At 51.9% G+C, this 243,793-nt stretch overlaps 8 protein-coding genes, 1 long non-coding RNA gene and 1 other non-coding gene across 139 annotated transcripts; 8 read left to right on the top strand and 2 right to left on the bottom strand.

Annotated features, from left to right (window-relative positions):
- The first annotated feature begins 1,758 nt into the window (after nt 1-1,758).
- On the top strand, nt 1,759-23,641 carry PRX (periaxin). Of its 3 annotated transcripts, XM_077982812.1 has the most exons (8): nt 3,121-3,179; nt 7,663-7,826; nt 8,376-8,419; nt 8,503-8,601; nt 8,727-8,852; nt 13,504-13,660; nt 18,721-18,917; nt 19,565-23,641. In XM_077982812.1, the coding sequence occupies exons 5-8, from the start codon at nt 8,826-8,828 to the stop codon at nt 23,441-23,443; spliced, it is 4,260 nt and encodes a 1,419-aa protein (XP_077838938.1). In that variant the 5' UTR covers nt 3,121-3,179; nt 7,663-7,826; nt 8,376-8,419; nt 8,503-8,601; nt 8,727-8,825; the 3' UTR covers nt 23,444-23,641. The 3 variants fall into 3 exon arrangements, with proteins under 3 accessions (XP_077838937.1, XP_014979466.2, XP_077838938.1); XM_077982811.1 differs by lacking the exons at nt 3,121-3,179; nt 7,663-7,826 and adding an exon at nt 1,759-1,816; XM_015123980.3 differs by lacking the exon at nt 7,663-7,826 and having other exon boundaries at nt 2,893-3,179.
- Nucleotides 23,642-27,227: 3,586 nt separating this feature from the next.
- On the top strand, nt 27,228-41,189 carry HIPK4 (homeodomain interacting protein kinase 4). Its single transcript, XM_015123973.3, has 4 exons — nt 27,228-27,971; nt 36,262-36,618; nt 38,931-39,776; nt 40,404-41,189. The coding sequence occupies exons 1-4, from the start codon at nt 27,507-27,509 to the stop codon at nt 40,584-40,586; spliced, it is 1,851 nt and encodes a 616-aa protein (XP_014979459.3). The 5' UTR covers nt 27,228-27,506; the 3' UTR covers nt 40,587-41,189.
- Nucleotides 41,190-41,688: 499 nt separating this feature from the next.
- PLD3 (phospholipase D family member 3) lies at nt 41,689-72,648 on the bottom strand. Of its 51 annotated transcripts, none has more exons than XM_077976119.1 (15): nt 72,444-72,542; nt 61,965-62,179; nt 57,148-57,230; nt 53,975-54,007; nt 53,048-53,179; nt 52,874-52,948; nt 52,644-52,786; nt 51,672-51,855; nt 49,265-49,385; nt 49,056-49,183; nt 47,430-47,630; nt 45,201-45,340; nt 43,382-43,547; nt 42,286-42,385; nt 41,691-42,185 (listed from the first exon to the last, which is right to left on the bottom strand). In XM_077976119.1, the coding sequence occupies exons 5-15, from the start codon at nt 53,072-53,074 to the stop codon at nt 41,998-42,000; spliced, it is 1,473 nt and encodes a 490-aa protein (XP_077832245.1). In that variant the 5' UTR covers nt 53,075-53,179; nt 53,975-54,007; nt 57,148-57,230; nt 61,965-62,179; nt 72,444-72,542; the 3' UTR covers nt 41,691-41,997.
- Nucleotides 72,413-123,275, top strand: C19H19orf47 (chromosome 19 C19orf47 homolog). Of its 25 annotated transcripts, none has more exons than XM_077982878.1 (11): nt 72,812-72,885; nt 73,886-73,996; nt 79,415-79,466; nt 85,395-85,482; nt 85,576-85,690; nt 88,313-88,391; nt 94,564-94,701; nt 96,637-96,786; nt 98,420-98,490; nt 100,113-100,461; nt 101,133-101,422. In XM_077982878.1, exons 3-11 carry the CDS (start codon nt 79,448-79,450, stop codon nt 101,219-101,221), a joined length of 1,098 nt encoding a protein of 365 aa, XP_077839004.1. In that variant the 5' UTR covers nt 72,812-72,885; nt 73,886-73,996; nt 79,415-79,447; the 3' UTR covers nt 101,222-101,422. The 25 variants fall into 25 exon arrangements, with proteins under 25 accessions (XP_077838991.1, XP_077838990.1, XP_028696025.2 ...); XM_077982872.1 differs by adding an exon at nt 73,702-73,790 and having other exon boundaries at nt 96,634-96,786; nt 100,113-101,422; XM_077982877.1 differs by having other exon boundaries at nt 73,702-73,996.
- LOC144337505 (uncharacterized) lies at nt 101,340-105,704 on the top strand. The gene is made up of 2 exons (XR_013410694.1): nt 101,340-102,728; nt 104,852-105,704. It is a non-coding gene; the product is annotated as an uncharacterized LOC144337505 (long non-coding RNA).
- On the top strand, nt 123,136-123,238 carry LOC114674235 (U6 spliceosomal RNA). The gene has a single exon (XR_003725252.2). It is a non-coding gene; the product is annotated as a U6 spliceosomal RNA (small nuclear RNA).
- A 14,778-nt stretch (nt 123,276-138,053) lies between the features above and the next one.
- AKT2 (AKT serine/threonine kinase 2) lies at nt 138,054-188,906 on the top strand. Of its 50 annotated transcripts, none has more exons than XM_077976092.1 (19): nt 138,397-141,179; nt 143,135-143,298; nt 143,524-143,647; nt 144,131-144,276; nt 149,688-149,810; nt 154,242-154,343; nt 157,810-157,939; nt 164,068-164,196; nt 165,856-165,967; nt 178,729-178,879; nt 179,351-179,482; nt 181,319-181,384; nt 182,376-182,444; nt 183,251-183,373; nt 184,816-184,944; nt 185,099-185,313; nt 185,876-185,963; nt 186,080-186,182; nt 187,281-188,906. In XM_077976092.1, exons 7-19 carry the CDS (start codon nt 157,894-157,896, stop codon nt 187,358-187,360), a joined length of 1,443 nt encoding a protein of 480 aa, XP_077832218.1. In that variant the 5' UTR covers nt 138,397-141,179; nt 143,135-143,298; nt 143,524-143,647; nt 144,131-144,276; nt 149,688-149,810; nt 154,242-154,343; nt 157,810-157,893; the 3' UTR covers nt 187,361-188,906.
- A 5,045-nt stretch (nt 188,907-193,951) lies between these two features.
- On the top strand, nt 193,952-198,648 carry CCNP (cyclin P). 2 transcript variants are annotated; one of them, XM_077982880.1, is made up of 7 exons: nt 193,964-194,263; nt 194,345-194,524; nt 196,094-196,183; nt 196,262-196,417; nt 197,348-197,506; nt 197,590-197,741; nt 198,368-198,648. In XM_077982880.1, exons 1-7 carry the CDS (start codon nt 194,054-194,056, stop codon nt 198,543-198,545), a joined length of 1,125 nt encoding a protein of 374 aa, XP_077839006.1. In that variant the 5' UTR covers nt 193,964-194,053; the 3' UTR covers nt 198,546-198,648. The 2 variants fall into 2 exon arrangements, with proteins under 2 accessions (XP_077839007.1, XP_077839006.1); XM_077982881.1 differs by lacking the exon at nt 196,094-196,183 and having other exon boundaries at nt 193,952-194,263.
- A 4,050-nt stretch (nt 198,649-202,698) lies between these two features.
- TTC9B (tetratricopeptide repeat domain 9B) lies at nt 202,699-205,009 on the top strand. The gene is made up of 3 exons (XM_015123971.3): nt 202,699-203,128; nt 203,714-203,896; nt 204,796-205,009. Exons 1-3 carry the CDS (start codon nt 202,702-202,704, stop codon nt 204,903-204,905), a joined length of 720 nt encoding a protein of 239 aa, XP_014979457.2. The 5' UTR covers nt 202,699-202,701; the 3' UTR covers nt 204,906-205,009.
- A 475-nt stretch (nt 205,010-205,484) lies between these two features.
- MAP3K10 (mitogen-activated protein kinase kinase kinase 10) lies at nt 205,485-229,358 on the bottom strand. 4 transcript variants are annotated; one of them, XM_077982816.1, is made up of 11 exons: nt 229,253-229,358; nt 228,080-228,836; nt 222,267-222,447; nt 216,419-216,567; nt 215,754-215,929; nt 214,904-215,150; nt 211,931-212,047; nt 208,095-208,266; nt 207,883-207,995; nt 206,857-207,555; nt 205,485-206,094 (listed from the first exon to the last, which is right to left on the bottom strand). In XM_077982816.1, the coding sequence occupies exons 2-11, from the start codon at nt 228,759-228,761 to the stop codon at nt 205,772-205,774; spliced, it is 2,859 nt and encodes a 952-aa protein (XP_077838942.1). In that variant the 5' UTR covers nt 228,762-228,836; nt 229,253-229,358; the 3' UTR covers nt 205,485-205,771. The 4 variants fall into 4 exon arrangements, with proteins under 4 accessions (XP_077838942.1, XP_077838941.1, XP_077838939.1 ...); XM_077982815.1 differs by having other exon boundaries at nt 229,262-229,358; XM_077982813.1 differs by having other exon boundaries at nt 229,273-229,358.
- Between the last annotated feature and the right edge of the window lie 14,435 nt (nt 229,359-243,793).

Here is a 243,793-nt window from a genome sequence, read left to right as displayed (position 1 = left end):
AAACAAAGAACTCACAGCAAACTAGGGAAAGGAGCTTCCTTAACCTGAGAAACCGTATCTACAAAACACGGACCGCTAACGTCCTGCTTAATGTCAAAAGGTTAAATGCTCTCTCCTAAGACGGAGAACAAGCAAAGATGTCTGCTCTCTGAGACAAGGGAAGAGAGGGGATGGTATGTACCAGCCTCCCTTTTCTGTTTGACCCTGAGCAGAGAGAGGGGGCTTCCCCACCCTAGCCTGGCTGATAGCTCAGCCTCTTTCTGCCCTCACGTACCTAAAAGCTCAGTGCTATTAATACTATGTCTCTCCAATAGCTCCTCAGGGCCCTCCTCATGGCCCTGCTGACCCCTGGACCTCCTCTTACCTTTCCCTCACACTCTCACCTTAACCATTTCCCCAAAGGGCCTTTGTACAGGCTGTTTCTGCTACCTGAAACACACTGTCATTCCTTCACCACCCATGGCTTTGGGTTAACTCCTATATATCCTCCAGGTGCAAGCTCAAATGCCACTTCCTCCAGGAAGCCCTCTCTGATTTCTCTTCCTAGGCTGGGGCAGGCACCTTTTCTGGACTTCCCCATCAATGCTTTGACCTCTCTGCCTATGGTTGCCCCATCACAACCCTCCTCTTTCTGGGTTTGTTCCCTGCTGGACTGTGAATGGTGTGGACGCAGGCCTGAGCTGTCCCCGTCACACTGTGTCCCCAACACCATCCAGCCTGGGACTGGACACAAGACCAGGTGCTCACTGAATGTTTGCTGACAGTGAATGAAGGCCTGCTCTGTTTCTCACCTCGTCGTTTGCCCACATTTGTCTTTCTGCCTGGAACCCCCTTCCTTCCTTATTTCCTTAGCTCCCTCCTCCTCAATCTTCCAGTTTGACTTCATTTTATTATTATTTAATATGATTATTATTTTGAGACAGAGGCTCACTCTGTCACCCAGGCTGGAGTGCAATGGCACAATCTCGGCTCACTGCAACCTCTGCCTTCCGGGTTTAAGCAATTCTCCTGCCTCAGCCTCTCGAGTAGCTGGGATTACAGGTGCCCGCCACCACGCCCCACTCATTCAGTTTGACTGCAGATATCACCTGCTGCAGGCTCCTTTCCTGAGTCTGCCCCTTCCCCGCTGGGGTGGAGTTAGATCTGTTGATGTCCCCTGTGCCCAGCAAAAGACCTACCACTAAACAGGGCTTGTGAGTGTCTGTTGAATGAATACAGGAACGAAAGAACGTTTGCGTGAATCAATGAAGGAGAGAGAATGCAACGAGGTAAGGGTCTCCTCAGGCCCATCGGGAGCCCCGACCATACCATCCCTTCTACCCCTCCCAGGAGGAGGGCTCTGGCTGGCTTCTGGCCACACCCCAACCTTTGGTTGCTGCCAGGCCTGGAAGGCATTTCCCCGAGCTCAGCACATTCCTGCCTTCCTCGGTGGCTGAGAGTGGGCAGGGGGCATTTCAGAGAGAAGGGAGGGAGGCCCCCAGCATTCCGGGATCCTGCCATCCTGGCCTGGTCCCCCATGCCCTCCGAAGTAGGCCCCAACCCCTTGGTGTGAGATGGGGGACAGGTCTGCAGAGGGGCCACCCAGGCTGGTGTGAGGGACGAGGGTGCCGATGGAGGCCAGGGCTCGGTGTCTGTGCCTGGCTGGACAATGGGGCAGAAGCTGCTGACACGCACTTTGGGGGTAATCCCCCAGCCTCAGCCCAGCCCAGGCTTGGGGCCGGGGTTCAGAGAGCGACGAGCTTCCGAGGCAGCAGCCGGGTGGGTTCAAGTGGTATGTGGGGGTACCTGTGCTCCCTGTGCCGCCCCCCGGGGTCTGGTGAGTCAGGGCAGGCTGGGGGCTGGGCCAGGGTCCAGGGGATGGGGGTGAGGCCTGGTAGCCTTGGCTTGGGAGTCAGGCAGGTCTGGGTTCAAATCTGAGCCCCTGCCAATGACCTGCTATGGTGATCTTGGGAGAGTCACTTACCTTCTCTGAGCCTTCTTGTCTGCAAAGTGGAAGGGGCAGAAGAGTGTAGCAGGGTTTTTCTGGTCCAGGAGAACAGGGGTTGGACCTCAGCTCCACCACTTCCTGGCCACATAGCTATAAATTGGGCATAGCTGGATGCGGTGGCTCACGCCTGTAATCTCAGAACTTTGGGAGGCTGAAGTGTGAAGATCGCTTGAGCCCAGGAGTTCAAGACCAGCCTGGCAACATGGTGAAACTTGGTCTCTACAAAAAATACAAAAATTAGCTGGGCATTGTGGTGCATGCCTGTAGTCCCAGCTACTTGAGGGGGCTGAGTCGGGAGGATTGCTTGAGCCCAGGAGGTTGAGGCTGCAGTGAGCCATGATCACACCACTGCACCCCAACCTGGGCGACAGGGCAAGACCTTGTCTCCAAAAAAAAAAGGGTGTGGAGCATAAGGACCCCATTTTACACCCTTGATTCAAAAGCAGGGCTTGAGCATTGAGCATGGCACTTAGTATATAATAGGTGTCCCCCTAAACAGTAACTCCATTAGACAGAGAACTGGGGGTCCCCTGTACCCAGTTTCACTCAAAAAGGGTCAAAACCCCCCAGCAAGACCAGCCAGCCACTTAATTTGTGTGAAAAATAATACCAAATACTTATTAGTAACCCTCATTCTGTGCCAGGCATTGTTTTACATTTTCAGTCTCTTTTGACTCATTTAATCTTCACCACAACCCCATAAGGTAGGTACTCTTACTATCCACAGAGAGAAGCTGTGACTGGCGGCAGGTCACCCAGCCAGGAAGTGGTCGAGCTGTGATTTGAACCCAAGTTGACAGGGAGAGGGAGTGGAAGGAGTTTACGGTAGAGGCCATTGGCCAGACCGGGGTCCTGGAGCCAGGAAACGGTGGGGCTGGGGTGGGGTCCTGATTCTCCAAGTCGAGGAAGTCAACGTGCAAATCCTTGAAGCTGAGCTCATGGCAGAGGTCTCGGCCCAGGCAAGAGAGAGGCGGCTGGTGGCTGTCTCTTGGCCCCCACCGCTTGCGGATAGATGTTGCTGGAGGAGGGGGATGTTTGTTTCTCCACCACCCACCCTCTGGTGACGTCACACCTCCGCAGCCAATGGCTGGGATCTCTCTCTCCTCCCCCTCCCCATTCCTTTTCCCCCCCAGCCTAGGGCTGGGGCTGACAGACGGGACCAGGAGCTCTTGAGGTGTCTGGAGGCTCAGCGGTAAGAGATCAGCCGGCCAGTCCCTTCCCTGGCCAGGCTGAGACACTGTGGGAATGAGGTTCAGGGTCCCGGGAGGTGCTGGGAGGGGGCCTGGGGGCTCAGGAAGCCATGTGTTGTAGGTGTGTGAAAGGTACAGACTTTGGAGCCAGTGGTTCAAATCCCCTCTCCTCTCCTTTCTGGCTGTGCAGCCTTGGGCAAGATACTTCATCCTTTGTGCCTCTGCTTCCCCATCTCTAAAATGGGCTTATGTCCCCAGGCCACCTCACAAGGCTGGCACCAGAATAAATGAGTTGCTGCTTTTAAAGAGCTAGGGCAGCCGGGAATGGTGGCTCATGCCTATAATCTCAACACTTTGGGAGGCCGAGGCGGGAGGACTGCTTAAGCCCAGGAGTTCGAGACCAGCCTGAGCCACATAGAGAGGCCCCATCTCTACAAAAAAAAAATTTTCTTTTTTTTTAAATTAGCTGGGTATGGTGTTGCATGCCTGTGGTCCCAGCTACTCTGGAGGCTGAGATGGGAGAATGAGTTGGGCCCAGGAGGTTGAGGCTGCAGTGAGCCGTGATCACACCTCTGCACTCCAGTCTCAGTGACAGAGTAAGACCCTGTCTCCAAAAAACAAACAAACAAACAAACAAACACCAGCGCTGGGGCAGAATGTCTGGGGTGGTTCCCTGGAGTAGGGTGCTGGGGAGGCAGCATGGATCCTGTTGGTGGGAGGCTGGTGCCTGAGCTGGGTTTTGTCTCTCAGCCAAAGCTCCCCTTTGGTAGCAGAGAAAGTGGGGGCCACTGAGGAGCAAAGGTTGGATGTGCAACACTGTGAGATGCACAGCCCCCTCCCTCCATACTCTCCCTATTGCTGTCAGAGACGAGTGTATATTAATTGAACACTTACTATATACAAGGGATATTCTAAGCACCTGCTGTTCTCTCACAAATCTTCAAAGCCATTCTTATTGGCTCCATTTTACAGATGGAGAAACTGAGGCCCCAGAGATGAAGGATCTTGCCCAAGTCCTCACACCTGGGAAGTGCTGGAGCAGGGACTAACTGAGGCAGCCAGAGGTCACCGCCTTAACTCCCCCTGACTCCCTAGGTGACCTCGGATAATGTTTAGAGGTCTGGATGAGTCAGCTCAACCCCCGACCCCCATTACTATGGGAGATCACGCTGGTGGCTGGGGAAAGCTGAGGCTCTGAGCAGGCAGGGTTCCCAAGTGAAGTTGGTGGCAGTCACCAGGGAAAGAGGGCCAGAAGGGCAATGCCCTCAGCCGATCCCTCAGCAGCCTCCAAATGACAACCCCTCGCTCCCAGCTGCTCTGAAGGGCATGAGTCGCATCTGAAATGGATATCTCAGTTGTACCCACTCCAGGGAGATGTTACAAAGATTTAAGGAGCCAAGACAGGAAGGATCTTACTTAGCACATCGTAGGTGCTCAAGAAATGGGGACCCTGGGGATTCTGAAAACTCTGGCATATGCCAGGGTCACGCCACAGTAACCGCCCAAGAAATAGGCTGCTGGCACCTGGAGTGTCTGCCTGGTCCCGGTAGATCTGCTCCTAACACAAGGCAGGGACCGCCCCGCCAGGAGCCTCCCCACCCCTCCTTTCCCTCCCTCGTGGGATAGGCAGAGCTGGGAACACAGAGTCCTCTCTGTGGGTTTCCTTCCGAAGCTGCCCCCACCTTACCCCAGGAGCTGGGTACGTGGCTCAGGAAGGGCACAGTTGGGCTAAATATAACTTGGGCTGGGTGCCTGTCCCAGAGAGGGAGGAAGAAGGAGGGTACTCTCTCTTGTCCCTGCCCCGCCTGAACTTCCTGTGCCAGGCTGTGGGCATGACCCTCACAGCCACGGGCCTGGGACAGACAGCTTGTGACCCAGGAGACCCCCTCCACTACCACCACCAAGGTCCAGGCTTCTCATGCCCCCAGCTCAGGACTCTGTGCTGTGTCTCAGTCCTGGGTAAGGGAACTGAGTTCGCTTTCGCACCTGGGCTCAAGAGTCTACTCTGTCACCGTGATCACTGGTCTCTTAACTCTTATTGGCTCATCGGTTAAATGGGGTCCCACGAGGTCAAGTATGTAAAGCACCTGCCTGGCCCAGGCCCGGCACCCGGCCTGGGTGTGCTTCTAGCACCGCTGACCCCCTCCTGCCCAACCCAGCTCCTGCCCCAGTGTGCAGGGCCAACAATGCAAACTAAGGTGAAGCACGGGTGAAGGGCAGGCACGGGTCCTAGTTCTGCCCCTTTCTGGCTGAGTGACCCCTCTGTGAGTCTCAGTTTCCACCCCTGTAACAGCCACAACATCTAGGGTGATTTTGAGGCCTATGGGTGCTAGCACATGGTCCAATTCAGAGGAAATGCCCTAGACATGGCAGACAAGGTCTCGGTGCGGGACCAGCTAATATTAATACTAACCACTCAATACCCATCAGTTGTTATTATGATTGGCCAGCTAAAGCGCTGGAGCTTTTTTTATTTTTATCTTTATTATTTTTTTTTGAGATGGAGTCTCGCTATGTCGCCAGGCTGAAGTGCAGTGGCACGATCTCAGCTCACCACAACCTCCGCCTCCTGGGCTCAAGCGACTCTCCTGCCTCAGCCTCCCGGGTAGCTGGGATTACAGGCGCCCACCACCACGCCTGGCTAATTTTTGTATTTTTAGTAGAAACGGGGTTTCACCATGTTGGCCAGGCTGGTCTCGAACCCCTGACCTCGTGATCCACCCACCTCAGCCTCCCAAAGTGTTGGGATTACAGGCTTGAGCCACGTGCCCGGCCTGCACTAGAGTTTTTAGACAAGTTCAAGTCCTGGCTCAGCCTGGAAGGGGCAGGGGGCTCACAGGAAGGCCACAGAGACCAGGACCCCAGGAGATGCAGAAAGAAGCCCTCTTACACTGTGGGGGGCGTGGGTGCCGTGGGAGTGTTAAGGGGTCCGCATGTCCTCTGTCCTGCCTAGTGATGGGCTATGAAGGGCCATTGTGTGGCCAGGGTGGGTGGGCAGGGGCGGAATGCAAGTGAACAGCAGACGGGCCATTGTGTGAGGGAATGTGCCGCGTGAGGCCTGACCTTTCCCTGTGCAATAGGGGTTGGCGGGTTGGCATGCCAGGTGGGGGCTGTGGGGACAAGCCCAGAGTCGGGGGTTGGGGGAGACAGTATTCATCTCCATTTTCCCAGATGGGACTGGCGGATGGCTGTATGTGAATTTCAGCTATGAGGCCTTGAGCAAGTTCTTTTGGCCTCTCAGGAAATGAGGTTTTCTGAGGTGAGATAGAAGGTGAAGGTCTAGCACGGGGACCGGCAAATACTAACCACTCAGTACCCATCAGTTATTATTACCCAGATAAAGGGCTGGAGCCTTCAGACAAGTTCAAGTCCTGGCTCGACCATTTGTGATCTGGGCTACTGATATCCCTTCCCCCAGCCTCAGTTGTCTCCTCTGTAATGGGCTCAGTAGTAGCTGATTGCACAAGGCTGTGCTGAGGGCCACGTGCAGTGGTGCCTGTGGGGCGCTCGACACAAGGTCAAGGCCATAGGAAGTTCTTAGTAATAATAATGGCCTGACAGGTGCAGTGGCTCATGCCTGTAATCCCAGCTCTCTGGGAGGCCGAGGCGGGTGGATAACCTGAGGTCAGGAGTTCGAGACCAGCCTAGCCAACATGGTGAAACCCCATCTCTATTAAAAATACAAAAAAGTAGCCAGGCGTGGTGGTGGGCGCCTGTAATCCCAGTTACTCGAGAGGCTGAGGCAGGAGAATCACTTGAACCCAGGAAGCAGCGGTTGCAGTGAGCTGAATTCGTACCACTTCACTCCAGCTTGGGCAATAGAGTGAGACTCTGTCTCAAAATAATAATAATAGTAATAATAATAGTAATAATAATAGCAGCAAGTATTTATAAAGCACCTGCCAGGTGCCTGGCACTTTATACTTATTAACTCATTTCATCCTCGGAACAGCCCTGCAAGGTAAGAGCTCTTATTCTCCCCATTTTATGGATGAGGTAACTGAAGCACAGAGAGGTGCTATGATTTGCCCACTGGGAGTACATGGGAGTGGCTATAATTATTTTATAGTGTCGGGAGGCTGAGGCAGGAGGATACATGAGCCCAGGAGTTGGAGATCAGTTTGGGCAACCTAGGGAGACCCCATCTCTATAAATTAATTTTTTTTTTTTTTTTTTTTTGAGACGGAGTCTCGCTCTGTCACCCAGGCTGGAGTGCAGTGGCGCTATCTCGGCTCACTGCAAGCTCCGCCTCCCGGGTTCACGCCATTCTCCGGCCTCAGCCTCCCGAGTAGCTGGGACTACAGGCGCCCGCCACTGCGCCTGGCTAATTTTTTCTATTTTTAGTAGAGACGGGGTTTCACCATGGTCTCGATCTCCTGACCTTGTGATCCGCCCGCCTCGGCCTTCCACAGTGCTGGGATTACAGGCGTGAGCCACCGCGCCCGGCCTATAAATTAATTTTAAAAATTAACCTGGTGTTGCCAGGTGCGGTGGCTCATGCCTGTAATTCCAGCACTTTGGAAGGCCAAGATGGGCAGATCACTTGCAGTCAGGAGTTCAAGACCAGCCTGGCCAACATGGTGAAACTCCGATTCTACTAAAAATACAAAAATTAGCCAGGCATGGTGGTGTGTGCCTGTAGTCCCAAGGTGCGTGCCTGTAGCCCCAACTACTTGGGAGGCTGAGTCAGGAGAATGGCTTGAACCCAGGAGTTGGTGGTTGCAGTGAGCCAAGAGCACACCATTGCACTGCAGCCTGAAACTCTCTCACAAACAAACACACACGTAGCCAGGTGTTGTGGCCTGCACCTGTGGTCCCAGCTACTCAGGAGACCGAGGTGGGAGGATCGCCTGAGCCCAGAGATCGAGGCAGCGGTGTGCTGTGATTGCACCACTGCACTCCAGCCTGGGCAATAGAGCTAGACCCTGTCTCAAAAACCAATTATTTTTTAGTGAGTTTGGCCCCCTCAGTTGGCCAAGATCTTTGGCACAGGGGACCTGCTGCCAGAGAAGCCTCAGAGTCAGTTTTGGCTTTACTGTGTGTTGTCCAGCTGAGTCATCCTGGGTAAAGGTCTTCTGAGGATCAGTTTCCCACCTGCACCATGGGGATAGGGTATCAGCAGAACACAGCAGGGTAAGGCACTCAGGAAGCCATCAGTGGGTGTTAGCCAATAACACTGCTCTCATTCTTCTTCTTAGAGCCCCGGACCCAGGAGGCCCAAGGAGCTGGAGGTGACCCTCAGGTGAGTGCTGGCTGGTGCCACATGCCCCTCCCCACCCCTCCCTCGCCTGCCTAGAGCTTCATGTCCTGGTCTTTCCCTGGCAGGCAGCAAGAACCCCGCGGAAGGGCGTGAGCCCTGCAGACAGCTGTGCGGCACCTCGGGCTGGGCTCCTGTTAGGAGGAAGTGCCTGCGCCCAGGCAGCGGTGAGAGGACAGCTGGGGTGGGGCCCTTCTCCCCTTCCAATACCCACCCTGCTCTCTGCCTGTAAGCATGGCCTCCACCTCTCATCCCCTCCTGGCCTCAAGCCTCCACTGCTGTCCTCCCGCAGGCTCAGAGGCAGCTGCTCCATGCAGAACTGAAGCTGGTTCTGCAGCAGAAAGGGGAGAGGACACAGGAGCCTGGGGTGCAGGTGCCTCCCAGCAACGCCATGGAGGCCAGGAGCCGGAGTGCAGAGGTGAGTGCCCACATGTCCTGCAAGGCGCACTTGAGGACAATGGGGAGGCACAGACTAGGGCAGCAAGGAGGTACTTTCTGGCCTCTCTGTGCCTCATTCTCTCCATCTGTGAAATGGAAATAGTAACAGGGTCCATTTTATGGTTCACTGTGAGGGGAAGAAAATTAACATATGTAATGTCCTTACTGCAGTGTCTGGCACAAACTAAGACTCAAAGCAGTGAATTCATTGGTGCATAAAGGAGCTAAGTTAATAAGGAGCTAAAGAAAATCCAGCAGAAACCCTTCATCAGAAGAGGCAGTAAATGCAGGTGCAGTTACTCAGACCTGGAATTCCAGCACTTTGGGAGGCCGAGACAGGAGGATCACTAGAGCCTGGGAGTTTTGAGACGAGCCTGGGCAACATAGGGAGACCCTGTCTCTACCGGAAAAAAAAATTAGCCAGGTTTAGTGGTGCATTCCTGTAGTCCCAGCTACTCAGGAGGCTGAGGTAGGAGAATCACCTGAACTCAGGAGGCTGAGGTTGCAGTGAGATATGATTGAACCACTGCCTGCCAGCCTGGGTGAAAGAGCAAGATCCTGTTGCATTAAGTCTCCTGTGTGGAAAGAACAAATAAGAAAAATAAAGTAAACAAAAAAAAAGAAAAAAAAGACCCTGTCTAAACACACACACACACACACACACACAAAAACAAAAACAAAAACAAAAACAAAACAAGGGCATATAATGTAGGGATTAAGGACATGGGCTTGGACCCATGGCTTAAATCCCAACCCTACCACTTCAGCTGTGTGGCCCTGGGCAGATGATCTCACCTCTTTGAGCCTCTGTTTCCCTATCAGTGAAATGGAGGTAATGGGGCCGGGCGCAGTGGCTCACACCTGTAATCCCAGCACTTTGGGAGGCCAAGGCGGGCTGATCATTTGAGGTTAGGAGTTCGGGACCAGCCCAGCCAATATGGTGAAACCCCGTCTCTGCTAAAAATACAAAAATTAGCCGGGCATGATGGTGCACGCCTGTAGCCCCAGCTACTCAGGAGGCTGAGGCAGAAGAATCGCTTGAACCCAGGAAGCGGAGGTTGCAGTGAGCCGAAATCATACCATTGCACTCCAGCTTGGGGGTTGCAGCGAGACTCCGTCTCAAAAAAGAAAAAAAAGAAATGGAGGTAATGATCTCCACCTCTGAGAACTCACGCTTGAGCCATTTGCAGAGTCTGATGCTGAGGAAGCCTCTTTGAATGGCAGCTGCTGTCACTGTTACTGAGATGGTGGACTGGCATCGACCGTGTCTTACTGTATGCCAGGCACAGAGCGGGTCTACTCTTATAGGGGCCAAGCTGATACTAGGGGTGAGAGGCAGTAGGTAGAGCGCCAGGAGTTCTCTGCCTACGGGATGGCCTATGGGTTCTGGGGTCACAGACCTAAGGTTAAGGCCCAGCCACTTAACTTGCTACAGGGCATTAGGCAAGTCACTTTATCTCTCTGGGCCTTAGTGTCCACCTCTGTGACTGCCCAAGGCCGTGGGGAGGGGATGAAATGAGATCCTGCAGGCTGGGTTCGGTGGCTCACACCTGTAATCCCAACACTCTGGGAGGCTGAGGCCAGAGGATCCCTTGAGCCCAGGAATTGGAGACCATCCTGGGCAAAACAGTAAGACTCCGACCGACTCTTTTTTTTTTTTTTTTTAGACGGAGTCTTTCTCTTGTCACACAGGCTAGAGTGCAGTGGTGCAATCTTGACTCACTGCAACCTCTGCCTCCCAGGTTCAAGCGATTCTCCTGCCTCAGCCGCCTGAGTAGCTGGGATTACAGGCACCTGCCACCACACCTGGCTAATTTTAGGGCTTTTAGTAGAGACAGGGTTTTGCCATGTTGGCCAGGCTGGTCTCGAACTCCTGACCTCAGGTGATCCGCCCACTTTGGGCTCCCAAAGTGCTGAGATTATAGGCATGAGCCACCGCGCCTGGCCTGAGTCCAACTCTTTTTTTTTTTTTTTTTTTTTTTGAGACAGAGTCTCGCTCTGTCACCCAGGCTGGAGTGCAGTGGCCGGATCTCAGCTCACTACAAGCTCTGCCTCCCAGGTTTACACCATTCTCCCGCCTCAGCCTCCCAAATAGCTGGGACTACAGGCGCCCGCCACCTCGCCCGGCTAGTTTTTTGTATTTTTAGTAGAGACGGGGTTTCACCGTGTTAGCCAGGCTGGTCTCAATCTCCTGACCTCGTGATCTGCCCGTCTCGGCCTCCCAAAGTGCTGGGATGACAGGCTTGAGCCACCGTGCCTGGCCGACTCCAACTCTTAAAAATAAAGAGGCTGGGCACGGTGGCTCATGCCTGTCATCCCAGCATTCTGGGAGGCCGAGGTGGGTGGATCATGAAGTCAAGAGATCAAGATCATCCTGGCCAACATGGTGAAACTCCATCTCTACTAAAAATACAAAAATCAGCTGGGCGTGGTGGCACGTGCCTGTAATCCCAGCTACTCGGGAGGCTGAAGCAGAAGAATCGCTTGAACCTGGGAGGTGGAGGTTGCAGTGAGCTGAGATTGTGCCACTGCACTCCAGCCTGGGTGACAGAGCGAGACTCCGCCTCAAAAAAAAAAAAGAGATCCTGCACATAAAATGCTGAGTCCAGGGCCTGCTGAGCCAAAGGGTGGTACTTGGTGGTCATGCTGTTTTCTGCAGCCCCAGCCACAACTCTTCTTACCCACACTGCCCTGCTCAGCCCCCTAGTCCCTTGGGGCCACTGCTGTGGGGCATCTGGCCTAGACCCGCTCTCCCTCCAAGTCCTGGGCTCAATTCCACTCTGTGCTGGCCCTGATGCGCTGGAAGTGACAGCATCCTCTCAGATCCCTGCTGCAACCTCCTTCCAGTATGCCTATGTCACCCTATTTTGCAGCAGAGAAGTGGGTCCAGAGAGGGCAAGATTCTTCCTAAGACACACAGCAGATTGGATTCCTAGACAGGATCCAGGTTTGTCAGTGCCTCTTCTGGGAAGCCCTATTGTGAATCCCACAGTGGCTTCTGGGCCAGGTCCAATCTGCATCATTTACAGTAAATACCGGGAATGCCATGTCTGCCAGTCCCATTCATTACCCACGCAGACCCCCTTCACTGGATTCCCTCTCCTGTGGGCGTTTCGCAGGTCTTTGGGTCATTGAATTTACAATAGAGCACATTCTCACACAGATTCAAGCCTGCAGGGAGGCAAATCCCACTCCCTGTCCCCCGAATCCCAGACAGCTTGAAGGTCCAGCCAGCCCCTTCCTCAGAATCCCATCCTCAACTATTCTCTTGTTCTGCTATAATTAAAGCCCCTCCCCCATAGTTCAATCCGGCTTGGAGAATATGGGTCTTGGGGCCAGATGCAGTGGCTCATGCCTGTAATCCCAGCACTTTGGGAGGCTGAGACAGGAGGATCTCTTGAGGCCAGGAGTTTGAGGCCAGCCTGGGAAATACGGTGAGACCCCTGTCTCTTTTTTTTTTTTTTTTTTGAGACGGAGTCTCGCTCTGTCGCCCAGGCTGGAGTGCAGTGGCCGGATCTCAGCTCACTGCAAGCTCCGCCTCCCGGGTTTACGCCATTCTCCTGCCTCAGCCTCCCGAGTAGCTGGGACTACAGGCGCCCGCCACCTCGCCCGGCTAGTTTTTTGTATTTTTTTTAGTAGAGACGGGGTTTCACCGTATTAGCCAGGATGGTCTTGATCTCCTGACCTCGTGATCCGCCTGTCTCGGCCTCCCAAAGTGCTGGGATTACAGGCTTGACCCCTGTCTCTTAAAAAGTAAAAATTAAAAATTAGCTGGGCATGGTGGCGCGTGCCTGTGTTCCCAACTACTTGGGAGACTGGAGCGGAAGGGCTGCTTGAGTTTAGGAGGTCGAGGCTGCAGTGAGCCATGATCACACCGCACTCAAGCCTGGGGACAGAGTGAGAGACCCTGTCTCCCCCCACAAAAAAATAATATGGGTCTCCAATCCCAGCTCCAAATAACCCCCCATAAATTCCGGCCACAGTCCTATCTTTGGCACGCTTCTATACCCCATTTGGCTCTTCCTCCCAGGCCTGTGCTCTCCTACCCTTCCTACCCGCACCAACCCCCAGCCCCGCCCTCCCGACCTGACCACGCCCCCACGATCCTGGGCCAATCTCTCAATCACAACTCAAATTCTCTCCAGACCACTCTGACGCAGTCCATCCCCTTACAACCCCGTCTCCTCCCCTAATCCCTTTCGACTGCAGCTCTAGAGCCTCAGAGAAGCCAGCCGGCCCGCGGAGCTGTTTAACGGTTCCGCGGGTCCTAGAAAGCCAGTCGCCCGCGGGCTTGCTTAAAGGGGAGAGGCCGAAGTGGGTGTGTCCCGACGTCGCGGCGCCGAGGGGCGTGTGCCCTGAAGACCCGTTGAACAGCCGCTCCTGGCCGGGCGCGGTGGCTCACGCCTGTAATCCCAGCACTTTGGGAGGCCGAGGCGGGAGGATCGCTTGGGCCGAGGAGGATTTCTAGACCAGCCTGGGCAATGTGGCGAGACCCGCCCCGTCTCTCTATATAAATATATACATATATATGTATATAATATATGTATAGGAGCCACTGTTGAGCGCAATGGTGGGCTCTGGGCGAGGTCTGGCCCTAGAGCCCCAGCACTACACCTCGCCGCCCTCTGCAGGAGCTGAGGCGGGCGGAGTTGGTGGAAATTATCGTGGAGACAGAGGCGCAGACCGGGGTCAGCGGCATCAACGTAGCTGGCGGCGGCAAAGAGGGAATCTTCGTTCGGGAGCTGCGCGAGGACTCACCGGCCGCCAGGAGCCTCAGCCTGCAGGAAGGTGGGCGGGCCCGGGATATGGGGCGGGGGTCGAACTGCGGGGGCGGGGTTAGGAATCTGCCTTGGGTCCAAAGAGAACCTGAAACTGACCAGGGGATGGGGGCGTGACCGGCGACCAGGAGGCGGGGTTAAGGGCTTGGGGCGGGGCTTTGCTGACTTCACAGCGAACTCCAGAGGTTCACTGTCTGGGTGCGAATTCCACATCCCGTTTACTAGCTTGTGATCTTTCTGTGCCTCAGTTTTCTCATCTCTGAAATGGGACTTATTCTAGTATGGGGTTATTATGTATTGTAGATTAAACGAGTCAGTATGTGAAAACACTTAGCACATAGCTAAGTGGCACATAGTGCTTAACTACGTGAGTGCTAGTAAATGTTTTTGTTGTTGGGGCAGGAGAAAAGGGTGGAGTGAGTCACTTGGAGGGGTTGGGAAGAGAAGCTTTGTAAGTGAAGGATGTTTTAGGAAACATAGATGAAGCTGACGTGATTTATTCATGCAACAACTATTTATTAGTGCCTTCTATTTCAGACTTTATTTATTTATTTATTTATTTATTTATTTATTTATTCTGAGACGGAGTTTGTCTCTTGTTGCCCAGGCTGGAGTGCAATGGTGCGATCTCGGCTCACTGCCACCTCCGCCTCCCAGGTTCAAGCGATTCTCCTGCCTCAGCCTCCCAAGTAGCTGGTATTACAGGCGCGGGCCTGTACAGCTGGGCCACCATGCCCAGCTAATTTTTGTATTTTTAGTACAGACGGGGTTTCACCATGTTGGCCAGACTGGTCTCGAACTCCTGACCTCAAATAATCCATCCGCCTCGGTCTCCCAAAGTGCTGGGATTACAGGCGTGAGCCACTGTACCCTGCCCCATTTCAGACATTATCTTAGGTGCTTGGGCTACAGCAGTGAACAAAACAGTGAACAACAGTCCTTGCACTTATGGAGATTACATTCCAGTGGGGAGAGACATATTTAAGCAAATTAAGTAAAATATCTAGTAAATTAGAAAGCAATAAGTGCTACAGTTGCCAGGAGGACAAAATGTGCTACAGCTGCATTTTTAAATGGGGTGGGTTTGGCCAGGTGCGGTGGCTCACGCCTGTAATCCCAACACTTTGGGAGGCCAAGGTGGGCAGATCACCTGAGGTCAGGAGTTCAAGGCCAGTCTGGCCTTGAACTCTGTCTCTACTAAAAATACAAAAATTAGCTGGATGTGGTGGCAGGCGCCTATAATCCCAGTTACTCAGGAGGCTGAGGCAGGAGAATTGCTTGAGGTTGCAATAAGCCAAGTTCGTGCCACTTCACTCCAGCTTGGGTGAAAAAGCAAAACTCCGCCTAAAAAAAAAAAATGGGGTGGACTGGAAAGGGTGAAAAGGCTAAATGAGATAAGGGAACAAGCTATGAGGCCATCTGGAAGAGGGAACAGCTAGCAAAAATGCTCCAAGGTGGGACCATGCCTAGCTTGTGGGAGAAACAGTGAGGAAGCCAGTGTCTATGCAATTGAGTTAGTGAAGAGGGGAGTAAGAGAGGAGCCCAGAGAGGTAAGAGGAGGGCATTTTTTAGAGGGCTTTACAGGACTTTGGCTTTTATTCTGTGAGGGCTGTGAGCAGAGGAGAAACATGAATTGACTGTGCTGAACTGCTGCATTAACAGTAGAGTATGGTCAAGCATGGGGTGGCTCACACCTGTAATCTCAGCACTTTGGGAAGCCAAGGTGGGAGGATCGCTTGAGCCCAGGAGATTGAAGCTGCAATGAGCCATGATCACACCACTGCACTCCAGCCTGGGCAGCAGAGCAAGATTCTGTTTCAAAAACAAAGCCAACAACATCAAACAGTAGGGCAGGGTTAGGAGCAGGGAGACCAACAAGGTGGCTACTGTGATTATCCAGGTAAGAGATGAGGATGCTCAGGACCAAAAGGTTTTGGAGGTATGTATGTATATATATATTCTGGATTCTGGATATATTTTGAAGGAGGAGCTTTGAGGGCTGGATATTAGGTATGATGGAAAGAAAGTTGTCAAGGTTGGATCCAGGGATTTTTGACTAAGGGTGGAGTTGCTGGTCTCTCAAAAGGAGCACACTGAGACTAGCACTCATTTGGAAAAGACCAGGAGTGCAGTTTGAATCTGTTAAAGGAGAGGTGTGGTGTTGGACACCCAAGTGGAGATATGATGGAGATGTTGGATGTGAGTCTAGCGTGGAGGAGAGAGTGCTGGGCTGCAGAGATATGCTCAGCTATTGTTAGCAGATTTATGATCTTTAAACTCCTCAATCTGGATGAGCTTTCCAAGAATTCCCGAGGGGTGGCTTGAGCATGTAGACAGAGAGGAGGTCCAAGTCCTGAGGTCTGGGGTAGTGTGTCTTTAAGAGGCCAGAGAGGCTGGGTGTGGTGGCACGGGGCTGCAGTCGCAGGTACTCAGGAGGCTGAGGCAGGAGGATCGCTTGAGGCTGAAAGTTCAAGGCTGCAGTGATTTGTCATTGCACCAGTGTGCTACAGCCTGGGCGAAAGAGCGAGATCTTGTCTTTGAAAAAAAAAAAAGAGGCTGGGCATGGTGGCTCACGCGTGTAATCCCAGCGCTTTGGAAGGCCAAGGTGGGCAGATCCCCTGAGGTAGGGACTTTTTAGAGGGCTTTACAGGACTTTGGCTTTTATTCTGTGAGGGCTGTGAGCAGAGGAGAAACATGAATTGACTGTGCTGAACTGCTGCATTAACAGTAGAGTATGGTCAAGCATGGGGTGGCTCACACCTGTAATCTCAGCACTTTGGGAAGCCAAGGTGGGAGGATCGCTTGAGCCCGGGAGGGAGTTTGAGACCAGCCTGACCAACATGGAGAAACCCCGTCTCTACTAAAAATACAAAATTAGCCGGGCGTGGTGGCGCGTGCCTGTGGTCCCAGGAGAGTCGCTTGAACCTGGGAGGTAAAAGTTGTGGTGAGCTGTGAAACTCCATCTCAAAAAAGAAAGAAAGAAAGAAGGAAGGGAGGGAGGGAGGGAGAGAAGAAAGAAAGAAAAAGAAAGAAAGAAAGAAAGAGAGAGAGAAATAAAGAAAGAAAAATAGAAAGCAAGCAAGCAAGCAAGCAAGCAAGCTGGGTATAGTGGCTCACGCCTGTAATATCAGCATTTTTGGAGGCTGGGGTGGGAGGATCAGTTGAGCCTAGGAATTTGAGACTGGACTGGGTAACATCAGCCTGGGCAACATAGTGAGACTGTTTATAAAAGAAAAGAAAAGAAAGAAAGAAATCAGGGAGAGAGAAAGCAAACATCTATGGAGACTGACAGGGAACCCCCAGAGAGGCTCCAGAGGGTGTGGCACCTTGGAAGCCAAGGGAAGCAAGTGTATGAGAGAGAGAATGAAGTTAGATCAGATGCTGAGTGGTTTAAGCAGATGAGGCCTGGGACTTGACCCTTAAACTTACTACACAGAGGTCACTGCCTGGGACCTTAAGAGGAGCAGTTCAGATGTGTGTGTGGGAAAGTAGGGTCAGAGGTGTGATTGAAGAACTGGTAACAATGCTACTGGAGAACTCAATACCTTCTGCCTATTAAGGTGAACAGATCAATAGGGCAGGAGCTCCAGGGGAGTGAGGCCATGACAACCTTTTTTTTTTTTTTTTTTTTTGAGACGGAATCTCGCTGTCACCCAGGCTGGAGTGCAGTGGCCGGATCTCAGCTCACTGCAAGCTCCGCCTCCCGGGTTTACGCCATTCTCCTGCCTCAGCCTCCCGAGTAGCTGGGACTACAGACGCCCACTACCTCGCCCGGCTAGTTTTTTGTATTTTTTAGTAGAGACGGGGTTTCACCGTATTAGCCAGGATGGTCTCGATCTCCTGACCTTATGATCCGCCCGTCTCGGCCTCCCAAAGTGCTGGGATTACAGGCTTGAGCCACCGCACCCGGCCTACCTTTTTTTTTTTTGACACGGAGTCTCACTCTGTGGCCCAGGCTGGAGTGTAGTGGCGCCATCTCGGTTCACTGCAAGCTCCTCCTCCCTGCAAGCTCCTCCTCCCAGATTCACGCTATTCTCCTGCCTCAGCCTCCCGGGTAGCTGGGACTACAGGCTCCTGCTACCACACCCAGCTAATTTTTTTTTTTTTTTTTGTATTTTTAGTAGAGACGGGGTTTCACCGTGTTAGCCAGGATGGTCTCGATCTCCTGACCTCGTGATCCGCCCGCCTCGGCCTCCCAAAGTGTTGGGATTACAGGCGTGAGCCACCGCGCCCAGTCGACAACCTTTCTTATGGGAGAAATAATAATGTTTGTATGCTGATGGGAATAATGTAGACGAGAAGGACAACTGATGATATGGGAAGAGGAGAGAATTGCTGGAGGATGTCCCTGAGAAGGCGGTGGAGGGATTGCCCTGAGCTAGGAGTGGGGTTAGTTCATCCCCAGAAACAGGAAGGAGAAAGGGGGTGAACAGACAATGTGGGAGCTTCTGGAAGTTCTCTTCTGATTCTGTTCTCTCGGTAAAAGAAACAAAGTCAGGGCCGGGCGCGGTGGCTCACGCCTGTAATCCCAGCACTTTGGGAGGCCGAGACGGGCGGATCACGAGGTCAGGAGATCGAGACCATCCTGGCTAACACGGTGAAACCCCGTCTCTACTAAAAAGAAGTACAAAAAACTAGCCGGGCGAGGTGGCGGGCGCCTGTAGTCCCAGCTACTCGGGAGGCTGAGGCGGGAGAATGGCGTAAACCCGGGAGGCGGAGCTTGCAGTGAGCGGAGATCCGGCCACTGCACTCCAGCCTGGGCGACAGAGCGAGACTCCGTCTCAAAAAAAAAAAAAGAAACAAAGTCAGTATCTGAAACGTAAGGATGGGTAGGGGAGCGACAAGGTGCGGGCGTGACCTGAGAGGGCGCGGCTTTGTTCATTGCAGGGGGCGGGGATAAGGTCATAGGGCAGGACTAGCGTAACTGGGACTCGATCCTGCCCTGGGGACTGGAGAGACTAAAATTTGGGGCGGAGCCTCACCGCGGGGGGCTCCGCGCAAGTGGGCAGAAGTAGGCCCGGGTGGAGCCCGGAGATGCCCACGTGCTGCGCACCTCCACCTCGCCCGCAGGGGACCAGCTGCTGAGTGCCCGAGTGTTCTTCGAGAACTTCAAGTACGAGGACGCACTACGCCTGCTGCAATGCGCCGAGCCTTACAAAGTCTCCTTCTGCCTGAAGCGCACTGTGCCCACCGGGGACCTGGCGCTGCGGCCTGGGACCGTGTCTGGCTACGAGATCAAGGGCCCGCGGGCCAAGGTGGCCAAGCTGGTACGCGTGCTTAGCCCGGCCCCGGCCCTGGACTGCCCCAGCGATCCGGTCTCTGCGCCGTGAGCCCCATTCCCCGCCACCATGGGCCAGCCTTGCCCTCTGTCTTGTCACTAACCCAAGCTAATCCCACCCTCTGCCCCTTCCTCTCTGCCCCAAACTCTTCCCCGGGGAGGGGGACAAACCCACCCCAGCCCAGGGCCCTCACCCACCTCGGAGAGGCGTCCCCACCATCGGATCCAGGCTTGCTAGGGGTCCTGACTAGGCTACTTGGAACCAGGGAAGCCAGATTCCAGCCTGAGTGCGGCCCAATTACGGCTGAGTGGCCCTGGACAAATTTATTTCCCTCCCTGGGCCTCAGCTTCCCCATCTCTAGAATGAGGATGTTGGGGAAAATCCCAGATCAGGACCTAGAAGTCTTGGGTCCCAGTCCCTATACTCCTGTTGACTCATTTGGAGATTCTAGATGGCTGCTTGCCTTCCTGGGCACTCATGGTGAAAAGACAGGCAAGAAGTGGGGATGATGCTTGGGGGACAAGATACTTGACCCAGGGTATCCCCAGCCTGGTCCAATACCAGGTGGGGCTTTTCCTGTCCACTCCCAGCCTCCCACTGTCCCACCGCCTCCCGCCTCTCTCCTCTTTCCCCAGAACATCCAGAGTCTGTCCCCTGTGAAGAAGAAGAAGATGGTGCCTGGGGCTCTGGGGGTCCCCGCTGACCTGGCCCCTGTTGACGTCGAGTTCTCCTTTCCCAAGTTCTCCCGCCTGCGCCGAGGCCTCAAAGCTGAGGCTGCCAAGGGTCCTGTCCCGGCTGCCCCTGCCCGCCGGCGCCTCCAGCTGCCTCGGCTGCGTGTACGAGAAGTGGCCGAAGAGGCTCAGGCAGCCCGGCTGGCCGCTGCTGCTCCTCCCCCCAGGAAGGCCAAGGTGGAGGCCGAGGTGGCTGCAGGGGCTCGTTTCACAGCCCCTCAGGTGGAGCTGGTTGGGCCCCGGCTGCCAGGGGCCGAGGTGGGTGTCCCCCAGGTCTCAGCCCCCAAGGCTGCCCCCTCTGCAGAGGCAGCTGGTGGCTTTGCCCTCCACCTACCAACCCTTGGGCTCGGAGCCCCGGCTCCGCCTGCTGTGGAGGCTCCAGCCGTGGGGATCCAGGTCCCCCAGGTGGAGCTGCCTGCCTTACCCTCACTGCCCGCTCTGCCTCCACTTCCCTGCCTAGAGACCCGGGAAGGGGCTGTGTCGGTAGTAGTGCCCACCCTGGATGTGGCAGCACCGACTGTGGGGATGGACCTGGCCTTGCCGGGTGCAGAGGTGGAGGCCCGGGGAGAGGCACCTGAGGTGGCCCTGAAGATGCCCCGCCTTAGTTTCCCCCGATTTGGGGCTCGAGCAAAGGAAGTTGCTGAGGCCAAGGTAGCCAAGGGCATCCCTGAGGCCAGGGTGAAAGGTCCCAGACTTCGAATGCCCACCTTTGGGCTTTCCCTCTTGGAGCCCCGGCCTGCTGCTCCTGAAGTTGTAGAGAGCAAGCTGAAGCTGCCCACCATCAAGATGCCCTCCCTTGGCATCGGAGTGTCAGGGCCTGAGGTCAAGGTGCCCAAGGGACCTGAAGTGAAGCTCCCCAAGGCTCCTGAGGTCAAGCTTCCAAAAGTGCCCGAGGCAGCTCTTCCAGAGGTTCGACTCCCAGAGGTGGAGCTCCCCAAGGTGTCAGAGATGAAGCTCCCAAAGGTGCCAGAGATGGCTGTGCCGGAGGTGCGGCTTCCAGAGGTGCAGCTGCCGAAAGTCCCAGAGATGAAACTCCCAAAGGTGCCAGAGATGGCTGTGCCAGAGGTGCGGCTTCCAGAGGTGCAGCTGCCCAAAGTGTCAGAGATGAAACTCCCAAAGGTGCCAGAGATGGCTGTGCCAGAGGTGCGGCTTCCAGAGGTGCAGCTGCCCAAAGTGTCAGAGATGAAACTCCCAAAGGTGCCAGAGATGGCTGTGCCGGAGGTGCGGCTTCCAGAGGTGCAGCTGCCGAAAGTCCCAGAGATGAAAGTCCCTGAGATGAAGCTTCCAAAGGTGCCTGAGATGAAACTTCCTGAAATGAAACTCCCCGAAGTGAAACTCCCGAAGGTGCCTGAGATGGCCGTGCCCGATGTTCACCTCCCAGAGGTGCAGCTGCCGAAAGCCCCAGAGATGAAACTCCCTAAAATGCCCGAGATGGCTGTGCCAGAGGTTCGACTCCCCGAGGTGCAGCTGCCAAAAGTCTCAGAGATGAAACTCCCCAAGGTGCCTGAGATGGCCGTGCCCGATGTACACCTCCCAGAGGTGCAGCTGCCCAAGGTCTCCGAAATGAAAGTCCCTGACGTGAAGCTCCCGGAGGTAAAACTCCCCAAGGTGCCTGAGATGGCCGTGCCCGATGTGCACCTCCCCGAGGTGCAGCTGCCGAAAGTGTCAGAGATTCGGATGCCGGAAGTGCAACTACCGAAGGTTCCCGATGTGCATCTTCCGAAGGCACCAGAGGTGAAGCTGCCTAGGGCTCCAGAGGTGCAGCTAAAGGCCGCCAAGGCAGAGCAGGCAGAAGGGATGGAATTTGGCTTCAAGATGCCCAAGATGACCATGCCCAAGCTAGGGAGGGCAGAGTCCCCGTCACGGGGAAAGCCAGGCGAGGCGGGTGCTGAGGTCTCAGGGAAGCTGGTAACACTTCCCTGTCTGCAGCCAGAGGTGGATGGTGAGGCTCATGTGGGTGTCCCCTCTCTCACTCTGCCCTCAGTGGAGCTAGACCTACCAGGAGCCCTTGGCCTGGAGAGGCAGGTCCCAGCCACTGAAATGGGCAAGGTAGAGCGGGTGGAGGGCCCCGAGGTCAGGGAAGTGGGCTTCCGAGTGCCCTCTGTTGAAATTGTCACTCCACAGCTGCCCGCTGTGGAAATTGAGGAAGGGCGGCTGGAGATGATGGAGATGAAAGTCAAGCCCTCTTCCAAGTTCTCCTTACCTAAGTTTGGACTCTCAGGGCCAAAGGTGGCTAAGGCAGAGGCTGAGGGGCCTGGGCGAGCCACCAAGCTGAAGGTATCCAAGTTTGCCATCTCACTCCCCAAGGCTCGGGTGGGGGCTGAGGCTGAGGCCAAAGGGGCTGGGGAGGCAGGCCTGCTGCCTGCCCTCGATCTGTCCATCCCACAGCTCAGCCTGGATGCCCACCTGCCCTCAGGCAAGGCAGAGGTGGCAGGGGCCGACCTCAAGGTCAAGGGGCCCAGGTTTGCTCTGCCCAAGTTTGGGGTCAGAGGCCGGGACACTGAGGCAGCAGAACTAGTGCCGGGGATGGCTGAGTTGGAGGGCAAGGGCTGGGGCTGGGATGGGAGGGTGAAGATGCCCAAGCTGAAGATGCCCTCCTTTGGGCTGGCTCGAGGGAAGGAAGCAGAAGTTCAAGGTGAGCGTGCCAGCCCGGGGGAAAAGGCTGAGTCCACGGCTGTGCAGCTTAAGATCCCCGAGGTGGAGCTGGTCACACTGGGCGCCCAGGAGGAAGGGAAGGCAGAGGGGGCTGTGGCCGTCAGTGGAATGCAGCTGTCAGGCCTGAAGGTGTCCACAGCCAGGCAGGTGGTCACCGAGGGCCATGAGGCGGGGCTGAGGATGCCTCCGCTGGGCATCTCCCTGCCCCAGGTGGAGCTGACCGGCTTTGGGGAGGTGGGTACCCCAGGGCAGCAAGCTGAGAGTACGGCCCCTTCAGCAGAGGACACAGCAGGCTGCAGGGTTCAGGTGCCCCAGGTGACCCTGTCTCTGCCTGGAGCCCAGGTTGCAGGTGGGGAGCTGTTGGTGGGTGAGGGTGTCTTCAAGATGCCCACCGTGACAGTGCCCCAGCTTGAGCTGGACGTGGGGCTAAGCCGAGAGGCACAGGCAGGCGAGGTGGCCACAGGCAAGGGTGGGCTGAGGCTGAAGTTGCCCACACTGGGGACTGGAGCTGGGGTGGGGGGCGAGAGTGCTGAGGAGCAGCCCCCAGGGGACGAGCGTACCTTCCGCCTCTCACTGCCCGACGTGGAGCTCTCACCACCCGGGGGCAACCACGCCGAGTACCAGGTGGCAGACGGGGAGGGGGAGGCTGGACACAAGCTCAAGGTACGGCTGCCCCGGTTTGGCCTGGCGTGGGCCAAAGAGGGGGCCGAGGAGGGTGAGAAGGCCAAGAGCCCCAAACTCAGGCTGCCCCGAGTGGGCTTCAGCCAAAGTGAGATGGTCACTGGGGAAGGCTCCCCAAGCCCCGAGGAGGAGGAGGAGGAAGAGGGCAGTGGGGAAGGGGCCTTGGGGCGCAGGGGCCGGGTCCGGGTCTGCTTGCCACGTGTAGGCCTGGCGGCCCCTTCTAAAGCCTCTCGGGGGCAGGAGGGCGACGCAGCTCCCAAGTGCCCCGTCAGAGAGAAGTCACCCAAGTTCCGCTTCCCCAGGGTGTCCCTAAGCCCCAAGGCCCGGAGTGGGAGTGGGGACCAGGAAGAAGGTGGATTCCGGGTGCGGCTGCCCAGTGTGGGGTTTTCAGAGACAGGGGCTCCAGGCCCGGCCAGGATGGAGGGGGCTCAGGCTGCGGCCGTCTGAAGCCCCTGGGCAGATGGGGATCCCTTCTTGCCTTCCTTTCTCTACCCCCTCGCTGTTGTGTGTGTGATAACTAGCACTAACCCTAAGAGGGCTGGGAGGTGGGTGACTGACCATGGCCGGCGGGGAGGCCTGCTCCTGTCTCTCTGGCAGGAGTGCCTGTACCCCACCAAGCCATGTGAATAAAATAATCCGGAAGTAGCTGTGTATTCGTCTCCTCTGTGTGCATGGGGGTGGGGAGGGGCAGGAGTGGGTATAGGGAAGATGCAGAGAAGGCAGTCTCCAAAGAGGAGGTTCTAGGGGTCACTTGAGCCTGGCCTGAGGGGAACCTCTGGTGTGAGGGGAAAAACAGGTCATACCTGGTCTGAGAAGAGTCAGGGCGGGTTGGGCGCAGTGGCTCACACCTGTAATCCCAGCACTTGGGAGGCCAAAGCAGGAGGATTGCTTGAGCCTAGGAGTTTAAGACCAGCAAACACAGAGAAACCTCATCTCTACAAAAAATAGCCAGGCATGATGGCCTGTGCCTGTAATCCCAGCTAGTCAGGAGGCTGAGGTAGGAGGATCACTTGAGCCCGGGAGGTCGAGGCTGCAGTGAACCATGATGGCGCCCCTGCACTCCAGCCTGGGCAACAGAGCCAGACTCTGTTTCAACAAAAACAACAACAAAGAGTCAGGGTGGCCTTGGGGCAGGCCCTGGTGGGAAGGGAGACGTCCCTAGCCCTTGAGAATTCCCAGGGGTTGTTAAAGAGGACTCTGGGACATTCCCTGGCAGAGCACAGCTTCGGGATCCCTCTGCCAGGGAGCCTGCCTGTCCTGGGGGACCCACTCCTACCAGGCTGGTTGCTCCCCACCTGCCCTCTGCCAGCGTGGGCACTTCTGCACATCCTGGCCTTCTGTTTGCTGTCTGGCTGGTTTGACTGCCTTGTCCACTCTGGCCCCACCCAGGAAGGCGGCTCCTGCTCCCCTCTTTAGGATCTGGGTTCAAAGCCTCTACCCCAAACACACAGCTGCCTCTTGGAACTAGGTCCCAGGGTCCTCAGCACCCGTCAGTGCTGGTCTCAGCTCCCAGGGACCATGGGCCATCCATCCCTGTCATCCCAATTCAGGATCTAAGTCCCCAGCCTCCCACCAGGGCCTCCAGCCTCCTCCACGTCCTCTCTCTGATGTCCCACACTGGACTAAGGAGACTCAACATCCAGTCCTGAGTCTCACCCCGACAGCCCCCCACTCTCGTCACATCTCCCTATCCTGTCTCATTGGATGAGGGGCCTGGCAGAATCCCCCCCTCACTTGAGTACCTTGTCCCTTCAAGCCGGCCCTCCTCGGGTCACTGTCTCACCACACACTTTTCCTTTGCTCCCACCAAATATGGCGGGAGTTATCTACGCTCATGGTGCACACCCATTTCCAAGATCCCAACATTTGGGATTTTCCTCCTACCTTGTCTGTGTCAGCAGTGACCTCCCCGTGGCCATGCCTGAGGGTTTCCTTTGTCTCTCTTGTCCTGACTCTTCAAGGCCCCTTCGATCTTCCTGACACCTGCTCCTCTCTTCCCCACACCTCTCTCTCCCCGTGCTCCTTGGGCACTCGAGGTTCCTCCCGGGCCCTTGTCCGCCCCCACACCCTCCCTGGGGTGCGTCACCACCCCCCCCCAATGGCTTCTACGCCTCCTCTCTGTGCTGACAACTCCCAGACTCTCTCCTGCATCCCTTTGGGGACCCAGCAGCTTCTGCACGCCTTCCCGGGAGGTCTCCCGGTCTTTAGGAGGTTGTGTGGGTGGTGGTTCAGAGCTTGGTGCTGGAACCAGGCTGCTCAGGGTCAGAGGCTGTTTCTGGCAGTCACTTGGGTGACCTTAGGCATTTTATTTTATTTTTTATGTATTTATTTTAACTTTTTGAGACAGAGTCTCACTCTGTCGCCCATGCTGGAGTGCAGTGGTGCAATCTTGGCTCGCTGCAACCTCCGCCTCCCAGGTTCAAGCGATTCTCATACCTCAGCCTCCTGACATCAGCCTCCAGAGTAGCTGGGACTACAGGTGTGCACCACCACGCTCAGCTAATTTTTGTATTTTTAGTGGAGATGGGGTTTCGTCATGTTAGCCAGGCTGGTCTCAAACTCTTGACCTCGGGTGATCTGCCCACCTTGGTCTCTCAAAGTGCTGGGATTACAGGCGTGAGCCACCGCTCCTGGCCAGGCACTTTAAAAACTTCTTTGTACTTTGATTTTCTCTTCCATAAAATCCCTACTTTGTATGTTGTAAGGATCAGATAAGACTTCTAAAGCACTTCATCCTTGTTTAAATGTTTTGATGTTAAGTTTTCTTTTACTTTTTTTTTTTGAGACGGAGTTTCCCTCTTGTTGCCCAGGCTGGAGTGCAATGGCGCGATCTTGGCTCACCGCAACCTCCACCTCCGGGGTTAAAGCGATTCTCCTGCCTCAGCCTCCTGAGTAGCTGGGACTACAGGCATGCGCCACCACACCTGGCTAATTTTGTATTTTTAGTAGAGACGGGGTTTCTCCATGTTGGTCAGGCTGGTCTGGAACTCCCGACCTCAGGTGATCCACCTGCCTCGGCCTCCCAAAGTGCTGGGATTACAGGCATGAGCCACTTGAACCCGGCCCAGTGTTAAATATTCTAATTTGGCTGGAGTGGTGGCTCATGCCTACAATCCCAGCACTTTGGAAGGTTGAGGCAGGAGGATCACTTGAGGCCAGGAGGATCATTTGAGACCAGCCTGGACAACATGGTGAGACCCCATTTCTACAAAAAATTAAAAGATAAATAAAAATAAACACTTTTTTTTTTTTTTTTTTTTTTGAAACTGAGTCTTGCTCTGTCACCCAGGCTGGAGTGCAGTGGTGCGATCTCGGCTCACTGCAATCTCCACCTCCTGGGTTCAAGCTGTTCTTCTGCCTCAGCCTCCCGAGTAGCTGGGACTACAGGCACCCACCACTATGCCCGGCTAATTTTTAGTATTTTTAGTACAGACAGGGTTTCACCATGTTAGCCAGGATGGTCTCGATCTCCTGACCTCATGATCCGCCCTCCTCAGCCTCCCAAAGTGCTGGGATTACAGGTGTGACCCACCGCACCCAGCCAAAAATAAATACATTTTCTAATTTGGCCTCAACATCTCCCCCAAGCTGCTCCTTATCCATGTCCATTTCTCAGGGACTGCCTCTGCATGTCAGAGCCTTGGGCCTGGTCTTAGACAGCTCCCGCCTTTCCCCCAACCTGTCAGTCTCACGGCTGCTCCTTCTGGCCTTGGGAGTGTCTCATTCACTGGCCTCGCCCTGCCCTCCCTAACCTCTCCCATCTGTGCCCTGTCCTGGACTCTTTCCCTGGCTTGGGGCTTCCACTGTTACCCGCTCCAACCTATCCTTTTTCATACAGTAACTTTCTGACACTCATATCTGACCCTGTCCTCCCCTGCTCAAAGCCCTTCTGTGGCTCCCCAGTGCCCTCAGAACAGAGTCCAAACTCCTTAGCCTGGCATTCAGGGCCTTTTATCCCTCATGCCACAGCAGTCACAGGCTGGGACAGGAGTTTTCTGAACACAGACACCCACACATCACATCTCCCAAGCTCAAGAAGCCCACCTTTCCTCACTCCTGCCTTATACCCATTCCTGTATGACCAAGGCCCACGATTAGACTCCCCTCTGTCAACACTTCACCTGTTTGGTCTTTGCAAGGTTCCACGACTGGGCGGGGGAGGGGGGGCCCAGCCTGGCACCCCACCCCCACTCCAGCTAGGGCTCAGGTCTCCAACAACAGAACCAGAGCCACTCAACAGCGCTGGAACCCATTCAGTGGGGCCTGGGGCCCCTCATCCCAAGCCAGGAGGGCTTTTGGGGAGGGGCGCAGCCCCTGGCAGACTGACAGTGTGGCCTGGGGATTTGGGGGTGCCAAGGAAGCAGGGGCCAACCTCGTAGGAGGAGGCACGAGTGCGGTTCTCTTTCCCCCACTGGGGGGCCTGCTGTGTCGGCGGCCAGGCGGGAGGCCTGGGCGGCAGAGCCAGTGGCGCAGGGGCCTGGGCAGGGCGGTGTCTGGCAGCGGGGGCACCATGGCTACCATCCAGTCAGAGACCGACTGCTACGACATCATCGAGGTCTTGGGCAAGGGGACCTTCGGGGAGGTAGCCAAGGGCTGGCGGCGGAGCACGGGTGAGATGGTGGCCATCAAGATCCTCAAGAACGACGCCTACCGCAACCGCATCATCAAGAATGAGCTGAAGCTGCTGCACTGCATGCGAGGCCTGGACCCTGAGGAGGCCCACGTCATCCGCTTCCTCGAGTTCTTCCACGACGCCCTCAAGTTCTACCTGGTCTTCGAGCTGCTGGAGCAAAACCTTTTTGAGTTCCAGAAGGAAAACAACTTCGCGCCCCTCCCTGCCCGCCACATCCGTACAGTCACCCTGCAGGTGCTCAGAGCCCTGGCCCGGCTCAAGGAGCTGGCAATCATCCACGCTGATCTCAAGCCTGAGAATATCATGCTGGTGGACCAGACCCGCTGCCCCTTCAGGGTCAAGGTGAGTAGGGGCCGTCTAGGGTGGCTGTGTCCCTAGTTCCTTGTCTTTTTCTCAGCTTCTTCCAGCCCTGGATGGGGTGTGTGTGTGTGTGTGTGTGTGTGTGTGTGTGACGGACTTTCATTCTGTTGCCCAGGCTTGAGTGCAGTGGCACAATCTCAGCTCACTGCAACCTCTGCCTCCTGGGTTCAAATGGGTTCAAGTGATTCTCCTGCCTCAGCCTCCCGAGTAACTGGGATTACAGGGATGCGCCACCATGCTGCCCAGCTAATTTTTTTTGTACTTATTGGAGATGGGGTTTCACCATGCTGGCCAGGCTGGTCTCGAACTCCTGACCTCAAATGATCCACCCACCTCGGCCTCCAAAAGTGCTGGGATTACAGGCGTGAGCCACTGTGCCCAGCCTACTTTTTAAAAATTTAAGGTATTTATTTATTTAGTTTCAGAGACAAGGTCTTGCTCTGTTGCCCAGGCTGGAGTGCAGTGGTACAATCATAGCTCACTGCAGCCTTAAACTCCTGAGCTCAAGCGATCCTCCCACTTCAGCCTTCCAATTAGCTGGGACTATAAGCACACACCACTGTGCCTGGCAAATTAAATTTTTTTTTTTTTTTTTTTTTTGTAGAAACGAGGCCTTGCTATGTTGTCCAGGCTGGTCTTGAACTCCTGGGCTCAAGCAATCCTCCTGCCTCAGCTTCCCAAAGCACTGAGATTACAGGCAGGAGGCACTGTGCCCAGTCTCTTCAGACACTAAGATTTCTCTTGTCTACCTCTGGGGCCTGAGGTCTTCCCAAGGCCCTGTCCATAACGGCTCTGCTCTGCCTTGCTCCTGGCCCCCAAATCCTCCCCATCTTCTTGTCCCAATTCTGATGTCTTCTCTGTCCCAGACCTGAGGTCTCCCCTGTTCCCTTCCAGGCCCTGAGGTCTCCCTGTCCTGCTCCATTCTCAGCTCAGCTTCTCTGGCCTGGTCCTGTCCTTGTGGGGCTGACATTCTAGTGGGAGAAAGAGAGGGTCACCAAGATAAATGAGTGAAATATGATAAGTAAGTGAGAAGCAGGGAGGAAGTGGATGCTGGGTGTTCATAGAGATGGGTGGTGCTGAGTGAGCTTTTAGACATGGTGGTCAGCTAGGCCTCACCGAGAAGGTAACTTTGAGGGAAATCCTGAAGGAGGGAGAAAGCTGTGTAGCCATCTGGAGAGAGAGCATCCAGGCAGAGGGAACAGCCAGTGCAAAGGCCCTGAGGTAGGAGTCTGTTCTCATGCTACTATAAAGAACTACCTGTAGGCTGGGCACAGTGGCTCACACCTATAATTCCAGCACTTTGGGAGGCCAAGGTGGGTGGATCACTTGAGGTCAGGGGTTCGAGACCAGCCTGGCTAACATGGTGAAACCCCATCTTTACTAACAATACAAAAATTAGTTGGGCATGGTGGCACACGTCTGTAGTCCCAGCTACTCGGGAGGCTGAGACAGGAGAATCACTTGAACACAGAGGTGGAGGTTGCAGTGAGTCAAGATGGTGCCACTGCCCTCTAGCCTGGGCAACAGAGTGAGACTCCATCTCAAAAGCAAACCAACCAACAAACAAACAAACTACCTGAGATTGGGTAATTTATAAATAAAGAAAAGGTTTAATTGACTCACAGTTCCTCATGGCTAGAGAGGACTCAGGAAACTTACAATCATGGTGGAAGGTGAAGGGGAAGCAAGGCATGTCTTACATGGTGGCAGGAGAGAGAGCGTGCAGGAGAAGCTGCCACTTTTAAACCATCAGATCTCATGAGAACTCACTATCATGAGAACAGCATAGGGGAAACTGCCTTCAGGACCCAATCACCTCCCACCAGGTTCCTTCGGTGACATTTAGAGATGAGGTTTGGGCAGGGACACAGAGCCAAACCATATCAAGGAGTGTGCCAATTGTATGCATTTGAAGAACACCGGGGAGGCCTGTGTGGCTGAAGCAGAATGAATGAGGTGAAGAGGGAAAAAATGAGTCCAAGGAGGTGATGGGGCCAGGCATGCAGGGCCTTGTTGGTGGACTTTGGTTTTATTCCGAGGAAGATGGAGCCACAGGAGGAATCTAAGCAGAGGAGGACTCGGTCTGACTCAGAGAAACAAGCCTAAGCCTTGTTTCTCTGGCTGCATAAGGGGAGCAGACAGGGGTGGGTTGGGCAGGAGCAGGAAGGCAGAGGGGTGACTGTGCTAGTCCAGGTGGGAGACGTGGTGATTGGGACCAGAGTCAGGGCAGTGGGAGCAGGAGACTTGGGTGGATTCTGGGTAGATTTTGGAGCTAGAGACAAGAGGATTTGTTGATAGATCTTACATGAAGGGTGACAGCGAGAGAGGAGTAGAGGGGGACAAAAGCCTGTTGGTCGAGCAACTGGAAGCATGTGTATTACTCATCATGGTCAGTTTGTCGATGAATAAACATTTACTGAATGCCTGCTTTGGGTCTGGCCTTGTGCTGGACACACACAGGCATCTCCTCCGTACTGTCACAGGCCCCTGGTGCTGACTCCTCTGTCCGCTTTTTTTTTTTTTTTTTTTTGAGACAGGGTCTGGCTCTTTCGCCCAGGCTGCAGTGCCATGGCACCTTCTCGGCTCACTGCAACCTCCGCCTCCTGGGCTCAAGTGATCCTCCTGCCCCAGCCTCCCGAGGAGCTGGGACTACAGGCATGCACCACCATGCCTAGCTAATTTTTGTTTGTTTTTTTTTTCTTTTTTGAGATGGAGTCTTGCTCTTGCTCTTGTCACCCAGGCTAGAGTGCAATGGCATGATCTTGGCCCACTGCCTCTGCCTCCCAGGTTCAAGTGATTCTCCTGCCTCAGCCTCCTGAGTAGCTGGGATTACAGGTGCCCGCCACCCATACCCAGCTAACATTTTTTTTTTTTTTTGAGGCGGAGTTCCACTCTTGTTACCCAGGGGGGAGTGCAGTGGCACAATCTCAGCTCACTGCAACCTCCGCCTCCCACATTCAAGCAATTCTCCTGCCTCAGCCTCCCGAGTAGCTGGGATTACAGGCATCTGCCACCACACCTGGCTAATTTTTGTATTTTTAGTAGAGACGGGGTTTTACCATGTTGGTCAGGCTGGTCTCGAACTCCTGACCTCAGGTGATCCACCCACCTCAGCCTCCCAAAGTGCTGGGATTACAGGCGTGACCACCGCGCCTGGCCAACTTTTGTATTTTTTGGTAGAAATGGGATTTCATCATGTTGCCCAGGCTGGTCTCAAAGTCCTGAGCTCAAGCAATCTGCCCACCTTGGCCTCCCAAAGTGCTAGAATTACAAGTGTGCGCCACCACGCCCAGTCCTCTGTCTGCTTTTGAGTTTGATACTGTCTGGATGGGTCTGAACCAGGGGCACCCTGAGGGCAAGGCTGGGGCTGACTTAGTCATCACTGTCTCCCTGACATCTCCCAGCACTGCAGTCATGGAGCCAGTGCTAAATGAATGCTTGCCAGAGATACAGAGACACAGAGACAGAAAAAGGTGGATTATTCTGCCCCAAGAGGTGGAAGGACAGAGACCCAGGGAAGCAGGGACTTCTACAAACACAGCAGGGGACAGAAAGGACAGATCCACAGCACCTGACCAGCATTATCACCCCCACTGTCTCTGTGGAATGAATGAATGAATGAATGAATGAATGAATGAATTCCATAAATATGGATTAAGTACCCACGGTCACTTAGCCTCTTGGGTACTGACACCCTGGCACTCTGGGATCAGAACTGCAATTAATAACCATTTCATGATACTGCTTTCTGCAAGTAAAAGGTGAGAGATGGCTGGGCGGTGGCTCATGCCTGTAATCCCAACACTTGTGGGAGGCCGGGGCGGGTGGATCACCTGAGGTCAGGAGTTCAAGACCAGCCTGACCAATATGGTGAAACCTCGTCTCTGCTAAAAGTATAAAAATTAGCCGGGCGTGGCGGCGGGTGCCTGTAGTCCCAACTACTCCAGAGGCTGAGGCAGGAGAATCACTTGAACCTGGGAGGCGGAGGTTGCAGTGAGCCGAGGATACGCCACTGCACTCCAGCCTGGGCGACAGAGGAAGTCCCTCTGTCTCAGAAAAAAAAAAAAAAGAAAATTAGCCAGGCATGGTGGCACATACCCTGGAATCCCAGTTAATTGGGGGGCAGAGGCAGGAGACTCACTTGAACATGGGAGGCAGAGGTTTTGCAGTGAGCTGAGATCACGCCACTGCACTCCAGCCTGGGCTACAGAGCTCAACTCTGTCTCACCAAAAAAAAAAAAAAAAAAAAAAAAGAGAAATGGCTGAATGAAAGGCAGAAAAACTCAGAGAAGGAAACTGAGGCCGGCCAGGTGTGGTGGCCTGAGCCTGTAATCCCAGCACTTTGGGAGGCTAGGGCGGGTGGATCAACTGAGGTCAGAAGTTCAAGATTAGCCTGTCCAACATGGTGAAATCCCGTCTCTACTAAAAATACAAAAATTAGCCAGGTGTGGTGGGGTGCACCTGTAATCCCAGCTACTTGGGAGGCTGATGCAGGACAATCGCTTGAACCCGGGTTGGGGTGGAGGTTGCAGTGAGCCGAGATCACGCCACTGCACTCCAGCTTGGACAAAAGAGTGAAACCATCTGAAAAAGAAAAAGAAACTTAGGCCAAGAGAGAGTCACAGAGATTCAGAGTGAAAATGGCAGACAGCTCCACCAGAGGCATGGGGAGATACAAAGGCTTTGGGCGATTCGCGGTGTTGGTTCTGCAGCTGTTGGTCAAAGCACCTGTCATGTGCCAAAGGCCTGTGACAGGTGTGAACGGTGCCTGATGAGGAAGACAGAAGAGGACCTGGACTTCAGGGAGGTGTCTTCCTAGTGGACGACACAGAGACAGAGATGGAAAGAGAGAGAGACACTGAGAGACAAGAGACAGGCAAGTGATGGAGAGGTAGATGCAAAGAAAGAACAAGAGAGGTACAAATGGCCAGGCACAGTGGCTCATGCCTGGAATCTCAGGACTTTGGGAGGCCGAGGTGGGAGGATTGCTGGAGCCTAGGAGTTCAAGACCAGCCTGGGTAACATGGTGAAAACCCATCTCTACTGAAAATACAAAAATTAGCCGGGCATGGTGGCATGTGCCTGTAGTCCCAGCCACTTGGGAGGCTGAGGCAGGAGAATCGCTTGAACCTGGAAGGTGGAGGTTGCCTTGAGCCGAGATCGCGCGACTGTACTTCAGCCTGGGTGACAGGGTGAGCCACTGTCTCAGAAGAGAGACAGAGAGATACAAACAAGAGATGGAAATAGAATGAAGGATTACAAAGCCCATTCATTCATTCATTCATTCACTCATTATTTACTGAGCCCCTGCTGTGTGCCAGGTACTGTTCTAGGCATCTAGGGATACGGTATTGAACAAAGTGGATATAATCTTTGCCCTCGTGGGACTGACATCCTAGCTGGGGAGAGAAATGCTGAACTTGATAAGGAAGTAGACTAGGGCCAGGTGCGGGGCCTCATGCCTATAATCCCAGCATGTTGGGAGGCTGAGGCAGGAGGATCACTTGAGCCCAGGAGCTTAAGACCATCCTGGGCAACATAGTGAGACCCATCTCTATCTCTACAAAAAGTTAAAAAATTAGCTGGGTATGGTGGTGTGTGCCTGCGGTCCCAGCTACTCAGGAGTCTGAGGTGGGAGGATCTCACGAGCCCTGGAGTTCGCAGCAGCAGTGAGCTATGATGGAGTCACTGCACTCCAGCCTGGGTGATAAAGCAAGACCCTGTCTCTAAAAAGAAAAAAAAGGGCTGGGTGCAGTGTCTCACGCCTGTAATCCCAACACTCTGGGAGGCCGAGGCAGGCAGATCACCTGAGTCAGGAGTTTGAGACCAGCCTGGCTAACATGGTGAAACCCCGCCCATCTCTACCAAAAATGCAAAAGATTAGTGCTTGTAATTCCAGTGACTCGGAGCCTGAGGCAGGAGAATCGCTTGAACCCAGTAGGTGGAGGTTGCAGTGAGCCAAGATCACACCACTGCTCTCCAGCCTGGCCGACAGAGCGAGACTCCATCACAAAAAATAAATAATTAAAAATAAAATTAAGGCCGGGCGCGGTGGCTCAAGCCTGTAATCCCAGTACTTTGGGAGGCCGAGACGGGTGGATCACTAGGTCAGAAGATCGAGACCATCCTGGCTAACACGGTGAAACCCCGTCTCTACTAAAAAATACAAAAAACTAGCCGGGCGAGGTGGCGGGCGCCTGTAGTCCCAGCTACTCGGGAGGCTGAGGCAGGAGAATGGCCCGAACCCGGGAGGCGGAGCTTGCAGTGAGCTGAGATCCGGCCACTGCACTCCAGCCTGGGCGACAGAGCGAGACTCCGTCTCAAAAAAAAAAAAAATAAAATAAATAAAATAAAATAAAATTAAATTAAAATAAAAAATTAAAAGATATAGTGTGTGAAATGGCATTAAGAGCGATGGTGGGGCTGGGTGCGGTGGCTCACGACTGTAATCCCAGCACTTTGGGAGGCCGAGGCGAGTGGATCACCTGCGGTCAGGAGTTTGAGACCAACCTGGCCATCATGGCGAAACCCCGTGTCTACTAAAAATGTAAAAATTAGCTGAGCGTGGTGGCAAGCGCATGTAATCCCAGCTACTTGGGAGGCTGAGGCAGGAGAATCACTTGAACCTGGGAGGCGGAGGTTGCGGTGAGCCAAGATTGCACCATTGCATTCCAGCCTGGGCGATGAGCAAAACTCTGTCTCAAAAATCTTCATCTCAAAAAAAAAAAAAAAAAAAAAAAAAAGATAAAAGGAAAAACAGGGGCCTGGCAGAGGGATAGGAAGGGTGGGGGCTGATGCTTTAACAGAATGATTAGGGGAAGCCTCACTGAGAAGGTGATCATTTTTTTTTATCCTCCCTTTCTGTTTTTGATAGAAACGTGACATTTGAGTAAAGACCTGAAGGAGGTGAGGCAGGGAGCCCTGTGCTCATGCAGGGAAGAGCATTTCAGACAGAAGGAACAGCCAGTGCAAAACCCTGAGCTGGGAATGTCTGATTTATTCAAGGAATAGTGAGGAGGCCCTTGTGGCTGGAGGAGGGTGAGTGACGGGGAGAGTGGGAGATGTGGCAGAGAGGTGACAGAGCAGACGTTGGAGACCTGTGGGCCACGGTGAGGACCTTGGCTTTTGTCACAGGATGTGACTGTGAGCAGGGGAGGACCCAATCTATCCCAGGCGACCACAGGATCCCCCTGGATGTTTGTGAGAGACAGACTAGGGGGCAGAGGAGAGGAGCAGGGAGACCAGCAAGGAGGCCCCTGTGTCAGTCTAGGTTGGAGAGGATGTGGGATAGGACCAGGGTGGGGGCTGTGGATGGCATGCAGAGCGAGCAGATTCTAGATCTGTTGGCTGATGGACAAGGTGTGGGGTACAAGAGGAAGAGTAGGGTCCTAATCCTCCTATGCATAGTTCTAGTGGAGAGAAACAGAGACAGAGTCAGTCACTTGAACCAGACACAAAGACTGGAAGAGACAGAGATAGCGACTTAAGAACTATGACCACAGCTGAGTGAGGTGGCTCATGCCTGTAATTCCAGCTAGGGAGGCTGAGGCGGGTGGATCATCTGAGGTCAGGAGTTCGAGACCAGTCTGGCCAACATGGTGAAACCCCGTCTCTACTAAAAATACAAAAATTAGCAGGGCATGGTGGTGTGCACCTGTAGACCCAGCTACTGGGAGGCTGAGGCAGGAGAATCACTTGAACCCAGGAGGTAGAGGTTGCAGTGAGCCTACATTGTGCCACTATACTCCAACCTGGGCAACAGAGTGGCACTTGGTCTCAAAAAACAAACAAACAAACAAACAAACAAACAAAAAACAACAACAAAGGCTGGGCGCAGTGGCTCACGCCTGTAGTCCCAGCACTTTGGGAGTTCGAGGCGTGTGGGTCACCTGAGGTCGGGAGTTCGAGACCAGCCTCGCCAACATAGTGAAATCCCAACTCTACTAAAAATACAAAAAATTAGCCAGGCGTGGGGGCGGGCGCCTGTAATCCCAGCTACTCAGGAGACTGAGGCATGAGAATCGCTTGAACCGGGGAAGTGGAGGTTGCAGTGTGCTGAGATAGTGCCATTGCGCTCCAGACTGGGCAACAAGAGCCAGACTCTGTCTCAAACAAACAAAAACCAACAAAGCGGCTAAAGAGTCACAGACCCAGAGACGGCCAGAGTCAAATAGCAGATGCAGGAATATGCCAGGTGAGAGATGCCGGGGGTGGCCCGGCTGGGCTGTCCCTGCACTTGACCTGCCCACTCGCCCTCTTCTCCACCCGACAGGTGATTGACTTCGGCTCTGCCAGCATTTTCAGCGAGGTGCGCTACGTGAAGGAGCCATACATCCAGTCGCGCTTCTACCGGGCCCCCGAGATCCTGCTGGGGCTGCCCTTCTGCGAGAAGGTGGACGTGTGGTCCCTGGGCTGTGTCATGGCTGAGCTGCACCTGGGCTGGCCCCTCTACCCCGGCAATAACGAGTACGACCAGGTGCGCTACATCTGCGAAACCCAGGGCCTCCCCAAGCCGCACCTGCTGCACGCCGCCCGCAAGGCCCACCACTTCTTTAAGCGCAACCCCCACCCTGACGCCGCCAACCCCTGGCAGCTCAAGTCCTCGGCTGACTACCTGGCCGAGACGAAGGTAAGGGAGAAGTTGGGTGAGGGCAGTCAGTGTGGGGGCTGTTACATGAAAAAAAATCTAGGATGGGCGATGTGGCTCACACCTGTAATTCTAGCACTTTGGGAGGCTGTGGTGGGAGGATCCCTTGAGCCCAGGGGTTTGAGACTAGCCTAGGGAACATAGTGAGGCCTCCTCTTTATAAAACGTGGAAAAAAAAAATTAGCTGGGCGTGGTGGTATGGGCATATTGTCCCAGATACATGGGAGGCTGAGGCAGAATTCCTTGAGCCTGGGAGATCCAGGCTACAGTGAGCTGTGGTCATGCCACTGCACTTGAGCCTGGGTGATAGAGCAAGACCCTGTTTCAAAAAGAAAAATAAAAGAAAAATCTATCAGACCAGAAGAATGGAGTGAAAAGAATAAAAAACAAAATAAAAGAAATTTTTTCTTCTTTTTTTTTTTTTTCTTTTTTTGAGAGGGAGTCTCGATCTGTTGCCCAGGCTGGAGTGCAGTGGCGTAGTCTTGGCTAACTGCAACCTCTGCCTCCCGGGTTTAAGGGATTCTTCAGCCTGAGCTTCCCGAGTAGCTGGGACTACAGGCACTCGCCATCACACCTGGCTAATTTTTTGTATTTTTAGTAGAGATGGGGTTTTACCATGTTGGCCAGGCTGGTCTCAAATACCTGACCTCATGATCCACCCGCCTCGGCCTCCCAAAGCGGTGGGATTACAGGCATGAGCCACTGCGCCCAGCCAAAAAAATATTTTTTTAATATTTGAAAAAAATTATTTCTGGGCTGAATCTCAGTGAGAACTGGAGCTTGGGGGTCAGCCTAGGGCATTTTCACAGCTAGAAAGAGCTGGGTGAGATCAAATGTGGGACTCAGCTGCTGCAGCAAGATAGATCTGGGGGAGACACTGCAGGGAGAATTGGATGTTTGGAAGTCAGATGTGAAGGCTGCTCTAGCAAGAGGGATCTGGGTCATACTACAAGTGTGACAGGAAGATTGGGGCGGCTTCTCTGCCATCTTCAGCTCTGGGGTCAGCAACTTGTGTGGCAAGAGGGATGAGACCACGGAGAAAAAATGAGGACTGAGACTGGCTGTGAGAATTGCAAAAGAGGCCAGGTGCAATGGCTTATACCTGCAGTCTGAGCACTTTGGTGGGGCCAAGGCAGGAGGATCGCTTGAAGCCATTCTGGGTGACATAGCAAGACTGCGTCTCTAGAAAAAAAATTTTTTTAATTTAGCCAGGCATGGTGGCACACACCTGTAGTTCCAAGCTACTTGGGAGGCTGAGGTGGGAAGATCACTTGAACCCGGGAGTTGGTGGTTGCAGTGAGCTGTGATTGCACCACTACACTCCAGTCTGGGTGACAGAGCAAGATCCTGTTTAAAAAAAAAGGATCTGAGGCCAGGCGCAGTGGCTCACACCTATAATAATCCCAGCATTTTGGGAGGCCAAGGCGGGTGGATCACCTGAGGTTAGGAGTCTGAGACCAGCCTGGCCAACATGGTGAAACTCTGTCTCTACTAAAAATACAAAAATTAGCTGGGCATCGTGGTGGACACCTGTAATTCCAGCTGCTTGGGAGGCTGAGGCAGGAGAATCGCTTGAAGTTGGGAGGCAGAGGTTGCAGTGAGCCGAGATTGTGCCATTGCACTCCAGCCTGGATGACAAGAGTGAAAATCTGTCTCAAAAAAAAAAAAAAAAAAAAAAAAAAAAATTTCTGAGTGAGACCTCAGGTGAGTCTAGAGGTTTGGGGCAGCAGCCAGTCTGCTACCTCTACGGCTTTGCCCCTCCAATCTGTGCAGCAAGAGCCTGGGACTAGGAGTTTGAGGTCACAAGTCCTGATTTCACAGCAAGAAGGGTCTGGATGGGACCACAGGTGAGACTAAAAGTTGATGGCAGTTCCATAGCAGGGAACTAGTTCCATAAACTAGTGTAGCAAGAAGGGTCTGGGTTCCACCACCAGGAGGCCTGGGATCAAGCGTGGAGCTGTGGCAGTAAGAGGGACCTGGATTTGATTCCAGGGAGGACTAGAGATTCCGGGCAGCCCCTCTGCTAGCTGCTGGTAGGGGCTGCACCCATGGTGCTGGGGTGGACTGGAGGTCTGGGGCAAGGGGTGGAACTTGGACCAGTGAAAGCTTTGGGTTAGATTAGAGGGGCTTGGGTGTGATGGATCCAGGGTGGCCCTCCTAGCAGCCAGAGAGCTCCAAGACAGATCATGGGCAGACCTGGAAGTTGGGGCTACATGTGGGTGCCACAGCAGGAGTGCTCAGGGCCCTAGCCCTGCACAAGGGTCAACCTTGCTCCCTTCTCCATGCCCCGCCAGGTGCGCCCACTGGAGCGCCGCAAGTATATGCTTAAGTCCTTGGACCAGATCGAGACAGTGAATGGTGGCAGTGTGGCTAGTCGGCTGACCTTCCCCGACCGGGAGGCACTGGCAGAGCACGCCGACCTCAAGAGCATGGTGGAGCTGATCAAACGCATGCTGACCTGGGAATCACATGAACGCATCAGCCCCAGTGCTGCCCTGCGCCACCCCTTCGTGTCCATGCAGCAGCTGCGCAATGCCCACGAGACCACCCACTACTACCAGCTCTCGCTGCGCAGCTACCGCCTCTCGCTGCAGGTGGAGGGCAAGCCCCCCGCGCCTGTCGTGGCTGCAGAAGATGGGACCCCCTACTACCGTCTGGCTGAGGAGAAGGAGGCTGCGGGCATGGGCAGTGTGGCCAGCAGCAGCCCCTTCTTCCGAGAGGAGAAGGCACCAGGTATGCAAAGAGCCATCGACCAGCTGGACGACCTGAGTCTGCAGGAGGCTGGGCATGGGCTGTGGGGTGAGACCTGCACCGATGTGGTCTCCGACATGATGGCCCCCCTCAAGGCAGCCATCACTGGCCGCCACATGCCCGACTCAGGCCCCGAGCCCATCCTGGCCTTCTATAGCAGCCGCCTGGCAGGCCGCCACAAGGCCCGCAAGCCACCTGCGGGTTCCAAATCCGACTCCAACTTCAGCAACCTCATCCGGCTGAGCCAGGTCTCGCCTGAGGATGACAGGCCCTGCCGGGGCAGCAGCTGGGAGGAAGGAGAGCATCTCGGGGCCTCTGCTGAGCCACCGGCCATCCTGCAGCGAGATGGGGATGGGCCCAACATTGACAACATGACCATGGAGGCTGAGGTGAGCTGGGTGCATTTAGGATACGATTAGGGTGTGAGGAGGCTCAGCACACACTCACCCACCTTAGGATAAGATTAGGATGTGAGGAGGCTCATGCAGGATATGATTAGGGTGTGAAGAGGCTCAGCACACACCCATGCTCAGGTTACGATTGGGGTGTGAGGAGGCTCAGCACACACTTACCCATGTTCAGGATATGATTAGGGTGTGAGAGGCTCAGTACACACCTAATACCGCCAAGATATGGTAAGGCTCAGCACATACTCAGCTATTTCCAGGCTGTGACAAAAACTCAGGGCACAGTAATCTACTTATAAGAAGTGATAAAGAGCCTGGGCAACATAGTGAGATCCCGTCTGTACCAAAGAATTAGAAATATTAGCTGGTTTTGGTGGCATGCATCTGTAGTCCCAGCTACTCAGGAGGCTGAGGTGGGAGGATCACTTGAGCCAGGGAGGTCGAGGCTGCAGTGAGCTGTCATCGCATCACTGCAAAGAGGCGATAAAGGCCTAGCACTGGTAAGACCCTAGCACGTGCTCACCCTCATCAGGCGGAGCTGACAGAGGCTCAGCAGACACTAACACACTAACACTGCTTGGCTGATGCCCCTCTCCTCTTCCCCCACAGAGGCCAGACCCTGAGCTCTTCGACCCCAGCAGCTGTCCCGGAGAATGGCTGAGTGAGCCAGACTGGACCCTGGAGGGCGTCAGGGGCCCACGGGCTCAGGGGCTCCCACCCCGCCGCTCCCACCAGCATGGTCCGCCCCGGGGGGCCACCAGTTTCCTCCAGCATGTCACCGGGCACCACTGATGGTGATTCCACCCCTGCCCATCACTGAGGGCTGCGCTAGCTGAGCTGGCATCTCCTCCCAACCTGAACTGCTCCTCAGAGCCATCTCCCGAACCCACAAATTATTCTTACAGAAAGATAGTTATCTGGAAATTCCCATTCCCCGTCTGCGGTGCGGTGCGTGCCTGCACACTTCTCTTAAACACAGCAGAGCTTTGGAGTCTGGCCCATGCTCCTTGGCCAGAGGGACAGCAGGAAGGGGGGGCTGCACCCCGCTGGCCCTGCGACCGCCCTCGGCCCTGCTGCCTCTGTCTGTTTCAATATAGAACTGTTCAGCAGTCCTGCTTCAAGCCTGCTCTCACTGCCTGGGGCTTGGACTGGCCCTGGGGGGAATGGGGGCTCCAGGCTGGCACCCAGTGACTCGCTCTGCGATGCTGGGCCCAGTTGACCACTGGCTTAGGCTGGAGCCTGGGCTGCTGTCACACTACGAGGGAAAAGCTGTGCTTGGTTGACTAACCCATGTCCTAAATATGCTATGTACTTGGCACACTGGGAATCCACCCTCGGAACATGCATGTGTTCAGTATGTGTTAATCAAGTTTGCCAGACGCTGGGGTCTCCTTATCTGTTGACCTGTCCTTCCTACATGTTTATGGGGTTGGCATGCACTCATCCGCATTTGGGACATGCTGGGTGGAAATCCACTTGGCAGGCCTAAATTCACACTTGGTGCACGCTCCGGTGCTCAGCCATGCTTGTTCACCCTTGGGATGTAGCAATGGTTTGGTCCCTGCTGATCAATCTGGGAACATGCTTCTGTACAGCACATACCCCGTGCTGGCTACATGAGTGTGAAGTCCATGCCAGGCCACAGGGTGGCACACTGCATGCTCAGCACAGGTCAGCCCATGTACGCTACATGTTAAGGGTTCAGCACACGCCAACCCGTGCCAGCACATGCTGAGGTCTCAGTACATGCTAACCCACGCTAGTCACACACTGAGGGCTCAGTACATGCCAGTGACATATCGAGGGCTCAGCACAAAGATGTCCCCACCTGAGGCCCATGCCAGCTGTCCCCTACCCCTGCACCCCATCTCACACCACTCAGTCAGGCACAGGCTGTACAGACAAGTTATTTACTTATCACCCTGGGCCCTTTTTGCCCTGGAAAGTGGGGGTGGGCCAGGGGGCCGGGCCCAGCATGCACCCCCACTTCTTTGGGGGCTGATCCCTCCCCCAGCTCTGCTGGGTCCTGGGGCCACAGCGTCAGACCGGTGGGGGCAGAGGTAGAGGTGGGAGAGCAGGGGAGAGAGCCTGAGGAGCCACAATGGGGCAGACAGAAGCGGGGGCACGGGGACAGGGACCGTGACCCAGAGCATCTGGGTCTGTGGGGGCCTAGCAGGCCTCGGCCTGTCCGCTGGACCGGGCCTCAGAGCAGGCGGCAGGCATTGCCCACGCTGTCGGCTGAGGCATCAAGGTCATGGCTGTAAGGGGAGTCCCAGTCCCTCAGGAAAATGGCCTCCAGCTGGCTCCGTAGACTGCCCCTCCCGTTCTGCATCACCAGCAGCGAGGTGCCCGCCGTCTCCGTGAAGTAGTTGCCCGACCAGTTGGAGGTTCCTAGAGAGGAATGGGTGGAGCGTAAGGGAGCCCTCAGGGGGCTGCCCCGGGTATCTGAACCCCCTCTTGTTCAGTGCCCTGTGGTGCTCAGGACACTCACCGATGTAGGTGGCGCGTTCAGTCACCATGTACTTGTTGTGGTTGACACGGGCATACGGGATTCGAGCCTGGGCCTCATCCGCGGGGACCACAAAGAGTTTCTGAGTGGGAGGGACGGATGGGAAGGAGTGTGAGAGGCACTGGGAGTCGGAGGAGCCCCGGGATCAGGGAGCGGGGCATGGAGCCAGATCTGTGGGACTCCACTGCTTCCCACAGAATCCCTGGGGGCCAGAACAGGGCCAGGTGGAGGGGCGCTCTGAGAATGAAAGCTGAAAGGGAGGCCCCGGTGGTCTCATTTGCAAAACACTGTTCCCTACAGAATGGCTCCTGTTCATTCCTGAGGTCTTGTCTCAGATGCCCCCATTGCCAAAACATCTTCCTTGGCCCTTCTCACTAGGGCAGGGGCTTCCTCTGGGTGTCCCCACCCTGGCCCTGACCCCTCTGCCTGTGCACCCCCCGGGCCCTGACCCCTCTGCCTGGGCCTCCTCTATCCCAGCCCTGACCCCTCTGCTTGTGCCCCCCGATCCCAGCCCTGACCCCTCTGCCTGTGCCCCCGATCCCAGCCCTGACCCCTCTACCTGCCCACTCCCCCAGTCCTGGTCCCAAACCCTTCTCTGTGCCACCCCAGCCCTGACCCCTCTACCTGTGCCCCCAACTCCAGCCCTCACCCTTCTGCCTGGGCCTCCTCCATCCTGGCCCCGACCCCTCTGCCTGTACCTCCCACTCTGGCCCTATCACCTCTCTCTGTGCCCCCTACCCTGGCCCCAACTCTTCTGCCTGTGCCTCCCCATCCCAGCCCTGACCCCTCTGCCTGTGCCCCCAAATCCCAGCCCCGACCCCTCTACCTGCCCACGTCCCCAGTCCCGGTCCCAACACCTCTCTCTGTGTACCCCCATCCCAGCCCCAGCCCCTCTGCCTGTGCCCCCTCATCCCAGCCCTGGCCCCTCTCCCTGTGCCCCCACCACCCTGGCCCTGACCCGTGGTTTCCCCACCGTGACAGGGCTTACTCTGGGCTGTCCTTGTCAGTTGACAGATGAGCCCCATGAGGGCTGTGTCCCCAGGACTGCCCCGCACAGGGGCCGAGGGGTGGTGCTTACCACCTGGATGTCGGAGTGGGTATGGTTGTCACGCAGGGCAGCCAGGGAGAGCAGGAAGGCCCGCATGGATGGCTCCGAGTGTCCCCAGCAGCTGACGAGCAGGCGCACCTTGACGCCACGCTCATAGGCGGCGCGTCGCAGCCCATCGTCAATGGCAGGCCAGAACCTGGGGACGAGTGTGTAGGAGGTGGGGCAGGATGCAGAGGGTGGCTGTCTCCACAGGCTCTGCCCTCAGCTTTGGGGGAACCAAGCCTGGGCCCAGCGTTAGCTATTCAGAGGACTTCCTCATCGCTGGCTCCCAGACCCTGTTCCTGCCTCCATAAATCCTACGGAATATTTCCTCTTTTGGCTGTGGCTCCCATTCCTGCTCTCCAAAACCCAGTCTTGTCATCCTCTTTTTTTCTTTCTTTTTTTTTTTGAGATGGAATTTCACTCTTGTTGCCCAGGCTGGAGTGCAATGGCACGATCTCAGCTCACTGCAACCTCTGCCTCCCGGGTTCAAGTGATTCTCCTGCCTCAGCCTCCCGGGTAGCTAGGATTACAGGCATGCGCTACCACGCCCAGCTAATTTTGTATTTTCAGTAGAGACGAGGTTTCTCCATGTTTGTCAGGCTGGTCTCGAACTCCCGACCTCAGGTGATCTGCTCGCCTTGGCCTCCCAAAGTGCTGGGATTACAGGCGTGAGTCACTGCACCCGGTCCATCCTCTTTTTTTCTTTTTGAGACAGGTTCTTGCTCTATCACCCAGACTGGAGTGCAGTGGCACGATCATAGCTCAGTGCAGCCTCCAACTCCTGGGCTCAAATGATCCTCCTGTCTCAGTCTCCTGAGTAGCTGGGACTGCAGGTGAGTGCCACCGCACTGGGCTAATCTTCACATTTTTCTGTAGAGACGAGGTCTCATTATGTTGCCTAGGCTGGTCTCAAACTCCTAGTGGTCCTCCCACCTCGGCCTCCCAAAGTGTTGGGATTACAGGCATAAGCCACCATGCCTTGGACCCATTGTCTTATCTACTGCCCCTAGAATACCTTCTTTGAGCCCCACAAGCGCCATCATCCACCTGGACATTGCAGTGGGTACGGTTGTTATCCTTCTTATCCCAGAATCACAAATCCCCAAGCTTGCTACTCTAAACCCAAATACTTTTAGCCCCCATTCCCCAACCCCTCATCCTGTTTCCAGCGCATGCCTCCTACCTCCCCAAATCTCACATCCTGCACCCCTGCCTCAGGCTTCCTGCCCTCAACCCCAACATTCTGAGCATTCTCTTTTTTGTTGTTGTTTTTTTTTGAGACAGAGTCTCGCTCTGTCATCCTGGCTAGAGAGCAGTGGTGCGATCTCAACTCACTGCAACCTCCACCTCCCAGGTTCAAGCAATTCTCCTGCCTCAGCCTCCCAAGTAGCTGGGATTACAAGCACATGCCACCATGCCCGGCTAATTTTTGTATTTTTAGGAGAGATGGGATTTCACCATGTTAGCCAGGCTGGTCTTGAACTCCTGACCTCAAGTGATCCACCCACCTCGGCCCCTCAAAGTGTTGGGATTACAGGCGTGAGCCACCGGGCGCAGCCCTCTCATCCTTTTCTCTGTTTCCTCAAACCTCATCCCGAAACCTCATCCCTGTCTCCTCCGTAATCTCTCTTGTCTCAAGTACCTAGATACCTTCTTCCCAGTCACCTCCTGGCGACTGTCCCTCCCTGTGGCTTCTCTTCCATCTGTCCCCTCGCCTGGAGCTCCCACCAGCTTTCTGGTCTCCATGATTCCCTCTCCTGTCTCCTGGCCACCTGCAGTGGCTCCCTATCCCCACGCCCGGCAGTACCTGTGAGGGTGGGAGAACTCCAGAGTGGGCAGGTAGTTCATGACTGCGATGTAGATGAAACTCCGCGCGTTGTCCACCACGTTGAGTAGAGCCTTCAGGTCTGGAGTGCGGCCACTTGGACACAGGGGTGGGGGCGCACTCTGAGGGCGAGGGGACAGTCAAGACACATGCCCTGCCAGGGGCATCGTCACAGTGGATCTCACATACGGACAGCTCACCACAAGTCAGGCACTGTGGAGCTCAGCGAATCCTCAGCCTCCATGAAGAGGAGGGTCAATCACCACATCCATTTCACAGGTGAGGAAACTGAAGCTCAGAGAGGGTAAGTGACTTACTTAAGGTCACACAGCGGATAAATGGAGCCAGGATTTGAACCCAGTCCCTGATCCAGCGGCAACCGCATCACCTGGGAACTTGTTAGAAATGCAAATTCTTGGGCCTCACTGCACATGGCCTACTGAATCAGAGTGCTGGGACGGGGCCCAGGAATCTGGGTTTTAACAAGCCCCCAGCTGATTCTGGGGCACGTTCAGGTTTGAGGACCTCTGCTCAAGTCTTTTTTTTTTTTTTGAGATGGAGTCTTGCTCTGTCTCCCAGGCTGGAGTGCAGTGGCATGATCTCATCTCATTGCAACCTCCACCTCCTGGGTTCAAGTGATTCTCCTGCCTCAGCCTCCCAAGTACCTGGGATTACAGGTGCCCGCCACCCCTCCTGGCTAATTTTTGTATTTTTGGTAGAGATGGGGTTTTACCACGTCTCCCAGGCTGGTCTCCAACCCCTGAACTCAAGTGATCCATCCATCCCAGACTCCCAAAGTGTTAGGATTACAGGCGTGAGCCACCACACCTGGTCCCCCATCTCCCTTAATGCTCAACAGAGAAGGAAACTGAGGCTCTAAATGGGGAAGTGGTAATGAGGAGAGCCGTGATCCCCTGTGGGAGGCCCCCGTAGTGAAAGACCCCAATGAGTCATGCTTCCGTATCCACACCTTAGGGTCATGCCTTCCACGATGATTCGACTTGGACAGGTGACTTGCTCAGGGGGACCTAGGGAGACCTGGGTTGCCTGCCTCAACTAGTGAAACTATCTAAGAGCTAGAAACATCAGTGCCTTGTCCAGAGTGATCAGTATCTGCCATGGGCGAGAGCTAGTGTCGTCCAATAGAGTGTGTCGCAGTGATGGAAATGTCCAATATGGTGGCCACTTGCTACAGGTGCTACTGAGCATATGAAATGTGGCTACTGCATGCGGAACTGAATTTTGTCTTTTTTTAGAGACAGAGCAGCAGCCTCTTGCCCAGGCTGGAGTGCAGTGTTACCATCAGCTCACTGCAGCCTCGAACTCCAGGGCTCAAGTGATCCTCCTGTCTTAGCCTCCCCAGGTACTACAGGCGCATGCAACCACACCCGGCTAATTTTTATTAATATTATGTTTTTGTAGAAATGGTGTCTCCCTAGTTCTTTGGTATCCTGTCTAGAGCAATAAATAATAAGACCAAAAAAAAAAAATAGAAATGATGTCCCCTATGTTGAACTCCTGGCCTTAAGTGATCCTCCCATCTTGGCCTTGGCCTCCCAAAGTGCTGGGATCACAGGGATGAGAAACCTTGCCTTGAAAAAAAAATTTTTTTTTGAAATAGGCTGTCACCCAGGCTGGAGTACAGTGGTGTGATCATGGCTTACTGCAGCTTCAATTTCCTGGGCTCAAGTGATCCCCCTGCCTCAGCCTCCCGAGTAGCTGGGACTACATGCATGTACCACCCAACCCAGCTATTTTTTTTTTTTTTTTGTGAAGATGGAGTCTTGCTATGTTGCCCAGGCTGGTCTCAAACTCCTGGCCTCAAGTGATCCTGTCACCTCAACCTCCCAAAGTATTGGGGTTACAGGCATAAGCCACCCCACCTGACCTAAATTATTAATTGCATTTAATGAACTTAAACTGAAAGAGCCACCTGTGGCTATACTGGATGACACAGAGCACCAAAGGTTTGCTGTGCATGAACGCAGGGTACCTCTCCCAGCAGCACTAACAGGTTACCCATTTTCTAACTGAAATAGAGGCCGAGGGATGTTAGGAACTACTCCAGGACCCTGAGCAAGCAGAATGAGCTGGGGTGAGAACTGATGGTCAGGATACGCCCTCCCTATCATCACCAGACAGGGACGGATGGAGGCTGTGAGTGACAGCATGGGGCTGGGACATGACAGGCCTCACTTGTCCCAGACTCACCGCCAGGTAGGCCAGAGCAGGGGTTCCATTGAGGCAGATCTCCATTGGTGTCTCTTGGTTATAGCGGGTGTCATAGAACCGGGGCCAAGTTGATGGGATGGAGCTGCCTGCCTGGCCCAGGAACCAGTAGGCCTCAAAGATCTTGGTCAGGTCTCGAGCCAGGCAGCTGCAGTTGTACATGACCACGCCCAGCTCCTTGACCTGTAGGAGGGCAGTGCTGAGCTCAGGGACGGCGGCCTGGTGCCCACAGATGACAGGGACACTCCCCAGTCTGGCCTCTGGCTATCCTCCTGTCCCTCAGTACCCCTCCACTCCAGCTCCAATAGCTAAAGTCCTAGCATGATTACCAACTTAAGTTTTGAAGAAAATGAGTTATTCCAAAGCTCCAGGTTTCCTGAACATTTGCAATCTGCTGTTGCTTCTACCCTCCACTGAGCTAGCTTCTACTCATTCGTAGAACTAGGCTGACACATTTCCTCCTTCAGGAAGCCTCCCGTGACTACCCAGCCTGTGTCAGGCATTCCTCTGGGCTCTCCTAGTCCCTTGGGATTCCTTCCTCATTCTCTCTGGTGACAAACTGGTCTTCCCACTGGGCTGTGAGGACAGGTACCAGGGATGTCTCAGTCACAGCTGTATCTGCAGCATCTCCCTGCATAATTGCTGAGATTAAAAGTTAGTGGAGCTATCTGTTGAGGAAATGAATTCATGAGTTAATGTGTGTCTTCACCTCATTCCCCAAGCTGTTTTCTGTTCCCTATCTTGGGCTAATTCCTCCCTATCCTTCAGGGATCAGATTAGTTATACCTCCTTTGGGAAACCCTCCAATACCCCAGGTTGGGGTCTCTGAGCTTTTCAACCCTCTGTTCCCTCCATCCTGGCCCTGACCCTCTGCCTGTGTCTCCCCAACCCTGGCCCTGACCCCTCTGGGCTGTCACTGTCAGGTGACAGGCCAGTCTGCATTGGACTGGGAGTTCCATGAGGTCCACCTGTTACCACCATGTTCCCAACATTACCCGGGACAGGGCTGGACTTAAGAGCAGGCACACAGAGATGTACAATGAAGATCAAATGGTGCACAGGTCCTTGAATGCCCTGTAGAGGGGCTGGTAGCTGCAACTGGGGATCAGAGGGAGCCCCAGGCTTCCAGGAGCAGGGACAGGGCAGCAGAGGCCTCCATTTGGGGATTCTTCGTTTTTTAACAGGGTCTCACTGTGTCACTCAGGCTGGAGTGCAGTGGCATGAATACAACCCACTGTAGCCTCAAACTCCTGGGCTCAAGTGATCCTCCCACCTCAGCCTCCCAAGTAGCCGGGACCACAGGTGTGTGCCACCACACCTGGCTAATTTTTTTTTTTTTGGTAGATAAGGGGTCTCACTATGTTGCCCAGGCTGGTCTCCAACTCCTGGGCTCAAGCGATCCTCCCACCTTGGCCTCTCAAAGTGTTAGGATTACAGGTGTGAGCCACCGTGCATAGCTTGAATTAGGGAGGCCTGGTAGGCAAGAAGGAAGCCATTGCAGAGAATGGGTGGAGAGGACTCTGGATTGAGTAAGGGGGCAGTCAGAGGCTGGGTGCCCTGTGGGGCAGGGAGTGGCCTGGAAGGAAGGTAGACAGGGTGCAGGCAGACCTGGGTCAGTGAACGCCAGTCCATGTTGGCACTGCCCAGGTAGAAGTGGGTCTGGTCCACCACCCAGAACTTGGTATGCAGGACGCCATGGGTCAGCTTCTGCATGTCCACCATGCGGACCTGGGCACCTGTGACCAGCAGGGGCAGTGATCAGGGGCCAGGTTGGGTACCCCCAGGCCCAGACCAGCCCCAGTTGGGCCCCAGCTCACCACTCTGCAGCAGGGCCTGCAGGTCCGTCTGTGGCTGGGGCCCGTTGGGCTTGCTCACAGCGATGCGGACATTCACGCCCTTGGGTGCCAGGGTCTGCAGCTGCCGGAGGACCTCCTCACCCTGCAGGGAGGGGAGAGCGTCTGAGGGGCTGGACCAGCCAGCTCTCCAACCCCACAAGGTAATGCCCAGTGGAGTTATTTTGAGACATGATTAGGAGTAAACAGGCTTTACATTAGCCTGTATAAAGACTTTACAGATTAAAATATTAAAAGACTTCCTTATCTGTTTTAAACATCTTTATCTGCTTTAATAATTAGTTGCCCTGTGATCCCCCTCCAAGGCCTCCTGACCCCTCCTGCCCCTCCAAGGACTTTCTCAAAATTCAGCATCAAGGCAGGGCCTCCAGGCATCTCCCAGGAGGGTGGGGGCGAGCCTCAGGCAGGGGGTCCCGGAAGGTATCGGGTGAGGCACGATGGTGCCAGCAACAGCAACGATCAAGGATGCCCTGGAACCTACTGTGTGCCAGGCCCTGTTCTAGGCCCCTTCTCAGTGAACTCACTGAATTCTCACAACCCGGTGAGGCTGGTTTAATTATAATCTCCACGGAGAACTCAGTAGTGCAGTGGGATTTTGTTTTTGTTTGTTTGTTGAGACAGGTCTTGCTACGTTGCCCAGGCTGATTTTCAATTCCTGGGCTCAAGCATTCCTCCTGCCTCAGTCTCCCAAGTAGCTGGTACCTCAGGAGTGCACCACATCCAGCTATGGAGCAGGATTTGAACCCAGACCATCTGCCTCCTACATCTGTTTTAAACCACTTCAGAGGGAGCCAGTAGGGAGTGGGAGCTCATACGGTTTTTTTTTTTTTTTAACATAAAAACATTTTTTTTAGAGACAGGATTTCACTATGTTGCCCAGGCTAGAGTGCAGCGGCACGATCATGGCTCACTGCAGCCTCCAATTCCTAGGCTCAAGCCATCCTCCTGCTTTAGCCTCCCAAGTAGCTGGGACCACAGGTGTGTACCACTATGCCTGGCTTTGGTTTTCAACTTTTGTAATTATTATTATTACTTTTTCTTTTTTTTTGAGACAGGGTCTTGCTATGTTGCCTGGGCTGGAGTGTAGTGGCATGATCACAGCTCACTGCAGCCTCCAACTCCGGGGCTCGAGCCATCCGCCTTCCATCCCCTGAGTATCTGAGACTGCAGGCGCGCACCACAACACCCTGCTAATTTTTTTTTTTTTTTTTTTTCCAGTAGAGACAGGAGTCTCACTATGTTGCTCAGGCTAGTCTCAAATTCTTGGGATCAAGTGATCCTCCTGTCTAGGCCTCCCAAAGTGCTGGGATTACAGATGTGAGTCACCACACCTGGCATAATTTTTTTTTTCAGGCAGTTCTTTTTTTTTTTTTTGAGACGGAGTCTCGCTCTGTGGCCCAGGCTGGAGGCAGTGGCGCCATCTTGGCTCACTGCAAGCTCCGCCCCCTGGGTTCCTGCCATTCTCCTGCCTCAGCCTCCCGAGGAGCTGGGACCACAGGCACCGCCACCATGCCCGGCTAGTTTTTTGTAGTTTTAGTAGAGGCGAGGTTTCACTGTGTTCGCCAGGATGGTCTCCATCTCCTGACCTCGTGATCCACCCGTCTCGGCCTCCCAAAGTGCTGGGATTACAGGCTTGAGCCACCGCGCCCGGCCTCAGGCAGTTCTTAAGGAGCCTTGTAATTTTAGTTAGGTTTTAAGACAACTTCTCACAAAAAGAGGTAGTAGGGAGAAGAAAACAGAAGGAACAAATTCATGGTTTTTCAGTGGAAGAGGTTATCCATGTAGGCTGTTCCTTTTCAAATTGTGAAGTTTTACGTTCTTAAGTTTGTCTGCAGACCATAGCAGGATATAGTAACAGAAGACACAAAGGTTAACTCTGTGCCAGGCACTGTGCTAAAATTTGCTTGGATTAGTCCATTTCATCCTCACAAGAGCCCTAAGAAGCACGTGCTATAAATTGACCCCATTTTACAGATAAACTGAAGCCAGAGAGAACAGGTGACCTGCCTGGGGTCGCACAGCTGGAAGGTGGCCCCTGTCTTGATGCTGGGCTGTTAATTACTCCACTCTTCCATTTCTTTGTCTGACGGGGTCAGGGCAGCTTGTGGGTGAGTGACATCCGCCAGCCTAATAATCCCTTGTAATCAAACCCACACCCTGACATTCAGAGGCCTACAGATGACCGTGACAAACGCCTCCAGTCCAGAGAACCATGTGAAGGCAGCTGCTTGCAAACACCTGTGTCCAATCCGCTGTGTGAGACACGCCCATCTGTCTCCTGGGCTGCAGGAGAAACCCCTTCATCCCCCACAGTCCCCGCTGCCTCCCACCCCCTGCCCCTGCTGCTGGCCAGGGCCAAGGTTGCAGGTACCTGCTGGGCAGAGGGCTCCTGCGTGTGGGTGTCATTGTTGGTGAGGGTCCAGTAGAAGGAGGCGATGTCCAGGCTGCTGTGCGCACCGGCGAGCAGGCCCAGCCAGGCCTGGCTGGTGGAAGGGTTCCCCGTGGAGGCATTGGGGAAGTCCAGGCCCTCAGGAATGCTTTCCACCAGCACTGCTCTGGGGGGTGGGGGATGCTATCAGCCATAGGGTGCTGGAGAGCAATGGCTGGGAGGTGAGTGCTCAGCTGTCCGTCCATGGGTGTGTTGGACAGACTATATTTTTTTCAGAGACAGAGTCTCGCCTTGTCCCCCAGGCTAGAAGTGCAGTGGCGCGATCTCGGCTCACTGCAGCCTCGAACTCCTGGGCTCAAGCGATCCTCCCGCCTCAACCTCTTGAGTAGCTGGGACTACAGGTGTGCGCCAGTACGCCTGGCTACTTTTCTTACTTTTAGTAGAGATGGAGACTCACTATGTTGCCCAGGCTGGTCTGGAAGTCCTGGGCTCAAACAATCCTCCCGCCTCAGCCCCCCAAAGTGTCACAGTTACAGGCGTGAGCCACCAAGCCCGGCTAAACTGTATTTGAGTTTTTATTTTCTCTTAAAATTTTTTTTTAAAACTGTGTGTATTTGAATGTGTGCCTGGACTCATGATCCTCTGAGTGTCTGTCTAGAGGTGTGGAAGGAAGGTTATGTATTTAGATGTGTGTGTGTGTATGTGTGTGTGTGTCCACAGATGTGGGTGGAAGATGCTATGTCTCTTCACGGGCGGATAGAAGATGACGCTGTGGCTGCCATAGAAACTATGTGTGTGGAGGAGGAGGGGGCGGGCGAGCACTTGGGAGCCTGCAACCTCCTCAGTTGTTGCAAGCGCTGGGTAGGGCTCAGTGCAGGCCATGCTTAGTGTGTGCTTAAGTGTCCCTGGTCTGGCAGGCCCCTCCCCCCACCACCTGCAGCACCCCCCACTTACTCGCAAGGGTCATAGCAGGGGGCTGGGCGCTGGTTGGGTCCAAAGAGATGCAAGTCGCCGTATTCCCATAGAAACAGCTGAGTCATCAGGGCTCCGAAGCCCACAACCGCCAGAATGAGGACCAGCAGGACCCAGCGGGCTTTCTGTGGGGAGGAGGAGGTAGTCAGCCAGCCCGAGGGGGCAGCCCAGCCTGTCCCTGAGACAGGGCGAGGGTGGCGGAGGGCTCCTACCTTTTCCGCAGCCTTCCACGCCTCAATCTCATTCATGGGCAGCTCGTTGGCGGGCTCCTCTGCAGGCACCTTCAGCTGGGGATGGGGACAACAGCAGGGGTGACAGGTGGCTCTTCGGAACCCCCACCCCCACTTCACCCAGCTCTACCCTGCTGAGTCCCCCAATCCACCTACCTCCTGGTACATCAGTTTAGGCTTCATCTTCCCTCAAGGCTGGGGGATATGCAGAGCCCAGGTGAGAAGGTGGGTGTGTCAGGGTCTCCAAACTGGCAGAACAAAAGTGGGCACTGTGTGGGGTGTTCTACGCTTTCGAGGGACAGACATCACAGAAGGGTGATTAGTCTTGGGGCCATTCATAATCATGGGGGCCATTGGCACACTGCCCACCACCCCAAAAAGAGGAAGCTGGTCACTGGTCAGCAGGATTTCGAAATCCCTCAAAATCCAACGGCTCTGCTGCCTGCTCATCACTCTGCAGTGCCCACCCTGCCCCCATCAGCACCCACGCAGCTCCCCTCTAGCAGCCCCCTTCTCTCTCCTCCACCACCAGAAAGACAGCGCTGGATGAGGTCAGCAGAGCCCCAGGTCTTTGTGCTCGGCTTTTCTCAGCCCTGGGACTACACAGGGGGTATATTCTAGGTGGCTCCTCCGCCCTCACTCAGGTACCCCCACACCACACAGCTCAGCCGGGGATCATCGGGGCCTCCCTGCCACCCCGCTGCCCATCCCCCCAGCCAGCCTCCCCCCACCTACCCCTGAGGGGCCTCGGTCTCGCTCTCAGGCGTCTGCTGCTACCTCCGCGGGGCCCCAGCTTCTGCCCGGACAGGCTGAACAGGGGTGGGAGGAGGAGGGGGCGGGGCCTACGGGAGCCCCGCCCACTGCAGCGGGGAGTCTGCGCAGTGCGCGCCTCAGTCCGGGCTCACCGCAGCGAGAAGGGGGGCTCGGCTCCCCAGACACTGCCGCTCCAAACTGGCTGGGTTGAGGGGTAGTACATGGCTGGTGGATGGGTTTTGCTACATTCCACCCTAGAGTCCCTGTGTGGGGCAGGGAGGCCACAGGCAGAGAACAAAAGGAACCTCACATCTTTTCTTGTCTACAAACCTTGTGAATTTGTGTACCATGGACATGCATTACCTAGTCAAAAATAAATACATAAATGAAATTAATAAAACGCTTATACAATGAAACGGAAAGATCAAGGTTGAATAATAGAATGAAGAAATGTAGCGATAAAGTCAACAGAAGACAGTTCACGGCATGAGATGGGAAGAAAGGGGCAGAGGAGATGGTGAATTTTCTGTTGGAGTCTACTTGGATTTCGGTATTTGATTTTTTAAAAAAAGCCAGCTGATATTTTGATAGGGATTTTAAAAAAATTTATTTTCCGATCCACCCCATCCCATGTCTCCCAAGAGGGATTTAAGGCCCCGGCTGGACAAACACACTGGAGACCCCTTTCCTCTCTCATCCCTCATCTCCTAATTGAGACAGGGTGGCACCTCACTCAATGAGACAGGGACACTCTCTTCCCTCAAAGCTTGGCAGGAAGTCAAGAGATAACTGCAGAAAAGGAGTATTACTAAGAGAAGCAACAGGGCAGAAGTGGTTGTCTTCAAGGGAGTGGGATTTTGGGGTATGTCAAGATTGCTTTTTATGGTAAGCCTATTTTCTTTTCTTTTTTTTCTTTCTTTCTTTTTTTTTTTTAGTGTCAGAGTTCTGTTCCCTAGGCTGGAGTGCAGCAGCACGATCATAGCTCACTGCGGCCTCAACTTCCCAGGCTCAAGCAATCCTCCTGCCTCAGCCTCCCAAGTAGCTGGGACTACAGGCACGTACCACCATGCCCAGCTAATTTTTTTTTTTGGAGACGGAGTCTCGCTCTGTCTCTCCCAAGCTGGAGTGCAGTGGCGCCATCTCGGCTCCCTGCAAGCTCCGTCTCCCGGGTTCATGCCATTCTCCTGCCTCAGCCCCCACGAGTAGCTGGGACAACAGGCGCCCACCACCATGCCCATCTAATTTAAAAAAAATTTTTTTAGTAGAGACGGGGTTTCACCGTGTTAGCCAGGATGGTCTCCATCTCCTGACCTCGTGATCTGCCCGTCTCGGCCTCCCAAAATGCTGGGATTACAGGCATGTGCCACCGCGCCAGGCTGCAGCTAATTAAAAAAAATTTTTTTTTTTTGTAGAGACAGGGTCTTGCTTATTGCCCAGGCTGGACTCCTGGACTCAAGTGATCCTCCTACCTTGGCCTCCCAAAGTTCTGAGATTACAGGCATGAGCCACCACACCTGGCCCCTATTTTCTTTTTTCTGAGACAGAATTTCGCTCTTTCGCCCAGGCTGGAGTGCAGTGGCGCAATCTTGGCTCACCGCAACCTCCGCCTTCCAGTTTCAAGTGATTCTCCAACCTCAGCGTCCTGAGTAGCTGGGATTACAGGCGTCTGCCACTGTGACCAGCTAATTTTTGTATGTCTAGTAGAGACAGGGTTCCACCATGTTGGCCAAGCTGGTCTGGAAATCCTGACCTCGTGATCCGCCTGCCTGGGCCTCCCAAAGTGCTGGGATTACAGGCGTGAGCCACCGTGCCTGGCCTATTTTCTTTTTTAAAATTGTGAAACATAAGCTATTTTCAGAGAAGTATAGAAAATATCTCGGTGTAGGTTGAGAAATAATTATAAAGCACACACAGGTGTCGCCAGTTTCATCACCTTTTAAAAAATCAGGGGCGTGCATTACTCTTTTTTTGAAAAAGAAAACTCAAAGACAGCTAGGTTCTCCACTTACTCCAAGATCCAACCTAGATTTGTAGGGATAACTTGCAAACTTCTCCCTACCAATGTCAGATCCCAGACTGGTGAGGGTAGAACATGCGAGATCCCCCCCTTTCCATGGCAGGAAGACAAACGGGGACGCCTAAAAAGGATCTAGCAGGTCAGGTGTGGCGGCTCACGCCTGTAATCCCAGCACTTTGGGAGGCCGAGGTGGGTGGATCACCTGAGGTGAGGGGTTCAAGACCAGCCTGGCCAACATGGTGAAACCCTGTCGCTACCAAAAATACAAAAATTAGCTGGGCGTGGTGGCGGGTGCTTGTGATCTCAGCTACTCGGGACTGAGGCAGGAGAACTGTTTGAACCTGGGAGGCAGAGGTTGCAGTGAGCCACGATGGCGCCACTGCAATCTAGCCTGGGTTACAACAGAGTGAGACTCTGTCTCAAAAAAAAAAAAAAAAAAAAAAAAAAAAAAAAAAATCTAGCAAGAAACAGCAACAGACTAAGGTTATTTGAAACTCCAGAGGTCACCAGGAGAAGCAGAAGATAACGTCAGTCTTAGAAGCGGTTGACCACAGCATTGTGGGTGGAGGAGGCAGGAAATGCTTGCCTTCAGTTTTCTTTGACGGTCTTGGTGAAAAATATTTTTATTGAAGAATATGGAGTTGTAACAGCAGGCAATGTGAAATTAGGGAAGCCAAGATGAATCAAAACAAAACCGAAGGCGAGGTGGGGCACGGAGATCTGAAGTAACAGGACTGGCAGCGTCAGGGCTGGAGAACTGGGATGGTCACTAATAAACCAAAAATAGGGAGAAGGGCCTGGCACTGTGGCTCACACCTGTAATCTCAGCACTTTCGGAGGCTGAGGTGGGAGGACCGCTTGAGCCCAGGAGTTCCAGACTAGCCTCGGTAACATAGCAAGGCCCAGTCTCTACAACAAAATAAAAAGGAAAAACAAAAATGAAATAAAAATAGGAAGAAAACAGATGGACTTCGTTCAAATTGTCAGTGATATTTTGGCTTTCAAATTGTACAGTGATTACAAGTCTGTAATGATTAGTTTAATTTTAACTTTTGGCATGTTTTAATTGTATTTTTTTCTTATTGTGTTAACTTTTGATTAAAAAGTAAACTAATATTGGAGGGCCAGGCACGGTGGTTTACACGTGTAATCCCAGCACTTTGGGAGGCCAAGGTGGGAGGATTGCTTGAGCCCAGGAGTTTGAGACCAGCCTGGGCAACACAGTGAGACCTAATCTCTACAACAAATGAAAAAAAATTAGCCTGGTATGGTGGCGTGGACATGTAGTTCCTACTATTTGGAAGGCTGTGGCAGAATAATTGCTTGAATCTGGGAGGTGGAGGCTGCAGTGAGCAGTGATCGCACCAATGCACTCCAGCCTAGCTGACAGAGTAAGAGCCTGTCATAAAAAACAAATAAAAATCAGTACTGGAGAAGCGATTTAGATTGGATGAGAGACAATACAGTGAGTGCTAGAGCCAGATACCTGAGACTGAATCTGAGCTTCAGCATTAGTGACTGTTTGACCTTGGAGAAGTGACAACGCCTCTGTGCTCTTGGTTTCTCCATCTGCAAAATGGGTATGGTAACAATAGCATTTGCTGTTCATTAATTTTACACACATTTACTGGTTGTCTTGTGTGCATCAGGTATTGTTTTAGGCACTGGGGATACAGCTGTGAACAAAATAGACACGAGGGAAAAACAGAGGCCAGGTGCGGTGGCTCACGCCCGTAATGCCAGCACTTTGGGAGGCCTACGTGGGCGGATCACCTGAGGTCTGGCATTCGAGACCAGCCTGGCCAACATGGCGAAATCCCATCTCTACTAAAAATACACAAATTAGCCAGGTGTGCAGGAGGGCGCCTGTAATCTCAGCTACTTGGGAGGCTGAGGTGGGCGAATCGCTTGAACCCGGGAGGTGGAGGTTGCAGTGAGTCGGCACCACTGCACTCCAGCGTGGGCGACAGAGGAAACTCCATCTCAAAAAAAAAAAAAAAAAAAAAAGGAGGGAGGTATAATAAACAAAATAATAAATAAATGATATAATGTTAGAAGGCAGTAAGTGCCATAGAGGATCAGGGAAGAGGGGTGGGGGTGGAATCGTTTGTGATATTTAATAAGGAGGTCAGAAAAGGCCTCACTGAGAAGGGGTTACCTGAAGAAAAACTTCAAGGAGAGGTGAGATGGACATCTGTGGGGAAAATGATCAGTACAAAGGCCCCGAGGGAGGAATGTGCCTGGTGTGGATGGAGAAGAGTGAGGACGCCAGTGTGTCTGCAGTGGAGTGGGCTGGGGGTGAGGGAGAGGAAATGTCACAGAGGTGACAGGGCCAGATCCTGCAGGGCTGCCTGGACTGTGATGAGTAGGACGGGGTCACGTGTGGGTTCCCAGCAGGGAAGGACAACGTGATCTGCTTCAGATTTTTTTTAAGAGATGGGGATCTCCACCAGGCGCGATGGCTCACGCCTGTAATCCCAGCACTTTGGGAGGCCAAGGTGGGCGGATCACCTGAGGCTGGGAGTTCGAGACCAGCCTGACCAACATGGAGAAACCCTGTCTCTACTAAAAATACAAAATTAGCTGGACATGGTGTCACATGCCTGTAATCCCAACTACTTGGGAGGCTGAGGCAGGAGAATTGCTTGAACCCAGGAGGTGGAGGTTGTAGTGAGCCAAGATTGTGCCATTGCACTCCAGTCTGAGCAACAAGAACGAAACTCCATCTCAAAAATAAAAACAAAAAACAAAAAGCAAACAGATGAGGATCCCCCTATGCTGCCCAGGCTGGTCTTGAACTCCTGGCTTCAGGCGAACCTCCCACCTCGGCCTCGCACAGTGCGGGGATTTCAGACACGAGCCACTTCAATGGGTTTCAGTTGGATTTTGTAGTGGGTTGAATGGTGGCCTCAAAAAAGATATGTCCCACAGAAGCATAATCCCCGGAACTTACGTGCACGTGACCTTATTTGGAAAAAGGATCTTTGCAATTGTAATCAGATTTAGGATCTTGAGATGAGATCATCCTGGACTATCTGGAGGGGCCCTAAATCCAGTCACAACTGTCCTCAGAGATAGAACAGGCAGAAGGCCATGTGAACAGGGAGGCTGAGATGAGAGTGATGTGGCCATAAACCCAGCAATGTGGCTGGGCGCAGTGGCTCACACCTGTAATCCCAGCACTTTGGGAGGCCGAGGCTGGCAGATCACAAGGTCAGGAGATCGAGACCATCTTGGCTAACACAGTGAAACCCTGTCTCTACTAAAAATACAAAAAATTAGCCGGGCGTGGTGGCAGGCGCCTGTAGTCCCAGCTACTCAGGAGGCTGAGGCAGGAGAATGGCGTGAACCTGGGAGGCGGAGCTTGCAGTGAGCCGAGATCACGCCACTGCACTCTAACCTGGGCAACAGAGCGAGACTCCACATCAACAACAACAACAACAACAAACCAGCAACACCTGGACCCACTAGAAGCTGGGAGAGGTGAGGAATGGAATCTCCCCTCCAGCTTCTGGAGGTGCATGTCCCTGCTACACCTTGAGTTTGGACTTCTGGCTCCAAAACTGAGAGAATGAATTTGTTGTCTTTTTTTTTTTTTTTTTTTTTTTAAGATGGAGTCTTGCTCTGTTATCCAGGCTGGAGTGCAGTGGCGCAACCTCAAGTCATCCGTCTGTCTCGGCCTCCCAAAGTGCTGGGATTACAGGCAGGAGTCACTGCGCCTGGCCATACATTCTGTTGTGTTAAGCCACCAACTTGGTGGCAATCTGTTACAGCAGCCCGAAGAAACACACACAGGTGTTACAGGATCCCCCGGTGGCTGTGTGTGGGGAACAGACTGGGGCAGGGCCGGGGAGCCCAGCGAGGAGGCTACTGGGAGCATCCAGACAGGAGCCAAGGGTGGACAGGACCAGGGTGTGGGCAGCCAAGTGTCAAAGAAAGGGCGGGGTCCGGATGCATTTTGAAGGTGGAGGGGATGGCATTTCTAGGCTGGACGTGGGTTTGAGAGCAGTAAAAGAATCAGGGATGACTGAGTTTTGGCCTCAGCAAGTACAAGGATTAGAGGTGTCAATAGCTGATTGGGCAACATAGGGAGGCACAAGTTTGGGGAAAAGACCAGGAGTTTGGTTTTGAACATACAACATTTGAGATGTCTAAAATCTGACTGACTCCTCTGAACTAAAGGAGTTAACAGGCTGGGCAAGGTGGCTCACACCTGTAATCCCTGCACTCCAGGAGGCTAAGATGCGGGGTGGATTACATGAGGCCAGGAGTTCAAGACCAGCCTGCACAACGGCAGGACTCACCTCTACAAAAAGTAAAGTTAAATTTTAAAAAAGGAATTAACACACATATAATGTGCACAGAAGAGCCACTAACATGCAGGAGGCTCTCAGTAAAGGTGACTGTCAAGGCTCCTAACAGCTCCCCATGCAAAGGCATCCCCCATCCCACTCCCAGAGACAAGACGGTTGCTTTTCATTATAGGTCTTTATACTTACATTGAATTTTTTAAAATGCACATATAACTTCTATGGAAACTAAACTATAAAGAGGCTCAGGCTCCTAGGTAGGGTGCCCCATCACCAGATCCTAGCCTCCAGAGGACTGTGGCCTCAGCTGGAGAAGGAAATCAGGCCCCCCCGCCCACTGCTCAGATCCTTGTGGGAGCAGGGCAGGGTGAAACGGAAGGTGGGCATGGGCAGCTGGGTCCTGGGGTTCCTCCTCAGCCTGTCTCAATGCCTGTGTTTTCAGGACCCTAGAACCCCCATGGGGCTCCCAGCACGCCCCATCCAGGTTGTTACTTATGCTCTGCCTCCCCGCTGGTGTGACATGAGATGAAATCAGATCTCAGCCAGACGCGGTGGCTCCCGCCTGTAATCCCAGCACTTTGGGAGGCTGACGTGGCAAATCACCTGAGGTCAGGATTTCGAGACCAGCCTGACCAACATGGTGAAACCCCATCTCTACTAAAAATACAAAATTAGCCAGGCATGGTGGCGCACACCTGTAATCCCAGCTACTCAGGAGGCTGAGGCAGGAGAGTCGCTTGAACCTGGGAGATGGAGGCTGCAGTGAGCCAAGATTGCGCCATTGCATTCCAGCCTGGACAACAAGAGCAAAACTCTGTCTCAAAAAGAAAAAGAAAAGAGATCAGGTCTCATCTGGGAGAGAGCACTGCCAGGAAGCGTGCCATCTCCCAGCCCACAAAATACCCCCGAGTCCCCTTGCCTTGTGGTCCTGCCCCCCTTGGGGTACAACACCACAGCCCGCAAAGAGGAGGAAGTAAAACCCACTGGGTAACAGATCCCTGAACATCCCACCCCCAGGGGAGGATGGCAGTGGGAGATTTGATTCTTCCTCTACAGCAGCCCTTTAAATTGGAGAGTTCATGGTTCAGATCCCACCTCTGCCACTTTCTTGCCAGGTGACGTTGAGCATAGGGCTTTACTTCTGAGCCCTGCTGGCCTCATCTATAAACCGGTATTAGCCATATTGGCAGGGCACGGTGGCTTATGCCTATAATCTCAGTACTTTGGGAGGCCAAGGCGGGAGGATGGCTTGAGCTCAAGAGTTCGAGACCAGTTGGGGCAACAAGGTGAGACCCCCATCTCTACAAAAGCTTAAAAAACTGGCTAGGCGGCTGGGCAGGGTGGCTCATGCCTATAATTCCAGCACTTTGGGAACGAAGATGGGCGGATCACCTAAGGTCAGGAGTTCAAGACCAGCCTGGCTAATATGGTGAAACCTCGTCTCTACCAATACAAAAATTAGCCGGGCATGATGGCAGGCTACTCGGGAGGCTGAGGCAGGAGAATCGCTTGAACCTGGAAGGCAGAGGTTGCAGTGAGCCGAGATTGCAAAATTGCGCTCCAGTCTGGGCAACGAAAGCAAAACTCCGTCTCGCAAAAAACAAAAACAAAAAACAAACAAAAAAAATCATAATAATAATTGGCTAGGTGTGGTGGCCCATGCCTACGCCTATGGTCCCAGCCACTTGGGAGGCTGAGGTGGGAGGATTGCTTGAGTCCGGGAGTTCGAGGCTGCAGTGAGCCGTGATTGTGCCACTGCACTCCAGCCTGGGCGACAGAGCAAGACACTATCTCAAAACAACAAATAAAATGAGCATCATCTTATATGCACTGGAGGGTGGTGGCTGGGGGATCTCTGAATGGTTAAGGGGGTGGGTCTCAGAGTCCGGCAGCTCAGACTTCAGATCTCAGCTCTGTGGAATTGGGAAAAGAGGTTCCCTTCTGTAAGCCACACTTTCATTCTCTGAACAATGTGGAGATTAATAATACCAACCTCACATTTGCTGGGAAGTCAATGAGGTCATCCATGGAAGGCAGGAAGCAGAGTAAGCCCTTGAAACATGCTGGTTGGTGAGATCTGTGTGTGCCCTCGTATCTTGTATACACTTCAATCACACATAATCAATTTATATGTGTCCCTTGTTATGTCCGTGTCTGATTTATTCCTCTAGCTCTAGGGCCCAGGCCATTGTAATTGCTCAAAAAATACTGAAAGCAGAAGAAATGGAGCAGCAGAATAGAAAAATTTGAGAGGAGATTATTTTAGATGTCTCTCTATACCTAGTGACACTTTTATACAGAATGATAACCAGCTGGTATCAGTTCTAAGCCCAGAGCATACAGGGTGGCTGCAGACAATGGCATCTCAGCCTGAGATTAAGGCTGAGAGGGTGGGGAAAAAAGGCTGATTCAAGCCATCTGAGAATGCAGAGTGTGCTTCTGAAGCCTACATACAGGAAACATGGGGCAGATCACACCGCAGGAGACATTTACAAATCCACAGGCTGGCCAGGAGCAGTAGCTCACGTCTGTAATCCCAGCACTTTGGTAGGCCGAGGTGGGAGGATCGCTTGAGCCCAGCACTTTGAGACTAGCCTGGGCAACATAGCGAGACCCTGTCTCTAATTTTAAAAACAACAAAATAAAAACAAATTCATGGGGCTTCCAAATGGTTTAAAACAGAAATGTTCTCATGTTTAATGGTGCTGATTTTCACTAGATGGTGCAGACCTCTTTGGACTAAACCATCAATTGTCTCTGGCCTCTCTGGACTGAACCATCAATTGTCTACAGAAAACAGAACAGAATACTGGTTTTGCAAACTGTTTTTTCATTTTCAGCAGTTAGATCCTTTATTTCAAAGGACCCTTTAAAGTAAGTGCCCCTCCTAGGGAGAGAAGACAGTCAGTCCAAAAAATAATTAAATAGGTCCAAAAGGCATCATGAATGATAAATACTTCTGAACTGGAACTAAAAAACCCTAAGTTGTCCCACTCTTGCTCAAAATCCTTCTGTGGCTCCCCATTGCCCCCAGGACAAAGTACAAACTTCTTACCATGTCCTACAGAGCCCTACATGGACAGGCCCCTGTGGACCTTCCTCCATCATTACAGCTTCAGTTCCCTCATTCTCCACCCAAAGCTCATCTGGTTTCCTCCTTTCCCCTGAACTCCAGCTCTGGAGGTCCCATGGCCCCCCAGACACCTCCTTCAAGGTATCCCCAGACTCCCACACCTACTATGTCCCCAATTGTCCTTACCATCTTCCTCCCCCAGTTCCCCATTTCAAGGAGAGCTGTCGAACCCATCCTTCAGGTCTCAGCCTTGGCGCCTCCTCCTCCAAAAAGCTCTCCTTGACTGCCCCCAGCCCTGGGCCTTGTCCTGGACCCCAACAACTTGTCGACTTGGCCCTGTGAGGGTCTCTCTAAATCACCCTCCCCACTAGGTCTGACCTAGTCTCTCCCACCTGGGTCCCCACTCCAGCCACCTCCCTTGGATCCCTCTCCTGCTCAAAAACACACTCTCAGCTCCTCACTGTGGCTGCCAGGGCCTTGAATGATCTTCCCCGAATGACCTCTTTGGTCTACTCTCTCACCGCTCTTCCCACCCCAGCCATAGTTATGATCTTTCAGTTCCTTGAACCAAAACCACATTTTCATCACCGGACCCTCCCACAGCTGCTTTTCCTGCGGAGCACACCTTGCTCATTTCTATCCACTCACGTACCATCTCCTCCACGAAGCCCTCTGGGCTCACACAGTCCCCTGGGCCTCCCTTTCCCAGACCTGATCCCTCTACCTATGCCTCCTAGGGAGAGAAGATGATCAGTCTGAAAAACAATTAAATAGGTCCAAAAAAGTATCATGAATGGTGAATACTTCTAAATTGGAACTACAAAAATCTAAGCTGTCCCACTCCTGCTCAAAATCAGTGCTGTGATTAGCTGGCAGTGCTTGATGCTGGCAATGCCTAGCGATGGGTTCGTCTGTCCTATTTGACTGGGAGCCCTATGATGGCAGGGCCAGGCTGTCTAACTCACTGCCATGTCCCCAGTGCCATGGAACATAGGAAAGTGCGTACCAGGTGCTCAGTGGCCAGTTAATCTATTAATTCAACTAATATTTAATCAGTAATGACTTGCTGACAAGCCCTGCTCCAGAAACTGAGATTACAGACGAAAAAAAAAAAAAAAAAAAGGAGCCGGCACGGTGGCTCACACCTGTAATCCAAACACTGTGGGAGGCTGAGGCGGGCGGATCACCTGAGGTTGGCGGTTTGAGACAAGCCTGACCAACATGGAGAAACCCTGTCTCTACTAAAAATACAAAATTAGCTGGGCGTGGTGGCGCATGTCTGTAATCCCAGCTATTTGGGAGGCTGAAGCAGGAGAACTGCTTGAACCTGGGAGGCAGAGGTTGCGGTGAGCTGAGATTGCGCCACTGTATTCCAGCCTGGGCAACAACAGCGAAACTCTGTCTCCAAAAAAAAAAAGGAAAAAAATTATTCCTAAAGATGTTATTCTTAAGAGTGAGAATAAATGAGTGAAATACATGGAATGTGCCTTGGAAAAAAATAGAGCAGGGGAGGGAGACAGTGGCATCACAACTTCCAAAGGCTTATGTCCCAGTTCAAAAATAATAATAGGGCTGGGCGTGGTGGCTCATGCCTGTAATCCCAGCACTTTGGGAGGTGGGTGGATCACTTGAGGTAAAGAGTTCGAGACCATCCTGGCTAACACAGTGAAACCCTGTCTCTACTAAAACTACAAAAATTAGCAGGGCGTGGTGGTGTGCACCTATAGTCCCGCTACTTGGGAGGCTGAGGCATGAGAATTGCTTGAACCTGGGAGGTGGAGGTTGTAGTGAGCTAAGATCACGCCACTGCACTGTAGCCTGGGCAACGGAGTGAGACTTAGTCTCAAAACAACAACACAAAACCAAAAATAACATAGCCAGGAGCGGTGGCTCACGCATGTAATCCCAGCACTCTGGGAGGCCGAGGCAGGCGGATCACCAGAGGTCAGGAGCTGGAGACCAGCCTGGCCAACATAGTGAAACTGCGTCTCTGTTAAAAATACAAAAATTAGCCAGGCGTGGTGGTGCACACCTGTAATTCCAGGTACTTAGGAGGCTGAGGCAGGAGAACTGCTTGAACCCGGGAGGCAGAAGTTGCACTGAACTGAGTTCGCACCACTGCATGCCAGCCTAGGTGACAGCGAGACAGTGTCTCAATGGAAAACAAAAAAATAATAATAACATGGCTGGGCACAGTTGCTCACTCCCACCTGTAATTCCAGCACTTTAGGAGGCCAAAGCAGGAGGATCACTTGAGCCCAGGAGTTTGGGACCTGGGCAGCCTGGGCAACAAATTGATATCTTGTCTCTACAAAAAAAAATAAAAAGGCTAGGCCGGGTGCAGGGGCTCACGCCTGTAATCCCAGCACTTTGGGAGGCCGAGGCGGTTGGATCACAAGGTCAGGAGTTCGAGACCAGTCTGACCAACATGATAAAATCCCGTCTCTACTAAAAATACAAAAATTAGCCGGGCCTGGTGGTGCACACCTGTAATTGCAGCTACTCAGGAGGCTGAGGCAGGAGAATCACTTGAACCTGGGAGGTGGAGGTTGCAGTGAGCCGAGATCGTGCCACTGCACTCCAGCCTGGGCGACATAACGAGACTGTCTCTAAATAAATAAATAATAAAAAATAAATAAAAAGGCTAAAAAATTAGCTGGGGATGGTGGTACATGCCTGTAGCCCTAGCTACATGGGAGGCTGTAGCAGGAGTATGTCTTGAGCCTGGGAGTTTGGGTATGCAGTGAGCCATGACTGCGCCACTGCACTCCGGCCTCAGTGAGAGAGCAAGACCGTGTCGCAAAAAGATAAAGAAAGAAAGAAAAATAATAAGATGGTAGGGCTAGGCGCAGTGGCTCACACCTGTAATCCCAGCACTTTGGGAGGCCGAGGTGGGCAAATCATGAGGTCAGGAGATCGAGGCCATCCTGGCTAACACAGTGAAACCCCATCTCTACTAAGAATACAAAAAATCAGCCAGGCATGGTGGCGGGTGCCTGCAGTCCCAGCTACTCGGGAGGCTGAGGCAGGAGAACGGCATGAACCTGGGAGGCGGAGCTTGCAGTGAGCCGAGACTGCGCCACTGCACTCCAGCCTGGGTGACAGACTGAGAATCCATCTCAACAAAAAGAAAAAGAAAAAAAAAAGAAAAAAAAAAAAGAAAAATAGTAACATGGTAAGTTTAGGGCAAAGCAATGTTACCATCTGTTTTTCAGATGAGGTGGCAGAGCTCAGGGAAATTGCCTGCTTAAGTTGCACAGCATTGGTTTGTCAGTTGGAAGATTGTTTTTTGAGACGGAGTCTTACTCTGTTGTCCAGACTGGAGTGCACTGGCAGGTTCTCGGCTCAGAGCAACCTCCATCTCCCAGGTTCAAGTGATTCTTGGGTCTCAACTTCCCGCGTAGGTGGGATTACAGGTGGCTACCACCATGCCTGGCTAATTTTTGTATTTTTAGTAAAGACAGTGTTTCACCATATTGGCCAGGTTGGTCTCGAACTCCTGACCTCAAGTGATCTGCCCACCTCAGCCTTCCAAAGTGCTGGGATTATAGGCATCAGCCGGGAATTTGAACTCAGAGCTCAGTTGTATTCCAGGGCAGTATACTGTTGAACTAATTCATGAATAAACAATGCAAAATCTCCCTTCATCACATCACGTGAGGGACCCTGTGACCTGAGGGAGGCGCGAGCCTATAAAAGTGCAGGGTGTGGAGTGAGACAGTGGGGCTTTTTGCATTTATTTTTGATTTTTTTTTTTGAGACAGGGTCTCCTTGCTCTGTTGCAGGCTGTAATGCAGTGCTAGGAACACACCTCACTGCAGCCTGGAACTCCTGGGCTCAAGTGGTCCTCCTGCTTCAGCCTCCCGAGTAGCTGGGACCACAAGTGTGTGCCACCACGCCCAGCTAGTTTTTATTTTTTTCGTAGAGTCGGAATCTCACCACATCGCCCAGGCTGCTATTGAACTGCTGGGCTCAAGTGATCTGCCTACCTCAGCCTCTCAAAGTGCTGGGATTACAGGCGTAAGCCACTGGGCCTGGCCTCAAAGCACTTAATATATTCATTTTATTGTTTTAAATTGGACTTAATATGTTTAATTTTCACAACAGTCCTCTTAAAAATCCCACTTAGGGAATTAAGGATCCAGAGAGGTGAAGTCACAGGTACAAAGGGACATAGACAGGATATGGGGTAAGCCCAGGACCTGGACTTTGGTTAAAAAAAAAAAAAAGAGAGAGAGAGAGGAAATGGAGCAAGGATTTGAACCCAAGCTGCCTCAAGCTTCCAGGGACAGATGCCCGATGACAGCTGCCTCTCCTGTTGTTCGTCATCTGTAGATCCCCTGCTGCCTGCCCCCCCACCCTCCAGGACAGAGCTGAACCCCGTGGTGGCGCTGGCCTCTCAAAAACTCCATTAGCATTTCTCCAGCCTGCCCTTCATTTTTTATTAATATTTATTTATTTATTTATTTGAGATGGAGTCTTGCTCTGTCGCCCAGGCTGGAGTGTAGTGGCGCGATCTCAGCTCACTGCAATCTCCACCTCCCAGGTTCGAGGGCTTTTCCTGCCTCGGCCTCCTGAATAGCTGGGATTACAGGCACCCACCACAACGCCCACCTAATTTTTTATACTTTTGGTAGAGATGGGGTTTCACCACGTTGGTCAGGCTGGTCTCGAACTCCTGACCTCAAGTGATCCGCCCAACTTTCTCCAAACTTTCTCCCAACATAAAGGATATGTGAGTGCGGACTGAAGATTCTGGCTCTCTTTCCAACAAGGCTGCCTCTCACTAGTTGATCCTGGGTAGAAGTTCTGGAGCTGCCACAGCTCAGGGTGATGGCTTCATGTCACACTGGACCGCATCCCTCCTCGGCTCCACATCCTCCTGTGGCTCCCACCTCACTCGGAGTAAAAGTCAGTCTTCTGCATGGCTCACAAGGCCTTCCACAATGTGCCCCATCGCCCCTCCAACATCATCTCTTGCCCCTCTCCTCTCTCACTGACCTCCTTGCTATTCCTTAAATATTCCAAGCTTGCTCCTACCTCAATGACTTTGCTTTTGCTGTTCTCTTTGCCTAGCATGCTCTTCCCCCCGAGGGCCGCCATTCTTTCTTTCTCTCTTTTTTTTTGAGATAGAATCTGACTCTGTCGCCCAGGCTGGAGTGCAATGGTGCAATCTCAGTTCACTGCAACCTCCGCTTCCCAGGTTCAAGCGATTCTCCTGCCTCAGCCTCCCGAATAGCTGGGATTATAGGTGTCTGCCACTATACCTGGCTAATTTTTTTGTATTTTTAGTAGAGACGGGGTTTCACCATATTAGTCAGGCTGGTCTCGAACTCCTGACCTCAGGTGATCCACCAGCCTTGGCCTCCCAAAGTGCTGGCATTATAGGCATGAGCCACCATGCCCAGCCATTTTCTTTTGTTGTTTTTTTATTTTTGAGACAGGGTCTCCCTCTGTTGCCCAGGCTGGAGTGTAGTGGCAAAATCATGGCTCACTGAAGCCTCAAACTCCCAAGCTCAAGTGATCCCCCCACCTCTCAGCCTCCCACATAGCTGGGACTACAAGTGCACACCACCATACCTGTTTAATTTTTGTAGAGATGGGGTTTCGCTATGTTGCCCAGGCTGGCTGCAAACTCCTGAGCTCCAGTGATCCGCCTTCCTCAGCCTCCCAAAGTGCTGTGATCATAGGTGTGAGCCACCGCGCCCGGCCCCACTCTCTCTTCTCCTTCAAGTCTTTGGTTCAAATGTCACCTTCTCAGAAAGCTTTCCTTGACCACCCTATTTAAAATTACAACCTTGACCCCACATTCCCCATGCCCTTTCTAATACATCCAATAATCTACTTTCCTATTTACCTATTGCCTCTTACCCTTACTAGAGTTTAGGACACTCTATAAGGCCAGATTTTTTTTTTTTTTTGGAGACGGGGTCTCACTCTGTCACCCAGGCCGGAGTGCAGTGGTGCGATCTCAACTCACTGCAGCCTCCGCCTGCCGGGTTCAAGCAATTCTAACCTCAGCCTCCCAAGTTGCTCGGATTATAAGGGTGCGCCACCATGCCTGGCTAATTTTTGCATTTTTAATAGAGATGGGGTTTCACCATGTTGTCCAGGCTGGTCTCAAACTCCTGACCTCAGGTGATCCACCTGCTTCGGCCTCCTAAAGTGCTTGGATTACAGGTGTGAGCCACTGCGCCCAGCCAAGATATTTTTGTCTGTACTGTTCATTAAGGTGTCCCCAATGCCTAGCAGTGTTGAGCACACAGACAGCACATGCTTAAGAATTATGTGCAAAATGATTAATTTGTGTTTTCATTCCCATATTGCAGATGCAGTAACCGAGGCGCAGGGAGGTTAAGCCAGTTGCCCAAGATCATGTAGTTTTTTGTTTTTTTTTTGTTTTGAGATGGAGTCTCGCTCTTGTTGCCCAGGCTAGAGTGCAATGGCGCGATCTCGGCTCACTGCAACCTCTGCCTCCTGGGTTCAAGTGATTCTCCTGTCTCAGTCTCCCAAGTAGCTGGGATTACAGGCATGTGCCACCATGCCCGGCTAATTTTTTTTTTTTTTGAGACAGAGTCTTGCTCTGTCGCTCAGGTTAGAGTGCAGTGGCACGATCTTGCTCACTGCCAGCTCCACCTCCCGGGTTCACGCCATTCTCCTCCCTCAGCCTCCCCAAGTAGCTGGGACTACAGGCGCCCGCCACCGTGCCCGGCTAATTTTTTGTATTTTTAGTAGAGACGGGGCTTCACCGTGTTAGCCAGGATGGTCTCGATCTCTTGACCTTGTGATCCGCCTGCCTTGGCCTCCCAAAGTGCTGGGATTACAGGCGTGAGCCACTGTGCCCTGCCACTTTTTTTTTTTTTTTGAGACGGAGTCTCGCTCAGTCATCCTGGCCAGAGTGCAGTGGCGCGATCTCGGCTCCCTGCAACCTCCACCTCCTGGGTTCAGGTGATTCTCCTGCCTCAGCCTCCCGAGAAGCTGGGACTATAGATGAGTGTCACCATGCCCAGCTAATTTTTTATTTTTAGTAGAGATGGTATTTCACCACGTTGGCCAGGCTGGTCTCAAACTCCTAGCCTCAAATGATCTGCCTGCCTTGGCCTCTCAAAGTGTTGGGATTACAAGTGTGAGCTATCACGTCTGGCTTTTCCTTTTTTTGTAGAGATGGGGTTTTGCTGTGTTGCCCAGGCAGGTCTTGAACTCACAACCTCAAGCAATCCTCCCATCTTGACCTTCCAAAGTTTTGGGATTACAAGTGTGAGCCAATCACTGCACCCAACCACTTTAATGTTTTTTAGAGATGGTGTCTCACTCTGTCACCCAAGTTGGAGTGCAGTAGCACAATCATAGCTCACTGCAGCCTCAAACTCCTGGGCTTAGTGATCCTCCCACCTCAGCCTCCTGAGTAGCTGCTACTACAGGTGCACATCACTGTGTCCATTTAATTAAAAAAAAAAATTTTTTTTTTGTAGGGATGGGGTCTTGCTATTTGCCCAGGCAGGTCTGTTTTTGTATTGTTTTGTTTTTTGCTTCATTTTTCTTTTTTTGGAGACAGTCTCGCTCTGTTGCCCAGTCTGGAAGGCAGTAGGGCTATCTCAGCTCACTGCAGCCTTCACCTCCAGGCTTCAAGGGATTCTCCTGCCTCAGCTTCCCAAGTAGCTAGCTGGGAGTACAGGCATGCACCATCACATCTAAGTTTTTTTGTTTTTTTTTTTTAGTTGAAATGGGGTTTCACCCTGTTGGCCAGGCTGGTCTCAAACCCCTTGCCTCAAGTGATCCGTCTGTCTTGGCCTCCCAAAATGCTGGCATTACAGGCAAGAGCCACCTCGTCCGGCCTAGGACTGATGAGGTGTGACTTAAATGTGGGAGAAACAGGCTTCATCTCTCCATAGTCCTAATTCTAAAAGTCCAGGGAATTCTGGGCCTAAGCTACCTACAGTTTCCCCCTCACCAAGTCCTCCTCAACCCTTGCAGCACTAGCTAAATGCTTTCATTTTGGGGAGTGGAGGAAATCACTCAATCCCATAAGGTAACGAGATAGGGATTAAGTATTTACAGAAGCAAGGTTCACAATGGCCGATGGGCTACTGCCACAGGTGTGGTGACGTGGCAGAGGTAAGGGCAACATGGAGACTGTGAGGTGGTGTGGCTGCTGTGGCAGAGTGTCTGTCCTGATACGAGGTCCATGACGACACCCTGGGAATGACGAGGCAGCTGGGGAGAGGGGGAGAGTGACCATGAGGATATGATGAAGGTGACTGGATGAGGGTGAGGGTGACATGGTTTATTATTTTTATTGAGACTGAGTCTCGCTCTTGTCGCCCAGGATGGAGTGCAATGGCGCGATCTCGGCTCACCGCAACCTCCACCTCCCAGGTTCAAGCCATTCTCCTGCCTCAGCCTCTGGAGTAGCTGGGATTATAGGCATGCACCACCACGCCCGGCCAATTTCGTATTTTTAGTAGAGACAGGGTTTCTCCATTTTGATCAGGCTGGTCTCGAACTCCCGACATCAGGTGATCCGCCCACCTTGGCCTCCCAAAGTGCTGGGATTACAGGCGTGAGCCACTGCACCGGGCAGAGGGTGACATGGTTAATAACAATATTAGCTAAAAACACCATGTCAAGCTCAGCCTGCCACAAGAATAAACTCGCAGAATTGTCACACTCAGCCCTGATGTGGATGTCCCCACGTGCATTTTGCAGATGAAGCTGGGATTGGAAAGGTGCCATAAGGTAGTCAAGGTATCCAGAGGTGTAGTGGTGGGGCTGGGATTCTGACACTCCCCAGGTAATGGGCTGCAGTACCCTGTATGTTATGTGAGCTGTGATACAGGGAAATGACGAAGACACGGAGGGAAGACAAATAACTGTAAGGCTGGGTGGCTCCTTATGGGGAAAGCTGGAAACATGAGGAATGGATGGTGACTGTCAGAGGAACAGTGATGCCAAGGGAGGGACAAAGACATAAGGGGTAATGATGACATAAGGGCTGCATTAGCGCGATTTAAGAAGAGCGATGGGGACAGTAGCCATGCGAAGGTGACTTGGGGGTATGATGAGGGTTTAAGAGAAATGAGGATTTTATAAAGGAGAAATGGCAACAAAAGCGGGATGCAGGTAACACAGGGCGATGACGCATTTAAAGGGAGCGATTACGACCTATGGTGGCAAAGAGGGCTTAAGGGGAAGGAAAGCGAGTTAAGGGCGTTGATGGCGACTTTAAAGAGGGTGATGGCGACAGAAGGGGAGTTGTGACGATTTAAGTGGGACGAGACAGAAGGAGAGGAATGGTGACATAAAGGGACCGAGGACGACATAAGGGAGGCGATGCATTATAGCGGGGAGGACAACACGAGGAGGGTAGCCGAGGCGCCGCGCCCCTAGATCGCACAGTACCTGCACTCCACGTCTCCCACTCCGGGACCCAGCCCCACACGAACCTTCCAGGATGTATCCCCGCCTGACCGCCCCCTAGCCGCGCGCAGGCGCACTACTGCTAGACTGCGGGCCTGCGGGGGCCAGGCATGCACCTTTCTCATTGGTCGCGCCGCTCGCTGGCGTCGGGCGGAGGAGAGCGCCCGGCGAAGGTGGGCGGTCACGTGACGTACACGCCCGCACTCCTGCTGGTGACGGTGGGCGGTCACGTGACGGTTATGGCCGCACTCTCGCTGGTGGCGGCCTGGTGGGCTAGAGCGGCCGCGGGCTGGTCAGTTCAGCTTCCTGCGGTGAGGGGGTGCTTCCGGGGCGGGCAGCCCGGGCCGGGGGTGGAGTGTCTGACAGTTGGCGCCGCCGGGAGGGAGGGCGGGCGGCGCGAGTGGGCGCGGGCCCGGTGGGCCAGGTGAGGCGCGGGCCGGGGGTGGTGGGACTGGGCCGGTTGCGGTAGGGACGGGTGGCGTCCAGGGCTCTGGACTCAGTTCGGGCTCCGCTGTACGGCTTCGGACGTACGATTTGTTTCTCTGAGCCTCAGTTTCCTCCCCTGTGGAATGGGGGTTAGAATCTGACTGTATCATCGGCTTTATAAATGGGAGTGAGAAGTCAGGTTGTATACGTTGGATCCCTTAGCTCAGCTCCTCCGCATAACGCTCACTTCGTTACTATACTATTATTGTTAGTATTGATGTTTGCGCTTAGTATGAAAAATTGTTGGGTTTGGAAGCCGTCGGATTTTGGTTCAAGTCCTGCACCACTGTGAGGCAGTGGGGCCTGTGTCTTCGCTTCCTTGAACCCCTTTTTTTCTCATCTGTACAGTGAGAGCAGATAGTCCCAGTATCATAGGGTCGTCTTGAGGATTCTGACGAAGTGTGTGTGTGTAGAGATTTTAAGCAGAGGGGCTGGCACAGTGAGAGCTCGTGGATTGGGAGTATAATGATAATGATTCTGAGAGTCATTGGTGTAGCTGGGAATTCCATGGAAGTAGGGGGAGAAAGCTCAGAGACAGCAATAGGAAAAACTTAGGACTGGAGCTGAGAAAATCGACATCCTGCCGCTTACTATTTGACCAATTTTGCTGAGTCCTGAAGTATTAGTTTTTTTCTTTTTCTTGATCATGACTAGTGCATTTTTTCCCCCAGTAAATTAATTTGAGAAGGCAAATTTGCATTGCTGTCTTCTTCTTCTTCTTCTTTTTTGAGACCGAGTTTCTCTCGTTGCCCAGGCTGGAGTGCGATCTCGCTCACCGCAACCTCTGCCTCCCGGGTTCAAGTGATTCTCCTGCCTCAGCCTCCCGAGTAGCTGGGATTACAGGCATGCGCCACCACGCCCTGCTAATTTTTTTTGTATTTTAGTAGAGATGGGGTTTCTCCATGTTGGTCAGGCTGGTCTCGAACTTCTGACTTCAGGTGATCCGCCCGCCTCGGCCTCACAAAGCGCTGGGAGCCACCGTGCCTGGCGCATTGCTGTCTTCAATGAAAAACTAGCATTGCTGGCCATGAGAGGAAGGAAAAGTTCAGGTAAAATACAATGGAAACTGAACAGCCTGTTACATTGTACACTGAAATGGAAAGATAATTGAAAAAGGAATACTACTTATTCCCTTTGAATAGGAATACTGTTCAGAACTTGTACTGTGTGATTCCCTGTTGTCAGATCCCATCGACCCCCATCAAGTTGTCCTTATGCTTGTTCCCAGCTCACCCTTTGTATACAACTAGCATTAAGTCAGTGACTGTCCATCCCACTGTTTCCCTAGATCACTGAAGATTTGTTTTATTTTGATGCACACTTAACATCGCACTTACCACCTGCTGTGCATCTTCATTCTAAGGATTCTGTTTATTAACTCGTTTAATCCCTGTAACACCATTAAGAATGGGTCCTTGGCTGGGTGCGGTGGCTCACACCTGTAATCCCAGCACTTTGGGAGGCCAAGACGGGCGGATCACGACATCAGGAGATCGAGACCATCCTGGCTAATACGGTGAAACCCTGTCTCTACTAAAAATACAAAAAATTAGCCGGGCATGGTGGTGGTAATCCCAGCTACTTGGGAGGCCAAGGCAGGAGAATTGCATGAACCTGGGAGGCAGGGGTTGCAGTGAGCCGAGATCACACCACTGCACTCCAGCCTGGGTGACAGAGTGGGACTCCATCTCAAAAAAAAAAACCTTTTTTTTATTTTGAGATGGTGGTTTTTTATTTTTATTTTTTATTATTTATTTTATTTATTTTGTTTTGAGACAAGGTCTCACTCTGTAGCTCAGGCTGGAGTGCAGTGGTGCGATCTGGGATTACTGCAACCTCTGCCTCCCGGGCTCAAGCAATTCTCCTGCCTCAGCCTCCTGAGTAGCTAGGATTACAGGTGTCCACCACCATGCCTGGCTAATTTTTGTAGAGATGGGGTTTCCCTATGTTGGCCAGGCTGGTCTCGAACTCCTGACCTTGTGATCCACCTGCCTTGGCCTCCCAAGGTGCTGGAATTACAGGCATGAGCCACCGTGCTGGCCAGGAATGGGTACTCTCACTTTTTTTTTTTTTTTGAGATGGAGTCTCACTGTTGCCCAGGCTGGAGTATAGTGGTGCAGTTTCGGCTCACTGCAACCTCTGGAGTGCAGTGGCGTGATCTCGGCTCACTGCAACCTTCGCCTCCTGGGTTCAAGCAGTTCTCCTGCCTCAGCCTCCCAAGTGGCTGGGACCACAGGCACCTGCCACCACACCCAGCTAATTTTTGTATTTTTAGTAGAGACAGGGTTTCACCATATTGCTGGGATTAGCCACCACACCTGGCTAATTTTTTGTATTTTTAGTAGAGGCGGAGTTTCACCATGTTGGCCAGGCTAGTCTCAAACTCCTGACCTTGTAATCCACCCGCCTTGGCCTCCCAAAGCGTTGGGATTACAGGCATGAGCCACTGTGCCCAGCCACCTTTCTTTTCTTTTCTTTTTCTTTTTTTGAGGCAGAGTCTCGCTCTGTTGCCCATGCTGGAGTGTAGTGGCATAATCTTGGCTTACTGCAACCTCTGCCCCGCCTGGGTTGAAGCGATTCTCCCACCTTAGCCTCCCGAGTAGCTGGGATTACAGGCATGCGCTACCATGCCTGGCTTATTTTTGGTAGAGATGGGCCTTCACCATATTGGCCAGGCCAGGAGGTCAGGTTGGTCTCGAACCCCTGACCTCAGGTGATCCACCTGCCTCGGCCTCCCAGAGTGCTGGGATTACAGGCATGAGCCGCCGTGCCCGGCTTTTTTTTTTTTTTTTCCTTTTTTCAACAGTGACAGGGTCTCACTGTATCGCCCAGGCTGGCCTCAAAATCCTAGGCTCCAGAGATCCTCCTGCTTCAGCTTCCCAAAATGCTGGGACTACAGGTGTGAGTCACCATACCCGGCCTTAGCATTCTTATTGTGCAGTTGAGGAAGTGAGGTCAGAAAGGTTAAGCTACTTGTTCAGAGTCAGGATTAGGATGTGGTAAAATTGGGATTTGGATACAGGTCTTCTAAGGGCTTAGCACATGGAGCCTGTTATGTGGTAATTCCTTGAGTTTTGGGAGCTGCTGTCTTTAAAATGACTATTATAATTTTCCTTATTCAGAAAGTCAGTGCTGGAGATGGGCTTTTAGGATTGTGGAGAGAGGAAATTGAATCCAGTAGGGTCTGTAGCACTTGGGGAAGAATACCAGTACTTAAAGGATTCCAGTTAGCATTAACTGAGACATTGAAAAACAGACCATAGTACCTGGCTTGTAGTAATCCCTCAATCAGCATGAACCATAGCCATTGGACTGCCTGGGGTCCAAGTCCTGCTGCTGCCTTTACTTGCTGTATGATCTTGAACTCCTAGGCTCAAGGGATCCTCCTGCCCCTAAAGTGCTGGAATGACAGGCCTGAGCCACTGTGCCCAGCCTTTTGCTGTGTGATCTTGGACCTGCCATTCTTATCTGTAACTTGGGACTCATTTTTCCATTTTTCTGAGGGTGGTTGTGAGGAGTCACTGAGATGTGTATATGCTCAGTTCCTGGCGCATAGTAAACGCTCAATGGGAGTTACTCCATGGGCATCAGAATCAGGAAGAACTTGTTTTTGAATCCCAGTAAGGTTAGTTGCTAGATGTGCCATTTGACAAATGACTGCACCTCAATGAGTTGGGGTTTTTCATCCGTAAAAACAGGGCTAATAATAGTCCTCACTCACTGAGCTGTTGGGATGCATCTGCATGATGCTTGGCCCTGGTCCTGATGCATAGTTAGTGCTTGGTTTGTGAGATGTTCTGTCTGACTTACTGAGACCTCTCCGTGCTCTGTTCTTTGAGAGATGCATGTTGTATTTTCTTTTCTTTTTTTTTTTCTTTTTTTTTGAGACAGAGTCTTTCTCTGTCACCCAGGCTAGAGTGCAGTGGCGCGATCTCGGCTCCCTGCAACCTCTGCCTCCTGGGTTCAGGCGATTCTCCTGCCTCAGCCTGCGGAGTAGCTGGGATTATAGGCACCCACCATCACGCCTGGCTAATTTTTGTATTTTAGGAGAGATGGGTTTTCACCATGTTGGCCAGGCTGGTCTCAAACTCCTGGTCTCAGGTGATCCACCCGCCTCAATCTCCCAAAGTGCTGGGATTGCAGGCATGAGCCACTGTGCCTGGCCTGTGTTGTCTTTGGCCAGTGGTAAAATTCAGAAGGGAAATTGGATCTAAGAGTGTTGAGTACAGGACAGAGTGATGTCTGTGGTCATACTCATCAGTAAGAGATTGAGCAGAAGACCAAGTGCCTGTAATCCCAGCACTTTGGGAAACTGATGTGGGCAGATCACTTGACGTCAGGAGTTCGAGACCAGCCTGACCAACATGGTGAAACCCTGTCTCTACTAAAAATACAAAAATTAGCTGGGTGTGGTGGCGGGTGCCTGTGGTCCCAGCTACTTGGGAGGCTGAGGCTGGAGAACCGCTTGAACCCAGGAGGCGAAGGTTGCAGTGAGCCGAGATCACGCCACTGTACTCCAGCCTGGGCGACAGAGTGAGACTTTGTCTCAAAAAAAAAAAAAAAAAAAAAAAAAATTGAGCAGAAGCCAGGGAAGGGCAAGATTAACAATGCTGAGGATAGAGAAGAGAGTCTCATATGTAGGGACTTAGGGAAAGGTCACGAAGTAGATGGCAGTGGAGCAGAAGGAAGGAGAGGTTGCCAGGAGGAGACAGGTATTCCAGGCACAGGTGACATCCTCTAAAAATGGGAGGCCGGCAAAGCACCTGTGTGGGGAAGGAGGCCTGGAGGATGAGATCAGGCACAACACCTCCAGGGTGCTTAGTAGGCACCAAGCACTGTCTCAAGTGCTTTTATTCATAGAAACTCATCTAGCTCTTACAGCAGTCCTCTAAGGTAAGTCATGTTTGCACCCTCCCAATTCACAAATGGGGACACCATGGCCCGACTGGTGAAGTCACTTGCCGAGATCACACAGCTCATAAGTGGTAGAGCTGGATTTGAACCCTACAGTCTGGTTGCAGAGTTCTTACTCTTGACCACTCCATTATACCATCAAAATCTGTTAGGGGATGGGACAGATTTTATGGGGTTGTAAACAGGAAGGTTCTGGGACAGAGGGCTTCTGCACCTCACGGAGGGGTGAGGGAGGATCAGTACTGGGGGCTGCGGTAGATCGAAGGGAGCAGAGTGAGGGGAGAGGGCAGAGGACCCGGGTCAGGGAAGAGGCAGAGAGCTAAGTAGGAAGTTTTGGCCAGGGCAGTGTAGGCCCCGTGATCTTGGAGTCGGATAGCGTTGAATCAGCACATGAAAAAGTTACTTCCTTTAGTTCCCATTCAGCACTGCTTTTATTGGAGATAGTCTCCACTGGTGCTAAAATGTCTTTAACACCACCTTTCTACCATCTGCTAATGTAAGGGAAAATTGGTTTTCCATGTCTTCTCTGGGACGCCTCATGATCAGGTCACCACTTCTGTGACCTGTCTCCTCCCAAGGTCCTCCCTGCTCGCTCCACTGCAGCCACGCTGGCTCCTTGCTTTCCCTCCAGCATGCCAGGTGAGCCACTGGCTCAGGGCGCTGGACTTGCTGTACCTTCTTCTGGAACACTTTTTCTCTGTAAAACCACATGGCTCATTGCTTCCCTCCCTTTAGCTCTCTAAATGTTGCTTTAGGTCTTCCCTGGTCACTCTGTTGAAAATTACAACCACTCCCTTCCCAGGTCCTCCATGTCTTCTCCATGGCACTAAAGGCTTCCTAATGTACTCTACTAACTGTTTGGCTTGTTTACTCTCTGTCTCCCCTGTCGCCTGTACCCAGCTAGCTGCTAAGTTCCATGGCTTGTTCACCTTGGTATCCCTAAGAGTGCCTTACACATAGTAGGTTCTCAGTGAATAGGGCTTTGGGTTTATTTGTTTGAAGACTAGTCAAGTGCAGTAGTGAGAAAGGGAGAAAGAGTAGAATAAGGGGTTCCCTCTGTAAGGGACTATGAACAGTCAATTGAGATAATTCATTACCTTTGGACCAGCCTGTTTTTTTTTTTTGAGACAGGGTCTTGCCATGTTGTCCAGGCTGGTCTTGAACTCCTGGCCTCAATTGATCTTCCCATCTTGGCCTCCCAAAGTGCTGGGATTACAGACATGAGCCAGCACGCTTGGTTGGTATTTATCGTTAAAGTTTTGGCCAGAAGTGTCTTATTTCTGTTGCACTCCTTTTCCAGCCAACCTTTTGGGGTGTGTGGGAATGGAACTGTGGACATTTGCTGTCCCTGGGCCTTGTCTCAGGCACAAGCGATGATGGTGGTGGCAGCTCTGTCCCAGGCTGACTTCCTGCCAGCTGCTCCAGGCTATTCCTGGGCGGTGAGCCTGTAGCCCAGGAACGTTCCTCTGGCATGCAGGCAGACAGGCACAGGAGAGGGACAAACACTCACAGCCGGCAGCAACTCATGGGCCCTCTCCTCTCTTCTCTTTCAGGCTCCAGGGAGCAGTGTCAGGGCCAGGGAGACGATGGTCTCCGTGACTATGGGTGAGTCTGTGGCCTTCTCTCCAGGGCCCCCTCTCCCCACTGCCCTTTTTGAGGTATGGCCTTGGTGGGGGACGAGGGGGTGGGGGAGGGAGGGCTGGGTCATTGGCAGGAACAGCTGTACTCTGAGGACTGTGGCAGGGTGGGGCTGGAACTGCTTGAGGCCTGCCCGCCTCCTTGCCGGATCTCTCTCCTGACTGTATAGTTTAGCTGTGAAGAACGTGGGTTATGAAGTCCAGCAGGTCTCCCACGTGGCCTCACAGAGCCTTGGTTTTCTCACCTGTGAAATGGAAATGATATTCCCACATCCTGGGATTAAGGAGATTATAGTACGTAAAAGCTTGGGTGTAGTTCTAAACAAACCTTAGGTGTTGTTATTATCACAAGCCTTAAGCTCTGTATTTGGGGATTGCTAAGGCACAGATATTAGTTGGTGGCTTTGAAAAATGTTGACATTTATTATAATGTAGAAAAATATATTTTATATATATAATTTTTTGAGATGGAATTTCACTCTTGTTGCCCAGGCTGGAGTACAGTGGCACGATCTCGGCTCACTGCAACCTCTACCTCCCAGGTTCAAGCGATTCTCCTTGAGAATCCAAATAGCTGGGATTACAGCCTCCCAAATAGCTGGGATTACAGGCGTGTGCCACCACGCCCAGCTAATTTTTGTATTTTTAGTAGAGACAGGGTTTCACCATGTTGGCCAGGCTGGCCTCGAACTCCTGACCTCAGGTGATCTGCCCTCTCCGGCCTCCCTAAGTGCTGGGATTACAGGCATGAGCCATCATGCCTGGCCCATAAAATATATTTGTATAGTTTTAAGAGTGATTAAGAAGCAAAGTCTGAGTATATCCTTTTTTTTTTTGAGACAGGCTCACACTTTGTTGCCCATGCTGGAGTGCAGTGGTGTAATCTCGGCTCACTGCACCCTCCGCCTCCCAGGCTCAGGTGATCCTCCCATCTCAGCTTCCTGAGTAGCTGGGACTAGAGGGACGCACCATCATGCCCGGCTAATTTTTATATTTTTTGTAGAGATGGGGTTTCGCCATGTTGCCCAGGCTGGTCTTGAATTCCTGTGCTCAAGAGATCCTCCTGCCTCAGCCTCCCAAAGTGCTGGGATTACACAGGTGAGCCACCGCGCCTGGCCTGTATTCCTTTTTTTTAGACAGAGTCTTGCTTTGTCACCAGGCTGGAGTGCAGTGGCACGATCTTGGCTCAATGCAACCTCTGCCTCCCGGGTTCAAGTGATTCTCCTGCCTCAGCCTCCCGAGTAGCTGGGACTACAGGCGCACACCACCACGCCCAACTAATTTTTGTATTTTTAGTAGAGATGGGGTTTCATCATGTTGGCTGGGATGGGCTCGATCTCTTGACCTTGTGATCCACCTGCCTCGGCCTCCCAAAGTGCTGGGATTACAGACGGGAGACACCGTGCCTAGCTGTCTGTATTCTTTATAATTCCATTCATATAAAGCATAGAAGCAGGCAAAATCAGTCTGTTTTGTTAGAAGGTGGTGGTTGTATCCGGGAAGGAGTGAGTAGAGACTCCAAAGGGAATATAAGGGGTTCTGAGGTGTTAGAAATATCTCATTTCTTGATTTGGGTGCTGTTTACATAGGTGTGTCTGATTTAGGAACATCTATTGACTTGTGCACTTTTTTTGCATGTACATTATAGTTCCGTAAAAAGATTGAAAAATCCAAACCCTGTTACCCATCCAGATCAAAAAAAGAGAACATTGTCAGCCCCATGAGAGTCCTACCCCAATCACACTCCCCTCCCTTCTCCATATGGAATAAACCATTTTGTGAACGTCTTTTCTTGCCTTACCTACCTTTCTTTTTTTTACAATGGAGTTTCGCTTTTGTTGCTTAGGCTGGAATGCAATGGCGTGATCTTGGCTCACCGCAACCTCTGCCTCCTGGGTTCAAGCGATTCTCCTGCCTCAGCCTCCGGATCGAGTAGCTGGGATTACAGGCATGCCCCACCATGCCGCACTAAATTTGTATTTTTAGTAGAGATGGGGTTTCTCTATGATGGTCAGGCTGGTCTCAAACTCCTGACCTCAGGTGATCCACCTGCCTCCGCCTCCCAAAGTGCTGGGATTACAGGTGTAAGCCACTGCTCCCGGCCTTCCTTGCCTTTATAGTTGTATTATCAATGGGACATTCCTATTCTATAGACTTTGGTTTTGAAATTACATGAATGAAATCATACCTTGTGTTCTTTTGTATCTGGCTGCTTTTGCTCAACATAATGTCTAAGGGTCATCTGTGTTGACTTTCTTTTCACTGCTGTATAGTATTTCACCTTGAGAGTGACCACCATGTGTTTATCAATGCTGCTGTCAGTGGATATTGCATTATTACTGGGTTGGAGCTATCACAGACAAACTACTGTGAATATTCTTGTATGTGTCTCCTGGTGTGTGCAAAAAGCCACATCTCATTGATTCCAAGACTCACATCATTGCACAACTTAACATTTCTGAAGTAGGGGTATATTTTACTGCCGGTGCCTTATGACAGTTTAGTTGACTGCATATTTTCCTTCCTTAGCAATACATGAAATGATGGTGTGTGCTGAATGTGGGGACTCTTTCCATTCCTCAAACACTGGATTTCAGTAATCTCTTGGTTAAATTCAGAGGCTTTGGCTGGTCCCTGTGAACTGATTGGTCTTTACAACTAATTGATCACAACCAGTTACAGATTTATTTGTTCCTTCTCTTTTGCCACTGCTTCACTTGACTAACCTTAAAATCAGTCAGTCAATTAATCAATCACAGGCTTTGGCTCAGAGAGCTACCCCCAGCCTACGTGGTACTTTTTTCTCCCCTTAATAACACCTTAGTTTAGGTATAATTCATTTATCATACGTTTTACCTAGTTAAGGTGTACAATTCAATGGTTTTTATATTCTCTGTTCACAGAGTTGTGCAGCCATCACCATAATCAATTTTAAAACATCTTTATCACTCTCTCTTGAAACTCCATACCTTAGGCCGGGCGCGGTGGCTCAAGCCTGTAATCCCAGCAGTTTGGGAGGCCGAGACGGGCAGATCACGAGGTCAGGAGATCGAGACCATCCTGGCTAACACGGTGAAACGCCGTCTCTACTAAAAAATACAAAAAAAACTAGCCGGGCGAGGTGGTGGCGCCTATAGTCCCAGCTACTTGGGAGGCTGAGGCAGGAGAATTGCGGGAACCCGGGAGGCGAAGCTTGCAGTGAGCTGAGATCCGGCCACTGCACTCCAGCCTGGGCGACAGAGTGAGACTCCGTCTCAAAAAAAAAAAAAAAAAAAAAAAAGGAAACTCCATAACTTAGCAGGGTGTTGGGTGTTGTGGCTCACGCCAGTAATCCCAGCACTTTGGCAGGCTGAGGCAGGTGAATCGCTTGAGTCCAGGAGTTTGAGACCAGCCTAGGCTACATGGTGAAACTCTGTCTCTATAAAAAATATAAAAAATTGCCGGGTACCGTGGCTCACGCCTGTAATCCCAGCACTTTGGGAGGCCGAGGAGTGTGGATCACGAGGTCAGGAGTTTGAGACCAGCCTGACCAACATGGTGAAACCCCGTCTCTACTACAAATACAAAAATTAACCGGGCATGGTGGCACGTGCCTGTAATCCCAGCTACTTGGGAGGCCGAGGCAGGAGAATCGCTTGAACCCGGAGGTGGAGGTTACAGTGAGCCGAGATTGCACCTCTAAACTCCAGTCTGGGTGACAGAGTGAAACTCCATCTCAAAATAAAATGTGTGTATATGGCCGGGCGCGGTGGCTCAAGCCTGTAATCCCAGCACTTTGGGAGGCCGAGACGGGCGGATCACGAGGTCAGGAGATCGAGACCATCCTGGCTAACACGGTGAAACCCCGTCTCTACTAAAAAATACAAAAAACTAGCCGGGCAAGGTGATGGGTGCCTGTAGTCTCAGCTACTCGGGAGGCTGAGGCAGGAGAATGGCATGAACCCGGGAGGCGGAGCTTGCAGTGAGCTGAGATCCCGCCACTGCACTCCAGCCTGGGCGACAGAGCGAGACTCCGTCTCAAAAAAAAAAAAAAAAAATGTGTGTATATATATGTAACTTGTATGTGTATATATACAAAAAAATAGCTAGGCCTGGTGGCACGCACCTGTAGTTTAACTACTTGGGAAGCTGAGGTGGGAAGATTGCTTGAGCCCAGGAGGTTGAGACGGCAGTGAGCTATGATTGTGCCATTGCACTCTGGCCTAGGCGACAGAGGGAGACCCTGTCTCAAAAAAATTAAAACCCCATACCCATTAGCAGTCACTTCCCCTGTCCTCCTAGCAACCACTAATCTACTTTCTCTTTAGATTTACCTATTCTAGACATTTCATATACATGGAATCATTATGTGGTGCTTTTTGATAGTTAGAGGTGCATGCTTCTGGCCAGTGGGACCCAGGGCCCTATGGCTTAGCAGGTGGATAGTGCCTGTGCAACATAGGGAAATGGTACCTCTTTCCTGTGGCCTGGCAGAGGAAATCCTAAGGACATGAGCTCCTCGCCAACCTCAGTCCCCAAGGGCCAATCAGCACCCTGGGTATCTGGCCTGTGGCTGGCTGGGCAGGGGCCTCCTTGGAGATGTGACCCATGGGGCTTCACCTGAGCCCCGCACTGCCACTCATGTAACACCTGACCCACAGTGTGTCTGTTTCCCTGCTCTGAGTCTCTGTTGTCTTAAAAGCAAAATGGGTGAGGTAATAACAGGTTTCTTCTATTCTAAAATAGCATGGATTGTTGGATGTACTGAGAAAGAAAAACAGTTTGCTAATTAAACCATGGCACACCATCAGTCATGAAGTAGATCCTAGTTTCAGAGATGTCAAAATGTGAAAAAAAAAGTTCTGCTTTGAATCAGTGATCTTAGCTACCTCCTGGCCTGGCAGGCTGGGGTCAGTTTGAGGGTCAAACCCACCAAGAAGCCAAGAAAATTTAGAAAGAATAAAGTTTCATAGGTGGGGTCTGCCTGGTCTTGGCTGTGGCTCCGTGTTTAGTGGTGATGGGAGTAATAGTAGTAATAATAATAATAATAATAGCTGACATGGTTTGAGGATATCCTCTGGGTTAAGCATCATTTGAAGCCTTTTATATGGAGTTTCTCATTGAGTCTGCACAGTGATCCAAGGACACTGGTGCTGTTATCACTAAAATCTCAGCTACACAAGGGCTGGGACTTCATCTTGTGCCTTGTGGTATCCCCAGTGCGTAGGACAGGACCTGTCCTTTGCCAAATGCTGGGTAAACACTTGTCAAATCTGTTATCCTGGGTTTACAGATGAGGAAACCAAGGCACCAAGAGGTAACTTACCCACAGTCCCTCCATAGGGAAATCGCAGGGTTAGGATTCAAACCCAAGCTCCGAAGTCCGTGTTAGTAAGTTCTGTGCCTCTCTCTGAGGGAGGTGTGCTACTGTGGCGGGTAGGGGGCTTGCCAAGGCTCATGGGCTGGCTCTGTGACACTTCTTTCCAACCACCTGTGGATCTTGTCATCCTCTGGGCCTAGGCTGGCTGATGGAGACTAGGGCAGAGAACCCAGAGTCCCAGTTACCCTACATCAGTCATGGGCCCAGCATGTGTGGTGATGCAGAGAGCCAGCCCTGGGGCGGGGTGGAGCTGTAAGGAGAAAGGCTGTGGTAAGGGTTTGGGAGCTCTGCCCCTTATTTAGCATTGTTGCCCAACCTTTCCCTGCCTCATTTTCCTCGGCAACTCAGGGGAGTCTTAATACTGCTTAACTCACAGGGTCAGGAAGGCTCAGTTCCATCATGTGTGTGTGGAGCACTCCACACAGGGCCGGGCATGGGAGGAGCATTTAATTTGTGGGAGCTGCTGTGATTGTGGTTTTGCTAATGCTATTCTCTAAAGAGGATGGTGTGAATAATGAGCCCTGTCCAACCCCACAGCCACTTCCGAGTGGATCCAGTTCTTTAAGGAAGCTGGCATTCCTCCAGGACCTGCTGTCAATTATGCCGTGATGTTTGTGGATAATAGGTGAGGAGGCTGAACTTGGGGATGGGGTGGTGGGGAGCTGACTGGCCCACCCACTGGCCCGCCTGGGGCTTTACCACTGACCTTCCCCTGCAGGATTCAGAAGAGCATGCTGCTGGATCTCAATAAGGAGATCATGAATGAGCTGGGCGTGACCGTGGTGGGCGACATCATTGCCATTCTCAAGCATGCCAAAGTGGTGCACCATCAGGTGGGTGCTGTGCCCAGCCCCTCTGTCTCTGGGTTTGGCATGGAGGTGGAGGTTCAGTTGCAGAGCCAATGGGAGGCCTGGCAGCAGAGGCAGGCCAACCTGGGTTCCAGGGCTGGTTTGGCCATTTGCTGTGTGACACTGGGCACATGGCCCAACCTCTCTGAGCTGTATTTTCTGCATCTGTGAAAGAGAGGCAAACCTGGCCAGGCGCGGTGGCTCATGCCTGTAATCCCAGCACTTTAGGAGGCCGAAGCGGGCGGATCACGAGGTCAGGAGATCAAGACCATCCTGGCTAACACAGTGAAACCCCGTCTCTACTAAAAATACAAAAAATTAGCCAGGCATGGTGGTTGGCACCTGTAGTCCCAGTTACTTGGGAGGCTGAGGCAGGAGAATGGCATGAACCCGGGAGGCAGAGGTTACAGTGAGCTGAGATCGTGCCACTGCACTCCAGCCTGGGCGACAGAGCGAGACTCTGTCTTGAGAGGAAAAAAAAAAAAGAGAGACAAACCTATCTTGAAAGGATGGTTGTATTTTTGTTTTTTTTTTGAAACAGTGTCTTGCCATGTTGCTCAAGCTGGTCTCGAACTCCTGGGCTCGGGCCATCCTCCTGCCTCAGTCTCCCAAAATACTGGGATTTCAGGCATGAGCTACTGCGCCCAGCCCTGATTGTGAGTATTAAGTTATGTGAAGTACTAGCACAGTGGAAACTGCCTGTATTCGGGTCCCTCTATAATAATTTATTGCTGCTTCACATCTTCTTTGTGATAATTATTATCTCCAGGATAGCAGCTTCCTATGTGGGACCCAGATGGCAGCCTGGCTCACAACCTGGATGTTCCAGTCTTGACCTCTCCGCTTATAGTGACCCTTCCTGGATCTCTTTGAAATGGGCTTTTCACACAGCCCTGTTGCTAGTGTGGCTGTGGCCACCTACCAGATAGTATATGTGGCCCTGAGCACCAGACCTGGAGTGTTGGACTCATTAAATGATTAATATAATAACTAACACTTACCAAGTACTTGCTGTGGCCTGCCAGGCACTGTCTCCTTCCCTCCCTCCCTCCCTCCCTCCTTTCCTTCCTTCCTTCCTTCCTTCCTTCCTTCCTTCCTTCCTTCCTTCCTTCCTTCCTTCCTTCCTTCCTTCCTTCCCTCCTTCCTTCCTTCCTTCTTTTCTCCCTTCCTCCCTTCTTTCTTCCCTCCCTCCCTTCCTCCCTTCCTCCCTCCCTCCCTTCCTTCCTCCCTCCCTCCCTTCCTTCCTCCCTCCCTTCCTTCACTTGTTTATTATTTATTTTTGAGACAGGGTCTCACTCCATTGCCCAGGCTGGAGTGCAGTGGCACGATCTTGGCTCACTGCAACCTCTGCCTCCCAGGTTCAAGTGATTCTCCCATCTCAGCCTCCTGAGTACCTGGGATTATAGGCGTGTGCCCCTGCGCCTGGCCTCTTTATTTTATTTTATTTTATTTTTTTATTTTTATTTTTATTTTTATTTTTATTTTTATTTATTTATTTTTTTTTTTGAGACGGAGTCTCGCGCTGTCACCCAGGCTGGAGTGCAGTGGCCGGATCTCAGCTCACTGCAAGCTCCGCCTCCCGGGTTCACGCCATTCTCCTGCCTCAGCCTCCCGAGTAGCTGGGACTACAGGCGCCCGCCACCTCGCCCGGCTAGTTTTTTGTATTTTTTAGTAGAGACGGGGTTTCACCGTGTTAACCAGGATGGTCTCGATCTCCCGACCTCGTGATCCGCCCATCTCGGCCTCCCAAAGTGCTGGGATTACAGGCTTGAGCCACCGCGCCCGGCCTATTTTATTTTTTTTTATTGAGACAGAATCCCACCGTGTTGCCTAGGCTGGAGTGTAGTGGTGCTGTCTTGGCTCACTGCAGCCTTCACCTCCTGAGTTCAAGAGATTCTTGTACCTCAGCCACCTGAGTGATTGGGATTACAGGCATGCGCCACCATGCCTAGCTCTTTTTTATAATTTTAGTAAAGATGGGGTTTTGCCATGTTGCCCAGGCTGGTCTTGAACTCCTGGCCTCAGGTGATCCGCCTCCCCCAGCCTCCCAAAAGGTCGGGATTACAGGTGTGAGCCACCATACCTGGCCATCTTTCATCTATTTTTGAGACAGGGTCTCAGTCGTCTGTCACCCAGGCTAGAGTGCAGTGGTACAATCACAGCTTACTGCAGCCTCAAACTCCTGGGCTCAAGTGATCCTACCACCTTAGGCCCTGAATAGCTGGGACTACAGGTGCGTGACACCATGCTTGGCTAATTTTTTAATTTTTCTAGAGATAAGGGTCTCACTATTGGCCAGGCTGGTCTCAAACTCCTGACCTCAGGTGATCTACCCACCTTGGCCTCCCGAAGTGCTGGGATTACAGGTGTGAATCACCACACCTGGCCTATTTTTTCAATGACTGTGATAGTTTTGCAGTGTACTGGTCAGATATTTTATAGAGTGTCCCTCAGTTTGGAGGTGTCTGATGCTTTCTTATGGTTAGGAGTAAAATGTGTTAGAATCTTCTCTAGCAGTCAGGTGTTGATCCTCGTGGTGTTGCTTAGATCTCTAGGTCCATGCATGATTCTTCTGTGGTGACCCAGGTGCCTGTTCTTTTTTTATAGGACATGTGCAAAGCTGCCACTGAGTCAGTGCCCTGCAGCCCCAGCCCCCTTGCAGGCGAGATTCGCCGTGGCACTAGTGGTGAGTCCTAACCATTCAGGCCTCTTTTCCTTGATTCTTTTACCCTGTCAGTGAGGGGGACACGTCTGGCCGTCCCATCCCTGCCCATAATTTGCAAAGGTAGAAACAAAGCCATTGGAGGCACTCTTACTCTTCTCTTAGGGGAAAAAATAAACTGGGTAGTGAATGGGTATACACACAGTCAATTGTCATCCGTAGTCGTTAAGTTCTGTAAAGTCAACGTGTACACTTAGTGAATTCTTAGCTCCTAGACGAAATACAGAGCAGTGGAGAATCCATTGCTCCTGTGGAAAATACTAGGTTAGATTCCTGCAAGCCCGTAGTCAAATATATAGCTTTATTTTATGTGTGTCTCCTTTTAAAGGCACTGTAGTTAATATATCATGTTGATTTCAGTAACCGGGAACTTATAGCCAGCAACACTGTAACTCATTCCTGCATGATGCTTATCTCACACACACATTTTTTTTGATCAGGTACATCATACCCTTCTTGCATTTAGGAACCCAGACAGCACTTCAATACTATTTTTTGAGGGCCATTTTATTGATTGATTGATTGAGATGGAGTCTCTGTTGCCCAGGCTGGAGTACAGTGGCATGATCTTGGCTCACTGCAACTTCCGCCTCCTGGGTTCAAGCAATTGTCTTGCCTCAGTCTCTCTAGTAACTGGGATTACAGGCGCCCACCACCACGCCTGGCTAATTTTATTTTTAGTAGAGACAGGGTTTCGCTATGTTGGCTAGGCTGGTCTCAAACCCCTGACTTCAAGTGATCTGCCTGCCTTGGCCTCCCAAAGTGCTGGGATTATAGGCGTAAGCCACTGCTCCCGTCCAGGGGGCTATTTTAAACAGCAAAAATCACCAACAAAAATGTGAAAAATGTTCACATTCATGACATCAAGTAGACTGGGCAAAGGACACTTGTTTATAGAGCGGGGCGTGAAACAAGCGGGTGACAATGCCTTCTCTGTCCTCATTTGGGAACATGTCTGGAGCAACTCAAAATGTTCCCTTTGTGTGTCTGTGAATGACAGTGAAAGCACTGCCTGTATTGATTTTGGGGTTACAAATGCATTTGAATGAGTAGGCAAATTTGCAAATATGGAATCTATGAATGATGAGTATCGACTGTATTTATTTTTTTATTCTTTATTTTTTTTGAGATGGAGTCTCACTCTGTTGCCCAGGCTGGAGTACAGTGGCGCGACATCGACTCACTGCAACCTCTGCCTCCCGGGTTTAAGCAATTCTCCTCCCTCAGCCTCCTGAGTAGCTGGGATCTGCCACCACGCCCGGCTAATTTTTGTATTTTTGGTAGAGACAGAATTTCACCCTGTTGGCCAGGCTGGTCTTAAACACCTCAGGTGATCCACCCGCCTCAGCCCCCTAAAGTGCTGGCCTTATAGACGTGAGCCACCACTGTACCTGACCTTTTTTTTTTTTTTTTCTTGAGACAGAGTCTTGCTGTGTTGCTTACGTTGGAGTGCTATGGCACCCTCAGCTCACTGCAAACTCTGCCTCCCAGGTTCAAGTGATTCTTGTGCCTCAGTCACCCAAGTATCTGGGATTACACGTGTGTGCCACCATGCCCAGCCAATTTTTATATTTTTAGTAGAGACAGGGTTTTGCCACATTTGCCAGGCTAGTCTTGAACTCTTGATTTCAAACGATCCACCTGCCTCAGCCTTCCAAAGTGCAGGCATGAGCCACTGCACCTGGCTATTTTTGGTTTTTAAAAGCCATATGATACCATATATATATATTTTTTTTTTGAGATGGAGTTTTCCTTTTGTTGCTCAGGCTGGAGTGCAATGGCGTGATCTTGGCTCACTGCAACCTCCACCTCCTGGGTTCAAGCGACTCTCCTGCCTCAGCCTCCTGAGTTGCTGGCATTACAGGTGCCTGTCACCATGCCCAGCCAATTTTTGTTATTTTTAGTAGAGATGAGGTTTTGCCATGTTGACCAGGCTGGTCTTGAACTCTTGACCGTAGGTGATCCACTCGGCTTGGCCCCTCAAAGTGTTGGGATTACAGCTGTTAGCCACTGTACCCGGCCGATACATTTTTTAAAAATAAACTTTTGGCCGGGCGCGGTGGCTCAAGCCTGTAATCCCAGCACTTTGGGAGGCTGAGGCGGGTGGATCACGAGGTCAGGAGATCGAGACTATCCTGGCTAACATGGTGAAACCCCGTCTCTACTAAAAATACAAAAAACTAGCCGGGCGTGGTGGCGGGCGCCTGTAGTCTCAGCTACTTGGGAGGCTGAGGCGGGAGAATGGCGTGAACCCGGGAGGCGGAGCTTGCAGTGAGCCGAGATCACGCCACTGCACTCCAGCCTGGGAGACACAGCGAGACTCCGTCTCAAAAAAAAAAAAAAAAAACTTTTAAATGTTAATATACACATTAGCTTCCCTTTGCTGATAAATAAGCCGCCCAAAACTGTACTTCAAAACACAGACATATATTTTCATTTTTTGAGATGGGAGTCTCGCTGTGTTGTCCAGGCTGGAGTGTAGTGGTGCAGTCATAGCTCACTGTAGCCTCAAAGTCCTGGACTCAAGTGATCCTCCCGCCTCAGACTCCTGAATAGCTGGGATTACACGCACAAGCCACCATGCCTTGCTAAAACATGAGTGTTTATTTCTCATGATTTTATGGGTTGTCTGGTCAGTTCTGCTCTAGGCCAGCTCAGCTGATTTTAATGGTCACCTGGCAGCTAGGTTGAAGCCAGGTTGATGGCCGTATTCACATATCTGATGGTTGTCCTGATGTTATCTGGGCCCAGAGGGTGACTTGGCTACGTGTCCATAATCATCTAGCTGGCTAGCCTGGGCTTGTTCACAGTGGTGGTTGCAGGGTTCCTAAAAGCAGCAAAAGAGGGCTAGCCCCAGTGTACAAAGCACCTCTTAAGCCACTGCTTGCACAACATTTATTCTCGTCCTGTTGGCCAAAGCAAGTTACATGGAGAAGTCCAGAGTCATTGTGGGCAGGGCTTACCCAAAGATGTGGATGTAAAGAGGCTGAGCAAATTAGGGTTCGTTTCTGCAACGCTCCCCCATAACGTACATTCAGAAAAGGGTTCAATCATAATAGTACAGTGGGTACCTTTCACAGATGGGACACTCATGTAGCCAGCACCCACATCCAGCAACAGAAACATGACCAGCCTGCCAGAATCCTCCTGGACCCTCTCCCAGCCACCACATCATCTCCAGGGTACCCACTACCCTGATTGCTAACAGCACACATTAGTTTTACCAGTCTTTCAAATCTTTATAAGTGAAATTTTCAACTGGGTATGGTGGCCCATGCCTTTAATCCCAGCGCTTTGGGAGGCCCAGATGGGAAGATCACATGAAGCTAGGCGTTTGAGACCAGCCTGGGCAACATAGTGAGACCCTGTCTCTACAAAAATTAGTAAATTAGCTGTGGGAGGCCTGGGAGGCTGAGGTGGGAGGATTGCTTGAGCCCAGGACTTTGAGGCTGCAGTGAGTTATGATGGCAACAATGTACTCCATCATCCTGGGCAACGGAGTGAAACCCTGTCTCAAAAAAAAAGAGGGCCGGGCGCGGTGGCTCACGCCTGTAATCCTAGCACTTTGGGAGGCCGAGGCGGGTGGATCAGAGGTCGGGAGATGGAGACAATCCTGGCTAACATGGTGAAACCCCGTCTCTACTAAAAATACACAAAAAAATTAGTTGGGTGTGGTGGCGGGCGCCTGTAATCCCAGCTACTCGGGAGGCTGAGGCAGGAGAATGACGTGAACCCAGGAGGCGGAGCTTGCAGTGAGCAGAGATCCGGCCACTGCACTCCAGACAGGGGCAACAGAGCCAGACTCCGTCTAAAAAAAACAAAAAAACGAGAGAAAATAAATGAAAACAAGTAAATGAGAAGGGGAAACAGGCAAAGAAGGAAAGGGATGGGAAGAATGCTCCAAAAACAACATTCCTGAGATCACTTTTACCCACTTTAGAACATCGAATGTGTGTCTGTCAGGAAGGGGAAAGAGCACAGTTCTTTGTACTCTGATATCCTGACTGCAACTCAAATGCAACAGAGTAAAGACAGAGTTGGTTGCTTAACCGCCACCCAAATGGGGCTTGCCTGTCATGACAATAAAGCATCACATTCCTGACATCTTTTCAGCTGCACATTTCCCTCTGGGTACAGCACGAGAGGCAGGGCCCTCTTAACAGCTTGCTTTTTATAGCAGAAAATCCTGCTCTTACTGCACTCAGCTAGGTGAAGAGTATTGTGAATGGAGGCTCTCACAGGACAGATTCTGCATAGCCAGAGAGTTTGCAGCCACTAGACATAAAGCCTCCCATCCAACCTGAGAGATGTCTGAAGAAGCACTGGGGTATATCATTAACAGAGGAGAAAGAACAGGCCTGAAAACCAAGAATTGGCCGGTGCCGTCGCTCACGCCTATAATCCCAGCGCTTTGGGAGGCTGAGGCGGGCAGATGATGAGGTCGGAAGATCAAGACCATCCTGGCTAACACAGTGAAACCCCATCTCTAGTAAAAATACAAAAAATTAGCCGGGCGTGGTGGCGGGCACCTGTAGTCCCAGCTATTCAGGAGACTGAGGCAGGAGAGTGCTGTGAACCCGGGAGGTGGAGCTTGCAGTGAGCTGAGATTGCGCCACTGCACTCCAGCTTGGGCCACAGGGTGAGACTCCATCTCAAACAACAACAACAACAACAACAAAAAACCACCAAGAATTTCTTCCTGCAGAGAGGGAGGAGGTCTGATAGGGAAGGATCTGTCCTGGGACTTCTGGGTTCCAACAACATCCTGATGCCTGACCTGGGTGATGGGTACTTGGGGGTCATGTTTTGTTAAATGGTCTGTTATGGTTTAATGTAGTTTTCTTTCTTTCTTTTTTTTGTTTTCCTCCTTTTTTTGAGACTGGGTTTCTCTCTGTTGCCCAGGCTGGAGTGCAGTGGTACGATCACAGCTCACTGCAGCCTTGACCTCCTGGGCTCAAGTGATCCCCTTACCTCAGCCTCCTGAGTAGCTGGGACTACAGGCACATGCCACTGCACCTGGCTAATTTTTTTGTATTTTTGGTAGAGACGGGATTTTGCCATGTTGCCCAGGCTGGTCTTGAACTGGGTTCAAGTGATCCACCCTCCTCGGCCTCCCAAAGTACAGGGATTACAGGCATGCGCCCTTGTGCCTGTCCTCAGAAACCACTTTAGGCACTGGGATACAGCAGTAAACAGACACGGCCTCCTCGTGGAGCTTGCGTTCTTGTGAGTGAGTTTACCAGTAAACAAATAGAGTTTAATGTCAAGCAGTTGTAAGGGCTGTGAAGAAAATGAAAGTGGGTAAGGGTGATACAGGTTGAGGAGGTGCTGTTTTTTTTTTTTTTTGAGACGGAGTCTCACTCTGTCCCCCTTGCTGGAGTGCAGTGGCCGGATCTCAGCTCACTGCAAGCTCCGCCTCCCGGGTTCAGGCCATTCTCCTGCCTCAGCCTCCCGAGTAGCTGGGACTACAGGCGCCCGCCACCTCGCCCGGCTAGTTTTTTTGTATTTTTTAGTAGAGACGGGGTTTCACTGTGTCAGCCAGGATGGTCTCGATCTGCTGACCTCGTGATCCACCCGTCTCGGCCTCCCAAAGTACTGGGATTACAGGCTTGAGCCACCGCGCCCGGCCGAGGAGGTGCTGTTTTTAATGGGGTGGTCAGGGAAGTTTTCTCTAGGAGTTGCCATCAGAGAGGAGGCCTGAATGATGAGACGCAGCAATCCTGCTGTGCTCGGGGAACTGCATGCCAGGCAGAAGGAACAGCATGGTCCCTGAGGAGGCGCCTGCTTGCTGGGTGAGGAAGATCCTGGAGACCAGCATAGCTGAAGCAGCTCTGCGAGAGGCGAAGTGAACTCAGCACGAGGCTGGGTGACTGATGGGTGCAGTGTGATGGGAACTAGTGTGGTCTAGAGCCTCAGGAAAGACTCCCAGGGTAGGGAGGGATGGGCTAGTTCCTGGGGAGATGCAGCCCACCCTGCCCCCAAGCATCCCCATCACGAGGACTGTGCAGCCACAGGTGACACCTGCTGACCTCATTCAGTCCCAAGCCTCACCTTGTCCATCCTGATCCTGAGACTGCTGGATTGAGGCCTGTCTTCCAGGCCCCAACCCCACTGGACTCTCCTTTTCTCCCCACAGCTGCCTCCCGAATGATTACCAACAGCCTGAACCATGACTCCCCACCCAGCACACCCCCCAGGCGCCCAGACACCAGCACCTCCAAGATCTCGGTCACCGTGTCCAACAAGATGGCAGCAAAGAGTGCCAAGGCCACTGGTGAGGGAACACAGGCAGATAGTAGGAGGAGCTGGAGGGGAACATGGGTTGGTAGGAGGTGCTGGGGGTCATGCTTCCAATATTGTAAAGTGCTTTGAAGGCCACAAGGTATACAAAGCATTTGAACCTGAATTACCTCTGTAAACTTGGTCAAGTTGCCATACATCTGTGGGCCTCACTTTCTACATCTGTAGCATGGGGGGTGGCGATACCCCACCCAGGAGGATGGACAGAAGCACCTGAGTTGATATGTTGAGGCATGTGTGCATTGCCTTCTCACTCAGGGGTTCAGGATTTGTGAACAAGTATTCACCGAGCCCCCAGCTTGTGCCCAGCTCTGTGCTTGATGCCTGGGGTCAAAGGTAAAGAACCTCTTGCCGCCTCTTAGCAGCCAAGGGATCCTTGAAAACCCTTCAGTTTGATCCTGTAACTCCCTGGGCTGTAATTCTCTGGGGCTCCCCATTATTCCAGTAATAAAGGGCATCTTCCCCACACGGTCTGTAGGGCCCTGCATCATGTGGATTTAGCTCTTGCATCGCCCCACTTTGCATGCCCACTTGCTCCGCTTCAGCCTCCTTCCCATCATGGGGCCTTTGCCCCTGGTGACCCCTTGGCCTGAGCACTCTCCCTTCCCAGACTGCTCCATGTTGGCCTCTGTCCTCCTCCAGGTCTCAGCTTGAGAGCTGGGAATGGGCCTGCAGTCCCTGGGCTCCCAGGCCTTTCCATCCACCATGCTTTTATGCCTTTGCTGGACCCATCCCCACAGCAATGACTTCATGGTGTCATAAGGCAAATGTAGAAATTGAGGCCCAGGGCACTTCATGTTTCTGACATCCACTACCATCACGTCCCGTGCACCTCCATCACAAAATCTCCCCTTTGTCCTGCAGGTTTGGAAATGCCTCACCCTCTTCTGGCCTTTGATTTGTGTGCCATGAGCAAAAAAGTTAAAATCAGGCTGGGTGTGATGGCTCACGCCTGCAATCCCAGCACTGTGAGAGGCTGAGGCAGGAGGATCCCTTGAGCCCAGGAACTCAAGACCAACCTGCACAAGATGACAAAACCCTGTCTCTACATTAAAAAAAAAAAAAAAAAAAAAAAATTGGCCGGGCGTGGTGGCTCACACCTGTAATCCTAGAACTTTGGAAGGCCGAGGCAGGTGCATCACCTGAGGTTGGGAGTTTGAGAGCAGGCTGACCAATGTGGTGAAACCCCATGTCTACCAAAAATACAGCAATTAGCTGGGTGTGGTGGTGCATGCCTGTAATCCCAGCTACTTGGGAGGCTGAGGCAGGAGAATCAAACTTAGGAGGTAGAGGTTGTAGTGAGCTGATATCGTGCCATTGCACTCCAGACTGGGCAACAAGAACGAAAACTCGGTCTTTAAAAAAAAAAAAAAAAGTTAAAATCAGTGTAACAAAGTATTGCAAAGATGGTGAGCCCGGGAGGAATTGGCTCTTTTAACCCTTAACACGTTTGGGGGGGATTCATTTTTTAAATTGAGGTGTAACTTATGCACAATCCACCACTCATAAGTGTACACACAGCTCAAGTGCTTGTTGAAAAGTGAGTGCAGCCATAAAACACTGCCTGCTTGGAGCTCTAGAACCTTTCCACCACCCAGCAGGTTCCCCATCCGAGGGGACGTGGGCTGGGCTGGGCCAGGAACCTGCTTGGAACAGGGACAGAGCCACAGAAAGCCTGGGAGGCCTGCCACAGCCTGGGGACCTGGGGATTCTGAGCACCTTCTGTGACCTCATGTTGCGCAGACCTGAGTTTCTCAGTGGTTCGGTCAGTGGTGATGTGGGTGGTTGGGAAGATAAGGGATTCCAGTCGTGAATGTGTGGAGATAAAGGATACCTAGTGTCCAGCCTCCATCCTGAGAGAACGTTTTGTCTCAAAGAGTGCGATACCCCTGCTTTATTCCCCCAGCAGCCCTGGCCTGCCAGGAGGAGGAGAGCCTGGCTGTTCCTGCCAAGCGGCGCCGGGTCACTGCTGAGATGGAGGGGAAGTACGTCATCAACATGCCCAAAGGCACCACACCCCGTACCCGTAAGATCCTGGAGCAGCAGCAGGCTGCAAAAGGTACTGGCCCATCAGGGGCACACTTCCCTGTGGGGACCATGTCCCTCCCTCTGCATCACACAGGGCCCATCATATCTTACAGTGGCTGAGAAGCAGGCTTTAACGGGGATGCAGGAGCCATAGGCCAAGGGAACAGTGATGGTGGCCACAGAGGAGGGAAACACATCACTTCTGCCCTCTGATCCTGCAGTTAGTGTAGCTGGTCTCCTTGGCACCTCTTCCCTAAGGGGCAGGAGCAAGGATGGAGTGATAGCCTGCTGTAAAATGAGTGGCTGTGCTTGGCCAAGGGCAGTTATCCCAAAGTGGCACCATTACTATGAGCCAGAGGAGACGAGTGGAGATACAGTCCAAAGCTAGGCCTTGGATAGTAACACAATAGTATTTGTGTTTAAAATGTAAGTATTGTTTTACAACTTTTTGTTTTTTTTTTTTTTGAAACGCAGTCTTGATCTGTTACCCAGGCTGGAGTGCAGTGGCACAATCTCGGCTCACTGCAACTTCCGCTTCCTGGATTCAAGCGATTCTCCTGCCTCAATCTCCCAAGAAGCTGGGATTACAGGTGTGCGCCACCACGCCTGGCTAATTTTTATATTTTTAGTAGAGATGGGGTTTCATCATGTTGGCCAGGCTGGTCTCAAACTCCTGATCTCAGGTGATCCACCTGCCTCGGCCTCCCAAAGTGCTGGAATTACAGGCGTGAGCCACTGTGCCTGGACTTAACTTTTCTTTCTTTTTTTTTTTTTTTTTTTGAGACAGAGTCTTGCTCTGTTGCCTGGGCTGGAGTGCTGTGGTACGAACATGGCTCACCGCAGCCTCGACCTCCTGGATTCCTACCTTACCTCCCCAGTAGCAGGGACTATAGATGTGGGTCACCATGCCCAGCTAATTTTTAAATTCTGGTTTCTAACTCTTAGGCTCATGCGATCTGCCCGGCACTGCCTCCCACCGTGTTGGGATTACAGACATAAGCCACCACTCCTGGCCTGTTCTATAACTTTTTTTGTTCATATATATATATTTAGAGATGGGGTCTCGCTATATTACCCAGGTTGTTCTCAAACTCCTGAGCTCAGGTGATCCACCTGCCTCAGCCTCCCAAATGGATTACAGGTGCACCTTGCCACGCCTGGCCCATGTTCTATAACTTTTTTGTTGAGATCTTCTCATATTAATGCAGGTAGATCTTCTTCATTCTTTTTTTAATGGTTGTTTATTATTTCCAGAGTATTTATATACCATAATTTAGTAACCATTCTATTGATGGCTATTAGGTTATAATTTAGGGGAGGAGGCACTACTGCTCATCGGATTCTCTCAGAGGTCCCTGACCCCAAGAATTGAAAGGAACATGCAGGGACTGAGAACTCTTCCCGTGCACATAAGTCATGAGCTAGTGCTGAGGTGTAGGGAATCTGCCAGTTGTAGCTGGTCTTTCCCACATTTGACTCGAGCCAGATAGGGCTGGGTGAAGGTCAGTGTGAGCCAACAGTGTAGACATAACACCCAACTCAGCACAGTCTGGCCCTGCCTATCCCAGAGCTACTGGTGTCTGGGCTGCCTTGGTATCTGTACAGAGCTCAGCCTAGGCCTGGCCCACCAGGGCCTCTCCCTGATGGCTTCACTTCCCTCCCAGGTCTCCACAGGACGTCTGTGTTTGACCGCCTCGGCGCCGAGACCAAGGCAGACACCACAACGGGGAGTAAAGTGAGTGGGGATGGGGGAGCGATCCTGGGCGTGCGAGCTCTTGTTTTCCCTGAGCAGTGCTCCTGACTCTTGACACATCTCGACCTCACTCAGCCCAGGGCCGTCTAACCTTCCTTTCCAGCCTCAGTTCCTGGCTTTGCACTGGTGGCTTTCCCATCTGTCTTCTGCCCTGGCTTCTCTCTCAATTTCCAGCCCTGGGGGTCCAGTGACTCCTGGATGCCTCCCACCCACCATGTCCCCAACTGGTCCTAGCGTCTTTCCCCAAGTTAGTCCTCTCCTGGGCCCCCATCTGAGGGCTGCCTGCCCTCCCCATTGCAGTCTGTCAGTGGGTCTGATGACTCTACTGTTCTCTCCCTCCTCTGCCACCTCTCCCTGTCCGGATAGGACGGTAGCCTCCTGAACGGTCTCGCACAGCTACCATGGACCCCAGCCCCCTGTCCCCACAGCAGCAGTGTGTGCGGCCCACAGGACAGGGCCTGTCCCCCAACTGGAAGGCCTGCGGAGGCTTTTCACTGTGCCCATGATGCAGCCTGCACTTCCTGCCACGGCCTGCAGTTCCACAGGCCCCAGGCATGGTGTGTAGTTCAGAGTACACCCTGAAGCCCACAGGGGCCTGACTGCGTGGCTTTGGCCATGTCACTTAGGTCCTTTGTACTTCAGCCTCCTCATCTGTATAGACCCACCTCCAAGGACGGCTGCAGGGTTAAGATCATCCCTGCATGGCACTGGGCTGTGCGGTGCCTGTTGGTGAACTATTGCAGAGCTCCCCAGCTGTGTTTCCTGTCCTGCTCCACAGGGTGCAGCAACTCTGGCTTGCTCACTTCCAAGAATCTTACCATGAGGAGAATGGGAACACTCGGGATCATGTGGCTGGAAGTTCCAGCCCTATGAAGAGCTGGGCACATAGTGAGTGCTCCATACATAGGATTATGCTTCCTGCCTTCAGGGCAAAGCATATGCTCTTTTTTTTGCTAATTCATCTTGGAGGGCCTGGCTTCAAAGTTGGTGCCTCAGGGAAAGTTCCTCTGGACTGATGAGGAGCCACCCCTGTCTTCTGCCCTCCAGCTCTCCTTCTCCATCTAGAAGGCGTTACTGTTGTTCTTGCAGAATTATTTGTGTCATTTCTGATGCCAAGCCTGTCTTCCCCACTGGATTGTGAGCCCCATGAGGGCAGAGCTGAGGCTGTCTTGGTCATCACTGTGTCCCTAGCACTGCCGGCCTAGGACCAGCTACAATATAGAGTTGGGACTCAAAATATCTGTGGAGTGAATGACCAGATTAATCTCTCCACTCCACTCATGCCCACCTACTGACCTTGCAAATGACCTTCCCTTTGTGCGGCATTCCCTTCCTCTTCCCTCTTTATTAGACCCACTTCCAGCTCAGATGTGCCCTCTCTCAGGGAGCCCTCCCTGAACTTCTAGGAAGGTCAGGTACTTCCTCTGGGCTCCTCCAGTCCCCTGGACTCCCCACTTCGTGGCTCTCGCCACTATCTGGGGTGTCAGTGATGGGTGTTTCTCCCAACTGTGAGTCCCAGGAGGCCAGGCACAGAGGAAGCAGCTCTCCATGAATGTGTGTTGAGTGACTCAGTGACTCATTCATCCTGTCTCTGACCTCCGCAGCCCACAGGAGTCTTCAGCCGCCTGGGGGCCACCCCAGAAACGGACGAGGATCTGGCTTGGGACAGCGACAATGACAGCAGCAGCTCTGTCTTGCAGTATGCCGGGGTCCTGAAGAAGCTAGGACGGGGCCCAGCCAAGGCCAGTCCCCAGCCAGCACTGACTGTCAAAGCCAAGGCCACGAGCTCAGCGACAACGGCCGCTGCCCCGACACTGCGGCGCCTGGCGCTTTCCTCACGGTCCGGGCTCGAGAGGAAGCCGGAGTCCTTGTCTAAAGTCAGCATCATCAAGAGACTGGGCGCAGCTACCCTTGTGCCCGAGGCCCAGGACAGCCAGGTCACCAGCACCAAGAGTAAGTCCTCAGCTGAAGTCAAGGTCACCATTAAGAGGACTCTGGTGGGGCCCCGGGGGAGCAGCTCCAGCGAGGGCCTTGGTGCCCAGATGGACCACGCAGGCACTGTGAGCGTGTTCAAAAGACTGGGCCGCAGGACCTTCTAGCCCACGTGTGGGCGGGGTGCAGGCAGCAGAGCCCGTGGGCATCTGCCCTGGCCGCCCCAGGCTCCTGGCTTCATCACGCCTCCCACCAGCTCCTGGATGACACAGCTTGTCTCCCTCGGGCTCTAGAGCTAGGCCCGAGCATTCGGGGGATCACCCCATTTCTCCTAGCCTGGGATGGTCGTCGCAGCTGGCCTGGCCCGCTCCAGGACTCCCCTTCTCTCATGTCCTCTTTGCTTTCTTCTCTGGCTGTGGCCTTGGCAGAACCCACTTTTCTACCTCTCCCAAGTGCCAGGGGGCCTCTTCCTCTCCTATATTCCCCTTCCTCCCCCGAGCACGGTCTGCTGCCTCAGACCCCAGCTTATCAGCCCTCCCTGTCCCCCTCAACTGAGTGGGTGTCACCTGGAGGGCCTCCCTTCCCCCACTCCCCACTGACCTCCCTCACTCCTCTGCGCCTCTGCTGTGACTTCTCTCTCTCCCTGTCTTCACTCTGTTCATTTCTCTTCTGTTTTCTGTCCCCGTGGCAAGGCCCGACTGTCCGCTGCGTCCTGCCCGACCCTCCTGTACCTCCGGCCTCCCAGCGGCCCCCTCGTCGGCGGTGGCGTCGAGCCTGTTGAGACTGTTAGCCGCCCTCCACTCCCAGGCCGGAGGGACCTCTCCAGACCCTGGGCTGCGGCTGAGGCGCATCCGTTTTCCTGCCCTGGGCGTCTTTGTCTCTGAAAGTCTATGGCGGGTGGTGGGCAACGGGCACTGAGAAGGGAGGCCAGTGCCTAGAGTGAAGACAGCTGCTGTTTTAATATATTTTTGTGACTTTCAAATCATTTCCCCCCCTCCTTCAGGGTGAGTTGCAGGACTGTTTCACACTATGCGCAGTGTGGGCTGGGGGTGCTGGCAAAGGGTTGGGCTGTGTCTCTAAAGGTCAGGCTTCCTGAACACACGTGGCCCATATCCCTGCTGCAAGCCCTGAGTGGAGGGGAGTAATAGCCACGGTCACCATTCAGTTAGGCTGCCCCCACCCCCAATAAGCCGTAGTGGTTCTTTGTTCACTCTGTCCCCTCCCCCCATGAATTTCACCTGCCTCTGCCACTCTGCCTGTTGGCATCTTTCCAAATGATGGGCTCCATTTGTGAGACCACAAATTTCCACTGGTTCGGTCGCTCACCCCTCCCTGCTGCACAGCGCCCCTGAGCCAGGCCTGTCCTAGGAGCTGGTAGCAGGCAGTGAGCAGGGCCTCTCCAGGGATGGGGTGTAGGTAAAGCGGTGGTGCTGGCCAAGGAATCCGAGGAGTGGGAGAAAGTGGCCAGGGCCACTTCAGGGGTTGGGGACAGGAAGGCCTTTCAGAAGAGGTGACATGGAGGCTGAGCTGGGAATGTGGCTTCGTGAAGTTCAGGAGGAGAGCTTTCAGGCAGACGGACAGCCAGGAGCAGAGGTGCTGAGGTGGGAAAACGAACAGGAAGAAGGCTGATGGCTGTGAGTGAGGGCGGGTCCTACGTCCAGCACGAGGCAGAGGTGGGTGGGCAGGAGCTAGGTGGCTGGGGACGTCGTGACCAAGGAGGAGGAATGTGCACAGTGACCCAGGAGTGCTGGATCGGGAGGATTTGGAGCTGGGGTGTGCTGAGCTGAGTTTCGTTTAGGATCATCGCTCTGGCTTCTGCGAGGAGAAGGAACGGCTGGGAGGGCTGGGGCGGTTGCCACTGCAGCAGTCCGGGCAGGAAGCCAGAGCGGCTGCGCGAGGGCGTGGCAGTGGGAGCAGGGAGGAGGGCTGCTTGGGCTGCTTAGGGTGTGCTTTGGAGGAAGAGCTGTGGGATGTGCTGATGTGTTGGAAGTTGGGGCCAGAGAAGATGAGAATCACAGGGCCCGCCTAGATATTAGACCTGAGCATCTGGGGGAACAGCTGTTAACAGAGAAGGGGAGACAGGAGGAAGGAGCAGGTCAAGGAGGAGGGAGCTGTGTTCTGACCACATTGTGCCTTTTAATTAAGGTCCACGCTGGGGCTCAGGGGGACACCTGGACTGGGGGTTCATGGCTGCTGACAGTGTGCAGGGTACAGCTGGAATCAAAGCCAAGGGCCTTGGTTGGACGTAGTGGCTCATGCTTGTCATCCCAGGACTTTGGGAGGCCAAGGTGGGTGGATCACGAGGTCAGGAGTTCGAGACCAGCCTGGCCAAGATGGTGAAACCCCGTCTCTACTAAAAATACAAAAATTAACCAGGTGTGGTGGCAGATGCCTGTAATCCCAGCTGCTCAGGAGGCTGAGGCAGGAGAATCGCTTGAACCCGGGAGGCAGAGGTTGCAATGAGTTGAGATCGTGCCACTGCACTCTAGTCTAAGCAACAAGAACGAGACTCCATCTTAAAAAAAAAAAAGCCAAGGGCCTGGTAATACCAGCTGGAAAGGGAACAGAGATTGGAGGGGACCCAGGATGGAATCTGGGGCCCTTTCCCTGTTTAGAGAACAGGATCTGACAAAAAGAGACAGCCTAGGAAAGGTCGGGGGTTGGAGGAGAACTAATGAGAGAGCAGGTAAAGATGAGACTAGATCTCATCCGTTTATTTTCGTTGTGGGAAAATATACATCTTGTGAAATTTACCATTTTTACCATTTTATTTTTATTGTTTATTTTTTTGAGATAGAGTTTTGCTGTTGTTGCCTAGGCTAGAGTGCAATGGCGTGATCTTGGCTCACTGAAACCTCCACCTCCTCGGTTCAAGCGATTCACCTGCCTCAGCCTCTCTGGTAGCTGGGATTACAGGCGCCTGCCACCACTCCCAGCTAATTTTCGTATTTTTAGTAGATGGGGTTTCACCATGTTGGCCAGTCTGGTCTCAAACTCCTGACCTCAGGTGATCCACCCGCTTCAGCCTCCCAAAGTGCTGGGATTACAGGCGTGAGCCACCACGCCTGGCCCATTTTAACAATTTTAAACTGTACCGTTCAGTGGCATTAAGTACATTCACACTGTTGTGTACCCATTACCACCATCCATCTCCAGAACTTCTTTCATCTTCCCCAAATCCATTATTTTCAGTTTTTCAGTTATGTCATATTGGAGACCGACTGTGTGTCAGGCAGCGTCCCAGGTACTGGGGATGGGTTGTGAAGGGCCGGACTTCAGGATAAGGGACAGCTGTAGAGAGAGTGATAGACCCCTTTCCCTGTGGGGTCCCAGGCTAGACCCTCCTGAGACAGGCTGAGGCCTGACCTCAAAGGATGGCAAATACTGGCCCTCAGATTCCAGGGGCCACCCCTTCAGGTCACTGCCACCAGGAGGAGCTCACACATGCACACTTTCCCTGCTGAGCTTCAGCTTTCTTTGTTTCCTAATAATTTCCTCTGATTCCACTTCATGCATAATTTTAACAACGGCGCCAGGCGCGGTGGCTCAAGCCTGTAATCCCAGCACTTTGGGAGGCCGAGATGGGCGGATCACGAGGTCAGGAGATCGAGACCATCCTGGCTAACACGGCGAAACCCCGTCTCTACTGAAAAATACAAAAAACTAGCCGGGCGAGGTGGCGGGCGCCTGTAGTCCCAGCTACTCAGGAGGCTGAGGCAGGAGAATGGCGTAAACCCGGGAGGCGGAGCTTGCAGTGAGCTGAGATCCGGCCACTGCACTCCAGCCTGGGCGACAGAGCGAGACTCCTTCTCAAAAAAAAAAAAAAAAAAAAAAAATTTAACAATGGCTGGGGTGAACTGGAAGAGTTCCAGTTGCTCAATTTAAGAGCCATGATAATTTCTCAATGTGTAATAGGAACTGCAATGATATAAAAACATATATAGGTCATTTACCACATAGGGCTTAGCTGTGCCAGGGAGAGTCTCTTATTGTTGTGCTTTACAGAGGCACAGAGAGGGGAGTTAACTGCTGAAGGCCTCACCCAGCCGGCGGGTGGCAGGACTGGATTTGACCCCAGGGAGCAGACTTCAGGATCCATGCCCCTTAATCCCTACCCTGTGCTGCCTTTTGAAATTTTTATTTTATTTTATATTTTATGGAGATGAGGTCTCGCTATGTACCCCATGCTGGTCTCGAACTCCTGGGCTCAAGTGATCCTCTCTCCCTGGCCTCCCAAAGTGCTGGGATTATAGGCATGAGCCACTGCTCCCAGCCACCTGTGCTGCCTTGATTGCAGATTTGAAGCATAGCCCTTTTGGAGAAGGGGCAGGGCAGGGTCTTAAGACAGTGATTTTGGACCTAGAATGGTGGCTCACGCCTGTAATCCTAGCACTTTGGGAGGCTGAGGCAGGCGGATCACTTGGAAGTCAGGAGTTCGGGACCAGCCTGGCCAACATGGCAAAACCCCATCTCTACTAAAAATACAAAAATTAATTGGTGTGTTGGTGTATGCTTGTAACCCCAGCTACTTGGGAGACTGAGACACGAGAATCACTTGAACCCGGGAGGCAGAGGTTGCAGTGAGCAGAGATCACACCACTGCACTCCAGCCTGGGCAACAGAGTGAGACTGTCTCAAAAAAAAAAGACAGTGGATTTGGACTTTCTAGAGTTGTCCATGTGTAGAGTCCGCACCAACCCTATTGGCTTGTCCTAGAAAGCGTTTGCAGCTCAGATGATGCAGGCCTTGAGAGCCACATCCTTGTCCACCTCCCATCTGCTCCGGAGTCACAGTGGCCCACCCGTTATACATTTGACTTGGCAGTTCTCCCACGCTCGCCCCAACAGCTGTGACCCACAGGGGTAGATTTTTTTCCCCCCGACTCTATTAAGCACTTTTTACTTTTAGTTTTTTAGGGACAGGGTCTTTCTGTGGTGCTCAGGCTGGTCTCAAACTCCTGGTCTGAAGTGATTCTCCCATCTCAGCCTCCAAAGTGTTGGGATTACAGGTATGAGCCACCATGCCCTGTCTGTTAGGCATTTTTGAGCATAAATAATACATTCACAGCCACGTTTGGTGGCTCATGCGTGTATTCCCAGCTACTTGTAAGGCTGAGGTGGAAGGATCCCTTGAGCCCGGGAGGTTGAGGCTGCAGTGAGCTGTGATTGCATCCCTGCACGCCACCTGGGCAACAGAGCAAGACTCTGTCTCAGGGAAAAAAAAAAAAAAAGTAAGAATACATTCACATGGTTCAAAATGCAAAAGATACAAAAGTCTCTACAGTGAAAAGTATCTTCCCACCTCTCCTAGCCCCCTAGACCCTTCCTCAGAGGCTACCAATGTTACCAATTTCTTGTGTAATCTTTCCAGTGAAGTACACACACACATACACACACACAAACACACAACAGAACAGCATGTAGGACCCGTGTACAAGCATACATGTGTCTTAGCAGTCTAATTTATTTAACCAGTTCCTGTTTGAAGGAAATTTAGGTTGTTTCCAACCTCGTGCTATTACAAGTAGTCCTAGAACGAACAACTTTCCTTACACATGGGATCAATTCAGGGGGAATTTGAAGAACATATTATTACATTACATTATTTAAGTGCAAATACTGATAATGAGTCCATTGCAGATCTGAACTAGCCTCTCCTCCAAGATGATTGGCGTCCTTCAGGTGATTTATTTACACAGTGACCACCCCATTTCATAAAGGAAGTTGGACTCTTCCAGTTGGAGACTGCTGGGTCAGGGGATGCTGAGAGCTAACGTTGACTACCACCTGTGTGCCAGGAAGTGCTAAATCAACGCTTGGCCAAGTTGTTGGACTTGTTGAATCCTGAGGCAACACCGTGAAAGGCAGGATCTTCCTATTCTTGTCCCATAAACAGATGAGGAAGGCCGGGCGCAGTGGCTCACACCTGTAATCCCAGCACTTTGGGAGGCCGAGGCAGGTGGATCACCTGAGGTCTGGAGTTCGAGACCAGCCTGACCAACATGGAGAAACCCCGTCTCTACTAAAAATACAAAATTAGCTGGGCCTGGTGGCACATGCCTATAGTCCCAGCTACTAGGGAGGCTGAGGCAGGAGAATTGCTTGAACCTGGGAGGCGGAGGTTGCGGTGAGCCGAGATCGTGCCATTGCACTCCAGCCTGGGCAACAAGAGTGAAACTCCGCCCCAAAAACAAAAAAAACAAAAAAAAAAAACCACAGATGAGGAAATGGTGGTGCAGCGAGCCCAGGGCTCATGCTGAATTGCAGAACCAGACCTGCAGCAGCCCAGCAGAGTGATTCTGTGTGAATGGTCGTCCTGAGACAAGGCCACCTCTGGACACATCCCTTCCTCTGGTAGCCCACATCAGTGGATACTAAAGCCAGATGCAAACTAGCAGTACCTGTGGCAGGTGGCCAAGGCCCGGGCCAGCCCCAGTACCCCTTTCTCCAGTGCCCAAGCCCCTGCTGCTGAGATGAGCCAAGAGTTGAGCTGCAGCCATCTCCACTCCTCCTTTGGGCATCTGACCTAACTTAGTTTGGTAAGTGCTACAACTATAGACCCCACTTTGAAGGCCTGTCGGGGTCCTGGAGCAGAGGAGACATTTCTCTGCAAAATCAGGGCTAAATCTATCTCTCTCTCTCTTTTTTTTTTTTTTGTAATAGACTTTATTTTTAGAACAGCTTTATTTATTCATTTATAGACAGGGTCTTGCCCTGTCACCCAGACTGGAGTGCAGTGGTATGATCCCAGCTCACTATAGCCTCCACCTACCAGGCTCAAGTGATCCTCTTGCCTCAGCCTCCTCAGTAGCTGGGGCTACAGGCACACGCCACCATGCTCAGCTAATTTTTTTAATTTAACTTTTTTGAGATGGAGTCTCACTTTCTCGCCCAGGCTGGAGTGCAGTGGGGTGATCTCAGCTCACTGCAACCTCTGCGTCCCGGGTTCAAGCGATTCTCCTGCCTCAGCCTCTTGAGTACCTGGGATTACAGGCACATGCCACCACGCCTAGCTAATTTTTTAATTTTTAGTAGAAATGGGGTTTCACCGTGTTAACCAGGCTGGTCTCGAACTCCTGACCTCAGGTGATTCGCTCACCTCGGCCTCCCAAAGTACTGGGCTTACAGGTGTGAGCCACCGTGCCCGGCCAATTGTTTTTCTTTTTTTTACCTGTAGAGATGAGGTCTCACTATATTGCCCCAGCTGGTCTCAATATTCCTGAGCTCAAGCGATGTACTCACCTGAGCCTCCCAAAATGTTGGGATTACAGGCATGAGGCACCGCACCTGGCCTTAGAGTAGTTTTAGAGTTGCAGAAAGAATTGAGAAGATAATGCAAAGAGCTGCCGTATACCCCACACTCAGTTACTCCTGAGTGGTACATTTGTCACAGATTAATGAAACTATATCGATCCATTAGTATTAATTAAAGTCTATAGTTTATTCAGGTTGCCTTAGTTTTACCTAATGTTTTTTTTTTTTTTTTTTTTTTTTGAGACGGAGTCTCGCTCTGTCGCCCAGGCTGGAGTGCAGTGGCCAGATCTCAGCTCACTGCAAGCTCCGCCTCCCGGGTTCATGCCATTCTCCTGCCTCAGCCTCCCAAGTAGCTGGGACTACAGGCGCCCGCCACCTCGCCTGGCTAGTTTTTTGTACTTTTTAGTAGAGACGGGGTTTCACCGTATTAACCAGGATGGTCTCGATCTCCTGACCTCGTGATCCGCCCGTCTCGGCCTCCCAAAGTGCTGGGATTACAGGCTTGAGCCACCGCGCCCGGCCATACCTAAGGTATTTTACTGTTCCAGGATCTCATATAACATTATGTTGTCAAATTTGATAACATTCTAGCTCCAGACACTTATATCGACAAATAAGGAGTTGTCATGTCTCCTTAGGTTCCCCCTGGCTGGGGCAGTTGCTCAGACTTTCCTTGGTTTTGATGCCTACTTTGATAGTTTTGACAAGTTCTGGTCAGACATAGGATGCCCCTCAGCTGGGATTTGTCTGATACTTTTCTCATGATTACAATGGAGTTATGTGTTTTCTGGAGGAAGACCTCAAAGGGGAAGTGTCGTTTCATCACATATTGGGGTATACACTCTTCACATGATTCACCACTGTTTTTGTTCACCTTGATCACCTGTTTGTCAAGTTTCTCCATTTTGTAAAGCTACTCTTCTTTCTCCCTTTACACCTTGTGCTCTTTGGAAGGAATTCACTGCACAGCCCGCATGTGAGGAGTTGGGTGGTTTATGCTCCACCTCCTTGGGGGCAAGGAATTTACATAAATTACTTGAAATTCTTCTGCAAAGGAAATGTGTCTCTTCTCCTCATCTAGTAACTTATTCAGTCATTTATTTTTATGAGTTTGGCCTCAGGGATATTTACTTTGTACTTGAGGTTATCGTCCAATGTTACTTTCTTTGTTTTGTCACTCACATTAGTCTGACTTTGGCCATGGGGAGCTCTTTCACTTGGTTCCAGAGCCCCTTTGACTTGTTATACCCCCATTGTTTTTGTTTTTGTGTTTGAGACAGAGTTTCACTCTAGTTACCCAGGCTGGAGTGCAATGGAGCGATCTCGGCTCACCACAACCTCCGCTTCCTGGGTTCAAGTGATTCCCCTGCCTTAGCCTCCCGAGTAGCTGGAATTACACGTGCATGCAACCAAGCCTGGCTAATTTTTGTATTTTCAGTAGAGATGGGGTTTCATCATATTGTTCAGGCTAGTCTTGAACTCCTGACCTCAGTTGTTCTGCCTGCTTCGGCCTCCCAAAGTGCTGAGATTACAGGCGTGAACCACCGCACCCGGCCTTGTTTTTGCTTTTACTGTGTCCTTACTTTCAGGCTCTGGAGATGCTGCAGGCTCATCTTGTATATTCCCTGCCCCAGTCCTGGAGGCAACCATTTTTCCAAGGAGCCTGGTCCTTTTAATTGCAGAACAGTGGTGGAAACCAAGATCTAGGCATGCGATGTGTTTGTTTGCTACTGGAGCCTCCCTTCTTTTTTTTAATACTTTTTTTTTTTTTTTTTTTTTTGAGACGGAGTCTCGCTCTGTCGCCCAGGCTGGAGTGCAGTGGCCGGATCTCAGCTCACTGCAAGCTCCGCCTCCCGGGTTCACGCCATTCTCCTGCCTCAGCCTCCCGAGTAGCTGGGACTACAGGCGCCCACCACCTCGCCCGGCTAGTTTTTGTATTTTTTTAGTAGAGACGGGGTTTCACCGTGTTAGCCAGGATGGTCTCGATCTCCCGACCTCGTGATCCGCCCGTCTCGGCCTCCCAAAGTGCTGGGATTACAGGCTTGAGCCACCGCGCCCGGCCTTTTTTTTTTTTTTTTTTTTTTTTTTTTGAGACAGTATTACTCTGTTGCCCAGGCTGGAGTGCAGTGTTGTAATCTCGGCTCACTGCAGCCTCCGCCTCCTAGGTTTAAGTCATTCTCGTGCCTCAGCCTCCCAAGTAGCTGGGATTATAGAGACAGGGTCTTGCTCTGTCACCGAGGCCAGATTGCAGAGGCACAATCATAGCTTACTGTAGCCTTGAACTCTTGGGCTCAAATGATCCTCCTGCCTCTTGCCTGTAATTGTAGGAATTACAGGCATGAGCCATCATACCCAGTGACAACTCCATTTTAGAAAATGAAGCCTTAATATGGAACCTCAATGTGTAAATCATCCTTAAAAAGGAAAAGTGGGCTGGGCATGGTGGCTCATGCCTGTAATCCCAACACTTGGGGAGGCCCAGGCAGGCAGATCTCTTCAGCTCAGGAGTTCCAGACCTGGGCAACATGGTGAAACTCCATCTCTACAAAAAATTTAAAAATTAGCTAGGCATGGTGGCACACGGCTATAGTCCCAGCTGCTTCGGTGGCTGAGGCGGGAGGATCACTTGAGCGCAACAGGTAAGAAGCTGCAGTGAGCTATGATCATGTCACTGCACTCTCACCTGGGTGACAGAGTGAGACCCTGACTCGAAAAAATTAAAAATAAAAAAAGCAACTTATTACTATAGGTTTAAGCACTTATTTTGGATTAGTTCATGCAAACAGTACCAAATTCCAGTCCTTAAAAGGTTATGAAATAAGACCATTGTGCACCTAGTTGACTGGCAAAAACCTTAAGTCTCAAGTGTTAGGGAAGATGTGGAGTAATGGGAGGATATACTTTGCTGATGGAATGTAAGTTGGTACCCGCCATCTTGGAAAATAGTTTGTTAGATTGTGGTAAAAGTTGAAGATGACACACTTTCCAACCCAGCCATTACTCTCCTAGCAATATACCCTGGAGAAACTTCCACGTACACACAAAAAGACGTGTATGAGAATGTTCATAGAAGTGCTGTTTGTAATAGCATAAACGTGGAAACAAATATCCAGCAACTGGAGAATGGGCAGATTGTGGCCTAGTTGTTCCAGTTACCTAATGCATCATTAATCACCCCAAAACTTCGTGGCTTAAATTAACAATCATTTTATTATCTCTTACAGTCTCAGGGGTTGACTGGACTCAATTAGGCTGTTATCACTTGGGGGCGCTCATGTGATTTTTGTAAGATGTTGCTGAGGTTGGTGTCCTCTTAAAACTTCCTCAGATACCTAGTGGTTAACCAGTACTGGCACTTATCTGGGGCCCAGCTTGGGCTGCCAGCCAGAATGCCTACACATGACTTCTCCCTGTGGCCTGTGCTTCCTTACAACATGGCAGCTGGGTTTCAAGAAGGAGCTTCTCAAGAGCCAGAGGAAACTGTGTGGCCTTTTCTAACCTAGCATTGGAAGCCACAGGGCTTCATATCTGCCACAGTCGCTGGCTCACCAGATTCAGGAGGAGGCATGATAGATCCCATTTTTCAATAAGAGGAAGTCAACATCTCCTTGTAAGAAGAGCATGTGGGATGAGAACGTGCATTGTGGTCATCTTGGAAAATAAGACACTAATGTTGGATGCATTATGTTTTACGTATTGGATGTGGGATAGTGTACATCAGTGAAAATGAACTAATGCTGCACATATCAATATGAATAAACCTAAACACAGTGAAAAAAGCAAATTGGGCCGGGCATGGTGGCTCATGCCTGTACTCCTTGCACTTTGGGAGGCCAAAGCAGGTGGATCACTTGAGGTCAGGAGTTCCAGACTAGCCTGGCCAACATGGTGAAACCCCATCTCTACTAAAAATACAAAAACTTAGCCAGGCATGATGGTATAGGCCTGTAGTCCCAGCTGCTCAGGAGGCTGAGGCAGGAGAGTTGCTTGAGCCCGGGCGGCAGACATTGCAGTGAGCCAGGATCATGCCACTGGACTCCAGCCTGGGTGACCCAGCAAGACTCCACATCTCCCTTCATCGTATCATGTGAGGGACTCTGCCACCTGAAGGATGTGTGAGCCTGTGAAAGAGCAAGGTGTGGGGTGAGACAGTGGGGCGTCTTGTGTTTATTTTTATTTATTATTATTTTTTGAGACAGGATCTTGCTCTGTCGCCCAGGCTAGACTGCAGTGCTGCAATCTCAACTCACTGCACTCTCCGCCTCTCGGGCTCAAGTGATCCTCCCATCTCAGCCTCCTGAGTGTCTGGGACTACAGCTGTGTGCCACCATGCTTGGCTAATTTTTGCAGTTTTTTGTAGAGAAGGAGTCTGCTATGTTGCCCAGGCTAGTCTTGAACTCCTGGACTCAAGCAGTCCACTCACCTCGGCCTCCCAAAGTGCTGGGATTATAGGTGTGAGCCACTGCGTCTGGCGTAATGGTTTTTAAAGCTGAGCGGTGGGCACATGGTGTTCATTGTGTTATTTTTTATGTGTTTTTGGGCATCTCATTTTAAAAATAAGAATTCTGCTTCTACTCTGGGTCCCTCAGTGATCCAGTTCCCCTCTCCAGAGGCAGTCAGTATTACTCGTGTTTTATGAGTTCTTCCAGAAATATGTTGTATATTTACAAACATAATTGTATTTTCTTACTCAGATGGTTACATATCTAATAGTTTTACACTTTTCTTTTTTCACTTCATATACCTTGGAGATTGTTTTATATTAGTACATAAAGAGCTTTTAGAAAAACAGCTCTATTGAGATATAATTCATGTGTCAGACAATTCACCCATTTAAAGTGGACAATTCACTGGGCACGGTGGCTAACGCGTTTAATCCCAGCACTTTTGGAAGGCCGAGGTGGGCGGATCACCTCAGGTCAGGAGTTCGAGACCACCTTGGCCAACATGGTGAAACTCTGTCTCTACTAAAAATACAAAAATTAGTGGGGTGTGGTGGCACATGCCTGTGATCCCAGGTACTTGGGAGGCTGAGGCACGAGAATCGCTTGAACCTGAGATCGCGCCACTGCACTCCAGCCCAGGCTGGGCTTGAACTCCTGTGCTCAAGTGATCCTCCTGCCTCAGCATCCCAGAGTGCTGGGATTATACACGTGAGGCACTGTGCCTGGCCTGTATTCCTTTTTTTTTTTTTTTTTTGAGACGGAGTCTCGCTCTGTCACCAGGCATGTATCAGAGTTTCATTCCTTTATTGGCTAAATAATATTCCATTGTATGGAGATATTACACTTGTTTATCCATGACTGGATGGACATTTGGGTTGTTTATACTTTGGGGCTATTGTGAATCATGCTGCTATCAACATTCATGTACAAGTATTCTGTATAGACATATGTTTTCAAATCTCTTGGGTATATGCCCTAGGAGTAGAATTGTTGGGTCATATGATAATTCTATTTTCAACCATCTGAAGAACTGCCAGACTGTTTTCCATCAGCTGTATCATCTTTCATTTCCACCAGCAGTATATGAGGGTCCCATTTTCTCCACATCCTCACCAACATTTAACTAGTATCTGACTTTCTGATTATAGTTGTCCTAGTGGGTGTTAAATGGCATCTTACTGTGGTGTTGACTTGCATTTCCTGATAGCTAATGATGTTAAGCATATTTTATTTAGTGTCCTTATTGGAAAAAGCTCCCTTTGAAAATAACTGCATATTTTGTTGCATATTCTTTTTTTTTTTTTTTTTTTTTTTTTTGAGATAAGGTCGCTCTGCCACCGAGGAGCAAGTACTCTGTAAAATGTTGGTGAGGAAAGGCAACTTCAAGGGACAACTTTCCTATGATGAATTTAGGTTTAAGTGATCTGAGCCCCTGTCTCAATTTAACACTCAAATGATGCAAAAATCTGTCCTGAATTATGCAAGGTTTAACCAAAATAAAAGAGAGAAATAGGCCAGGCACTGTGGCTCACGTCTGCAATCCCAGAACTTTGGGAGGCTGAGGCCAGCAGATCACCTGAGGTCAGAAGTTCGAAACTGGCCTGACCAACATGGAAACATGGAGAAACCCCATCTCTACTAAAAATACAAAAATTAGCCAGGCGTGGTGGCGCATGCCTGTAAACCCAACTGCTCAGGAGGCTAAGACAGGAGAATCGCTTGAACGTGGGAGTTGGAGGTTGTAGTGAGTTGAGACCGAGCCACTGTACTCCAGCCTGGGCGACAGAGCGAGACTCTGTCTGGAAAAAAAAAAAAAAGGGTCTGCTGATTATGTGACTGAACCTACTAGCCATTATCACTAGAGGAGAGATCAGAATATTCTTCAAACAAACCTGATCATTCTCAATATCCACTTGTATTTGTTTGTTTGAAACATGGTCTCACTCTGGAGTGCGGTGGCATGATCACAGCTTACTGCAGCCTTGACCTCCTGGGTGGGCTCAGGTGATCCTCTTGCTTCAACCTCCCAAGTAGCTGGGACTACAGGCACATGCCTGGCTAATTTTTAAATTTTTTGTAGAGACAGGATGTGGCCATGTTGCCCAGGCTGGTCTCAAACTCCTGGGCCTGAACAATCTGCCTGCCTTGACCTCCCAAAGTGATGGGATTATAGGCGTGAGCCGCTGTGCCTTTGTTGTGTATTCTTGTTATAAAATGTTCTATTCTGGGTGTGGTGGCTCACGCCTGTAATCCCAGCACTTTGGGAGGCGGAGGTGGGCGGATCACGTGAGGTCAGCAGTTTGAGACCAGCCTGGCCAACATGGCGAAAACTTGTCTCTACTAAAAACACAAAAATTCGCCAGGTGTAGTGGCATACGTCTGTAGTCCCAGCTGTTTGGAAGGCTGAGGCATGAGAATTGCTTGAACCTGGGAAGCGGAGGTTGTAGTGAGCCAAGGTCATGCCACTGCACTTCAACCTGGATGACAGAGTGAGATTCTGTCAAAAAAAAAAGTTATGTTCTATTCCTACATGGCTATATAATGATGTATTTAACCAGTCTTATAATTATGGGCCCTTAAGTGTTTTCCAAGACCTTTTCTATCACAAATGGTCCCTCTTGTATATACCATATTTTGCTCATCTGTGAACATATCCATAGGGTAAATACCTAGGACTAAAATTGCAGGGTTACAGGGAATGTCTGTATGTTTTATAAGTTTGAATTTGTAACATTTGTGTATTTAAAAGCGGATATTGAGGCTAGCCACGGTGGCTCACGCCTGTAATCCCAGCCCTCTGGGAAGCTGAGGTGGGTGGATCCCTTGAGCCCAGGAGTTTGCAACCAGCCAGGGCAACATGATGAAACCCTTCTCTACAAAAAATACAAGAAATTAGCCAGGCATGGTAGTGCACACCTGTAGTCCCAGCTACTCAGGAAGCTGAGGTGGGAGGATTGACTGAGCCCAGGAGTTTGAGGCTGCAGTGAACCCTGATCGCGCCACTGAACTTCAGCCTGGGAGACAGAAGAGACCCTGTTTTATTTATATGCCTGTTTCAAACAAATAACAAATAAATAAATAAAAGTGGGTATTGAGAATAATAATCAGGTTTGTTTAAAGAACATTCTGATTTCTCCTCCAGTGATAATGGCTGGTAGGTTCAGCCACATGGTCAGCAGCCACTTTATGTCTCCCTTTTATTTTGGTTAAACTACATAATTCAGGACTGAGTTTTGAATCAGTTTCAGTGTCAGGTTGAGGCAGGGGGCTCAGAGCACTTAAATTCAGATGGGTGCGGTGGCTTACGCCTATAATCCTAGCACTTTGGGAGGCTGAGGTGGGTGGATCAACTGAGGTCAGGAGTTCGAGACCAGCCTGGCCAACATGGCAAAACCCCGTCTCTACTAAAAATACAAAAATTACCCGGGTGTGGTGGTGCATGCCTGTATTCCCAGCTACTTGGGAGGCTATGGCAGGAGAATCACTTGAACCCGGGAACTGGAGGTTGCAGAGCTGAGATTGCGTCACTACACTCCAGCCTGGGTGACAGAGCAAGACTCCATCTCAAAACAAAAACACCTAAATTCATCATAGCAAAGTTGTCCTTTAAAGTTGCCTTTCTGGGGCTGGGTGCCGTGGCTCACACCTGTAATCCCAGCACTTTGGGAGGCTGAGGTGGGCAGATCACAAGGTCGAGAGTTCGAGACCAGCCTGGTCAATATGACGAAACCCTGTCTCTACTAAAAATACAGAAATTAGCCCGGCGTGGTGGCAGGTGCCTGTAATCCCAGCTACTTGGGAGGCTGAGGCAGGAGAATCGCTTGAACCTGGGCGGCGGAGGTTGCAGTAAACCAAGATTGCACCACCGCACTCCAGCATGGGTGACAGAGCAAGATTCCATCTCAAAAAAAAAAGTTGACTTTCTGGCTGGGCACGGTGGCTCACACATGTAATCCCAGCACGTTGGGAGGCCGAGGCAGGCAGATCACAAGGTCAGGAGAGTGAGACCATCCTGGCTATCATGGTGAAACCCCCATCTCTACTAAAAATACAAAACATTAGCCGGGCGTGGTGGCAGGCACCTTTAATCCCAGCTACTCTGGAGGCTGAGGCAGGAGAATTGCTTGAACCTGGGAGGCAGAGGTTGCTGTGAGCCGAGATCGCGCCACTGCACTCCAGCCTGGCGACAGAGCGAGACTCCGTCTCAAAATAAATAAATAAAATAAATAAATAAAGTTGCCTTTCCTCCCTCCGGACATTTTACGGAGTACTTTGTCCTAAATTATCAGTAGAGCATATCCTGGCAATCCTTAGACCTTCTTGATTGTGTGTTATTATGAAGAGCTTGATCTTACAGCTCTGTGATCCACAATTTACTCAACCTCTCTTCTGTTTCCTCTTCACTGAGAGTAATAATTAGCTGGGCGTGGTCGTGGGTGACTAATCCCAGCTACGGGGCCTGCGGCGGGGGTGGGGGGGCGGGGCTGAGGCAGAAGAATTGCTTGAACCTGGGAGGTGGAGGTTGCAGTGAGCCTAAATCGCATCACTGCACTCCAGCCAGGGTGATAGAGCGAGACACTGTCTCAAAAAAAAAAAAAAAAAAAAAACCAAGATGAGAGTAATAATAGCACCTATCCCATGGAATGGTTGTGGGGATTAAATGAGTCAATTAGTGTGAAAGGCTTAAAACAGTACCTGGCATACAGTGTTGATACTAATTTTATCTCCGAAATTTCCTGTAATCCCAGTGCTTTGGGACAGAGGCAGGTGGATTGTTTGAGCTCAGGTAGTTCAATACCACCCTGGGCAACATGGCAAAACCCTGTCTCTACAAAAAATACAAAACTTAGCCAGATAGGTAAATCAAGAAATTTAACATGGACATGATACTTTTATCTAATGCACAATTCACATTCCAATTTCATCAATTGTCCCAATAACGTTCCTTATTGCTGTTTTTTCTTCTGGCTTGGAATCCAATTCAGGATCACACGTTGCGTTTATTTATTTATCTTTTCCGAGACACCCAGGTAACTTAACATGTTGCATTTAGGTGTCGTGTAAGAGCTTCCTTTTAGACAGTGAATGTTAAAATAGAATGGTTCCCCAAATTGCTCTAGGAGGACTTGATGCCTGCAAGACACAGCTGGGTTTCTGCACGGATGGCCAGTTCATGTGGCGCCATCTTGTGGCAAGTGTGAATAGAGTTTATAAATCCACTGGGCAGCTGTGAAAATTTTCTCCTCTTGATGACCTAAAAAAAGATCAGGTGGTGGTAATATTATTTCAGTTTTTCCTAATAACGTGAGAGGATTTTGCTATTTCAAATCTACCTTTGTTTTTTGAGACAGAGTCTGACTGTCTCGCCCAGGCTAGAGTACAGTGGCACGATCTTGGCTCACTGCAACCTCTGCCTCCCAGGTTCAAGTGATTCTCCTCCCTCAGCCTCCTGATTAGCTGGGATTACCGGTGCACACCACTACGCCCAGCTAATTTTTGTGTTTTTAGTAGAGATGGGGTTTCGCCACTTTGGCCAGGCGGGTCTCGAACTCCTGACCTCAGGTGATCTGCTCTCCTCGGCCTCCCAAAGTGCTGGGATTACAGGCGTGAACCACTGCGCCTGGCCTAATTTTTTGTATTTTTAGTAGCAGGCTGGTCTCGAACTCCTGGCCTCAAGTGATACGCCTGCCTCAGCTTTCCAAAGTGCTGGGATAACAGGCATGAGCCACTGTGCCTGGCCAACTTGGTAAATAGACAAGTTCAGACCTGGAATGAAAATCAGTCTATTACAGAGATTTAACCTTCCTAATCAAAACCACATTTGGTAAACAAATATTTTTTGATCCCCAAGTCCCAACTATGTGCCTGGTGTAGGGGAGCAAAAAATGGCTTCCTTCTACCCTTCTAGGTTCTTTGGGCTACATATTAAATTGACATAGGGCAGATTAACAGGAGAAAAAACTCACTTTAATTATGTAAGTATGCACAGGAGCCCCACAATATATGAGATGCAAAGAAGGGCCAGATGATTGAAGCTCATATAGCATACTGAGCTACAGAAAAGAAGAGGAGCTTGCAGCTTCTGGGAGGTAGTGGTGACCTAAATTATGGGAGGGTGCAGGGAGGAAATCTATGGTGAATAAAAGTTGTCTTGTTAAGCAGATTATAAGTCTCTTAGTTAAGAAAAGTTGTCCCAGAAGAGTAGATCTGGGCGTGGTGCCAACCTCCAGTCTCATCTCCTGTGATCTGAGCCCATCTTCCCTGATTGAGAAGATTCCTGGGGAGGGGGATTCATGACATTGGAGTTCCTTTTGGAGGATCCATGTTTAGGCAGATAAGGGAAGGTCAGAGAAAGTCCTCTCTGCCCTTGCTGCTCCCTAGGTTCCCTCTGTTTGAAGTAATCAGTGTATCAAAGGGGCATATTTTGGGATGGCATTTCTCGAACTTCTTCATTTCTCCTATCTGAAACTTCTCTAGAAGTTCCACATACTAAAAGTTGAGTTGGTGGTGGATGAGGGAAAAATCAGATTAGTGTTTGAATAGTTTGAGACCTGGGACTAGGTCAGTCCAATTAATCAGTTCTGTCTCATTCCAGGAGGTGGTGTGGTAGAGGGGGTCCCATCATGGTCAGGCCTCTGTGTGGCACAAGCAAACAGGTATTTAATAAGAGGAAGCAAAAGAATAAGGTTAATGTTTGGAGCAGTCTGTAAACTAGTTTCTGAGCTTGGAGGGCAGCCAATTGAGATGATTTCTAGATGTTGGGCTCAAAGCATCTTCAGTTGGAATAGGGGCAGGCAGTGACAATTTGACACAGATTTTCCTGGTTGCAATTTGCATCAGGGGTTCCAGTGAACTTTTTATTACTATTTTTTAGACAGAGTCTCGCTCTGTTGCCCAGGCTGGAGTCAGTGGCACAATCTCAGCTCACTGCAACCTCCACCTCTTTGGTTCAAGCAATTCTCCTGCCTCAATCTCCTGAGTAGCTGGGACTACAGGCATGCACCACCACACCTGGCTAATTTTTTTGTATTTTGTATTTCTATTTTTATTTATTTATTTTCAGATGGAGTCTTGCTCTGTCGCCCAGGTTGGAGTGCAGTGGCACAATCTCGGCTCACTGCAAGCTCTGCCTCCCGAGTTCACGCCATTCTCTTGCCTCAGCCTCCCGAGTAGCTGGGACTACAGGCGCCTGCCACCACGCCTGACTAATTTTTTGTATTTTTAGTAGAGATGGGGTTTCACCGTGTTAGCCAGGATGGTCGCGATCTCCTGACCTCGTGATCCGCCTGCCTCAGCCTCCCAAAGTGCTGGGATTACAGGTGTGAGCCACTGCACCTGGCCTTTTTTGTTTTTTTAGATGGAGTTTTGCTCTTGTTGCCCAGGCTGGAGTGCAGTGGCACAATCTTGGCTCACTGCAGCCTCCGCCTCCTGGATTCAAGCAATTCTCCTACCTTAGCCTCCCAAGTAGCTGGGATTACGGTGCCCGCCACCCCGCCCATCTAATTTTTGTATGAGGTTTCACCATGTTGCCCAGGCTGGTCTCGAACTCCTGACCTCAGGTGGTCTTCCCACCCCGGCTTCCCAAAATGCTGGGATTACAGGTGTGAGCCCAGTGAACTTTCTGATTAGTTTTGTATATCGGTAGGTATGAAGGTGGTCTATACCTAAGTGTTTGTGGGTGATTTATCTGAAGTTTCTATCAAGTCTTCTAGTTTTAGCTTGCAGGGCTTCAGGAAAGGAAGTCTTAATTTCAGTAACTCCAAGTCAGAAGGGAGAAAAACTGGAAATGTTAGTTTGGAGAGTCATAGCCAGACATTTGAGGAAACTGGAAGAATTCAGGATCCACTCAAGTTTCCAGGTAAATAAACCCTCCAAAACAATGAACTAGAATCTAATAATGGATACACTATAGTTTTCTTCTGAAACATAATTTTTCTCTGTACAGTAACCCCCATTTCTGCCAAACACAATCACAATGAGATCAATTTGTTGCCAGGAGTGGTGGCTCATGCCTGTAATCCCAGCACTTTGGGAGCCGAGGCAGGAGCAGATTGCTTTAGTCCAGGAGACCAGCCTGGGCAATGTGGCAAAACCCCATCTCTACAAAAAATACAAAAAAATCAGACGTGGTGGCACACGAAATACAAAAAAATTAGACGTGTTGGCGCATGCCGGTAGTCCTGACTACTCAGGAGGCTGACCTCAGAAGGATCATCTGAGCCTGGGAGGTGGAGGCTGCAGTGAACTGTGCTCCTACCACTGTACTCCAGCCTGGGTGATAGAGCAGAAGACCCTGTTTCAAGAAAAAAAAAGATCAATTTGTTGCAAAATAAGGTTGGTCTCTTATTAAACTTGGCCTGATTATTTAAGAGCAGTAAGAATAATGATTGATTGTAAAGGTTCTTTTCTTTTTTTCTTTTTCTTTTTTTTTTGGACACAGAGCCTTGCTCTGTCGCCTAGGCTGGAGTGCAGTGGTGCATTCTTGGCTCACTGCAACCTCTGCCTCCTGAGTTCAAGCGATTCTCCTGCCTCAGCCTCCTGAGTAGCTGGGATTACAGGGGCCCACTACCATGCCCGGCTAATGTTTTGTATTTTTAGTAGAGACGGGGTTTCTCCATGTTGACCAGGCTGTTTTCCAACTCCTGACCTCAAGTGATCCCCCTGCCTTGGCCTTCCAAAGTGCTGGGATTACAGGCATGAGCCACTGCGCCTGGCCCAGATTGGACCTTTTTTTTGCTTTTTCTCCTAGACAGAGTCTTGCTCTGTCACCCAGGCTGGAGTGTAGTGGAGTGATCTTGGCTCACTGCAACCTCCGCCTCCCAGGTTCAAGTGATTCTCCTGCCTCAGCCTCCCGAGTAGCTGGGACTACAGGCGTGCGCCACCATGCCCGGGTAATTTTTGTATTTTTAGTAGAGATGGGGTTTCTCTGTGTTGGCCAGGCAAAGCCTCTCAGGCCAGGCGCGGTGGGTTATGCCTGCAATCCCAGCACTTTGGAAGGCGGGCGGATCACGAGGTCAGGAGTTCGAAACCAGCCAGACCAACATGGCAAAACCCCGTCTCTACGAAAAATACAAACATTAGCCGGGCATGGTGGTGGGTGCCTGTAATCCCAGCTACTTGGGAGGCTGAGGCAGGGAGAATTGCTTGAACCTGGGAGGTGGAGGTTGCAGTGAGCCGAGATTGCGCCACTGTGCTCCAGCCTGGGCGACAAAGTGAGACTCTGTCTCAAAAATAAATAAATAAATAATAAAAGCCTGTCAAGGTTATGGAGCCAGGGACTTGCCATCAAACTATGCCTATGGCACTGTAATACTGTAGGTATTAAAAAAAAGTTACAATCCATCAGCTCAGTCCCATGTAATTCTTATTGTTCTTGATGTTGAGTTAGCAGGGTTTTTTTTTTTTTTCTGAGACAGAGTCTCACTGTTACCCAGGCTAGAGTGCCTCAGCTCAGTGTAACCTCCACCTCCCGGGTTCAAGTGATTCTTGTGCCTCAGCCTCTGGAGTAGCTGGGATTACAGGTGTGCACCACCACACCCAACTAATTTTTTTTTTTTTTTTTTTTGTATTTTTAGTAGAGACAGGGTTTCTCTATGTTGGCCAAGCTGGTCTCAAACTCCTGGCCTCAAATGATCTGCTTGTCTGGGCCTCCCAAAGTACTGGTATTACAGGCGTGAGCCACCGCACCTAGCCAAGCCAGCAGTTTTCTGAGTCCAGTTTTTCCACTACAATTCTGGAAATTCTTACCCAGTCCAGTGTTATAATCTTAAGTTTATCAGGACCTTCTATTCCAGACTACTTGTCAGAGTCATCTTGAAGCAATTTGGGGCAATAGCTGATTGCAAATGCTTTTAGAGAAGTAACAAAACACTATCGATGAGCAAGACAGAATGGCCATGGTTTAAAAATCTGATGAGAGTTCATTATGACCAGCAATTGACAAGGAAACCTGGTTATTTCTGTGGCATATATCATGTTAACATAGTAACAAAAGTATGACATAACATTAGATTTCTAGGAATCTCGTAATTTTTAGAACATTCATATCAGTAACATATCCAGAAATATAACTTTTTTTTTTTTTCTTTTTTTTTTGAGATGGTGTCTAGCTGTGTTTGCCCAGGCTGGAGTGCATGGCGCGATCTCGGCTCACTGCAACCCCCGCCTCCCAGGTTCAAGGGATTCTCCTGCCTCAGCCTCCCAAGTAGCTGGGATTACAGGTGCCCGCCACCACGCCCAGCTAATTTTTGTATTTTTAGTAGAGATGGAGTTTCACCGTGTTGGCTAGGCTGGTCTCGAACTCCTGACTTCATGATCCATCCGCCTCGCCCTCCCAAAGTGCTGGGATTACAAGCGTGAGCCATCGTGCCTGGCCATAAACTTATTTTAAAAAAAAATGGTTTTTTATCACCCTTATCACCTCCTACCCTGGGTTCATAAATATAACTTAACATTTAGTATCAGTTGTTATTTGACAATGTTTCCCATTTAATTTAACATTTCAAATAAGCCTAATTAGTCTAATGTCTCTCTCTTTTTTGAGATGGAGTTTCGCTCTGTCACCCAGGCTGGGATGCAATGGTGTGATCTCGGCTCTCTGCAATCTCCACCCCCTGGGTTCAAGCGATTCTCCTGCCTCAGCCTCCCGAGTAGCTGGGATTATAGGCTCCCGCCACCATGCCTGACTAATTTTTTTTTGTATTTTTAGTGGAGACGGGGTTTCGCCATGTTGGCCAGGCTGGTCTTCAACTCCTGGCTTCATGATCCACCTGCCTCGGCCTCCCAAAGTGCTGGGATTACAGGCATGAGCCATGGGATTACTGGCTAATGTCTCTCTTTTTCAAGTTGAGAAACACATCTTTTGCGCTTTCCAGGGGCTCAACTGGCAAATTCCAAAGTTAATTCAAGGTCAAAAGACTGAATTTAGAATTTGATTTTAGTTTGTAAAAAATGTTTGTAAAAAATGTAAAAAAAGTCTTAAAACACTTGATTACTGCTTGCTTTGGCAGCACATATACTAAAGTTGGAATGATACAGAGAAGATTAGCATGGCCCCTGTGCAAGGATAACTCGCAAATTCATTAGCCCTTCCATATTTTTTGAAATTAAGAAAAGAAAAGAAAAAAGGAAAACATTCGATTAAATAGGATCTCAGGTAACTATTAATTTAGGTCACTAATAATTAGTCTGGTTACCAGAGTAATTATTGAATGATATAGTGATCTGAGATCCTATTTAATCAACTGTTCATTTTATAATCATTTAATATTTTATTTAAATATTTAATGAGCATTTAATATTTTATTTAAACATTTAATGAGCATTTAATATTTATTAATATTCATTTCATAATCACCAGGGTAATTACTAAAAGGCTTCAAAGGCAAATAGAGAAAGTTACATAGTTGTAAAATATATATATATTAGCTCTCTTTTTTTTTTTTTTTGGAGACAGAGTCTCGCTCTGTTGCCCAGCCTGGAGTGCAGTGGCATGATCTCGGTTCACTACAAGCTCTGCCTCATGGGTTCATGCCATTCTCCTGCCTCAGCCTCCCGAGTATCTGGGACTACAGGCGCCCGCCACCACGCCCAGCTAATTTTTTTTGTATTTTTAGTAGAGACGGGGTTTCACCATGTTAGCCAGGATGGTCTTGATCTCCTGACTTTGTGATCCGCCTGCCTCGGCCTCCCAAAGTGCTGGGATTACAGGCGTGAGCCACTGCCCCCAGCTATATTAGCTCTCTTAATAGAGAGGATTTAATTTTCTTGGAAAGTGATTGAAGGCCTGATAAAAGACAACATGAAACACAGAAAATTATTTTGATAAGACAGGTTTTTTAAGGCAGATTACTTAAAAGGTGAAGAAAGAAAATCACTCTTTCTTGTCAATACGACAAGAAAATCTTACATTTTAAAATATAATACCAAATTCTAGTTTTGCATCAGTGGACCCTTGATATTAAGGGTCATTTTTAAGACATAATAAATTCACTCAATTTTGGTCAGTTTGACCACAAAAGATTCTCTCTTTCCAACTTTTATATGCGTTCAGTTTTACCTATATCTTTTCTTCCTTCATTCATTCTGCAACACCTTCTAAACTTGACAAAGTCATTTTTCCTCAACAAATGCCCCCCACATCTTCATACCTCATAACATCTTACTTTCCTTGTACACTTTGCATACAGAATCACTTATAGTAGTTTTAATTATATATTAGAATTTTAAGTTTTAGCAACTCTACAGTGAAAACCTAGGAAGTAAGCGATTTTGAACTGTCATGTGCTGACATTTTATGAAGACACATAATTTCTAGAAACATGTTTTCACGCAGAACAGTTTTTCAGTATGAAACAGGACATGTTTACTTGTGGACCCTAATATATTATTTCTTTCTATAAATTTTAAGAAGCCAAAGGTAAATAAACTTGTGCCTGTGTTCAGCAATGAATGCTTCAGTATTTTTGTTTTATTTGGAAATGACCTGGATATTTAATGAATATCTGCCATCCAAGGGTATAGTTACCAAGGAGGTTGGGAAACCTTTTTAAAGAGATATATATAAAACACAATCATTTTTTCTTTTTTTTTTTTGAAACAGTGTTTCACTCTTATTGCCCAGGCTGGAGTGCAATGGCATGATCTCGGCTCACTGCAACCTCTGCCTCCCAGGTTCAAGCATAAAGCACAGTTGTTGTTGAAAATTTCATTTATAAACTTTGGTCCTATTTACATTTATTTATTTCACATGTTCTTAACAATTATGCTTAGATTAGTCATGGAAGTTTCATGAGACATTAGACAAAGTCAGCTCTCCCAAGTCATTTCCTTACTCACCATTTTTTTTTTTTTTTTTTGAGACATTGTCTCACTCTGTCACCCAAGCTGGAGTGTAGTGACATGATCTTGGCTCACTGCAACCTCTGCCTCTGGGTTCAAGCCATTCTCCTGCCTCAGCCTCCAGAGTAGCTGGGATTACAGGTGCCTGCCACCACACCCAGCTAATTTTTGTATTTTTGGTAAAGACGGGTTTTCACCATCTTGGCCAGGCTGATCTTGAACTCCTGACCTCGTGATCCACTCACCTTGGCCTCCCAAAGTGTTGGGATTACAGCCGTGAGCCACCGCGCCTGGCTAATTTTTTTGTATTTTTAGTGGAGACTGGGTTTCACTATGTTGGCCAGGCTGGTCCTGTACTCCTGACTTCAAGTAATCTGCCCACCTTGGCCTCCCAAAGTGCTGGGATTATGGGCATGAGCCACTGTGCCTGTCCCTGCTATTCACCATTTTTACATCAAATGCATGTCAGGCAGCCATCACTTAAGCAAGGACCATAACATGAAATACATGTATAGGGTTTTTTGGGTTTTGTTTTTGTTTAATTTTTTTTTTGTAAATCAGAACACAGAGCTGTTTTTCATTAAACCAACAATATTAAACTAGTTTTATTTACCAAAGACGTACCCAAGTCATGTGAACTTGAAAAGCATTTGGATTACTTCCTATATTTCTAGTAGTTTTAGGCATACAGTCATCCCCTGCATAACAATGTTTAATGAACGATGCACCACATAGATGATGGTGGTCCCATAAGGTTATAATGGAAATGCCCTCTACAAGTACACCACTTTTATCTTTTTTTTTTTTTTTTTGAGACAGGGTCTCGCTCTGTTGTCCAGGCTGGAGTGCAATGGTGCGATCTCAGCTCACTGCAACCTCTGCCTCCTGGGTTCGAGCAATGATCTTGCCTCAGCTTCGTAAGTAGCTGGGATTACAGATGCCCGCCACCACGCCTAGCTAAATTTTGTATTTTTATTAGAGATGGGGTTTCACCATGTTGACCAGGCTGGTCTTGAACTCCTGACCTCAGGAGATCCACCTGTCTCAGCCTCCCAAAGTGCTGGGATTACAGGTGTGAGCCACCGCGCCCGGCCCACATTTATCTTTTATTGTACCTTTTCTATGTTTAGATATATAAACGCTTGGCCAGGCATGATGGCTCATGCCTGTAATCCCAGCATTTTGGGAGGCCGAGGTGGGCAGATTGCTTGAGGTCAGGAGTTCGAGACCAGCCTGGTCCACATGGCGAAACCCCATCTGTACCAAAAATACAACAAATTAGCCGGGTATGGTGGTGTGCACCTGTAATCCCAGCTACTCGGGAGGCTGAGGCAGGAGAATTGCTTGAATCCAGGAGGCAGAGGTTGCAGTGAGCCAAGATGGTGCCACTCACTCCAGCCTGGGTGACAGAGCAAGACTTGGTCTCAAAAAAATAAAAACAAGCAAACAGCATTGTGTTACAATTGCCTTCGGTATTCAGTACAATAACATGCGGTACAAGTTTATAGCAATAGACTATAACTTACAGCCTAGGTATATAGTAGGCTATGTGACCTAGCTTTACATAAATATACTCTCTGATGTTCACAGAATGACACAATTGCCTAATGAAGGAATTTCTCAGAACATATTCTCATCATTAAGTGACATATGACTATATTTAATTTACACCAGTGGGCCAGGCATGGTGGTCCATGCCTGTCATCCCAGCACTTTGGGAGGCCAGGGCAGGAGGATCACTTGAGACCAGGAGTTTAAGAGTAGCCTGGGCAGCATGGCAAGACCCTGTCTCTACAAAACTAAAAAAATTAGCCAGGAGTGGTGGCACATGCCTGTAGTATCAGCTACTCAGGAGGTTGAGGTGGGAGGATCACTTGAGCGCAGGAGGCAGAGGCTGCAGTGAGTGGTGATTGCGACGCTGTGCTCCAGCCTGGGTGACACAGTGAGACTCTGTCTCAATAAATAAATACATAAATAAGTAATCTGGGCCAGGCACGGTGGCTTATGCATGTAATCCCAGCACTTTGGGAGGCCGAGGCGGGCGGATCACCTGAGGTCAGGAGTTCGAGACCAGCCTGACCAACATGGTGAAACCTTGTCTCTACTAAAAGTACAAAAATTATCCGGGCATGGTGGTGGGTGCCTGTATGTCAGTCACTCAGGAGGCTGAGGCAGGGAGAATCGCTTGAACCTGGGAGGTGGAGGTTGCAGTGAGCTGAGATCACGCTGTTATATTCCAGCCTGGGTGACAGAGCGAGACTCTGTCTCAAAAAAAAAAAAAAAAAGTAATCTGATTTCTGCTTTTAATCTTGCTGGAGGAGTCTCTATGACTAGCTGTTATACCCTTTTCTGTCCTCTTTTCCTCTTGATCTTTTTCATAGGTACCGATAAGACAGCTGTTTAGGCCGAGCACGGTGGCTAATCCCAGCACTTTGGGAGGCTGAGGCAGGCGGATCACAAGGTCAGGAGTTCAAGACCAGCCTGGCCAACATGGTAAAACCCTGTCTCTACTAAAAATACAAAAATTAGCTGGGTGTGGTGGCGGGCACCTATAATCCCAGCTACTCGGGAGGCTGAGGCAGGAGAATCATTTGAACCCAGGAGGCGGAGGTTGCAGTGAGGCGAGATCAAGCCACTGCACTCGAGCCTGGGCGACAGGGTGAGACTCTATCTCAAAAAAAAAAAAAAAAAAAAGAAAGCAAAGACCTTTGTTGCCACAGGCATTAAGGATAGTGTATGTGTAAATGGTGTCTCCAGTCTCCCACGACACTCACTGACCCACTAATCTGTGACACCAAGCAAGCACTACTGGGATTCGGCTTTCCTAGTACTGTCAATTAAAGGTTCAGACAACAAAGCCCTTGCAGACTGGGATGGCTATTGGGACCCAACTCTCTCGAGAGCTGGCACGAGTGGACAAAGAGAATGCCGCTTGTCACTCCGCATTGTGGGCTTCCAGCCTATTTGACTGGCTGGCTGACACAAGCCGACACCTGCACCCTCAGCTGGCAGAGGCCAGAGTGTTCCCACTGATGGAAAAGCCAAACTCTCAGGACATAAAACAAGACCCAAGGAGCACCTCATCTGGTTTTTGTCTTGGGGACCCATAGCAAAATTAGTCTGAACAGACGTTGGTCTGCTGAGAAGTGTGAACTCACCAGTCTTTGAGGCCTGTGTTCTTGTCCTATGATTCTCTTCTGTATGACACGACACAAAAGACACAGACATGGGAAAATAATGACCATCTCTGGGAGGGGAGGAATCAGAAAACAAGAATACCACCCCCCACCACCAAAAAAAAAAAATAACCAAACAAAAAGCCAGAATTATTATACAAGAACTAGTTCGTACACATTTTCTCCTGCTAATCCAAACTTAGAAAAGGGAAAAAGACAAAGAGACCCTTACCTATCTTGCTTCCGCTGGGCTCTACAGGCAGAGATCTGGGGGGCTAATGTGGTAGGAAACCTTAGCTGTGGCTAGTGTTTGGTCAGGCATGCCAGGAGCCTGCTGCTGAAGCAGTCTCAGCGTAAAAAGTGAGAGATGCCCCACATTGGGCACCAGAAACTGGAAGGTTGTGAAAAATGGCTTCCCGTTACCCGTTTTTTTTTTGTCGTTGTTGTTTTTTGAGACAGAGTCTTGCTCTGTCACCCAGGCTGTAATGCAGTGGCACGATCTTGGCTCACTGCAACCTCTGCCTCACAGGTTCAAGCTATTCTCCTGCCTCACCCTCCTAAGTAGCTGGAATTACAGGCACATGCCACTATGCATTGCGATTTTTTTTTTTTTTTTGAGTCTCCCTCTGTCGCCCAGGCTGGAGTGCAGTGGTGCGATCTCGGCTCACTGCAAGCTCCACCTACCGGGTTCACACCATTCTCCTGTCTCAGCCTCCTGAGTAGCTGGGACTACAGGCACCTGCCACCACTCCTGGCTAACTTTTTGTATTTTTAGTAGAGAGGGGGTTTCACCGTGTTAGCCAGGATGATCTCAATCTCCTGACCTCGTGATCCACCCACCTCGGCCTCCCAAAATGCTGGGATTATAGGCATGAGCCACTGTGCCCGGCTCCTCCCACTACCCTTCTAAATTCTTTGGCTGGCTTATACATTAAACCGATATAAGGCAGATTAACAGTAGCAAAAGGTCGAGCGTGGTGGCTCACACCTGTAATCCCAGCACTTTGTGAGGCCGAGGCGGGCAGATCATGAGGTCAGGAGTTCAAGACCAGCCTGGCCAACATGGTGACCCCCCCCGTCTCTACTAAAAATACAAAAATTAGCCTGGTGTGGTGGCGTTTGCCTGTACTCCCAGCTACTCAGGAGGCTGAGGCAGGAGAATCACTTGAACCCAGGAAGCGGAGGTTATAGTGAGCCAAGATCGTGTCATTGCACTCTAGCCTGGGCGACAGAGTGAGACTCTGTCTCAGAAAACAAAAAACAGTAGCAAAAAAATGCCGGGCATGGTGGCTCATGCCTGTAATCCCAGCCCTTTGGGAGGCTGAGGCGGGCGGATCTCTTGAGGTCAGGAGTTCGAGACCAGCCTGGCCAAAATGACGAAACCCCATCTCTACTAAAAGTATAAAAATTGGCCAGGGATGGTGGTGTGGCGGGCGCCTGTAATCCCAGCTACTTGGGAGGCTGAGGTGGGAGAATTGCTTGAACCTGGGAAGCGAAGGTTGTAGTGAACCGAGATCGCGCCACTGCACTTCAGCTTGGGCAACAGAGTGAGACTCCATCTCAAAAAAAAAAAAAAAAATTGCATACATACACGTGAGAGTCCCACAAAATACGAGATTCAAAGAAGGGTCAGAGGATTGAAGCTTATTATATAGCATCCTGACCTGCAGAAAAGAAGAGGGGCTTGGGGCTTCTGGGAGGTGGTGGTGACATAAGTTGTGGGAGGGTGCAGGGATGAAGTGTATGGCGAATAAAAGTTGTTACTCAGATTGTCTCTTAGTTAAGAAAAGTTTTCCCAGAAGAACAGGTGACAGCCTGGGCATCATGTCAACCTCCAGTCTCCTCTCCTGTGATCTGAGCTCATCTTCCCTGATTGAGAAGATTCCTGGGGAGGGGATTCATGACAATGGAGTTCCTTTTGGAGGATCCAAGTACGGGTAGATAAGGGAAGGTCAGAGAAAGTCTCTGCATTTACTGTTTCCTGGAGTTACCTCCGTTTGAAGTAATCAGCATATCAAATGGGCGTATATTGGGGTGGTGTGTCCTGAACTTTTTCACAGGCATTCTATAGAATACATTGGTATCCAAGAGTCCTTGTCCTCATGAGCAAATGTATCTTCTGGCTTGGAGGAGGACACAAAATAAACAACAAAAGTATCTTTTAGTGTTAAGTCCTAGGTAGAGGATTCAAATATGCTTACAAAGATAGTGACAGCATGGCCCTTTTAGACTCGGAGTGGCCAAGGAGAGAACTTAGGAGGTGAGATTTGGGTGTTTTGTTTGTTTCTTTTTTGAGACAGAGTCTTGCTCTGTCGCTCAGGCTGGAATGCAGTGGCGCCATTTCAGCTCAGTGCAACCTCTGCCTCCTGGATTGAAGTGATTCTCCCACCTCAGCCTCCAAGTAGCTGGGATTACAGGCACCCACCATCATGCCTAGCTAATTTTTGTATTTTTTTGTAGAGACAGGGTTTCACCATGTTGGCCGGGCTGTTCTGGAACTCCTGACCTCAGGTGACCCGCCCGCCTTGGCCTCCCAAAGTGCTGGGATTATGGGCATGAGCCACTGCACCCAAAGGTGAGATTTGAACAGCGTTGTGAAAGAGAAGAAAGAAGGAACCAGTCATGCCAAGATCAGGATCAGGGACATGAAGAGTCCAGCCAGAGGAGACAGCAAGTTCCCAAATGCCCCGAGGCTTGTCTTTTTGGAGGGGCAGAGAGGAGGTATGTGTGTCTGGAACATGGGCCAGGGACAAGAGTAGTTTGCGATGAAGTTAGAGAAACAGGCAGGGACAGATCATATACAGCCATGAAGACCACAGTGAGGCCTTTGGCTTTTCCACGTGGGATTGGAAGCCCTCTATGTGTTGGAAGCAGATTGATAAAGGTGTTTGATCTTATTGATCGAACAGGTGGCTCATGCCTGTAATCCCAGCACTTTGGGAGGCTGAGGCAGGAGGACTGCTTGAGGCCAGGAGTTCGAGACCAGCCTGGGCAAGATGGTGAGACCACCCCCTCCATCTCTAAAAAATTTAAAATTTAGCTGGGCAGGCCGGGTGCAGTGGCTCACGCCTGTAATCTCAGGACTTTGGGAGGCCGAGGAGGGTGGATCACTTGAGTTCGGGAGTTCGAGACCAGCCTGACCAACATGGAGAAACCCCATCTCTACTAAAAATATAAAATTAGCCGGGCATGGTGGCCCATGCCTGTAATCCCAGCTACTCAGGAGACTGAGGCAAGAGAACAGCTTGAGTCCAGGAGGTGGAGGTGGAGGATGCAATGAGCTGAGATCACGTCATTGCACTCCAGCCTGGGCAACAAGAGCAAAACTTCATCTCAAAAACAAAAACAAACAAACAAACAAAAATTAGCTGGGCGTAGTGGTGTGCGCTTGTGGTCCCAACTACTCTGGAGTCTGTGGTGGGAGGATTGCTTGAGCCCAGGAGGTCAAGGCTGCAGTGAGGTGTATTCACACCACTGCATTCCAGCCTGGGAGACAGAGTGAGACTCTGTCTCAAAATAATAATAAAATAATAAAGAAAAAAGAGGCTGGGCTTGGTGACTCATGCCTGTAATCCTAGCACTTTGGGAGGCCGAAGCAGGTAGATCACCTGAGATCCGGAGTTCAAAACTAGCCTGGCCAACGTGGTGAAACTCCATCTCTACTAAAAATACAAAAGTTAGCCGGGGATGGTGGCGGGTGCCTGTAATCCCAGCCACTTGGGAGGCTGAGGAAGGAGAATCGCTTGAACACTGGAGGTGGAGGTTGCAGTGAGCCGAGATCGCGCCACTGCACTCCAGCCTGCGTGACAGAAGCGAGACTCTATCTCAAAAAAAAAAAAAAAAAAGAAAGAAAAAAGAGGGAGCAGAGAAAGCGTCATCCCAAAGTCTACACAAAGTGTACTAGCCTAGCATGACCACTTAAATATTTGTTGTTTTATTTGAGTAGTTGGGACCATGGGTGTGTGACTGCACCCAACTAATTTTTTTTTTTTTATTTTGCATTTTTTGGTAGGTAAGGGGTTTTGCCATGTTATCCAGGCTGGTCTTGAAGTTTTTTTTTTTTTTTTTTTTGAGGCGGAGTCTCGCTCTGTCGCCCAGGCTGGAGTGCAGTGGCGCGATCTCGGCTCACTGCAAGCTCCGCCTCCCGGGTTCCCGCCATTCTCCTGCCTCAGCCTCCCGAGTAGCTGGGACTACAGGCGCCGCCACCACGCCCAGCTAATTTTTTTGTATTTTTAGTGGAGACGGGGTTTCATTGTGTTAGCCAGGATGGTCTTGATCTCCTGACCTCGTGATCTGCCCGTCTCGGCCTCCCAAAGTGCTGGGATTACAGGCTTGAGCCACCGCGCCCGGCCTGGTCTTGAAGTTTTAAGTTCGAGCAATCCTCCTGTCTCGGCCTTCCAAAGTGCTGGGATTACAGGCTTGAGATGCCGCACCTGGCCTTAAACGTTTCAAGAATCTCTGATATATTAGAAAATTGAATGTGCACTGTGTCTTCCAATTTTTGAAAAAGAAACAAATTTTAAAAAAGGAAATCGGAACCAACATGTGCGGAATCCCTGAGGCTTATACGTACTTCTGCCAAATATATTAATAACGTTACTCTGAAAGGATCTTCCCAACACAGTGGTATCTGGGGGAGGCAGCAGGGAGTGGACTTTGTAGATTCTGGCTCGAGAATCAAATATATGATTTTGACATTTCTTTATAATGTGGGAAACTTTTAAATATTTTACTTATTTATTTGTTTGTTTATTTTTTGAGCTAGAGTCTTGCTCTGTCACCCAGGCTGGAGTGCAGTGGCACAGTCTTGGCTCACTGCAACCTCTGCCTCCTGGGTTCAAGTGATTCTCATGCCTCAGCCTCCCAGTAGCTGGGATTACAGGTGCCCACCACCTCCCGGGGTTAATTGTTGTATTTTTAGTAGAGATAGGGTTTCACCATGTTGGCCAGGCTGGTCTCTAACTCCTGGCCTCAAGTGATACTCCTGCCTCGGCCTCCCAAAGTGCTGGGATTACAGGTATGAGCCACTGTGTCCAGCCTAAATATTTTAAATAAAAAATAAAAATGGGGCTGGGTGTGGTGGCTCACGCCTGTAATCCCAGCACTTTGGGAGGCTGAGGCAGGTGGATCACGATGTCAGGAGATCGAGACCATCCTGGCTAACACGGTGAAACCCCGTCTCTACTAAAAATACAAAAATCAGCCGGGCATGGTGGTGGGTGCCTGTAATCCCAGCTACTCGGGAGGCTGAGGCATGAGAATTGCTTGAACCCGGGAGGTAGAGGTTGCAGTGAGCCAAGATTGCACCACTGCACTCCAGCCTGGTGACAGAGCAAGACTCCATCTAAAAAAAAAAAAAAATATATATATATATATATATATATATATATATATATATATATTTTGTGACTAGTTCCCACAGCTTGTCCAGTTGCCATCGATAAGGAGATTCCTCTGTGAGAAGCCTTGGAGTGGACTCCCGGGCCTGATTTCTGCTCTCTGGGCACAGAAGGGGGCTTTAAGGAGATGTCCTCTCCAGCCCTTGGGGCAAGATCCCTCATCATTTTCTTTTTTCTGAATCAAGAGACCTTTGAACAGCTTTTAATAAGTTACCGGCCCCCTCTACCCAGCAAAGTGCATGTGCAGTCCATATTTATAGTTATGGGGAGAGAGTTTATAGACTAGATTAGGATGGAAGAGAATGGGGTGAGGTTGTAGGGAATTTTCTCCTGGTTCACACTTTTTTTCTTTCTTTCTTTTTTTTTTTTTTTTTGAGACGAAGTTTTGCTCTTGTTGCCCTGCAACCTCCGCTTCCCAGGTTCAAGCAATTTTCCTGCCTCAGTCTCCCAAGTGGCTGGGATTACAGGCACCTGCCACCATGCCTGGCTAAAATTTTTTTTTAATTTATTTTTTATTTTTTTTATTTTTTTTTGAGATGGAGTCTCACTGCGCCACCCAGGCTGGAGTGCAATGGCGCAATCTCGGCTTACTGCAACCTCTGCCTCCCAGATTCAAGTGATTCTCCTGCCTCAGCCTCCTAAGTAACAGGCGCCCATCACCACACCCGGCTAAATTTTGTAGATTTTTGTATTTTTAGTAGAGATGGGGTTTCACCATGCTGGCCAGGATGGTCTTGAACTCATGACCTCAGGTGATCCACCTGCCTCTGCCTCCCAAAGTGCTGGGATTACAGGTGTGAGCCACTGTGCCCAGTCGCCTGGATTGATCACTCTTGATGCTGAAATGGAAAGGGTCTCGCTGTGTTGCCCTGCCACAAGATTCAAGGTGGCCCTCAAGTTTCACCCTTGATGCTGAAAATAGAGAAAGGGTCTCGCTATGTTGCCCAGGATGGCCTTTGAGGCCCCCCAAAGATAAGTAAGCCATTTGCAGAAGTAACATAGGGCACAGAAGTAGGGCCAATACTTTTCCATTTTCCAGCATGAGATGAGTTAAGAGCACAGGCTCTGATATCAAACCGTCTGGGTTCAATACTGTCTTTGTCTTTAACATGTCCTGGGAACTCAAGCAAGGCCCTTAATATACTGTTACATTTAACCTCCAGAGTTACTGTGTAGAGAGATAGCAACAGGATAGCATTGGTGGGAGTGTGTGAACACACAACTCAGCCTGTAACAATTGCTAAATAAATTATATTATTACTGTTTTAATAGAATAAAGAAAGGCAAGCTCAGAGAAGTGAAGTGACTTTGACAAGGACACAGAAAAGTTATTATTAGAACCTGGGCCTACTCATCTACTCATCAAACAACGCTAGGGGGTTGTTTACCCCCCTAGACTAATGTTGTACAAACTACAAGGCACAACCAGAAAATCAGTTCAGCGGGTTGCAGAATTGAAATAAGTAGAATATTAAGGGCCAGGCGCGCTGACTCACGCCTGTAATCCCAGCACTTTGAGAGGCTGAGGTGGGCAGATCATTTCAGGTCAGGAGTTCGAGACCAGCCTGGCCAACATGGTGAAACCGTGTCTCTACTAAAAATTTAAAAATTGCCAGGCGCGGTGGCTCAAGAATGAAACTCAGTCTCAAAAATAAATAAATAAAAAATAAAAATACAAAAATCAGCCAGGTGTGGCTTTGGGAGGCTGAGGCAGGTGGATCACGAGGTCAAGAGATGGAGACCATCCTGGCCAACATGGTGAAACCCCGTCTCTACTAAAAATACAAAAAAATTAGCTCGGCGTGGTGGCGCATTCCTGTAATCCCTCTACTGAGGAGGCTGAAGCAGGAGAATTGCTTGAACCTGGGAGGCGGAGGTTGCAGTGAGCCGAGATGGCGGATGGCACCACTACACTCCAGCTTGGGCAACAGAGCGAGACTGTGTCAAAAAAAAAAAAAAAAAAAAGAAAAGAAAAAAAGAATATTAGGCCAAGTGTGGTGGCTCACATGTCTAATCCCAGCTCTCTGGGAGGCTGAGGTGGGTGGATTGCCTTAGTTTAGGAGTTTTAGACCAGTCTGGGCAACATGGTGAAACCCCGTCTCAACCAAAAATACAAAACAATTAGCTGGGCATAGTGGCGCACATCTGTGGTCCCAGTACTTGGGAGGCTGAAGTGGGAGATGGCTTGAGCATGGGAGGTGTCAGTTGCAGTGAGCTGAGATCATGCCACTGCATTTCAAGCTCGGTGACAGAGGGAGTGAAACCCTGTCTCAAAAAACCAACAAAAAAACAAAACCAAAAGCAGAAAGAGCCGGGCACAGTGGCTCATGTCTGTAATCCCAGCACTTTGGGAGGCTGAGGCAGGTGGATCACAAGGTCAAGAGATGGAGACCATCCTGGCCAACATGGTGAAACCCCGTCTCTACTAAAAATACAAAAAAATTAGCTCGGCGTGGTGGCGCATTTCTGTAATCCCAGGTACTCGGGAGGCTGAGGCAGGAGAATTGCTTGAACCTGGGAGGTGGAGGTTGCAGTGAGCTGAGATCTTGCCACTGCACTCCAGCCTGGAGACAGAGCGAGACTCCATCTCAAAAAAAAAAAAAAAGAGAGAAAGCCATTGCCCTTGACTACCAGTGCTGCAAGGAGTTTATACACAAGCACATGGGTGGTTTCAGTGAGATCTCAGTGTGTCATAATTAAGTGCCCTAGGAGGGGCTAGGATTCAAGTTGGCCCAGGGGAGACTTTAGATGTAGGGGAATGGCCTGTTAGGCTGTTCAGCTGACAGGAGAGAAAGGAGAGAAGAGGGTTGGTCACAGTAACCTTGAGTCTAGATTAGGGCAGAAGGGCTAATTCTTGAAACAAACATTCTGCAAGAGCCCATTCTGGGCAATGTTGGATACACACTGATGTCTGAGACAGTCTTGGTCTCTTCCTTTACTGGGTTTCCTATGCAGTCCTCACTAAACAGACCTGTCACCAGACAGTAATAGATGAAAATGGTTAGGGCTGTGAAGGGGGGCGGGGGGCATTGGTCAGAGTTATTAACACCGACTGATGGGGAAGACCGTGAATTAGGAATACTGAGCAGCAAGTTCCAAGCTAGAAACCAATTAAGATAGGGCTAGTTCCAGCAGTAGGTTTACCTCTCGGAAAACGAAAGCCCACTCAAGCCCGGAGACAGAGCGAGACTCCATCTCAAAAAAAAAAAAAAAAAAAAAAAAAAAAGGAGCATTTGCCCAAAACACACAGACTGAGGTGGACCCAGGATTCAACTCTCAGCCAGGCATTTTTCTCACTAATGCATACAATTGCCAAGCTATATGCCATACTGGAACCCAAATTCAGGAGGCAGCACAATCCCCTACGAGAGAGGAGGGGCAGGGAGCCAGATGCCTCACAGCTGTCCAGTACAACTAGCTAATATACGGATCAGGATCTGTGCAAAGCTCTTTTCTTGCAGGGTGATTTTTTTTTTCTTTTTTTGAGACGGAATCTTGCACTGTTGCCTGGGCTGGAGTGCAATGGCACGATCTCGGCTCACTGAAACCTCCGCCTCCCGGGTTCACGCGATTCTCCGGCCTCAGCCTCTCAAGTAGCTGGGATTACAGGCACCGCCACGCCGGGCTATTTTTTTTTTTGTATTTTGAGTAGAGACGGGGTTTCATTATGTTGGCCAAGCTGGTCTCGAACTCCTGACCTCGTGATCCGCCCGCCTTGGCCTCCCCAAGTGCTACGATTACAGGGGTGAGCCACCGCGCCCGGCCGCAGGGTGATTTTAAGGCCTTTATGGGCCTTATAAAATGTTATATCCCAGATTCACTGGAATATGTACAATGAGAGCAGGTGGCATTAATATTTTGCAGTCATGAACTAATTTGTAAAAACCGTTTTGTTTACATTAAAATAGTTCAAAAGCCAGCGACACAGGGATGATTTTCCATTTAGCAGATGTGGATATTGAGGCACAGAAAACGGTCAAGCCTTCTGCCCACAGTCACCAGAAAGGAGGAAATTCAAATCTCGGGTTGTGTGGCTTCAGAGCCTGAGCTCAACCATGACGAGTTCACTGAAAAGGAAACCCCTCCTAACTCACTCCCGTTCCGGATTCCTTTAAGAACACAGAACGAAGTAAAACAAGATCAAAGCGTATGTAAATACGGACTAGAGGCTGCCGGGAAATAATCGCTGCGGTGAGTCCCTAGGGAAAGCAGCTGTCGGAGTCCTACTGCGCCTGCGTAACCCCATCTCGGCTTTCCGCCCCACGCCTTAGCGAGGCCAATCTCTAACCCACACAGGCCCAAAGTTGTCTAATGTGCGCAGGCGCTCTGCTGTGAGCCCGCCTCCTTCTCTGCCCTGCGCTTGCGCTCTTGCTCTCTCAGAGTTCTTCTCCGGCTCTTTGTACGTCACTTCCTGTTTGTGGCGCGAGAGGGCGGTATTTCCGTCCAGAGGGTGGGAGGGGGCGGTAAGCGGGGGCTGGGGGGAGGGGGCGGGGGGGCCGCGCCGCGCGAGCCGTTGGGCCTGGCTCGGAGAAGGCGTCGCCGCCGCCGCTGCGGGCGCCGTAGCCACTGCCGGGAAACACAAGGAACGGGAACCAGCGCAGCGTGGCGATGGGCGGGGGTAGAGCCCCGCCGGAGAGGCTGGGCGGCTGCCGGTGACAGGTGAGTGCGCCAGCGCGTGTCCCCGAGCGCCCTCCCCCCGCGATGGTCGCGTCCGGGCCCCCCGCGGTGCCGCGATGGGCTGTACCACCCGTGCCCGCCGGGGGGACCGCGGCCCTCGAGCCCCCCCTTCCGGAGCTGAGTGGGGGTGGCCGAGCGGGGGCGGTGGGACCAGCCGCCGGGGGCCGGGGGAGGTGGCGGCGGGCCGTACCACTGAGGCGGCGAGGGGAGCGCTGCGAGTGTGCGGGACAGGGAGCGCAGGCCCCAGCGTGCGCGGGCCGGGGGCTGGACCCGTGGGGCGCGGCGGGCAGATCGAGCCTGGCGTGCGCGGGCTAAACTCTCGAGGGGGCGCGCCGCATCAAGTGTAGAGGGGTGTACCTTTTTGGCGCTGTGGAAGCCGTTGCTGTGCTGTATTTACAGGGGTGGGGGTTCTTGGGAGCATGCTTCCCGAAGTGTGGCTGGGTAGTATCACCACGGCGTTGGGGGAGCCCTGCTTAGAACGTAGGGGAGCCCAAATCAGAGGAGGACTGTGATGTCTGTGATCTTTAAGGGACTGGGACGGGGCGGGACAGGCCCTAGTGGATTTTAGGGGCGTATTTTGGGAGGACTGTGATTCCGATTGGTGAGAAGGGGTTTCTGTTTCTTGTATTTGACGTGTGTGGGGTTGGGGGTTTACACTGAGCTCAGCCTTTATTGAACTTCTTAACGACTTTGGAGGGAACGTCATGGTTCCTGGGGTGCTTTGGACCACGGAGGTGCTGCTCTGGATTCCATTACCCTCTCAGATTTTTCACCAGGCAGTAACAGTTCTTTCCTTCCATAGGGGAGGGAGGAAAGCTGCGTTGGAAGTCACTGAAGTTGTCTGAGCTTTAGGCTCCACATTCGGAAGAGGAAGAGGGATTAGGCTTGGATTTGAGGAGCCGTGCCCCTGGACCAGCTTGTTAAAACTTGGGAGGAAGGAGTGTTTGGGGGAACACCTCTTCCCCCCGGGAAAGCTTTCTGGGGGCATCTTGATCTTAGGATTGTGAGGACTTCTTCTCATTTGGAGACCTCTTGGGCTCAGCAAGATGCCTGGGCTGGAGTAACTAGGGCCTCCAGTGGGCTGCTTTTCAACGTCATCCACTCCTACTTTTCCAGAGAAGCAGGAGTTCACTCGTGGGCTGACCTTGGTTGGCAGTGGATGTGAAGGGTCCGGGAACCAACGCAGACCATTACATGCTCCTCTGTCGCTGGCCACGAAGCTGTTTGTGTCTCCCGGTTACCAGATCAGTCACACATCATGTTTACACTTCCCACCAAGGCAGTCACAGTTGGCCTTGCAGTGAGGCCGGGAGCTGTTTTCCCAGCTGTTCCTCTTTGCATAGGCCAAGGGGACTTGGAGGGGGGTGCCCCTGGCCCAGCCTGGCCCAAGGAGGAAGGCTGCTCTGAAGGGCTTCGGACAGTCGATCCCCCGTGGATCTGGTGTCTTATTGTGGTCTGTGGACTGGTGCTGGGAGCAGCCAGCCCCAGAGGTCTGTGGCCAGTGTCCCTGCTCCCTAGGCCAGATCATGACCTTGGCTTGCCCTGTAGCCTTTGCTCTGGGTCTGGAGTTCCCGGAGGACTGGCTGCAGTCCCTGATTGACCCAGCAGACCTGGGCTGGTGATGTGGTCGGAGGGGGCAGACGGTTGCCCCTAGTCCGCAGCAGTGATTTCCAAGCTGACTGGCTTCCGTGCCTTGTGGTTCTGGGGAGAAAGGTCCCACAGTCTGTGAGGCAGTAGGGGCTCTGTATAATTTTTCTCCACTAGGGTTTTGTTCCGCTGGTCCTCTCCTTCTGCCACCTTTTAGAGGCTTTGCCTGATGGGGCTAACAGCGGCAGTGAAAACAGTAATCACGAAATTGATGGCTGACAGTAACTGAATGCATTCTGTGGGCCACACACTGTTTGGAATGCTTCTTAGAGATAAACTTGCTGAATACTTGAATTCTAGAGCGGTAGGCGCTGTTGTTATGCTTTCCCTTTTAGATGAGAAAACAGCAGCTCAGAGAGGCAAATCATTTCCAGAGCTAGTGGATGCCCAGTGTTTATAGCATTCACCCCATGCCAGGCGTGTGACAGGGCTTTTGCACATGTGACCTCACTTAAGTCTCAAAACGTACCTGTGGTTAGGCCTATTTGGTGGAGAGCTACAAGCTAGTTAGAAGTGTGATACCATTTTACAGATGAGGAATCATTTCACTCACTGTGAAGTGTAAAGATTTCCCTGAGGTCTCATAGCTGAAGTGGTAGAGGTGTGATGTGAGCCCTTGGCCCACCTTGGCCTCAGATCCTCTTGTCAAGGAGAAACTGGAGCAGTGGCTTTTGTCTATGAGCATATACTCTGCCCAGCCCTGTGCTTCGGGTTTTATATGGTATTTGTGTCCTTTTTTTGCAGTCTGAAATTGAAGTTCAGAGGAAGAATTGCCTTCCCCCAGGTCTTATCAGACCCTATGGGCGCCAGGGTGGGATTTGAACCCAGGTCACTGAGCCCCTAGTGCCATGCATTCCTTGCTCACCAGGTTCCAGGCTGGGTGAAAGGAAGGAAAGACATAGGATAGAGTCACCTCTGTCCTCTGTCCTCCACCTATACAGGTGACTATCCTATGTCTTTCCTTCCTCTCACCCCTGAGTCTCAGGCTGCCCTGAGCACCTCTGCCTGCAGCCAGTCCAGCAGTTCTTGGTCCCTCCTCAGAGTGGAGCCAGGGCATCCTTTAACGCTGGGCAGGTGTGTGCTGGGAGAAGAAGACAGCAAGAGAGCCATGCGGGAGGTGACACAGCTACCAGGGACCTGCGTTGGCTAGCGGCAGGATGGAGAAGTGGGTTCTAGCTCTGTGGCCTCAGACCACACTGTTCACTCCCATGCATTGGTCTCAGAAGGACACCCACCTTGGGCTGTTGTGAGGATTAAATGAATTAATCCACGAGAAGCTCCGAGAACGGTGCCTGGCACTGTGTAAGTCTTGGTTGGCAGTCATGATTGTGTTATGGAACTGAGGCATCCAGCCTCCCCCACCCCCTACTTTTGGTCCCCTTGAGCATTCCAGGATCCAGCTCCCCAGCCTGGCCCAGCTAGGATCCAGAACTTCGATGTTCTGGTTTCCAGCCTCTGTAAAGAGCTGCATGGAAGCGAGTGAGAGCACAGGGTTCAAATCCAGCCCTGCCACTCCATGGTTGTGTGATCTTGAGCAGGCTTCCCAATCATTCTGAGCTCCTTTCATCATCGGTGTCATGGGGAGGATGATAATTCCCACCTGATAGGATTATTGTGAAGGTTGAGTGGATTAATTTGTGGGAAGCATTCATAACTATGCTGGCATACAGTAAGCCTACCTGAAACGTCTCCTCACTGAGAAGAGTGCCCGACACATGGTGAGCCGTTGGTATATCTTAGCAATTGTAATTCTTAGTATTTCTGCCAGGACTTTGAAGGCCCTTGCCAGTTCACAGAACCGTGTCAGAGAGCACTAGGAGGAAATCAGGGCTGAAATTAGCATCTCAGTTTTCCAGATGCAGAAACAGAGGTTGGAGGAGACATGCAATCAAGACAGAACTGACAAGGGCAGCTCCTGGGCTCACTCCACTTCTACACAGTGGCTTTGCAGCCCTGAACCCCTGCAAGGTAGACACATTTGAGTCTTTTCAGAGGTCAGGCTTTGCTTTTTTTTCTTTTTTCTTTTGAGACAGGGCCTCACTCTGTCACCCAGGCTGGCGTGCAGTGGTGTGATCACAGCTCACTGCAGGCTTGACTTCCTAGGCTTAAGTGATCCTTCCACCTCATACTCTTGAGTAGCTGGGACTACAGGTGCATGCCACCATGCCCAGTTAATTTTTAAATTTTTTTGTGGAAACGGGGGTCTTGCTGTGTTGCTCAGGCTAGTCTTGAACTCCTGGGCTCAAGTGATCCTCCTGCCTCAGTCTCCTGAGTAGCTGGGACTATAGGTGCATGCCACTGCCCCTGTCCACCACAGCTCGCAGTTCCAGGAGTGGCAGGAAGGCTGGGCTTGGGCAGGAGAGCAGCAGAAGTGCCTGCAGGGGTTGGCAGGGGCTGTGCTGCACTGGCCTGTGGGCCTGGGTGAGAGGCGAGGATGGATCCTAAGGGTATTGTGGAGCCGAGGAAAAGGTTTCACTCACCCACCACCATTTACTGAGCGCCTCCTGTGTGCCAGCGTTGCATCAGTACTGGAAATACAGCGGTGTGCTTGTCAAAGTCCCTATCCTTGTGGGGCTGAGGGAGGCCAACCCGAAACAAGTGAATAAGCAAGGAGCCGGTTAGAAGGGGAGGTGCTAGGCAGCGAATTCAAACCGGGTGACAGACTGGGCACTTTAGATGCATGCGGCTGCGCGGAGGGCCTCTAAGCTGATCCCAGTTTGGCAAGGTGAGGCAGTCATGTGGGATGGGAGGAGAAGGAACAGCCCTCCAGGTGGAGGGAACTATAGTGCAAAGGTCTGAAGGGAGGACAGAGCTTGGTGAGGTGCAGGGACAAACCTCACGGAGGCCTGTGTGGCTTGGCAGAGCGAGGGAGCAGGGAGGAGATGAGTCCAGGGGCTGCGGGGCAGGCAGGGCCCTGTCACTGGGAGCCTTGTGGACTGTCTGTGAAGGAGTTTGAAATTTCAGCAGGAACAGCCTGGTCAGATTTAGGGTGTTAGTAGGTGACACAGGAGAGGGTCACAGGCTCCTGCCTGGGGGGGTGGGTAGATTTAACTGAGCGGAGCAGGGCATTTCACAGGCCTCCCACTTCCCCTCGGATAGCATCACTGCCTTACAGCCAGCAAAGGCCCGAGGGTTGCCTCCCTCTCCTGTGGTTTTCACACCGTGTTCCCCAGAGCCCGTGGCTGTTACTTTTAGGGAAAGAGGAGGGGAGGCTCGTTGGGCTGATTTCTCTGCCCTTCCCTCCCCAACCCAACCAGCCGGACTAATACTGAATAGCAACGCAGAGCAGCAGTCACACCTGATACAGACAGCACCCGCTGACCCTGCGTCCACGCTACGGTGGGCCTGCAGGCCTGCGCCATTCCCGGTGCTCCTCTGGAATTGGAAAGAGCAGGTCTTGTGACTGGCGCCCAGCACCCAGGTCTCTGGCGGGCCTCAGGTGTGGTTGATATTACGAAGGCAAAATAAATGAGGGCCAGGTTGAGAGTGTGGGCATGTTTCTCCACTGTAGCTGGGTGATCAGGGAGGACCTCCCTGAGGAGGTGACGTGTGGGCAGGGACTGGAGTGCCGTGAGAGAGCCATGGGAGTATCTTGGGGAAGACATGTTAGACCCGGGAGGAAGCTTCTCTGATTCCCGCCTTACAGCAGTGAGAACTGAAGCCTGGAGAGCCTCTGCAGCTTGTGCTGGGTCCCCCAGCCAGGAAGTGTTGGGGACAGGTTATGAATCTGGGCCTCCAGAGATTCCTGCAGCACAGCTCAGTAGCCCCTGGTGAGTGTGACTTCTGATCCCACCCATGGGCTCACCCCTAAGGCTTAGTGCAGGAGCAGACGCCCTGGCGTTTGTTTTTTTTTGAGGTGTGTTCCCGGGTATCTTCCTAGAAGGAGCACAGCCTCTCAGAACAAATCTCTAGGGTCCCCAGAAACCCCCTGGGATGGGTTGGGATGGAAAGGAGTGTCTTTCAGACTTAAGCTCCGAGCCCCTGGAGGACCCAGGGACACCCCTCCCCGGGCCTCTCTTCAGCTTCCCAGAGCTCTCCGCGGAAGGCCCTCAACCACAGGCCTCCGGGCCGCACGGTGGGGTGGTTCCATGGCAGGCTCTTCTGGATAGCCAGCCAAGCAGCGAGAGGCCCAACTGGGGGAGACAGCCTGGGAGCAGGACCAGGAGGGAGGGAGCGAGTGTGGGAGGGGTGCTGGGTGGGAGCTCAGCCTGGCCCCCTTGGGGCAAGACCCACTGCCAACTCGGCACCCACAGCAGGGCCCGGGTGCTCTGAGTGTGCCGAGTAAGGGACGGCAAGCCAGGCCGGCCAAGAGGAGACTGCATGTCAGAGGTCCCCGCAGGAGTTTCTTCAGCCCAGCCGTCCTGCCGGAGAAGCTCGTTCGCAGATGTTGTTTCTAAGGGTGAGGCCAGAAACCCAAGCCTTCCTTGGTTTGCCACTTCGTGGGCCCTTTCTGAACGGGCTGGGGCAGTTCCTGCTCCCCGGTTCTCCTCTCCAGCCTGGCTTTGAGTTCTTCATGGTCTGGTGGGTCATTGGTGTACCGTTACCCAGCTGGGGCTGCTGAGTGGCCTGGTCCCAGGGGCAGCTGACATGGGTGAGAACCCTGCTCCTGGCACCCCTCTTGGTGGCCGTGGAACCCTGGGGCCTTATTTCATCTCCCTAAGGTGCAGTTTGCCCAGCTGTGAACGGGAACCTTCCTGCTGAGTGGGGTGGTGGGGAGGATGTAGGGAGCTGCTGTGTTGGAAAGCACGAGCCTCCTGAGGAGGTGTGGGATGAATTTGGGCTGATGCTGCTTCTGGTGATTGCCAGACAGGACTGAAGGCACCTGAGAGTACAGAAGGGGCTCTGCGGGGCAGTGGGCACGGGCTTGTTGTTGGTCCTTGGGAGAGAGTGGTGGGGCCTGTTAGCTGATGGGAGGGCTCCAGACAGGAGTATGAATCACTCCCACCGCTGCACTCCTGCCCAGCCAGACACTGTGTATGAGCTCTACAGACCTGCACAGCAGCCTGGGAGGTGGGCAGTGTTAGCACCCCCATCTTGTAAATAGGAAACAGGCCCAGGGAGCCACATAGAATGTTGGGGTCATTCTCGTGAGTAGTTTTCTCCTCTGTGTGCTGGGCACTGCTGCAGAGCTTGAGGTGTCTGCTCTTACTCCTCTTCACCACAGCCTGGCAGCTTGCTGTCACGATTGTCCCTGTTTTACTGGGGAGGAAACAGGCATGGAGAGGTTGTTGGATTTGCCCAAAGTCCAATAGGCATGACGGTTGAACCCTGCTCTGTCAGCGAAGCTGCCTTTTGAAGAATGCCTCATCTCCTTGTCCTGCCTGCTGTGACTGGAGTTGTCGCTGTTGTCATCAGGATTTCTTTCCTGCTTTCTCTTCTCCTAGACAGACCTGGCACAAAGTAGGCCTCAGTCATCTAGAAATGACTCCATTCCATGCCTGCTCGGGAGGTGGGGTGTGGCTGCTGCTCTCCACCCCCAATACCATGGCCTTGGCCCCTCCTTTTCCCAGAGCCCAGGGGGAAGGGATGAGGATGGGAGGCACCCTGTCCCCGCTGCCCTGGGGGTCTGATTGCTGAACAGCCTCAGGAGCCAGCCCTTGGCTGTTCTTGGTCATTAGTGTATTCCATCCATCACCAAATATTGATTGAATAACTACTGTGTGCCACGTGTAGTTCTGGATGCGATCAGAGGTGGCAGAGAGGTTGTGTTGGCCTGTGAGTGCTTGGTGTGGCTGAAGGAGGGGACAGAGATCTAGCTGGATCTAGAGTGGAGAGAGGTTTGGGAAGGCTGCTGAGGAGCCCCTGTGATGTGAGAGCCCGAGGAGGTGGGCTGGACAGGGGTGCAGCCAGGTAAAGGCCGCAAGGGGTGGTGGAACAGCAGGCCCATGTGGTTGGAGCCGGGGGAGTGGGTGAAGGGGAGAGAGCAGGGTGGCAGGGCTCAGGGCCTAGGCTGTGGTGTGGAGCCAAGGCTTTATCCCCAAAGAGGAAGGACACAGGTGGGTGGGGAGGGACCTGTGTGGGAGAGAGCTGGCTGGATTCAGGTGGCAGCCAGGGATGGAGAAAGCAGACCATATTCTGCTTTGGAGACAGGGTCCCCTAGAGCCCAGCTTCTCATACTGGTGTCCGAAGGCCTTGGGGGTTGGGAGGAGGTGTCTTCAGGGCGTTGACTCTTTTTAGCTGTGTGTTTTCATTTAGATGATATTTTCAAAAAGTTAATAGGGGTATGTTGGAAATTATCGGGATAATTCCTTTAGAACCAAGTAGTGACAGCAGTAACCTTAGCTGCCACTCCATGGCTCTGACAGGCTCAGGATGGCCCCTCACTTCAGAGTCCTTTATGTAATTGCTACCCGTTTTTCAAGCACTGGCCTTGTCCCCAGCTGTATGTGAAGCCATCTCATTGGGTCCCCAGGACAACCCATGGTTATCAGAAAAATTATCTTTTTAAATTTTTCATTATTTTTTTGAGACAGGGTCTGGCTGTGTCACCCAGGCTGGAGTGCAGTGGCACCATCATGGCTAATTGCAGCCTTGACCTCACGGGCTCAAGTGATCCTCCCACTTCAGCCTCCTGAGTAGCTGGGACCATAGGCACGCACCATCACACCTGGCTAATTAAAAAAAAAATTTTTTTTTAAATAGAGATGGGAATCTCCCTATTTTGCTCAGGCTGATCTTGAACTTTTGGGCTCAAGTGATTCACCTGCCTCAGCCTCCCAAAGTGCTGGGATTACAGGCGAGAATCACTGCACCTGGCCTACAAAACTTATCTTTTGAGATAACATAAACACGTGCTTGGGCAGATTGTTAAGATTCCATTCTACAGGCCAGGCACAGTGGTTCACACCTGTAATCCCAGTACTTTGGGAGGCCGGGGGCGGGAGGGTGGATCACGAGGTCAGGAGTTCAAGACCAGCCTGGCAAGATGGTGAAACCCCATCTCTACTAAAAATACAAAAATTAACCAGGCATGGTGGTGGGTAATTTTTATCCCAGCTACTCGGGAGGCTGAGGCAGGAGAATCACTTGCACCTGGGAAGCAGAGATTGCAATGAGTCAAGATCTGGCCACTGCACTCCAGCCTGGCAACAGAGCGAAACTCTGTCTCAAAAAAAATAAAAAAGAAGATTCCATTTTACAGATGCGGAAGCTGAGGTTCAGAGAACCTGTGTAGTGTGGAAGTGGTAGAGTCAGGATTTGAGTTGGCTAGAGGTGTGAGTTTGGGCCTGAGTCCTGTTCCAGTTCCCCAGGTAAGGCGTTGGGATGCGGGAGAGATGGGGTATAGCATGGGAGCTTCTAGCCGGGCTGGGATGATCTGGCTCCTCTTGGGCCTGTGAGAGTCACACTCCCGCCTCCTGCCTTTAGGCTCCTGGTGCTTAAGCTTAATTAGCAGGGATTCTGCACTCCAGAATGGTAGCTACTAGCCATGTATGGACTTTTTTTTTTTTGAGACGGAATCTTATTCTGTCACCTAGGCTGGAGGGTGGTGGTGCGATCTTGGCTCACTGCAACCTCTGCCTCCCGGGTTCAAGCAATTCTCTGCCTCAGCCTCCCGAGTAGCTGGGATTACAGGTGTCCACCACCACGCCTGGCTAATTTTTGTATTTTTAGTAGAGACAGGGTTTCATCATCTTGGCCAGGCTGTTCTTGAACTCCTGACCTCATGATCCACCCACCTCAGCCTCCCAAAGTGCTGTGATTACAGGCATGAGCCATCATGCCCGGCCTCACATATGGCTTTTTAAGTTTTAATTAATTACAATTAAATAAAAGTAAAAAGTCAGTTCTTTAGTTGCACTGGCCATCGTTCAAACGTTTAGTAACCACGTTTCCGTCGTTACGGAAAGGTCTGTGGGCTAGTTCTGCTCTGGTTGCGGCCCCTGTCCTGCACCCACTCGCTGTGACTGTGTGCATGTGACTCTCTCCCTGGGCCTCAGTTTTCCCATGTGAGGAATGGGGATAGTAACACAGGCTGGCTCTGAAGATGAACATTAATCCATGCCTGGTGCTTTGTGAGCACTCACTGAGTATTAGCCTTGATGCAGACCCACCGGTTTCTCCTTCTGCCACTGGGCCCTGTCCCGGAGCTCCCAGGGAGGTGGTGGCGATGCAGAGCGACGTGGGTCAGGGACGCCCCATGCAGTCCGACTGGAGGGCTCCCGCGCATGTGTGCACATCAGGGACGGTAAGGGAGGGCTGGCCGGGATGTAGGAGGAGGTGACACAAGATGGGAGGTGGCCCTGTCTCTTGGGAGCAAAGGCAGAGGGAGGTGGAGGCCACTAAGGGCTTGGAGGACAGGGGTCCGGGCTCCTTGGCTGTGTCCCTGCTGTCTCTCGCTGTAGGTATTCACCGAATCTCTCCCATTCTCGGTTTTCTCATCTGCTGCATACGGGTCCTCATGGTTCTCAACTGAGGCCTGTGGCGAGCCCATCAGGCCGGTGCCCAGGGCTTATTCTGAGGACAGCTCCTGGAGAGGAAGGCTGTCTCCCTAAGGACTCCTGCCCCACCCTGGGTGCAAGGGGTTCCACCTGCTGCCCCTCCCCCACTCCCCAGCTCTCCTCAGGCTGAGAGTTCCCCTCTCACTCCAAATAAGAGCCACAGTGCTGACAGTGGCCCCCAAGGCCCTGCCCAGCGGTCCCCAGCTTCCTCTCTAGCTACATCTCCCAGCCCTCCCCTTCACCAGCTCCTGTGGGTGCCTCAGCCCTGCTCCTCCCCTGCCTGCCTGCCTGCCTGCCTGCAGTGTTCCTCCTCAGGTCTTCCCCTGGCGCTCTCACCTGCTTCCGGTTCTGCTCAGACTGCACAGCCTCAGTGCGCCGTTCTGTCACCATCCTGTTTTAAATCGGAAACCCCTGTTCCCTTTCCCTGCACTGAATCTTCCGAGTGCTCCTTTTCTCCATGGCATTTGTCAGCTTTGGCTATCCTAATTTGTTTATATGTTTATTTTTTATTTTGCTGCCTGTTCCGTCATCCCCCCGGCTCCCCAATGGCAGGGAGTTCTGTTTTGGTCACTGCTGAATCCCTGGTGACCCGAGCAGTGATGACGCAGGGTTGGTGTGATATCTGTGGAATGAATGAATGCAGGACTTTTTGTTTTACCTTCACTTAGCACAAATGCTGTGGTTCTGTTCACCACTCCTGCCTTGAAATAATGAAAGCTATGGGCCCATCCCTGTGCTGAGTGGAACTGGGGACACAATGGGGGCTAGGACAGACTGTGTCCCTGCCTTGTGGAACTCACAGTCCAGTGGGAGAGGCGACATTACCCACATAGTCATGCAGGTGACAGAGGCAAGTGCTGTGAGGGGAAGGGAAGGCTGAGCTCTGAGGGTCAGCTGCTGGTGGGAGGTCAGGGAAGGCCTCCCTGAGGAAGATGGGTGAACAGAGTGCCAGGCAGGGGGTACAGCAGGTGCAAAGGTCCTGGGATGTGAGAGCGGGGAGTCTTCCTGGGGCCAGGAGAAGGGGAGATTGTGTGTTGGAGCGAGCAGACGAATGAGGCTGGAGAGCAGGCGGGGCCAAGGCAGATGGCCCCTGGCAGCCTCCGTAGGGGCCTTGGACATGATCCATGGGCCCTGGGGAGAGGTCCTGAGCAGGGGAGGGACAGGGTCAGAACTGCCTGGAGGATCCTGCTGGTCGCAGCGTGGAACTCTCAGGATGTGTGCAGCCCGTGGCCAGGCAGAATAGAATATTTGACATGATTTCTGTGGGTGCTCTAAGGCCCTGGGTGGTGTGAGGGGGAAGGTGTGTTGGGGGGGTGGCAGGGAGGAGAAGGAATCTGCTCTGTGCTTATTCTTGTCCCTGTTTCTTTTGCAGCCTGCCCACGGCTTCAACCTGCCTCCAGTCCCACCTGCTCCAAGCAGACAGATGGGGCGAGTATGGGGAGTGTGGGGAGCGTGTTTAAAAGAAAAAAGAAAAAAAAAGTCTTCTTTTTTTGAGGTACCCAGACCTTTTCAGGAAAAAAAAAAAAAGTCTCTTCCGTGCCACCTTCTCACCAAGGAGGTAGAATAGGTAAAAAATTCACCTGTTCAGAAACATACAGTATAGAAAGTGAAGTTTCCCGTGTCTCCACCCATCAGAGGAAATAATGATTTTTTTTTTTTTTTTTTTTTTTGAGACGGAGTCTTGCTCTGTTCCCCAGGCTGGAGTGTAGTGGCGCAGTCTCTGCTTACTCCAACGTCTGCCTCCTGGGTTCAAGCAATTCTCCTGCCTCAGCCTCCTGAGTAGCAGGAATTACAGGCATCCGCCACCACACCCGACTAATTTTTGTATTTTTAGTAGAGACAGAGTTTCACCATATTGGCCAGGCTGGTCTCAACCTCCTGACCTTGTGATTTGCCCGCCTCGGCCTCCCGAAGTGCTGGGATTACAGGCATGAGCCACCGCGCCCAGCCAATGATGATATAATATTTGATACGTGTTTAGCAGTTGCCCTTTCTGGCTCTTTTGGGAGGACTTTATGTGGATTAACTCACTGAACCCTCCCAATAGCCTTAGAGGTATGTGTGGTTATTATTTCTGATATACAGATGAGAAAACAGAGGTGAAGAAAGGGAACGTGACTTGGTGACTTGCCCAGGGTCCCACAGCAGGTGACACAGCCAGGGCTGAAACGCTGGCATTTGGTTCCTGAGGCTGCCTTGACTCCTGTACCCACTCTCCTGCCTCTGTTAGTGTGGGGTATTTCCTTCGGATTTCTTTTTTCTGTGCGTGTGAGATTTAAACACATACCTCCTCATGCCCTGAAGTCTAAGACAGTGTGTCCTATAAGGTCCATTATTGATCATACAACTGCTTTTCTGAAAAGAATGCAATAGGTGAGTTTTATCCATGGATTGCGAGGTACATGCCAATCTCAGTGACGTCAGCATGTGAAACAATACACATATTGTAGAATTGAGGTGACAGGACATGTGCGTGTGTGTCTCAGAAAAGGCATCCCACCTGAGTTCTGTTGTGCCGTGAGCCTTCGTTAGCGAATGCTGATGGCCTTAGTGTCGGCACAGCGGGGCTGGTTTCTGTGTTTCCGTGCTCAGGATGGCTTGTTGTGTTGCGTGGCCAGACCCTCTTCACGCGCTGGGTGCTGTGCTGAGCCCTTCCCTGTGTGAGCCTGTGATGAAAGCCCTGCTGTCTGTCCTTGCAGGGACAGGAGGAAACAGAGGCTTGGGAGGCTAGAAAGTGGGCAAGAGAGGACCCCAGTCCAGGTCTGCCTGACTCTGAAGGCTGTGTGGCACGGTGTCGTGGGGGAGCCGGGCCGCCTGTACTTCCTGAGATCAGGTCATAGGACAAGTCATTTCACTTCTGTGCCTCAGTTTCCTCATTATCATAGAAACAGTAGGAATGTCTGCCTCAGAGGGTTGCTGTGAGGGTTATATTGGTATGTGCAAAGCACTCAGATGGGCCTGGCACGTGGTATGGGCTATGTGAGCCTTGCTCTTTTTAGTAGTCATGTTATTAACCAATATTATAGCACCGGACCCCTGTTGTGAGCTTTTAGGTTGTTGCCAGGTTTCCCTATTTCAGCAGTACATACTTAGGACAGCAGTCCTCAGCTGGTGGTGGTTTTGTACCCCAGGAGACATTTGGTGATGACTGAAGACACGTGTGATTGTCATAACCAGGGGAGGGAGTGCTGTTGGCTTTAGTGACTGGAGACCCAGGATGCTGCCAAACCTCTTGAGGGTGCAGAAGAGTCCCCACATCAGGGATTCTCTCTCCCCAAATGTCACTAGTGCTGAGGCTGAGAATTCCCACCTTAGAACCTTTGTGCCCTGGCACTGGCATTTTCTGCAGGAGAAATTCCTCCAAGCACGTGGACATTTTCCACTTTATCAATTTTACCAGAATGCCCTCACAAGACGCTGGGACCAGTTTGTAGAGTGGTGAATAACTTGTGGCAGATGAGGGAGCTGGTTCCCTCCTGTCTTGCCCCAGGTGCCTTTCTGCTGAGTTCGCATGAGCAGATGCCACCTGTTACACCACTAGTTCTTGTTGTCTTTGGCTTTTTTTGAATTTTTTTTTTTTTTTTTTTAAGACAGAGTCTGGCTTTGTCACCCAGGCTGAAGTGCAGTGGCACAATCTCAGCTCACTGCAACCTCTACCTCCCAGGCTGAAGTCAGCCTCCCATCTCAGCCTCCCAGGTACCTGAGACTACAGGTGCACACCGCCGCGCCTGACTACTTTTTATATTTTTATTTTTATTTTTTTGGCAGACACAGGGTTTCACCATGTTACTCAGGCTGGTCTCAAACTCCTGGGCTCAGGGGATCCTTTTGCCTTGGCCTCCCAAAGTGCTGGGATTACAGGTGTGAGCCACCATGCCCGACCAGTTTTTTTTTTTTTTTTAGTTTGTTTCTTTGTTTTTTGAGACGCAGTTTTGCTCTGTCTCCCAGGCTGGAGTGTGGTGATGCAGTCATAGCTCACTGCAGCCTCAACTTCCTGGGTTCAAGCAGTCCTCCTAGCTCAGCCTCCCAAGTAGCTGGGACTACAGTGTGCGCCACCACACCTGGGTAATTTTTGTAGAGATAAGGTCTTGCTATGTTACCCAGGCTGGTCTTGAACTCCTGGTCTCAAGAGATACTCTTGCTTCAGCCTTTAAAAGTTCTGGGATTCACACGTGAGCCACCACGTCCAGCTTCCTGTTGTCTTTGAATTTATCTCCTGAGCAAGTCTTCCTCTGAGCACTGTGGAAAGGCACAGATCTGAGTGCAGGCGACAGAGGCTCCTGAGGAGGTCGCTGCCACCTCCCCAGTGAGCCTCCGCAACACCAGGAAGGGAGCCCCACCCACCAGCTCCAGCTCCAAGAGACGCAGATCTCTGCCTCCCCACCTGCCTCCCTAGCCCGTCTGTGCTGTCTGGCATCAAAACCAGGTCAGTGAGAGGGGGCGAGAGAAAAAGGACTTAGTAAGTGGCAAGGAAAGGAATTGAGCTTATTTTGAGCCTGTTGTGGGCACAGGGCTTCACTCTGTACACGTTCATTCCACAGATACTTAAGTACCCACTCTGTGCCCAGCACTATACAAAGCTCTGGGGATCCAACTGTGACCAAGGCAGCCAAGGGTCCTGCCTTCGCTGTGCTGACGTTCCAGTGCGGGTGGTGGGCAGTTAGCGTAAACAAACACATACAGTAACATCGGTGGTGATGGGTGCTTGGGGAAAATGAAGGGTAAGGGTAAGGGGAGGTAGGGTGGGCGTGCTTTGCCTAGGGAGGTTAGGAAGGCTTCTCAAGAAAGGGATGTGAGCAGAGGCTGAAGAGAGTGGGGCGGGGCCCGAGTTTCCACCTGAGGGTGCAGTGTGTACAAGGCCCTGAGGTGGACTGTCCTGGTGTGTCCTGGCACTGCTGAAGTGAAGTGCCTTCAGAGAAGCGAAGGGGGATAGTGCAGGCTGCGTAGGGTCCTGGGGCTGCTTTTACGCTGCACGGCGGTGGGTTCGAGCAGAGGGAGGGGTAGGAGCTGACTCAAGTGGTCACAGGGCTCCAGACTGCAGGAGGGGCGTGGGCAGAGTGCTGTCTGACTTCTTTCATTCTGTAACGTTCTCTCACCCCTTCTCTGCTGTATTTAGCAACAGTTCAGTCCTTTTCGTTGCTGAGTAGTGTTCTACTGTGGATCTATGTGTTTGTTTATCCATTCTCTCGTGGGTGGACTCCCGGTCTGTTAACCAGTTTGGGGTTACTGTGAGTATTGCCGCTGTCAGCATTCTAGTACAAGTCTTTTGTACGTACACTAATTTCTTTGAGAGGAATTGCTAGGTCATGGGGTAGGCATATATTGAGCTTTAATTTTGACTGCTTAACAGTTTTCCACAGTGGTTGAACCATTTTGCAACTCCCACCAATAGTGAGTAAGGGTTCTGGTTCCTCTGCATCCTTGCCAGCACCTGGCCTTGTCAGTTTTTAAAATTCGAGCCATCCCAAGTAGGTGGTTGTAATTTGCATTTCCCTGTAACTAATGAGATTATGTGTGTTTCTTGGTTGTGTGGGTGTCCTCTCCTGTGAGGTGCTCTTGCTCTTTTTACCTTGCCTCCCAGGTGGCTTGCCTTTAGTCAGCAGCTGCAGCTCTGGGCCAGGCCCTCAGAAGAGTCATGCCCAGGCACCTTAGGAAGTAGTGAGTGGGGTGGGGCCGTGCAGGGACTCCCCTTGGCAGGGCGTGCTGCAGGGGTTCCACAGACAAGTCTCTGTCCCCCCGCCTGGTGTCCTCCGTCGGCAGCCCCCCAGTGAGCAGGCCATCTTCTTGGCTGCAGTGGCTGGTATTTCATCACCACAGGACTGCGTCACGAACACCTCAGATGAGGCGCCACCCTCAGTAGGAGGACAGGGAACGATCCAGGCGGGACGCAGGGGATCTTCAACTCCTCCGCCTGCTCTCCCTCCAGCTGTGCTGATTCCTTAGTTGCTGAGATGAGATTGTAAAAAGCAACTCTGTTGATCCCAGCAGCGGCCAGGGCCTCCACTGCTTCTCGGCTGGGAGACCCAAGGTAAACAGCTTCCCTTCTCTGAGCTTCTGTCCTCACCTGGGCATGGTCACCGACTGTCTGATGGGGTGTTGGGAACATTCAGGAGTGACTCCATGGGAGCACCGGCACCCTGCCCAAGGCCACGCAGCTGGCGGTGGCTCTCGGACTCTGGAACCCTGACCGCTCTTGGTCATGCCTGTCTGCCTTTGCTTCTCTCTGGAGTAACGGCAGCCGTGCGTTTGGCTGTTCACTGGGTACCACGCAGTAGGCCGAGTCCTGGGCCCACAGTGGGTGCTTTAGTGCTGCCAGTAGCCCCAGTGCTACTGCATCACGGGGGCCCTAAGAGTCAATGTCCGTGGGCTGCTGTGGGCCAGCGAGCGGGGAGATGGGACATGGAGCCCCGGTTCTATTCCCTCCACATCAGCCCTTCCTTTGGACTCTGAGTTCTCCCTCCCAGCGATGTGGGAAGTATTTTGAACTGAGCTTGCATCAGGGAAGGCGTGGTGTAGGTCCGTGTAGGGGATGGGCTTCTCTCAGTCCCAACCATAGCCCAGAAGGCCCTTGGTGTTCTCCCCTGTCCACCTCTCCCTGACTTTCCGCTCACCAGGCCCCCTCCTGCCTCAGGTCCTTGCATTTTGTGTTCCCCTGCTGAAATGCATTTCCTCATGTGTCTACACAGCTCACTCCCTCAGTTAACTCGGGCGTCTGCTCACAAGTCCCCCACACCAAGCTAACATCCTCTTCTTCCCACTCTCCAGCCTCCCCATCACCTGATGATTTGTGTCTCTGTGTATTTTTCTGCCCCTCCCACCAGACTGTGAGCCTCAGGAAGGCAGGGCTGTGTCTCAGTGACATTCTATTGCTGGTACCATCTGGAGCCTAGGACGCACCCCAGAAAAGATTGGTGTCGTGAAGAGAGTCTGGTAGTGTGTCCCTGGCTGTGTCTGTTCCCGGGGTGGGGATCCGTTGTGGGCATTTGGCCTCTTTCTTCCTTTGCTCATTAGATATCAGATGCTTTGCTGGTCCACTGCCTTAGCGTTTATGGGTTTTGGGAGGGTTGCTTCGAGGGTGCACAAAGCGCACACAGTGCAGCCTCTGAGGTGGGGAAGCCTTCCTGGAGGAGGCACTGGTTTAGCTGAGACCTCAAGGAAGAGGGAGAAGAATGCCCAGAAGGAGGCCCTGTCCCTGATGGAGGCCAGAGGGCAGTGCTTGAGTGACAGAAGCGTAACACGGAGAGTGGGGTGGGGCGGAGAGGTTGGAGAGGTCAATGTCATGGTCCTTAGCCTTTCCCGAGGGCTTTCTAGGTGCACGTCTCAGCTCATGCACCTGGAACGCAGGGCAGCAGAGGCCAGGTCCTGAAGGGTCTTGGATCCTCAGCTGAGGAGTTTGGCTGTTTTCCTCGTAACACCGGGGAGCCACAAAGGGTTTTGAGCAGGAGAAAGGTTCGGCGTTGAGGATCCCTCTAGCTGCTGAATGTGGGGTGAGTGGGAAGGGAGCAAGAGTGGAGCGTAGGAACTCGGGGAAGAGGTGGGGGCAGACCCGACTAGAGCCAGGCCGCCGGCAGGATGGGGAGAGGTGGTCATGTTAGAGGTTGACGCACAGAACAGTGAGAGATATAGAAATACATACATATTTATGTTTTTTGAGACAGGGTCTCATTCTGTCACCCAGGCTGGAGTGCAGTGGTGCGATCAAGGCTCACTGCAGCTTTGACCTCCCAGGCTCGAGTGATCCTCCTGCCTCAGCATCTCGAGTAGCTGACATTTCAGGTGCACACCGCCATGCCTGGCTAATTTTTTAATTTTTAATTTTTTTGTAGAAAAAATTACATAGACAGGTTCTCACTACGTTGCCCAGGCAGATCTCAAACTCCTGGGCTCAAGGGATTCTCCTGCCTTCCTCCCAAAGTGTTGGGATTATAGGCGTGAGCCACTGCCCAGCTGAGATGTGGGGATGTTGAGGATGGAGAGTCTGGCAGTCCTGTGTGTTGGGGTTGTGGGGTGCCGGGCATGTTGCTGGCGAGGGGAGCCCCTTATTGCTGCTCCCAGCCTCACATCATTGCCTTTGCAGCTTGGAGCTCGGAATGTGATTTCTCACCCTCCTGTTTACTTCCCTGTCATTGTCCATCTTGTCTTTCCTCCCGCTTCCTCCCACTTACCTCCCTTCCTTCTGCCTGGGGCCTGGGCAGCCTGCCACTGTCACATGCCAGGCAGTAGTGTGTCCGGCCCACCAGCTCCCCTGGGGCACGAGAGAAAGCTGATGCCCACGGTGTCCCTAGAGCCAGCTGCCACTTCTCTGGGGGCCACCGTAGCTCCCGACCTGCTGTCCGCAAATAACCCCAGGCTGGGAAAGGCAAAGGCGCCTTGGTCTCTGTGGACCCTGGCCAGGCCCCAGGCTCCAGGTAGGGGCCCAGCTGGCGCTGCCTTGCGCCCTCCTCCCCTCTGCTCCGGGAACCTGAGACGAAGCAGTGGCCTCGGCGTCCCTCAGTCTGTCGGTTGCTGGTCCCTGAGGACAGAAGTGGAGGTCTTGGGGTAGGGACCAGGGCCTTGGTCAAGCCCCCGGGACTGGCTTCTAGGCCCCAGACCGTGTATACGCAGTAGGTTGCTTTCTTGTTCAAGATCTTGGGCTGTCTGAGACCTGTCTTTACTCTATCATCTGACCGGGGGAGGGAGGCCGCTGAGGCTTGGGGAGTGGCGTGGGATGGCATTGGGGGACGGGAGTGTGCTTAGTTTGTTGAAGGTGGCAGGTTGGTGGCTTCCTGTTTTGGAAAGAAGGGAGGGGGAGGAGAGAGAGAGAAGAGTGCGTGTGTGTGTATGTGTGTGTGTGTGTGTGTGTGTAAGATGGGACAGGCAGATGCTGGTGGTTCTGTGTGCGCGTGTGTGCACGTGTGTGTGTGTGTGTGTGTGTGTGTGTAAGATGGGACAGGCAGATGCTGGTGGTTCTGTGTGTGTGTGTGTGTGTGTGTGTGTGTAAGATGGTGAGGGGACAGGCAGATGCTGGTGGTTCTGTGTGCGCATGTGTGCACGTGTGTGTGCGTGTGTGTAAGATGGTGAGGGGACAGGCAGATGCTGGTGGCTTTGCGCACTCCCTCAGGTGCCCTGGGCTGTCTGATTCATACTGGGTTACCTCAGTGTTGGGCCATAGGAGTGACACGGGGGACAGGGCACGGCTACCTCGATGCTTGCTCAGTCAGGAGTGACTGTGGGTGGAGGGGCCACCTCCCCCCAGCATGAGTGTCCTGAGTTCGGGGTCTGGCCTGCGCTTAGGCCAGGGAGCTCTGCTTCCCCAGATTGGGGTCTCTGGGGACATGGCCACATCTCTCTGCTCAGAATGGATCCCTGAGAGCAGGGCTCCACGCCACCCTTGCTGGCCTTACCCTTTGCCGAGTGGGCAGAGCAGCCAGAGGGCCTCAGAGCTCGGTGTCCTCAGGGAAGGGGCTGGTGTGGAATCCCCTCCCACCCTGACCAGCTCCTCTCTTGTCTTGCAGACTGTGCCCTGTCCACAGCGCCTCCTGCATGTCCTGCTGCCCTGAGCTGTCCCGAGCTAGGTGACAGCGTGCCACGCTGCCACCATGAACGAGGTGTCTGTCATCAAAGAAGGCTGGCTCCACAAGCGCGGTAAGAGGCCGCTTTTGCCCGCCAGATTGCTTCCTTCTCCCACGCTGGCTCCTCGTGGAAGCTGTGCCCCGAGAGGCAGAGGCAGAGGGTCTTACCAGCCTGAGGAGCCAGCATTCCGCAGCCCCAGACCCACAGCTGCTTATGCCCCTGTTTCATGGACTCCTTCAGCGGTCACCTGGGCAGGAGAGTGGGGATCTGCCTGTGCATGAGTGAGCTCATTCATAGCCCCATTTTATAGATGAAGAAACTGAGGGCCAGAGAGGGGAAGTCACATCACTGAAGTAACACAGTGAGGCAGTATTCAGCATTCATTCAGTTAGCAAGTATTCATTGACTGTGTGCTGTGCCAGGTAGCCCTGGGCTCCAGGACACAGTGGTCCTCTGATGGAGCTTACGTTCCAGTGAGGGTGGGGCAGACAGTAAATAAGTAGACATGGAATGTTGAGGTGGCGAGTGCTGGGGTGAAAAGTGGGAACTGTGAGTGAGGGCAGTGGGCTGGGGGCAGGGGGGCATGGAGAGGCTGCCCTGAGGAAAGGGCAGTGATCAGAGGCCTGGAGCCTGGAGGAGGTGAGGCACTGGCTGGGCAAGGGTGTCCCAGGGAGAGGGACAGCAAGGACGGAGGCTCCCAGGTGGGGATGTGCCTGGTGTTTTCTGGTAACAGCGTGGCTGGCGCAGTGTGAGCGAGGGCGAGCTGGGGGAGGCAAGCAGGGGAGCAACGCAGGGTCCAGCCATGTCGCGCCTGCAGGCCATGGAAAAGGACCTTGGCTTTGGCACTCCAGACAAGAGCAACCCTGTGATGTCGTGAGCCGATGCATGATCTAATCCATTTGTACTAGTGGGGAGCTGAGGTCCCCTTTTAGTGAAGTTAGGACAGGAAAGAGACCCTTTTTGACCCCAGGGCTGTTTGTCCCCAAGTGGCTGCCAAGCAAGACTGGGAGGCAGATGGGGAGAAGTGCCACGTGCTGAGAGACGACTTTGTCCCGGGCCAGCTTCCATGGGCCTCCCCCCTGGGAGGAAGGGCCCCAGGTGTGGGGGTGGCTGCCCTGTGAGCACTTGCATTCATTCAGCAAACACGAGCTGAGCAGCGCCTGTGGGCCAGGCACCGTTCTAGGTTCCGGGGTCCAGCAGTGAGCCAAACAGGCAAACAGCCCATCCTCGTGTTGGTGTCTTGGGCGCTGATGGGGAGGCAGACAGCTCACAGGCAGCCAAGCGTGTCACACGGTGGCGCGAGCCATGGAGGAAAAACAAGCAACGTGAGGATGGGAGGGCCTGAGGCAGACGGTGGCCAGAGGGGGCTTCGCTGAGAAGGGGGCATCTGAATAAAGGCCTGAAGGAAGTCGGGGAGTGAGCCTCACAGTTATGCCAGAGGCGACAGCCAGTGAGTCCTGAGTAAGTGATCTTGTTCAGAGAGGAGCAGGAGGCTGACGGCGCTGGCGCCACAGGCATCGGGAAGAGCCGTGCATCCTGCACTGTACCAGCCTGCAGACAGGGAGCAGCGATGAGGGATGGAGGCCCCTTCCTGGGAGCAGTCTCCGCACCTGACTGAGCAGAGGAGATTGGTTTCCTGCTGCTCTTTCTGGACAGAGATGGCTTTCAAGGTCCCTTGGCCTAGTCCCCCAGCCTGAGCCTGGAGTTTGGGGTTGTCGATGGAGCTTCCTGAGCCTTGGCAGCTATCAAGGTTCTAACCTTGGTTCGCTGCTTCCTCTTGGTGTAACTGTGGGCAAGCCATGTCACCTCACTGAGCCTTGGTTTCACATCCGTAAAGTGGGTTAACGAGCCAGACCTCTGATGTCATCAGCTCTACGAGGGTAGGCATTTTCATGGGGCTTCTTCACAGTGGTATCCCCAGCACGTCTAAAAATGGTGGGCATATAGTAGGCACTCAGTAAATGGTTGAATGAATGTTTGGCATGGTGAGTGGGTGGTATGCTAGTACACAGGGTCATGGGCTCCTGTCCCGTGGCCTGCGCGTGCGGAGGCTGTGGCTCACTAGGCTGGACTGTGAGAGCCTTGGGATGGGTGCGGAACTGTCGGAGGGGCAGGGGTTACTGATGGTATTACATGAGTCTTGGCCTCTCTTGGGTCTTGAGTGTCCCCATTCATGTTACAAGGGGCCAGATGACCCAGCCACAGGCCTGCTCTGTCATCTGGGATGGCCTAACTCTGACACACCTGTGTCAGGTTTGTACCCTACACACACGCATGTGCACACCTGCACTCTTTGGCCTTTTCAGTGCCCATGTTTCTGAGTAGCAGCTGGCAGAGGTGGGCAAGGTGAGGTGGGCCCTGGGGTGCCCGGCCTTGGGGTGATATATTCTATATTTAACTTTTTGAAGAAGGAGCTGCACCATTTTATATTCCCACCAGCAGTCCATGAGGGTGTCAGTTTATATCCTTGCCAACACTTGTTTTTTTTCATTACAGCCATCCTTGGGCATGTAAAGTTGTACCTCATTGTGTGTGTGTGTGTGTGTGTGTTTTTTCTTTTTTCGAGACAGAGTCTTGCTCTGTCTTCCAGGCTGGAGTGCAGTGGCGCGATCTCAGCTCACTGTAACCTCCGCCTCCTGGGTTCAAACAATTCTCAGGCCGCAGCCTCCCAAGCACTGGGACTATAGGTGTGCACCACCATGCCCGGCTAACTTTTGTATTTTCAGTAGAGATGGGATTTGACCATGTTGACCAGGCTGGTTGTGAACTGTTGGCCTCAAGTGATCTGCCTGCCTCGACCTCCCTAAGTGCTGGGATTACAGGTGTAAGCCACCCCGCCTAGCCTTCATTGTGATTTTGATTTATGTTTGCCGGATGACTAATGATGCTGAACATCTTTTCATCTCTCTGTTGACCATTTGTGTATCTTTGGAGGAATGTCTATTTGAGTCCTTTGCTCATTTTAAAATCAGGCTGTTTGTCTTTTTGTTGTTGGCATTGTAAGAGTTCTTTATGTTTTCTGGTTAATAGACCCTTATTAGATTTCCAGGTATTTCCACCCCTTCTGTAGGATATCTTTTTACTTTCCTGACAGTGTCCTTTCATGCACAAAGGTTTTTAATTTTGATGAGTTCACTATAAGTTTTTCTTTTGTTGCTTGTGCATTTGGTGTCATCTAAGAATTCATTGCCAAATTTAAAGTAATGAGATTTACTCATATGTATTCTTAGACCTTTTTTTGTAGTTTTAGCTCTTAGATTCAGGTCAATTCGTTTTGAGTTTATTTTTGTGTATGGTTTGTAGTAGGGGTCCAACTCCATTCTTCTGAATGTGGATATCCAGTTGCTTCAGTTTCTTCATCTGCAGAATAGGGATAAGATTGTGAGGATAGGCTACTCTGGGCACATTGCCTATGGGTCACTGTTCCCTGCTCCGCAAGGAACAGTATTTAAATTAACAAAAAATATTGTAAGGATATTTTTTCTTCTAGGTTCCTTTTCTTTCGTTTTGAAAAAATATAGTCTCTTTGTTGAAGAAACTATTCTTTTCCATTGAATGATCTTGGCACCTGTGTTGAAAATCAATTGAGTGTAGATATTTGGCTTTATTTTTTGGCTCTGAATTCTCTTCCATTGGTCTGTATGGCTGTCCTTATACTGCACTGTTTTGATTACTGTAGCTTTGTATAGTAAATTTGAAATTGGAAAGTATTTAACTTTATTCTTCTTTTTCAGTATTATTTTGGCTCTTTGAGGCCTTTTGAAATTCCATGTGAATGTGAGGATTGACTTTTCTATTTCTGAAAAAAGAAAAAGCCTGTTGGAATTTTGATAGGGTTGGCATTGAATCTGTATATTTCTTTGGGTAGTATTGCCATCTTAACAATATTGTCTTCTCATCCATGAACATAGCATATCTTTACATTTATGTAGATCTCTAATTTCTTTCTTTTTTTTTTTTTTTTGAGACAGAGTCTTGCTCTGTGCCCCAGGCTGGAGTGCAGTGGCGCGATCTCGGCTCACTGCAAGCTCCGCCCCCCCGGGTTCACGCCATTCTCCTGCCTCAGCCTCCCGAGTAGCTGGGACTACAGGCGCCCGCCACCTCGCCCGGCTAATTTTCTTGTAATTTTAGTAGAGACGGGGTTTCACCGTGTTAGCCAGGATGGTCTCGATCTCCTGACCTCGTGATCCGCCCATCTCTGTCTAATTTCTTTAAACAGTGTTTTGTAGTATACAAGCCCTTCACCACCTTGGTTAAGTATTTTTTTGGAGGCTTTTGTAAATTATTATTATTATTTTTTTAAGAGCTAGGGTCTTGCTCTGTCACCAGGTTGGACTGCAGTGGCACCATCATGGCTTGAGTTTCTTGGGCTCAGGTAGTTCTCCCATTTCAGCCTCCTGAGTAGCTGGGACTTCAGGCACACACCACCACTCCTGGCTAATTAAAAAAAAATTTTTGTGGAGACTGGATCTCACTATGTTGCCCAGGCTGGTCTCAGACTCCAGACTTAAGCCTGCCTCAACCTCCTAAAGTACTAGGATTTTATAGGTGGGAGCCACTGTGCTGGCCTTTAATAGCAATGTTTTTTTTTTTTTTTTTTTTTTTGAGACAGAGTCTCGCTCTGCCGCCCAGGCTGGAGTGCAGTGGCGTGATCTTGGCTCACTGCAAGCTCCGCCTCCCGGGTTCACGCCATTCTCCTGCCTCAGCCTCCCGAGTAGCTGGGACTACAGGCGCCCGCCACCTCGCCCGGCTAGTTTTTTTGTATTTTTTAGTAGAGACGGGGTTTCACTGTGTCAGCCAGGATGGTCTCGATCTCCTGACCTCGTGATCCGCCCGTCTCGGCCTCCCAAAGTGCTGGGATTACAGGCTTGAGCCACCACGCCCGGCCTTAATAGCAATGTTGAGGTAAAATTGATGCATTACATTATTCATCTATTTTAAAGTATACAGTTCAGTGGCTTTTAGTGTATTCAGAGTTGTGCATCCGTCACCATAGTCAGTTTGCTTTTGTTTTTGTTTTTGTTTTTTTTGAGACGGAGTTTCGCTCTTGTTGCCCAGGCTGGAGTGCAATGGTGCGATCTCAGCTCACTGCAACCTCCGCCTCCCGGGTTCAAGGAGTCTCTGCCTCAGACTCATAAGTAGCTGGAATTACAGGCATGTGCCACCATGCCTGGCTAATTTTGTATTTTTAGTAGAGACGGGGTTTCTCCATGTTCGTCAGGCTGGTCTTGAACTCCCGACCTCAGGTGATCCACCTGCCTCGGCCTCCCAAAGTGCTGGCATTACAGGCGTGAGACACCACGCCAGGCCCTACTTTTCATCTCTATAGGTTTGCCTATTCTTGACATTTTGTATAAATGGAATCATAATGATATGTGGTCCCTTTGTGACTGGCTTTTTTCACTTAGCATGAGTTACGGTTCTTCCACATGGCAGCACGTCTCAGTACTTCATTTCTTTTTATGACAGAATGGTTTTCCATTGTATGGATCTGCCACATTTTGTTTATCCATTCGTTGTTGTGGACATTAGGGTTGTTTCCACTTGATGGCTTTTATGAATAACGCTGTTGCGGACATTTGTGTGTAAGGTTTTGTGTTTCACCATCTCCTTTTAATCCTTAGCAGCTCTCTAAGGAGTGGGTTCGTGTGTGTGTGTGTGTGTGTGTGTGTGTGTGTGTAGGGTGCTTGGATATTCATGGTGAGGAACAGTTGGAAGGAGTCAAGGGGTGCTGGGAGGGTGTGGCAGCAGTGCCAACCCCCGGCACAGAGGTGTTTTGGCATTTGATCTACCTGCACAGCTTTATTGGTGAGTCCCAGTCTGTGGGATTTGGCCTTACAGGGCCACAGGGCAAGTGTGTTTGGAAGCCTGGGCCTCCCCTGGGACTAGGCCAGGAGCTGGCACAGACAGCTTGCTTCTGCAACTGCCAGGAGGCAACTGGTGCCCCAGGGCACTGCCGTTGGCACCTTCCTGCCAGGCATGACCTGTGGATCACCCGGGCTCAGCCCAGCGCCCCAGCCTGCGTCAGCAGGGGCCACCTGGAGGGCTCCTCTGGGAGAGGCATTCTCATGTGTCCCCCGCACCCCCCCGCCCCGTGGTACCCCTTGTGAGTCACCATCACACTGGGCCTCCTGCCACCCCCCTGGGACATCGCTCAACCTTGTCCTAACCTCTCTCCCTCCCCTCCTGCCTCATTTCAGGTGAATACATCAAGACCTGGAGGCCACGGTACTTCCTGCTGAAGAGCGACGGCTCCTTCATTGGGTACAAGGAGAGGCCCGAGGCCCCTGATCAGACCCTTCCCCCCTTAAACAACTTCTCTGTAGCAGGTGTGTCTTGGGATGAGTGAGTGGGTCAGTGTTCTGGTGCTCACAGAATGGCTGGCAGGTCTTAGGGGCTCGTGGGACTTGGTCATTGAGCCTTGGGCCTCTCCTGGGCCTTCCTGCCCTTGGATCCATTTTCGCCCTTCCCCTGCTCTCCCTCCTTGTTAGCTGGCCAGGTGGGGCTGTCCTGCGGGGAGATGCAGAGTGGGAGGGAGGGAGAAGCCAGGGCGCTTGCCCACACCCAGCCCCATGCATCGCCTCCTTGTGGTGCCAGCTTCTGTCGGCCAGGCCTTGGGGTCCCCAGCTGGTGGCAGGTGCCTCCCATCCTGCGCTTTGGTAACAGCCTCCATCTTCTGTCCCTCGGACGTAGAGGGGTCTCAGCTTCCCACTCAGCCGGTCACAGGGCTGGCCTCGCAACATCTGTCCCTCCGTGATACCCAAAGGGATGCCTTCCAACCAGACCCTGGCAGTGAAGTTTCACAAGCCCCAAGCCCTTGACTGAGCCTTGGAGAATACAGTCCTATCGACACCTCTGCCCCTTTCCTCCTCCTTCCTTCCTTGCTGACCTGATGGGTCACCATGTCCTGTTGTTCTGCCTGCTAAGAACATTACAGAGGCACCCCCATCTCCACCGCCAGGGCCTTAGCTCAGACCACCGTCCTCTCCTGCCATGCTCTGGAACCCAGCATCCGTCCCATGCTGCTCTGCGTGAAGCCTTTTCCTGGTTGCTCTCCACATGTGCTGGTGACCCTGACACATCTGTTCCCAGCCTCAGTGTCTCGTTAGAACTCACAGCCTGTCCCAGGCTGCTCCTTGGACACATCTCCCCGAGTGTCTTCTAGGTCCCTCATACCTGCCACATCCCAACCTGACCGTCAGGCCTCTCCCAGCTTTCTATTCCTGTCTCTGTCTCATGGACAGCAGGCCAAGAGGCCTGGGCCTGGTCCTCAGTGCCCTCTCCCCGTGGCCTGTCTGCAGGGCTCCACTTTGGTGTGGCCCCACCCTCCCTAGCTGGCTCCCCACCTCCCTGGCCTTCTGACCTTCAGTCTCACCCTCTGCATGGCAACCAGAGGGATCAGTCTCAATCTGTTTGTGTCCCTACCCTATCTAAAGCCTTCTGTGGCTCCCTGCTGCCCAGAGGACAAAGTCCAGATTCTTTCCCATGGCCTCCAAGGCCCTGCCTGGCTGGCCCCAGCCCACCTCTCCAGGCCTGTCTCTCACTTACCCCTCCTTACCCTTGGAGCAGAATTGGCCACCCGCTGGGGATGTTGAACCTCCTCTCACCTCTGGGCGTCTGTTCTCCATGTACCCTCTAAGTTCCCTTTTCCTTCAGGGCTTAGTTCAGAGAAGCTGCTTCCTCTGGGAAGTCCCCCCATTCCCCAGGCTGGGTTGGATGCTGCCTCTTAGCTTCTGCACACCTCTGGGCTTGTCCCCATCGCGGCCCTGTCTGTGGAGCCATCACTCTCTGGTGGGCTCCTCTCCTTCCACACACACACTAGACCCTGAGCCCCGTGAGAGCAGGGCCAGGGCTGTCTCAGTCCCTAGAGTGTCCCCAGCACCATCTGGCATGGGGCTGGGCCTGTGGGAGGTGGCTCGGGCACTTTGGGATGCAGGCTGGCAGGGCTGTCCCCTCAGCCCCCTGCTGTCTACTCCCTCTGCCTGCAGAATGCCAGCTGATGAAGACCGAGAGGCCGCGGCCCAACACCTTCGTCATACGCTGCCTGCAGTGGACCACAGTCATCGAGAGGACCTTCCACGTGGATTCTCCAGACGAGAGGTGAGTCTGGGCCTCTGTGTGGCTACCGTTGAGAGGGACCAAGCCTGGTGTGAGGAGGAAAGGTACAGATGGAGATTTTCCCTGGGACCCTACATAGGGGTTTCCAGTCTGCAATTCTGTTGGGGGGGGGGGTCTCCCCAGCTGGGGCTGTGAAGAACTGGGGTTCTTAGTCTGAAGACCCTACTCTGCCCTCAGACTTGCGGGTGCATTGGAATCACAGGCAGAGCTCATGAAAAGTCCAGACCGCTGGGCTTCGCTTCAAGACCTGTGACTACTTGGAGATCTGCCCAGGGTCAGGGAACTACATTCTTTTTTTTTTTTGAGATGAAGTTTCACTCTTGTTGCCCAGGCTGGAATGCAGTGGCATGATCTCGGCTCATTGCAACCTCCACCTCCCAGGTTCAAGCGATTCTCCTGCCTCAACCTCCTGAGTAGCTGGGATTACAGGCGTGCACCACTATGCCCAGCTTAGTTTTTGTATTTTTAGTAGAAAAAGGGCTTCTCCACGTTGGCCAGGCTGGTCTCAAACTCCTGACCTCAGGTGATCCACCTGCCTTGGCCTCCCAAAGTGCTGGGATTACGGGTGCGAGCCACCATACCCGACCTTCTTTTTTTATTTTTATTTTTATTTTTATTTATTTATTTTTTTTTTGAGACGGAGTCTCGCTCTGTCGCCCAGGCTGGAGTGCAGTGGCCGGATCTCAGCTCACTGCAAGCTCCGCCTCCCGGGTTCACGCCATTCTCCTGCCTCAGCCTCCCGAGTAGCTGGGACCACAGGTGCCTGCCACCACGCACGGCTAGTTTTTTGTATTTTTTAGTAGAGACGGGGTTTCACCGTGTTAGCCAGGATGGTCTCGATCTCCTGACCTCGTGATCCGCCCGTCTCGGCCTCCCAAAGTGCTGGGATTACAGGCTTGAGCCACCGCGCCCGGCCTTTTTATTTTTATTTTTCCAGACGGAGTCTTGCTCTGTTGCCTAGGCTGGAGTGCAGTGGCACCATCTCAGCTCACTGCAACCTCCGCCTCGCAGGTTCAAGTGATTCTCCTGCCTCAGCCTCCCGAGTATCTGGGATTACAGGCACATACCACCACACCTGGCTAATTTTTGTATTTTTAGTAGAGACGGGATTTTGCCATGTTAGCCGGACTGGTCTCAAACTTCTGGCCTCAAGTTATCTGCCTGCCTCGGCCTCCAAAGTGCTGAGATTACAGGCGTGAGCTATCCTGCCTGGCAGGAACTACGTTCTTAATGAGCATCTCTATTGATTTTGAGGCAGGTGGTCCAGAGAGTCATTTTAAAAAGATCAATTTAGTAATCAGACGAGATGATAAAGACTCATCTATTTCAAAACTGAAACAGTGTAAGGTGGAGCTTCCCCCACCGTGCCCTTTCCGTTCACCTCCCCGCCCCCCAGTTAATCACTGTTCTTAGGTGCCCTCGAAGAGCAGAGGGAAACCTTTGTGCCCTGCTGCCCTTTTTTTTTTTTTTTTTTTTAAATACAAAAGGTCGCATTGTACATGCTTCTGGACTTGCTTTTCCCTTAGTGTACCTTGGAGAATTTGCCTTGATATATGGAGAGATGCGGCTGCTTTGTTTCATGTTTTACTTTCCCTTTTTTTTGGACAATTGGATATGCGTGTCCCAAGTGTGTTTATTTAGCTGTTCTTTATTGTGCTTTCGGCTTTTGGCTCATTATAAGCAATGCTGCAGTGAAATAGCCATGTCTGTCTTGTTCGATGTGTGCACAGGTAGACCTGTGTGACGAGTGCTTAGATGCAGGATTGCCGAGTCACTGGGAAAATGAGTTTGTAGTTTTGCAAAGTTTCCATTAGGCGATGTCTGAGAGTGCCCCCGTGGCCTTGTGTTTTCACACATTTGGATTTGTACCAGTCTGAACAGTGGAAAAATTCAGCACCTTGGGGTGTTTAACTTTCCTTTCTTTCTCTGTGGATGAGTTTGACCCTCAAGGGCCATGTGAGTTTCCTATTCTGAACTGTCTATATTGTCTATTTTTCTGTTGGATAGTTGGTCTGTTTCTTATTTATGTATTAGCTCTTTATATATTAAGGAGCTTAGTCCTTTGTAATCAGTGGGAAATGTTTCTTTTTCCCACTTTGTCCTTTTGGAGCTCACTTTGAGAAACAGTCTTCTAGCTTATCTATGGAGTAAGGTTTCAGCAGACCTTCTGGAGAGCCCTAAAATAGTGCTGTCCAAGAACACTTCCGGCCATTGTGGAAATGCCCTGTGTCTGCACTGTCCAGTAGGCACCGTTGCCGATTGCCTGTGCCAATTGCCTGTGCTGACTGCTTGTGCCGATTGAGCATTTGAAATACAGCCACCGAGGAATGGATTTCTTTAGTTTATTTTAATTGATTTAAATAGCCACATATGGCTAGTGGCTACCTTCTTGGACAGTACAGCTCAGGAGCCCACAGTATCATGAGACTTGTTACTATAATCTATACTATAATTATCGTTGCATATCCTCCCAAGGTAAAAAATATACTTGCCCCACTGAGGGGAACAAAATTACCATTTCAAGCCAGCTGAGGTGCTACTCAGTTGAAAACTATGGACCAAAACATGAATGGCCAATAAAAACAGATCAAAACCAGTAGGTGTATAGGTCCTGGGTGTTGGGGGCTGGGTTTTGAAGACTGGATAGGAGTTGGCCACGGAGATAGCAAGGAAGAAAGTTCAGAAGGGACAGCATATGCAAAGGCCTGGAGGTGAAATAGCTCATACATCCCAGCCACCACAGGGGGTTCTGTGTCACTAGAGAACCAAGGGGCCAGGAATGTTGGAAGAGGGGAAGTGGAGGCGCTCGAAGCTGGAGAGCTCAGCCAAGGCCTTGGACTCCAGTTGGAGATCCCCACAGGGCTTGGCAGGTGCTTAATAAATTGGGATTTGTCCCAGGGTTGTTACACGATGCAGGGGGATGATAAACAGGAGCGGCTGATGCAGCAGTACCTGGCATAGTTTGCCAGCCTGGAATGGGAGCAGGGAGCCAGCAAAGTGTTTTAGTAGGCAGGAGAGATGGTCTTGTTTCCATTTTCACAAGACAACATGCCCTTTCCTTTACCCAGATTCTGTAGGCTGGAGAGCCCCACCTGCCTTTTCTTCTTGGTACCTGCTGCTGTTGGCAAAGAGAAAACTGCTGGAACTACTAAGAGACCAGGTCCCAGATTTCTGACCTTAACTATGGATGGGTGGAGGGGGTGAGCCAGAAACCCAGCAAGAGGGAGGCCCCCTCCACTCTGCTCCTGGCTGACTGATGCTGTCCTCACAGCTCTGGCCCACATAGGCTGATGTCAGCTGGCCTCTCTTAAGCCTGGTGGGGGAGGCAGGGGTTGCAGGGTAGGTGGGTGCCGGTTGGTGACTGCTTGTTGGCGAGGTGCTGCAGCACCTCCTCACTGGGCTCCTGGTTGCCTCTCCAGCTTGAGAGACCCTCCTCCCTGTCCCCCACTTCACTGCAGACGTGTTTCACTTGGAGAAAAGTTGAAAGAATAGTATAATGAATGGACGTCCAGGTGCCCTACTCCTAGACTCTGCAGGCCTGCATTCACCGTGTCTGCCTCATCTGGGTGTGTTTTATGCTGAACTTGAACTTGTGTTCTTACTTAGTGACACTTCTTAGTGTCACTAAGGACTTTCTCCTACAGAATCATGATGCTGTCACGCCTGAGATGATGATAATTTTTGTTTACTAGTAACTTCTCCTTATCCATGCCATACTTGAATTTCTTTAGTTACCTTTTGAAGGATATGCAACCTTTAGAACATTGTTTTTCAAACCAGGATTCATTCAAGGTACATGTCTCTTTGACTTGTTTTATTTAATGTAGTCCAGCCCTTTGTCTTTTTTTTTCCTCCCCGAAACATTGATTTTTTATTTATTTATTATTTTTTTAACAAGCCAGGCTAGTTGTCTTGTAGAATGTCACACCTTCTGGGTGTGTCATATTATTGCCTTTTGGTGTTGTTTACTTTTGTTCCCCATGTCTGTATTTCTTGTAAACTAGAATTAGGCCTAAAACAGGGTTGACAAACTAGGGCCCTGCCTTCCATTTTTGTAAATAAAGTTTTATTGGAACATGACCATGTCCATTTGTTCATGAATAGTCTGACTGCTTTTGGCTTACTATGGCTGAGTTAAGTAGTTGTGACAAAGACTGGCTTGCAAAGCCTAAAAAATTTAAATAATTGGCCCTTTTAAATTTTTAATTAAAAATTTTTTTTTTTTTTTTTTTTTTTTTTTTTGAGACAGAGTCTCGCTCTGCCGCCCAGGCTGGAGTGCAGTGGCCGGATCTCAGCTCACTGCAAGCTCCGCCTCCCAGGTTTACGCCATTCTCCTGCCTCAGCCTCCTGAGTAGCTGGGACTACAGGCGCCCACCACCTCGCCCGGCTAGCTTTTTGTATTTTTTAGTAGAGACGGGGTTTCACCGGGTTAGCCAGGATGGTCTCGATCTCCTGACCTCGTGATCCGCCCGTCTCGGCCTCCCAAAGTGCTGGGATTACAGGCTTGAGCCACTGCGCCCGGCAATTAAAATTTTTTAAATTTAAAACTTTTCTTTAAATTGAGACAAGTTCTTGCTCTGTTGCCCAGGCTGGAGTGCGTTGGTGCAATCATAGCTCACTGCAGCCTCAAACTCCTGGGCTTAACCCATCCTTATGCCTCAGGATCCTGAGTAGCTGGGACTACAGGTGCGCACCACCGTGCCTGGCTAATTTTTAAATTTTTTTTGTGGAAACAGAGTCTTACTGTGTTGTCCAGGCTGGTCTCAAACTCCTAGTCTCAAGCAATCCTCCCTCCTCGACCTCCCAAAGTGCTGGGATTATAGGCACAAACCACCACACCCTGCTTTCTGGTCCTTGATGGAAAAAGTTTGCAGACCCCTGGTCTTGGTAGGCAAGAATACTTAAGAGTGCATCAGATGAGTATGATCCTTCTGTTGTTGTTGTTGTGACAGGGTCTGTGTTGCCCAGGCTGCGGTGCAGTGGCAGAATCACGACTCACCACAGCCTCAATCTCCCAGATTTAGGTGATCCTCCCACCCCAGCCTCGCTAGTAGCTAGAACTACAGGCGCCTGCCACCACACCAGGCTAATGTTTGTGTTTTTTGTAGAGACGGGGTTTCACCATGTTGCCCAGGCTGGTCTTGAACTCTGGGCTCAAGTGATCCACCCATCTTAACCTCCCAGAGTGCTAAGATTACAGCCATGAGCCACTGTGCCTGGCTATGTGTGATCTTTTTGATATAAATCTTTTTTTTTTTTTTTTCTTCAAGACAAGAGTTTCACTCTTGTTGCCCAGGCTGGAGTACAGTGGCGTGATCTTGGCTCACTGCAACATCTTCCTCCTGGGTTCAAGTGATTCTCATGCCTCAGCCTCCCTAGTAGCTGGGATGACAGGCACACGCCACCATGACCAGCTCATTTATTATTTTTAGTAGAGACGGGTTTCTCCATGTTGGTCAGGCTGGTTTCGAACTCCTGACCTCAGGTGATCTGCCTGCCTCGGCCTCCCAAAATGCTGGCATTACAAGTGTGAGCCACCGTGCCTGGCTTTGATGTAAATCTTATGTATTTTCTCTCCTTAGAACTCTGAATGGCTTTTACTACCACTTAGAGTAAACTCCGAGGTCTGTGCTGTGTCCTGCAGAGTCCTGTATGATCCAGCGACCTCTCCAGAAGCGTTTCCTGCCACAGGCACTCTCACTTAGCCGCATGTCTCCTTGCTGTTCCTTAAACATGCCCAGCACATCTCTTGCCCGAGGGCCTCAGCACTTGCTGTGGCGTTTGTCTAAGGCCTTCTTCCCAGAGATGCCATCACAGCTCTCCCCGAGTCCACGAGGTCTCTGCCCCAGTGCCGCCGCCCCGGTGCGTCCTGCCCTGCCTCCCTTCGCTCTCTTGCCCTTCCCCAGCTGTGCTTTTCTTCACAGCACCTGTCCACCAAGTGGGGCATTTGTATTTATTTATGTGTCTGGCACACAAATGGGTGTTCAGTAAATGTTTGTTGGATGAAGAAAAAATAATTGAAACAAATTCTCTGAGTTAGATCCTGTTCCGAGGACTTTACGTATATTAATTTATTTTATTCTCACAAGGAAGGCTATCTGCACACAGAGAGGGCCCCAGATGCCCTCCATCTGTAAATGCCCCTCCAGGTCGGGGAGGTGATGGTTAGGGGAGAGTCCCCACAGTCAGCCGTCACTCCCGAAGTGATGAGGACTTGCTTGTGCATGAAGGACAGCCCTGCCACCTCCGCTTCACCGAGCGTCTCTCTGCGGTGCCCCGCAGGATGGCCAGGGCTGGGGTTCAGGCCCTGGATTCAGGCCAGCTGCCACGTCCCTCCCTCAGTGGGGCTCAGTTCCCTGGCTGTTAGGAGGCTCAGGAGAGGAGGTAAACGTGAAGGCACTGGCGCAGGGCCTGCCCGTGGCAGCCTTTGGCACACGCAGCGCCAGTGCCTTTCTTACCTCTCTCTCTCCTCGGCCACCAGCATCTCTTTTGTGGAGGATGCTGGGGTCTCCTCTCACTACCCCCAGTCGGTAGCCCGCACAGCAGCTACTGACTTCAAACAGAAATCGGAGCCTGTTCCCCCGTGACTAAAACCCTTCAGCGACTTCCTGTGGTGCTGAGGGTAAGACCGAGGTCTCTAACATGGTGGCATGTAGAGCCCGGAGTGGTCTGGGCTTGCCCTCCTCCCTGTCCTCATCTTCTTCACTCCCCTCTGTTGGCTCCAGCCATTCTGGCACCTGTGCGCCTTCCACAGACACCCCAGCTTGCTCCTGCCCTGAGGTCTTCGCCACACAGTTCCCTCTGCCTGGGTTCCTTTCCCTCCCAATCCCCTGCCTCCTTTCCTCCATTTCATTTATTTCACAGCTGTGTGCCAAGGGCCTGTTCTAGGCACTGGGGATGGCCACTGTTCAGGTCCTGGTTTAAAGATCACCTCCTCAGGCCTCCTCTGACTGCCCTCTGAGAAGGAGTCTCCCTGTTTGGCCCCCACCTTGGAGCTTCAACACACTTGTCTTCCCCTTCAGGTCAGGAGCCCCGATGGGCTTGTCCCCTGCTGCATCCTCAGTGCCGTGAACAAGCCTGGTGCACAGAAACACTTCACATTTGCAGGCCGGCTGGGCGAACTCTCATGACAGCCTTCTGAGACCTCACTGTGCCGGGCACTGCTCTCAGCACTTTTATGTCCAGGGTCTCATTTCACCCTGATAGGACCCTCTAGTGCCTCACCCACCGAGGCACAGGAAGGGCATACAGCCTGCCCTGTGTTGGCCTGCAGGAAGGGGCAGAGCTGGGATCCACGCCCAGGCCATCCCCCAGAGCCTGTCCTCTCACCCACTGTGAGGTCCCCAGCTGGTGTGGAAGGCAGGCAGCGCATTGGGCGGCAAGGTCCCCACAGCTCCTGGCCCAGAGCCTGGGCTCGCCCTGTACTGTGCCCTTCCCAGTGTTGGTAGGGCGAATGTGGCTCCCCCCATGTCCCTCCCCTGGCCCCGCGACCAAATGAGGATGGGAAGGTTCCGAAAAATACCGATGGGAGAAGTGCTCTTGGAGGTAGAAGTGCCTGGGTTGTGTCCCTGGCTTCTGTAGATGGGCAGATGAGCCTCTCTGTGCTTTGGTCTTGTCGTTTAGCATGAAGTGAATGGCAGTACCTACTACACAGGGTTGCGGGAGGGTGACAGGAGTCCTCCCGCAGAGCACACAGTGGCACCAGCCTCCGCAAGTGGAAGGTGTTCGTGGGACTGCTGTTGAGGGGCGGGGCTGGGGGCCCCTCTCTGAAAGGCGGGTGCAGATCATGGCTTCCGAGGAGAGTTCTTCCTTCGCTTTGCCCCTGGGCTCCCTGGCTGGGTCCCACGAACCTTGCCTAGAGAGGGCCCCTGCTTTACCCTCCTGGGCCTCACGTAGCTTCAGCAGCTTCGCTGGGGCTCAGGGGCAGGCGGGTGGTGCTGAGGAGGAGGAGGCTGTGCACAGGTGGGTCCCAGCTCCGCCACGTCCCTGCTGTGTGACCTTCACAGGTGACTCCACCTCCGTGTGCCTCGGTCCCCACAGCAGAAATGCTGGCTCTTGAGAATTGCAGTGCTCTTGAGAGTCAAGCAAGGTGGTGTCTGGAGCTGGCCATTCAGTATTGTTATTTTTACAGTGGTGGTTTCCCCAGGGCTCTCCTCTGGGGGCTAGAAGATACTTGAGGCCCAGCTTCAGGGGGAGCTCCCCTTTGCCCCAGACCCCATGTTGCAAACACCCTTGAGAAGGATCCTGGACAGAGGCCCTTACTTTTCGTCTGGAATTCCAAATGCTGCAACCTTGCAACTTTGATCCAGTTAGAATTGGATCAGAGGCTTGTCAGGCAGCAGGCGAGCTCCAGTTACTCCCAGATAACCTCCTGCCTCGCTGTGGTTTCTGGAGCTCTCTGTAGGGTGGGCAGTGGGAGCCAGGGTAGGTGGGGTAGGCCCGCCCCTGCAGGTGTCTTCGGCACCCTCCCCAAGTTGAGTGCCTTCCGCCCAGCCCTGTGTGCGGTGCTGTGTGCCCGCAGTCCACCAACCTCTTAGCCCCAGGCCCTGGTTGGGACTAAGAGAGCTGGGAGGGCTGAGCTCGTCCAGGTGGCAGAGCCACTCTTGGAGCCCCAGCTGGGGTGGCTCCAGGGCCCGTGCTCCTGATTCCCATCTGGAGTAGCCTCCCAGAGCTGCTTCTGGGCTGGTGGTGTGGCTGTGCCGTCTTCCATGTATTCGGGTTCTCTCCACCCCTCTCTTTGAAAACAAAGATGATACCACGCTGTACATCTTAGTCTGCAATCTGCCATCTTCACGTGACAGTCTCTCAAGATTTTTATATATGAAAGACATATTTTCCTTTTTAATATATTCACTGTATCTCTTAGGAGATCTGTGATTTTTTTTTTCTCAATCCACCATCATTTACTCAGAGTCAGCATTAAAAAAATTTAAAATTTGTGAGAGGACAACTATGTCTGATAAAGCATGTCATGGAAGGCTGGGCACGGTGGCTCACACCTGTAATCCCAGCACTTTGGGAGGCTGAGGCGGGCAGATCATGAGGTCAAGAGATCGAAACCATCCTGGCCAACATGGTGAAACCCTGTCTCTACTAAAAATACAAAAATTAGCTGGGCATGGTGACGGGTGCCTATAGTTCTGGCTACTCTGGAGGCTGAGGCAGGAGAATTGCTTGAGCCAGGGAGCCACTGCACTCCAGCCTGGCAACAAAGCGAGACTCTGTCTCCAAAAAGAAAAAAGAAAAAAAAAAAACCTGTTGTGGGGTCGGCTCCTGCCCCGTGCCCCCCCCCCTTTTTTTTTTTTTTGAAAAACAGGAATATTAGTGTAGCGTTTGGGAATTAGGCTATAATTTGTTCCAGAGAGGGCATGGGTTAAAGCGAGTTGAGAAATACTGGCTTGAGACGTTGGGCCAGGGAGTGCAGAAGCCAGCACCTCGCTGCCTGGGTGTGCACCAAGGCTCAGTGTGTGTACGCTCCGCCCGGCTCTGCGCTGGGCCTTGCTGCGCCCTGGCTCTGGGGCCACCTGGACTTTGGCTGCCTCACTCTTTCATTACCCAAGTATCTACCGAGTATCCACCATGAGTTCTGGGTGCAGAACCATGTTCAAAGCAGGTGGAAATCTCCGCCTCCATGGGGTGGACAGAGATGGGTTGTGGGGACTCCAGTCTCTGAGTGGGTGGGGAGGGCAGCGTGTCTTTTGTGATTCCAGCTACCAAGGCTGGAACAACTGCTATTTTTCTGGAATCCAGTTTTTTAATCTGTGCCTCAGTTCCTCCTTTGTAATGGGTGGGAGTGGGAGTGGTTGATGATAGCGAGTGCTTCCCATGTGTTATTAGAGGCTGTTCCTTTTCCTCGACTCCCAGTTCCCTTCCCTGGAGGCAGGCAGGGCTCCAGGATCGTGACTGCTCTGCTGGAGATGTTTGTGCCTGTGTGAGTTTGTGTCCGCAGAAGTTCATTATTTTCTAACTCAGGAGCACAGAACTGTACACTGTTCTTCACCTTCCTTCATTTTGAAATGTTTCATAGAGGCGGGGTCTTCCTGTGTTGTCCAGGCTGGTCTGGAATTCCTGGGCTCAAACCATCCTCCAGCCTCTGCCTCCCAAATTGCAGGGATTACAGGAGTGAGCTGCCTCACCCGGCCCTGCACCTTCCTTTTTTCCTTAAGATGTCTCAGGTCATCCCAAGTCAGCATACAGACCTGCCTCCGTCTTTCCCCCAGCTGCAGAATGTCTCATTGCACAGATGCCTCACAGGCATTCTACCTCACAACAGCCTGTGTGTTAAACACTGCTGTGATATTTCATCAAATCGAAGGTGCTGTCATTGGGGGGGCACCTTATTTCGTATAGTGCCAAGAAAAAAGAGTGCCCAGTTAAATCAAGACAGACCCCAACTGTGAGATGCACCTGCATTTCAGCAGTGTCAAAATGTGGAAGGGGGTGCATGGTGGGACGGATGGAAATAGAAGTAGTTTCGCGTGGTACACCAGGAAACGACACTGGGGAGGAATACAGCCCAGCAGGGTGCCCCGGCTTGGATTTTGAAGCCCAATCCCAGCCGCTTGTTCCCTGCCTGACCTTGGGTGGGTGCCCCAGTGCCTCAGGAACACAGGAGCAGTGACACTTGCCCTGGGGCGGGGGCCACCCTGGAAGATGCGTGTGAAGGGCTGGCTGTACTCCCTGTGGCTTATTTAAATCACTGGGATTTGGGAAGTTGCCTACTTGTACTCTTTGAATTTTCTCATTATTAGTAAACATTTTATTTTTCCTATTGGTCATGTGGGTATTTTCTAGACACAAGCAAAATACACAGAGGGTTCAAAATGCATTGGGTTGAAAACACCTAATTGTGGTGTGGTCAAAAATGGGGGATGTGGACAATTTGGTGTCATTCAGCCTAGTATATTTTTCATTTTGGTCTCTGGTCATTTTCACTTATTAGGCAGAACAGGTTGTAAGTATCCAAAGAAAATTCTTTCCTTTTTTTTGCTGATTGCAGTGGCATGATCATGGCTCACTGCAGCCTCCACCTCCTGGGCTCAAGCAGTTCTCCCACCTCAGCCCCCGAGTAGCTGAGACCACAGGCATGTGCCACCACAACACCTGGCTAATTTTTTATCTTTGGTCTCTACAAAATGGGTATCCATGTTGCCTAGGCTGGTCTCAAACTTCTGGATGCAAGCCATCCTCCCACCTCAATCTCCCAAAGTGCCAGGATTGCAGGTGTGAGCCACCAAGCCTGGCCCAAAGACAGTTCTTTCCCAGCAAGTTCTAAACCATGAGTGACAGAACTAGTTTGTTGTTTATTTTATTATTATTATTATTTATTATTTTGAGATGGAGTCTCACACTGTTGTCCAGGCTGGAGTGCGATGGTGCGATCTTGGCTCACTGCAACCTCCCCCTCCTGGGTTCAAGTGATTCTCCTGCCTCAGCCTCCCAAGTAGCTGGGACTACAGGCGCATGTCACCACACCTGGCTAATTTTTTGTATTTTTAGTAGAGACTGGGTTTTACTATGTTGGCCAGGCTGGTCTCAAACTCCTGACCTCAAGGGATCCTACGCCTCGGCCTCCCGAAGTGCTGGGATTACAGGCGTGAGCCATCGCACCTGGCCTGTTTTTATTTTTTATTTTTGTTTTTTGAAAACTTTTTTAGAGATGGGTCTTGCTGTGTTGCCCAGGCTGGTCTTGAACGCTTTGGCTCAAGCACTTGGCCCACCTCGACCTCCCAAAATGCTGGGATTACAGGTGTGAGCCATAGTACTTAGCTTCTAGTTGACTGTTTTTAAACCAGGCTCCCTTCTGCTGGGACCTGCTTCCTGTCCACCAGCTTCTCTCCTCTACGTCCCTGGGCTGCCAGGACCTCTGTCCCTGCCATGCAGACTCCCTGCTCCCAGCAGACTGTCCCCTCCAGGGATCCTGCGGGCCAGCTCTTGCCTTGTAATGTCTTCGGCTCCTTTGGCTAATGAATGCTGCTGCTTACTCTTGGTTTAACTTTACAAAACATTGGTAACTTATAAACTGGAGCTTGTCATTTGTTCTGAAGAATTTACAGGAGCCCTGTCTCTCCCTCATTCAAGGCTCAGGGTGCTAGCTCATTTTCAAGGGGCTGTGAAAAGAGAGGGTCACTCCTTTTTGATCATTTGCCTGCTGCCTGGCTTCAGATGGCCCTCAGGCCGGTCACTTTAGGGAAATTGGTGATCTCTCTTTGTATTCCACTTTTTTTTTTTTTTTTTTTAAGACGGAGTCTTGCTCTGTCACAAGGCTGGAGTACAATGGCGTGATCTGTGCTCACTGCAACCTCTGCCTCCTGGGTTCAAGCAATTCTCCTGCCTCAGCCTCTTGAGTAGCTGGGATTACAGGTGCCTGCCACCACGCCCGGCTAATTTTTGTATTTTTAGTAGAGACGGGGTTTTGCCATGTTGGCCAGGCTGGTCTCGAACTCCTGACCTCGTGATCCATCCGCCTCAGCCTCCCAAAGTGCTGGGATTACAGGCATGAGCCACCGCGCCTGGCCTGCGTTCCACACTTACCCGCTCCTCACCATCACAGCCGGGGGTCTGTGGAGTTTCACTCAGGTCCCTTCAGCTCTCTCTGGTTCTGACAGATCTTGCCCAAATTCCCATGGGTATGTGGTCATTTGCTTGCCTGTTGCAGGGGGTGGCTGGGAGGTGGCACTCAGCCCTTTGACTCTGAGGCCCAGGACTCCTGGCTCCTGGGACTCACGTGTGTCCCTGTATAGGGAGGAATGGATGCGGGCCATCCAGATGGTTGCCAACAGCCTCAAGCAGCGGGCCCCAGGTGAGGACCCCATGGACTACAAGTGTGGCTCCCCCAGTGACTCCTCCGCGGCCGAGGAGATGGAAGTGGCGGTCAGCAAGGCACGGGCTAAAGTGGTAAGTGCTGGAAGCAGGGGTGGGGCTGCCAGCCTGTGATGCCCCCCACCCCCATTGCTGGCCCTGCTCTTCTTGGTTTCCATACACAGTTCAGGGGGCTCAGCTGAGAGACAACAGAGCTGCCCTGCAGGGTGGGGTGATTTCAGGTGGCAGGTGCCCTCAGGTCTTCTCCGTGCCCGTGGGGGAGGGGGCAACCCTAGGTGGACCCACTGCAGCTTCGTCTTGGGAGGTGGTGAAGACCTGGCTAGCCCCACGTCAGAGCCCAGCCCTCCCAAGGCCCTGTGCCCGCAGAGCCTGGTCTGAAGGCCACTTCAGAACACACAGTTGCTGCCCAGAGCCTCCCTTCCTGCTCCAGCCTAAGCCGTTTGGCAACAGTGTCTTTTGGTTTTCCTCTTTCTTTTGTTAAAATTTCCTCCCATGGGCCGTGAGCCAGGCGCTGACTGCCCCCACTCTCCCTGTCCCTGGCAGACCATGAATGATTTCGACTATCTCAAACTCCTTGGCAAGGGAACCTTTGGCAAAGTCATCCTGGTGCGGGAGAAGGCCACTGGCCGCTACTACGCCATGAAGATCCTGCGGAAGGAAGTCATCATTGCCAAGGTGCGTGCCCCGGGAACTGTGCTTGCTGGCCCCTGCGGGGGCTGCGGTCTGGAGCCTGACCCTGAGGCCTGGACGCTTACCCACGCTTTCTGCTGCCGTGGGCTTATTTCCCCCATGAGTTCCCTCCAGACAGAAAAGGGGGAGCCTGAGGCCCAGAGAGGAGCAGCAGGCCTTGCTGCTGAGTCCCCACTTCCACCCTCTGGTAGGGGCTGGGGGTGCCTGTGGAGAGAGCGAGCCTGGGGGCCTCACCCAGCAGGTACTGTCAAGGGAGGCTGGGGCCTGTTGGGGAGGCTGTGAGGACGTTCCTGTTGGGGAGGCCAGGGCTCTGCTCAGGGTATCCCAGTTGGAGGCCGGGCCAAGAATGGAATTCTACTTTTTCCCTTATTTGAAGTTTTTGTAGTGGAAGATTCCAAAGATATTCAAAAATTTAAAAAGAAAATAAATATTACGGACCCCCATGTAGCCACTGTCCAGTTTGACCAGTTATCAGCGTTTAGCCAGCCTTGTTTCCTTAGCTCTGCCTGCCTCTCTTGTTCTGGACTACTTTAAGGCCTGTCTTAGACATCACATCGCTTCACTCATCCACACTTGAACACGTGCCCTGACAGATGAAGGCTGTAAAGAATATAATCGTGGTGCTGCCATCAGAGCCAGTCACATTAACTGTTCATTCCTGATGTGGTGATCGGGCCTAAGGCAGCATTCCTCAGCCTCAGCACTGTTGACATTTTGGGACAGATTGTTCTGTGCTGTCGGGGCAGCCCTGTGCATTGTAGGGTTTTAGCAGCACCCCTGGCTTCTACGCACTAAAGCCAATAGTAGCTCCCTAGGTTGTGACAATCAAAAATCACTTTTGGGTTGGGTGCTGCAGTGTATGCTTGTAATTCCAGCACTTTAGAAGGCTGAGGTGGGAGGATCGCTGGACTGGGCTCGTTGACCAGCCTGGGCAACAAAGCGAGACCCTGTCTCTATAAAAATAAATTAGCCGGGCATAGTGGCGTGCACCTGCAGTCCCAGCTGCTCAGGAGGCTGAAGTGGGAGGATCAGTTGAGCCTCAGAAGTTGAGGCTGTAGTGACCCATGTTCACACCACTGCACTCCAGCCTGGGCAACAGAACCAGACCCCCAGCTAAAGAAAAAAAAGACATTAGACATTTTCAGGTGTCCCCTGGGGATCAACTTGCCCCAGGGAGAGCCTGTGTGAAGTTGCTGCAGGTGGCTTCAGATTTTTGGAACCTCTCCTGGTGGTTCTGCTGTACAGTCAATTAGAACCTGAATTAGAGTCACCCAGAGGGCTTGTGAGACAGCGCTGGGCCCACCCTGAGTTTCTGACCCAGTGGGCCTGGGGGTAGGTCCCAGGAATTTGCATTGCTGCCAGTTCCCAGGCAGTGGTGATGTGCCCCGTGTGGGGACCACACCCTGAGAAGCACTGCTTTGCTGTCTAGAGCTTCGTTAGGCCCAGTTCCTTCTTTGGGCAAGAGCGCTGTCTAGGTGGGGCTTCCCACAGCCTGTGGTGGCACCTCGGGGCTCTTGTGATGAATGTTTGTCTCCCCTGCAGGGACATCACAAGTATCTTGCCCCTAGCAGCCTGGTCCCTTCATTGTGACATTGCTGCTGACTTTTCACCTGTGGCTTTGAGAGCCACTGATGATCCTCGTCTGGGTCTGTGATTTGCTGAGGGCTTGCAGGCATTCACATTCCACTCCTGTGATTGTTTCTGCATTTATGGCTAGGAACGGAATTGCATTTCACAAGGCCTTGCTCCCCTTCCTGGGTCGGGGTGGGGTGGGCAGGCATGGTGTTGCCCACCAGCCCCTCACCCGCAGTCTGTCTGCAGGATGAAGTCGCTCACACAGTCACCGAGAGCCGGGTCCTCCAGAACACCAGGCACCCGTTCCTCACTGTGAGTTGCCCTCCCTTTCCCAGACAGTGTGAGGCCAGCCTTTGGACAGCTCAGAGAAAGAGCCCAAATCTTCTGCTACAAAGCACAGCCTTGGGGGAGGCCAGGCGGCCAGGGCACGGTGTTGCTGCGCCCTGCCAAGTCATCCGAACCGAGACGTGTGGGGGTGGGCAGGCTCAGGGAGTGGGAGGGTGACAGCTTCTTCAGAGATGGTGGCTTTGTATAAGCACTTGAACCAACTGAAGATAACACATTATTCGATGGCTGCTGTCTCTATGAGTTAGGGCACTTAGCCCAGCTGGTTGAAGTAGAAATATTATTTTGTTTTTGTTTTTGTTTTCAGATATGCTCATAGAAGCAGATGTGTTAGCATTGTGTTGTCTGTCCGCTTGGACTGAGTAGATGCCTATTTGGGCTGCAGTCTCCATCGAGGCCAGTGGCCACCAGTTAAATGGATTAGATTAAGGATGGCTTATGTGTCATTTCTTTCTCAGTTGCTGTCCAGGTATCCTATTAAGCCACAGTACTTTTTCAGATAAACTCTTATGAGGTACCTCAGTGTAGAAAACAGGATAGTTGAGTTGTCATGAGCTGAGGGACCCCCTGTCCATCCTGTTGTTGAAGTTGGCTCCCAAGCCTTTGCCACTCCCAGCCACAGCAGACATCACTTGTGTGTGTAAGTTGAACACATTTTACTGTAAAAACAAGAGCCCTGGTTGCTCAGTACAGCTCTAGTTTTCCCCTGGCTGTGCCTGATGGAGGCAGAGGACAAGATGGTTCAGCATGTAACCCTTTCCTACCCGCAGAGCCATGCCTTCACTTAACGCCCCAAAAGGTGCAGCCAATATGTGAACCCCATCTGGCTGATTCCCGGGGGCCCCAGCCAGGGCAGCGTGTATGTGTGCAGAATAAGCAGGGCCAGGGCCCTGCCCTGGTGTGGCTCAGCAGAGTCCTCCTCCCTCCCACCTCCTACCCTGCTGCCTTCATCCACCAGGCGCTGAAGTACGCCTTCCAGACCCACGACCGCCTGTGCTTCGTGATGGAGTACGCCAACGGTGGCGAGGTGAGCCGCGGCTGCCTTGGCTTTGCCCTCTGGGGCCTTCTTCTTTAGGGTGGGGCGGGTTGGAGAGGAGCTGTGGGTGAGATGGAAGGGTGGAGGGAAATTTCAATGTCATCTTGTGCTCCTCTCCCTTGAGGCAGGCGGCATCATCTCCATTTTGGGGGGCGGTCACTGAGGCTCAGAGAGGTTCAGTGGCTTGCCCAGGTTCACACAGCTAGTGAGTGGGTGGGTCAGGTCCACACCAGTCCAGAGAGGTGTGGAGAGGGCTGTGGGGCAACAGCACTGGGAAGGATGGTCTTAAAGGCCCCAGAAAAGGCTCCCAAGGGTTAAAACCTAGCAGCCCTCTGTTCCCGTGTCCTTCCGAAGTGGATTCCAGCAGCCACTCAGCTCCCCCTCACAGAGTTACCTTACCCACTGCTTGCCTCGCGCCTTCTCTGTGCAGCGGTTGGCACGCCTGTATTGGGATGGGAGGTTTGCTCATCCGTCCGATCTGGGCTTGCCCACGGCCTATTGTTACTTGGTCATGACGTGTGCTTCTCTTTGCCTCCATGCTGTCCTCCCTCCTCTGTCTTGGATGTCCCTGTCATACCCTCTTGTGGGTGTCTCCTGGTGGACCCTCGCCCTTCACCCCCAGCTCTGTGTCACTCGTGAGCTTCTGCGCTGTGCCTTGCTTGGTCCCTGTAGCTGTCACTTACTGGTTCATGACACAGGTGTCACCACATCACTGGGCTGGGGTAGGGGGTTGGGAAGGTGAGGGCATGTGGGTGGGCTGGGGCCTGACCTCCTCTCCTCACCCCTTCCTCCCGCAGCTGTTCTTCCACCTGTCCCGGGAGCGTGTCTTCACAGAGGAGCGGGCCCGGTTTTATGGTGCAGAGATCGTCTCGGCTCTTGAGTACTTGCACTCGCGGGACGTGGTGTACCGTGACATCAAGGTTAGTGGCAGGGTGTGCACCAGGCTGACCTGTGGCACGCACACCACATGGGACTCACACTGGGGAGGTGGGACTGAGGCCTTCTGCCCTCATTCGCCAAGCTTCCCACCAAGGTCCAGGGTGGTGGTTCTGTAGCAAGTGGCCCCAAGTAGGGACCTTTCCAAGCCTCCCACGAGCACTCCTAGGCCGCTAGTGGAGTGTGAACTGACACAATCCCTACTTTATTTATTTATATTTATTTATTTATGAGGAGTCCTGCTCCGTTCAGTGCAGTGGTGCGATCTCGACTCACTGCAACCTCCGTCTCCTGGGTCCAAGCTATTGTCCTGCCTCAGCCTCCTGAGTAGTTGGGATTACAGGTGCCCGCCACCGTGCCCAGCAAATTTTTATATTTTTAATAGAGATGGGGTTGCACCATGTTGGCCAGGCTGGTCTCAAACTCCTGACCTCGTGATCCACCCACCTCAGCCTCCCAAAGTGCTGGGATTACAGGCATGAGCCACCGCACCCAGCCAAGTTTAGAAGATAGTTCGGCAGTGTGTGCACAAGAGAAGTGGGGACGCACATTCACCTTAGAAAGTGTCCCCCCCACTCAGCAGCAGGACTCACTGTAGCCCCAACTGGAACAACCCAAGTGCCCACTGTGAGGAGAGGTCAGACCCACTGTGGAGTGTTCGCACAGTGGGGTGCCACACAGCAGTTAGGAATGAGCTACGGCGACACGCGACAGTGTGGACGCATCTCATAGGCTAATGTCGAGGGAAAGCCGCACAGAGGAGGTGGGTCCGCAGTTCACAGGCGTGTCTGTGTGCCGTGGCACAGACGGGAAGTAAAGGTTAATTCTTGTGGGGGATGGTCAGTAACTGGGAGGGGCACACAGGGCCTTCCAGGGGGAGATGCCATCTCAGCCTCGCAAGCAGCTAGGACTATAGGTGTGTGCCACCATGCCTGGCTAATTTATTTTTCATATTAAAAAATATGGAGATGGGGTCTTGCTGTGTTGCCCAGGCTGGTCTCAAACTCCTGGGTTCGAGCAGTCCTGCCGCCTAAGCTCCCCAAAGTGTGAGCCACTTTGCCTGGCTGCTTATTTCATAATTAAAAGACAAAAAGTCTAGGAAAAAAAAAAATAGAAGAAAGCTTGTGCCCCCATGTTCAAACGTAAGAACCTGCAGCTGACAGTGGGGGCAGTGGGTGGACAGGGCCTGGCTCTCGGTTCTCCCTGCCCAGCTGTTTCCAGGTACCCTGGGGGTGGGCCAGGGTGTGGGGAGGGTTGGGTCTGACCTCTCTCTGAGCCTCAGAGGGTGAGGCTGTGTGCGCTGGGCCCAGCCTGGCATGGGAGGGTTGATGTCCAGGAGCCCCTGGCATCTTTCCCTGGAAGGAAAGGCTGGGGTAGCAGGAACCCCTCGGAGCACACGCCTGAGATCCATTGACTTTTGCAACAGCTGGAAAACCTCATGCTGGACAAAGACGGCCACATCAAGATCACTGACTTTGGTCTCTGCAAAGAAGGCATCAGTGACGGGGCTACCATGAAAACCTTCTGTGGGACCCCGGAGTACCTGGCGCCCGAGGTGTCTGGGGATTGCGGGGGGGTAGGAACATGTGAGGCCAAGGGAAGGGGGAACCCCCAGACCTGTGTGTTTCCAGCCCAGATGCCCTGAGGGCAGGACTGTGATGCCAGCCTCAGGGCCACGGGCCCAGCCCTCATTTCCCCTCCATCCTCAGGTGCTGGAGGACAATGACTATGGCCGGGCCGTGGACTGGTGGGGGCTGGGTGTGGTCATGTACGAGATGATGTGCGGCCGCCTGCCTTTCTACAACCAGGACCACGAGCGCCTCTTCGAGCTCATCCTCATGGAAGAGATCCGCTTCCCGCGCACGCTCAGCCCCGAGGCCAAGTCCCTGCTTGCCGGGCTGCTTAAGAAGGACCCCAAGCAGAGGTGAGGGCTGGCATCGGCCCCGTCCAGTCCAGCCCAGCCCAGCGCCACCTGCTGCCACTGTCCCTGCGGCCTGGAGGGGGCAGCGTTCACAATGGCGCTCACTTGTGGGGTCGCAGTGTGTGTTGTCCCCACACAGCCCCTGAAAATGTCCACAGTGGCACTTAGGGAGTGCTCCCCCCAGGGCAGGCCCATCCTTGACACTGCCTTACGGGGGACACTTTTATGGGGACACTGAGAAACAGGGCATCCCTAGGCCTGGCTGGGGCCGCCAAACCATATGTGGCAGAGCCAGGATAGGAACTGAGCCTGCCCTGCTAACTCCCTTTCTGGACTCAAGGGTGAGGCCAGGCTGTGAGGACACATGGGTCCAGGTTGCTGACTCCCTGGCTTGGACCCTGGGCAAGTGAGCTCCCTCCCTGAGCCTCGGTTTCCTCCTGTGAAGTGGTGGTTTGTGGTCAAGACAGAATCATTAAAGGCCATACAGGGCCTGCCTGTGCCGAAAGCCCGTCTCCCCGAACCCAGCCGCTCTGGGAGGCAGGTGCTGACGGCCATCTCTGCCCAGGCTTGGTGGGGGGCCCAGCGATGCCAAGGAGGTCATGGAGCACAGGTTCTTCCTCAGCATCAACTGGCAGGACGTGGTCCAGAAGAAGGTGAGCCCCCACTGCCTGCCCCAGCTGGACCCTCAGGGGCCTGGCCCGCTCGTGCTGACCTTGGTTGATGCCTCCTGGCCTCAAGGTCCCTGAGCCTGAGCTCCTCTCCTCCGTAGCTCCTGCCACCCTTCAAACCTCAGGTCACGTCCGAGGTCGACACAAGGTACTTTGATGATGAATTCACCGCCCAGTCCATCACAATCACACCCCCCGACCGCTGTGAGTGCCTGGGGCCCCCGCGCTGGTGTGCCTGCCCCGGTGGTGGAGGGATGGGGTCTGCTTTTAACCCACTTCTCGAGGAAGGCCCTTGAAGGCCCCTGCTTCATGTCTGGGAGGTCTCCCCCAAGGTCTGCTCTCAGGTCCTTTTGCTGTTGGTCCTCTTTGGACCTGGTGAGGCCACCAGGAGCCATTGGCTGCAGCACATTCTGGAGCTCAGTGCGGGGGTTCAGGGCAGGAGACAGCCAGGTCTGTGAGGCTGGCTGGGTTCACTGCTTTACAGCTGTTTGAGTTCTTACTCTGAACCCAGCCCGGTGCTGGGCTATGCTGGGGACACAGCACTGATTGAGCCAGCCCTGGGCCCTGCCCTGGAAAGCTCCCAGCCCAGTTAGGGTGGATGGCCTGGAGTGGTCAGGGCTAGGCTGTGGGAGCCCAGGGACTAGGGAATCCCAGAGGAAATAGCTGACATGGCCTGCAGTTAGGGAGGGCTTTCTGGAGGAGGAAGCAAACACGTCAGCTGGCCCGAGGAATGGGAGGAATGGCATGTGGGATGCCAGCAATGGGAGAAGCATGGCACAGCCAAGGACAGGCAGCAGCCGGGAAGAAGAGAGGGCATGGGGCTGGAGTGCAAGGGTCTGGGGGCCACTGGGAGGGGTGGGGACTGCTTGCATGGGGGGAGCCAACCAGGGAAGGGTTTCGTAGAGAGAGGGACAGGGTTAAAGAAGGCCTTTAGAAAGCCGCCCCCCGGGCTGCCTGTGGAGAATGGATGGGAGGGCGCGAGAGGCAGGCCAGGACAGGGCTCTGGGCTGGACCCTGGCGTGGTGGTGTATGGAACAGAGAGAAAGTGGGAGGCTCAGAAGGCCCTGCCAGCTGTGGGGCGCATGGGCAAGGGCACAGGAAACTCCCAGAGGAGGCTGCCCGGGGCTCAGGTTTGGGGAGTGGAGCCGTGGCTGAGGGGCTCCATTGCGGAGGGAGGTTTCTGGGCCTTTCCTGTCTGTCCTGTGGGCAGCCCCCAGCTGGGGCCATTTCCCCAGGGAGTCTGGGCAGGTGTCCCAGGCCCTCTCCTGACCGGTCCTCCCCATCCACCTCCGCCGCCCGCAGATGACAGCCTGGGCTTACTGGAGCTGGACCAGCGGACCCACTTCCCCCAGTTCTCCTACTCGGCCAGCATCCGCGAGTGAGCAGTCCGCCCACGCAGAGGACGCACGCACGCACGCAGCCATCACCGCCGGGTGGTTTTTCCCCCTAACTTTTTACTTTGCCTTTTTGGTTTGTGTCCCCACCCCCACCCCCACCTCCTCACCCCCTTTCCAGTTCTTCTTCAGGCCCCTCCCAGACGCACCCCAGCAGCCCCTGCAGCCCCTGCAGCCCCTGCCTCCAGCCTCACCTTTGTGCCCAGACTCGCTTTTGGGATACTCCACCTCTCGCCCAGGCCTGGGCTGTTGGAGAGATTCAGGTTTTAATCTACACAAGCCCCAGAGAGGGGTGAAGCCTGACGCCCGGGGCCTGCCTGAGTTTCTGGCCCGGGTGTCGTGCTAGTGGCTGCCTCCGCGCTGCTGCTTCCGGACGAAGGCTGCCTTATGGTGGGACGCGACACCCGGCAGACAGTGGTGCTGCCTTCCAGGCCCCGTGGCCTAGGCTAGGAGTGGCCAGGCACGGGGCGGTCCAACCCCCCACCTGCTGTCCCCCCATGGGGGCAGAAAAGCAATAATGTCCAGGGACAGGCAGGGGCCCTTGGGAGCTGCAGGGTTGGGGGTTAGGGCTGCTCCCTGGTGAATGGAGCCAGGTCCCAGGATCTGCGCCATGGGGAACCGGGAGGGGCTGGGCTGGGCGCCGCCTCCTGGTCCTGTCTCCTCTCCACCAAGCTGCCCTCACCCTATGGATTGAGGCAGGAGGAACATTTGGGGGCAAACCTGCCTGCCTCCCAGCCCCGTGCCTTACTAGGGCTTCCTTCCAGCTGGCCTTACCTCCTGCTGGACCCCAGGCCTGGCCTAACCCCATTGGGGGCTGTGGGTTGGGCTCACCCCCTTCTCGGCGGGGGTGGAGGGGCACCAGCCTCGGCTGTTACAATCTTACACCGGACAGTATTGGGCCGCATGGACTTGGTCAGGGAGGGGTGGGGGTGGGCATCTCCGGTAGCTATTGGGGTGGGGGGCCTCTGAGAAGGGAGACTCCTAGGCCCCCTCATCCCTCCCTCTCCCCAGGGCCCCATGTTCTGCAGCCTTAAGGTTGAACGTGAACGCACGTCCATGTCAGTGCTGTGGGACTCCTGTGCGTGCCTCGGACTGCGTGTGTCGGCGGGATGCAGGCACACGTGGGTGTGTGTGCATGTGTGTTGTGTGTGAGGGCAGCGTGTCCTCCAGTGTGCGTGGTGTGTGGGCTTGGGCCCCATCCCTGGCCCGAGCATTTCATCCTGTGGGGGAGGGGTGCTGACCTAGTGGGAGGAGCCCCGCCTTGATCCATGAGCTGCCCTGCCCACGCCTCCCCTCCCTACAGCAACACCTCTGGGTGTTTGGAGTTCAGCTTTTGTGGGTTTGCTCTCCCTACCCCATCTCCTGTACGATGCAGTTCATGGCAGGGTGGGGAGGGTGGGGTTGGTTCGGGTGGGTGAGGGTCTTTTTCCTCTGTGTGCGATGTCGTTATCTGACAGTTCTCCTCCGTCCCTACTGGCCTTTCTCCTCGTGTTCATATTTGTACGGTACAAGCAATAAAGACACTCATTTCAGACCAGGGCCCAGCCTGCACTCACGCCGGCCCAGCCACTCTGGGCCTTGCCTTGGTGATGGAGTCGGACCCCTGGGCCCCAGCTCCTCCTGTAGTAGTCGCTCCCTTCAGCAAGCAGGGCGCTGAGCAGGGGCGTTGAGGTGAGAAGGAGCTCAGGGCCAGGGCAGCTGGGGTGTGTGCGGGAGCTCAGGCTGGAGAGGGTGGGTGCAGCTGGTGCTGTGGGGCTGAGGGGTGTGGGGAGGCTCCGCGCTTGTGGGGGTGTGGTGGACAGAGACCACTCCAGGCCCTCAGTGCTGTTTAAGCTAAGAGAGGTGGGGCGGAGGGACAGGGCTGGAAGATCTGGGTAGTCCAGAATGAGGAGGGTGCCTGTGCTGTCACTGAGTGAGAGGCGGTGGTTCATTCCGCAGGGCTGCCGAGCCTTAGAGGGGGGCATTCCTGTCCTGCCCCACCTCCCCATTTATGCTGCCACCCGGAAGCCTCGAGGCCCCCAAATTCCAGTACAGACCCAGTGGTGTGTTCATGGTGGCATGGCTGCTGTCTCCTGGGAGCTCCTGAGCGTTTGGTTGGAACCCCGTTCAGCTTGGGGTCAGCCCTCCGCTAGGCGCTGCCCTTTAGCCTGGCTGTGTCTGGGCCCCTGCACTTCCCATGCTTGAGTCACGTGGCCACATGGCCGGGCACTGGCCGGATGGCACGCCTCCCCCAGCCAGGGACCAGGGACCAGAGCTTTGGCCTGCCCTACTGAGCCCTGCTGTGCAGAGGGCCTGGCACAGATGAATTTGAGATTTTGCCACAAGGTGTTAGCACTTCACACCCGTTGAGTCTTTGAGATTTTAAGTGAATATAAGCAGAAAAAGATCCAATTTACAGAAATCAGAGTTAGCTACAGCTAAGACTCGTGTTCGGTTGGGGTTTTTTAGTTTGTCTTTCTAAAGTCCTGTGTACCTTAATTTAATTACAAAAGTCTACTCTGGTGGTCATAAGCAGGCAGGCCTTATAAAGAGAGGCCTTTTACTCTTCCTTCTCGTCCCAGCCCCGAATTGACCCACGTTGCTGCTGCTCACACCACGGTGACGCAAGTCTCGTGTGGGCACAGGCCTGGCTACCTCATCTTGTTAGTGGCTCTCTCCTCTTCCACAGGATGGGGGCCCACAGCTGCAGCAACCGGCCCCATAGTTGAGCACATGTGGTTATCCTATAGAGCTTTTCCCAAGGAGGGTGTTTGAACTTAGAGTCTTAATAAAATCTTATCAAATAAATTTTGAGTAGAATAATCGTCTTTTGCAATGTACATTTTAAAAATTTCACAAGTTCTTTTTTGTATATAAAGAACAGTAGACTGGGCACAATGGTTCACGCCTGTAATCCCAGCACTTTCAGAGGCCGAGGCGGGCGGCTCTCTTGAGCCCAGGGGTTTGAGACCAGCCTGGGCAACATGGGGAGACCCTCATCTCTACAAAAAATACAAAAATTAGCTGGGCATGGTGGTGCATGCCTGTCATCCCAGCTGACTTGGAAGGCTGAGGTGGGAAGATCACTTGAGCCCAGGAGTTTGAGGCTGCAGTGAGCTGTGATTGCGACACTGCACTGCAGCCTGGGACAGTGAGACCGTGTCTCTAGAAAAAAAAAAAAAAAACATGATACATGCCATTAAAAAAGACAGCAAAGCAGGAGTATAAGAAAGTAAATTCACCCAAGGTCTCAGGACCTTGAGTACTCACTTTGGTGCTGATTACCTCTGTGCAAATGGACACAGCATAATAAATTGGTAGTTTCCTGCTCTTTTTGCATCATCTTTTCCAGTTAATGTGAAGCCTCTGGGGGCTGGCCTGTGTGCATTGATGACTGTGTTGAGTCAGGGGTAGCAGTGAGATTCCCTTTTAGCTGCTGCATTTGGGGAACTCAGACTTTCCAGCTGCTTCCTCAGGGTAGACTCCTCAACCGGTTCAGCCGCCCTGTTAAAAGGAATTGACTTGGTTTCATTTGGTGCTACCAGCAGTCCTGTAATAAACTTTAGCTATCTGTCCGTACTGTGCTTGTGCTTTTGTTTGTCGTCTACATCCCACGATTTTAACGTCCAATACCTTCCCAAAAAAGTGTAGCCATTCACATAAATAAATTTTGAAATAATTGGAGACTTGCAGAAAACTTTGAAAAATAATACTGTACTAAGATTATTCCAGGCCTGGGGCAGGAAATGTACAAGATGAGCCTGGGGCGTCTTGCAGTGCCTGAAAGTAAGCACAGATGTGCCTAAGTCACAGGGACACAGGAGCCAGCAGAAAGCTCCCAGTGGTCAAAGCTGAGAAGAATTTGAACAACAAAATAAATAGCATAATATTGGGTTTTCACCCAAAATGTGAAATAAGTCTACTGCTAAGTGACAAAATGGTGTGAATACACAAATCTACACAAAATCATAAGTAATTTCTGTAGACAGCCTTCAAGGAGGGCTATGTAACCCCCACTTCTTAGGTGTGGGCTGCAGTAGCTCCTCCAAAGAGTGCAGTGTGGAGAGGGGGGAAAAGTAACTTTTCAGTGAAGATCTGACAAACATCACCCAGCCGATCGAGGTCAACATTGCCGATGAATCCCCTTCACGGTGTCCCTTTAATGTGATGTAATAGAAGGGCACTTTCCCTCTGATCCTCCTCCCGCAGACACACACCACCTCCCTGAGAGGAAGCAGACATCAGATCTCAGTTGAGGGATTTGTCTGTCAAGGTGGTTAATCAGAAAAGTCTGAGAAAGTGACACATCCAAGATAAACCGAAGGAGTCATGGTGACTAAATGTGTCCTGAAATAGAACGTAGGGAAAAAGGAAGGCTGAATAAAGCATGGACTTAGTAGATGGATATTGGTCTAACGGATTGTGACAAATGGGGCACACTAATACGAGATGTTCATCGGGGAAACTGGGTGTGGGGTAGGTGGGAACTGTCTATTCAAAAATAAAAGTTATGTAAAAGGGTTACAAAATATACCCTTCACCAGGTTCTTCATAGCATTTTACTTAAAACGGACAAAAATGGGATCGGAATTTTCCATTTAGCCCTCCACCTCCTGCTCCACGTCTGTATACCTTTTCCAGAGAACATTCTGCTACATAACTGCTCTCCAGTTGTCAAGGTCAGGAAGCTAACATTGAAACCGCTGTTCTTTACAGATTTTATAATGTCCGCTAGTGGTCACACTTAATGTCCTTGTATGTTAAAAATTCCTAGCTAATGACCAGGCTCACACGTTGCATCCAGTTGGCAGGTGTGAAACCCACAGGGCAGTTATTTTGCAGTTATTTTCCCTCAACCAGGGTTGGTTGCCTCACGTTTTTGTTTTCTGTTTTTTTTTTTTTTTTTTTTTTTTTTTGAGACAAGAGTTTCGCTCTGTCACCCAGGCTGGAGTGCCATGGTGTGATCTCAGCTCTCTGCAACCTCGGCCTCCAGAGTTCAAGCGATTCTCCTACCTCAGCCTCCTGAGTAGCTGAGGTGACAGGCACCCACCACCACACCCAGCTAATTTTTGTATGTTTAGTAGAGACAGGGTTTCACCATGTTGGCCAGGCTGGTTTCGAACTGACCTCCAGTGATCCGCCCACCTCAGCTTCCCAAAGTGCTGGGATTACAGGCTGAGCCACTGCGCCTGGCCTAAAGGTTTATTGTTTGTTAAGCTACTTACCTCTCACCATTTGCCCACAAGGAAATTCCTTGTGGACAAGACAGAGTTCAAAGTCATCCCTGTGCTTCTGTGAGACAAACCCATATCTGATGGCTTCCTCTGCCCTATTGTTTGAGCAAGACTAGGCATGGATGACTGTACCTGTAAATCGTGCATTCAGTAAATGGCTAATCAAACTCAAAGCAGCCGTTCGTCTCTTGTCTATGACCTGGAAGCCCCCTCCCCTGCTTCAAGTTGTCTCGCCTTTCCGGACCGAACCAGTGTACAGCTTATACATATTAATGACGTCTCATGTCTCCATAAAAATGATAAAACCAAGCGGTGCCCTGAACACCTCCTGAAGCTATGTCATGGGCACGTCCTTAACTTTGGCAAAATAAACTTTCTAAATTGATTGAGACCTATCTCAGATACCTTTTGGTTTACATAGTTAATAAGCATCTTGTGTAGAGGCATTTTGTAGATATCCTGATTCCTATCAGATGTTCACCCACTAGTTTAAACATCTATTGATGTTTCTTGCATGAAACGATGCTGTGGTGGTTGACAAATAGAATTTTCCATCCTTCTATATTTATTAGTTCGGCCAGGCATGGCTCACACCTGTAATCCTAGCACTTTGGGAAGCCAAGGCGGGAGGATCACTTGAGCCCAGGAGTTCAAAACCAGCCTAGGCAACAAAGTGATACCCCAGTCTCTACAAAAAATTTTAAAATTAGGCAAGCATGGTGGCACACGCCTGTAGTCCCAGCTACTTGAGAGGCTGAGATGGGAGGCTCACTTGAGCCTAGGAGGTTTAGGCTGCAGTGAGTCATGTTCACACCACTGCACTCCAGCCTGCGTGACAGAGTGAGACCCTGTCTGAAAACAAAACACATCTATTAGTTCACATTCTAAGGATTAGAAGAGCTTTTCTTTCCCACTGTCTGAGTTATATCAGAATAAACATGTATTTTAATTTTATTCAGTGGTTTGTGATCTGTGACTATCATCTTGATGCTCACATTTTCTAGATTTAGCTAGTGACTTCTGCATCTATGTGACTTGCCCTGCCATTGGGACACTTTCTGCCACACAAAAGTATTCCAGATATTGTACCTTCTCTTGTATGACCCTGGGATCAGCCATTTCTCCAAGTAGACCTGGTTCCTTTTAGTGGAGAATGGGATGCGGCGGCCAGGGCCTGGATGGTACCGGTGCTTCTTACTATTGGGGTGTCATTGCTCTTAAACCCTCCCAGTGGACTAAGCTAGGAAATACATGTGTGCATACCCAACACTTATTTCTATATATGTGTTCACACAATTTTATCTCCAATTCCATTGTGACACCGACACCACAAGGGTCATTCTAACCTCTGATCTATGTTTGTACATCCATCCTCTGACGGTACAAACCCTGATTCTACATTTTGAAATCATCCCAACTTTATGGTCGAGGAAAGTGAGGCTCAGAGGGGCTGCTTCTGGGCAGCAGGATGAGGCTCTGTCTCCAGCTGCCCGACCTCAGAGGGCTTCGAGAGGACAGAGCCAGCCTGCGGGGCACTCGCCTTTGTGCACCTGCCCAGGCGAGGCGGGCTCAGTGCGCACGCGCCCAGGCGCATTTAAAGCACCCGCCGCGCCTCTCTTCCCCTAGCTGCAAGGGTCGGTGCTTGGCCTCGCCCGCAACACCCTCCTGGAGGATGCTGGTGAGAGGCAGGGACCAGGGGCCCGGCTCCCGGCTCAGGCCTCTCTTTAGGCGCTGAGTCCCCAGGCCCTCTCCTTTGCAGAGTCCCGCTGACTCCCTCGATGCAGAGCCTTCGAGCGACCCAGTCCCCGACGGCTTCCCCTCGGGCCCCAGTGTCTCCCCAAGACGCCTGGAGAGGCCGCCGGGGCTGGAGGAGGCGCTGAGCGCGCTGGGGCTGCAGGGAGAACACGAGTACGCCGGGGACATCTTCGCCGAAGCCATGGTGAGCCGACCCGCCGCCTGCCCTGGTGAGGCCGACGCCAGCCCCCCCACCCAGCACCCACTCAACACCACCTCTGAACTCCCATCGCTCCAGCCTCTCTCCGCCCCATCACTGGCGGCCGGCGTTCCTTCTCTGCAACGTCCAGGCTGTTGTTTTGTTTTCACAGAGCACCGTTTCTACCGCTGGGAAAGCCCTTTCCCACCGTCCCCGGGCTCTTTACAGCCCCTCCTGGGGTGTTTGTGGTCCCCGTACTTATCCTCCACATTTATTCAACAAATATTTAATGGTTTAGTAGCAAATGTTTTAAGCGCTGGAGATGCTGCAGTGCTGGCCTCGTTCTGGGGAGATGAGCAAACACATAGGACAGTTAGGGAAAGGCCATCCACACCAAAGCGTTGCCCTTGCCAGCCTTCAGACATCCCTATGAGAGGGGTGCTGCGGCAGGAAGACTGAAGGGAGGAGTTTATTTAACGTCTTGCCAGCGACTCTCCTGGGCCAGGATCTCTGTTAGGACCTGAGAGACACCTGTGTTCTGGGCGGAAGTCCCTGCCCTCGTGGGACTGGCAGCCTAGCGGCCAAATAGACAAAGCACACAGGGAGACATCTTCAGAGTGAAAACGCTGAGACAAAGAGATAGTGATCAGGTGGGAGGAGTATAGATAAAGTCATGGAGATGTTAGTTGAATGACGGAAAGGCCGTGCAAGGAGTTGGGGAAGGACCCTCTCTGTAGAAGAAACAGGAAGTGCAAAGGAGCTGGGGTAGGAATGGGCTTGGTATAGTCTAGGAGCCAAGAAGGTGGCTGTGGCTGATGTGTGGGTTGTCGGGGGAGAGAGGGAAGAGGTGATGTTGAAGCAGAGCCTGAAAGAAATTAGAGTTTTCTCCAAGGGTACTGGGAGCTATGGAAGGGTTTTATAAGCTGGGGAGTTCCTTGGTCAGATCTTTCTTTGGGAAGACCCTTTTGGGTGCTCTGAGGCAGAGAGGTTGAGGATTGGTGGTCAAGAGTTGAAGTCTGAGGCTGGGCGCAGTGGCTCATACCAGTAATCCCAGCACTTTGGGAGGCCAAGGTGGGCAGATCACCTGAGGTCAGGAGTTCAAGACCAGTTTGGTCAACATGGTGAAACCCCGTCTCTACAAAAATTAGCCGGGCGTGGTGCTGCATGCCTGTAATGCCAGCTACTCCGGAGGCTGAGGCGAGAGAATCACTTGAACCCAGGAGGCAGATGTTGCAGTAAGCTGAGATCGAGCCATTGCACTCCAGCCTGGGCAACAGAGTGAGACTCCGTCAAAAAAAAAAAAAAAGTGAAGTTCTGGGAACCTAGGGGGAGACACCCAGGAGACTATGTGGCTCTGGGGGCTACAGACTGGAGAGGTGGGTATGGAGGCATCTGAAACAAAGCCCAGAGTTCTAGGTGAGGACATGTAAGAGGAGCTCATTTGGAGGCCAGTTTGGGTGTGGCACACCTGAGATGTCCAACTGACTGGAGGAGGCTGCTACACCCAGGGCTGGAGCTCAGGAGAAAGGCAGAGGCACAGGTGTGGAGAGTGAGGCATCCCTGCCCTAATCCCAGGTGTGCCGCATGCTGCCCCGGAGAGCCCTGCCCCGCGCTGTGACCCCGGAGATGCGCGCCCTGGTGGTAGACTGGCTGGTCCAGGTGCACGTAGGTATCTGGAAGGGTGTGGGGGGCTGAGTTTGCGTCGCCTCCTGGGACCCCGTGGTCACCTGTGCCCCTCCTCAGGAGTACCTGGGTTTGGCTGGTGACACACTTTACCTGGCGGTGCACCTGCTTGATTCCTACCTGAGTGCTGGCCGCGTGCGCCTACATCGCCTGCAGCTGCTGGGCGTGGCCTGCCTGTTTGTGGCGTGCAAAATGGAAGAGTGCGTGCTTCCCGAGGTACTTCCGGGGTGGGGTTTGGGAGGGTGGATGGAGTCCTTTGGGGAGTCACTGATTCAGTGCCTACTGTGTGCCAAGCACCGTGCTGTGTCTGGGATTCACATGTATGAGGGAGGGGCTGTCAATGTGTCCCTTAAACAGAAGAGGAGACCGAGGCCCAGAGAGAGGAAGACACTTGCCTCACAGCAAACAGTTGGAACTTCGACTCTGTCTAGAATAGTCTGTCTTAAGGCTGGGGGTGATGGCTCACGCCTGTAATCTCAGCACTTTGGGAGGTTGAGACGGGCAGATCACTTGAGGTCGGGAGTTTGAGACCAGCCTGACCAACATGGTGAAACCCTGTCTCTACTATAAATACAAAAATTAGCCCGGCGTGGTGGTGCACGCCTGTAGTCTCAGCTACTCAGGAGGCTGAGGTAGGACAATTGCTTAAATCCAGGAGGCGGAGGTTGCAGTGAGGTGAGATCGCGCCACTGCACTCCAAAACAAAACAACCCGAAAGGTATATCACTTTGGGAAACCAAGATGACCTCGTCTCTAATTTAGAAAAGTAAATAAAAATAATATAAACTAGGCCATCTTGAATAGTTACTGTCAACATGCATGAATTTAGTGCCTTATCAGAACTGCCTGGTGAAGCAGGGAGTAGTATCTGTTTTACGGCGGGCGGGGGGGTGGTGGGAATGAGGCAGAGAGCTGAAGTGAATGTCCTGTGTGTCACAGTGAGCAGATGGTGGGGTTTGAACTCGAACCCAGGTCTTGAACCCAGGACTCTCAAGCCCGTGCTCTCTACGACTTCCAGACACAAGTCAATGGCCCCATTTTACACACCAGGAAACTGAGGTCCGGAACCTGGGGCCTTTTCAGGGCAGGGAGTAAAGAGCCGGGATCCAAGACTCCTTCACCTCCCCGCGCATTCCCCATCTGCAGCCCGCCTTCCTCTGCCTCCTGAGCGCCGACTCCTTCTCGCGGGCGGAGCTGCTGCGAGCCGAGCGCCGCATCCTGAGCCGCCTGGATTTCCGGCTGCACCACCCGGGTCCGCTGCTGTGCCTCGGGCTGCTGGCCGCGCTGGCAGGGAGCAGCCCCCAGGTGAATCCTCGTGGATACGGGGGTGGGGGCGTGGCCGACGCGAGGTGGGGCGTGGCCTGACAGTCGCCCCGCCTCACTTGCAGGTGATGCTACTTGCCACCTACTTCCTGGAGCTGTCTTTGCTGGAGGCCGAGGCGGCGGGATGGGAGCCAGGTCGTCGCGCGGCTGCGGCTCTGAGCCTGGCGCACCGCTTGCTAGACGGCGCGGGCTCCAGGCTCCAGCTGGAACTTTACAGGTGTAGTCTTGGCGTATGGGATCACAGCAGCTTCAGGGACTTCCCTTCCTGGTCATTTTTACCGTCTCAGAGAACGAGAGACCATTATTGGGGAGGAGGTGGCACCTAGACTTGATTTTTCTGTGTGGGGGAGAGAATGGAGTGGGAGGACCCCATTAGTCCAGATCTGGGGGCTCTTAACCTTGCTCCAGGGTGGAAGATAGTCTCCCAGGCCCAGAAGATGCTCCTGTTGCCTTCTAGGGCTGAGAACGAAGGGTCTCTCAGGCCTCGAGTCCTCCATCTCTGTATCTGGTGATGGATGGGGGTCCCTTTAGCTGCTAGGGCCGCTAACCATGCTACCAGGTGGCAGGGCGAACCACGGTTTCCCCCAGGATAGGATGGCTGCCCATCCTCAGCTCCCCTCTTTGCTTCCTTGCGTGTTCCGACTCCGCACTAGCCGCGCCCTGTAGGAAGAACTGGGTGTCCACCTCTCCCCGGTGCTCACCTAGTCACTCCAGTTGAGGATGGGACGCGTGCCGGATCTCAAGAGAGCCCCTGACCCGTCCTTGGGGACCCACATCGACGCTGCTTCTCACGAGTCTCCAGTTCCAAGGATGGGTCATCTCCAACCCCTTGTCCTACCTTAGTTTCTCCATCTCCCTGCTGCAGCCCCGAGGAACTGGGCCCCCTCGAGCCGTGCATGGCCCGCGCTGCGCTCCGAGGTCCCGCGCCGGGCCGCGCCGCAGTCTTCCTCAAGTACGCGCGGCCCCAGCGCCAGGGCACCAGCCTCGCCGCCGCCTGCCTGCTCCGCTGCCTCCAGCCTGAGCCCCCCTGAGCGCTGAGACTCAGTCACAAAAACAACAACAAAAAAAACCCCAAAACCCTCCCAGTGTGTGTCCGTCTCTCATCTCAATAAAAGAATGTATTTTATTTTGAGCGCTCTCTGCCCTCATTGGGCGAATTCCAGTCCCTTCTAGCTTTTGATTGGTCGCTTTCCAGGCCTCGCATCCCTCTGATTGGATGTTCTCACCACTTCCTTTAATGGTTGCTGGGATATAAAATGCAAATTCTGAGCTCCACCACCAGGGGGCAATGGCGGGCTTCCCCAAGGGCCATTCAGCAGGATAAAACTGGGATCCCTTAAGGACTGGCAAGAAATCACGAAGGATGGGGACTGCGAGGAGCTGAGAATGCCCGCCCCGGTCAGAAGAAATGCTATCTCGATGTTGCCAGCTTTTCAGATCTTATTCAAGTAAATCTGAAATTCTGCAATTCTAAATCTGCTTTTAGATGTCAACTAATTCAGTATTTCCTTTTTTTTTTGAGACGGAGTTTCGTTCTTGTTGCCCAGGCTGCTGGAGTGCAATGGCGCGGTCTCAGCTCACTGCAAACTCTGCCTCCCGGGTTCAAATGATTCTCCTGCCTCAGCCTCCCAAATAGCTGGGATTACAGGCGCCTGCCACCATGCTCAGCTAATTTTTCTATTTGTAATAGAGATGAGTGTCACCATGTTGGTCAGGCTGGTCTCGAACTTCTAACCTTAGGTGATCCTCCCGCCTCGGCCTCCCAAAGTGCTGGGATTACAGAAGTGAGCCACCGCACCCGGCCTAATTCAATATTTCTTAGTGGTAGTACAAGCCCAATGCATCACATATACTGGGCTATGAAGATAGGGTCTCCCAGGCCTGGAAGATGCTCTGTGAAGGTCATCAGTTTGTAGTAGTAAGTCCTGGATAGTGAGAGTTTGATCAATGGGGTCTGATATGCTTAACCTGGGAAATGCCCAGGTGTCAACGGGGATAATTATGGTACCAACCTCCCGACACTGTGGTGAGGATGTGAGTTAAAATATACGTAAAGGGGCCAGGTGCGGTGGCTCAAGCCTGTAATTCCAGCACTTTAGGAGGCCGAGGCTGGCGGATCACGAGGTCAGGAGTTTGAGACCGGCCTGGTCAACATAGTGAAACCCTGTCTCTACTAAAAATACAATAAATTAGTCGGCGTTGTGGGAGGCACCTGTAATCTGAGCTACTCAGGAGGTTGAGGCAAGAGAATTGCTTGAACTCGGGAGGTGGAGGTTGCCGTGAGCTGAGGTCACGTCATTGCACTCCAGCCCCAGAGACAGTGCAAGACTCCGTCTCAAAAAAAAAAAAAAAAAAAAAAAGTACAGCTTTGTGATGATGTCTGACACCTAGGAGGTGTTGTAAAAGTGTTAACATTGTATCCCAGCAGGACTGTGATTTTAGGTATGGTTGTCCTCTGCTACTGTGCCCAGGTACCTAGGCATTTACTTGGTCAGAAAACATGGTTATGAATCAACGGATTTTTTTTTTTTTTAAGACAGGGTCTCACTCTTTCATCATTCAGGTTGGAATGCTGTGGTGTGATCTCAGCTCACCGAAACTTCCACCTCTTGGGTTCAAGCAATCCTCCCACCTCAGCCTTCCAAGTAGCTGGGACCACTGGTGCATGCCACCATACCTGGCTAATTTTTGTATTTTTGGTAGAGACACGGTTTTGCCATGTTGCCCAGGCTGGTCTCGAACTCCTTAGTTCAGGTGATCCACCTGCCCCAGCCTCCCAAAGTCCTGGGATTACTGGTGTGAGCCACTGCGCCCAGCCAGATCTCCGTGTTTTTAATTACAAAACAGACACACCCGAAGTGGGGAAAGGTGTGTGCACTGCTCAAGAACTCAAACTCAGGAGTTTTATACTCCTAACTGAGCCTGGGTTTGGAGATGCAGAGAGGAAAATGTTTGCACCCCTGAGGTGTTCAAGGCTGGACCTCAGGGATAAGGGAGAAACTCAGCAAAATCGTTTTACAGCAAAGTACAATAAGAGATAGAGGCAGATGCTGTGGTTGAGATGGAAGGTGCTGAGTTCCGGTTTCTGTCTGTCACATGTGACTTGCCATGGGACCTCCAGCTGGAGGATGTGCTGTGGGGGTGGAGGTGGGGAGAGTGGAGACTCTTGGGGCTGAGACCCAAGCTAGAGTCTCAGGGGAGGGGGAAGGAGTAGTAATGCATAATGCCTTTCACTCACACACTCATTCATTCAACAACTATATATGGATGCTGACTCAGAGCCAGGCCCTCATGATCACATGACTCAGAGTCTAATGGATGATAAGAACACCAGTTGTTGCCGGGCGCGGTGGCTCAAGCCTGTAATCCCAGCACTTTGGGAGGCTGAGACGGGTGGATCACGAGGTCAGGAGATCGAGACCATCCTGGCTAACATGGTGAAACCCCGTCTCTACTAAAAAATACAAAAAACTAGCCGGGCGAGGTGGCGGGCGCCTGTAGTCCCAGCTACTCGGGAGGCTGAGGCAGGAGAATGGCGTGAACCCGGGAGGCGGAGCTTGCAGTGAGCTGAGATCCGGCCATTGCACTCCAGTCTGGGCGACAGAGCGAGACTCCGTCTCAAAAAAAAAAAAAAAAAAAAAAAAAAGAACACCAGTTGTTAATTGCCCATTAATGTATGAAGCCCTGTGCTAAGTGCCTTACCTGAATAAGATAATTCCGTTCCTGCAACCGCTCTGAGGTTAACTTGCCTTTTATCCTCATGTCACACAGAGGAAGTCCAAGGAGGACGATAGAGGAACTTGGCCCAGGTCCCACAACTAAGGAGTCAGCTAAGGAGGACTGAAGGGCAATTCACCCTCGGTTTTTTTCTTGAAAGCTTCCTGCATGCTTCCTTTCCTGGGGACTTGTTCGCCTTCTCACTAGTTTTCCCCCATAGACAGGTGAGCTGGGTGAGGGCAAGAAGGAGATGTCTCTTGTTTATAGAGTGATTCCCTCCTCCAGGAGGACTTTATCACCACTTCAGCCCAGGGCAGGTACCTCCCACATCCCAGTCCCGACCCCCTGCCTGTGCCTCTTCCACCTCGGCCCTGACCCCTCTGCCTGTGCTTCCCAGGCTAGCCTGCTCAGGGCTGTCACTGTCTGGTCTGTCTTCCCACTGAACTGGGGGCCCAGTGAGGGTAGGGTCTGAAGCTCACGCAGTCTCTGCTATGTCCCAGCATCATCCAGCACAGAGCTGGGCACAGAAAGGACGTCAGTGAATATTTGTTTCATAAATTAACAGATGAATCCCAAAGGTGGTATTATTTTTAATGTATCTTTCTTTTCTTTTTCCTTTCCTTTCCTTTCCTTTCCTTTTTTGAGACAGCATCTCCCTCTGTCACCCAGGCTGGAGTGCAGTGGCACAATCTCGGCTCACTGCAATCTCTGCCTCCCAGGTTCAAGCGATTCTCCTGCCTCAGTCTCCCGAGTAGCTGGGACTACAGGTGCACGCCACCACACCAGGATAATTTTTGTGTATATATACAAAAATTTTGTAAATATTGTATATTAGTAGAGACAGGGTTTTGCCATATTGGCCAGGCTGGTCTCAAACTCCTGACCTCAAGCGATCCGCCCGCCTGGGCCTCCTAAAGTGCTGGGATTACAGGCGTGAGCCACCTCGCCTGGCCCTAAAGGTGATATTATTGTCCCTTGTTACTGATGAGGGTACAGAGTTCCAGGCGGTTTAAGCGAGTTGTCTAAGTCATACCACTAGTGAGAAAATAAGCTGGGATTTGAATTTGGGAAGCTTGGGTCCAAATCCTGTGTTCTCATTGGATATGCCAAATGGCCAGTGGGCTGAAAGCCAGCTTTCTGTGAGGCTGATGTCTTCCTGCTCTTCCTCCTAGGCTCTTCCTTTCCTTCTAGAAATCTTCGGGAGCTTTGGGCACCAGGGAGAAGAGCAGGCAGGAGGGTGGGGAGGGTAAGGGGAATGGGAACAATTTGGGGGGCGGGCTGGAGAACTAGGACTTGGCTAATCTGAGAGTGAGCATGGGGGAAGTCTCGAGGGGTTTCCCTAGACCCATAGGGGGCAGCCGGAGTCGGCTGCCGGAGGTGAGGGGGCGGAGAAAGGGTGGGGACCAGCCCCGCGGGGGGCGATGCGGTAGCTGCAGCGGCGGCGGCAGGAGTTTCCCACAATGCAGCGCGGCGCGCTGTCCCCGGTGCTGATGCTCAGCGCTGCCCCGGAGCCTCCGCCGCGCCCGCCTCCCGCCATCTCCCCGCCGGGCCCCGGCCCGGGCTCGGGCTCCCGCCATGGCTCGGCTCGTCCCGGTCCTACCCCAGAGCCGTCGGGGAGCCTGGGCGCGGCGCTCGACAGCAGCCTGCGGGCCGCCGTGGCGTTCAAGGCAGAGGGCCAGCGCTGCTACCGAGAGAAGAAGTTCCGGGAGGCCATCGGCAAGTACCACCGAGCGCTGCTTCAGCTGAAGGCGGCGCAGGGGGCCCGCCCTGGCGGCCTGCCCGCCCCCGCCCCCGGGCCCACCAGCAGCCCCGGGCCGGCGCGTCTCAGCGAGGAGCAGCGGCGCCTGGTGGAGAGCACGGAGGTGGAGTGTTACGACTCCCTCACGGGTACGCCGTCGGAGGGTGGGGGATGGGGCACAAGGGGAGGGGGCAATGGGGAGAGCTTGGAGACTTGTGGCGGCAGGGGCCCTGGGGCTGAAGAGTCCAGGGCTGTGGGCTTCTGGGGGAGACTTCAGAGCTTGATCAAGGAAAGGGATTAGGGGTAGGGGATAACAGGGTTCTGTGGCTAGAGGGAGCTGGGATGCAGGAAATGGTCTTTGGGTCGGGTCTTCAGGGCCCCGCTTCCCCTGAGTCATTCTTTCTACCCCCTGGCCGCACGTGGACCTAAGGTGAGGAAGTCTTCCCTGAGCCAGCCGCTCGAGGTCCCGGCCCTCGCCCCGGTGCGGGCCCTTAGTGCTCTTGCCCACCGACAGCTCCGGGTGGATCGCCCAGCGGCGCCAGTCCGTGTTTTGGCGCCACCTAGCGGCGGCGCAGTTGCGTCTGTTTTGATAGGCGAGCGGATTGGCGCCCCCGGTTGCCGGAGCAATCCCTTAGGCCGGGTTCTCTGCAGCCTGGAGCCCCGGCTCCTCGAGGTCAGGTGGGTTTTGGGGGTGCCAGCAGGCTCTGAGAGTGCCGGCCCCGCCGCCCCCGCAGCTTGCCTGCTGCAGTCGGAGCTGGTAAACTACGAGCGCGTGCGCGAGTACTGTCTCAAGGTGCTGGAGAAGCAGCAGGGCAACTTTAAGGCCACCTACCGCGCCGGCATTGCCTTCTACCACCTGGGCGACTACGCACGCGCGCTGCGCTACCTGCAGGAGGCCCGCAGCCGGGAGCCCACAGGTGAGTGGCGGGGTCGGGTAGAGGTGAGGGCTGGGCCCAGGACGGGGAAAGGGGCTGGAGCGGAGGGAAAGAGCAGGAAGATCAGGGCAGAACAGCAGAGCCCTCCTCCCGCGGAGCTGCCTCTAGGGAGAGCTGTGCCACCCACCTACTCCCTACACGCCCACTCATCCATTCATCCACCCCGCCCTTCACCCGCCATTCAAACATCCATCCACCTATCGCTCCTCTGACATCTCCCCAGTCGTTTCTCATCTGCCGTCATTGCCACACCTGATATCTCCTATTCACCTGCTCAGCCACTTCCCTATCCACCCATTGTCATCTCAATTACCCCCTCCTACGGCCGCCTACTGCACACACTCATTCCTCCACTCACCCATTCACACACACCTATTCATTCACTGCCTCCACCATCCACTCATCCACTCGGGTGGGCGATGCCAGGAAATTGGTGTGTGTGTGTGTGCGTGCATGTGTGCACTTACACACGAGTGCAGGAGGGCAGACACAACACTCGGTTTTGTATTAAGAGCCAACAAGGAAGGAAGAGAGATTACAACAGGTGCAGAGTTGTGGGAGCAGAGACGAGATTAGTTTTCCCGTTAAGTGGCTGGGAGAGAACAGACTTCTTGCAGATGTCACTGGAGGATGAGAAGTGTGACAGGAGCCTCTGAGAAGAGGCATTCCTGGCAGAGGGTGCCGCAAATACAGGCACATAAAAGTGTGCGATGCCTCCGCTTTGCTGGCTGTGGCTGGGGCTTTGAGGAAGGGCTCTGGCTCTACTGGCTGTGTGAGAGAGCTGCTGGAGACTTCGGAGAATGGGGTGTGAGCCAGGGTGGTGTGGAAGTCACCTGCTGCCCCAGGACACCCAGATGATGCCCTGCCCACCTCCCCTGCAGACACCAATGTGCTCCGTTACATCCAGCTGACTCAGCTGAAGATGAACCGTTGCAGCCTCCAGCGGGAAGACAGTGGGGCTGGGGCCCAGACTCGGGATGTAATTGGCTGAGGCCAACCCAGGGGGACCTCTCTACCCCTCACCCTCCCACCTCACCATGTAACTTCCCCGACTCATGTGTTCGTTGGTAAAACACTTGTCACTGGTGATCACAACTTCTTTGTGTGGTGTTCTTGGGGGGACCAGGAAGGGCCTCATCCCTTGGACCTTAGAAACCCAGAGAAGCCCAGGAGGGTGTGTGGGGTTGGGTGGGGGGGAGGGGAATGTTCCGCTAGGATGACCCAGCATCAGGGCCTGGGCCAGGGAAAGAAACACAGTCTAGGCCAGGCGCAGTGGCTCATGCCTGTAATCCCAGCACTTCGGGAGGCTGAGGATCACTTGAGGTCAGGAGTTTGGGAGCAGCCTGGTCAACATGGTGAAACCCTGTCTCTACCAAAAATACAAAAATTAGCCAGGCGTGGTGGCGGGAGACTGTAGTCGCAGCTACTCATGAGGCTGAGGCAGAAGAATCACTTGAACCCAGGAGGCGGAGGTTGCAGTGAGCCGAGATGGTGCCACTACACTCCAGCCTGGGTGACAGAGCAAGACTCTGTACCCCAAAAAAAAAAAGGAAAAAGGAACACAGTCAAGTACGGTAGGGGGCAGGGGTTACCTTTAATGCTCCATTTTGTGCCAAATCCCCCATGATGCCCTGTCCCTGAGTATCCCTGCCCACCCTCTCCCCAGTGCAGGGCGGGCACAGGGCTCCACCCCCTGGAGTACAAAGGAATAAGTTAAGTGTTCCCCCCTCCCTCCTTCCCCAATAAATAGAGTGAACATCCTGCCCAGGGCCTCCCCCGCCTTGTGGCATGGCGGGCTGGGGCGGGGCCTGGGGCGCTACATTCATGGCTGCCCAGGCGGGCGGTGGTGGGCAGGCCTTAGTGGGAGCCGTGGGCCCCACAGAGGGGCACTGTGCTGTCCTGGTTCTGCCCCTCCATGTCCATGTCCAGCAGCGTAGGCTGCATGCTGGGGGGCCCAGGGCTCTCCGGAGTGTCTGGCCTGCTGGGAGGCGAGATGGTGAGTGTCTGGCCGAAGGAGACCAGTTTCCAGGGGTCCAAGCGGGGGCGACTGGCAGCCGGCCGAGGTCTCGGGGCAAAGGTCAGGGTGGTGGGGCGGCCTGGGAAATCGGGGGGCCGGCGGCGGGCTGGAAACAGGGCCTGGGGGTCGGGCAGGCGGGGGAAGTCCAGAAGGTCACGAGGGCCTGGTAAAAGAGGTTCAGAGGAGGTGAGTGGGGTGGGGCAGAGGGTGGCATTAAGAAAAGCCCAGAGCTTTTACATGAAAAGCATGAGTTCTGGTTTCTCTCGAGAAATCCATGGATCTTGCTGCATCCAATTTCCATCTGCACTGTGGCAGTCCTGGGACCTTGACCTAGGCTGGGACCACTCCCAGCTGCTTGTTCCTCTGGGTGGACCCTGGCATGTTCCTCAACCTTCTGGAGCTACTGCTTAGCAGCAGCCGCTGGGGCCAAAGCCCTGGTCTTCCCGACTCTCCTGCACTGGGCTAAGCTCACGCACAGACCTCAGGCATGGCTTATCTCTGAAGGGGGATAAAAATGGAGCCTCACTGCACGGGTGAGGAGCAAATAAAATAATAACTTACAACAAGCAGCACAGTGCCTGATGTGGCTACTTAATAACACTGCCATGGCCGCATCTCCCACCCAGTTAACAGATGGAGGAGAACAGTGTCTAGGCTGTGTAAGAATTGGCAATAGCCATGCTGGTCACCACTGCTAAAGGCACCTGTCTGGCCTTGTAGGCATCAGTTTGCCACCTGTGTCTCAGTCCCCTGGAGATCCCCAATGCCTCCAGGAGTGAGGGGTAAAGGGACACAGACCCTCCTTCTTCCACAAGCAGCAGGGGGACTGGCTGCCTGAGGGGTCGTGGCTGGGCTGGACTTGCGGCCGTGGCAGAGGAGGAAAGAAGGGCTTTTCTGCGGCCTGGGTGCGGGGCACCTCACTCACCAGGGCCGTGGCCCGCGGGCTCGGGAGGCCCCCGCTGCCCCAGCGCCCCGTCCGATGGCGTCCGCCGGTGCCCGCGACTCACGGCGCATGCAGCCGTGACGTGGGTGGGCGTGAGCGACTGGCGGGGGTCCTTCTTGAAGCTCTCCAGCTCCAGGTCCACCAGGGGGTTGGCGCTGGGCGAGGGTGTGGGCGCGGGCGGGGAGGGTGGTGGGGAGGGCGCGGCCGGCGCGGCCTCATCGCTGTCAGAGCGCAGTAGTGAACGCGTGGAGTTGCAGTCAGACACGGACGACAGCGACACGAGGGTGGCCGAGGGCGCCAGGCCCAGGCCGGGGCCCACGTCGTCGCGGCGGCCGTGGGGACGCGCGGGAGGGCTGAGGCCCCGCGGGAAGCGGCCGGCGCGGGGAAAGAAGAGGCCGTCGAGCCAGCGCCGCTGCTCCTCGCCGTCAGCCGCGCGTGCCTCGGCCACGTCGGCGCCCAGGCCCACAGCCCCCAGCAGCGTGGCACAGCCTAGCAGCGCCAGGTCGCAGCGCCGCCGGGCACCGTGTCCCCACCGGGCGGGGGGCGCGGTCGGCGTCGGCTCCCACGGCTGCCGCGCCCCCGGGGAGGGCTCGGCGGGCAGTGGCACCGAGAGGTAGGACGGGGTCGAGTAGGGGGAAGGGGGCACGCTGCTGCCTCCGTCCTCCGCCTCCGCGAACTCCTCTGCAACCGGAGAGGGCCATCACTGGGCTGCAGGGCTGACCAGGGCCCCACGGGGACTTGTGGCAAGGGACGACCCCCGATGACCCCTCCAACAGCAAGACCAAGGCCCACGAGCATGTTCTTGAATCTGTCTCCCTGAGAAGCCTCAGAGAAGGGTGGTCCCTGCCCCTGGAAATGACCCCGCACGCCCCAGGGGCTACCATCTCCCTTTCCAGGGAGGCCTCCCACCCACTGGCCCAGTGAAATCTGGTTTCTTCCCTCAGCCCCAGGAGGCTCACCCCTTTGGCCAGGGAACCCCCACCCCCTTACAAGCACCCAGGCTCTTACCCATCTCATTGAGGCTGGCGAAGCCAGGGGCGATGGGTGTGTGTTTGGGGGACTTGCCCAGGTTGGGGGCACTCGATGACCACTGTTTGCTTCCTTCCCCCAGCCCCTTCAGCCTGTGGGGCCCAGGGAGAGTCGGAGACCTCAGTCCTGTGGCCTGGAGCCTGGGAGCTGGGGCTTGGGCACAGGGTGGGCACCGCCACGCCACACCTCACCTCTCCTCTCCTCCCACCCGCTCCTTCTGCAGGGTGGAGCTGGGGCCCCACGTTCGGCCCTTCTTCTTGCCCCCGACCAGTTCTTCCTTCTTTGGGGGCCCACCGCGGCTCCATGTCCCACTTCCTCCACTGCTGCTGCCACTGCTGCTGCCACCACAGTCCACAGGAGTCACTAGGTCCAGAGAAGCCACTTGGTTACTGGGTGGAGGGTCTGTCCCCACTGGACTCCCAGCCTCCAGAGCCCCCGGCTCAGCCCCACCCTCCGCCTGGGAGTCCAAGGGCTCTTTTGAACTCCAGTCGTGACCCTCCCTGCTATAAATTTCTCCGTAGCTCCCTACTGCTGTCAGGACAAAGTTCCAGCTCCTCTGCCTGGCACTGAAGGCCATGAGCGGTTCCCTGCCAACTCCTCCAGCCTCCCCTGCTCTTCACAGCCTAACCCTTCACCATTCATTCCGGCCGGCTGCCTGCGCTTCCAGTCTCTAGCTCTGGGTAGTTAGTTCCCTGGGGGTCAGCTGCCTTCTTCTCTGTCCCTGCGATGCTCTGGACCTATCTGGTGCCAGTTTGCTGCCATGGTATGGGTATTTGTCTCTGTGTCCCCTGCAGGACCTCCTGGGCCTGGTACAAAGCAGGTGCCCAGACAGAGGGCAGGGGGTCTGTGGGTGGGGACAGTGCTGGGGTGAATGAGGGGCTGGAACTCGGGAGTTAGCCTTTCACCCTTCAGTCCCTCAGGAAGCTCCGATGACTGTGTCTCTGCCATATAACCCCGACTGTGGACATCTGTCCCTTCCAAGTCCCCCACCCTGGCCTGGCCTCCATCATCTCACTGCTCTCTCCATCTTTATTTCTTACAGCAGCCAGAGGGAAAAAGGTCAACTTGATTCCCTCAGTGCCTTCCTCACATGGCTCTGGGGGCTGCCCCAGGGCAGTTAAAAGAAAATCCATACCAGGCTAGGTGTGGTGGCTCTCGCCTGGAATCCCAGCACTTTGGGAGGCCAAGGCGGGTGGATCACTTGAGGTCAGGAGTTGGAGACCAGCCTGGCCAACATGGTGAAACCCCATCTCTACTAAAAATACAAAAATTAGCCGGGCGTGGTGGTGCAGGCCTGTAGTCCCAGCTACTTGGGAGGCTGAGGCGGGAGAATAGTTTGAACCCAGAGGCGGAGGTTGCATTGAGTTGAGATCGCGCCGTTGCACTCCAGCCTCGGAGAGAGAGCGAGAGCCTGTCTCACCATGGAATACTATGCAGCCATAAAAAGGAACGAGATCATGTCCTTTGCAGGGACATGGATGGAGCTGGAAGCCGTTACCCTCAGCAAACCAACGCAGGAAGAGAAAGTCAAACACTGCATGTTCTCACTTATAAGTGAGAGCTGAACAAATAGATCACAGGGACACAGGGACGGGAACAACAGACACTGGGGCCTGTCGGGGCGTGGGGTGGGAGGAGGGACAATATTAGGAAAAATAGCTAATGCATGGGCTTACTACCTAGGTGATGGATTGATAGGTGCAGCAAATCACCACGGCACACGTTTACCTGTGTAACAAACCTGCACATCCTGCACATGTACCCCAGAACTATAAACAAAAATTAAAAACAAAAAAATTCATACCAAAGGTGTCAAATGAAAATTAAAAGAAAAGGAAAGAAAATCCAGACTCTTATCCTGCCCTCAGGGCGCTGCCTGATCTGAGCCCTGAGAACTCCCTGACCACAAAACCTATGTCCTCCTCCCATTCACTCAGCTCCCGCCAAGTGGGCTAACAAGCAGCCCACGCTGCTCCCACCTCCAGCTTTTGCCTTTGCTGCTCCCTCCACCAGGGGCATGGTGCCCTGAGGTCTCAGCCTGTCTCAATCCTCCGCCTGGGGCATGGTGCCCTGAGGTCTCAGCCTGTCTCAATCCTCCGCCAGGGGCATGGTGCCCTGAGGTCTCAGCCTGTCTCAATCCTCCACCAGGGGCATGGTGCCCTGAGGTCTCAGCCTGTCTCAATCCTTAGAACAAAGGTTCCTGCTCAAACCTCACCTCCTCCCATGGGGCTTCCAGATGTAAAATAGCAACCCTTCTGTGATGGGTAATTTTATGCATCAACTTGACTGGGCTAAAGGATGCCTAGGTAGCTGGTTAAGCATGATTTCTGTGAGGGTGTTTCTGGAAGATTAGCATTTGAATCAGTGGACTGAGTCAAGAGAGATCGTCCTCACCAATGTGGGTGGGCACCGTCCAATCTGCTGAGGGTCCAGATAGAACAAAAAGAGAGTTAGCTTTTTGTCTAGGGAGGCGGAGGAAGGGTGAGTTTGCTCTCTGCATGAGCGTGGATATCCATCTTCTCCTGCCCTGAGACATCGGACATTGGTACTCAGGTTCTCAGGTCTTTGGACAATTTTTTTTTTTTTTTGAGACTGAGTCTCACTGTGTTGCCCAGTTTGGAGTGCAGTGGCATGATCTCGGCTCACTGCAACCTCTGCCTCCCAGGTTCAAGTGATTCTCCTGCCTCAGTCTCCCGAGTAGCTGGGATTACAGGCACGCACCACCATGCCTGGCTAATTTTTGCATTTTTAGTAGAGACTGGGTTTCACTATGTTGGCCAGGCTGGTCTTGAACTCTTGACCTCAGGTGATCTGCCTGCCTCGGCCTCCCAAAGTGTTGGGATTACAGGCGTGAGCCACGGTGCTTGGCCAGGTCTTTGGACTTGATTTGGAACTACATCAGATTGCAGGACTTCCCAGCCTCCATAATCGCATGGGCCAATCTCTCATAATACATCTATTTCTTTTGTTTTTGTTTTTAAGTAGAGATGGGGTCTCGCTTTGTTGCCCAGGCTGGCATCGAACTCCTAGGCTCAAGCAATCCTCCCATTTCATCCTCCCAAAGTGCTGGGATTACAGGTATGAGTCACCGTGCCCAGCCAATACATCTCTTTCTATATTTCTTTTTTTTTTTTTTTTTTTTGAGACGGAGTCTCGCTTTGTCGCCCAGGCTGGAGTGCAGTGGTGCGATCTCGGCTCACTGCAAGCTCCGCCTCCTAGGTTCACGCCATTCTCCTGCCTCAGTCTCTCAGTAGCTGGGACTACAGGCGCACACCACCACGCCCGGCTAATTTTTTGTATTTTTAGTAGAGACGGGGTTTCACCGTGTTAGCCAGGATGGTCTCGATCTCCTGACCTCATGATCCGCCCGCCTCGGCCTCCCAAAGTGCTGGGATTACAGGCGTGAGCCACCGCGCCCAGCCCTCTTTCTATATTTCTAAACATATGCTGTTGATTCTGTTTCTCTGAAGAACTGTGACTAATATGTCTCCTCTGAGCTCCTTTAAATAATTTATAACTACTAGAAATTATCCTGTGCCCGGGCACGGTGGCTCATGCCTGTAATCCCAGCATTTTGCGAGGCTGAGGTGAGTGGATCACTTGAGGTTAAGAGTTCGATACTGGCCTGGCCAACATGCTCAAACCCCCATCTCTATTAAAAACACAAAAAATTAGGCAGGTGTGGTCGTGTGCGACTGTAACCATAGCTACTCGGGAGGCTGAGGCAGGAGAATCGCTGGAACCCAGGAGGCAGAGGTTGCAGTGAGCCGAGATTACACCACTGCACTCCAGCCTGGGAGACAGAGCAAGACTCTGTCTCAAAAAAAAAAAAATAAAGAAAAAAAAAATTATCCTGCTTACAGACTTATTTGTTTACTGTCTGTTTCCCATGATAAGAATGAGGAAAAGGGCCTTGGCTTGTCTTCTTTCTTGCTGTAACTCTGGCTTGGTGCCAGGTTTAAACATCGTGTGCAAAAATGTTTGTTCACTGACTGACTGACTGGTCAGGGCCTTGGGAGATACTCACGGCGAATGGCCCTCAGCCGGGGAATGATGCTGGGGCTTGCAGGGGGGCTGGCCCCATCCGATCCTTTCCGCTTATCCAGGGTTGGAGAGGCCTGGACTGTGATCTTATGCTCAAAGCCTGCAGAAAGAAAGAGAAGCTTTCCTAAGCAAATGGTTCTAGGGATTACCAAAGGGAAGTTTCCTCTGTAGAAGCAGAGAAGGAATTCTAGAGTGGGAACACTGCCATGTTTCATTCCTTAATGCAGTGGTTCTCACAGTGTGGACCCCAGAACAGCAGCATCACTGTCAGCTGAAAATTTCTTGGCAATGCAAATTCTTGGGCCCTCCCTGAATCAGCAAGTTGCGGTGAGGCTCAGCAATGGAACTGTGGTTTAATAAGCACAAGCACAAGAGCTCTAGTGGACCAAGGACCTAGGCCTCAGTGTCCAATATGGCGGCCAGCAGCTACGTGCAGCAACTGAGCACTTGGAATGTGGCTTGTGCAATGGAGGAATTGGAGTTTAACCTTTATTTATCTAATTTTTTTTTTTTTTTTGAGACGGAGTCTCGCTCTGTCGCCCAGGCTGGAGTGCAGTGGCGCGATCTCGGCTCACTGCAAGCTCCGCCTCCCGGGTTCACGCCATTCTCCTGCCTCAGCCTCCCGAGTAGCTGGGACTACAGGCGCCCACAACCGCGCCCGGCTAATTTTTTGTATTTTTAGTAGAGACGGGGTTTCACCGTGGTCTCGATCTCCTGACCTTGTGATCCGCCCGCCTCGGCCTCCCAAAGTGCTGGGATTACAGGCGTGAGCCACCGCGCCCGGCTATTTATCTAATTTTTAAACTGTATATCTATATAAAAGATGAATTCTCACTGTGGTGCCCAGGCTGGTCTTGAACTCTTGGCCTCAAAAAATCCTCCAGCATCCGCTTCCCAAAGTGCTGGGATTACAGGTGTGAGCCACCATGCTCAGTCAACTCTTTATTTTATTGTAATTACAGTAATTTAAGTTTAAATTTTAAAAACGGGTACTCCATTTGATTATTGGAAACTCATGTTTGGAACAACTTGGGTATGTGTATGTACTTTTTCAACTCTAACTTTTATGAAATCTAAATAGAGATCAAATATTTTTGATAGGTCCGGTACAGTAGCTCACACCTGTAATCCCAGCACTTTGGGAGGGCTGCATAAGCCCGGGAGTTCAAGACCACCCTGGGTAGTATAGCAAGACTCCATCTCAGAAAGAAAATTTTTTAATGAAAATGTTGTCCAAATTTAGATATGCTATAAACATAAAATACATCTGGATTTCAAAAATGTAGTGTGAAAAAAGAAGGTAAAATATCTCACAATTATTTTGTATTGATTGCATGGATATATTGGGCTAAATAAAAAATACATATATTTTTTTGATGGAGTTTCACGCTTGTTGCCTAGGTTGGAGTGCAATGGCATGATCTCGGCTCACTGCAACCTCTGCCTCCCACGTTCAAGCGATTCTCCTTCCTCAGCCTCCTGAGTAGCTGGGATTACAGGCGTGTGCCACCACGCCCGGCTAATTTTGTAGTTTTAGTAGAGACGGGATTTCTCCATGTTGGTCAGGCTGGTCTCAAACTCCTGACCTCAGGTGATCTGCCCGCCTCAGCCTCCCAAAGTGCTGGGATTACAGGTGTGAGCCACCACACCTGGCCTAATAAAAAATATTAAAATTGACATCTCTTAATTCTTTTTGCTTTTATGTGTAGCTTACTAGAAAATTTAAATTTATGGCTTGCATAATGTGGCTTGCATTATATTTCCACTGTCCACTGCTGCTTAAGGCACTGCTTTCTGGCTTGTAACATCACAGAGAGAGACAAGCAGACACTACGTGCCTCCCTCCTGAATGCATTACCTGGGAAGCAGTGTGGGGGAAAATAAAATCAAACTTGAATCTGAATCTGATTAAGTCTTGAGATCCAGTTATTAGGTTGATCCATGTAAACTTCTGTTTTTGTAGGTCAAAAATGGTCAAATATCAGCATATATATGTGTATCTTAATTACATATTTCGTGACAGCGTCTCGCTCTGTCGCCCAGGCTGGAGTGCAGTGACGCAATCTCAGCTCACTGCAACCTCTGCTTTCCGGGTTCAGCGATGCTTGTGCCTCAGCCTCCCAAATAACTGGTATTAGAGGCACCTGCGCCACCATGCCCAGCTAATTTTGTATTTTTAGTAGAGGTGAGATTTCACCACGTTGACCAGGCTGCTCTAGAACTCCTGGCCTCAAGTGATCCACCCACTTTGGCCTCCCAAAGTGCTGGGATTACAGGCATGAGCCACTGCTCCTGGCCAGATTAAAAGATATTTTTAAAGAGAGCTAAAATGGAAAAGAAATTTCAGAAGTGACTGTCCTAAGTATCAAGACAGATGTTCCTCTCAGAGTGTGCTGTGAGGTTGTGTTTGGAGGGGGCAGGTGGAAAGCACTTGGGATGGCTGTGAGGTTCTCTTTGCTTTCATGGGGGTGACTGGAGTAACTCACTTAGCTGTACAGGTTTTTGGTCATTTTCTTTTTTTCTTTTTTTTTCCCTTAGAGATAGGGTCTTGCTCTGCTGCCCAGACTGAAGTGCAGTGGTGCAATTACAGCTCAGTGCAGCTTCGAACTCCTGGACTCAAGTGATCCTCCCACCTCAGCCTCCACAGTAGCTCGGACTATAATTGCATGCCAACATGCCCAGCTAATTAAAAAACATTTTTTTTTTTTTTTGGTAAATATGGGGTCTATGTTGCCCAGGCTGGTCTCAAACTCCTGGCCTCAAGTGATCCTCCCACCTTGGCCTCCCGAGTAGGCTGGGACTACAGGTGCTCGCCACTGCACTGGGCTTGATCACTGACTATGTGTGATATATTTAGCAATAAAAACAAGTTGAAAAAGAAAAGGAAGAGATAAATCCTAGGTCAGGGCTGCTCCCAGCAGCCTCTGGGGGGCGCTTTGGGGACACGGGTGGGTACCGGAGGGCAGGCTGATGTGGCTGCCGCCTTCCCGCAGCTTGAGCAGGCGGCTGCGCTTGAAGTTGCCCTTGCGCTTGCGGACCCGGGGTTTCTCCTGGCTCAGTTGGCACATGAGCAGGTGCAGCTCCCTTTCCACGATGTCCATCTCGCGTTCTGCCAGCTCCTGCTCCCGCCGCCGCAGCTGCTCCTCCTGGAAGCGCTGCTCCTGCGCCGCCCGCAGCAGCTCCTCCTCACGGCTCCGAAGCTCCTGGGGAGGAGAGGTGGTGGCTGGGGGGAGGGGCTTAGCTGTTCCGCTTCCTGGGGAGGGACCCAGGGCTGCTGGGTCTGGTTGGTGCCTCACACAAGGGTACCTTGCTGTGGGGCACATTGGGTTCACCACCCGACTCATGCTTTGCTATCCAAGCTGGGTGCCAGGGCAGGGAACTGTGTTAGCCCAAAGAAAGGGGTGCTTTTCTTTCTTAACTCTTCAATTTAGGAAACTTCAGATATCCACAAAAGCAAAGAACAGTGCACCCCCCTGTACCCATCACCCAACTTCAACAATTACCTATGCTTTGCGAATCTCGTATCCCCGTCCTTCTCTCCTCTGGCCCTCTCTTCGTTTCTGCTGTAGTATTTTAAAGCCAAACCCAGACATCATGCAGTGTCACCTGTAAGTACTTCAGTACAGGGTGCCTTTTTCTTATTAATCCACCAACAGGAGGCTGTCTTTTCTTAATATGCAAAAAAGGCTCCCTTAACCCTGCATGGACCCAAAGGCTGGGGTTCAGGGGAGGGGTCTCTGAGCAGCCCAAGGCATCAGAACTCAGGGGTCTTGCTCCATCTTTCCCACCTTGCCCCCTGCCTTCACCTTCTCCTTGGTCCGAAGGTCATCAAACATGTGCTGAATCTCCAACTTCCAGTCTTCCTGCAGCGAGTGGAAGGACTCCAGTGGCATCTGGAACAGGGCTGACTGTTCGATGACTTCAAGCCGCTTCAAGATGCTGCCAAAATCTGGCCGCCCATGGGGGTCTGGGTCCCAGCATTCTGGGGTGGGAGGAGGAAGGACAGTGGTGGGGGGTGGAGGTGTCAGTGGTCACGTTCTGGGAACTCAGCCTGCTCAGAGGAAGGCGGAATTTCTGGGGACTGCAGACAAACAGCTGCTATGGAGCTGAGGGGAAGGAATTCAAAGCCAAGCTCCTGGCCAATTCCACTCAGTGAAATGCTGGGAGAGAAACCCCGGGACCTGCACCCCGAGGAGAAGCTGGTGGTGCAGTCAGGATCACAGTGGAATCCCAGGGCCAAGGAGTCCTAACAGGTGGTCCTGGAGAGCTCTGGGCCTGGCCTGAACAAGGATTGGGGCATGGGGAATGGAGCCAACCACGGGGAGACTGTTTAGAGTCCAGTGAGTTCTAGTCCCTTCTCCCTCACTCCCAGGCCCACTGGTATGGATGGGTGTGAAGGGGCGAGGTCTGGGCCCACAGGTCCCTGCCATTTCAAGCTGAGCCTACCCTCGCCACAGGGCCCCTGGCTCACCCTCCAGGAGGCGGGCAAAGGGCTCGGGGCACGTGGAGGGAATGGGCAGCGTCAGCTTATTCATAGCCACGCCATACGCCACGGCCAAGGCGTCGATCTCACGGTAGGGAACCTCCCCAGTCAGCAGCTCCCACAGCAGCACCCCGAAGCTGCAGGCAGGGGAGAGGGAGGAGTGATATCACAGCCCACCCCAATCCTCACCTATACCCAGCCCTGCCCTTGGTCCCATGCAGGGCCGCCCTCACCCCAACACCCACTCCCAGCCAATGAGGTCACAAGAACTTGCTTTGACCTCTGTGGCCTTGTTCTCCAATAGATGGGGTGCGCTTGGCTCTCTGATGTCTCACCTTTGCTCGGCCTCTCTTCCCTCTCCCCTACCTGAAAATCTTCAGGTCCCGTGTTCCTACTGGGCAAATCCATCCTTCTCATTTTTATTTTTGTAGAGATGGAGGTCTCACTATGTTGCCCAGGCTGGTCTCAAACTCCTGGGCTCAAGTGATCCTCCTGCCTCGGCTTCCCAAAGTGCTGGGATTATAGGCATGAGCCACTGCACCCTGCCTAAATCCATCCTGCTCGGCCCTGGCCTTTGATGACCCCTGCGGCCTCACCTCCAAACGCTCTCAGCCCATTCTAACCCCAACTTCATCTTGCAGCCACACTAAATACTGAACAGGCCCTGTTCTTTCTAACCTCTGGCCTTCACACATACTGTTCCCTTTGTGGAGAACACTCTTCTCTTGTGTAACTATTTGTCCCTCAAGTCTCAACTCAGGTTGCCCCCCCCCCCCCCCCGCCAAGAAGCCTTCCTTGATTCCATAGCCTCCAAAGCTAGGCCCCTCCTCTATGTTTCCCCAAAACACTCAGCACTTACCTCTAAAAACCAGCTAACATTATTTAACATTTATAAAGTGCTTACTGCAGGCCAGGCACTGTGCTAGGCACTTGGTAATCCTCACAACAGCCCTGTAAGGCAGAAGGATTTGGTATGACTCCTGCTTTATCTGATGAGCAAGTGCAGGCTCAGAGAGGTAACGGGCTTGCCTGAGGTCACACAGCTAGTGAGTGGTGGAGCCACACCTGGACTCAGGTCTGCCTGCTGCCCACGACAGTGCCCTCAGTGGCTCCATGGTACCAGGGCATGCGTCACTGTGCTGTGGTCCCTACGAGGCTATCTTCCCCTGCAAACTCGACATCCTCCCAGATCCTGATGGCCATTCTGTGTGGTGTTTATTCTGGAGTAGATCCCTGGTCTCCCCCACTATCCACTCATGCATTCATTCAACACATATATATATTTTTTCAGACAAAGTCTCTGTGGCCCAGGCTGGAGTACAGTGGCATGATCTTGGCTCCCTGCAACCGCCGCCTCTCAGGTTCAAGTGATTCTTGTGCTTCAGTCTCCCAAGTAGCTGGGATTACAGGTGCGCACCACCACCCCGGCTAATTTTTGTATTTTTAGTAGAGACGGGGTTTCACCATGTTGGCCAGGCTGGTCTCCAACTCCTGACCTCAGGTGATCCACCCGCCTCAGCCTCCCAAAGTGCTGGGATTACAGGCATGAGCCACTGCGCCCGGCCCATTCAACGTATACTTATTAAGTGCCTACTGTGTGCCAAGCACCATTCTAGACACTGGGAAGAGATAGACACAATCACTGCCCCCATGCAGCTGACGGCCTCCCATTCTTCAGTGACAGTGCTGGTGAACTGAGCTGGCCACATGCTGCCTGCATGCATTTTCCATTCTTTTTTGCAGCTAGGCATGTCCACATGACCACAGTTCTGGTGCATGGGATGTAGGAGGGGGTGTAGTAGGCAACTAGCTTCCAGGAAGTGTCCTTAAAAAGAAGGGGTGCCTGGCCGGGCGCGGTGGCTCATGCCTGTAATCCCAGCACTTTGGGAGGCCGAGGCGGGTGGATCACAAGGTCAGGAGATCGAGACCATCCTGGCCAACATGGTAAAACCCCGTCTCTACTAAAAATACAAAAATTAGCTGGGTGTGGTTGCGCATGCCTGTAGTCCCAGCTACTCGGGAAGCTGAGGCAGGAGAATTGCTTGAACCCCAGGGGGCGGAGCTTGCAGTGAGCTGAGATCACGCCACTGCACTCCAGCCTGGTGACAGAGTGAGACTCTGTCTCAAAAAAAAAAAAAAAAAAAAAAAAAAAGCTGGGCATGGTGGTGGGCGCCTATAGTCCCAGCTACTTGGGAGGCTGAGGCAGGAGAATGGTGTGAACCTGGGAGGCAGAGCTTGCAGTGAGCTGAGATCGTGCCACTGCACTCCAGCCTGGGCAACAGAGCAAGACTCAGTCTCAAAAAAAAAAAAAAAAAAAAAGAAAAAAGAAAGGGTGCCCTTTTTCTCTTTTCCCCTTCCTATGGTTGGAATGTAGACATAAAAGCTGGACCCTGGGGTGTAGGGGGAAGGGGAGAGAGAGCATTAGGGCAAATACCTAATGCACACGGGGCTTAAAACCTAGATGATGGGTTGATGGGTGCAGCGAACCGCCATGGCACACGTACACCTATGTAACAAACCCTGTACGTTCTGCACATGTATCCCAGAACTTAAAAAAAAAAAAAGCTGGAGTCTGGAGCTAGGCACAGTGGCTCATGCTTGTAATCTCAACACTTTGGGAGGCCAAGGCAAGAGAACCTCTTGAGCCCAAGAGATCAAGACCAGCCTAGGAAACAAAGTGAGACCTCATCTCTGCAAAAAGTTAGCCTGGCATGGTGGCATGCCTGTAGTCCCAGCTACTAGAGAGGCTGAGGTGGGAGGATCACTTGAGCCCAGGAGGTTGAGGCCACAATGATTTGTGATGTCATCACTGTACTCCATCCTGGGTGATAGAGCAAGACCCTGTTTGGAAAAAAAAAAAAAAAAAGCCGGGCACAGTGGCTCATGCCTGTAAACCCAGCACTTTAGGAGGCCCAGGTGGGCAGATCGCGAGGTCAAGAGATCAAGACCATCCTGGCCAATATGGTGAAACCCATCTCTACTAAAAAAAATAAAATAAAATAACAAAAATTAGCCGGGCGTGGTGCCACGTGCCTGTAGTCCAAGCTACTTGGGAGGCTGAGGCAGGAGAACTGCTTGAACCCAGGAGGCAGAGGTTGCAGTGAGCCGAGATCACGCCACTGCACTCTGGCCTGGGCGACAGAACAAGACTCCATCTCAAAAAAAAAAAAAAAAAAAAGGAAAAAAAAAATGCTGGAGCTCAAGCAGTCATTTTGGATCATGAAGTAAACTTGAGAATGGAGACCACACAAGGTGGGGGAAAAAACAGTGGTTTATAACTGGAGGGGAGCATGATCCTCCCCTCTTTCCCATGTCCCTGGAAACCTATGGGGGTATTTTGATTGTTATAATGACTGGGAGTGTTACTGAAGTTTGTGGCTGGGAGGTGTGGATATCCTGCATCCTGGTAAGTACAGGACAGGACCACGCCAGAAAGATTTAGCCTGACCAGCCAGGCATGGTAGCTCATGCCTGTAATCCCAGTACTCTGGGAGGCCAAGGAGAGCAGATCACCTGAGGTCAGGAGTTCAAGACCAGCCTAGCCAACATGGTGAAACCCTGTCTCCACTAAAAATATAAAAAATCGGCTGATGCATGCCTATAATCTCAGCTACTTGGGAGGCTGAGGCACGAGAATCACTTGAATCTGGGAGCAGGAGGAGGTTGCAGTGAGCTGAGATTGTGCCATTGCACTCCAGCCTGGGTGGCAGAGCGAGGCTCTGTCCCCCTCCAAAAAAAAAAGAAAAGAGAGAAAAAAAAAGGTAACACAAATGAATGCCTGATGTACAGCCAGTTGGAAATTCTCCCAAAGAGCTGCTCTGCTCTAGGCTGAGCTGGAGACTTCCTGTCTCTGTCCCATACCCATTAATTTGCTGCTTGGACAGTCTGGAGCCTCAGCTGGGAATTGACGGGAACAGTAAATGGGGAGACCCAGGTTTGGCTCCAACCAAGCAAAAGGTCCTGGGTTGAAAGTCTCCACGGCCACCATCAACTCTCACTGGTGACAGCAACAGTCCCATCATTGGCCGTCTCTACCTAACAGTCAAAGGAGCTTTTAGTTTTTTTTTTTTTTTAGATGGAGTCTTGCTCTGTCGCCCAGGCTGGAGTGCAGTGGTGCCATCTCAACCTCTGCCTCCTGCAGTCAGGCAATTTCCCTGCCTCAGCCTGCCGAGTAGCTGGGACTACAGGCACCTGCCACCACGCCTGGCTAATTTTTGTATTTTTAGTAGATATGGGGTTTCACCATGTTGGCCAGGCTAGTCCTGAACTCCTGGCCTCAAGTGAACCGCCCACCTCGGCCTCCCAAAGTGCCAGGATTACAGACGTGAGCCACTGTGCCCGGCAGAATTTTTGTATTTTTAGTAGAGATGAGATTTCACCACGTTGGCCAGGCTGGCCTCAAACTCCTGGCGTCAAGTGATCCACCCACCTCGGCCTCCCAAAGTGCTGGGATTACCAGTGTGAGCCACCATGCCCAACCTCCAAAGGAGCTTTTCTTTACTTCCTTTTACAAAAATTAATTTAAAAATTTCTTTTTCATACAGATGGGGTGTCACTATGTTGACCAGGCTGGTCTCAAATTCCTGGCCTCAAGTGATCCTCCCACCTTGGCCTCCCAAAATACTGGGATTATAGGTGTGAGCTACCACGCCATTCAGACATGGCTCCTCATGGCCTCCTACTTCATTAGAATAAAACCTGAAGGCCACTCCCTCACCCACAGGGCCTTCCAGCTCCCTCTCCTACATCATTTCCTACCTCTCTCTGCCTTGCCTGCACAGTGGCAGCCACGTGGGCCTTGTTGCTGTTTCCGGAACACACCACGCTCACCTCAGCACCTCCTTTCGGGTACCTGCTCCCCCTGACTGGGCAGCTTCTTCCCCCAAACTTCTCGTGGCTGGTTCCTTTTTGCCACTCGGAACTCAGATGAAGTATCATTTCTCAGATTGCTCAGAGAAGCGTTCCCAAAAGTAGTCTTCCAGCCCTCAAAGCGCCTTCCTCTCAGCCTCCTCGTGCTTCGTACTAACACTTTTTTCTGGTGTACTTAATTATCTTTAAAAATTATAATTTTCTTAAAAACAGCTTTATAAAAAAGTTTCTTGTATCTTTATTTACTTACTATTCCTGAGGGCAGGGATTGCGTCTATTTTTCTTTGCTGCTATATCCCTAGAACCCGGTGCAGGTGGATCAATGAATGAATGAGTGAATTCATCATTTTCCCGTCTAACAGATGGGACGGTGCATGGGCTCGTGTCTGAGGGGCTTTCAGTGCTGGCATCTACATGCTGTCTTTATGCCTTTTTAAATTTTTTCTGTTTTTGGAGACACAATCTCGATCTGTCACGCAGGCTGGAGTGCAATGGCACGATCTCAGCTCACTGCAACCTCCGCATCCTGGGTTCAGGTGATTCTCCTGCCTCAGCCTCCCGAGTAGTTGGGACTACAGGCACCCGCCACCATGCCCAGGTAATTTTAGTATTTTTAGTAGAGACGGGGTTTCAGCATGTTGGCCAGGCTGGTCTCAAACTCCTGACCTCAAGTGATCCACCCACCTCGGCCACCCAAAGTGCTGGGATGACAGGTGTGAGCCACTGCACCCGGCCTTGTCTCTAGATCTTATGAATTTTTTATTCTAATCCAATGTGCCCCCTAGTTGCCGTTTGTGCTAGCTGAACAGGTAACCCGCACTTGTCTGGTGGTGGCCTGACCTTGCCAGCAGGCCCCTTTGTCAGACTGAGACCCTGGCTTCAGCAGGAGACCCTCCTCCCACTCTGCCCTCACCCCTTCCTCCCTCCCTCACTCCGCAGAGGCCATCCCAGCCGCGCCTTTCAGCACCTCCAGACATCACTGCTTTTGGAGAAGAGGGAGAGACGGATAACCTCCGGAGCCATCCAGGCATAGGTCCCCGCAGCGCTCATCTTGGTGGTCTTGTGCCACTCGCGGGCAAGGCCAAAGTCTGTGATCTTGAGCACCGTGTCTGCGAGGTTGTGGTTCTCGATGGCCTCCAGGATCAGGACTGTGGGGTGGGAAGAAAGGTGGGTCACCCCAGACTTGCCGTGTTGCAGACCCAAGTGTTCCGGCCCGCTGCCTCTGTCAGAAACATCTTTCTCCTCTCACCGCCTCAGGCTGCCCCACTCTGTGGCAGCTCCTTTCCTGGCCTGGAACATCCATGAGCCCCTCCACCCAGGTCTAATCCCTGTCCCAGGCTCCCATGAGGGAGTAGGGAGCTCCTCCTGTGTCCTCCGCCCTCCTGACTCTGTCCTGGGCTTTGGGGAGCTCCATGAATGGTTGAGAACCAACAGCCAAGGCTGAAGCAGGTCACTTGAGCCCAGGAGTTCGAGACCAGCCTGTGCGACATAGCAAGACCCCATCTCTACAAAAAATTTTTAAAAATACCTGGTTGTGGTGGTGCATGTCTATAGTCCCAGCTACTTGGGAGGCTGAGTTGGGAGGATCACTTGAGCCTGGGAGGTTGAGGCTGCAGTGAGCCATGGTCTTGCCATTGCACTCCAGCCTGGGCAACAGATTGAGACCTTGTCTCAAAAAAAAGAAACAACAGCCAAGGTCTTGGTCATCCAGGCCTTGAGTTCCCAGTTATCCTGGAAGCAGGAACTGCAAACCGTGGGCAGAAGGGAGGAACGTGGCTTCCCCACTGTGTCCGTCACCCCTGTGGCACACTGCAGTCAGGGTCCCAATTCTACCCCTTCCCGTGTCCACACTCTTTGCCATGAGACTTTGCCATTCTTTCTGCTAAAGAGGCAGAGTATGGCTGGGCATGGTGGCTCACACCTGTAATCCCAGCACTTTGGGAGGCCGAGGTGGGTGGATCACTTGAGGTCAGGAGTTTGAGACCAGCCCGGCCAACATGGTGAAACCCCCTCTCTACTAAAAATACAAAAATTAGCCAGGCTTCATGGTGCTCGCCTGTAATCCCAGCTACTCAGAAGGCTGAGGCATGAGAATCGCTTGAACCTGGGAGGTGGAGGTTGCAGTGAGCCAAGATCACGCCACTACACTCCAGCCTGGGTGACAGAGTGAGACTCTGTCTCGGAAAAAAAAAAAAAAAAGAAAAAAAAAACGGGCAGAGAGCACCTTGACTCTGGCTCAGCCGTATCCGTATGACTTGCTTTGGCTAAGAATGACAGGGTGCCAATTCCAAGCCGAGGCCTCGCATGTCTGTGGGCCCTCTTGCACTTGTCTGATCACCATGACAACATGCCTCAGCTAGCCTGCTTGTCCAAGAAGATGAGAGCTACTTGGAGCAAAGCCTCTCCAGCTGAGCCCAGCCTCCATCGGTTTACCCTCCAGCTGGTCCGCAAATGCACCAGCAGTAATAAACAATGGTTGTTTTAAGATGCCGGGTTTTGGGGGTAGCTTATTACACAGCATTATTGTGACAAAATCTGACTGATGTATTCCCTAAACATACTGGATGGTTCCAGCTTACTTTCTACCAGGGTTGTCACTAACAGTGATGAGGATCATGGCTAGTGTCTGTACTGTGCTAAACTCTCTATATGAATTGACTCACAAACGACCCTCCGCTTTTTTTTTTTTTTTTTTTAAAGAGACAGGGTTGGCCAGGAGCAGCGGCTCACACCTGTGATCCCAGCACTTTGGGAGGCCAAGGCAGGTGGATCACTTGAGGTCAGGAGTCCGAGACCAGCCTGGCCAACATGGTGAAACCCTGACTGTACTAAAAATACAAAAAGTAGTTGGGTATGGTGGCAGGTGCCTATAGTCCCAGCTACTTGGGAGGCTTTGGTGAGAGGATCACTTGAACCTGGGAGGTGGAGGTTGCAGTGAGCCAAGATCGCGCCACCGCACTCCAGCGTGGATGACAGAGCGAGACTCCATCTCAATGAAAAAAAATAAAGAGACAGGGTCTTTTTCTGTCACTCAGACTAGAGTGCAGTGGTACGATTATGGCTTGCTGTAGCCTCAAACTTCTGGGCTTAAGCAATCCTCCAGCCATGGCCTCCCAAAGTGCTGGGATTACAGGAGTAAACCACTGCACCCAGCCACAACCCATTTTTCTTGACTAGCCAACAGAGGCTCAGAAGTCACTTGGCCAAGAGATCACATGGTTAGAAGATGGCAGGACAAAGGCTTGAATTACTTTTGTCATCAGAGCCCAATTTAACTGCTGGGATATTTTGCTACCTTCCATCACACAGAGGCCCCAACATATACAGTGTGCTGCCTGGGTTTGAATCTCAGCTCTGCTTCTTCCTAGCTGCATACCCTTGTACAGTTTACTTTAATCTTTACAACGGGACTTCTCTGTTAAATGGGGCTGGTAACAGAATTTACCTTCTACCGTTACAGTAAAAATTTATTGCCTGAAACCATAGGGCCTTTAAAAGTGTTAGCTGTTATTATCAGTGTGTGATGTTGCCATAATTGCTCTGAATTTCTCCACCTTTCTCTTTTGCCATTCCTGGCTACTTACCAGTCATAATAATTAAGGTAGTTCTACTATCATGCCCACTTGGCAGATGAAGGAACTGAAGGTGGCAGAGATTGGCAAATCACCCAGGGTCACACAATTGATAATCCTGCCCATCCTTTAAAGCCGAGCTTCAGACTGGGCACGGTGGCTCATGCCTGTAATCCCAGCACTTTGGGAGGCCAAGGCAGGTGGATCATCTGAGGTCAGGAGTTCGAGACCAGCCTGGCCAACATGGCGAGACCCCTGTCTCTATCAAAAATACAAAAATTAGCCAGGTGTGGTGGCGCACGCCTGTAGCCCTGGCTACTTGGAAAGCTGAGGTGGAAGAATCACTTGAACCCGGGAGGTGGAAGGTGCAGTGAGCTGCGATCATGCTACTGCACTCCAGCCTGGATCATAGACTGAGATGACTCTGTCTCAAAAAAAAAAAAAAAAAAAAAAGTCCAGCTTCAATGCCATCCCTCCTGGAAGCACGCCCCCACCCTGTAAATTCCTAGCCTGTGACTCCACCTCTGCAGAAGCTTTCCCTTCTTAAGTCCCCACCTCTCCTGTTTGTGTCGAAACCCCGTGACAGAGGGAACGTCTCATGGTTTTATGCTTTATTTCTGTATTTCCCAGGATGGGCCTACGTGAGTCCCCCTTCAAAATCTGTATGTGACCATGTCACTCCCTGCTTCAAATCCTCTAATGGCTTCCATTACATCAAATAAAATACCCCAAGTCCTCGCCATGGCCCTCAAGGTCCTATGTGATCTGGCTCCTGCCTGCCTTTCTGATCCTACTTCCTCCCATCTCTGCCTCAATGCCTGCTGTTCTGGTCTTGCTATTCTCCAATGAGCCACACTCACTCCCACTTCAGGATATACGCCCCACTGTTCCCCTTCCCCAGATCTTTGGAAGGCTGGGTCCCCTTTGTTCAGGTCTCTGCTCAAATGTTGCCTTCCCTGACCGTCCAATGTAAAGAAACCCTCTGCTCCAGCCTTTGCCTTAATCCATCGAGAGCCCCTGATACTCTCTGAAATTTTGGTATCCATCTATTCATCATTTTTTCCTGTTCACCAGAATATAAATTCCATAATGGGGGGAGGGGGAAATCTTGCCTTGTTCACTTCTGTAATCCCAGAGCTGAGGACAGTGCCTAGTACAGACTAGGCGCTTAATAATTACTGGTGGAACGAACCAATGAATGAATGACGGCAGGTGAGGAGCTCCTTAGGGTAGGATGAGTGGGGAAGCAGTGCTGCGGAGGCACTGTGTCCTCTGTGTCTGGCGCAGAGCAGAACCATCACCCAGGAGGAAGCCCTGGCCATAAGAGGCCCGCTGACTCTTTGGCCAGATAACATTGGCTACAAAAAACCTGGGGGTGTGGGGCGTGCTGTCAATCAGCAGGGGCGAGGAAGGACCGAGGAGCCCCAGCCATCGACAGGAACATGCTGGGTGGCCCTGCCTCCATTTACCCAACATTTTAGAGGTGCTGGGGCATAAGCATCAGTTCCCCAGACATGGCACCAGCCCTGGCACATCGTGGTCATGTATTAGCTCTTTTTTTTTTTTTTTTTTGAGATGGAGTCTTGCTCTGTCACCCAGGCTGGAGTGCAATGGCGTGATCTCGGCTCACTGCAACCACCACCTCCTGGATTCAAGCGATTCTTCTGTCTCAGCCTCTGAGTAGCTGGGATTACAGGTGCACGCCGCCACACCCAGCTAATTTTTGTATTTTTAGTAGAGATGGGGTTTCACCATATTGGTCAGACTGGTCTCAAACTCCTGACCTCAGATGATGCACCCACCTCGGCATCCCAAGGTGCTGGGATTACAGGCGTGAGCCACTGCGCCCAGCCAAGCTCTCTGTTGATACACAAATGTTAGGCTTGGGAGGCAAGGAAGATGCAGTCCCTCCATTCTAGGGGCTTACAATTGCTATATGTGAGGGAATAGCAATATATTCATAAAAACAGTGGGATGGATTAAAGTAAATTTCAAGATGACAGAAATCAGGAGTAGATGAGATGTGGGTGTTGAGAGCAAAGGGGGCACCCTCACATTTCAGGGCTTAAGTGTGAGTGATGTGAGGGCTGGGGACATGCTGGCTTCCTCCACTGCTGATGCCTCTGCTTAGCACATGATCTGGTCTGGTAACTAACAAATGGAAGAATTAACAAATAAATGAAGAAATGAAAGGGAGTGAGATGGGGCAGAGCAAGAATGGGAGAGCCAGGAATGTAAGATTTTTTTCTTGCTGTATCCCTGGGACAGGGTCTGGCACACAGCACTCTGGAAATATCTGTGGAATGAATGAATGAAATTGCTAACCTGTGAGTACCTTCAGGGCAGAAACCATGGCTATCTTAGTCCCAGGTGGGCTCCTACTTAATAGGTGCTCAGTTAATACTTGCTGATGCCACATGAAGCTCCTTGATCTAGAAATGAGTCCGGTAGAACGTTCCCTTCTACCTGGCTCCATTATTTATTCAACCAACCAATCAACTTTGGAGAACCTGTCAGGCCGCCTGGAAGCTTTTATATAAGCCACATCCATTTAATTCCTCCCTCGTCTTTTCCAGTTTGCCTTGGCCAGCTGGGCCTATGAAGACTCCAGGAAATGGTTCCCAACTGGGGGGTGATTCTGCCCCCCAGGGGACATTTGCAATGCCTGGAGACATTTTTGGTTGTCATAGCTGGGGATAGGGGGCAGGGAATGCTAATGGCATCTAGTTGGAAGAGGCTGAAGATGCCGCTAAGCAACTCACAATTCACAGGACAGCCTCTACAACAATGATCCGGCCTCAAGTGCCAATAGTGCTGGGGTTGAGAGACAGTGACTCCAGATGGGGTAGCCTCTTTTTGTCTCTGCCTGGTGGACTCTGGCAGCATGGCTGGATGGCAAGCACCTTGAAGGCAGGCACTGCATCTGTCCTGTTCACGCAGGAACACAGGTGTTCATGGATACATGTTTATTGAGCGATTGTGACTCTGCAGCCTGGGAGACAGTTAAGTCCTTCAACCTTTCTGAGCCTCCTTTTTCTCCCTTAAGGCCGGCAAGGCCTACCTCACCTTCATCCTGAAGGTGTCATACTGCTGCCCCTTTTCGCACCAGGCACAGTGTCATCTGGTGTCCCTCACCCTGTTTCCCACCACCTAGGCCTGGCCTCCAGAGGTTCTGTGGAAGGAATTTTGGGGAGAGGACACCACTTACTGTTGATGGACTTGAGGTCCCGGTGGATGATGGGCACAGGGGCACCATTGTGTAGGTAGTTCATGCCCCGGGCCACCTGCACAGCCCAGTTGACCAGCACGTGAGGTGGCACCCGGCGACCTGCCAGCACCCTGCTCAGTGCGCCACCCCGGGCATACTCCATCACTAGGCAGAGGTGTGGGGGGTTGAGGCAGGCGCCCCTAAGGGCAATGATGTTGGGGTGCTGCAGGGCTCCAAAGAGCCGGGCTTCCTGGCACACCTGCTCCGCTGTCACTGCCGGGTCCTTCTCAGGGTCCAGCCGGGCGGCCTTGACGGCCACCTCCTCGCCACGCCACAGAGCCCGATAGACCTTGCCGAAGCCCCCCACACCGATGATCTCCTCTAGCTGCAGCTCGTGGAAGGGGATCTCCTGGGGCAGCTGGAGGCCCGCGGGTGCAGCACGAGCGCCGGGAGCCACGTAGTTGCTGGGGAAGACGCCCACGCGGCCGCTGGGGAGCTGCCCGGTCCACCAGCCCTCATCGCCGGACACCGCACAGTCTTGGGAAAGCACCTGGACGCGATCGCCCCTCCGCAGGGTCAGCTCCTCGTCGCCCGCCGCCTCGTAGTCGAACACCGCGGTCCAGACGGGCCCCGCGGGGGTCGTGCCCCACTCCTTGGCCGCCACCCCCTCCTCCTCCTCCATGGGGGAGGGGCCGGGGGCTGCGGGAGGCCGCTTCACACAGGCTGCCCGCGGGATGCAGAGGGCGGGCCCCGGCGGCTGGGATGGAGGGCAGTCCCTGCGGTGTCTAGGGGGCTCCTGAGGGCCATGGCTGGGGCGCCCTCCGCAGGAGCAAGAAAAAAACCCCTTTCAAAGGGCAGGCTCGACCCTTCCGATTTGGCTGTCCGGGCGGGGCGCGGTGGGAGTGGGGCGGCAGGTTCACCTGTGCCTCCCAAACGGCAGGTGACTAAGAGGGCCTGGCCGCGCGGCTCTCGAATGCCCACCGGGGTCCGCCGGTGGGGGACGAGGGCGAGGGCGGCAGGCAGTCCCTGTTCCCCGCGCCGCTCACCCCGCGCAGCTCCACCGGCGGCCCCCGGCTCCGCATCCCGGGCCACGACTGCCGGGCCGGGCGGGGGTGGCGGGGCCCCTGGGGCGGCCGCCCCGGGTCGGGGTGGCGCGCCCCTCGGCCTCCTCACGCGCGGGGCAGTCGGGCGGCCCCCATCCTTGGCACCGGCCTCCCGGTCGGCCCCAGCCCCTGCCCCCGCCCGTGCTGCTTCCCGGGGCAGCCGGCGGGGCCCGAGTGACGTGTGGGCGCCGCCGCCGCGGTGCCGCCTGGGAGTTGTAGTCTCCGGCCATGCGGCCTCGGGGCCCGGCCCTCAGCGCCCCCCCGCAGAGCCCCGCGGCCAGCCTGGGGCCTCAGTGGACATGACACCCCACGGGGCCGAGGGAGTCCTCCCGGGGAGATGAGCCCGGCCTCGGCCCCTCCTTCGGACGCGGCGTAGCGGGTGCCCAGGGCTGGGGGAAGCGCTCCTCACAGACCCTGCTGGGGCCGCGGCCCAGGATAGGATGCATTGCAACGGACGGGATTAGCAACGCGAAAAATAGGAGCTGCATGCATGACGGTGACTGCCCAGAGCTGCGAACGCAGCCTGGACCCGGTTCCTGAGGCAGGACAGTCCCTCGGACCCCCGAGCCGAGATGCACGCTGGGAACTGTAGTCCGCGCGGGGACCTGGCGCTGCAGGGGGCGGCCCCCAAACCGCGGGCTGCGGGCGTCGGCGGGTGGTTGGAGCAAGTAAGGGGTCGGGCCGGTGGCGGGACCCTGCGGGGAAGATGGGGCTGGGAGGATGTGTTTAGTGCCTCTGGGGATGTCACAGCCACGTCTGCTTTCCCCACCAGCTCTGGGTTCCTCTGCTGAAGTCAGAACTGCTCTTGAGAGTCCCCGATTCCTATTTTATAGGAGTTTCAATTTCGGGGAGCTTAATGTGCATGTTGTGTTCAGTGCTTTGTACACGTGGTATCGTTAAGTCTTCACAAAGAGCCCCATTTTACAGATGACTCATAGAGAAGTGAAGTCATTTGCGCAAGGCTACAGAGCTATAAATGGCAAAGCAAGAATGAAAGGCAGTTTTAAAAATTAACAACCAGGCCGGGCGCGGTGGCTCACGCCTGTAGTCTCAGCACTTTGGGAGGCCGAGGCGGGCGGATCACGAGGCCAGGAGTTCGTGACCAGCCTGGCCAGCATGGTGAAACCCCGTCTCTAATATTAAAAAAAAAAAAAAAAATTAGCCGGGCGTGGTGGTGTGCGCCTGTAATCCCAGCTACTCCGGAGCCTGAGGCAGGAGAATCGCTTGAACCCGGAAGGCAGAGGTTGCAGTGAGCCAAGATCGCGCCACAGCAGTCCAGCCTGGACTACAGGGCGAGACTCCGTCTCAAAAAAAAAAAAAGAAGAAATTAACAACCATCGCCATGATTAACAATAACAACAAAAACACTGCCTTTCCAGTTGAAGAATGAGGAAAATGGGTCCCGCAGAGGTTCCGTGACTTCCTCAAGACCTCTAAGCTTTTAAGAGGCAAAATTCTGGGTCTTTTTACTTGGCTTCCCCTGAGTGGTATGGGGTCTAGAGGGAGGAGAGAAGAAGAGGAAATAAGAGGGGCTCTAGTGCCCAAACTCCAGAGAACTGCCCCTCAGGCTCCTTGGGAAATCGTTCCACGCTCAGAGGGAAGTGGGTTACCTGGTCTCCCGGCTACCTAGCAGGGACACTCGGAACATATCAAAAATGCTTGTTGGAAGAGAGAGCCCCAGCTTCATTCTGAGTATAAGTGTTTCTGCTATAACCTGCTATATGCATTCTTAAAAAACCTTCAGTTCTTCAAAACGGTGCACTAAAATTAACAAGACTTCATGGAAAAAATAGTTAGAGACAGATTGCTCAAAATATATGCAACTGGCTGGGGATGGTGGCTCATGCCTGTAATCCCAGCACTTTCGGAGGCCGAGGAGGAAGAATCACTGGAGTCCAGGAGTTTCAGACTAGCCTGGGCAACATAGGGAGACTCTGTCTCTGAAAAAAAAAAAAAAAAAAAAAAATTAACCGGGTGTGGTGTTGCACACCTGTGTTCCGAGCTACTTGGGAGGCTGAGGTATAGGGGGATTATCTGAGCCCAGGAGGTCGAGGCTACTGAGAGCTGTGTTCGGGCCGGGCCACTACACTACAGCCTGAGAGACAGAGCTAGACTCTGACTCCAAAAAAAAAAAAAAAAAAAAAAAAAAGAAAAAGAAAAAAAGGAAAGTAAAAATAAAAACCTGTATACATCTTTTTTTATTTTTATTTATTTATTTTTTTTTGAGACGGAGTCTTGCTCTGTCGCCCAGGCTGGAGTGCAGTGGCCGGATCTCGGCTCACTGCAAGCTCTGCCTCCTGGGTTCACGCCATTCTCCTGCCTCAGCCTCTCGAGTAGCTGGGACTACAGGCGCCCACCACCTCGCCCGGCTAGTTTTTTGTATTTTTTAGTAAAGACGGGGTTTCACCGTGTTAGCCAGGATGGTCTCTATCTCCTGACCTCGTGATCCGCCCGTCTCGGCCTCCCAAAGTGCTGGGATTACAGGCTTGAGCCACCGCGCCCGGCCTTTTTTTATTTTTAATTTTTAATTTTTGAGATGGAATCCCGCTCTGTCGCCAGACTGGAGTGCAGTGGCACGATCTTGGCTCACTGCAACCTCCGACTCCCTGGTTCAAGTGATTCTCCTGCCTCTGCCTCCCGAGTAGCTGGAATTACAGGTGCGCACCACCATGCCCAGCTAATTTTTGTATTTTTAGTAGAGACAGGGTTTCACAGTGTTCGCCAGGATAGTCTCTATCTCCTGACCTTGTGATCCTCCTGCTTCAGCCTCCCAAAGTGCTGGGATTACAAGTGTGAGGCACTGTGCCCGGCCTCTTGGATACAACTTTATATTCAGAGTGCTACAAAACCAATAATGATGTTAATAGGAACAGTAGAACAGGTAAATTTCCATGAGCATTTGCTTTCAGCAGCACTTTGCAGCCTTGAAGGCTGGGGCTTGTGCTTCCTCCTTGGGGATGCTGGTCTGGAGATATTAACTATTGATGGGGATTGTTTTCATCAAAATTCAAAATGTGATTCAAGGTGTGATCTTTTTCATTAATCTGTTATTTTAATATGGGAGAAATATATTTGCAATTTCTTCATCTGCATTCATGGCTTTGCCCTATGCATAACATTGTGACAAACATGGTGGTCTTTGAAGTCACTAAACCAGCCGCCGTGGATCTAAAGGAAGACACTTCTGTACATTTGCAGCTTTTTCCTCTGAAGATCTTTTGGTACTAAGGTTTCCCCTTTAACTGTGAGAAAGCTTGGCCCTGATTGCTTCAAAATGTTAACTTCCTGGAGAAAATTGCATGTCAACCAACATGCTTGTGTTATGCTGACATCATTACTCCGTTTACCAATCATTTATGGGGTGATTCATCTCAAAGAAGCAAATAGAGGCTGAGGGCGGTTGCTCACACACCTGTAAATCACAGCGCTTTGGGAGGCTGAGGCAGGCAAATCACTTGAGGTCAGGAGTTTGAGACCAGCCTGGACAACATGGTGAAACCTCATCTCTACTAAATATACAAAAATTAGCTGGGGGTGGTGGTGGGCACCTGTAATCTCAGCTACTCAGGAGGCTGAGGCAGGAGAATCACTTGAATCTGGGAGGCGGAGGTTGCAGTGAGCCGAGATCAAGCCACTGTACTCTAGCCCGGATGACAGAGGCAGACTCTGGAAGAAGCAAATGGGCTGCAGAACAGGTTGTCTCTGGGCTGGGCACGGTGGCTGACACCTGTAATCCCAGTACTTTGGGAGGCCGAGGCGGGTGGATCACGAGGTCAGGAGATCGAGACCATCCTGGCTAACACGGTGAAACTCCATCTCTACTAAAAATACAAAAAATTAGCTGGGCGTGGTGGCGGGAGCTTGTAGTCCTAGCTATTCGAGAGGCTGAGGCAGGAGAATGGCGTGAGCCAAGATGGTGCCACTGCACTCCACCCTGGGCGACAGAGTGAGACTCTGTCTCCGAACAAACAAACAAAAGCAAACAAAAAACCTTGGATGGCCGGGCGTGGAGGCTTACGCCTGTAATCGCAGCATTTTGGGAGGCTAAAGTGGGAGAATCACTTGAGCCCAGGAGTTTAAGATCAGCCTGGGCAACACAGTGAGACCCCGTCTCTATAAATAAATAAATAAATAAATAAATAAATAAAAAGAAGATAGCCATGTGAGGACACACACACACACACACGCACACAAATGGGGAATGCCATGTGACAAGAGAGGCAGAGATTAGAGTTATGCAACTATAAGCCAAGCGACTCCAAAGACTGCTAATAAATCATCAGAAGCTAAGACCAGGTGAGGAAGGATTCCTCTGCAGGGTTCAGAGCGGACATAGTCTTGCTGACACCTTGAGTTTGGACTACTGGCTTCCAGGAATGGGGAGAAAATAGATTTCTGTTGGGGTAAGCCATCGAGTTTGTGGTACCTTACGGCAGCCCTAGGAAATTAACACACAGTCCTAGCCTTCTGGTTTTACCTTTCTTATTTAGGTTTCTAGCCCATTTATTTGACCTTTGTATTATGGGGAGAGGTAGGGAACTAACTTTACTTTTCTCCTTACAAGTGCTAGGTTCCCTAATACTATCTTCTAACAATCTCTCTCGTTTCTTCTTTTTTCTTTCTTCTTTTTTTTTTTTCCTTTGAGACAAGGTCTCACTCTGTTGCCCAGGCTGGAGTGAAGTGGTGTGATCTTGGCTCACTGCAACCTCTGCCTCCTGGGCTCAAGTGATCCTCCCACCTCAGCCTCTCCAGTAGCTGAGACCACAGGTACACGCCACCACGCCTGGCTTATTTTAAAAATTTTTAGTAGAGATGAGGTCTTGCTATGTTGCCCAGGCTGGCCTCGAACTCCTGGGTTCAAGTCATCCTGCCTGAGGCTCCCAAAGTGCTGGGATTACAGGTGTGAACCACTGTGCCTGGCCACACCCTATATAATTTCTTACAATATGTGCCTAGTTTCTTTTCTGTTTCTTTTTTTTTTTTTTTTTGAGACGGACGCTCTGTCACCCAGGCTGGAGTGCAGTGGTCGGATCTCAGCTCACTGCAAGCTCCACCTCCCAGGTTTACACCATTCTCCTGCCTCAGCCTCCCGAGTAGCTGGGACTACAGGCGCCCGCCACGTGGCCCGGCTAGTTTTTTGTATTTTTTAGTAGAGACGGGGTTTCACCGTGTTAGCCAGGATGGTCTCGATCTCCTGACCTCGTGATCCACCCGTCTCGGCCTCCCAAAGTGCTGGGATTACAGGCTTGAGCCACCGCGCCCGGCCGCTTTTCTTTTTCTTTCTTTCTTTTTTTTTGAGACGGCTGTCACCCAGGCTGGAGTGCGGTCGCGAGATCTCCGCTCACTGCAAGCTCCGCCTCCCAGGTTCACACCATTCTCCTGCCTCAGCCTCCCGGGTAGCTGGGACTATAGGCACCCGCCACCACGCCCGGCTAATTTTTCTTTTTTTTCGTATTTTTTTTAGTAGAGACAGGGTTTCACTGTGTTAGCCAGGATGGTCTCGATCTCCTGACCTCGTGATTCACCCGCCTCGGCCTCCCAAAGTGCTGGGATTACAGGTGTGAGCCACCGCGCCCTGCCAGTTTCTTTTCTTTTTAGCTGTGCTGTAATCAATTTCATTTGTTCACTGGGCTTTAAAATTTTCATTTATATAATTTTTAGTTTTTCCTCTTCAAATCTTCCTTGACAATTTAATAATCTGCTTTTCCTTCAGTATTTTTAAAGATCCACCATTCATTTTTTTAAAGATTTAATATATTTATTTTATATTCCATACAGCATAATTCCAGTGGCTGTGCCATTTGTGAGTCTGATTCTGAGGCTTATTGCTTCTGCTTATGTAGTTTATTTCCTGTTAGCGATTTTAAAAAATATCAACTTACGTTCCTTGGGATTTTATATGAGGATTTTTTTTTTTTTTTTTTTGAGATGGAGTCTCACTGTATTGCCCAGGCTACAGTGCAGTGGCACAATCTGAGCTCACTGCAACCTCTCCCTCCCGGGTTCAAGTGATTCTCCTGCCTTAGCCTCCCAAGTAGTTGGGATTACAGGCACCTGCCACCACGCCTAGCTAATTTTTTTTTTTTTTTTTTTTTTTTTTTTTTTTGAGACGGAGTCTTGCTCTGTCACCCAGGCTGGAGTGCAGTGGCCGGATCTCAGCTCACTGCAAGCTCCGCCTCCCGGGTTTACGCCATTCTCCTGCCTCAGCCTCCCGAGTAGCTGGGACTACAGGCGCCCGCCACCTCGCCCGGCTATTTTTTTGTATTTTTTAGTAGAGACGGGGTTTCACCGTGTTAGCCGGGATCGTCTCTCGATCTCCTGACCTCGTGATCCGCCCGTCTCGGCCTCCCAAAGTGCTGGGATTACAGGCTTGAGCCACCGCGCCCGGCTGCTAATTTTTGTATTTTCAGTAAAGACAAGGTTTCACCATGTTGGCCAGGCTGGTCTGGAACTCCTGATCTTCCCACTTCGGCCTCCCAAAGTGTTGGGATTATAGGTGTGAGTCACCGCGGCCGGCCCTAAGGAAATTCTTTAAAGCCCAGGTTTAAATGCATTTTCCTGGCTAGGTGCAGTGGCCCATGCCTGTAATCCCAGCACCTTGGGAAGCTGAGGTGAGAGGATTGCTTGAACCCAGAAGGTCAAGGTTGGAGTGAGCTATGACTGAGCCACTGCACTCCAGCCTGGGCAACAGATGGAGATCCCATCTCTACAACAACAACAACAACAAAAGACTTTAAAAAAACAAAAAAAAAAAAACAAAAACAAACAAACAAAAAAACCAAAAGTCTTTTTTTTTGGTCTCTTTTCAGTCTTTTATTTACCATACTCTCTTTTTTTTTTCTCCTTTCCTTGCTTCCATGAATACATTGATTATTTTCTACTTCTGATTAGAAAATTATGCATTTAAAGTTTTTTTTCTGGTAGTTATTCCTAACATGTTCAGACTAATTTGTGTTTATTCTACCCCATAAATTCTCCCCTCTGCCTCCTTTTGCCCTGAAACTGCCATATTGATATTTTTTAGACTTCCGATTTTGGCTTTGTATAAATATGCCTTTTGGGGGCATTATTTGTTTATCATAGAAATGTAGTCACTGTTATTTCCTGTGTCTCAAAAGTTGTTTCTCTTCTTGCTGTAATACTTCCTCCAGGATTATTTTGAAGGTTTTTGTGGGGTAAACTTTTTTTTTTTTTTTGAGACGAAGTCTCACTCTTGCCCAGGCTGGAGTGCAGTGGTGTGATCTCGGCTCACTGCAACCTCTGCCCCCCCGGGGTTCAAGTGATTCTCCTGCCTCAGCCTCCCACGTAGCTGGGATTATAGGCATCTGCCACCATGCCCGGCTAATTTTTGTATTTTTCGAAGAAACGAGGTTTCGCCATGTTGGCCAGGCTGGTCTGAACTCCTGACTTCAGGTGATCCACCCGCCTCCGCCTCCCAAAGTGCTGGGATTACAGGCATGAGCCACCTGTATTTTGGTGGCTCAGTACAAAAACAAATCCTGGCCTATATTTTTTTGTTGAGATGACATCTCGCTATGTTGCCCAAGTTGGTCTCCAAATATCGGCCTCAAGCAATCCTCCCACCTCAGCCTCCCAAGTAGCTGGGACTACAGGTGTGTGTCAACACTCCTGGCTAATTTTTGTAATTTTTTTTATAGAGATGAGGTCTGCACTGTAACCACTGCACTGTAACCTGGGTGACAGAGTGAGACTTGTCTCAAAAAAAACAAAAAAAACAAAAAAAACAAAAAAAAACCAGAAGGAACCAACCCTGCTGATGCTTTGATCTTGAACCTGTAGCCTCTGCAACTATAAGGCTATACATTTGGATTGTTTAAGCCACTCAGTTCATGGCCCAGTGTCACAGCAGCCCTGGCAAACATATACAAGCCCTTTTATTTGGACTCTTACATATTTCATTTGATCTTTGTAAAATGCAGTCATTATTTTTTCCAAATATTTCTTCCCTTCTGTCTTTTCTATGAGTCTGTTGTTTTACAGCTGTTACCATATCTACTTTTATCCATCATAAGATGTTAATTTTTTTAAATTCTAAAATGTTAATATTTTCCACTTTTTTATCTCTTACTGTTACCTTCTGAAATGGATACATTCTCTCACTTAAGTTCTTCGCAGCTTGTATTGTTTTACTGCCTAGTCCCTTCAGTGAGTTCTTTATTTAGATTTTATAATTTCTTTTTTTGGTTGTTTTTTTGAGACATGGTCTTGCTCTGTTGCCCAGGCTGGAGTACAGTGGTGTGATCATGGCTCACTGCAGCTTCGACCTCCTGGGCTCAAAGTGAGATTCTCACTTCAGCCCTCTGAGTAGCTGGGACCACAGGGGTGTACCACCACGCCCAGCTGACTTTTAATTTTTTTTGAGAGATGGGGGTGGGTCTCACTATGTTGCCCAGGATGGTCTTGAACTCCTGGGCTCAAGTGATCTTCCCACCTCGGCCTCCCAAAGTGCTGGGATTACAAGTGTAAGCCATTATATACCTGGCTGTTTTTTCTTTGGACTGCTTGTGTTTGCTTCAGGTTTTCAGTATTCTCCTTTATATCCTTGAGGGTTCTTTATTAATTTCGTTCCCTCTGCTATAGTTTGTTCTCATATAGATCTTTGGTTCCTCACCCTTTTCCCCTCTGGAACTCATATTCCCTTGGAAGTCTGTGTTGCTTGGTGGAGGAGTGAAAGCCCAGACCCTGCATCACGCCACTCCTGGTAAATTTCAGGAGTGGGAAGAGGAAGGCATAGAGCTCAGAGAAGAAAGCCTTTGTGTGCAATACAATCGCGACTCCTCCCATGTGTCCCCCTAACCCCTTACTCTAAGGCCATCTTTCAGCACCTCCATACAAGTTCCATTATTCCAAGTATGGCCTCCTTTTTTTTTTTTTTTTTTGAGACAGGTTATCGCTCTGTTGCCCAGGCTGGAGTGCAATGGCTCGATCTTGGCTCACTGCAACCTCTGCCTCCCGGGTTCAAGTGATTCCATCTGCCTCCAAGTAGATGGGACTACACGTATCCACCACCACATCTGGCTAATTTTTGTATTTTTAGTAGAGGCGGTGTTTCACCACATTGGCCAGGCTGGTCTTGAACTCCTGACCTCAAGTGATCTGTTTGCCTCAGCTTCCCAAAGTTCTGGGATTATAGGCGTGAGCCACTGTACCCAGCCTGTTTTTCATAATTCTTTATGTCATTTCGATTTGTGGCCTGCAAACATCCCTTCTTCAATGAAGCCTCCTCCTGGGCTTTGGCAGGACTGGAGGTAGATTACTGACAATTCTGGTTAGAAGATAGCGTTGCCATTTGCTCTGCTATGTCATCTTCATCTGGCCTAATGTCACTCACGGAGCTGCTTAGCTCTGGGCTGGGGACCAACAGGAAGCTATTCTCTTTAAATTTTTTTTTTTTTTTTTTTTCCAGACAGAGTCTGTCTGTCACCCAGGCTGGAGTGCAATGGCATGATCTCAGCTCATTGCAACCTCTGACTCCTGGGTTCAAGCAATTCTCCTGCCTCAGCCTCCCAAGAAACTGGGACTACAGGCACCCGCCACCACGCCTGGCTAATTGTATTTTTAGTTGAGATGGAGTTTTGTCATGTTGGCCAGGCTGGTCTCGAACTCCTGACCTCAGGTGATCCATCTACCTGGGCCTCCCAAAGCGTTGGGATTACAGGCGTGAGCTACTGCGCCCGGCTGCTATTCTCTTTAATTTTTTTTTTTTTTTTTTTTTTTTTTTTTTTTTTGAGACGGAGTCTCGCGCTGTCACCCAGGCTGGAGTGCAGTGGCCGGATCTCAGCTCACTGCAAGCTCCGCCTCCCGGGTTCACGCCATTCTCCTGCCTCCACCTCCCGAGTAGCTGGGACTACAGGCGTCCGCCACCTCGGCCGGCTAGTTTTTTTTTGTATTTTTTAGTAGAGACGGGGTTTTACCGTGTTAACCAGGATGGTCTCAATCTCCTGACCTCGTGATCCGCCCGTCTCGGCCTCCCAAAGTGCTGGGATTACAGGCTTGAGCCACCGCGCCCGGCTATTCTCTTTAAATTTTAACTCTGCCTTTTGGAAACCTTAAGATTTTATTTTATTTATTTATTTTTGAGACAGAGTCTTGCTCTGTCACCCAAGCTGGAGTGCAGTGCAGTGCAGTGGTGTGATCTTGGCTCACTGCAACCTCCACCTCCCGGGTTCAAGTGATTCTGCTGTCTCAGCCTCCCGAGTAGCTGGGATTACAGGCATGTGCTAGCATGCCTGGTTAATTTTTGTATTTTTAGTAGAGACAAGGTTTCACCATGTGGCCAGGCTGGTCTCAAACTCCTGACCCCAGTTGATCGGCCTACCTCAGCCTCCCAAAGTGCTGGGATTACAGGCATGAGCCACTCTGCCTGGCCAACCTTAAGATTTTAATTACTATGAAAAGCAGGAGATGAGACTCTAAATGAGGCCCTTCCCGACATCTGGTATAGCTCCATGGAACTTCCAGATATTTATAAACAGAAAGAAGGATGAAGCCTTGATATAAGAATTTGCAGCTGAGGGCAGTGGCTCACACCTATAAGACCAGCACTTTGGGAGGCCGAGACAGGAGGATCGCTTGGGCCCAGTAGTTAGAGACCAGCCTGGGTAACATGGTGAGACTGTCCCTACCGAAAATCAAAAGAATTATAAAAATAAAAAAAAATTAGGCTGGGCACGGTGGCTCAAGCCTGTAATCCCAGCACTTTGGGAGGCCGAGACAGGCGGATCACGAGGTCAGGAGATCGAGACCATCCTGGCTAACACGGTGAAACCCCGTCTCTACTAAAAATACAAAAAACTAGTCGGGCGAGGTGGCGGGCGCCTGTAGTCCCATCTACTCGGGAGACTGAGGCAGGAGAATGGCGTGAACCCGGGAGGCGGAGCTTGCAGTGAGCTGAGATCCGGTCACTGCACTCCAGCCTGGGTGACAGAGCGAGACTCCGTCTCAAAAAAAAACAAAAAAAAACGAAAAAAAATAAAAAATAAAAAAAATTACTGGGTGTGGTGGTACATATCTGTGGTCCCAGCTACTCGGGAGGCTGAGATGGGAGGATTGCTTGAGCCCAGGAGGTTGAGGCTGCAGTGAGCCATGTAGGTACCACTACACTTCAGTATGGGTGTCAGAGTGAGGTCCTGTCTCAAAATAAAATAAAATAAAATAAAATTCTCTGCTCCATTCTCAGTGCCTAAATCTTAGATTAACTGGATGTTGCAGTGGGCACTTCCTAGAAGGATTCTTCTCTGTGAAAGGATCTCCTGCTAATCCCTGTTCACTCTTGGGACACTGCAGTGAGCATTTGCTGACTCCATACCTAAGAGACAGTGCAGGTAGGTCCATCGGTGTCCATAGGGACGTTTCCAATTGTGTCTGTTTGGTTCCATCTTGTTTTACATGGAAGTTCTTTCATGCTTTATCCACACAAGGTGTCCAGTTCACCCAGCCTCCATTCAGGGAGCCTGTAAGCGTTCAACTCTATTGAAAGGTGGTTTGTCCATAGGTGATGAGCGTGTGAGGGGGTAAACTCTAGAACAGCTCATCTTTGAATCCTTTTTACTCTATCTCTGGTTCTCATGCTCTTCTTGGTTTTCTGTTCTCCTACTTCGAGGACTCCTGGGATGTTTTCCAACACCAACAGCCAGTTCTCTGATCCTCTGGCCACCAACTGGATATTCAACAATTCAGTTCAATTCTGATACTACCTGGAGTTAGGGCAGTCTCCACAGCTTAAGGGCTCAAAACTGCCCCACCCCCCAACTTCAGATGCCAGTTGCAAGTCTCAGGTCTCCTGTACTTCTGACCAATGTAAACCAAAAATAAAATTCTTTTTTTTTTTTTTTTTTTTTGAGACAGTCTCACTGTGCCCAGGCTGGAGTGCAGTGGCGTGATTTCGGCTCACTGCAACCTGCACCTCCCAGGTTCAAGCAAATCTCATGCCTCAGCCTCCTGAGTAGCTGGGACTACAGGCAGTCACCCCACTCCCAGCTGCTAATTTTTATATTTTTAGTAGAGACAGGGTTTCACCATGCTGGCCAGGCTGGTCTCAGGTGATCCTCCTGCTTCAGTCTCCGAAGGTGCTGGGATTACAGGTGTAAGCAACTACAACCAGGTGAAAATAAAAGTCTAAGCCTTCAGGCCGGGCGCGGTGGCTCAAGCCTGTAATCCCTGCACTTTGGGAGGCCGAGACGGGCGGATCACGAGGTCAGGAGATCGAGACCATCCTGGCTAACATGGTGAAACCCCGTCTCTACTAAAAAATACAAAAAACTAGCCGGGCGCGGTGGCGGGCGCCTGTAGTCCCGGATACTGGATACTCGGGAGGCTGAGGCAGGAGAATGGCGTGAACCCGGGAGGCAGAGCTTGCAGTGAGCTGAGATTCGGCCACTGCACTCTAGCCTGGGCGACAGAGCGAGACTCCGTCTCAAAAAAAAAAAAAAAAAAGTCTAAGCCTCCCAACCAACTGAATGGACTGCTCCTCTCGGCCAAGGGCATTCCAAAGTTAACCTGAAAATCTAGTTAAGGCCATGATGGGAATGGATCCGACATGCCTCATGATACCCTCCTCCCTTTGGAATTCTGGCACAGCCGACTAACATTGACATTAAAGTTTAAGACTGACGTAATAGACTCTTAAGTCTGATAAGAAATTTTACTATCTGTTCTCTCTGAAGCCTGCTACCTGGAGGCTTCATCTGCATAAGAAGAACCTTGGTCTTGGCTGGGTGCAGTGGCTTATACCTGTAATCCCAGCACTTTGGGAGGCTGAGGCAGGCAGATCACCTAAGGTCAGGAGTTTGAGACCAGCCTGGTCAACATGGTGAAAACCTGTCTCTACTAAAAATACAAAAATTAACCGGGTGTAGCGGCACACACCTGTAATCCCAGCTACCGGGAAGCTGAGGCATGAGAATAGCTTGAACCTGGCAAGTGAAGGTTGCAGTGAGCCAAGACTGCACCACTGCACTCCAGCCTGGGCAACAGAGACCCTGTCTCAAAAAAAAAAAAAAAAAGATAAAAGAACCTTGGCCTTCATAACTCCTTATCCTAACTCGGATACTCCCTTCTATTGATTCCAGGTCTTTAGTTAAACTATTTCAACCAATTGCCAATCAGAAAATCTTTGAATCCATCTATGACCTGGAATCCCCACCTCCCTTCCCTTCCACCCCTCTACCTTGCTTTGAGTTGTTCCACCTTTCCAGACCAAACCAGTGTATATCTTACGTGTGTTGATTGATGTCTCATATTTCCCTAAAATGTGTAAAGGCAAGCTGTGTCCCAACGACCTTGGGCATATGTTCCCAGGATCTCCTGGGGTTGTGACATGGGTCATGGTCACTCATATTTGGCTCAGAATAAATCTCTTCAAATATTTTGCAGAGTTTGACTCTTTTGGTTGACCGCCCAGCTATAAATCAGGGGGTTTCCATGCCTCCCTCATAATGTTCGATAATTTTCTAGAACGGCTCACAGAACTCAGGAAGACACTTCACTTACGTTTACCAGTTTAGTATAAAGGGTACAAGGGAACAGATGAAGAGGTGCATAGGATGAGGTCTGGAAGCGTTCTAAGTACAGGAGTTTCTATCTGCATAGAGTTGGAGCGCACCACCATCCCCATCTGGGGATATATTTAACAATCAGGAAGCTCTTCATAATCTCAAAGTTTGTGTGTTTGTTTGTCTGTTTGTTTGTTTATTTTGAGGCAGGGTCTTACTCTGTTACCCAGGCTAGAGTGCAGTTGCACAATCATGGCTCATTGCAGCCCCAACTTCCCAGGCACAAGTGATCCTCCCATCTCAGCTTCCCAAATAGCTGGGACCACAGGTGCACACCATCATGCCTGGCTGTTTCTTTATTGTGGAAATAGGGTCTCACTCTGTTGCTCAGGCTCATCTTGAACTCAGCCTCAAGCGATTCTCTCACCGCAGCCTCCCAAAGTGCTGGAATTACAAGCATGAGCCAATGCACCTGGCCTCAAAATTTTCCTTAGTCAGTTCTTGCTTTTGAAAAGCAAAGAACAGGAGAGAAATTTGTCACTCAGGGACAATAAATGTGAGGTGGAAGAGGTAGGGTGATTGCATGGTAGGACAGCGGGTGTTGGTCATGCAAGAGTCAAGATGGACATGACGATCAAGAAGAGACTAGATCCTTTTTCTTGAAAACAGACAGGAATCTGAAGCAGAAGATGAGAATAAGGACTGGGGGCGAGGGGGAGGGAGGTGAGACAATAAACATGGAGAGAGAAAAGAATTGGCCAAGGAAAGGTGCAAGAGGCCGTTAGAAGCCAGAGGGTGGGGCAAGAAAGAAGCTGGTATGGGAATCTTTCCTGGGAAGCTTTTCATTTTGTGCATACCAATATTGCTTTCTTTTGAGTACCTGTGACTCTCACCTTCAGGTATACACTTTTTTGCTGGAACATTCTCATTGTGTTCCGTCAACTCCCCTGAAGAGTGGGCCGGAACAGAAGTGGCTTGTGAGACCCAGCTGTCCTAATGCCCCAAAGGCCGCTCCTGGACCAGTGGATTGAAATGGATGTATCATTATATGATAAGTTGTCTTTGAACGTGCCTGGAGATCTGACTGTCAGCGAAGA

The sequence above is a fragment of the Macaca mulatta genome, chromosome 19 (genome assembly GCF_049350105.2).
Source record: "Macaca mulatta isolate MMU2019108-1 chromosome 19, T2T-MMU8v2.0, whole genome shotgun sequence".
NCBI classification, from domain to species: domain Eukaryota; kingdom Metazoa; phylum Chordata; class Mammalia; order Primates; family Cercopithecidae; genus Macaca; species Macaca mulatta.
Note: the sequence above shows the minus strand (reverse complement) of the source record. Positions and strands in the feature narration are given on the sequence as shown.

What these genes read in the sequence shown, in the direction of transcription:
- PRX (XM_077982811.1), top strand. Translation starts at nt 1,774, where the DNA reads ATGTGGGGGTACCTGTGCTCCCTGTGCCGCCCCCCGGGGTCTG. An exon ending in GAGCTGGAGGTGACCCTCAG is followed by an intron (nt 8,420 to 8,502) that starts GTGAGTGCTGGC and finishes TTTCCCTGGCAG; the next exon opens with GCAGCAAGAACCCCGCGGAA. An exon ending in GTGCCTGCGCCCAGGCAGCG is followed by an intron (nt 8,602 to 8,726) that starts GTGAGAGGACAG and finishes GTCCTCCCGCAG; the next exon opens with GCTCAGAGGCAGCTGCTCCA.
- HIPK4 (XM_015123973.3), top strand. Translation starts at nt 27,507, where the DNA reads ATGGCTACCATCCAGTCAGAGACCGACTGCTACGACATCATCGAGGTC. An exon ending in ACTACCTGGCCGAGACGAAG is followed by an intron (nt 36,619 to 38,930) that starts GTAAGGGAGAAG and finishes ATGCCCCGCCAG; the next exon opens with GTGCGCCCACTGGAGCGCCG. An exon ending in ACATGACCATGGAGGCTGAG is followed by an intron (nt 39,777 to 40,403) that starts GTGAGCTGGGTG and finishes CTTCCCCCACAG; the next exon opens with AGGCCAGACCCTGAGCTCTT.
- PLD3 (XM_077976139.1), bottom strand. Translation starts at nt 53,074, where the DNA reads ATGAAGCCTAAACTGATGTACCAGGAG. An exon ending in CGTGGAAGGCTGCGGAAAAG is followed by an intron (nt 52,787 to 52,873) that starts GTAGGAGCCCTC and finishes TCCTCCCCACAG; the next exon opens with AAAGCCCGCTGGGTCCTGCT. An exon ending in CCCTGCTATGACCCTTGCGA is followed by an intron (nt 51,856 to 52,643) that starts GTAAGTGGGGGG and finishes CCCACCCCCCAG; the next exon opens with AGCAGTGCTGGTGGAAAGCA.
- C19H19orf47 (XM_001095658.5), top strand. Translation starts at nt 72,572, where the DNA reads ATGCACCTTTCTCATTGGTCGCGCCGCTCGCTGGCGTCGGGCGGAGGA. An exon ending in GGTCAGTTCAGCTTCCTGCG is followed by an intron (nt 72,773 to 79,414) that starts GTGAGGGGGTGC and finishes CTTCTCTTTCAG; the next exon opens with GCTCCAGGGAGCAGTGTCAG. An exon ending in GCAGCAGCAGGCTGCAAAAG is followed by an intron (nt 96,787 to 98,419) that starts GTACTGGCCCAT and finishes CTTCCCTCCCAG; the next exon opens with GTCTCCACAGGACGTCTGTG.
- AKT2 (XM_077976061.1), top strand. Translation starts at nt 157,894, where the DNA reads ATGAACGAGGTGTCTGTCATCAAAGAAGGCTGGCTCCACAAGCGCG. An exon ending in GCAAGGCACGGGCTAAAGTG is followed by an intron (nt 178,883 to 179,350) that starts GTAAGTGCTGGA and finishes TGTCCCTGGCAG; the next exon opens with ACCATGAATGATTTCGACTA. An exon ending in CGGAGTACCTGGCGCCCGAG is followed by an intron (nt 184,945 to 185,098) that starts GTGTCTGGGGAT and finishes CTCCATCCTCAG; the next exon opens with GTGCTGGAGGACAATGACTA.
- CCNP (XM_077982880.1), top strand. Translation starts at nt 194,054, where the DNA reads ATGAGGCTCTGTCTCCAGCTGCCCGACCTCAGAGGGCTTCGAGAGGAC. An exon ending in CACCCTCCTGGAGGATGCTG is followed by an intron (nt 194,264 to 194,344) that starts GTGAGAGGCAGG and finishes TCTCCTTTGCAG; the next exon opens with AGTCCCGCTGACTCCCTCGA. An exon ending in ACATCTTCGCCGAAGCCATG is followed by an intron (nt 194,525 to 196,093) that starts GTGAGCCGACCC and finishes CCCTAATCCCAG; the next exon opens with GTGTGCCGCATGCTGCCCCG.
- TTC9B (XM_015123971.3), top strand. Translation starts at nt 202,702, where the DNA reads ATGCAGCGCGGCGCGCTGTCCCCGGTGCTGATGCTCAGCGCTGCCCCG. An exon ending in GTGTTACGACTCCCTCACGG is followed by an intron (nt 203,129 to 203,713) that starts GTACGCCGTCGG and finishes CCGCCCCCGCAG; the next exon opens with CTTGCCTGCTGCAGTCGGAG. An exon ending in CCGCAGCCGGGAGCCCACAG is followed by an intron (nt 203,897 to 204,795) that starts GTGAGTGGCGGG and finishes CCTCCCCTGCAG; the next exon opens with ACACCAATGTGCTCCGTTAC.
- MAP3K10 (XM_077982813.1), bottom strand. An exon ending in AAAAGCAGTGATGTCTGGAG is followed by an intron (nt 216,568 to 222,266) that starts GTGCTGAAAGGC and finishes CCCTGCCTGCAG; the next exon opens with CTTCGGGGTGCTGCTGTGGG. An exon ending in CGCCAGCCTCAATGAGATGG is followed by an intron (nt 207,556 to 207,882) that starts GTAAGAGCCTGG and finishes CTCCGGTTGCAG; the next exon opens with AGGAGTTCGCGGAGGCGGAG.